This window comes from Harpia harpyja, chromosome Z, assembly GCF_026419915.1.
Source record: "Harpia harpyja isolate bHarHar1 chromosome Z, bHarHar1 primary haplotype, whole genome shotgun sequence".
Classification (NCBI taxonomy): Eukaryota; Metazoa; Chordata; class Aves; order Accipitriformes; family Accipitridae; genus Harpia; species Harpia harpyja.
In genome coordinates this window covers 41,061,771-41,327,375 of record NC_068969.1, presented here as the reverse complement: position 1 = coordinate 41,327,375, position 265,605 = coordinate 41,061,771, and the positions used below count along the sequence as shown (strand labels likewise).

The following is a 265,605-nucleotide window of genomic DNA, read 5'->3' as shown; positions in this document are numbered from 1 at the left end:
ACTCCCTTATGTATCTCTTAGCAGCAGAGCTGCTTTGAACTCATTGGTGAGAGGCACGTTATTTGCAAAGACTATTAAGACCTGCTACAGATTCTGATCTCAAATATTTATTTTAGTAAGAGATGAGCATGTTCCTTGCCACTTTTGTTACATTTCTTGATGGAACACAGTAAACGTGAAAAGGTGTCTTTCACAAGTATTTGGCTATCATGAGGATTGCAGATTTAGCCTTGCAGTGTGTTAAGTTTCTTGTAAAGTGCACTATTAGAACATGGCATAAAACAGGGCAATTCTCCTGACTTGCTTCAGTAGCCATGATGACTGATGGATTACTTACATCTGTCTGTGAACAGGAAAGTAACTTTCAAGGTTTCTAATTTATTTTTTTTTTTAAAAGCAGAATTTCTGGTCTTACATGCTGACTGATTTTGAATAACAAATGGAAATGACGGCCTTTTAATCCTTGCTTCCAACAACAGTTTACTGCCTCTGCCATTAATAAATCCTGAAAAAAAATGAACTAGTAGTGGGGAAAAAAATGTGTTGCTTCTTCCTCATCAAATTCAATACCTCTTTTAGTATTTTTAGGTGTTATTATGACAATAAAAATGACTTCATATTCACTCATTAATTCTCTGGAATGAGTTTATTCATCAGCACCTGAACTTTAATTTCTCATGCTCTAATATCTCATATTTCTATTACTCATTTCTGCCCAGTATACCAACCTACTTTGCCCTGCATTTTGGAAAGAAAACAATTATTAACCTCATCAGTGAGGGTGTACAGGTCTTACACTTTGCTTAAAAATTTTGGAGACATATTGGACAACTTCCTGTGAAGTTGTGTTGCAGAAATGATAAATTCTTGTCACAAAGTGGCAAAGAAAATAATACTTTTAGAACCATATTTCTAAGCCACCAATTCTATTGCTCCCTGGCTGCACTACTATTTTTAGATACTAATCCACACTACTTACTCAGGCAAAACTCCCTCTTGAAGTTCCACTGTTATGCCAAAGCAGAAAGGATGAAGAGAGACCCTGGTTTTGATTCATGTTTTTCTTTGCTTGTGAAGAGGAAACAGAAAACTATATGCTCTTCATTGTTTCTATCTATCTGAATATTTTCTTATATTTCCTAAATATAAGCATTTGTTTTACCGGATGTGGTACCTCATTGCTATAACCAGTCCTTAGAAATTCAGAACTTTGTCTGAAACTGCTGATTATTTTCACCATAATCTAAAGTACAACTGCTTTTTGCAATGAGGCAATGACATATGAGGCCACATAAGGCAATCCCCCCTTGCATCAAGTCACACTGCAGAGTAGCTTTAAAATGGCTGATAGGATTTTAATCCCAAGTGGAAAATTAATAGCATGTTACAAGAAAAATGGATAAGATTCTTCAGTGACAAGACAAGAAAAATTGAAACCAGACCATAGAATATTTTGTGTTCTTTACACCTTTTAATTGTTGATACAAGTAAATGTGGTGAACAAGAAATACCTTGGATAGTTAACATCAACAGGCAGGATATAACCATAGGGTTTAGGGGTGAGTGTCCAAAACTAAGCTTCTGAATTCTCAGGCACAGGTCTGCTATTTGCTAGCTACAACCTGTATGGGCTTATTGTAAAATGTAGCAACACCTGGACTAGAGAGAAGTGACATACATACACCAAATCGTCCAATGAATAAAAAGACACATGCAATAACATGAGGCAAAACCCTCAATGAGGAGGCAGATCACATGTGTTTCTACATACATAATATTTAGATGGAGAAAAGCAGGTTTGTAAAATTGGAAAAGTCCCTGGAAACGGTGGAATTCCTTGGAAATGCACCTAAAAAATCTCAGGGATGCCTGGGGACTTGGCCACTGACACCCAAGATCAGTAACTCCAAGCACCAGAAAAGCACAAAATCAACACTTTCTCCCAAACTCTCCAGGACCAACTGCAATCTCCTCAATGAGAAGGAAGTCAAGACTGAGTGAATGTGAGTTTGGGAATGAGTGTGTGTGTGAAATTGTCAAGGAGGATAACAGTGCCAACATCACCAGTTCTTAAAACCTCAGTATCCAAACACACTATGTTTTCTCTGTCATGTTCATGACAGGAAGACATGAAAATAAAGTAGAAATAAAACATCTAATAAAAATGTATTACTAGGTTATGTAGACAGAAGCTTCTGTAAGACATAAACCTACCATAAACTGCTGCAAGTTTAGCCAGTCAAACAACCACTAAAACAAATATTTGATGAATCACAACACATTTTTTCAGTATCACTCAGAAAGATTCTCTAATATTTGAACATACCAAAAAAGATAATCAAGCCTGAAAGATAAGGACAGAGAAAATAAATATTGAAGTTAAGACAGAACACCGTAGATGTGAAGCTTGAGTCTCTTACCAAGCTTTGTATGCAACACTTCAGAGCATGATCAAATGAAGGACGTGTAGAAAGCTACGAAATATTTTCTCCAGTGAAAACAATCATACACATTATGAGGCACTGCTGAATTGTACCCACATTGTTGTTCTAAGGTAAAGCTGTCATTGACAGCTGCAGTAAATAACATCCTGCACTGCCTCAAGGCTAGGCTCTCCTCTCCTGGAAATCTAAAGGAAACTTTTGCCACTGATCCCAGTGGAAGTAAAACCAAATGCAGAGAAAGCAAAAAGACACAGCAAAATAAATAGAACATCTTCAACACAGATTTATTGCTGCAGACCTCACTGATACTCAAGGTTTGCCTGTGTAAAATGCCAGTGTTTGGCTTAACTGTAAGAGATGAATGAGTATCTGTAATCATTTTTAGTATCATGAAATCCTATTTGTATTTCTAAACTGACATCATATACTGATCAGAATTATTTACAAGTAGCTTAGAGGGCTTGCTAAATGCATTTGACATGACTGCTAGCCAGCTGTGTGGTTGCTTGAAGAAACCTAGTCACCTTCAACAGTCCTAATATATCTATGCAGCCAGCAGCCACTTCATCAAGTGGCTACGTACTTGGCTACCACCTACTCATATTGAAAGACCACACTCTCACATATGACTCCTTCCAGCTGATGATAAAGTGCTGAGCCATATCTGAATTTTAAGTACTTTCTCATATGGAAAGGATAAGAGACTTGGCAACTCCTATGATCCTAAGAAACCATCGTTTTTCTTCACTGCCCAGTCCAATTGTCTGTAGGACAATGTGTGTGACTGGCTCTTGAGTCACACACAGCTCTGGGAAGTGCAGTATTTCTGCTGGAGCTACAGCCAGTGATGGCAGCAAGGCAACAGGAGGACAGGGTTGCTGGATAATCAAGTGTCTAACTATGAGAGCAAGCGAGCCGGCAGGGAATGCCAAAGGTGCCAGTTCTTCATTGCCTTGCTGTCTACCTGAATATCCAGCTATCCCTCAATGAAGAACTACTGCCATTTTCTGCTTGCAAATTACTCCCAGGGCCTCTGCTTGGAGATAAGTGCTATGTGTGTTGAGGTTCTGGGAAGACTTGGATATGCACTTTTAGTCTGACTAGGTGGGGTGGAATATATTTCTTTGGCCTTGGAACTGTAGGAAAAAAGCTGTAGTAGTTTTGTTTAGCTCAAGAGGAGGAACAAAGAAGTCTATCTACCTAAGAGTTCTTAACAATGCTATGCATAAAATCCAGCTCAGGTGTCTTCTGTCACACATGCATAGAAAAGCAGCAGAGATAAGCATGCTGCTCTAACAACACAGTTTTGGGTACCACAATATTTTTATCAGAAGATCAGATTCTTCAACACCTGTAAATGCCTTAATAATGGCAAAATAATTGTAATGTGGTGATTAAAATGAGCTGGCAGTGAGACAATGAAGCCAACTAAACAGCTTGATAGCCTAGCTCAGTATTCATAGCTCTGTAAACTTCTGATCACCCTTCAGCTGGTGCCATTTCAGGCACAGAATGCACCAGTGTCACTAAGACTCTTTTCAGGTATTTTAACCAGAGGACTACATGTTCAAAACACTATCAGAGCACCAAAACGACATTATCTAGCTTGTGAGAATCGCCCGCTAACCCTTTTGAACAGGAAGTTCTGGTTAGTTTGTTTCCCTCTAGAATTAGGAGCCCTTAAATCAGTGACAGATGACCTGACCTGGCCATGCAGTATAGGTAACAGTAAAGCTATCCTCAATTAATTGTTGGATGCTTAATACAGAATGCTATGTCACGCATGTAGAAGGGAGGACTGATCAGCACTGCAAGTATGTGTGGAAGTGTTTTCGACCTAGAAATCAAAGCGACAGTGTGTTTTATCCAAAGGTATGTCTGTCCTGGTTCTAAGGTTCTATGCCTTGGTTTTTACTCTTAAAATGCCTTGTACACTTACATTTAAATGTATGGCAAGTTACAAATATGCAAGCAGACAGGACAGAATATGGCTCTTCCAGTTCCTCATCCTTTCCTTTCAGCCACAAAAACATCTTTCTATGGTTAATTCCCTGCTCAGATTTCTGATAGCTAGAATATGAGAGAGATTGTTGCGATGCCTGCGAGGCCCCTCTTCTCGTTTAAACAGCCAGATAACAAGAGTGGATCACATAGGGACATAACAGTGTAACAGTGAATGTGAATGGGACACCCAAAACTGTCTCGGGGCATTTGTCCAACAGTGATAATGCTAAAGATGAAGATTACTATCAGATGGATCAAACAGTAATCAGGCAATTAAGAGAGACTTTGGAAAAGAAGGAGTCAGCCTGAAAAGCAGTATAAAATCAGCAGAAACATTTGCAGCAGTGGGGAAAGCAGCCAAGTGCAGGAGTGCCAGTGCAGCCCTGGGACACCCCAAGAGCTCCTGGTGCTGGGGCAGACAGAGCAGCCTTGCTGCAGGGCACTGCTGGGCACCTGCACCTCATCACTGTGAAGGACTCAGGGGAAGGAACCCCCGTTGGCACATGCCTATGGGACCTTGCAGGGGGCTTCCTCAGTGGCATGTGGGTCTGGGTTGCAGGGGTGACACAGGTGCAGGTACAGCTGGAGCACCCTGTCACACACAGCAGTGCTCAGGAGAGGGGACATGAGCTTGTGACCTACATACCCAATCATCCATTTAACTGGAGGGGGGCAGACAGCATACATGGATGTCATTGTAACTTTTCGGGATTAGAGACAGGCATATAAAAATGTGCAAGTGGCTATTAGTGTTTTGCCAGCATCTAGTATCAGTTTGTCTATTATATTGCTGACACTGATCCTGAATGCACAGTTCATTGATTGCCAGTTCACTTCATGTCACTGAATATGATGGAACACTTAGATCCTGATTTGACAATGGGGATTTGAACATTTCTACAGTTCTAGAGCAGCTGATGACTACAAAACAAGTCCAGTAACGTATGCTTAAGAGCATTGTGAAATACCGGAAACATCACAATTATTCTTGTAGCAAGGATGAGACCCATCTGTGTTAGTAGGTTTTCACAACTTTTATGTAGACATCTGCCCTCTGCCACATTCCCAAGCCCTCCAAACGCCCTGTAGTTCCTCACTGCAATCATTCCTTGTAAAGATGAACAAGGAACCTAAGCCACATTTTCATGGCTGGTCAGGTTGGTGAAAAATCTGTCAAGAACAGTTGTGATATAGCAGATCCCACCTCTCACCTGCAGCCTTATTTGCTATGTTTCAAGTGAAGCTGCACCCTAGGGTTCATTATTACATGAGTGCAGTCATCTTGTGTGAAGCACGTATCATGCTACCAAAGGTTATCACACCAGCTTTGTACATTGCTTTAACATGTTGTGGTACTAAGCCGCAGGTAACAAGTGAAAAGCAAAGCATTTCTTATTGGAATAACATTAAAAAGCAGATGCATAACAGTCAGTTATTCAATCAAACTGACTGACTACGGAAAATTGCATATACGGAGGATTCAGCAGGAAGACTGATGATGTCTGCTTTTGGCGGCAGTTCCAACTTTGGCTGACCTCTGAGCAAATTTTAGCACTGGGTCTCAAATGGGACAACACTAGGAGGAACCTGCTGGCTGCTTTCAAGTTTGGGTCTGACCTTGGATGACTCCTGAGGAAACTTGCTTGTCCCCAGTGACCTGTACTTTACAAGAAGTCTTATGGAAACTGCTTCTGCTTACAGAGCAATGTCCTTTGGCGACACTAAGTAGACCTGGTAAGGCTGGACCAAAACAGCGGTGATATTAGAATAACCCTGCTGCTTTCCCGTGACACAGACCTTGACTTCAGAAAGCCCCTACGTTTTTCCCTGGAAAAGCTTGCACCAAACCTATGAGCATCAACCTCAGATAGAAACTACATGAGAAAACTTTTTACCCATCTTGGGCTTGTTACCCACCTCCTGACCAGCTTCTACTGACTTTGCAGCAAGTCTCTGACCCATTCCAAAGCTAAAAGATAAACTGGATGTTGCCATGCCACTTAAGAGTGTACATTAATGTATTCTGAGAAAACATGATGGTAATTTTATAAGTTACATACTTCCTTCAAAAACAATAAGCACTCCCTACATCTAGCATGGTATAGTAACACTTCTGACAGCAATAAGGCAGATGCCTTTAAAATCAGTGTCCTTTTTTCAAGAGGAAGTTACATTGGAAATAATGAAGTAGAAAATCAATGTTTCTAAAGCGTACTTGAATATTCTGTTAAAAGTGGAAGAAGAAAGACCTTCAAGTACAGAAATACCACATCTCAAAAGTTTTTATGTCAGGACTCATGAAAAGGCTGTGTATCCGTGAAAACAGCTGGGCAAGGTACTACAAAATATGTGATGTTTTAGATTTAAAACTTGAACAAACTAAAGTCTTCATTTTCAGTTTCAGTATGAAAATCTTTGGACTTGAGAAAAAAAAAACAGGAAAAATGAATATAAATTGTCTTTGCTGGCTTTCCTGAAGTCCCTTATCCAATGAATAAAAGTACTAGTATGTAAACAAACAGTAGGATACAGAAGTGTCCATCAAATATCACACTTCCTGACTAACCCTGTTCAGCCATACCTGACTGTGAAGGGACTGTAATTCCTTAGCACAGTCTCCTCGGTGATGGCAGGTACCTGGTCTGTTTTGCTATCCAAAATTCAAGAGTGCCTTTCATGGCAGCTGGAAGGTCCATGAGAGGACTTTATACTCTTCTGCCTGTTAGTAGATAAAGGTTAATGCAATCAAACAGAATATTTTAAAACATTTCCCAAACCTGCCTGTCCTAATAGGGTAGTACTGGGTCATATTCATAAGCCTTGGAGGAAAGGACAAGATTTCCTCTGCTTGAAACTCCTTTAAGATGTCTTGATTGCCAGTGACAAGCATGGCCATGGCAAACTGCAGGGGCTATCTACAGCTTTTAAAAACAGCATGTTGCCACAGATTTTCATCAATACTTCTCAGAGTCTTCCCCAAGAAGAGAAGTAAAACTCAACAGAAGAAGTGAAACTGAGGAAGAAGTGGTTTATGTTATGGTCCTAACATGAAGTGCTGCTACAGTTTCTCCTGCCTTTTTCATTTGTAACGTGTATTGAAGAAAGTTTTCATTGAAGTTTTTCTTCCAGCATCTTTCAGACTTCAAAATTTCCCAACATATACACCTCCTATTTTAAAATATGGTATTGGGTTACGACCAATTTTGTTTTATTGTTATAAAGCTTAATATGACATGATATATGCTTGCTTCTGTACAACATTATTCCCGAAGTTAGGTTTGCCTGCCTACCTACACAAATGAAAAAGAAATTGGTTTTCAGACAGGTGAGCCTGATGTGTTGTACAGCTAGTTTGTATCATCACACAAACATTAATAGAAGCAGAAAAAGGAAAGTGGGAACACTCACCTGGGCCTGGGAAGAGAGGAGAGACCAGACCAGACCAGCTGTTTTCAACAGCTGTGTGAATTTAGATTTGACTTAGGTCAGCTGTGTAACTGCACCTGAAGAATGCCATTGAGTCTTAGAAAGACGTCAGACAAATACATCTAGCATAGTAACTTGGATCACGGAAACTAGCCTTAGCTTCCAAATCTTTGGAATTTTTTATTATAAGTATTTCTAATCAATGCTAAGCATCTTTAAAGACACCAGATTTGGTTTTCCATTTTTTAAATTTGTGGCAGCTTAAGAGGAACTGACAGTGTGATTTCAACAGCAAGCAAGAGTTAATTATCTTTCCTGCCTAAATCCACAGTCTTTCTATCCAACCTGTACAAAGCTGAACTGCTGCTGTGTAAAACTTAGGGGCCTCTGTCCAGATAGAGGAAGCCCAGTGCTCCCCGAGCTCCAAAGCAGCTATTGTCTGAAAGCTCTTTAGCCATGTACATTCTGCCTCCCATAAATCTTTTGTTGTAATTTTTCCACCGAAGAGATACAATACTTTTCTTTAAGAGATCAAATCACCCTTTCCATGTGTAAAAGGATCATGAAAAAAAAAAAAAGTCATGGGAGTCCTCAGGGTAAAATACTTCAGTGCTCCAAAATTCTGGATCCTTAACTTCCATTTGAAAATTAACTTCCATGGAGTGGTGCTACAATTGTAGGCTGCTTTCTGTCACTGCTATTAATGGGTCCCTACACTGCCATGTCCGTCCATTTAGTGATCTGCAAAGTATTAACATGATAATGACAGCAGCCTGGGATAGCTCAGATACAAACAGCTGGTGGGATGCTGCTAGAATCAATACTAGAAGTTGTGTGAAATTAATTTATATTCACAGGTCAAGCTCAAATTTCCATGGACCCTAGCACTTCCTAAAGCCAGTGTTCCTAAGAACAAGTTAAAACTGGTAACAAGAGACTCCATAAACATGACAGTGAGAGTTCAAGCATATTTCACTGGTTTTAACATGGATGTGAAACTACAACCTTAAACTATCAACCAGAGATACTGCGGAAAGCCCTACCTTTACCCTGTTGTAGGAATGAATAGCTGGGGATAGGGTAGTGCAAGCTTTGTTTTTTCTAGAGCTGAATCTGGCTTTATGTCGCTTATATGTGCATAAAGTGTAACCTCAGCACTGATTTCTGCACCACCACCAAGCGTTCCTGCTTCTTGCAACCTCAACCAACCTTTCCCATTTGCTCTCTTTTACCCTGTGTATTAATTTTGCAGCAGTCTGATCTGGCTGGGAAACATTATTTTTATTACTGTGAAATTAGCTTTCTGCAAGATCAGTTTTTTGCAGTGGTGCAAACTTGCATTGGCCTGAACACATGCACACTTTCAGTGCAACAGGGTAGCTAGGTAATGCCTTGTGTTTCCATGGCCTTTCTCCACCAGGCTGAGCAGCTGAATTCCACTACATTTTGTTTCATCCCTTTCCCTTTTTGCCTATGTACTCCCTTATTTTAAAGCATGACATCAGTCATGATGATGATTCAGGATGCCATACTCAAAACATAAATAAAACTGAAATGTGTTTTTGCTTGAGCTCAGAGCCTGAGCTCATTTTCTCTTCTCTGTGTTCCACACTCTCTAATTAATTTCTCTGCAGCTGTGCAGCATTAGGCTTCATAGCCAGATGTATTCTCTGTCAGGGGAAAAAAAAATCTGCTTACACTGCAGCCTGTCACCACGTCTCTGATGCGTCCACAAAAGGCACCTGCAGAAATATTGTTAGTCTCTCCAAATTATATGCAATGGGATTCTTACTCTCTCCTCTGCCTGAAGAAAGCATGAAAAACTGAAGGGAAAAAAAAAACCAACCAGACAAGGGTCAATATTGCTACAACAGGTAGAAATTTCACTCTGTCAATAACACCACTGCAGCAATTACAGAGACTCATCTATTACTTCCAAGAAAAAAGAAAGGATTTGTAAGTCATGCTAATATTTCTTTGCATAAAACACAGTGATTTGCTTTTAAACGTAGAATTCTTAAAGCAGTTTCTGATGTGAAAATTGATGTAGCACTACCAAGTGTCTTATGCAAGGCTACATGACAGTTCAGTGACAAAATAAAGATAAACCCTACTTGCCCACCCCTGAAGCCCACTTTTCCTACAACATTACTTATCTAATATCAATGCACTTTTCTTACCTTACCATAGAGCTTAGTGTCTACAACTACACGAGAATCAGTTTACATTCATTTACCTTCACTGTTCAAAGGTAAACTAAATGCACAAAAACTGTTTTTATAAACTGCATAGATTTACATTTATATGAGAGATAAGTAGTGAAATTCCACTGAGTTTGATGCCTAATCTTTGAATTCAGCAAATTAAATATCAGCAACTTTTAAAACTAGAGTTTAATTCCGCTGTTCCTCCAAGCTCTTGTACAATCATTACATAAATGTTGTGGTCATTTATTTTTATTGGAACTCTGCTTCTCAGAAGCTAAAACTACAATCCAATATACAGACATAAGTCATTTTAGATTCAGTGTTTAAAAATCCTTAATGAAAGTAATCTAAAAAGCAAATTTTAGCAGGCTGAAGACTACATTTTTCGATGTGAAGCTATTCAAATTGCCTAACGTTAAAAGGCATCTTGAGGAAGGTGGCTTTGTGGATAAATTGGGACGGTAAGGCTCGAAACACCGCGCTTCAGGTCTGTTGTGCCCTGTTAAGACTTTCTGTATGGGCCACTTCAAGCTGCTTAAGACACAACCCCTCAGGGTACGGCAGAGGTGAGGGAGCCTGCAGGACTGGGCGTGTGTCGTCACATTAGAGGGGTCTTCTTCCTTCTTAGGCTGTAAATAAACAAATGCCTCTTACACGTGACTGTGGTGATTTTCATCCGGACTGGATTGCAGAAGTGATGGAATGTCGTTACCATACAGCTGTAAAACTAAAGGAAGCTCAAACAAGCGCACCTTCACTGTTTTGCATGCAGTATGTTTGGCTACTAACCTAATTCTGTCATTATTAACTTCGTATTTTAAGCTTAAAAGCCCCTCCATAAAATGACGCAGCCGGCACAACGCCGTTTCCCCGGCTACCTGCAGCCGGGGCTTCCTCGGCCTCCTTCACAAGCCCCACTTGGTTTTCCCGCCAGCCCGGGGTCTGGGTTGGGGTTGTTCACTCCCACAGAGGGCCCTGGCTTACACACACTGCTCTTCCCCGGGCACACCGGCACTGCTCTCTCCGCCGCGGCGGCGGAAGCAGCTGCCACAGCACCCAGGCGCTTCTGCGGAGGCTGCGCCGGCCGCCATTTCTCCTCCGCCGCCCGTGAGGTAACGCCGCCTCCCTGCTGCCGCCGCCGCCGTCAGCCAACACGGCCCTCCCCCGTCGCCCTGGCAAGGGCTTTGGTAGCCCGGCTCCCCGCCCGGGTCCCCGCCCGCCAGCACCGCCCGCTCCCTCCCCCCGCCGGCGAGCGGCGGTGCCGCGCCTGCGCGGTAGCGCTGCTGAGGCCCGCCGCTGGATGGGCAGGCGGGAAGGGGGCGGGCGCATGCGCGGGGCGGCGGCTGGTGCGGAGGTGAGGCGGGCGCGGGGCCGCGGGCGGTGGGGGGGTGCGCTTTACCGTTCCGGGGGCTGTCGTCGTCGTCTCCGTCTCCTGTTTGCGGAGGGAACGAGCTGGGCCTCCTCGCAGCTCGCCTCCCAACCGCCTCGCCGAGAGGTGGGTCTTTTCCGAAGTTCAGAGCAGAGCTGGAGGGTGTGAAAGGGGCCTGATCCAGGCTTGGAGCGCGGTGTTCCTGCCGGCGGGCGGGCGGGCGGCCGTCGTGTGCCGCGGCTGCCTTGGTGGGCGGCGGCGGCTGGCTTTCCTTGGAAAGGCTGTGGTGAGAGGGAGTCTCTCGTCAGCCCGTGAGCATAAGGGAGCAGGGGTGGCTGACGCGCTCTTTCGTCTTCCCTGAAAACTGTGAAGTCACATGTAGAGCCTCAAACGGCCTCGGCTTCCCCGCTGCCCTCCGGGCTGGTCACCGGCTGGCAGGGGACGGCCTAGTGTTCAGCCGGGCTTGAGAAGTAGCCGGAGGAGGGTGCTTTACCCTCCCGCTGTGAGGAAACGCATCTGAACGATCTTACTAGGGACACTGACGAGAGAAAAAAAAAAAAAAAACAGTTCAGATACATGGAATGGAACGGTGCCAGAGGCCTGGCGAGTTACAGCTGTGTCAGTGAGGTGGCTGTTACTGCTCCTTAGATACTCCAGGGGTGTCCCCTCTGGAGTGCTGCAGGCAGAGAGGAAAGAAAGGCTGAGTTCTGGTCATGTGAGGTTTTGTCGAGATCAGTGGTTTTTAGGTTTTAGAGTTTTCCATCCTGGATTGAATTTGTTTGTAAAACTTTTTTATTTAATGCGTTCCTGTGGCTGTAGCGTAACTTTTAGGGAAGGTGGAACTACCTGTTATCTTCTGCAGCCCCATGAAAATGGGGAAGCTCTATCAAAATGGGTAAGTTGCTAGGGAAAATGTTTAAGGATTTGTGTGTATGCGGACACAAATGTCTATGTGTCTATGAAGAATTTTCCATCAATAGATTCTACCAAGTGCTAAACATTCACCTTGTATCGCAACACCCTGCATGTTACCGTGATGTAAAGGATATATGTAGCATTTGTCAGCTTTCTTACACAAGTTGAATGTTGTGCAGGCTCATCATACTTGTGTAGTGAGTAACGGGTATTTGAGGTCTGACTGACTAAAGTTTGTAAAGCATACCACTTCATTATGTGGAAGGTATGCGTATACACTTCCTTCTTGAATGAAGTCTACAGTGAAATCTCAGGTGTAGAAGTGATGTTGTCTCTTGAAGTCTTATTTGGAAACAAAAGAAGATGAGATAATAATGAGCGCAGCTCTGATTTTGGTTTTTTCTATGAAAACTTTTTTTTTAGGTAACGTAAGCATTTCAGTTATACATGAGAGAGGAAGCGGGCATGTCAGCTCTTTGTCCACCACCATCTCCTGCAGTTGCTAAAACAGAGATCTCTTTGAATGGCGAGTCACCTCTACTAGCTGCCACTTTTGCTTACTGGGACAATATTCTTGGCCCCCGAGTGCGGCATATCTGGGCCCCAAAGACAGAACAGGTACTTCTCAGTGATGGTGAAATAACTTTTCTTGCTAACCACACCCTGAATGGAGAAATACTTCGGAATGCAGAAAGCGGTGCAATAGATGTGAAGTTCTTCGTCTTGGCAGAAAAAAGGGTAATCATTGTGTCATTAATCTTTGATGGAAACTGGAATGGAGACAGAAGCACATATGGACTATCAATTATACTTCCACAAAGTGAACTTGGCTTCTACCTGCCACTTCACAGAGTGTGCGTGGATAGGTTAACACATATTATAAGGAAAGGAAGAATATGGATGCATAAGGTAGGTTTATTGTTCATTACTAAAAACAGTTGTCCAGGTTATCTTGAGCAAAAGCAGGAATTAAGATTCTGTGACACCTGTTATGTAGCAATTCATACACAAAAGCTCAGAGGACGTTGACCTCTCTAAAGTATACAATTTTGAAGGTTAAAAGTTATCAATATGTCAGCAAATTCAAGGCTGGGGTTTGTACCCACATGATTTATCCTGGTAATATTATATAACCTATACCAGGCTATCTCAGTGAAACAGGTATCCTGTACAGATCTTCATCTCTGTGAATTTGATATAAATTTTTGCTTTTAAGTGTGTTAATTAGTGTATTTAAACTAGGTAGAATTGTAAATTTACTGTGTTTCAAATCATTGTTTTCACTGTTGAGTTCCAGAAGAGGGAACTGATGCAATTAATGTTGTCATTGTTATTACAGTGTTATTTTTCAAAAAAAGAGTATCAAGAAACAGTTTGGCAGGTGTTAAATTGTGTAAAACTAGTGGGAGAACCACAAAAATACATCTCCTTTAGTCCAGATATTTCTACTTTTGAAATTCAAAAAGGAAAACATGCTAGCTTTTTCTGAAGAATTGCAACTCTTACCTTTGGATACATTATGGATAATTCCTTATGAAATGAAAATTGTTATGTATTTTTGTTTAAAATAAATAACATTCTAACAAGAAAAATTAAGATCTCTGTCGTCTTCATGGAGTACAAGTTGTCTTAGAGCAGTAGATTGCATGTCAGCTGTAATGTGTATGGTGATGCATGTTTGATAAAGTTTTTGTTCCTCTTCTGTTTTGAGACTTCTAGTCAACATAGACTTCCGTTTTGAGTGCTCTTATCTGAACTAATTAAGATTCCAGAAATAATAAGCTGATGCTAATTTTTGTGGTGGTGTTTCCTTTTTGGTACACGAACAAACTCCCATTGATTTTTGCTGTATTGCCTGATGATGGCTGGCAGTGTTTTCTGTCACATTGGCTCTTCATACTTCTGGGGTTTATTTTTCAGGGGAAGGATAGGACATAAAGTTCATTTCCAATATAGTAGAAACACAAATATGTCATTCCTGACCTAGTCTTCTAAAAGCCTGCTGGATGTTAGTGCTTTCGACGTAAGTGATGCTATCATATGTTCTTGTTTACATTCCTTCTCTGTCGTTTAGTGTCCTTTGTAGTGACTTTTAATGTGAGTGGTCAAATAAGAATTGTCCATCTTCCTTAGCTGTGTAGGTCTTCTCTCTTTTTGGACATTGATCCATATCAGTAAGTTTTCACAGTAGAAATAGCCTTCAAGTGGCATTGAGAATGACAAAAAAAATGTTTTCTACTAGTTTTCTCAGAAATCAGTCTTAAGTTCTTCATTGTTTTTCAGATGTTCTTGAAGCAGATAGGTCAGCTGGGTTAGCTGAGACAGTGATACATTCTGAAATAGACTTCTATTGTCTGTCTTTTATTTTTTCTTTTTTTTTTTTTTCGGGAGGAAGATCAAAGGTTCCTGCATATATCTGCAGTTCTGCAGCCTTACCTAGAAGAGAGAAAACTGCTTTGAAAATGTAGATTAAACTTTAGGCATGAGCTGTAGAATGATAATATTGAATTAAAACAGGCTCATTTTGTAGTTTGCGTTTTGAGGCAGTTCAGCAACTATGGCTACAACAGAACAAAAAATGTTGAAGTCGTATCTGAAAGGAACTGTGTATCTGTTCTGGAATTTCTAATGGTTGTGGTTATCAGCTCTCATGAGTTCTGTGTAGAGCCAGACAACAGTTCCAGCTAGACTTTAGAAGAAGAAACGTCACCTCAAGGACTAGGAGAAACATGGAACAGTGTTCAGACTGGCAAAGAAAGACAAGCAGCTCCGAGCAAGTCATCTATATGGGATTAGAATCCCCTTTTATCTACTTCAATTTTATGCTACAGATGTTTGTCTAATAATTTTGAGCAGTTATATTTCTAAAAAGAAGCGGCTTACACCATTTGTTCAGCCTTATCTTCATGAAGACTGACTTCTTTTAAAGCAAAGGATCATCATTGTCAAGGATGTCTTACTTCACTGACACTGAACTCAAGGATGGAGTTGCCCCAAGGGAATCTGCCTCGTTCCAGTATTGTTTTTCACAGATGCTTCTTTTAAATGGTTAGACAAGTTTTATTACTGTTTTAGGGCAAGTTACTGTAGCTTGTTCCATATTCATCTGCTCAAAAAAAGTCATGTAAACTCTTTTCCCACTTGAAGTTGATCAACTTTGAGTAGTTCAGTCACAGGAAACTAATGAGTAATCAATAAAAATGCAATAACCTGCCAGCATCCAGCAAAAGATACCATTAGTTCTCGCAGCGTCTTGTATTTTTGGGGTATTATATTGATTGTTCCAGTGATTAATGCCAAATTCTCTTTGTGAATAATAACTTGATTCCATTGTAAGTTGCAGTTTGAGTCCAGTTTGCTACTCAGCTGCTGATGAGTCTGTTTTGATAACTTTGTCCAGTCTCTTGTACATTGTCTTTTCTGTATTTTGAGGTTTCATGTCTCCTGTACTTGGTTAAAAAACAATGTTTTGAAGACTTGTCAGTGTCTCAAGGTGTGGAAAAAAAGTCTTGTTTTTCCTACCCTCCCCAAACAAATAATTTTTCTCATTCTGAAGATCTCTTTTTTCTCTTGCTGCATCAGGAACCATAAGTCTGTATCCATTTGAAAATAAAAATCCATACCTAAAGTGGAATTCTGCACTATAATCTGATCATTTGGCATTTTCTTGATCTGTAATGAAGAAACTTAATGTTTTGTCATTGTCATCACACCCTCCCTTTCTTGCTACTTCTGGCCAAGCATGTGAGAGTTTTGGTGGGGGGCAAAGCAGGGCATGTTGGTCTGTTTAAAATGACATCACTTCCTGCTAATGTCAACTCTGTAAAAGAAAAAAGACTTGAACATCGAAATTTGAATCTAAGAAGCATGACTCCACAGGGAAGAAACTGTACCATTTGACTGTTGTGTGCATACATATATAAACAAATACCAGAGCGTTTATATTTAACTGCTTCTCTTGCTCAGGAGAGGCAAGAACATTTCCAGAAGATTGTGTTGGAAGGCACGGAGAGAATGGAGGATCAGGTAAGGGCCATCTGGTTGATGCGTATGGCACACCATCACAAAAGTATTTGACTGCATCTGGTGACTGTAGAAGTTGGTGCTGCTTCTTATTTTTGGGATCCAGGAAGATACTTTGGAGTGGCTGATGACCTGCCATGCACAGGAGGCAAAGTTTCTGAAGATAGGATGATGGAAGCTGTGAACAAGTTGAAGGAAAATATATTTCATCACTTTATGGGTAAAACAGAAATCTATGAAGAATATTACCTTTCAGAAAAGGAAAGTCACTTGAACTTGAAGCTCTGTAAAGGTAGTAGCTTCCATAGATTCATGCTCGCCTCCTATCAAGGATGGTTTTTCACTAGGTTGTTACCTTTTCAAGTTACAGAGACATACGGAGTCTGTCATGTTGGAATGTGGTTGGAGACCTAACGGATAAGACTGTGCAAAGAATGTGATTTCTGAAACTGTAAATATGAAATTGTCGCTTCAGTTTCTTGTGATAGATAAATCAGATAAGTAATTTTGTGTGTTATTAACTAATATGCCTGTGTTTGGTTTCCTGTCATTGTTAAAACATCAGACTTGAATCTAAAATGCTTAACAGTAATTGCACATAATATGGTATGATCAAATTATCTCACTCCAAATACTTGTCTAGGCCAGTCAAACTGACTGTGAAAATTAGCATTGGACCCTGGAAATACATTTTAGACATGATGTTGAGAAGCAATATATATGTTTCCAGTTCATAATTATTGATGAGCAAAGCCCAAGAAGTCTGTGCATCAATTTCCACTCATACCACACTTCCAAACAATAGGAGGTTAAAGATGTTTTGCATGTAATATTGCAAGTTCATGTTAGTAGTAACTTCTAATACTGCACAATGTGCTTTTACTTCAAGCATTTTATTTATTGTGCAGGGCCAGAGCATCATTCCAATGCTGACTGGAGAAGTCATTCCTGTAATGGAACTCCTTTCATCTATGAAATCACACAGTGTTCCAGAAGAAATAGATGTAAGTCCTTGTGTTCTTTGCATTCTGAATAAAAAAGTGGCTTTAGCACTCTGGTTTGGTACTCTCTTTGGTGGACAAAACCCCACAGTTGTCATAAATTCTTGTATGCCCCAGCTGATTCACATCAAGTTCTCCTAAGTGGTGTCGGGAATGGTTTAACATAACTGTTGTAGTTCGGTAAATAAACAGTAGTAGCAGCAGCTTTTATGGTCAGCACTTAGCAAAATTGACTGCGTAGGATGATACCGTTTTTAAGAGTGGAGTGGAAGGGCTATTTGATGCATAGCAAAATGAATGGGGAGGTAAATGGTTTTAATGTTGATACTTGTTTCAGTGTGGCTTAGACTTCTCAAGGAGGAAGTAGAAGTGATCTCTCATGCACTGATTTAAAGTATTTTGGACAAGGTTATAGAAAAAAGCCACTGAAGGGAATCTGACTTATGACTGGTGAAGAACGTTTAATAATCGAGTAACTTTCTCATTTTCAAAATGCTTTGGCTAAAGTCAGAAGGTCTTTTTAAGGTTGTGCTTTTTTGGACGGTCTTACAACTTAGCTTAAATAGTTCCCAAACAGTTCCCACCTATCATTAAAACCAAAAATCAATTAATTGGAAGGTGTTGCAGAAGGTTGTCTAACCTTCCTTTATATTTACTTGCATTTCAGATAAGTGACACGGTACTGAATGATGATGACATTGGGGATAGTTGCCATGAAGGCTTTCTTCTCAAGTAAGAATTTCAGTTTTGATTTATGCTGCAGTAAAACAGTTTAAACTTGTGTGTGTATATGTATGTATCTATCTATCTATCTTTATGTGCATGTGAACATGTATTAGATTACTTTTCTTCATAGGAGATGGCAGGATGATATGTATGTGGCTTTTTGAAATTTTTGTCTACAAAATGTGGTAGAAGTTGCTGTCGTTTTAGAAGAATGGCTCTGAGCTGATAGCTGCATCTCTATAGACTGTGTTGTCACAGAGTCATTTGCTTGATAATAGAATTTCCATCAAATATAATTTTTCTTTGATAATTATGTTTAACTTTATGAGGATATAACTCTTAAGTCTTACATTTTTATGAAAAGCCAAAAAAAATGGGTTGTGTTTACTGCCTAAACTATGAATAAGAGTCATTAATGGTATGGCATATAGAAAGGTTATTATTAAATTGTGTATTTCTCTTTTTTTCCCCCTGTTTTTAATGTGTAAGTGGAAGTAGTGGCACTTGGGAGCATCTTGGTCTCTTCCTGTGGGAAAGCATATTTCATAGATTTTAATTGATGTTCAGTTACCTTTCAGAACATCTCTGGTGTAACTGCATTCACTTATGTAGTGCCTAGTGCCATCTATTTATACAGCATCACATATGCTTTCAGTACTGCAGAAATTCATGTATTAAATTAACTAATTCTTCACAATAATGTAGTATTTAGTTCCATAGAGAATTTGGGAAATAATGAAGTGACTATTATGGAGTGTATTATTGTATAAACAACTAGAGCCATTGATCCTACAATGATGAGCTATTCTTATAACAGATGGAGATTTATTGGGCAGGTAGTAGCCTGTAGGGTGTCAGTTAATCTCTTGTGCTGCTCTTTCTCCCTGGAAATTTTGTCCGGAAAAGAATAACATGGCCATTCGTGTGAAGGGTCCAAATGTCTGCTTTTTAGCTTATCTGCAAAGCTTATTAGCTCATCTAGGTTCAGATTTCAAGTCTTAAATATAGTGTTGTATGGATTTATACATGTTATTAAATAAAAATTGGATTGAACTAAGTTAACTGCCATATTAACAATACCAACCTCTAAAATAAGTAGTTATGCTTTCTTAGTAACTTCTAAATGAAATTAAACATCTATTTCTGCCCCAAAGGAAGAACTCATAGGTATTCAGATGACCTTAAATTTAACTCTTAGAATATACTGGATAAGAGAAATAGTAGCAGGTCCACTACAAAGTCCACCTGTAGGATTTCAGAGTCTGAGTGTAGCTATTATAGTCCTTATCAGTTAGAGGTGTTTATTAGAACTGGTTAATCACATACAATGCATCCTTCAGTAAGATAGTATAAATATGCTTCTGTATATTCACAGGTATTGGAGAAATTTTTTAATACTACCTAGACTTTCTAGGGTATCTAGACTTTTTGAAGCTGTGGGCCAGGTGCTGGTTTGAGAAAGTACAGCGGGAAAGGGAGGATGAGGATAAGAAACCTCAACAGAAGTTTCTTAAGGACAAGTTAAGAGTTGTCAAGGTTAGTCCAGCTATATTTACTGCAGCCTCTAAGCTTAAGGGAGACTATATCAGATCTGTGTGCTGCTGGCAACTCACAAGACAAGATCACTCAACTTCAAGCATGCCTGTGTGTATTTTGAGGGACTCAAGCTTGTGATGTGCTCTTGCCCATGTAGTTAGCAAGAGTAGAACAGTTTACCCGCCAGGTCTCCCAAAATGGGTTTCTGACCCACAGTTTCAGAAAATTGGGACAACCACGGAATAGGTCTTCTGTATAGATGCTTTTGAATCCTTCATTATTAGTATGTCTTCTGTTACTTTAGATGAGTTATTTTATACAGGTTCTGTAATACAGTTAGATAGTAGCGATAGACAGTTGTTGTTTGCTCTGTAACTGGTGTTTGGAGATATTGAGTGACAGTCTTTTTATTCATCAAAATGAAAATGTAGATACTATTGAACTTTTGGATTTCAGCAGTAACCTACACAGCTGTGTGAGGCCCTATGGGTATGGGCCTATATTAATACTAGAAGCGCTTCATTTTTCTTATGAAGATGATAATTGTTTTATTTGAAAAGTCTGATTAAATGTATTAACCTATGTTTGTTTTTATTTGCAGTGCAATTAGTTCACACCTGCAGACCTGTGGTTGTTCTGTAGTTGTAGGAAGCAGCGCAGAAAAAGTTAATAAGGTAATGCACTTTCTAAAAAACCAAACTTAAATGCTGACTATTAGGAGTGTTAGTGTGTTATTTGGAACAAGGTTTATCTATAAACATACTTGAGGTTGAAGAAGGAAGGAATACTGTTGTCTGGTTATCTTACTTCATCTGATTCATCTAGCAGTTGATAATTCTGCCTGAAAATTGCCTTATCAGTTATATTCTGGCAACTATAAGAAAACCAATGTATTTAATTTAATTGATACTCTATATAAACAAGTAAATGAGTCTGAGCTTTTTGTTAGCTACAATACACAAATTGAAGAGGTCTGAACTGGCTTGCTCAGTTCAGCTATGTCAGTGGGTATTTTCCATGTACTCTTAAGAAATTAGTATCTGCATAATTTTTCTTAACACTGGGGAATAAATGTACTTCTGCATCATGAACTGCTCATGTTTCGTGGAACCTCAAAGCTGCTGAGCCTGTAGTCACACACATAAACATGTTGAAACGGGCAAGCTTACCAGGACTTCAAACCATTCCAGCAATTCCAGTATTTTTTTTTCATCATAGCTGTATTTGTGTTGACTTCATCTTCAGTCTGTTTAAAACTTAATTGGTAAGTAAGTGTACAGTTCAGCTGGTAGATCTTAAATTAGGTTTGACTCATTGTCCTGGTTTCAGCTGGGATAGAGTTGTCTTTCTAGTAGCTGGTATAGTGCTGTGGTTTTGAGTTAGGTATGAGAAGAATGTTGATAACACACTGATGTTTTCAGTTGTTGCTAAGTAATGTTTAGTCTAAAGTCAAGGATATTTCAGCTTCTGATGCCTAGCCAGCAAGAAGGCCAGAGGGGCACAAGAATTTGGGAGGGAACACAGCCAGGGCAGCTGACCCAAAGTGGTATTCCATACCATGTGACGTCATGCCCAGTATATAAACTGGGGGAAGCGGGGTGGGGGGGGATCACCGCTTGGGGACTAACTGGGCATCAATCGGCGAGTGGTGAGCAATTGCATTGTGCATCATTTGTATATTCCAATCCTTTTATTATTACTATTGTCACTTCATTAGTGTTATCATTATTAGTTTCTTCTTTTCTGTTCTATTAAACCATTCTTATCTCAACCTAGGAGTTTAACTTCTTTTCCCGATTTTCTCCCCCATCCCATCCCACTGGGGTGGGGGCAGGGAGAGGGGAAGTGAGCGGCTGCGTGGTGCTTAGTTGCTGGCTGGGGTTAAACCACGACCCTCATCTTTCCAGAAGAACCAGAAAGAAGCAAAGTCCAGATCTAAACCCCTGAAAATGTGTCCTCTAACAACAAAATAGTGTGTCATACTGGCTGGAGCACATCAGGGATGATGTTTAGGAGCTTTCAGTTCTAGAAAAAATAAGCAGCATTAGCTGTACCTCTTAACAGGGAAGAGTATATACATAATTATGGTCTATTTGGGAGGAAAAAAAGGTCACTCTTGGAAGCTATCATTTCAGAACAAGAAAATAATTACATTTTTGTGGCAGACTTTTTTTTTCCCATGCTGTTAGTAACTCTCTTGTAAGCCTGTTATGAAATATTTAATTTGAACCAATATGAAACTATCACCTGCACTGTTTTTCCTCTAATGTTTTGGTGTAAATGGAGAGTTTCTTGATGCTTATTTTAAGCTTACCCAGTATGTGAGGGAAAAATCAAATGAGGATGTTTTCCTTATTCAGAATTGTCCAAGTACTTTTTTTGTATACAGCTTTTTGATTATACCAAAATGCTAGTTTCAGATAAACTGAAAGCAGCTCCTGGAAGAGATAGACTTGTGTTTGCTGTCCATTGAAATATTTCTTAAAGCATATTTCCTTTTAGCGTACTGCAATGTATCAGCATTTTGTTTAGAGAGATTTCCCTTTGATTTGCATTTAGTTAGGGTGTTACTCCATCCCTTCTAATAAAAAAACTGAAGTTAATTTTCAGTTAGGATATTCAGAGATAAATCATGAAGGGAATGTTGTTTTCTTTGAGAGCAGATGAATTTCACTAAATCAGTTGCCTCTCTACGTTCATGGCTGTGTCCCTTTAATAAACCTCTTTGATTCAGAATATCCCTGCAACTGGGAATGAAAAGAAAGGTTTCATAAAAGTGCAATCTAGAGCCTTCAGGTATTAGGCACCACCACACTTAATGACTGTACCAATACTGCTGTGAGGGTAAGATTCTGTGTAGTTATGTAGCATTACAAGTTTTCAATTTACACTGGGGCCTCTGGGCCATACAATAACAATAGTCCCATGTCCTGAGACCATGACAAAGGTCCTACAGTGGTACCTGTGGAGAAAAAGTATATTTAGAAAACTTCATTTTATGTTAGGGAATGGTTTTGTATATTGGGCTTTTCTGTCTGATTATGTTTTTAATTGTGATGTGCTAATTATTGAGCTCTGGTTTATTTAGTAAGACTAAAACCTTCCTTTGAGGAAAAATCCATTTTAATTCTCAAAGTTGATGCCCTTTTTGATATATGTATGTATGTATCTGTGTGTATTGCTTCAGCGTGAAATAAAAATTAAGAACAGTGGTCCTGCTGAGTATATTATATATTAATTGTAGCCTATAAATATTATGTATTTTATAGTATGTAGGGCTTCTTGCTGCAGTGTAATATAATAGTCTTTTTAAAAATTCAAGGCACCTTTAGTAAACCTGTGTTTTGAAATAAGCACTTTGTGATGCTTTATAAAAATTGAGGGGGGGGGATGCATTGTTTCATGTGTATTGGCAGTGATGGTAAAGCACCTCTGATGAAATAGACAGTAAATGCTGATACTGAAAAATAATCACAAGCAACAGGGGAACCAGAGAGAAGAAAATTCTCAGTTCTTAGCTGAAATCAGCTAACCACAGTTAATAGGTATTGTTTCAGGGATGTAAGATTTGCACATGTTTAAGTTAGCATAATAGAGGAAATGTTAAAGGCTTAAGTGGTTATAAAAAGCTTAAAGTTTATAGTTCATAAAATAATTAATTAAAAGGCTTTAAGGTCTAAATGGTTGTGAGTATGTAAAATAATGTATTGATAAGCTAGACACTATAGGAAAAAAACCATTCTAGAAAAATGTGAGTCTTAAGATACATCCAGGCTAAATTTCATAAATTCTACACAGGTTCTTATCAGCAGTGTGCTCTTTGTGTCACAGTGCAACTGTTCTGAAGTAATTGCTTGCTTTATGGCATACTTTAGCTTTCCTTAAAGTAAAAAAAACACCTATTGCATCTTGCTGAAGTGGCGAAAAGCATTTAGTCAGAAGCTAGGTTGTCATTGTTAGGTACTGCACAAACACATTGTGCAAGAATAGAGCCTTCTCAAACATCTTACAGACACAGATAGGACTCCACAGGTTAAGACTGAAAGATTAGCAGAATGCATGATTACTTGTAGCTGTAGTAGCACAGGAGTTTGAAAATGGATAATGAAGTACCTTTGTTGCTTTTAAGGGAGAGTTTGAGGAAATTACTGAGGAAATAAGCATGGATACTTATTTAGGCAATCGACTGTGCCTGAATGAATAAAGTAAGAGGCTTAAAAGGCTAGGAAAATAATCACAGTAATTCATGTTTATGTAATAGGAAGAGGCAGCAGAAGGCAAAAGTGATTTGTTCTATGTAGTTGGCTAAAAAACAAACTTTGCCAAAAAGTGTTGGATTTTTTCTTTATTTGACAAGAAGTTGGAGTAATATGGCTTACAGCTTAATAATTGAAGTATGTCACTGTTCTGTGACCTTGGTAAAGTTTTGGCTTTTCTAATAAGCACGGTGAACTTTTTTGTTCATAATTTGAAATGCCTAATATATTCTAATCAGAAATTCCATTTGAAGATCAGTTCATTCCTTACATTTTCATGTTTTTCAAAACTGTTCTTTTTAATGCAGATTGTGAGAACGTTGTGTCTGTTTCTTACGCCGTCAGAGCGGAAGTGTTCCAGACTCTGTAGAAATGAGTCTTCTTTCAAATACGAGTCAGGACTTTTTGTTCAAGGCTTGCTCAAAGTAAGTACTCTTAGGGTAGTTCTATTCTTCTGTAGTTTAAGAACATTCTTTGATGTGTGTATGCGTGTGCATATTATATGCACACGCATACACATACATAGATGTTCAAAGAAATACGTGATCTTCCCTTGATTCCTTTCTGGCACTATCGCTTTCCTTGTAACTATTTGCATGTTAAAATTCCAAGCCAGTCTTTTCTCTAACACATCTACTTCTTGGGTATCGTTCCTGTACTTTGAGGTACAGTAATAATACTCTTTTGCCTACTTGGGGCTAGAATCCCAAAAGGCATTAAATTTTTGTGTTGTACCAAAACCAAAAAAAGAGCAGTCCATCCATCCTACAGTTTCCAAGTATTTTGAATAGAAAAATAATGCTTCTTGCTCTAGCAAGCAGTCTAAACGTACCAGATAAATATAATACTGTAGTATTAATGGGCTCATGAAGCAGATGATGCAATACTGCAATATACAGGTTACCTCAGTACCTGTTTTCACGATTATATTAAGGGAAACATCCAGTATGAGGGACTTTTTACTGGGCTACAACCACCAGTTCTCTCAAACAAAACGTATCTAAACAAATGAGATTTAAAATTTAGACATGATGCTTTAATACTGTTTTGTTCCAATATAGCTTTGTTTTTTTTAAAAAAGTAACTAGAAGAATAATTTTTTTTCACTAAAACAGGATGCAACAGGAAGCTTTGTGTTGCCTTTCCGTCAAGTAATGTATGCGCCATATCCTACTACGCATATAGACGTAGATGTCAATACAGTGAAGCAGATGCCCCCTTGTCATGAACACATCTATAACCAACGACGATATATGAGATCCGAGCTGACAGCATTTTGGAGAGCTAATTCAGATGAAGAAATGTCTCAAGATCATATTATCCACACAGATGAGAGTTTCACACCTGATTTGTATGTACTCCTCTGTCACATCTCTCAAAAGTTACTTGATTTGGGACAAGAGAGTAAAGTAGTACAAAGTGTACTTTCTAATAAAGTACATGAGATTTTTTTGTTTTTAATAAGCTTCTTCAGCTCCGGTACTTGCATTTGTTTTGGAGGAATTTACCAGTTCCATCAGTAGTTTCATTGCATTAAATATTAGTGAAACTCATTTTCAGTGATACATCTGACCATGTTATCTTAATTTTGTTGCCTGTTTTAAATAGGTGTATAACAGACCGAAGTGTATTTGACAGGGCCCAATGGCTTTCCTGGATTTAGTTAATTACATCTGAAAGTTTTGCTTTAAAATTCTGGATTAGCTTTAAAAATAGCAGGATTATAATTCACTAAAATTTTGAATTCACTTTTAATATCTGCCAGATTGTAAACAGTAATGCTGTTGCTGTGCACAACTGCTGGACAGTTAGTGTCCATGGCATTACCTCACATGTTTGTTTGCTTTCTTTTCTATAGAAATGTCTTTCAAGATATCCTGCATCGAGATACATTAGTAAAAGCCTTCCTGGATCAGGTAATTATTGCTTTTTCAGAAAGAACAAGAACTGAAGTTCAGTGCTTTGAGCCCTAGTAACAGATAACTTAACATGAATAGATGATTTGTTGGCTTGGTAGCTCTTTTTCATACTAGTGCTATGATTCTTCTCGGCATAACTAGAGAGAAAAATACTTGTGTTATTTGTAGTATAATACTGAAATTCCTTACGTATGAAAAACAATGCACATTTTCTATGGCTGCGCAACAGTGTCTACAATTACGTATTGAGAAAGCTACCTGATGGAGATTAATTTCATATCATTTTAAAAAGGAAAATAATACTTTATCCAAACAGAATTGTAAAACAGCTTAATTTATTGCATCTGAGCAGCTAGAAAGCTAAGAAAGAATGTTGAGTATGTCTACAAATATGCTGTTAATATGCCTGCTTTGCTACAATTAAGGATATGTATGTGTGTATGCAATGTTTCTTTATATTTCACATTCTTAAAATGATACTTGAATTTCCATGTCTACTTAATTTTCTGGTATAATTTTTAATAGATCTTCCATCTGAAGCCTGGCTTGTCTCTGAGGAGTACTTTCCTTGCACAATTTCTACTAGTCCTTCACAGAAAAGCCTTAACTTTAATAAAATATGTAGAGGATGACACGTAAGTGAACAGATAATAGAAAGCAGGTGTTGAGAAACTTCCTCTGTTCTTTTTTACAAAACCTTTTTTATTTTCTTACAGGCAAAAAGGAAAAAAACCTTTTAAGTCTCTTCGTAGCTTAAAGATAGATCTTGACTTAGCAGCAGAGGGCGATCTTAACATAATAATGGCTTTGGCTGAGAAGATTAAACCAGGTCTACATTCCTTTATCTTTGGGAAGCCATTCTACACTAGTGTACAAGAACGTGATGTGCTCATGACGTTTTAAAGTTCTCCACCGCTGACGTGTAGTATTGCAGTCTTGCATGGTACGAAAAGAAATCTGCCTGTGTGACCACCACGCTTGTGACAATCATTGACTTGATTGAGGATGGAGCATTAGGAGCACAGTGACACTGCAGTCTGTCCAAAGCAGGAGGGGATCTTGTTAGAGGCAATATCAGCTTAACTAGACAAGTATGATTTTAATGAATCCATCTCTTCTGTGTGCTTTAACAGTAAATGTTACCAGAGGTTCCCTTGCCATATAGGCCTAGTAGATAAATTTGAAAAAGTTTTGGTGTATGATAAAGGGAAGCATTTTAGTTTTCTTTCCCGAGAGACTTCCTTAAGATGTGTGTCAGTTTTTCCCAGTTCTGCTGTGTCAGTATATTTAGTGTTTCCACAGAAAACAATACATACGTCCTCTCTAATCATGGAGCAATCATGGAGGTTGCAGAATAGGGGCCCTCCAGGCGTTTCAAAGAGGTTTTAAAAGTGTTTGTTCTTATGTATGCGGTACAAATCTGAAATATGTCTTCCCTCATCTCCCTTTTTAACACTACTGTCTCCTCCATTTAGAGCATTAAAAGTGTTCGGGATTTTTAGTATACTACAAATTGCTATTCTTGTGCAACAGTGCAAACTGTTGACTATGAGCAGCTTAAATAGCAGCACTCTGCTTGTGGGAACTGGGTCATTATTTAAGCAGCTTTCTGCATGCAAGTGCCAACCAGGATACTCTGTCACAGATTGTTGGGCCATCCCGCAGTGAAGTGTTCAATGATCCAGCATAATTGAGCTCTTTCAAAACACAAAGCAGAAAACTTGTGTCATTCAGCAGCAGTTGTCAGTCTTTCTGCCTGTTAACTGCTGCTGGTTTTTCCATTATCAGTTAGAATAAGGTTCAGATTAAAGTATTAGACCTTCCCAAAGAACACAATGGTGATAGCCAAACTAAAAGATGAAACAGTAATTTTTTTTTTGCATTGCCATTAATATATTTAGTAATCCTTAATTCAGAGATGAGCACAGCTATGAACTAATGTGATTAGCATTTTCCTAAGTGAATTCTAGTGAATAATCTTGCCAATCTTCTTAGTTCATCTTAGCACATCTCCAACTTTGCTTTGCTTGAAAATAAAAACACGTTTTCTATTTGTATGCCTCAACCTTTGCTTCTCAGTAGCATGTAGAGCAGTGTGGTGTCAGGTTAATCCACACCCATTTTTTTGAGTTCTGACGCACAGTTGGTGTACCACTCATTTAAATATAACACACATCTGTACTGCATGTTGTTGTATTTCTTTTCTTTTTGGACAAACACAGGAATATATTTGTATTGTGTTAGCATAACCTCATAACTCAATATTCATTGTGAAAGAGCTGCACTTGTGATTAAAGAAGCCACGGTTGCTTTATTGCTATAATTGTCCTTGGCGAACAGGTTTCTGTCTTCAAGATAGCTTTTTAGTGTCTCTTTCATGCAGCGAGGCGTTGGAAGTTAACAAAAGTTAGATTCACAACTTCTCCTGAAATGTGCAATACTCAGATTTTAAAAGGAATACTGTCCTTTTTTATTTAGATGTCCAGAATTCCCTTACATTTCCTGAAAGACAAAGATTCACAATTAAATATTTAGTGCTTCTGAAAGATGTGGAATTGAGCCCCACTGCACACCATTTTTGTGAATGAACATCATCAGCATTACCTGGTTGAATATGTAATTGCATTTTGTGGAGCCAGTTTTTTGCTGCACATGCATGTAGGACTCTTGCAATGAGCTCGGTGCTTCACGAAAAGAACTTGTCAGAATTATGCTGACATAAATTACTTGTGCTGAGACTCTTTTGTCTTCCTACCATTATTGATCCATTAGAAAAGAGCCTGATTGTGCTAAGTTTTTACTCTCATGTCTAAGATTGTGGAAAAAAATGTAAAGACTGCTGAAACTTGTAATGTAGAAGTTGCGTTGAAGGCTAAAGAAGAGCTTTAAATGTGTTGCTGAAATTAATCACTTCACGTTGATAGCCATTGGAAACTTAGCATTGACACTAACAGTAAAGCTCTGTTTACTAAAGATCCTGTCACTTTTTGAAATTACTAAATGCTGGAAACTTTCTCAGTTGCTACTTTTGTTGCACAACTGTCACAAGTGCACTGTCAGAAGTGCAGAATGTATGGTGAAGTAAATTATTAAATGCATCTGCATGTTGTGTTGTAAATCTTGCTCAGGAACAAAGTGTTCTAATAAAATCCAGGCACAATTTTTTACTTCAATTGCTGCTGATTTTTTTCATAGAAACTTCTGTTCTGTGTCTGATAGAATCATTATCTTTTATCCTTTGAAATAAAGAAGAAACCTTTTTCCATATAGACTGCCATTGTTAGAAAGTCATCTGTTACTTAGTTCTTCCATTTCTGTTAAGGACTTAACTCATTTCAGTCTGAGACTGGTGTGACTTGCTATGCCTCTGATGTGCTCGAATAAGAATTTAGCCTCTACTTTTAAAAAGTTTTAATCCCATATGTGAGAATTTAGAAATGTTTTAAGGAGTTCACTTATATCTAGCAGTCAGTGAATACCTTTCTTCAGGATTTTAGTTCCGTACAGTTAAAAGAATATAGGGCAAATTTATTTCTTCCAGTTGGATTTGAAAGGGGAGTAGTGTTTTAGAGCATTTTTAGTAGCACATTTTCCCTGATCTTGATTTCTGGTCTTTGCATACCTATAAAGGTAGCACAGAAAAACATCCACTAGAATGTCTTATTTGTGAGGACTGCAGAGGATATTCCCAGTCTATGTATCAGTATGTCGTAATGTCAGTTTTATTCCAGAGCGAAACGGGTATTTTGGTAATGTTGTTATCGCTGAGCCACCAGTACGTTATACCAATACAGAGTGCCAGGACTTCTATGCTCCATCCTCTACTGAGAAAAGGCATTAGAAAGATTTCTCTTCCTATTCTCAGATCTGTGAAGACAAATTGGTCCAAAATGCGAGGGCAATCTCATACAGGCATGTCGCTCACCTCTATTGTCTAATCAGAGCCTACAAAGAATATACTTTGTTCTCTCTTCAAGAGTAAAGAGGCATAAACCATGTACGTTAGTATGCAGAGGAGTTTTTTGCACATGAACAGAACATGGTTGTGTCATTTACCTCTGTCCTGGCATAGAGCTAACATAGAGCTCTGTTACACCTCCTACTTGGGCAAAACACCAAGGAAACTCCGTGGCAGCATGCCCTTATTTACAAGGTTGTTCATGTGATACTTCGGTTAAAGGAAGTAATTATCTCGCTTCTCAAAGGCATGCTGTTCATATGCATGTCCAGAGGATTCAAGCACAGAAGACTTTAATTAAAGTTGGGAAGTATGAAAAAAGGACACAATCCTGACAACAATCATCGAGTAACTCTGACTTCGGTTCTAACTAAAATAATAGAGCTACCCTGCAAGAACTATTAACCTTCAGTTAGCACAGGGGAGCTTTTCAAAGCAAAAGATCAATGGAAAGAGAAATTTCTGCTTAAACGGCATGGCATGGCAACTGGTAATTCTGCCCTTTTTTTACATGTTTGTATTGTCATGTAGGTGGGTGAGGTCCCTGGCAACTGGAAAAGGGCCAAAAGGCAATCTGGGGGACTGCAGGTTGACCAGTTTCACTCAGGTACCTGGGAAAATCATGGCATGTGTCCTCTTGGAGCACATGTCTTGTCACATGAGGGAGAAGAAGGTGATGGGGAACTGTCAGCACAGCTTGACCAAGAATGAATGGTGCTTCACCCACCTCATCACTTTCTGTGATAAAATGAGTGGATTTGCGGACAAGTGGAAAACAGGGGATATCATTTAGGTTGACTTCAGCAAGGCTTCCAGCACTCTCCCACAATGTCCTTGTGTCCAGGCTGGATGTTGGGGTCTGGGTGGGTGCCCCAGCAGGGGAGTAAATACCTGGTTGGGCGGCTGGTTGGGCAGAGATGGTGGTCGCTGGATAGAATCTTCTGGTAGGCTTGTGCCCCATGGGATCCCACAAGGTCTGCCCTGGGGCTTGTCCTGTTCAACATCTCTATCCATGACGTGGGGACGTGACCAAGTGCACCGTCAGGTTTGCGGGTGACACCAAATTGGGGGGCACCAGCCGATAGTCACGAGGGCAGGGCGGCTGTCCAGGGGGACTGGACCGGTGGGAGGAGAGGACCGGACCCCCACGCGCTCAGGGCAGGAGCACTGCGCAGCCCTGCCCCGGGCAGGCCGAGCCCTGGCCGCCATGCCAGGGAGACCAGGGGCAGCTCTGGGTGGGCAGCGAGCTGACAGGGCCAGAGAGGCTGGAGATAAGGGAAAGCTTTTCCCCCACGAGGACAGCTGGGGAGTGGGGCCAGGCCCAGGGAGGTGGTGCCATCTCCCTCCTTGGAGGGTTTCCAGCCCCTACGGGATGGAGCCCTGAGCCCTGGTCTGACCCCATGGCTGAGCCTGCTCTGGGCAGGGGTCAGACTGGGGACCTACCAAGGTCCCTGCCAGCCCGAACTGTCCTGCAGTGCTACGTCCTGGCAGGCAGGCTGCAGTCACTGTTGCTTCAAACCAGAGAACAGCTGAGGTGGGCAGTGACCTCCAGAGGGCAGTGGGTCCAACCCCCTGCTTGGACCAGGCCAACTTCCATCGAGGTTGCTCGTGGCATCATCTGGCCAGTTCTGAGTATCTCCAATGGCACAGATAAAAGCAGGGGCTGAATAAACTCTACTGTGAGAGCACAGGTGTGCAAAAGCTGAAAGGTGGTCCTGGATTCACCAGTGAAACTGTGGGTGCACTAATATATGAATCCCAGAGAGAAAAGTTAGGTATCAGGCATATGGTATCTGTAGGGTCTAGCACACGTTACAATCAATGGCAGCACGTCCTTCACTTGAAACATGATGGCTAATCAGACCTTTTTGTAGAAACATCTATCTGCAGCAAGGAAGCAAAGACTTTTAAGAGGGAGGAATGTAGACATATAAGCAAGGGTAATTAGGTAAAATCACTTAAGATATTTTTGGCTGAGTGTCAAAGTAAAAGCTTGATGCTGTGAAGCAGTGGTGTCTCAAAGGCAAACATCTGAACCTTCATCCCTAACCTGTATCTAACAATACGCCAAAATGTTTGAAAATGTACAACAGCCAAAAGCTAATTTGTGAAACTTAAAGTTCAATGCCAGCTTCTCTTCCATTTAGAAAATTGTCTCATTATAGTACAACAGTGTCTTTTCCAGCTTCAGTTAAATATGACCAACGGTTGCCAGACTTTCAGTTTTCAGTAGAAGCAGCAACATAAGAAATTACAGGTCAGGGAATACTGAAATTTAGTACTGCAGCCTATACAAACAGTAATTCAGTATTTCTGCCAAAATGTTGAGTACTGTAGCTGACTAATGAAACTGCAGTTACAGCCTTCTGCACTCATCCATAGGGATGCAAAGCAGTTTGTCTTTGATGAGATTTCTGTCTGTCTCAGGCTGCCTATGCACTGGAGATTAATCCTGCATCACTTCGTCTCCTGCTGGTGTTCCCTGCCCCGTCTCTGTGACAGCAGTATTTGGAAATAATTTCTGATAACCTAGGTTCTGGAGGAAGGACCTTCTGGCATTAGGGGTTTTTTTTCAGTAGCCAAGGGCAGCTGCACAAACAAACCACACAGAGTACAAAGGTCCTGGACAAAAGTAATGACTAATTAACTTCATACCAGTTTTTGGCAGAGAATTGGGCACTGGTAGGCTGAGGAACATTTTGGGTTCATTCTGCTTTTAGCATTGTTACTGCCAAGGTCTGATGCTTCCCATCAGGTTAGAGACTCGGGAGGTAGCTGATGCAAACTGATTAACATGTTTGTTGAGTAATGATCACACTAGAAGGAAAGGGGTAGGACAGCAAAATTCTCAGTAATCTAGGCAATCAGCTATACGAGCTTGTAATTAAATAACAATGCAGAGTATTAGGCTTGACTATGAAGCTGTTACAGGTGTGCAGTCCAGTGAAATACATAAACATGTCATCACAATCAAATTACAAATCAGTTAGTGTGGAGGTACAAACCAATTTCCTCCCACACCAGATCTGATGGACAGAGACCTGATGGAGGGTTGCCCAAGGAGGTCCCTCCGGCATCCCAGTGGGCTTGGGCATGCAGGCCAGCATCACTACTGTCTGCAGACATTTGTGCTCCTGCTGCTGGAGGATCCGCCTTTTTTGTCTGCCTGATTTCATACCTTACTCCCCTGTTTTTCTTATTTTAAGCTGACTTTTTTGCCATCCTTGCATCTTCCTTCCCCCACCAAGCTCCTCTCACCACCCCACGCCTGATAGCTTTTCCCCATTGGTCCTAGTTTTGCTACATCTGCACCCAAATTTGGTATTTCTGATACTGTCGCTTTAGGCAATATTGGGCATATGTGGCTTTACCAACAGTAAAGCTCGGTGTGAATGGCTTTGCACCCCAAAGTTCCCCTACCGTTGTTCACTTCAGCCTAGTTGGACTTACTCAGTTCCTACACATAATTACTTTGCTTTAGCCTCCATTCCCCTGCCTGGCTCCTATTAAGCAGGAACAGGTTCTCACCATACGCCCTTGACTGTTGAGATACCAGGGCAGCAGAGTAACTTGTTTTTCACACTTCTGCTGTGGGCTGTCGCAGGTCCCCTGCAGGACCTGGGCTGCTGTGGGGCCATGTGCCCCACCGGCCCTCCGGTATGCCGAGGCCAAGGGGTTTGTAAGCTCCAGAATGTGCAGGAAGCTGACTGAATGAAGCCATGAGGCACCTTTCGGTGCCAGGACCTTCAGGATGGGGAAACAGAGAGGCACTAACAAGGCCCCTTATAGGGTACAGGAGCATGGGGTAGTAGCACAGCACCTCACAAAACAAGCATGGGTTCGGGGAGCCACGATGCTGGCATGTCTTGACTGCAGTGCACTGATGGTTGTTTGATTTCCTGTGACTCCATAAAATAAGGTTGCTCTTTGATGACAGCTGGTAGTTGCCATGGTGGCTCTGTGAAATGTGAATTGTACTTTAGACCCTTTCACTGTCTCTCAAGTTCTCCACAAAAAGGCAGATATATTTCTGACTGTTTTTTAGGATAGTTGTAGCCCACATGACTGTACCATCTGGCTGAGCTGTATTTACAGCTATCTGTATTTCAGGCAAAATTTTCACAGAGGTATAAAACATACACAAATAAAATGTAAACTATGAAGTTGTGACAAAAATATAATAAAGCATTCCAGTCACCTTTCTGATAATGCATTTAAGAAAAAAAAAAAGTTAAAAAAAATCATAGCTAATAGACTCCATTAACTTTCAGAATGTCTCTTTTCAAATTAATCACCCAGTTTTCATTCCCATCTTCACATATTTCAGTAGATTTCTTTGTCCATTTGTGAATAAACCTACCACTCTGTCACATATGAAAATAAATGTCTGTTTGTTTGACTGCCCTTATGGATTTGGTGACAACGTGATGTCTTTAATTAGTTCCAGAGAAGTGCCAGCTTGTACATGTGCGTATTACAGAAAAAAGTAGCCAGATCTATAGGACTAGATTTACACATTTGTGTCGGAGTATATCTAGTCTTTTGATTATGGAGTTTTGTTAATCCAGAGTATGTACACATAAAAAATTTTGCAGTGCTTGAGTGGATGGTTGTGTTGGTGGAGGCTGCATTAAATGTTCCAGCATCTTATGTGGCTTTTTTACGCTTTCTCTGCTGGTAATTTTATTTGAGAGTGCAAATTCACAAACTGAATACCAGAGGTGCCTTTCATTTTGCTAAAAACTTTAATGTTTTAGTCCCCTTTTTTTTGTTAATTTCCGATGCTTAGTAATGACATGTATTACAAAACCAATGCATTGGGATAGATGCCAAAAGGTATGTGTGTTAGATTAAGCACAACCCTTCTACAAAGAATAACATTTGGAAGGTGCAGCAATTTTGAGGCAAGCCTTGCATAGCCAAGAGCTACCAGAGTGATGCTGAAGCTACGGGCTGCAATCAGAGAGAAGCCTGATAGCAACAGTTTTGAAGCAGAGTTTCAGCCCTGTTTCTGAAAGCTGCAGGCCAGTCCCTGTCTGTGCGAGGAGGCAGCTGTTCCTGGTGATCTCAGCTGTTTGCTGAGCTTCCCATACCTGCCTTTGGTTCCAGGCAAGACTATGAAATGAGCTTAAAAAAAAAAAAAGGATGCTGGAGTCTGGCACAGAGGAAGAGAGTTTAAGTTATTTTGCAGGAGACTGAAGAAAGAATCCAAGAGGCAACAGTTTGTTGCTCCGAGCCCCAGCCTGATCATGGCTTACCGGAGGAAAAGGAGCAGGATGGAAACCCAGATCGCCTCCCAGCAGCCCTTGTTATTCGAATTCTGCCTTTTGGCTCTACAGCTCAGTGAGGGACAGAGAGGTTTTCCTATGGAGGGGGAAATCTCCACATGGCTTTGCCACAATTTAAATGGGGAAGAATTCAGTATTTTTCACTTGAGGCCATTTTTCTGAACTCCAAAGAGCCTGACTGTGCAGAGACTGAAAATATTTTTGCTTTTAAACCCAAACAGGGCTACTTCTTTCCTGAAACACAAGCCAGTGTTATTCTGCTGTGCAGTGAAAGATTGATTCTTCAGGCTGTGAAAAAGAGGCTTTAGATAACTTGGGTGCCAGGGGTCACAAAGCCATCCTCTGCCCCCCTCAGTGCACAGAGACCTCCTGTCTATCTGCAGGCAGCTGCTGGAAACAGCTTTGCTGCCGTCGGTGGAGCCTGTGACTAAACCAATTGAGGAGCAGCTGGTGGGATTTCAAATGCTCTCTGTTTGCAGAGAGAATTCACAGAATATTTTGAGGAAGAAGCTGGGAAGAACAGCGCAATGACACAGCAAAAGCAAACTGTGTGGTTATGGCTTTGCTGAAAGGGCAGCATTTACTCCAGTGCAAAGAAAGCATTTGGGTGGAAGGAGGAGGACTTGGAGTGGTTAGGCATGAAATTCTTCCCAAGTGGGAAGGTGGAATAAAAAGATCCATCCATGGAGGTCAGGGAAACTGAGCCAAAGCCCTCTAGGAGGGGAGGACTAAGAAGGAAAGGATGCTGGGGAGGGCAGAGCAGCGAGAGACCACCAGTGGTGTGCTGGGGAGCCCAGTGGTCAAGGGGTGCAAAGGGAGGCTAAGAATGTCAAAGCTGTGTGTGACAACCACAGCACTGAGATGAAAACCAGTAGATGCATTGGGAGGGCACAGAACAGCCTTAGTGGGTGTGTGGTTACTCTAACACATGCCTGTTGTTTTGTTACATTGTTGTTAGCACTTGGCGAAATGCTGTGGGAGTGGTTTCATTAGTGCTGAGGATCTGAAGTCCACCCTGTACAGGTCTCAGCAGTTTCACTTCAGACGAGCTTTAGTTCCATCCCATACCCTGACTCCTCACTATCCGCCGGAGTGCCTCTTCCCATTCAATTTAACGGGATGCAATCCATTTTATGCAGTCCATTAGGTCAGCCAAACTACAGTGAGGAAAGGCAGATGGTCAGGTGAATGATTGTAGGAGAGCATTCCTGGTGTGAACAGAAACACTGCTGCAGATGTACCCTCTGACCAGGCAGCTGATCACAAGTAATGGGTACAAGTGTGCAAATGAAACTAAAAGTGAAGAAGGATAACAGAAAGGGGAAAATGAGAAAAGAAAAAGGGGGAAAGGAAAGGGTTAATTATCCAGGAAGCTCCAAAAGAAGAGGAGAAAGGAATACCAACAGGCCTTCATGTGCAAAGGTAGCATGGTATGGGGTAGAAATTAGTCTGTTTCGAGATCTGTGCCTCTGGTTAGAAAAATGGTCTGGTTTTATCATAAATACATTTAAATTTTCAGCATTAAAAAAAAAATCTGAATGGTGGAAACCAAGTACATATTAGAATGATTGTATTTATGTGCCTCTAGTTTTTTCCCCCACATCTGGTTTGGATTACTATACTTTTCATTCTAGTGGTAGAAGATTGTTGAAATGCATTTAACCAATTCCTTCCTCCCTTCTTCTCCCTCCCAGCCAATCACTCAATGCAGGCAACATTTTTATTTCTAGCAGAAAATTAATGCAGCATGCATCAAAAAAATCAGGCAGAAACATGCCTCAGCAAATATTTTTGTACGTCCTTTATTATGAGAATAACTTTTAAAACTATTATAATATATCTAAATGCTCTTGAAGACATACAGCTTGATCAGAGGCTATTGAAGTGGACTGAAAAACATCTATTGATATCAGCCACGGGATGAAGTTGGGGAAAAACCTAGTATGTTTAAGTTTTTCACAATTTGTTTGAAATGGTCTACAGAAAGGAACTGATTACTATGTTCATTGCTGTAGGTTCCTGCGTTTCCAGGGCAGCCTGATTTAATTCCACTTCCACTTAGTTTTACAGGGTTCCTCTCCGAGGGCTTTTTGTGCTGCAGCATCTCCAGTTTTTAGAAGTTTGGCTTCTCATTAGAAAAATCCTGCAGTACAGAGAAGCAAGGCATCTTGGAACCATCTCACACTTGGTTGTGGGCAGAAATTGTGGAATGCTGACTATTCTGCATGTCAAATCTTGCCAATGGCTGGAGAAAAATAAAGCCATTATTAAAAACAGCATTGTTATTTTTTTCCAGCAAAAGCAAGACCCATCTGGTTATTACACTGTTTGAGACACCATGTCTATAAGTTTAAGCAGTGCAGACTTTGCTGACTTAAGGATGGACTTCAGAACCAGGATATTCTTAGTGTTTCATGTTTGAAATCTTTTGGGCTGGGGTCACAGGGGAGGCTGTAGATAAGGGTAAGAAGGAGAACCAATGGCAAGATCTATGTGTTTCCATGATTCCTAAGGCAGGAGAGAGCTAAACATCTTCCACCACAGGCTGGAAGGACATTGCTTACATCATGGCAGCATCTCAGGGTTTCAGCTTGGTGTTTTGCGCATATCTGAAAAAACAGCTCTGGCGACTGTACAGTGATCTGGCTAGTGTGGGGTTTAGACAGCTTTTTGATGCTCTGGGTTTTCAGCCTTGCTTTTTTCTTGTTAAAAGATTGCTCTGATGAGTACAAATGACTCTACCAGCAGGCAGCTGCAGAGATAAAAGGTGAAGAGGTTTATACCTCATTAATCAGTGTTAAGTGATTGTGGTGAGTCACTTGAAGCCAGCTAACGATGGTCCAGAACAGGAATTATTCAAAGTCTGCTATGTTTTAATACTGGTTTACTTTAATAAGTGATTTCTCTGAAGGAGACATTTCTTTTGCTGTTAAGTTTTCTTAACTGCTCCTAGTCGTGTTCTGGGTTAAAGGGTGGCAGGAAAAGCTTTTGGAAGTAGAAAATTTTATTTAACAAAACAGCTGGTTTTTGTCCCAAGTGCAGACATGTCCCAAAGTCAGTTTGAGCCAAGTCATGGCTTGTCAGTAAGAAAGCTAGGCTTTGCTTTAGAAGGCATATCTATAGCACAGTATTTCATAGCCTTGATGTTGCAAACATGTCATTAATGATCAGCTAATAACAGGATTACTCATTTGGACACCCAAAACCAGCAGTGAAACTCTGTGATGTTCCCATAATGCTGATCTTTATTCAGTTAGTGGGGGCAAAAAAGACTAGCCTAAGTACTTCCTTGTCCTTCTCCCTTGCAGTTAAGCCCCTCTGTTAAGCACAGAGCCTTGCTGGCTGCGTAGCAAAAGTGCTCACACAGTCACTTTTGAATCTCTGATGTGAGGTGACGTGTATATTTCTGATGTCCAGCTTCTCTGCTCCCTTTTCTGGCCATAGTGGTTTTCAGGAGGAAGGGAAGAGGAAACGGAAGCAGAAGGTAAAGGAGAATGTAAACAAGGCTCTTGCTAATTACCTTCCTGGAAATCTGCCATATAACTATTTTTCATTAAGGTACTTAGAAACAGTGAGATGAGACCTGTAAATCTTTATAACAGTTTTTGCAAACCAATTACTAGCAAAAAAAAAAAAAAATCAGCATGTGAACAAAAAGAAAACAAATACAACAGAATTCTGATTTTTTTTGAGTGATTCAGTTGCCTGTATATGCAACTAAACAAAACTAGAAAAACAATGATTTTTAAAAGCTGTTCCAGTTGAGGTTACTTTGTTTGCCCTTCATTGTCTATAAAGCAAGTACTGAACTGTGAAAGTTGTAACGGAAGTAACTTCTCTTTCTACTCTTTCATTTCAAAGCTTGCAAGGACATTTTTGACACTCTGTGTTATCTGCTTTTTACAATGAGTGTTATGGCCTGTAGAATTGGCAGTCTCACTTGCTGAAGAGCCAAACTCACAAACCAAAATTTCTCTGTTCTTTAATGTCAGGCATTCTGAATCCTTGCATGTTTCTGCATGCAGTTTACTGTTTGTTCCCTTGGACCCCATTCAGATACAACAATCACAGAACTAGTTGGACTGGAGCAGTCCTGATGGAACCATCTCCCACTTCAAGTAATTCATCAAAGTTATTTAGGGAAAATAAAATCAGAAACATCCCAGAATGACATACACCTGGAAAAATATACCAAGAAAACTTTGTGTGTGATGAGATACAAGAGTGAATTCCAATATTTTCAGATTAGGATTCAGCTCTTCCTTTGGTTCCTTCTTCTCTGTAGGAGGTGGAGTTGGGATTTCACAGTCTGGATCCTGGTTTGTAAATGGACATCACTTTCAGGGTGTTTCAGATACCTCTTTTGTCTCTTTATTTTGGAGGTACCTGTAAAGAATGTTTTGTCATGAGCTAGCTCACCTGAAGATCTTCATTAGACAACTAAGACCTCACTGAATTCATGGTTTGGTTGGATTTAAAAGACACATCTCTTTGGAGCAGATTCAGAGAGGCTCAGGGAACCATGCATGAAGCTGAAGATCATGATGGAACTTGGTGTGCAAAAACAGTGGTCCCATACTGACTTCCGAGAAACTAAAACTGTGAGATTGTAATCCATGATGACAGGAACAGGAACATCCTTCATCAGTGTAGTAAAAAATGGCAATACAAATACATGTGATTAAAACTGCATATGAAATTTATACATAAGGAGACTTTGGGGCTGACACTGATGTTTTTTCTCTTCAGTTTCAAATCTTTTTTTTACAGTATAAAGTCTTTGACTCAGACGCCACTGGGGGTTTCCAGTACCAGAAAGGACGTCTTTTTTGTCATGTGCCTATGGATGGAGAGAATTAAAACATTACCACATTCTCTACCTTACTGTGCGTGTAGTGCACCGTCAGCAAGGACAGAGTAGTATGGATGGAGCTTTCTCAGTTAAGGTGCAAAAAGGCACTGGGCACTGCAATATGAGTTTTGTTCTTCACTTTCCTTTTATATTCAGTGTGATTTGAAGTCCTTCCCATTAGACTGACGTAAAAGGTTGTTTGGCCATCTGGATATGGATAACCCGTGATTAGTTTATGTAGTCTGGGAATGCATTTACATAAACATTGGTAATTTAGTCACCCTGAAACCAAATTAAAGTGTCTGGACAGGGCTTCACACTCAGGTCTGTAGAATCCCGCTGGCGTTACACCAAGAAGATTTCTGCATGCAGGCAGGACTCACTTATACACTTTTTATTTCATTTATTCAAACCCGTCTGCTTTTCCTTAGAGAATTATATTTCCTAGGCAAATTGTACCACTGCTGATAATCCACAGGGATGTCTAGACTAGCTCTGTATTTTGAAATGCATTCCCCACTCCCTTCCATTAGTACTTTTCACCAGCTGGAATGCATAGTCTTATCTTGTGATGGACTAGCCCACATTTCCATATCTCAGGGAGATGTAGAGGTGTGCTGCTACCTGCTCTTTAATGAATAAGTACATCATATTTTACCTATGGTCATGAAATTGGTGCTCTGAGAGATGGGATTATTAATAAAGCTAGTAACTTAATTAAAAAAAGGAAGTCATGTGCTTTAAGATGAGATATTAGACTATGAATACTGCCTCTATTATCAAGTGAGTCCTTGATGTTGTTTGAAGGAGACAGTCACCTTGGAAAATGTAAGCCTCGTGGTTTAACGAGGTGTTTTGGAGCTGTATTTACCCAATTCCTTTCATATATAAAGAGGATCTTGTATACATTTAAAGGCAGTACTGGGCCCTTTCCTTTTCTTCACCTGCTGTGGTAGGAATAACTTTGCAAAACTTGCAGGACCCAGGTGATAATGCTGTATGTGCAATGAAGAGTTGCTGTGTTCTTCTGGATGTTCTTATAGATCCACTCAGTGAAACAGAGTGCAGACAGAAAAATATTACTCTCTCCTGCTAGCCAGTGTATGGAAGGCTAGCCAACACATCCCTGCAGCAAGCTGAAATGCACTGAGGCTGCAGCCTTTAGGCTGGAAGAGAGAACCAGGTGACAGATGAAGAATGATCTTTAATACTTTTTGCTCCCACTGCAGTATGCAAGGGTTTGAGCCCTTCTTGGGGGCATGAGCCCACTCATCTTGGTGCCCACTGTTCAAAGAAGTGCATCTTTTTCACTGAGTTGGCACTTTGTCCATGCTTTGGCCTGTAAGGCAACCTTCCTTATATGGAAGACAGTAGTGTTATCTTTAGATAAGGGAGTGAATTAAGGGTAGAGTAACTCATTTTTTTAAAGGGAAACACATGGCATTGTGTTCCGCAGCCCGTCTTGTTGTGATAGGTTAAATTTGAATTCAGACTATCTAGTGTTCTGGATTTGTTGAGTCCTCAGAGAATAACTTGAAAAGTATATTTTATTTAGGTATGTTTTACAAGACATAAACACCAGCAATGTCTTTCCAAGGATTCAATAGTCTTCCTAGTTTATAATGATATTCAAAATAACAGAATTTCATTATCTAGATATTCTACCAGCTGATGCTACTGCACTCAGCACCTAAACTAATTATATGCTGCAAAGAGCTTCTTCCAACCTTCCCTCTCCCAGTTGTCAGACTGGAAAATAAGATTTAATAACAAATCTGGGAGTTCAATCTGGGGAGAAACAGACCTGAATAACCAACTGCCCTTGCCACCCACTTCTCTTTTATATCAAGGCTTCTCAAAGTTGAATGCCTCTTCTGATGATAAAATAACCCAGATCCAAAACAATTAGAGCCTTGAAAGCTTTGAATTTTCCCTGGAGACTTCCAGGCAGCCAGTGCAGCTGTCTGAGCAGCACTGTAATGCTCTCCTGTCGTAAAGTCTCACTTAATAAGTGGGTTGCCAGGTTCCAAATTAGCTTTGGCATCCCAATGGTGTCATTAAATAGAAGGAGAGATTAGGGCTAGACAGGGAATAGGCCAGCCTGAATCTGAAACAACATTAATCCACAGCTTTTCCAGTTGCATATACATCCTTCTGAAAAGTGCTAAGGTGCTATATCGACACTCAACAGGTAAGATTAAGTGCCAAGAAAAATATTTATCATTGTATGTATGGGGCTTTTTTAAAGTGTATGTTCATACCTAAACTGTTCTGATGTGTCATTTATAACATGAGGTATCCAAGAAATACCATGAACTTTTTGTACCCCATATATGTTGTCAAGTGCTTAGTGACAAAGCATGGCAGACATTCACAGTGGGTCTCCCTTCAAAATGTGGTTGAAATAGAGAGTAGTGAAGTTCTGCACAATTTCCATTTTTTTTTCTTTCTTTCCTAAGGTTTTTTTCCCCCTAATGGCAGGCCAGGCTAATACAGCATGGACTTGCTGGGTTTTGCATGAAACATAATTCAGAGTGTGTTCAAAAAGGAGTGTAACTTCTCTGTTAAATACTGGGATCACTGGGAATTTGGGCAAAGAGGGCAGTTTGCAGAACTTTGCATATGGTCCTTTGATTATCTGCTCTAAGAACAGGTGGAGGAATGATCACAGTAGCTTTAAGCAGGAACTTAGAAGTTCCATGGGCAACCTCTAAGAGTGGAGGGAAATAGATCAGGAGAAAACTTGGAGATGGATCTTGTAGCTGCCATGCTTAGGGGAGTATTTTAAGTAGCTCTTGTACACCAGGAAGGAGTCAGGGTGGATTCTGAGTACAAGGGATGCTCCTCTTGCCTCTTTCCATAGCATTGTAGCTATATCTTTCATCTCTGTGTGCCCTATGGTAAATAGAACATTTCTCTTTCTCGTTTCCTACTGCAGAAAATGCTGGTGGGTAGGCTGGGCCTAGGTGGGAATATAAGCTTGTCTGATGGTTGATGTTACCTGGAGATCTCCTTGCTTCCTCTCCTGGAAAGGTTGTTATGCATTGCATCCTCTCACAAAACACTGCCAGCAAGGGCTGAAAGAGTGGGCTCCACTTTGCAGGGCTTGTGTCATTAGTTCAGCTGATGTCCTCAGGTTAAACAGCATCCAGCCTGTCCTGTCAGGTGCTCTAAAGGCTGTAATGGTTTTCACCTGCTGGAGAGATCACAGTTCTATCCTTCACCTACATGTGATCATTGGGGAAAGCTGGTTTTGGCCGTGCCTTTTCTGTAATGTGACTTGAGTGGCTGAAAACAAAATCCTCCATCAAATAGCTCTTAATGGAGCCAGAAACTGAACCAATGTGTGCTTTGTGGACCTGACAGAGTGCCTTCATGTTACATTAATGTTATAACAATCCCAGGAGGAGATATAATTTTGCCACTAGTTCCAGGAAAGCATTCTTTCTGCTGTTTATAGGGAAGAGGAAGCAAGTATTTTAAAAAAATAAAAGGAGGGGACTTCAGTTTTGTTAAAATGCAGTAAGATTATAGCACTTTCTGATCCACACATTTTTGACAAATAAATCCTAAAGAGATGCTGCAATTATAAAAGAGGAATTAAGTTCAGAGAGCAGCTTGAATACAACCATTATCCTGAGAGAAGCCTTGAGCAGCGTCTGAGTGAGACGAAACAGTAATTGGATTTTGCTGTTTACTTTTTGCTGGGTAGGAATGGCAAACAATACTCTAATCTCAAAGGGACAAAGGGCACTGAGTTCCACTCTTGGTCACCTTCCTATAAATGTGTAAGCTCTTCATTGGTAGGAGTGGAAGATTTTCTTGGTTTATGCTGCTAAGATTGAGCAAAACTTGTTTCCGTGTACTTCAAGATAAAATCTCGAAGGCATTACCTAATGCTAGCAGAAGGGGTTCTATTTTGCCTTGGAGAGTTCTAGAAAAGTTTTCTTAATGCAGAAGCAAGTCTAATAATTTGGTCACATGCTGCCTTTTCCCTCTAGATACTGTGTTTCCTCCTTAATTTTAGCATCACTTACACTGCTTAGCAAACACTAAAGAGATTGGGTTACCATAGAAATGGTAATGGACATGGTTTAGGGGGCATGGTTAATGGTTGGACTCGATGATCTTGAAGGTCTTTTCCAACCGAAATGATTCTATGATTCTATGAAATATACAACTCCCTGCCTCTCCCCATCAGCTGTCCGCCACAGAAACCTGTGAGAGTATCCCACAGGTGAGCAGAAACAGGCAGGCAGCAGAGGCAAACAGATGATCCATGCAGGTCTCTTGACCTCAGCAGTGCCTTTCTTTCAGTCCTGAAAGCACTAGTAAATTTAGTCCGCTAGCATTCAGCTGCTCTCCAAATGAAACAGGACTCCTGCAAGACAATGCCATGGGTTTTGACAGCTGTTAACTGCATCTGAGCACCCTACCCACAGGGTATCGCCAGTGTCAGACCTCAGTTAAATACGCTTATTTTCTTTTCCCCCCTCACCAAATTTTCAGCCCAGACACCATGCTCTTGAGGCAGTTATGACAGAGATGGAGTAAAAGCAGGCAACCAATGGCACGCATGCACCAAAATATGCTCAGGCCTCTGGCACCACAATGAGGCCACCAAATGTTCTTGCTGATGCCATTCAGCTGCTGGAAATAAATTGTTCTATGGCCAGCTATAATTATCAGGACAATCATCAGAGGGAATAGTTGTCTTTCTGAATCACTGAACCAGAAAATAGGCTTTTGACAGGATCATCATAATCTCTGGCCAACATCAACAAAAAAGGATTCCAGCCCTAATGAAGCTGTCGTGGGGCCATCCAATGAGTTTATTCAGAGTTCCTGTACCTTCCCTTCTCGTGCCCAGCCTCTCAGCAGGTCTGGGAGCAGTGAGCTTTGGTTGCAAGTAGTAGCCATTATGCAGGAGCTGGTTGTGGATGCTCTGTGAGCCACCCTAAGAATGACAAAGCTAGTCCTACAGTGCTTTTTATATCACTATATCCACTGCTGCTGCTTGCCACCATACTACATATGCTGGACCATCTCCAAATTGCAGAAAGCCACCTTAAGTTAAAAAAAAAAAATATTGAAAAGAAGTCAATATATGAAAAAGCTGATTCTATGTCTGCTCATGATAACAAGGACACTGTTTGAAATTCCCCCTGCCATACCATATGCTTTTACCAGGTATATCAGTGGGAGGTTTCCAGGGTGTGATGCTTTGGAATAAGTGAAAAATCAGGCCTGATGGCACAGTTCCTAAATAGAGAGAAGATTTACTGCTGTAATATTTTTGCTAATGCCAAAAAATTCAATGTATGTTCACCATATTGAAAAAAGCCAACAGTAACATGTGAGTCTAGGGACTTTGGAGTAGAGTATTTAGACTTTTTATTAAGAATATTTACAGCATCTAGAAGCATATTAGATGTATTGCCATATCAAAAAAAAAAAAAAAAGAAATTCTATATCTTGTTTTTTACGGGAAAGCGTTGTGGTTTAACCCCAGCCAGCAACTAAGCACCACGCAGCCGCTCACTCACTTCCCCCCCACACCCAGTGGGATGGGGGAGAAAATCAGGAAAAGAGGTGAAACTTGTAGGTTGAGATAAGAATGGTTTAATAGAACAGAAAAGAAGAAACTAATAATGATAATGATAACACTAATAAAACGACAGCAGTAATAATAAAAGGATTGGAATGTACAAATGATGCACAGTGCATTTGCTCACCACCCGCTGACCGACACCCAGTTAGTCCCCGAGCGGCGATCCCTGCCCCCCCCACTCTCCCCAGTTTATATACTGGACATGACGTCACATGGTATGGAATACCCCGTTGGCCACTTTGGGTCAGCTGCCCTGGCTGTGTCCTGTGCCAACTTCTTGTGCCCCTCCGGCTTTCTCGCTGGCTGGGCATAAGAAGCTGGAAAATCCTTGACTTTAGTCTAAACACTGCTTAGCAACAACTGAAAACATCAGTGTGTTATCAACATTCTTTGCATACTGAACTCAAAACATAGCACTGTACCAGCTACTAGGAAGACAATTAACTCTATCCCAGGTGAAACCAGGACAGAAAGAGTCTCTTTCCATTTGTAATCCCAGGTGCACATGTGTGCAGTGGGGAGGGTAAATTGCCTATCTGTCCCACATAAGAGGGGGGTGGAGACCACACTTTTGGGTCTGAGTTGTTCTGGACATGTAAAGCAGGTGGCTAGGGAGTAGAAATAAAGCTAGGAATGAATGCATGGAAGAGATGCATTTGTTTGCAGCAGCAGGTGCAAGCCATGTTAGTGGCAGTACCCGCTCCTGAGAGAGCAGTTCTGGCCTCACTGCACTTCCGCCTCTCCCTCAGCAACACCAGCATCAGCTTGCCTTCAATGCAGGTGCAGACATCTCAGCAGTGCAGCCACAGCTGTTTGCAGTCCAACCTACTGCCTGCTGTGGCCTTGCCTAGGTTGGTGAATACTCTTTGTATGCTGCCAGAACTAGTGAGAAGCAACTATGCTAGATCCGTGCCAAACATAGAAGTTTCAAGGGGATAGTATGGTGTGAAAGAGGATTACGGTGTTCAAGTTTGTCTTTATGGCAGCAGGTCCTCACTGTGCAGTAAGTTGGGAGTCAGTCAGAACTTAATGCTTGGTACTGTGTGGAGTACAGTTATGCTGTGAACAATGAAGAGCTGTTAAAATCATGAGCTAGTAAGGATGGATACTGACATGAATTACTCTACAGTCTACCAATTGAAAGGAGTGCAGGGAGATATAATCCTATAAGAAAGTATGTTTAATTTTGCATGAATTGTGGCTTTAACCTATTCAGAATTTCATTGATTGATTCTCTCTATGTGTTGATTTTTTTGTTTGTTTTCAATTTTTTGCTATATCATTTTTCTATAGATGGCACAGGGGAGCAAACTGTTATGGAGGCTCACACAATCAAATCCAGCAGCTGTTAAAACTCAGATTTATTCTTCAGTAAAAAAGTTAGTTAGAACTCTGATAACATTTGTGAACCACAGGTTCAATGACGTAAGGGGAATTAGTGCTACACAGCCAACTTAAGAATTCTTAAGATGTAAAACGATGACCCAAAATGCGCAGATCACTCACTTAAAAGATGAGGGCTCTCTCCCTTGAGGAGTTACCTCGGGCGGTGTCCCGACCCAAGGGGAGAGTCCCTACTGCAGACCTGCTGCTCCAAGGAGGACTGACTCAAAATGTCCTCCAGCAGGGCCCTGTTTATACCCCTGTCAAATCTGACCTGTGGTCATTTTAATCCCCGTTGGCCAAAAGGTCACCTCAGTGTACCTGGCATATCTCGATTGGTCAGTTCAATTTTCAACCTGCGGCCTCTAGGGTTTGGGTTTTTTTTCCTCTCCTCCCTGCCTGGAGAAGTTTCGTTTCCTGGGGCAGTAGGGGATGTACCTGCTACACCAAGTCATGATGGTGATTAAAAAAAGAGGAGGACTCTTTTAAAGGTGACCATAGAGGAAGATCTCCTCTACAAATATGAAGGGTACATAGTGTTCTCTTCCTTCTTTCAAGATATGCTGCTGCATAAACAAATCCAAGTCAGTGAGCCCAAATGGTAAAAAAGGTAGGCGTATTCTATTACAGTGCTTTGCTGTATTCTGTCCTCTTTCCTTCCTCACATCACAAGGCACCCTTTTTACCCTGGGAAAAAAATATTTAAAAAAAAAAAAAACAGGGTTTTTTTTATTTAACTTGTAGCAGAACTTTCAAACACAAGCAGGTTGGTTACATGTCACTGGCTATATTCTCAGAGGATGTAGCATGGCATAGTCCTGTGGTTTCAGTAAAGCTCTGTAATTTATAGTCAGTAGTAAGGCCAGTCCTAATACACAGAATTGGGTGCTGGTAAACACAAAGACATACTTACTTCAAAAACAGATTGAGTTGTTTAAGTTACATTTCCAAGTTTTTTTTAGTCACATTACTTTGAAGCTTCACAGGCCTACAGCCCCTGACATGAGAGGCTGCTATAACTTAATTCGGTACAAAATCAGCTGGTCTGAACTGCATTTGATGGTGGCTGAGCTAAACAAAGATGTTTTATTTTTTAGTAAAGCGGACTCAGTTTTGGAGGTGTTAATCATCACCATATGGGAGGCAATAAGCTGCTGCAGACAATAACTTCTTAAATACCCCAGTTGATTTTGCCAAGCAGTATTTAGCAACAGCCTGCTTTGGCTTGATTTAAGCTGATTCAGGGCCTTGACATAAAACTAAATCAGTAAGTTTGATGCAGAATGGAGTAAAAATTATCTCCAAGTTTAAATTGGGTTTAACAATGCCACAGCAATTTCTTGTAGACTCAAATCAAAACCATAAGCTGGCCACTTGAAAAAGGAAAGAGGATGAGGCAGGCTCTAATTTTATCCTGTCTTCCCAAGAAAACAGAGTTTATGATAGTACTTGGTTACATGCATGTTTCTATTCTTCCCACTGTCCCAAGATCAATTTTGATTTTGATAGCCAGTTTTGTAAAATTGATTAAGGGATACAAATCTCAAAGATGGTATGTTCCAGCAACTCCCGTGCAAATTTATGTCAGGGCAGACAAATAGATGTACACAAACTTTGTGACCTACCAAGGAGGCAACGTTAATTCAGTCATATCAGGCACAAACCCCCAAAACAAAATAAAAAATAGACAGAAAAGAGCCATAGGAAAATAACCCTTGTAAGCTCCACTTGCAAGATCTTGGTTCTTTCAGAGCATCCAAGCACATCTAGCACCAAACAGGGCAACATCACAACAGGTTGTTCCTGCTAGTTTAAATTGTTTGTACCACTGTGATCTGCCCCATTTCTGTCCTTCTCCATTCTGGATTCCCAACAGTGGAAGACATTCAGCAGTCCTCAACCATCTGATAATGAATTAAATTGCATTTGTACTGACAACAATTAATCTGAAGACCTGCTTCCCCCCCCCCGCCCTTGAGCTGCGTATTTTATGCGGTAAGTCTCCTTGACTTCAGCATCTTTGCTGTATGTGCTTAGAATAATAGGGCATACATGACTGAATCGATTCCTGGTTAAATTCCCCTGAAGTAAATTGCCTGATTGGGTTCACAGTCCTGGTCTCTGACTTCTCTCCCAGCAGCAAAGGAGCAGCTTCCATCGAGTGTGCTGACAAACGTGGTCATGGTAATGATCAAAGTGTACAACATGACTACAGAGAAGGGAGGTGCAGGCATCTTCCTGTTCTGAAATTCAGCTCTCCTTGATGTGCTTTTAAGCACTTTGTCCCTTTCACCTCTCGCTCTTGCTGGAGTACACTACCACCTCTAGCAATCTGCGATGGTAAGAAAAGAAGAAAGGGGATGTGGATTGGAGTTCAGGAAAGGAATCATGTCTGCAGTTTGTCCTTTCTGGGCTCTAGTTTGTCAGCAAAAATAAATTCTTCCTAGGCAAAGCGGGCAGGTTCTTGATACGCTTTAATGATTATGGATTACAGGAAAGAGAATGCTGTCCTCAAAGACACTGTCTATCCTTGTTTGAGTATATATAACAAAATGGATCTTGTCAACCACACCTACTGCATTTTTAAAACATCCTTCTGTGCAGTGTGTAGAGGGATGCAAACTTAAACTTCTGGGGATACTGGGACAATGGGAAGACTATAGCTTGTGTAGGTCATTCAGTTGTTTTTAATAGGGAACTTGCCTGAAAATTGTTTTACTGTGTTGCTGGGTTTTGATCTGGCATTGTCCCAATATCATGTTTAAGTGTTTCCAAATACTTTAGGAAATTTTGAGTGTGGCATTTTCTCTTTTTTACCTACTCCTTCTTAGAGGTCTGATCCCACAAACTCTCTGTACCCATATTTTACTATCTTCAGTTTCCTACATAGGGATATGGGATACAGTAATGACAATGTCAGACCAGGCTGCACCTCAGCAAAAAGGACTGACTCACTGCCTGAAAGCAGGGAACTGGTAATGAGATAAAAAGCAGTTCCACCAGTGACTTAAACCTGCTCATTCTGTGTTCAGAAAGATTATTTCCACTGCTATTTGTTCAGATAGCTCTGTGAGAAACACCTAATGGCTGCCACACTAAAACTAAACAGTTGTTTCAAAAAGGGTCACTTCTCAGGCTGTTCTTGCTGTGTTTGTGAAGGTACAAGGGTTGCTTCCACTATCTTTATTTGCACATGTTTGGTAAGAACAGTTAATCAGTCACAATACGGTATTTCCTCCAAGCAACTCAATCTGTCCCTTTCCCCACCCTGGTCACAAACTGCTTAGTTACCTATTCGCCTTTTTCTTCTCTGGTTTGGCAGCCAATAGTTCCTAAGCCAAACTCTCACCTAAAAGGCCACAGATTCAGCCTTTCCCTAAGGCCAGCTGAGCTTCTGCTTTGCCTCTGCCACATGGAAGCTCCTGCCCCACTCCATCTCCCATTTGAAAAGAGACAGAAGTTGGGCCCTTCTGCAACGGTATGGTTGGGGTCCATAGTGGGGAAAAAGAGGCTACCTTCCTTTGCCTTTCACAGTGGGAAAGGACGGAACGCCAGCCATCAACAACCTTTGTTGATTTGTTGCAATCTTCTGCAAACCTGTGAAGTGGGCAGCCCTCTCCTCCATGCCTTCTGAGATATGATTCCTCCAGACTGACCAGTCCCCAGGGACATTTTTTGATGCTTGCCATGCTGTTCTTGTTCTCAGAAGAATGCTATCAATTTTGCATAGTTCTTTGTCTTGTATCTTCATTAGGCTGTGTAGTTCCTCGTGAGTTTCTGCTGCTTGAAAAGAGGGGGATTTGGGTTTTGTTCACTCAGTGAAAACAGGATTTCCCCAACTCATTGCTGTTGGGTTTGAAATTTTTCCACTTAAGAATAAAGAGTTTGGCACACAGCCATTTTATGTTGAGTTGGGTGGCACTGAAACAGGTCTCTGCTGTTACTATCTCTCTTCCCATCCCCCTTTATTTATTTATTGCCCAGTGGAAAAGACGGGTCAGATCATAAGTTGTAAGACCCTGAAGTCTTTGTTGGCTTGAAAAAGAGCTTTTTGTCCAAGCTGTGTGTGTACATATATATATATACACACACACACACACACATAGCTAGGAGAATGCGTTTCGTTGCTTTTTTTTTCCTAGCAAGACAATCCGATCAATGTAACTGCAAAGTTGGATTTAGTTATACGAACGGTTGTGTATCAGCCTACTCCCATAAACGCCATGGATCAGATAAAACCAAAAATCCCTTTAGCTGATAAAACAGCAACACAAATATGATTATTTATCTTATCCTCCAACCCTGAGGGAAGGGACCGTGGTCTTTGGTCTCTGCTGATGTGGTAAAATGACACCGCTGTGGAGGGCAAAGCCTCCAGAGCACTGTGTCTACAAGGAGCCCTGAGAAAGAAGGTCGCGCGGGTTGAGATTCGCCAGCTGCTTGTTACAGGCTCCATGACAAGTCGAAGTCCCGCATTTGTTGCCTAAACTGAAGCAAGTTCTCCAGCAAGCTCTGCTAACTGCCGTGTAGGTTTAGGCCTCTTCCCGGTAGCCGCGGGGAAGGGGGCCGCTCATCAGACGGGGCCGCTGGGCAGGGGGCTGCCGCGGCGCGGGCTGGGAAGCCTTGGGGCGCCCTGGGAGCTGAAGGGAGCCGAGGGGAGCCGCGGCCGCACCGGCCGCCGGGCCCGCGCCACCCCTCCCCAGCCAGGCGGGGTGTTCCCCTGAGGGCGGACACCGCTGCCGCTGCCGCTGCCGCCGCCGCCACGGCGACGGGGCCGGCCGGGCGGCCGGCAGGCAGGCAGGCAGCAGGGCAGCGCCGCCATTTCGGCCGCTACCGCCGCTGGCGGCTTCGCGCCCGCCAGGGGGCGGGCCGCGCCGAGCCTGTGGGACCGCGCGGCGGCAGCCCGGGGCGGGCGGGCCGGGCGGTTGGCAGCGCCTTGGCGCCGGTGGTGCGCGGGGGAGCCGCACCGAGCTGTCGCGTCCTTTCCCTGGCTGGCCGGCCGGCGAAGAAGGCACCTGGGCGGGCGGCAGCACCCGCAGGGGTGGAGGTAGGGTGGAGGTAAGGCGGGGGCGGCAGCGGGGGCGGCGGGTCGGGTCGGTGCACGTGAGGGGAGAGGTCGGCCCCGCCGCCCCACAAACTTCGCGCTGTGAGCGGGTCGCCGATCCGGACGCGCTCCCAGCGCTCCGGCCGCCCATTCCCCATCCCGCTCAGCCCAAGTGGACGTGCCCCCCCCCCCCCGCCCCCCAGCTCCTCCCAAGCCCGCGGGCAGAGGCGGCCCACACCTGCCAAACGCGGGGGGCTCGGCCGGTGCCCGCCCCCGCCGGGGAGGGTCTCCTGCTCCCCCGCGGCCGTCGTGGCCCGCCGGCCCCGGGCCTCCTCCGGAAGGTGGTGGGGCGGGAACCCGCCCCCGTCCCGGCCGACACGGCAGGTGGGCGCCGTGTGAGAGGACAGGACGGTCCCTGTGAGGGGCGCTTGGCTCCCCGGTCACAGGCACTGTGTGGGTACAGCAGCCGACTGGCCCGGAGCCCCTGGAAAGGTGCATTTTCCTAAGGGCTTGCCCCCCCCCCCCCCTTGTCTCCGAGGTCGCTGGGTGCTTTCCTCTAGAGCTCCAGGGGCTGCAGAGCTCCAGTGGTTTGCTCGGTCTTGCTCCGGGAGCCGCTGGCTCTTGTAGACCTGTTGCTGCCCGGTGGATGTCTGGAAGCTGGCGGGACCAAGCCACACCGGGGCAGGGCGTGGGGGGCTCCTGCCGCCTGCCCTGTAAGGCACCGGGCGGGCGAGGGTGCACACAGGTTAAAGTGAGAAAGGAGGAGGCAGGTAGTCGTCAGACTTGGGTTTGGGTTCTCTTTCCCCCCTCTATATATTTAAACCCAGTATGGTGTCCCCCCTCCCAGCCCACTCGTCCTGCTGCCCTTCTGCACCGTACTCTGAAGCGGAGAGGTGGGACTCAGAGCCCTGCCCGCTGGTACTGTTGTACCTGTGTTGAGCAAAGGGGTGGGAGCCTCAGCACCACGGGCTGGGAGTTTGTCTTCCGGCACGGCAAATGCTGAGGCACAGCCCGTTGAAAACGGCAATTTTGCTGCAATTCTTCTAATGGTGGGGATGAAGTTAGTGTCTCAAGAAACCTGCCACGCAGCTAATCTGCCAGGTCTTTTAGCTGTGGAGAGACAGGCTCAGGGTGCCAGATTTTGCTCTTAGTTTGCAAGGTTGCTCAGTGAAAAATGGTTTGTGTTAAACTCCTTTTTCACTAGTGGAACACAGGATTTGAAATCTCTGCAAGTCTTTGCAGCATCATGATGTGACAACCTGACAGCTGGTCTCAGAGGCTGACCCAGGGCTTGTTACGGAGAAGTGAGTAATTGCCGGTTCAAGGAGCAGCAAACCCTAGAGGTACCCACTGTTGGCTTAAAAGAGAATAGCTGCAATGCAAGCACAGAGTGGTCCTCGTTGGCAGGGTCTCCTGGAGAGTTCTGCTTGCAGCTGATTGACCCTGCAGATCATCTGTCTGTCTTCTGGCAAGACTGCTGCCAGCTGGCATTTGAAGATGTAAAGGCCTTCTTGCTCCCGCTTGATGGTCAGATCAGCCTGTTCTGGGGCTGTCTGTGAGCAGCTCTCATAAACAAAATGTTCTGATTGATGCAGGGGTGTGTCCTAAACCAAGTTAGAGCAAGAACAGGTTACCTGTATGATTATCAGAAGGATAAAGGGTAGTTGAGGATCTTTCCCACCCCTGCTTAGATCGAAGTGATTTCTTATATAGACAACAGGATTGTTTCTATTTTCCAAGCCATTTAATTGTGTTTTTTACACACAGATATAATCTGTATGTGAGGGATACTCATGAGAAAATCTTCCAGACATTCTTCTCAGACTGGAGAGTTTATGGGCTAGATGCTAGATGCTCTGCAGTAGGTAGATGGAGAGCCTGTATCCCCCTCTTCCACCATAGCAAAGCATGTTACATTCTAAGATTTGCAGACTCTTCTGAGTGGACCAACATTTGTGACAGTTTTGCTTCTCCGCTCTGTGCAGTAGAGAAAAGAGTGTTCCTGGGACAAAAAAAGGAGGAAACTGTTCTTTTGTAACAGAGTGTATGCCCATGTCAAAGACGGGGGTAGGGTAGAAAGAAGGCGAACGCAGGGTAAACAGGGTACAGGCAAACAATACTGAGTTCCAGAAAGTGCTATAGAGCTAAAGGAGGTGGATGAAGAATAGCGTGATGTTGTTTTGCATCACGCAGCTTGGAATGGTGATTTAATGCTGTTTGCCGCAGTGTTGGTGTAGTAGCTGGTGCTGCTTAGAGCGCATTAGTGAGTGATGTGAAACTTGGGACTGGACCAAATCACTTCAGATCCTTTGCTGATATTTCTCTCATGATAAATGTTTCTTTATCAACTGCCAGCAAAGTACTTGGGGTCATTTGAGATCCTTGAGGAAGGTACTTCTGTTCTGGAACAGAAACTAAGAGAAGCAGAGAGGGTCAAGTGCCCTGGGAACATGGATCACAGAGTCATTTGGAATAGCAATTGTTTAAAAATATTACAGGAAGAACATGGTACTGTTCTTTGTTTAATATTCAGTATTTTTCATGAGTCAGGTAAACTGAGATCTCAGATGGAATAGTTTATAGACAAAACACAATGTTATTTTCATTTTTCGTTTTAGGATATTATCTCAGGATTAGGTGCTTCCGTAGTACCGTTGACAGATATGAGTCTTCTGAGCCTTTTCTGAGCCAGGGACTTAGGCCTGTGCAGGTAAGATGGAGACAGAAAGCTGGAATGAGTAAGATATAACTGGAATTTTAATACTAACTACTGTACAATTAAATTTACTTCCAGAGAAATTACCAGCTTACTACTGCAGTAAGCTTCTTTGGTGATGGGTAATTAGCATGTTAGTATATTCAAGGAAAAAGGCTTACAAGTGCACTGCGGGTATGGCTGAAGATCTAGTAGTCAGTCATACACAAGAGTAACTGAGAGGCTCTTTTAAAGGAGTTTGGACCAGATAACAGAAGAGGAGGTTTTACTCACTGTTCTGTGTTTGTTATGCAGTCTTGCTGCCACACTCCCCTTTCTCTTTTGTGCTGGTTCTTATATGCAGTGGGTGTTCTTCCCTACTTTACTTCAAATCTTTCCCTTGGAACAGAAGTATGGATTTTGTTTGTTTGGGTTTTTTTGATAATTTCCTGTTGGTCTGGTGAGCTCAGGAAAAGGTTCAACAAGTGTTAGATCAGGACAAGAATGTGGAATTGAGAAGTGGGGAAGGGAAAAAGAGAGGGTGTAAAATTGGGTCATCCTGTCTTGTGAACCATAACTTTAGTTTGATTTACCCCCAAAAGATAAAAAGGGACTTAGGCTAATCAAATAGCTTCATGTGAAGACACTTTTAAGAGCAGGGGGCTCTTCAGTCAAGACTTTCCAAGATCTGTTGGATCTAGGAAATGGGTGTTCAGATTTAATTTAAAATGTCTGCCGCTTTGCCTGTTGAGGGTGTTTCCTTACCACACCAATACAATCAGAAAAAAAAGGATTTTCTGTTTTTGTGTGAAGATTGAACAAACCTTCATGCTGTCAAAAGATGCAGGTTTCTAATCCAGAAAGACTGTAGCAAATTCTATGGCTAGTAACGTGCAGTATATCCAGGTATTTGGTAGAGAACCTTTCCTGTCTCAAAAACAAGTCTTTCCTCACTGAAGCAAGCATTGGCTTTGGATTTTTGTAATTTTACACTTATTACCATTTGGGAGTACAAAAAATTAAAATATATCTATCATAATTATGCAGCTCTGAATTTTTAAAACAAATGCTAGCAGATAGATGAGTACAGCCTTTAAATCAGGGACTAGAGGGAGTGCTGAAGCATTTAAAACAGCTTGGGGACTCTTGACACCAGCCCTTGACTGGGTGGTCCTCTCAGTGTGCTGAAACTAGGGAAGTGTGGCTGAGGGCTGTAAGAAATGAAGTTCCATTTTATTTCTCATCCTTTGGTCATGCATTCCTTATTCCAGCTCTAAATCTTGGGAGATCTGCAGTTTGTCTTTTCCATCTCACAACTGTCTGTATTTCAAAGTGATCCAACCTTTCATTGACCAGTGCAACATGGTACAAATGCTAGCAGTGAACATTTCAGATGGCGCTTCCCTGAAAAATATGGACTTCGGCTTTTTCTTTTTTTGCCCAGGAAACTAGTCAAGAAACTGTCCAGTTAGGGGATCTTGAAACATAGTCAAATTTTTTCTTATAAGAAATTTTAAGTGACTTTGAATCTCCGTACTAATTCTAAGAGTATTAGAATATAATTTTTACTTTCTTTTTTTAGTGTCTTTTTTCCCTTTGCTCTTGTATGGAGTTACCCACTGACATGGTAATAGAGTGCTTGATAAAGTAGACATTGAAGTGGTGTGTATCCACAGTGGTATTAAAACCAACAATCTAAAAAAACTTGAACAAGTAGACTTATTTTTGTTTCTTTGGGTCTCCAGTTACAGTAATCATAAAAAGTCACAAAAGTGTTAATTGCAAAAGTTACATGTAACAACAGTAGTCTAGAATTTTTCATAGAAAAGCACAGTACTTAATTTCTAAATACTCCTGTAAGGGAAAAAGTCAAGATTTAAAGTTATTTGACTTCAGATAGTAGAAGACCATGCACTCAGACAGCGCAACTCTTTTCATAGGAATAGAAAGTTGCGTATGTATCCTCACTGAGGGGTAACCCTGAATTCCAGACAGGAAATGTGAAAATAGCGTTGTCCACAGTAACTTCTTTTTTTCTTCTATAAGATATAATTAACTTTAGCTTGTAAAAGCAAAGATTTTTTGGAGAAAGAAAGCATAGGCAGTTCTTAAACACCTGTTCCCTATAAATGCTTAGCTGACATCAGTCAGTTAAGCTCACCTGGACACCCCAAATTATCACCTAATGAGTATATGGCTTTACAACCTCTCTATTTCCTTCTTTCAAAAAAACCCCCAAACCCTGCCTCTTGAAATGGGAGTTGCAATGGACAGTAAAACATGCATGAGTTAATAGGCATATCTGCTTTAGATGCATGAAGGTACCTCCCCAGAAGAGCAGATGAAGGAAGCAAATGTTTCCACACTGTCTAGGGATGGGCTTTTGCTCATGGTGCTGTCATTACCTAACCAAAATATGCTGTGATGCCATGAATCCCATTAATTGAAGGAATCTAGTAGGCTGTGTAAGGTTGTGTCCAGTCATATCTACTGAAGTCTGTGCTGACTCTTGGCTTTTCAGAGACTGCAATCCAAGTGCAGATTTGAGCAGAGAGAATTATGTCCAGCATAGACATAGGTACATCGATACAACTTGACCTCATCTTGCATGATGTATTATGCATAGGGAAACCTGAAGTTCATGGGCTTCAGTTTAGGAACTTCCTCAAGTTGGGTATCCAAAATTGGGCTATATTAATTCCTCACATTTTTACATTAAAAGCAGCAAATTAAAAAAAAAAATATTCAGAATTAAATGTGGTTGAACGTGTTTCGCTGCTATTAAACGCCTCTATGGTGTCAACATAGTTGCAAAGTGTTTCAGTTAACAAAACAGGGATTCCAGAGATTGATTGAGGTTGTTGGGAATTTAACTGTGACAGATTGATCTTAAGCTCTCTTGTTACAACCAGTTAATAACTGGGCTGTTTACCTTGGTGAATGAAAGTAGGCTTATATTCAGAAGTCTGAAACCCATTCTCTCCTCCCCTGTTTCTGTAAAATAGAGGTGTGTGAGAGCGAAGTGGGTCATCCTGATCTCCTTAGCTCAATGTCTAATTTAGATGCCTAAAATTAGGCGGTTGTAAGTATCCTGTTGTTGCACTCCTGGGATTGGGAATAATACAATTCCATTAGGATTGCTACATGCAGAATTAGTTTTCCTTCCCCCCCTGCAAAGTGGGAAAGGATTTTGAGATATATATTCCATTTAAATAAAGGAAGGACATGGGACTAAGGTTGTTCTCCAGCCCTCAGGCTTCTCAGGCAAAATGTTGAGATTCTGTGCTCAGGTAAAGGTAACTTTACACTGAATTTTTTCTCTTCAGAATACTCCTTTTTTCTTCCGCAGTCCCATATAGTCACAGAAATATTTTAACTCTTTTCCTCTTACATTCCAATTCAACATGTTCCATTTATGATAAACATATTTTAGGAACCAGATATACTTAGAAATCTGAGGTGGGAAAAAAATCCATGTCAGAACTCATCCAGCTTTCTAATATATAGGGAGTGGTACTGAGACCCAGGGTATTCAAGGTCTCTTGAGTAGCAGTTAAACTGATGAAGATGATGACTTGAAGCACTGCTTGGCACTGCCTGTATGATGGAAAGAAAGGTGGGAGAGGAGTGGAAGAAATTTGTTTGCATCTCTGTCTATATAGTAAGTATTTTCTGATTAATCTTGTCTGCTTATGAACTCCAAGCAGATAGATACATATTTTATATAGTGTTGTGAACCAACATATCCTAAAAATCCATGCTGTAGTTACTGAATATGCTGTAGTTACTGAATATGCCATATAGAAAGATGGGTTTTGTATTCCCATAGGATATAGAGATGAGTCTACTTGCAAAATAAGGATCAAAGCTGGGAATTGACTTTTCTGGCTCAGAAGGTCTACCCATCATTATTTCTGAGTTTAAAGAGGTGCAAGGCATGTTTAATTCTCACCTATTTTGTAAATTAAGATCTTTGCAGCATACAGGACTCCAGGAAGGTCTGTCTTCCTTATGCATGTCTGCATCCTGTACTTTTTTCTACATGAGTGAAGTAATGCAGAAGTAAAATCTATGCAGTGTCCAAATGCAAGAGTTTCAGGTTGTAAAACAATTGGCGTATTCTGTGGAAAGACCACGGAACTTTTTTATAGTGCAAAGAGAGAATACAGAGGAGCAATATCCACTTGTTTTTTAAAGAGCTTATCTTCTACAAAAGCAGTGATAACAAGTGCCCCGTCATTTGAGTACTCGACATATTTAACTTACAGCACTGAATGCTTTTTGAAAACAAGCCCCAATTATCAATTCCAAAATGATTAAAATTTGGAAATGAAAAACCTATCAAAAAGGGGAAAATTATCAGATTCTTACAAAGAATCCAAAAATAGAAGATGTTACCTCTTTATGACGTGTGTTTTTTCATAAGACTGTCAAAAGTTATAAGGCATGTTCTCAATTCCATTTGGACTGCTTCCCAAGAACAGTGGCTGTATTGCTTGTCTTTTAGAAAATCAGTGATTCTTTGGAAGTACTTTTTCACGCTGAATGTAGTGCTTTTTAGGATCCATGTTTGAAAGCTGTTTCTTGCTTTTGATTGCTCTTCTGACAAACATACCTCCAACTCTTCAATTTGCTGATGAATTCCATTTTGGAATTTCTCAATCTTGCTTGCATTCCAAGCACCAACAGGAAGATTTTTGCTAAATAGTTGGAAGATCTGTTGAAGGAACTCATAGATGATCACTGTGACATTCTTCTGTGTGACCTTGGTAATCTCAACGGGGAATCTGAAATCAGTTGTTTCACTGAGACATTGCTGAGAAAAATAACTGCCCATTTTGCACAGAAAGTTCATATTGTGGTAGTGCACTTTGATTCCTTGGAAAAGGCAAACTGGATGTGAGATTTTGATGTACAATGCCAATGTAATGCAAACTCGCAGTAAACTTCTCTGAACCAAGATGCTCATGCTGATGAAGTAGTCAGCACTATTTTCCTTGCCTTTTTGCAGTTCTGTAAGCTTGCAGTTTCTTGGTTGTCTCGTCTGTGTTCACATGTTTCTCTTTCATGTCTCTGAATTTATTTCCTCAGTATGACATGCTGAGTATTACTCATTTTATAGGAATTGTGTTTTTATCAACTGTGATCCTGCCAAGGTTTATTGTTTATTTCAAACAGTTGCAAAGGTTTGCTCATTTCTGCTTTGACTGTATTTAATTGAAAAAAGAGTGAGTCAATCTGGTCAGTCAGAGGACATGGACAGATTAGCAGGTTAGAATCTGGTAAGGGCATTTCATTTTCTTATAATCTTACCAGAACAGGAAGTCTTGCTTTATGCTGAGAAATTTTACCTTTATGCTTAAGTTGGCAAAGACTGTGAAAAAGAATTACAACCCCAGATAACAGATCTGCAGATATGTGCTCTAAGCAAGATGTAATTTTATTGATTTAAAAACAAATGTCTTTTTTGGTAGGACAAATTGGTTTGGGGAGTGTCTTAAATTTTATTAGCAAAATAACCCTGTTGTTGACACAAGCTTTGACTCTACTAGGGCATATGTTGCTATCACTATGTTGGCAAAAAAAGAATTATATACAACTCTTTCTCCCAAATCTCTGTTAGTTTGCTGCTCAGAGAATCTTTCTTCTACTTCATCACTTGACAAATCAGCCTAGATTTTGAGAGCCATAAAGGAAAGCATGCTTTTAAAGAAGAGGAATTCATTACATTTCAGAGTAAGAAAACTTCTGTTCTGAAGCCTCCTCCTGTGAAGACAAGTTCTCAAGGAGACTGAATTTACTTGTGTTGGTAGCAAAATGTCCTTCCTATCTTCAGGACCACCCCAGCCAGTGTAATGCTGGAACGTGTCTCCCAGTGTCTGGCCAGTGTATTTCCCTGAATATCGAGTCTTTGGGCTATCTTGTAGCAGGACTGCAGGTAGCCACCAGCATGTTAATTGTAAGTGCCCAAAACAGTCTCAGCCTTTTGAGATGACAGTTCTGAGGTAGTGCTACTACATAAGCGCTGTGGCTTGAAATGAAAGTGCTTGGTTCATTCCTGAATATGCACTACCAAAGTGCCATGTTTCTAGGTAGTGCTGGCTTCCTCTAGTGTGGTTCCTTTTAACGAGCACTTTTAACCAGTTCCTGTAAACACGGTATGAGAACTCACTGGTGATTGAAAAGGAAGACTGGATTGAATATTAAGATAAGCAAAAGTTACAAGGCACTTAGCAGGCAGATTTGCTTATCTTCTTGTGGGAATCTTTAAGGATTGCTAAATCTAAACGTGAATGAAAGTGATTTGGTCACTGAAGTGTACAGAGTTTAGAAAGCCAGGGGACATGCCCTTATGTAAGTTAGTCTGCATAATTTCAGGGATATTTGAAAAAGAATATGGAGAATGTTGAAGCTCAGGAATGTTTGATGTAAGCAGCAGAGGAACTCTTAGATACTCTCGAGATTAGAAAGTATTTTGTTAAAAAAAAAAATCGCGTTGATGCTTGAGAGGACCTGTTATAATGTGACACACTGAAAGACTACTACGGATAAGCAGTTTCTTTAGCAAGCCACAGGATGACTTCAGCAGTTATACCGTAGGACCCTACTAATATATTAATGCTCCTGTGGTGATTCAGTTTTGCTACTGCTGATGCTAATGCTCTAGTAATATTGTGGTATTATCATAAATTACCTACACCCAGAGATCTTCAGAGAAATTCATTTATGAATGAAATTGTGGGGAGGATGGTTTTGTGTTTGAAAGACTAGACAGAGAATCAAGAAGGCTATGGTAGATTTAATGCATGGATTTGCCACAGGTATCTTTTGGTGAGACATTGAATTACTGTCTTTCAGTTTGTAGTTTTTTTAAAGACAGGATTATTACATTTCCCTTGGGTTTGGTTTTTTTTTTTCTGTATCTGTTTGTATTCCTTGGCACATTTAAGATATGCATGATTTGCAGTGTGTAAGGGATCTAAACTTAGTTGGGGGCGTTGCCTTTGTTATATGTTTTCTAATTTTTTTGAAGTCTGTGCAGGTATTGAAAGGATTTAAGCTAAACTGTAATTAGCAGGTAGTGTGAACATGTAGTGTTAGGAAGATCAGAATATCTAATTCAAATTTAGTGTAATAAAAGGTTAGTGAAGCTTGTACTAGAGGGATAACTATGAGATCTCCTGAAATTAGATCTATCACAAAAGATCCCAGGACACAGAATGCATTTAGTAGTCATTACATACAGTCTAAAGCAGCAGCAAATATGTTTCTCTGACTTTTTTTGTTAAAAAAGGCAGTGGAGCATTTCTCTTTTAAGTGAGGACGTTATAGTGTCAGAAAATTCTGGCTTTAATAGACTTGACTGAGCAGAATTAAAATAAGTAGTGGACTGAATCAGATCTTGATGCATGGCTGAAGTGTATAGTGAAAGATTAGTTATGTATGCTGAGCTGAAATGGGTTCATTGAAGGCATCATATGAGAATAAATCACATCAGATTCATGTCTAGGTTACAGCTAGAGTAATCGCATTAAGAATGTCTATACAGTAATGCCAGAGAGGTCAGAGTCTGATCCAAAAGCTTTACCATTGGGAACATGGTTTTAATGTCTGGCCAAAGTTTTGATAGTTCAGTTCAGAATTAAACTTTAATTCACCTCACCTTTAATTTGGCTCATTCTTTACAGTAAAAATCTCAGGACAGAATTTCAATTTAGTTTACATATGCATGGCTCTGTTGCATTAAATGGAACAACATCGATTTAAATCAGGTGAGGACCAGTCCTTTCATCTACTAAAGCAACATGAAAAACAGTTCAGTGTTGCATTGCAAAGCTGGATCTGATTGACCGCTAAACTGTTTTATTTTGTTTATACACTGGAGAGCAGTCTCTTATCCCCAGTCATCCCTTGCTTTCCTTCCATTGTGATTTCCTGGGTGATCCATGAGCTATTTGTATGTTGTGAAAAAATACTAAAATTTCAAGGGGAGATTAAGCAATAATTAAGAGTCTTTTAGGTGTTACTAGAGAAGAAATTTTCTCTGAAAAAAAAGAAGAGGCAACAAGGGAAAACCTGTTCACAGTTACTTCTAGATGAGCTAGTTATAGGTGGTGAAGGAGGGAGTATATTCATTGTGGAAGAACCTTTTGGCCATGATTAAGGATCTGAGACCTGTTGGCTTTGTGCTGCTTATCTAGGGACAAGCAAGGATGATTGCTTCCCAGGGAAGTTGAGTTGTCTCTACACAATACTGTAACTCTCCTACTTTGAGGACATCTGTTTTACCCACATGAAGGTTACCGTCTTCTAAATTAAAACTCTTCTTCCCTGAAAACAGAGAGGAAAAAGAGATACACACATGCTACCTTGTACTGCAAACCATCCACCCTGAGACCAGTCTCTGCGCACTGACCGTTTCTTAACCCATCGCTGGCTGTTCCTGCAAACATGGAAATACTTTCCCTGTGGGAATGAGAAAAACGGCTTGAACGAGCAAATCGGGAGCTATGAATCTATGCTTTTGTTTCAGTGCTTTAGGTTCTTCTAAGCTTTGCGTTACATTCTTTCCTCTTAATCACCGCTCTGGAGTTTGGTCAAGGGACCCGGAACAGCTGGAAAAACCATTTTTTCTCTAGTGAGATAGAATATGTTTGTTAGTTGGTTTATTTGGTTGGGTTTTTAAATAATAATTTAAAAAATCACTCCATTACAGATTTTGTACGTCTGTAATAAGAGTGAGCATCAAAATGTCTTGTGCTCACACAGGCTGTCATGCTTCAATGAAGGCTAAAGAACTTTTCCTGGACTGTGAATCCCATTTTGCACCAAAGCCCCTGAGGACATGAAAATTTTGTGGCTTAAGAGGGAGCTGAAAACAAACTTCAGAGGTCAAAGCTGAAGCAATAGGTCTGCTACGAAGGACTAGGAGACAACTGAATGGAACTCAGATCCCAGATCAGAATTCACCTATGTAATGCCTAGGTTCAAAGTGTCTTTTAGTTTTCCTGTATTTTAAGAAATATTTCAGCAAATTATGGCCAGGGACCAGCAATTCCAGTAGGAAATCCACAGTCTCATCTAAGTCCTTATAAAGTACTCATCTCACCTCATTCATCTTATTGAGGGCTGAATAAGTGAAGGAACACTTGCAGGGATAAGAAGAAACGATTGATCTTTATTGGAGTATCTGCCACGAGGAAAATGTAGGGGTCATAGCCTACCAGAAAAACAGGGGTGGAATACCCTACAAAGGCTGTTTGGCTTTCCAAGGGAATTTCCATCTGGCTGCATTGTCAGACTTTTTGTGTTAGATTTTTGTGACTCTAGTGTTCTCATCTGCTTGCAATCAATGGTAATAAACAGTTAGACTAGCATTATTGTTCATCCGTCTGTAAAAAGGTCATCTTGGCAGCCAATAAAATAGCAGTCATGAAAGCATGTCCACAGTGATGGGAGATACAAGGTTCCTAATGCTTCCTCACTTGCACCAGTTTGACAGTGCTGGTCTTATTAAAATTGTGTGTTTGTGTGGTAAAATAAGAATCCAAAATGCCAGACTAGATTCCAGGAGAGAGACTCACTTGGTTTTCCTGCTGAGCAGTGTTTCTTTCTGGGAAGAGTGCAAACACCACTGTATTTCTTCTCTCACATGTGAAAAACCCTTAGGCCTGAATCACAGAATCCAATAAACGTGATAGGGAAAGCTCCACCCAGCCAACTTGTTTACCCCCAACTGCAGAGGAAATGTTTCATGCTGCATGTGTTTTTAGAGATCTTTGTCAGTCAAATTACTCTTGGGAGCAAGCCTCCAATAGAGCACAGATAATGCTGAGCTTAGGGTGAAGTTTTGCCACACACAGCCAAATTGATCTAATAGTTAGCTCCTACCCAAAGTGCTGGTCGTGTTTCTCTTGTTTGGCCTTAGGACTGTTTCAGCTCAGTAAACTACTGTGACTTTCTCTGAGAGAGGCTGGGTGGGGAACAGGGATGGGGACAATTTTTTGCCTGCTTTTCTACCTTGAACTGGCTAATCAGAGTAGAGCTGGTGCTGGCACACAGGGACAACCAGAAGAAAGTGGCTATTAGCACAGGAACAGGACCTGCTTTCATCAGCAGGCAGCCTTCAGATCACCTGAGATGATATGTTTAGGCTTGGATGATTTGATCTTGCTGATTTCCCATGGTAATGTCTCTGAGGAAAAAAGTTTATTTTCTTAGCTTTTAGAGTGATGCAGACAATTTGGATCAGGTCTCCTTTGCCTTCAGACCTTTTTAAAAGGAGACTTGACACTAAGAGGCTGGAAACCTAGTATTCTGAGTTTAGGAGCCTGTGCTGTGTATAAGGCAACCTGAAGTAGTCACGGGATCTTGCCTCACTGCGACAGCCACAAGTCCCATTTTGCAGGAGAGGGAAGCATTAGCTATATTGCAAAGTGTCTCAGCTCCTCATCTCTAGTACTTGGTCCTGAGACTGGCTGCAGAATGCAGAACAGAGCAAAACCATTTAAAACCAAACTAATGAAAAGCTAAGAACCTTACCAATTTAACCTGAGATTTCTGAGTACTGTATGTGTGCTACAGACCTCTGTCTTACAGAGTTGATGCCAGATACAAATCAGTCTGGGTTGTATGTTAGCCTGTATGAGTATTAGAGGCTACAAACATGCATTAATATTATTCCACTTTACAATATATGCATACAGTGATTCTGTAGGCTATCCTGTGTCATCCTCATAATAACAAATAACAGAGTTTTTCTGGTCATTTACATTGGGTGGAGGGCAACTGCTGTTCTGATGTAATGAAAACTTCTTTGTGTTGCTGACAAATCCTTTTTATTTCAGCATGGCAGTTTGCTTGTAAGAAATGTCTTGAACAATGCGGCGTGACTGTAGGAAGACTGCTAACTGAGTATTAATGCAGAATTGCCTGGACATGGTGAGGTGAAGAATTAATTATATGTGCCAGGTGTGTTTATAATTTTTAAAATTTTCTTTCATGAGCTAATGAAGCCTGGTTTCTGACCTCCTTTCACTCAATTCTCCAACTTGTTCTCGTTGCTTTCAGAGCTTTCGGAAGGTAAGACAGAGGACGTAGTGTAACTCATTTTCAACTCCACATTTGCTGAGTGATTATGTTTTTCCTTGGTGAGGTCAGCAGGCTTGTTTTCATCCCTGTCCAGCTGCTAATTTTGTGAACTCTGGAGGACAGTATTTATTTTGAGGTTTGAACTGCTCTCTCAAACATCATTGAAGCTGGATGATGGTTTGGAAAGTTATTGTGGGAAGCAAGACAAACAGTTGGACTGCGTAGCGTCTTGTTTCTAGGAAATTGGTTGAGAAGTGTAAGAGAGAGATAATTATATATTTGCCCTTAAAAAGTTGTTAAAAGTTATTAACACACACAGTTAGTATGTCTTTGGAATTAAGCATTATTGTCAAGTGTAGCTGCAGTGGACTTTTTGTGAACACAAGTGAAATAAGGTGAGGACAGAGAGTATTGACATTGACTCAGTTTGACACCAGAAGTAATAACCATGCCAGCTTCTGCTTGTTTGGTTTGGGTTTCTGCCCCCCCCCCCCAGTAAATGTTAGTGTTTCAGATTAGCTTTGTTTCCCCTGGGTAGATAGTCACATCATGAAAATTGTCATTACCAGCAGTTCTAACAGCCCATCTTGCTAACGATATTGGCTAAAGGATTAAATGTTAAATGGTCACAGGGACACTTCTCTCTGTGGTTGATGGGTTATCAAGTTACAAAGTTGTTGAAGGCTCTCATAAGCCTTGACAGGAATGTGTGATCACATAGGTTCCTGCAGCAGGGCAGATTCCTAGTTGGGAACAGTTCATGGTGCTCCATGAAAATATGACTGTATCTGTTCCCTGTCTGCTGTGTGCATAGGGGTGTTTGGCGTACCATCCATTCTCACACTTCACACTGCATCAGATACAGTTCAGACTTCTGCTTGAAGACCTCCAATGAATCCAGTGACATTCAATTAATTTGCTGTGTAGATTGTGACTCTAGAGTGAAGAACTATTTGTAGTGTGTGTTTTGCTATTTAGGAGTTTGCAGAAGTCTGTCTGTAGAAGAGCTAGGTGGGTTTCCTAAGCCCTTTCTCACTCTGCTCAGTAAGAGATTGTTCGGACTGTATGGGAAGACATCGCTTCTTGAATTAGTGAATTGGTGCATGTGCCTTTTAATGCAGTGCAGTTAATAAATGGTCTAGGCTTTTGGCGCCAATGCTTATTTTCAAATTGCTCAGCACACGACAGGCAACTGAGCAGGCTAGCATATGACAGAACTGTGTTTTGGACAGCATCTGAACACAGGAACTTTTGATGTGCTGAAACTGTGAACCAGTTCACTGTAAAGCGTATTTCAAACCCTATAGGAATGACAGCTTTAAGATCCTTGACAGAATAAACTGGGTTTCTGTCTGAACACTTGCATGTTAGGCAAAGAGAGGTACTATGGCAAACTACCACAACAGGCTGCAGTGCTATATACTTACTCATCCCAATTCCACAGTGACAGACACTGACCGAACAGCTACATCCTCACTCCAGAGGCCTAGTAGTCACCTTCTGTGAACCATAATTGAGATTAGTTTTATAGATTTGTATCAGCATTGTGGTTGCAGTGAATGTTGAATGCTGCAAGCAGAAAGCAGCTGTGGGCCCCAAACCCCCACCTGTTTCTAATAGTGAGGTTAGCAAGTTTCTGGAGAGCTTGATGATTTCCTGGAAAAACTAAAACTGGGCTCAGTGAATGAGTCCCCTTTTAGTCCAGTACTCCTATTGATTGAAGAATAACCTGACCTGGAGATGCTGGGAGCTGCAAACTTTCCTAAAGCTTCTTTCCTAAATGCCACTGTTGCTTTTGTAGAGACTTATAGCAGTCTTAGCACTAATGAGGAGAGAGAGGAATTCAAACCAATAACAGTATTTTATTGTCAGATGTAAAACACACACCTACCATGTAACAACATACTGAAGGGACTAAAAGTTTTTTATTATGAGTATGCCATTGGGCTGCTGTTATGCAGCAGGATTTATCTGCTGTGTAACTCCTGTATATTGAAAGGATGAAGCAACTGAAATCTCTCTTGCAGGTCCCAAACCACAAGGTGTTACAGGGTGAACCCCTGAGATGCACCACTGTTTCGGCAGGTGTGTCAGTTTTGATTACCTGTGGTGCTACATGAAGTTAAAATAATAAACTAGAAATGTTCTGTAAGAAAAACTCTTGTAGCAGTGGCATGATTGTGTATACCATGATAGTCTAAGGACAGGGGAAGAGAATTACTTTCATTTGGTAGATTGAAGCTGAGAAAGTAACAGGCAGGCTTTCTGGTAGAGAAAAGCAGGAGGAGTCCACACTACCCTCCTTGCTTGTTATGTCATTGCTTAAAATGTAAAAATTATTCTGGTTGTCCTGCATTTTTTAACTGAAACAGGCACTTCTGGGTGTGAAAGCCTCTATTTGAAATAACAGTTTTGTCTGCTACTGTGCACTTAGTACCACACCTATTTTTCTGTTCACAATTTGGATGTTAGAAGAAGAGGTGAAATGGGATATGATTGATTTTATGAAATAGAAATTTTAACTCTTTTAATACCTGTCTGAGCTCAGAACAGGTTTTGGTTTAACCCAGTGCTGTACGTAGTACTCTTCAAGATTGCTGAAGTGTTTTTATAACAAGAATGGATTATGATCTTTTTCCAGACTGGATTGACCCTGGTTGTAATCAGAGCAGGGTTCTGGTTTGCACTGCAGATGGGTTGTTTGGTAGAATAGCACTTGTGTGGGGTCTGGAATTCCCCCACAGTCCAAAGTTGTCTTTGGTAACTCTTCAGAGCAAAACTGAATAGGACCAATTTTTGAAAGACAGTTGCTACTTAGACAGTGCTATTCTGTTAGTGGGCTGGCAAGAGGACAGCCCCAGTAAGTATGTTGTCTGAGAGAGATGAGAGAGCAGTCTTGGTAGTTACCTCTCTTCTCCTTTATTTCTTTCTTTCTCTGTTGTGACTGCTAGAAAGATGCCTTCATTTTTTACCAGCATTTAGGTCCTAGGCAACCTGGACAGCTGTAGGCTGGACTGACCAGTTTGGGAACTGCTGTTGAAAAACCCTTGACTTGTCAGCTGGGCCCTCCACACTCCACGTCAAAGAAAAACAAGTACTTGCATGATTCTGGTTACACCACATTTTCTGTCTACAAACTGTTGTGTCTTGGCAAGGTGATGAAGACAAGTAATTTCCAGGTAACCTGCATCAAATTTCTATGGTGCTAAAAGGGTAAAGCTTTCCTTACGTTATTTCCCATTTTTTAAAAATTAAAGAGTATTTTGAGAAGTGGAGAGAAAATGCTGTTCTGGCTTTATGGCTTTTTCTACCCATCTTGTCTCCTTGGTTTGGGCCACCTTTACTTTGTAGAGATGTTACTTCCTCCACAAAAAGAGTCCATTTTTTAACTTGGTGAGTGGTTTGTGGTTTGTTTCTGTTTTTTTCCTGTAGCTTACGCAGCAGCTTAATTTAAAACACTCCACAGGAAGGGTGTTGACAACTGCTATTGCCAGCCAAGCAACTAATAATTATATGATGCACCTATTCTCTCCCAGCATGGGGTAAGAAGGAAGGGGAACTCCCAGCACTGAGTGCTTAGCACTGACATTCTTTTTTCTGGACAGAATTTGGGCTGAAGGATTAAGTCTTTGCATCTCTGTGAAGAGAGTTGTGGTGGGATTCTCACATAGACCTTTGGGTCTTGAGTGGAAGAGATCAATGGTAAGCTGTTTTTAAGGTGTTTAATTTCTTGTAAGGAATGTCCTTATAAGTAATATATACCCTTATAAGAAATATCTTTATAAATATAATGCATGGTATTTCTAATGGGGTCTTGAACAAAGCAATTTCCTGAATTAAAATATTTTTTCCTTAATTTTGTTGCAGTTGTCAGCACCAGAAGCGTTATTAGCAAATGGAGGCCTCATTTCTTCCTTCAATGGGATAGTGATAATTAGCTTGGAGGATATGCATTTTGTTCCCCTGATCCAAAGGACTTGGTTCCAGAAAACCATTTACTGTGGTAGAGTCTCAACCTACATGCAAGTTGGAGGTGTACAGAAATCACTTGAATAAGTTCAAACATACAGAGGCCTTTACTCTAGGTGCCCAAAGGTGAATGAGTAACTGTCCTCTGTTAATCACAGATTGATGGGCAGATGTGCTATGTTGGAAAGAGGCACAGGAATGGGAGAGAAGATGCTGGGCCTTGGATCCTCAAGAGGTTTTGCATTTTCTCTCATCAACTAAGTTTGCCCCTTGATACTATTTTTGTTTTTCCTCCCCAGAACTTACCATTTTCAGACAGAGACCTTAAGCAATACCTTATAAATATCTTCAGTCTAAAATATTGCTATTCCTTTGGAAAGTTATACAGTTTCCAGAGCTAAGAAACAAGACAGTGAAGAAGAGGTGACTATCAAGCAGTTAGGTGAAGGACTAGAGTACATGCAGGAGACAAGTGAACTCAAAAGTGAATTAAATTCGTCCTCTACTCTTCCATCTGTCCCAGAAAATCTAATGAGTCGTGTCCATACCTTTTTCCGGTAACTTGAGCTGGCACCTCCCGCTTCTACTATTTTCTGGTCTGCTTGCAGGTTGAAGTTGCTAGTTTAATAGTTATGACCATGCCTGTTCTAGTTTAATGACTTTAGGACTTTAAGAGCAGTGCAATTTCCTAGCAGGTCAGAGAAAAAACTTCCTGAGGGATAAGAACATGTCAAGTTTGTGCTACCTATTTTTCTGACATCTTAAAGTCCAGACTTCATTTCCAGTGTGAATCTATTAGATCCACGGGACTCCGTTAGCCAGTGAAAATTGGACGTATGTTGTTTCATTGGGCAGGTTCAAGCTGAGTTAAACAAAGGTGCCAAAGTCTGCTTCAAGAACGTGTTTGGAGTCTAGCTTTATCAGCAGATGGCAACTCCAAATGAGGTTAGCTGTGGTTTTCTTCCTTGGTCTGCTATTGGCCTGCTGTGTGACCTTGGACAAACGACTTGCTCTCATGTTTCTTGCTTTCATCTGCTGTTCTCAAAGGACTTCTGGAGACAAATACTTTACAGAAGAGACAGCGGGACTGGATTTGATAAGAATTTTGTGGTTATATCTTACAGCGGAGAGAGGGGCCATTTGAAAACCAGGTCTTTTCACTATTATAAAAAGTAGCTTTTATAATCTGATTTCTTTTTAGTTTATTGTACTGATAAAGACACCAAATACAACTTCATTACATTAATGGCCTTTAAAGAATTATAGAGAAGGAAAATTCCTCTTAGGTTATACAGCTCATTATGCTTGCAGGTGTAGGCTTCTTACCTCCTAGCTTTTTCTAGTGCCTTGTGCTACGAATTTACTGATTTCTGCAGTGTCACCAAATGTGGCTGGTTGCAGGGGCAGTGTTCTTCCACTGGGTAAGTAGGGGACAAGAGAGTCCTAAAATGTCATGTAAAGCATGTAGAATACTGACAGCATTCCACTGTAATCCCTGAACAAAATCTTGATTTGACACTACCTTTAAGAGACCTTGTCTTGCAACAAAAATGCTCAGGCTAAAAATCCCTTTGCTGAAGCATCTTGTGCCTGGTCATGGAGGAAAAGAATAGAATGAGCTGCTAAAAATTATGGCTCATCTCTGTAGTGCACAGCACAGGGGCTGCATGATTTAACTCCTTTAGTGTCCTGAGACCAGAGGAATTGGCAAAAATAAGTTTTTGCTTGCTAAATCCTCGGGAATTTTGCATTCCTTCCTGATGGCATAGCTAGGCAGCTTTTCTCTCTCTTTTATGAGGGATTTGGAGGAAGCAGAACTTTGCTTCTGCTTTTTGCTTTAGACAATCTGGAGTCCTGCTGTGTGTTGCTTTATAAAATACAATCACCCAAATGCAAGTGCCAGGTCACTTTTTTAGGCAGAATTGCAAATAAAGTTATTAATGATCCATCTCTTACCAGTGAAACTGGAGCATGAGCTGGGAGAAGCCTGTGTAACCCAGCCCTCCCACTCAAACAGACAGGTTTGCTGCAGAGCCAGTATCCAAAATTCTCAAAGCTGGCTGTTTTCCATTGAGACAGGCTGCAGAATCCACACGGGATGATGGATAAGAGTCTGTTATGATGACCTCATTAACTGAGATCCTCTTTTCCAGGTGCTATCTTCTGCATCGTACTGTAAACTAAAACAGAAGCAAAACAGAACTTACCATATGAATAAAGGCCTAGAGAGAGAGCTCTGCCAGTCATCATGAAAACAGCTTCTATTTTCCAAAGTCTGTTATAACTCTGTTCTCCTCTAGGAACTAGTTAGGATTAAAAGATGGTCATAGCTTTAGGTCTTCTAAGAGAAAGTAAGGCAGGTGTAAGGGGTTAGTTTATGCTGTGGTAGAAAGCTTCACAGAATAATAAGGAATGCATATGTGTCCTGGTTTTGGCTGGGATAGAGTTAATTTTCTTCCTAGTAGCTGGTATAGTGTTATGTTTTGGGTTCAGTCTGAGAATATGTTGATAACACACCAATGTTTTCAGTTGTTGCTAAGTAGTGTTTAGATTAAGTCAGGGATTTTTCAGCTTGTGATGCCCAGCCAGCAAGAAGGCTGGAGGTGCACAAGAAGTTGGGAGGAGACACAGCCACGACAGCTGACCCAAATTGGCCAAAGGGGTATTCCGTACCATGTCATGTCATGCCCAGTATATAAACTGGGGGGAGTTGGCCGGGGGGGACGGATCGCTGCTTTGGAACTAATTGGGCATCGGTCGGTGATTGGTGAGCAATTGCATTGTCCATCACTTGTTTTGTATATTCCTATTATTATCATTATTATAATTATCATAATTAGAATCATTATCATTATTATCATTATTATTACTGTCATTATTATTTTCTTCCTTTCTGTCCTATTCTGTTCTTATCTCAACCCATGAGTTTTACTTTTTTTTTTTTTCCCCCCTGATTCTCTCCTCCATCCCACAGGGTGGGGGGGAGGGATGTGAGTGAGCGGCTGCATGGTGCTTAGTTGCTGGCTGGGGTTAAGCCATGACAATATGATTTATTAGATCAAGGATTTAGCCTTGAGAGTCTGAATTCAACTGGTTACAGCCTTTTCATGTAACGCCTAGTGCTTCATGGCAACATATTCAATACAATGAAAATAAAATAAGGTGACTGGAAGGAGACTGTATTTAGGGCATGTGTGGAGGCCATGTATGACCATTTGAATTTAGCAGTCATTTGCCTTGGATAGGTAAGATCAAGAATATCTAGCAAGGATGAGCAAGAAAGATATTTTAGGTTTTGGTCTTCTTCAGCAGGGCCAAATTGTTCAGTAGATTTCTAACAGTGTTGTTAATTGTTACCCAGTTCTCACTGGCCTGTTAGCACTCAATGGACTTTTCAGGTGTTACACACCTTTGCAAGTAAAGTTACTTTAATTAAGGCCAGGAGGGCTTTATCTCTGCCATGGTGGTGGCTAACCTGCTTATCTTTCTGAACTCTTTGTTATATTTTATAACTGTGTGTATTGAGTCAATGGAATTGCCTTGTGTTTAAGAGGAGTAAGCCTGGAAGGAGTAACTTGACATTTCAGTGCAGTATGTGTGAGGACACCAGTGGCTACATTAAAACCATAAGGTCACCAATGGGATTAGATAGAAAGTGTCAGGGTTTGGGTTTTATTTTTCATTGTCCTGTAGGTTTTAAGTCAGCTGTGTATAAGAATCGTAGGTCTCATAATCTGTTGCTGCAATATCATCTGCCATGGGAGGCACTTCTACACTGCTGTATTAAAATTCAGTAGAGAATTACTACTGTCTTTTTCATGAAGACCCGATACAATAGTTACAAAACAATTATTCATTTCTAAAAATGTCTTGCATCAGAGAATCACATAATGTTTTCCCTGGATGTATTAATGAAACCTTGTTTTACATATAAGCATTACTGTGCTTCTGTTAAGACAGAAGAAAAATGGGCAGAGGAGCATGCCCATAATCTAATGATGTGCTAGTGATGAGAGCATGAAGGGATATTAAGGATGGGATCTGCAGCTTCCAGCTTACACTGTAAGACTTGCACATCTGGACTCATTACCTTAGCTACCTTTATTGTCAGAGGAGACAGATGAGCATTTTTAAATTTGATGCATCTGTGATGTATTTTACATGTCTAGGATGAGACGAGTTGTGTCGTAGAAATGTGTTTCTCTTCATTAACTGTAATGGCAGTCTAGACAAGAACCAAATGTGTCAAAATCTACAACAGAAATACCTACGTTTGAACAGATGATTTCCTTCCCAAAGGCTCTAATTGTAACCCCTCTGTATCTTACCACTACCCTACACTTCATCCCAGAAGAAATAAATTCCCTGGGTTTATGTACTTTGCTATGACAATAACCCACACGGCTTACCTGAAAGCTTTAAGTTTTGCCATGTTCTCAGTCGTGGCAGTGGCAGCTGCACCTGCTCCTGCTGGACTACTGTATTTATCTGTGCCAGAGCCACCAATGTTGTGCATTATGGGAGCATTGATTAGCCTGAGCGTACTGCAGCACCAGTGTGCTCCAAAGGGCCAGAAGTCTTCTCCAGTTTTTGTGCTCTGAGGAGCATGGTGTAGTGACACTTTGAGGACTGGTCTGGCCTGGTAACCACAAAGCCAACACATTTCTGTGTCCTGGGTATGCAATGATGAAGCATCAGTGCTGGCAAGGTCAGGTGGCTAACGTGATCAGGCTGTGCTCAGTATGAAATTGTCTCGCTGGCTGGAATTGTGTTCTCCCTGTCAGTTGTACAGTCAAAATTTGTTCAGTCCTAAGCCTTTCAGAATTTAGCCTGTTTTAGGCAATACCAGTCCAGAGGCATAGTTGCCTTACTCTCCATTCTCCAGGTGTCCCACCCAATAAGCTACTGTTAGGTAACGGAGAGTTGCTGGAGTTGCTAGTTAGGAACTTTGTTCATGCACTTATTTGATTTAATATGTGTGATTGTTTATTATGCCATATAATCTGACATTTGGTCCAGAAAGGTGAAGTTGCTGAGTTATTATTTGTAATTATTAGATTTCTAAGGCAGGGCCATTAGTTGCTCTTAATATGGGCTTGTGCTCAGGAGTGCAGTAAATTAAGCTGCTAGGTATTACGTTATTGTATTGTTCGTATTGCCCTGTCACTTGTAAATTGTGGGGTTTAATTATGTCCTGATCACTGTGGTTATATTGCTGCAGTAACACTATCAACCATTAGTATTAAATTTGGCACAACCTGTACTGTTTTTAATGATCAAAGCTAAGCTTCTCTTCATAGAATCATAGAATCATTTCGGTTGGAAAAGACCTTCAAGATCATCGAGTCCAACCATTAACCATGCCCCCTAAACCATGCCCTGGAGTACCCTGTCCACTCGCTTTTTGAATACCTCCAGGGATGGTGACTTCAGACAGGTCAGTCTTGTTTTATTAGTTAAACTAAAGGAAGGAATGTACAATGGTCCAGTATATTTCACCTGATGTGAAAGCTATGTTTCAAACATGTCTAGGACTCTTAAATTCCAAGATTTATTTTCAAAAGCACTTCATGGGAAGCACACAAAAAATTCAGATCCACTAAAAGTGTATTTTTACCATGATTTTTCATGTTGAAAGGCCAAATCTTTGTTGGCCTTCAGACTACTCTCTTACCACTTACAAAGAAAGGAGACAGAATTACTGTTAGTTGGCTGGTTTTGTACAATATTATAGAAAAGGGCAATTGCAAGTGCATTTTCTGAAATATTAAATCCTTATGAGGAATTGGCTCTTAAAGCTTCGTAGTTGGGAGGTCCTTAACATCCCATTGCATCTCATGGTTGACAGGTATAGCATTTCCAGAGGTGGCTTCTTCCTTTAAAAAAATAATTAAAAGGGGATGTTGCTACTTATCTTCCGCAGGGTCATCGTCATGGTTTTCCTCTAGAACTAATGTACTGCACTACTAGCATGTATTTGTTTCAGATCTGTAAACATGAGTGAATGTGCATGGGTACGATAGCAGAGAAGGACTAATGCTCATTCTGCAAAAACTGACATGGAAACTGGATTTGAAATTTGAACTTAAGTGGGAACATGTTTACCCATAAAAAGGTTGCTGCTTTACTTTAAGGAGGTGTTAATTTGATTGTAGAGTAAATTAAGTCTTTAGAGGTGTCATGGTTTAACCCCAGCCAGCAACTAAGCACCACGCAGCGGCTCACTCCCCCACCACCCAGTGGGATGGGGGAGAAAATCAGGAACAGAAGTAAAACTCGTGGGTTGAGACAAGAACGGTTTAATAGAACAGAAAAGAAGAAACTAATAATGATAACACTAATAAAATGACAACAGTAATAATAAAAGGATTGGAATGTACAAATGATGTGCAGTGCAATTGCTCACCACCTGCTGATCGACACCCAATTAGTCCCTGAGCAGCGATCCCCCACCCCCACTCCCCCCAGTTTATATACTAGACATGACATCACATGGTATGGAATACCCCTTTGGCCAGTTTGGGTCAGGTGCCCTGTCTGTGTCCTGTGCCAACTTCTTGTGTCCCCTCCAGCCTTCTTGCTGGCTGGGGATGAGAAGCTGGAAAATCCTTGACTTTACACTAAACACTATTGAGCAACAACTGAAAACATCAGTGTGTTATCAATGTTCTTCTCATACTGAACTCAAAACATAGCACTATACCAGCTACTAGGAAGACAATTAACTCTATCCCAGCTGAAACCAGGACAACAGGATAGTTTTGTGCTATTCTGTGCTCCTTTTTACCTCTGTCTTGGGGAAGCAAAGCATGCCTCAGTTCTTATTCTCTACTTAGAGCAAGTATAGCATAAGAATTTGTCTTTATCCTGAAAATTTATTCCGGAAGATCTTTCTGTGTGCATGCTAGTGTTTCAACTCAAAGCAGGCAGTAAGGTAACAGTAGGGGTTGTTTCAGTTTTCAGGCATACTGAGGCCTGAAACATTGAGTTGATTCCTTGTATTCCCTGTAGATGTCCCCTTTCTTCAGTCCATTTTATTATACTTTCACACAAAAAAAGAAGTGCAGCTGAACCAATTCATTTGTTTGGGTTGCTGCCTGCACTCTTGTAATCTGTTCCAGCAAAGTCACATCTTTTAATGCTCATGTGAACAGTAGTACAGCAGTGCACCATCTGCACCCTAGACTAATTGTATTAATCTGATAATGTCTCAGAAACCAAAACATTATGAAGCCTTAAGCAGAAAAGAAGCGTAATGCTTGATGTTGTTTCCTGTGTTTTTTCAGTGAAGCTGTTCTGTAACATCTGCCTGATGCTGGAATAAACCATGCAATTAATCTAACAGTCCTAATGACAAAGGGATGTGACAGATCAGAAGCGAGCATATAAGGTTACCCCTTAGCCTTTAGCAACTGTATGTTGAAATCTCTTTTGTGCAAGGCACAGTTCAGGTATGGAGTATGCAGTTTCATAGTCTGGATACAGTATCTCTGCCACACAGGTGAAATATGAGTCAGTATATCCAAAGACCAATGTCAACAAGCAGAAGTTTTATGTGTCCAGCCTACCATAGACGACAACTGCTCTGTGGAGTTTTGCAGGCTGTTATGTCATTTGGCTTAAGGGGTGTTGGATAGGTACTTGTGTATTAGAAATTAAGGCTTACATTCTGCCTCCACAGGTATGTCTCTTGAAAAACTGGAGGTTACATCAGATGTACAAGCTTTGAAGGAAATCCGTAGAATGTGAAAGGAACCTGTTATATCTCTGTAGGCCAGAACAGCTACATATTACATCTATGCAACTCTCATGAGACCCCAGCTGGAATACTGTGTTCAGCTCTGGGGCCCCCAACATAAGACGGACATGGACCTGTTGGAGCAAGTCCAGAGGAGGGCCATAAGAATGATCAGGGGGCTGGAGCACCTCTCCTACAAAGACAGGCTGGGAGAGTTGGAGTTGTTTAGCCTAGAGAAGAGAAGGCTCCAGGGACACCTTATAGCAGCTTCCAGTACCTAAAGAGGGCCTACAAGAAAGCCAGAAAGGGACTTTCTACAAGGGCATGGTGGTGATAGGACAAGGGGTCGTGGCTTTAAACTGACAGAGGGTAGATTTAGATTAGATGTAAGGAAGAAGTTCTTTACTGTGAGGGTGGTGAGACACTGGAACAGGTTGCCCAGAGAAGTTGTGGATGCCCCATCCCTGGAAGAGTTCAAGGCCAGGTTGAATGGGGCTTTGAGCAACCTGATCTAGTGAAAGATGTCCCTGCCTATGGCAGGGGAATTGGAACTAGATCATCTTTAAGGTCCCTTCCAACCCAAATAATTGTATGACTCTCTGAACTCTCTGTAGATGAAATCTGCTTCACTAAATTACATTGGACTTTGAATAGTACAGTTTCCATGGGGCCTACAAAATTTCAGAAGCACCCTTACATTTTTACTATATTCTCGAGACTTATCAATATGTTTATAATAAAGTAAGTCTTGGTTAGGCCTTTAGAGAGGTCTGGAAGGACTTCTGAAAGTTATGTATTACCTTGTGTTGAAATATAGCGGCATGACCATTTTACTGCTGTGAGCTTAATTTAACTCCTGTTAATCCAGTGATCAAGATATATTTGAATCTGAAGGTATGCTTGGATTGCAAGGTAGCTCTTTATTTTTCCATAATCAGATCATTTCAGTTTTGCCTGTTGGTTTGACTAGTGGGTTTTTTTCTTTTAGTAAGTGGTGGGAAACGTAGTGCCAGTGTTGATATTTGTTTTAAAATAAAGAAGTTGGAGCTGAAAGAAACGGAAGAGTGATGTTGCTTAGCAGAATTTGGAAAATCCTGATTTCCTGGCAGTAGTAGTTTATTGCATTGTAATTATAACTGGTGTAGTCAGTATTTGAAGTTTTCTCCTATATTTATCATGTTCCTTTACAGTGATCATGTTCTCTAAATTTGTATATTACTTATACCACACTTTTCATGCCAACTTAAGCAGGTGTATTGAAGAATGAATCACAGAGTAGTGGATTTTATCTTAAATTCCCAGGTGTGCCCCATCAGTCTGGCTCTGACCTAAATGGAGCTAATCTCATTTTATTTTAGAGCAAGCAGATGAAGAATTGGGTGATAGGCTCTGGTCTTACAGGCTGTATAACTTGTAGTATGTTGTCCTGTCCTTAAGACAGGAAGTGCGCAAGAAGAATACTTCTCTAATTGCATGTACTCCCACACACATGCAATAGTTTAATAATTGAACCTGTCTGCACATGGTTACATAAAAAGCAGCAAATGTAGGTGGCTTACACTATCTTTGTATATTTGCCTGATTGTTTTCCATAGTTGAACATAGGGTTAGAAACTCAATAGAGACAAAACGGGATGTAGCCAGCAGCCTTTGCTTTTGTGCGTGCTGTCAGCCTTCTAAATTGCTGTTCAGCTGGCACTTAAACCAAAGCCTGTTGCAGTTCCTGGATGTGACTGTGAGAAATACTAAGTAGAAGAGTGAAGAAGGAAGAAAGAAAAAAAGCGCAAGGAAAATGAAGAGGATGTTTTGGAACAAAGAGAAGACTAGGAGGGAATAGAAATTCCTTATAGAGAAAAAGCAATAGGGAAAGCATTTCTGATTCTTTGTCTGATCTTATAGCATTGCTGAGATGTGTGTTTTCAGCACATGAAGTGGTATGGAAGAAGCTGTCTATTAACTACCATCCAATTTGCTGTAATCATGGCACCTGCAGATACCCCTCGAGTGATTTGCACCTTGGTACTCCTTGGGTATTACCAGTGGTTACTAAATAAATATCTATAGTCTAAGTTGCAAGTCTTGCTGGAGCCAGAGTACTGGTCTGCAAGATAATGACTCCCTCAGAAAACTGCTTGCTTAGAAAATTGGTTGTGTGGCTTGCCATCCTGGGTTCTTACTCATTTTTCTAGTGAAAACTTGGACTTCTGTCCCTGCTGTGTTAGGATAGGGATTCAGTCTTCTCAGTTAGTCAGCTGGGTAGCATGCTTTTTAGGGAGCAGATGTATTATTATTTGGGAGTACTCTTGGGATCTGTAGTGATTGCTGCCTCAAATTATGATGGCATCTGCCTCTCTAATAGCAGATATTGTGTGTGATACAGCTGGGTTTACTCAAATTTGGGACTGGATCAAAACCATAATGCATGGAATGCATGGGTGGCAAAAGATGTGATTGAAATGGGATAAACAATAGCAGGGTAGCAATGCAATTTCCTAATCATTTATTTATGTAGCAACCAGAATGATGAAAGCATCCTAAAGGGCAATAGGTCTAAGGCTGTTTTGGCTTAATGCCAGTTTAGGAATAAATTATAAGTGCTAAAATTTGTGTGAACATAATCAGCAATCTCAGTATTGTTAAAGATTCTGTAAAATTCTAGTGGATAAATGAAAATGTTAAAATAAATATAATAAACACATGTAGTAGAAGTGCTAAATAAATAGTGAAGAAAAAAACACCATTATCTTCTGGGTGTTGCAGGATGTGTGTTTCTGGTAGGAAGCAGGAGAGGGAAAGAGATCTAGAACCAGGGCATGGAGACATTCAACAATATAACAGATACTTTTGTTTCTACTACGAAGTGAGCCAGGGTATGGCACCTAGGCTGTGGTCTGGATGAACGGGTGAAAAGCGTGTTGCTGATACAAGTGTCTGCCACTTGGTAGACTACAAAAGTGAGGGGAGCGCTGGGGTAGGGTGGAAACCTCAGGTGCTAATCACCTTCTAAGACCAAGCAATAAGTGATGTTTTGGGAGGATATTCTTTAGTGTTGTTTTTCTTTAGTTAAATACAATTAACTTGAATGTACAAATTATGATTTCTGTAAGGTTCTTCAAATTATCTGCAAAGATTTTATCTTACAGGCCTCCTGGGCATACTTTTAAGTCACTTTTCCAGCAGCAGAATATTAGTGAATAGTAAAGTGCCATATATTCAGATTCTCAAATTGAAAGTGAGCTGTTAATAAGATAGAAGACTGAAAGTCTGAGTGCAGGTAGTGCAGATAGCGCAGGGCAGTTTACTCCAATGACTTCTCCACACATTTTGATGGCTTTCCTGCTTCTGATCTCGCAAAGTGTATTTTCTCTCTTCAGTGATTTTCTGGTTTGTTTTTTTTTTTTGCTATAATTACTCTAAACCAGCCTCTGCTTCTGATGTCTTAAGGGTTATGTGAATGTGTCTTACTTTATTTTGAGGGAATAAGAATCTTGATGGTGTATGTGTTATATGCATGTGTTTAGTGATATAGTGGAGGTGCTGTGAATTCCTTCACTGCTGTAATCACTGTAACCACCTATTGGTTTGGATGTGTCTTTGATAAGACAGCCTCTCCTGCAACATATGTTCCCCAGTATTTACACTCTCTCAGGGAAAAGTGCCAGGACTTAGGTGCCTTTTAGCAGTTCCCTCTAAAGCTCTTCTGTCCATCTCTGCTTTAGAAAATGTGAGGCCATGGGATGAGGTATGGTAGAAGGTGGTCTTAAAGCTTCAAGGGTTCATTAAGAAACATCACCACGGAACCTCCCTACTGACATTCTAGTTATACCAACAACTAAAAGTTTGTAATGGTGTTGCTCTGGTTGGGGCCTAAGACAGACGGAGACCTTCCTTTTGAGTCACAGCATGTGCCACACACGAGTGTACAAGTAGAAACAGGAAGCTATCAGGTTTTCTTTTTTCTTGGTCGGAAATTGTTGGGGAGTTACTGAAATTATGGGAAACATGCTGCATAAAGTAGTTCTGTAGGAGGAAACTTAAGACACCTTGACAACTCTCACCTTCAAACTGCCAGCTTTACAGTCAATTTTTTATTAAAATCAGCAATTGGCTTTTAGTTAGAGCTAAACTGAGCAGTGCCAGGTTGTTGTGAACCACTCTAGTTCAAAGCAGAGTCCTTCAAGTGGCACCTTCCAGAGGTTGTCAGCTGTGCTTTCCCTGTTTGCTGGCAGCTATGGCTGCACACACCACAAGGGGTACTCAATTACTTTGCTTCAGAGTAAACTGCTTGCTATAATGGTCAGGAAAGAACCCATCTTATCCCTCCCTGCTGGTAATTTTTGCATGTTGTATGAATAATGATTTTTGTTCCCTTCTTTCTGTAGTATTGGGTATTTACTGGCCACAGCTGTGGGCAACTTGGTTTCAAAAGCCAGATCCTTAGCTTGCAGTGAAGAACGTTTTCCTCTTTTTATGCCTGTTAAGAGCTTGGTCCTATAGCTCTGTCACAGTAAACTTTTTTGTGCATGGTTAGAAGCAGAGTACGGCATAGTACAAAATGGTTTAGGGGAATACAGAAACCTGATCTCAGAGCTAGTGCTGGATGAGTGTCCTGGTTTTGGCTGGATAGAGATAATTTTCTTCCTAGTAGCTGGTATATTGTTATGGTTTGGATTTAGTATGAGAATAAAGTTGATAACACACTGATGTTTTTAGTTGTTGCTAAGTAGTGTTTAGACTAAGTCAGGGATTTTTCAGCTTCTCATGGCCAGCCAGCAAGAAGGCCCAAGGGGCACAAGAAATTGGGAGGGAACACAGCCAGGACAGCTGACCCAAACCAGCCAAAAGGGTATTCCATACCATGTGACATCATGCCTAGTATATAAACTGGGGGGAGTTGGCCAGAGCGGGGGGCAGATCGCTGCTTGGGAACTGACTGGGCATCGGTTGGCAATTGGTGAGCAATTGCATTGTGCATCACTTGTTTTGTATATTCCAATTCTTTTATCATTGTTGTTATTATTGTAATTTTGTTGTTGTTATGATTATCATTAGTATTTTCTTCCTTTTTGTTCTGTTAAACTGTTCTTATCTCAACCTATGAGTTTTACTTTTTTTCCCTGATTCTCTCCCCCATCCCACAGGGTGAGGGGGAGGGATGTGAGTGAGCAGCTGCATGGTGCCTAGTTGCTGGCTGGGGTTAAACCACAACAGAGAGTTGCTCTGACCACAAACTGTAAAGAGTAATCAAATACTGTACTTCTGCCTAGAAATTGCTTGCTGCAGGGACTAATTAAAAAAACACCCAAACTCTCCTTCCAGATCAGTTTGTGAGTAGAAGTTTTGTTTGCTGTGTTAAATGCCTTCTGAAGCACAGTATGCATTAAGCAGTATGTAGAAAAGGCTTTGAAAGTGGTTTAGTTCACTAGAAAGGCAAAGTAGAATTATGAACTGGAAAGTTACTCTTTGGTGTGTAGGGGGAAGAAGGCTGTTCTGCAGTTGTTCCCTACAGCATATTGCTAGTGCATTGCTCCTCTACTGCTCGTGCATCATGGCCTGTGCAGAGCTATCCAGTCAATGGCAGGTCCTGGCTACTTACTCTCTGCTAAACTGCATTAGGGACAGCACATTTTTTCTGTCCTATTCTCTCCCCAGGTGAACAATCCTTGTTACAGCAACAGTTGTATCATGAATTGGAGAGGAGGCTGGCTGTCCTCCAAAGAGGTGGTTACTATTATCCTCAGTGTTCTTTCCCATATTAAGTGTTTGATATATCATGTCTCTGACTTCATTTACTTGCTTTCATTATATTTCAGGTATCACAGGTGGCAAAGAAAACACTGGATTTTTTTCTCCAAGTGAGTCCTGTAAGACTGCTGATTTAGAGCTCTGGAGTGTGGATGATTACCTCGCCCCAGGTATTCTGTTTCCAGGCTGGTTTGGGGTGGGGGGGCACAGATTTAGCACATTCTCTGGTTTTCCCCCTGTGCATAATAGTAGGTCATTGTGACCAAATGATAAGGTTGAACATGGTGAAGTTGCAGGGTGGTCATCAGAATGGTTCTCTGGAGAAAAATTTCTTCAGCCATCAAGTCAGTTTAGTCCTGCAAGTTAAGACCAACTGTCATGGTTTCAGCCCCGTCGGTAACAAAGCACCACACAGCCGCTCGCTCACTCCCCCGCCTCCGGCCACGGTGGGATGAGGAGAAATATAAAGGCCGGCTCGTGGGTCGAGATAAGGACTGGGAGGGATCACTCACCACTTATGGTCATGGGCAAAAACCAGACTCAGCTTGGGGAAGAAACAACATCAGTTTAATTTCCTACAAATCAAATCAAAACAAGGATATTAGGAAGTAAAACCAAACCTTAGAACACCTTCCCCCCACCCCTCCCTCCTTCCTGCCTCAAGCCCATTCCCGGTTCTCTCTCCCTCCTCCCCCCAGCAGCGCAGGGGAACAGGGGATGGGGTTGGGGTCAGCTCACCACACCCTGTCTCTGCCGCTCCTTCCTCCTCTGGGGGAGGACTCCTCGCTCGGCCCCTGCTCCGCCATGGGGTCCCTCCCATGGGAGACAGTCCTTCACGAGCTTCTCCAACGTGAGTCCTCTCCGTGGGCTGCAGTTCCTCACAAACTTCCCTGGCGTGGGTCCTTTCTGCGGGCTGATCTTCACACACTGCTCCAGCGCGGGCTTTCCCATGGAGTCTCGGCCATCTTCAGGGGCCTCCGCTCCCCCGCTCCCCTCCATGGGCTGGGGGGGGACAGCCTGCTGCCTCACCACGGGCTGCAGGGGCATCAACCTCCTCAGGCACACCTCTTCCCCCTCCTTCCTCACTGACCTTGCTGTCTGCATAGGTGTTCCTCTCACATTCCAATCCCACTACTCACTGCAGGTTCCCCTTCTTAAATGTGTTATCCCAGAGGCGCTACCACTGTCACTGACAGGGTCAGCCTTGCCCAGCGGCAGGTCCAGGTTGGAGCTGGGGAAGCTTCTAGCAGCTTCTCACAGGAGCCACCCCTGCAGCCCCTCCCCCACTACTAAAAAACCCCACGCCACACAAACCCATAACACCAACATATAAATCAACACGGTGGATGATTTATTCCTCTGAATTTTGAAAGCACAGATCGCACAACTAGACACTTGTGACCCCACCACCAACTGCAGAGGCTATGCCTTGTGACTGCACACTGCTGAAGCACTGTATGACTTGCCAAGTTGCAGGCTACCAGTACACCAGACCCTTGACCTACAAAATCATCATTTCTCTCAGATCTGTGAAATCTTTTGTGTTCTTCAAAAGACACAGGTACAAATACCTTGACTTTATGTCTCCTTGGTATGAGTTTGAAAACATCCATAATCAACTGTAGTTGCTGCCACTGTCCCTAACTGCCATTATTAAGCACTTTGATCCAAACCATGGGAAACAAAGATTTCTTCTGTTGTTTCATATACTTAGCTTTCCTGATAACCATGCAGAACTGTGGTTTAAAGTCAATGGATTGAGTCCTACAGCTCCTGGAGCTCCATTTCAGGACAAAGTTTTAGATTTATGGTATAAATAATTGAAAGATATTCACAATTAAATTATAACTTTTTTTTCATATTCTACCACTTGTAAAGAACTATGCATTTTGCCTTGTCTTCATCAGCCCTGCTTTTTAAAGACAAATAAATCCTGTTTCCCCTTTGTTAATACTGAAGCTACCTTCACTGTCCTCCTGTTGGAGTGTGTAGTGCCCATAGCAATCCCACTCAGTTTTGAGTTATTGGCAGTCAATTTGAGGGGCTGCGTAGGTCAGACTTGACCTCAGTTACTGACTCCCACATGATTTTAGGTGAATTTTGTCTCTCGGCAACATAGAGTTTAAGCTAATTTTTTGGAACAGAAAATCACGATGGCTATGTTGAGAATTACCAGTGTTTGTTAGAAAGGGTGCAGTGCACCGACTGAAGATGATGTAGCCTCCGTGGAGATCTTTGCTTTGGAAAATATCTCTGAAATCCCAAACTTCTTAGGACAGTTGCAGAGGCACTGTGTCACCAACCTGCCTCTCCCCTCTCCACCCTCCGCACAGTAACTTGAGCTTTGGTGGGAGAAGCCAGACAAGGCTAAAGGGTCTGAATGGATGTTGACTGACGTTGTTACATCTTATTTTCAATATCTATGCTTGCAGGAAGCCCTGTTTTCTCTGTGGAGTGTTAATTATTTGTCTCTGTCAGCACAGTATATGTAACATGACTCTGCTTTTGTATCTCTGTTTCTTTGCATGCTTTCCCTGGACAAGAAAATGAGTGGTTTTAACTGAAATGTCACTGAGATGGAACATATGATTTAGACTTTTTTCTTAAAGCAGAACACATACGTGGTTTCCTAAAGCTAAAATTTAGACCAAAAATAAATCTGAGTTTGCCCACTGCATGCACAGTACAGTGCTTGAAGGTCTAGGGCATAAACTGCTGTCTTCTAGCAGATAAGCCATTGTATTGCCTTGTACAGGAAGACCTGCCATCTGGTTGATCTGTACACAAAGGAGAAGGGTAAGGCCCTGACATGAGGTCTGAGACCACATTTTTGTGTGTGCATATTTTGCTGTTCCCTATCACTCATATGACCTGACTGGCATTTTTTCAACAGGCTTCAGTGGACTTAATTTTAGCCTTTTGTATGGGAATTGTGTGGATGTTCTGAAAGTGTAGGAGTGAGCAAGAAATTATTAATTTAACTCTCTTGACTGTCTACTCAATTGTGCCAGTACTTTTAAAAGCCAGAATGTAGATTTAGGAGTAGATTAAGCTGAACAGAACAAAGAGATTTGTGAAGTTCAACTGTAGTTTAATAAAGAGTTCTTATTGTCTTGTCAAAGGAGAGTGTTCAGAGTGTAAAAGTAAAATTTTAGCTCTGTTGAAGTCAGTATCAGAGCTTCCACTGACTGCAGCATAGTCAAAATTTCATCTTCAGAAAGAGGTTGGAGTCAGAAATGAAACAAGCTGGAGAAGATAAATGTATGTTATCATAGAGAATCACCATGTAATCTAATTTGTATCTCCTCTTCTTCTTCAAGGCCATTAAAATTTTCTTACTACCTTCACCTGTCCTCTGTATATTGTTTTTAACAATAAGCATGCTACAAAAGTGTAACAACCATACACTGTTGTGGTGAGGACTCCACCCACAAAGACTGAAAGACTTGGGCAGAAGCAGGGTTAGTGAGCTGGTTCTATTCTACTCTATTCTACTCCTACCGCAGTAAGTGAGCCGAACTACTCAATCCACCAGTATGGTAACTGTTTATGAGAGCGATGATTGTAGCAGCAGCTGGTGAGACAAGGCACATGCACTCATAAAGGCTTTGCTTTCTTAGTGGTGGAAGGACATAGCAGGTCACAAGGGCCTGATAACTGAAAGCAGAGGCTGCTTGTGTACTTACAGAGAATGTCGTTTGGTGACTGTGCTTGCACATATGCTAGCCACAGCTCAGACCAGTAAAAGCCTGTGAACCAGGGAGAGAGCTGGAAGAACTTGGGTGTGTAACAAAGAAACGGCATTCAAAGGGACTGTCAGAACTGCATGCTTCACTGTGATCTGTCATGCTGTCAAACTTTAGCCTTGGTAGCTGCCTGAGCTACAGGGAGTTCCCCACCTGCTTTAAAGGTTTGGGAGGTCTGAAATGATCATGACAAACGCTGTGATTCACTAAAGTGGCTGTGGCTGAAAAACCACTCCCATGGGTTTCATATTCCGTCTGCCTTCCACACAGACTTTTCCTTATGCTGTCCTCTTCCCTGTGCTGTGTGACCAAGCAGGGGATCAAAGAAGTTGATTGGAATGAAAAATCATTTGTTTGTTTAGTTATTGCAGTTTACATCTTTGTCTTGTACAGCTCCCTGCAAGGGGATATATAAACACCTGGGCCATGTATCATAGGGGAGATGGCAAGAAGGCAGCAACATGAAAGGGGTGGAGGTGAGGCAGGACTGACTTTTCAGAAAAAAATTGTAGCCATACATACCCCTGCATGACTATCAGTCTGTACAGGGTCAAGACCTTAAATTCCTGGATGAAAGAGGAACTGAGGCTGAACTTCAGTGTAATCTAAACCATGCATTTTTTGCAGTTTCTTTACTGTAGTTCTGAGAGACCTATTTCAGTTCACCTTAAACTGTATGCTACAGTAAGGCCATGTTCCTGACTGGACTGCCATGGATGCTGTTACAATATAAACTTGCAGTGAAGAAATAAGTGCCAGGGTATGCTCAGTATCTTCATGGTGATCAGTGTACCTTTCCAGAACTTCAGATGTGTTGTAATTACATTTAATACTTGTAAAAGGCACTAGAATGATACTGGTTGAGAGGTGAGTCCTCTGTTAAAACACAAACCTTTATTGCCATGGTGAAAAGCATGCTTCTTTTAGGTTAATAAACAGCACTTATCACCTAAGATTTGAGCAGTCATATCTGATTCTGCTGCTGTCAAACAGCTAATGTACTTCATCGTAGAAATGATTGCTGTTTAAGTCAACTTCTAATTGTTTTGTACAAACAATTTTCCTGAAAGGAAAGAGGGACTTCTCCTTTTTGTAGTCTGTGTAGAAGGAAAATTTGTTGGAAGAAGTGGAATTAAATGGTTGCAAATAAAGCACTGGGATACTAAAATGCAATAGTTCTACCTAACATCGCCTCTAAGGTATGCTCATGATATGCTGATAAAATGATTAAGGGCATTTGTCTGAAAAGGACTGCAAACACCCTGACGCCCACTGAAGCCATTGCTACTCAGTCACAACAGAGGGATTGACCCTGATCTTTAGCCATTATTTTTCAATTTTCTTGCTATGAAAATCTCTGTATTTTGGCAGAATCATAAGGCATTATTTTATTCCCTTTGTCATATATTGCTATTATATTAGCATAGCTTAGAGATTTTCAGGCAGAAGTTGATCCAATTTAGTTATTGTTTGTCACATGTTACATAACTATGTTCATTTTTAAAGGACCCAGCTATCCGTTGTATTTTGCTTTCCCTTTTTAATTTTTTAACTTAGAAAGGGGGTGGAATGGTTATTAGTCTAAACAAGAAAAGAATCAAAGGTCATTTATATTTACTTCATCGAGGCTTGGCACCTCGATTGTGAAAATACTGTTTATGCTGTTTTCTTTGATCTTTTGCAATTGTGGCTTTTATTAGTCTCATGAAATCACTTGCTCCTTTTTTTCCCCATGCACAGACAAAACAAAGGCTAGTTATTTCATGTCAGATGAATGGATGTTGCTGTATGTGGGAATTGTTTCTGACTATGGAAGGCTTCTTCCCAGTCAGTGCTTTCCACGTGAGTACCTTGAAGCTGCAGTGTTGTTACTGTGGTTGTCACATACAGATTAGTGTAAGGTAATCCTAGTAGTTTTAGAGGAAAGGGAAGAACTTGGAGAAACCACAGGAATCCTTTCTTGGGGAGAACTTTAAGCCAAATTCTGATTTTTTCCTAAAGTTTCTGGGACTTCTAGCACAATAAAAAAAAGCCAATTCTTTTCTTGAAGAATGAGTAAGCTTCCTTTCACTGGATGCTACCATTTACTATTGTTATTTTGTGTATTAATTGATGTGCTCTAGATTTCATATAAATAACACAGAAACCATGCACAAAGGTTACAGCATGTCATTGTTGTCCTTTATAGTGGTGGTTCTACCTGAAAACTTTCACTGTAGAAGCTGTGAAGAAGCTATCTAAGCCAGCACCTGGGAAACTGAGGCATTGTTTAAACATATCTGTGAATACTTCTTCTAAGTCTTACAGTAATAATCGGACACCCTTAATTCTGGGACATTAGTCTTTATGGTACTTGCAAGATTGTTGAGGATAGGATGGAATATAGGAAAAAACACACTGACCCTCAGAACCTTGTTCCTGTGTTTGTGTATGCTGTTTTTGAGAGACATTTTCTCAGTAACCTAAATTTGCTTTGATCCTTTTTCCTTCCTGTTTCAACTCTGGCACAACCATAATGCAGATCTTAATCTCCTTGTGTACATTATAGGTTAATAAGGGGAGGGTTTTTTGCCTATGAAGAATGTCTTCTCATATCATGAAGTTTTCACTATGAATACAAATAATTGTACAACATTTTTTTTTCCTTCTGATTTCAGGTAAAACTTACCTGAACTGCACAAATTGAAGTATGTAAATAAGATACACAGAATATTATTGTTCCTACTCACTTGGCTGATTTTTACTTTGTAGATAGGAAGGGTGTTTTCAGATTTCAGAACAGGCCTTTCCTTACTGAATAATTCTTTGTACTTCAGCATGTTAAACAGAGAACCTGTTCATTGTATAGTATAATACTGCCTCTCAAACAAGAGCCTGGAAGTAGAAAATGCACATTTGCTCAATCAGAAAGGAGCATGGTATGTGTATGTGCCTCCTTATAATGTATTTGCTGCCCCACTTGTCTGATGTAGCTGGAGTAAAATGGCCCCTTGTATGGATAGTGAAGTATGAAGCCAAACATGAGAAGTCTCAAAAATGTTGGACCTTAATGGGATTTGGATCAAGTGTGTGCTTTCCTACAGGCTTCAGCTGGCTTTGGATCTGACTATGCAAGTGCTCAAAATGGAAACCTACATTTTGGAAGGAAAAATGTAAAAATCAGCTGATGTAGAGTTGGTTTTCAGACAGTGTCTTGCTGTATAGACAGCTTACTGTGTGTTTGATGCTGGAGAAGTCATGTCTCCTCACTTTATTGATTAATAAAATGGGAATTATACCAGCTACCTTCCCAGCAGCCCTCTAAAGCTTGCATAATGCTCACTAGAGTGCTGTGATGAAAGCTGTGTCTTTATAAACTGTGTCATTTAACATTCTTATTATCTGTGATTTAATAGAAAGTATATGATGAAATGATTTAGTATGTTTTTAACTCAGCAGTGACTCAGACATGATGGTGGTAATAGTGTGTGGTTTGTTGTAGGTGGTTTTTTTAGTGGTGTCTGCATGGGTAGGACTGGTTTATTATTTCCATATGTTGACTTGGTATATCTGATATTTCAACTGAGTTTCTCTCTCTCTATGTGCATGTTTCTACATAAGGCTGGGGACAGAATTGATAACTGTGGTGCTGACAGCATGGATGAAGCTTGTGAGGGTCTGGTTCTCTGTTCTGAGCTCATCTCCAAATCTGCAGTTACCATCCTTACACTGGCTCTGCCAGCAAGGGGATTCACCCAACTGCATTATTCATGCCATGGAATAGTCCCTCAGGAAAGCTGTTGGTGACTGTCACATGTGTTCAGAAATACATTGCTCTGAAAAGAAAGAAGAGAAGCTGAAGTGTTGGAAGGAGTTTTCTGAGCTGCCCATACCAGGACAGACATATATTAAGCATCTAGTTCAGAAGAGCATCCAGAACACCGACTGTATACCATCAAGCCAAAACCACCATGACCCACAAGGCCACTCCTTATATCCTGTTGTATAGTTAGGACCTGTTGTAAAAGGTCAGAAGCCGGTTTCTGTTCCCTTTGACACAGGTATAAGTCAAGAGCAGTTCTGCTGGCATTACTATGATGTGAGAGGAGACTGCAAAATATGTTGGCAATAGTCAAATTTAATTTTATGTGGAAGGAGGGTGGGTACTACTGTACCACATATTTCAAGGACTTATGATCCAATCTAACTAATACCACAACATTGCTCACAGTGTTTCATCTCTGAAGTAACTCTCCCAAGACCAATTGAGATAATGAAACTGGGAGTGTTTCACATTCTCGTCAGATGAAAATTGTCATGGAAGTGAAAGTGGTGGCCAGCAAGCCAAGTTACGTTCTCAGTGCTTCAGAAATCAGGAGGTTTTGGCCACCATTTGTTGTTGAGGTTATCTGATGAGTTTTCCATTTGCTAATGCTATGTGATTTTGAAGCAATAGCTTTGCATTGTAAGTCCAACACCACAAAGTTTTAATTGACAGTTTGTGATCTCGGATGTAATGACAAACCTCTCATCAGTGATTGTTCATTCAAACACAGTGCAGCAGCATGTTGGAAGTCTAATGGTGAATGAATTCCTGCAACAGCTTAGTGATTTAGTCCAAAGCAGAGGAGTGGCCGTCCTACCATTAACTACTGCCACTTCATTGCCTAAGCAGTAAAGATGCTTTTAGAGCCCACAGACTCTGGCTAGAGCTTTCCCATTAGCTTCAGCCTCTGAAGGATCCAAACCTGAAGTGTCTGTGTTTGATCTCCTCTGAAAATCAGGTGAGCCTGTTCTTTTGTCTCTTGTCAGTAAAGTGAAAGCTTCTTTATTCCAGCAAAGTAATAGTGATGCTGTTTGTAACTGTTTAGAAAAGCCTAAATGAGCTGGTTGCTTGAGTGGGGGGAATAAGGGCAACTGTGTAACCTGCAGGAAAGCAGTGTGTTTCAGAAGTGAGGGGGTGAGTCTCAAAATTAATTGTTTGTTCATTCATTTCTGTTAGCTTTTGAGTGAAGACAAGGGTTAATGAGACAACAAATACCCTCAGGAAGCAGGATGCAAAAAAATATTTCAGAGGGATGATTCACCACAGTATTTCTGTGAAATTCTGGTCATAGACTTTTCTATTTTATATTCTTGCATGTGAAAAAGCATGAGAAAGCAAGTCTATCCATCCCCTGGCTTTGCACAGCCTTCAGGCACATTTTAAGAGAGAGAAAAAAATCAGCTTTTAGGAGAGCTAAGTCTCTAAGAGAAGTTAAGCAGTGAGTTTGACTTCTGCAGTCCAGCATTGCAAAGATAGTGTAGTTTTGTATTGTGTAAAGTGATAGAAAGGTGAAAGAGGAAGAGCCTTAGCTTTTATTGCAAGACACTGAACAGGAGACTCTCCAGACAGGAAATGTATAGGAGATTCTTGTTTGTTCTGATTCTTCCTTGGTGGGTTAAAGAACAGTTTCATCTGGCTGCATAGTAGAGTAATCTTTTGGATTAGTCTTTGGGTTGAGTTTGACCGTGATGTATGTGTGCTTTCACAGACAATTTCAACATGTGACTCCTGGTACACAGAAGACTTGAGTTCATGAGTTGTTTGCTGAATGTTTTGGTTGCTTTTTCTCTGTATTAATTGGTTTTATGCAGACTTACTGAATGTATGGAGAGGAGTGGGAAAGAGTACGTGTTTAATATGAATAATCATGTTTACATATTCAGTAGAAAATAACTTATAAAACATGGTGTCTTCTGTTTTTCTTGGAAAAGGTTTAACAGCAGTGAGTACTGTGCTTCAAGATGTGGCTTTTGAAGATGAGTTTTATTTGGTACCTAGCTTGTTGTTTTATATAAAAACTCCTTGCATGTTCTGGTGAATATTTACAGGTGAGGAAGGGAGTCAAAGTAGCCACATAAGAGTGCCAGGTACATTAGAGTGGGAAAAAATTAGTTACCTGAGCTGTAAAACTCTGGAGCTAACATCCTTAGTATTGTAAACTGGGACATCGGCTCCATGCCATCACAAAGTGTGTCAACCGCAAGCTCAGTCTGTGCAGCAGTACTCACCTGTTCTTTTGAGAGGCTTTTAAATAAACAGCTGACTGCCACAGAGCGTTTGAGAGCTGGAGGTTATGGGTCTTAGTAACAAACACAAACTGTAGGGCAAAGTTGTCTCTTTAAAGTGCCTTCATTTTCTGCCAATGACACTTAACTAAATTGTTCCAAGGCTAGTTTTGTTTGAAGTCTTCTTTCCCTGACCTGTGTCAGGTTTCAGGATCTCCAGGTTTGAACATTATTCCAAGGGGCATGTCGGATATGACAGTAGTCTCCCTGGAGTTCATCCCTGAACTTATCATATTATGCTGGCACAGAAAAAATGACTGTTTATAAACTCATGATTGGAGTATCCCTCCATCATGCCATCAGCAAAACGAAAACCAAGCACTTCTCTGCTGGTTTTGTTTAGCTGCTGCTTCCTGGCAAATTGGGTGGATGCTTATCTTTCAGCTATTTGGGAGAGGATTTTTTATGGCACTTACATTCTATTGTGTGGGGATGGTGTCTAGCACACCAGATTTCTCTTTGCTTGGTATGTGTTGCTTTCTTGTGGTGCTTAATAAAAAAGAAGCACCTTTTTCTCTTCCTTTCTGCCCCTCAGCAAAGCTTTGGGCAACTGTCTTCAGAAGAATTTAGTGCTTTCCACACAGCCTAGTAGAATTTTCACGGACATGATTTCTGTTAAGGGAAACAGTGGAGCATACATAATACCATGATGAGAATTCATCAGCCACTGATTGGGTAGGGTTTTTGTAGTGCTGTGCGAATTTAAAACTTACTGTGTTATCTAATTTAAACAATGCACAGCATGAAATGCTTACACTCTCTTTAAACATAAAACCTGCAGTAGTAAAACAAAAGTCTAATTGTCATAGCCTCTATCTACCCTATCACCTACTCATTGCCTACATTTGCTGATGATAATACTCTTCAAGGCTCTAATGTGGTGTCCTGGTTTCAGCTGGGATAGAGTTAACTGTCTTCCTAGTAGCTGATACGGTGCTATGTTTTGAGTTCAGTATGCGAAGAATGTTGATAACACTGATGTTTTTAGTTGTTGCTAAGTAGTGTTTAGTCTAAAGTCAAGGATTTTTCAGCTTCTCATCCCCAGCCAGCAAGAAAGCTGGAGGGGCACAAGAAGTTGGGACAGGACAGAGCCAGGGCAGCTGACCCAAACTAGCCAAAGGGGTATTCCACACCATGTGATGTCATGTCTAGTATATAAACTGGGGGGAGTGGGGGTGGGGGATCGCTGCTCAGGGACTAGCTGGGTGTCGATCAGTGGGTGGTGAGCAATTGCACTGTGCATCATTTGTATATTCCAATCCTTTTATTATTGCTGTTGTCATTTTATTAGTGTTATCATTCTCATTATTAGTTTCTTCTTTTCTGTTCTATTAAACCGTTCTTATCTCAACCCACGGGTTTTGCTTCTTTTCCCGATTTTCTCCCCCATCCCACTGCAGGGGGGGGCGGTGAGTGAGCAGCTGCGTGGTGCTTAGTTGCTGGCTAGGGTTAAACCACGACATGCGGTAATTTATTTTTTCAGTCAGACTGGCTGTTAAAACCATTCTTTGTTGCTAGAGTAGGTTAGATGTAGCAACCGCAAAGTCTATGCTCTTCCTTTTGCAAGAATGGCAATGCCAAGTATTCCCCTGTAGAGAAGATGAATAGAGCGGTAAAGAAAGTGGCAGCTTCACCATCACTTTCTCATCATTCTACACAATCCAATAGAAAATTAAGACCAGTGCTGAATTCCTGAAGGTGGGTCAAGAAAAATAACAGTCTCTGTATGGTTCTGTGGGAAATAGGAATTATTTCTGTGCAATACTGTAGGTTTCACTCTGACTAGGTTCTATGAGTCTGCAAAAACAAATCGTTCATTAATTAAAAATAGAGAACAAATACGGAAAAATCTTGCTTAAGGATTTTTTTCCTACAGAGAAGAGCACTGAAGCTATGGCGAATGCTTAGAGGCACCATGGGTCACTTCAGGAGCAGTTAGATAGGACTTCTAAATTGTCACATAGTATTTTGTCTACTAAACTTACACATACATTATGTATGGTATGCAGTCACTGTAAAAAAATGCAGTAAAATGAAAAGGTTGGTTTAAAAATTATCTAAAGATGGGAAAATTATACAAGATTTATTGAATTCCCATCTTCATGATAACTTAAAAGCATCTATTTGGGTAAATATTTTAAACAGGACAGAGAAGTTAATTCCTCAATACTTTAAAAAGTAAGGCTTTCTTCTTTTTTTCTTTTAAATGTTCATCAGGTTAAGGGTTGGCCAATTTTTAAGGCTAGCTTGTTACATATTTGCTTTTCAGCTCATAATTACCAGAAAATGATGGTAAAACAGCCACAAACTGCCAGGGCCAGACTTGAGCTTACCACTGATGTATATTGTTTCCATATCCTCAGGGACATGAAACCTTTTGGGAAGGCTTTCAAGACAAAGAGCTAGTAGACTGCTCTGAAGTTGATACAAGCTTCTCTGAGAAAACCAGCAGAGCCTGGACGACCCGCGATAGGGAGCAACTGTTTTCAGATACCTGCATTAAATCTCAGCGGTGTTTTTCTGCCAGCTGCTGCAGAGCAGAAGATTAGCAGACATGTCCATAGCACTCAAGCAAGTCTTTAATAAAGATAAGACTTTCCGCCCAAAACGCAAGTTTGAACCTGGAACCCAAAGGTTTGAACTCCACAAACGAGCTCAGGCCTCTCTGAACTCAGGTGTGGACTTGAAAGCGGCTGTGCAGTTGCCCAGCGGAGAAGACCAAAATGACTGGGTGGCGGTCCATGTTGTTGACTTCTTCAATAGGATCAACCTCATTTATGGAACTATCTGTGAATTCTGCACAGAGAGGACCTGCCCAGTGATGTCTGGAGGCCCTAAGTATGAGTACCGATGGCAGGACGATATGAAGTACAAGAAGCCCACAGCACTGCCAGCACCCCAGTATATGAATCTTCTCATGGACTGGATTGAGGTGCAAATCAACAATGAGGATATATTTCCTACAAGTGTAGGTAAGTGCAAGGAAGAAGTCCTAAAGCATAAACTGCCTTTCATTCTGTGTACTAAGCATGTTCTTCTCCCACCCTCATTTTTAAGGACTGTGAAATTTAAGCCTCTAAACAGCAGGCGGGGAGGCTGAGGATGTCTGGCAGAAATGGTGTGAAATATATGAAATGTTAACTGTGGCTGCTAGGTATGGTGGCATTTGTTAGCCTAAAATGTTTTCATTCTAGCCATTTGTCTCTGGTAAGCCTCTCAGGTTAATCACTAAGGGTGGTCAGCATTACATTATTAGCTTGTTGAAAGCTAATCAAGTTCTCATTGCTTTGCACTTTGCCTGGCCACTTAGGCAGATACAGAATGGATGGAAAGCAACGCCTAATTAAAGTGGTATCCTCCCTTCAAAGTGTGTACAGCTATGTGCAGTACAAGGCAGTGGAGTCAGAAATGCAGTGAACTCTGCCCTCCCACCCTCTCTTGACTTCCCATCCAAAACTGATGAATTGGGTGGTGAATTATTCTCCAGATTACTGTTTCTAAGACAATATATAACTAACAAGCTTTGCTGTGGTTTAACCAGACAGCCCAGATGAGAGAACTGTTAAGGGCAGCACAATTTTCCTTTTATAATACTATAGTCAGTTTTCCTGAAGAGTGGAGCGAGTAGGTGGAAGTATCTTTGCTGGAATAGTTCCCTCTGGATGAGGAGGACTTTGCAGAAGAGTGCATTGTGTAGTGTAGACAGCCTAAATCTTTAGCTGTGGCTGCAGGTAATAAAAAAAGACAGGATGTTACACCTTAGAGATGTCAGTGTACTTATGTAATTTTTAGCAGTTTTAGCTAATGAGTCCTGATTCACTTCTTGCAAGTGGGAAAGCTGGGAGCTTGCTGTAAGGAATGTGAGATGTTATATATAAGTACTTGGCCCAGATGAGTAACAAACAAGAAGAATGCTTGTATGTTAAAATTAGTTCAGCCGAATATTTTGCAGTTAATATGCAGCTGGGGCCTGCGGCTAATTGGTAGATGATACATCAAGAGGCTGCGTCTGTCAGTATTTCCTGACCTTTGAAATACCTTATTCTTGGCATTGACAGCTGTTTGTCTGGACAAACTTGTGGTTTGTTTCCCAGTTCTATCACTTTTCTTTTCTACACTAATAGGTAGAAAGAAGGCAGTAACTATATTTTTTACTCTGGACTTTGCCAGCACAGCAAGAAGGAGGAGGATTTCAAAGGAAGCAGTACCATATATTTTGTGTAGTGAAAAATGGGTTTGATTTCTCAAGCATTTGTTGTTTTATGTTTCTTCAAGGCGATTGAATTTTGGAATTGCAGGTGGGTTGAAGGTGCAGTGAAGTATGTAATTCTGCTTCCATTGGTATTTCTGCAGACTTTTGTTACACCAAGTTTCCATCTTGGAGTATTCCAGTATTACTCTGTGCTCTTGCAGTTTGCATACACAGAAAATGTGGTCTGTCTGCAAGCATGGGGAGCAGGTAACACACTGGCATGCTGATGGGCTTTACTGAACCAACAAATAATCTATAACGCACAACCTTTCAGCTCTAGATGCTCCTGCCTTATGTTTGTAGTAAGATACATCTGGAGGAACTTTTATCCTGAAGGTTTACCTATTGTAAGCCTAAGAATGGAATCAGTAAATACCCTCAATCTACTGTTTTTCTCCTCCCAGCAACTCCTGCTGTTGTAGATTAAATCAAATCTGAAGAAACTGAGGAAGGCGGAAGACCTGTGGTCTCTAGAATGGGGCTGGACTCTGATACAAGTCAGAACAGGAATGCTTATGTCTGTGAATAATACATATTTGTCTCACTCTGAATTGACCCAAAGGAAGGGGAAAAGTCTGCTTGAACTTTCATGGAGTGGTGGACTGTACCATGGTTGTATTACAGACCAAGATGACTGGACAGTCCCATAAGGAGATTTTATAGATGCCCTTTGGAGCATTATTCCATAGAGCAGCACTTTCATCTGTATTCTGCTCTCCTCTGCTCTTCAGCCTTTGTTGCAGATAGCATAGTGGCCACCTGCACACTTCTCATTATCTTCTTGATTCTCCAATTTGTGGTATCAAACTGTTGGTACAATTGTTTGGGAGGCCTTTGATCTTACAGTTCAGAAACAGATGCATGCTGCGTTCTGGGTACCTCTTCTCTCAGCAAGTTCCTATTTAGGCACCCAGAACAGTCAAAGGGAAGTTTGGGTCTGTTCTGGGGTAAGTTGCTTTTCTTTCAAGGGAATCTTTCTGATTTATTTGCACATCAATCCCTATCTGTAAATTGGGGATGATACTACCTGCCAGCCTGTCTGAGTACTGCTTATAAAGCTGTTGAATGAAATGCAGTCTCTCAGTATGTATATTGTTACATGTTTTCCTTTTCACAATTTATCAGACAGAGAAGCTTTGTTATTGTGTTGGGTACTGTTTGCTCCTACCTGTTCTGCAGCAGCCTTTGGTTAGATGCACCACAGGTGTAGTATTAATGCAAACTTCTATTTTCATTCAGAGAAATTAATGACAGTGAAAATGACGATTGTTCATTCCTCAAAGCAGTTGAAATAGATCTTGAAAGATGATATACTCAGATGTGAAAACAAAACAGGCATAGGTATGTCCTTACTAATAGTACAATAGTTTTGAAGCATTGAGTGGCTGTAACTTAAAGAGATTAATTTATTTATTTGACTCTCTGTAGCACATGGTCTGCAGAGAATTGTTCTGGAAAAAGTATATGTCCAGTGGATGGGATTTGGGCTGACCTTTCCATTAGCAAATGACTTTGGTGAAGAGATCCAGAGTGGGATTCATAGAAATTTGAACACATTTTTGTCAGCTTAATCCTATTAACTTGTCCTCTTTCATTTGACATATCTCATGCAAACTATCTAAAAAGGGATTTCAAGAACTGCGATTAAGCGTGGGTTTCATTGAGGAGCTACTTTCAAGGAAAATGATTTCAGGATAAGGATAGCCAGGCTTGGTGGGCTTTTTTTTTGTGGTGGTGGTGTTCCTCTGTGGTTTAAAAAAAACAGGAATGCAGTTGAATTATAAATTGTTATGAATGTTATATTTAATCCTCTCAGCGTTTACATTGGCACAATGACCTCCGGCCACTTACCAGTCTCTGTATTTCCTGTGGTCTGGTGCTATTTCCTCTCTGCTTTCTCCAGTCATTCTGGTCTATTCATTTGCTGGTATAGCGTGTCTTCCTCCAGCTACTCTCCTACTAATACTGAACTGGCTGGCAGGAGAAAAGGAAGCTGGTATGGGAATGGAAGAGCTATGAAGAATTGTATGCAGGTGACAAAAACAGGTGCTGAATATTAGCACAACTTCTTTGTATAGGCAAAGCTTTAAGGACTGTCTTTGTAAAATGGCCTCACAACCTGTAGAGGATTTTAGATGTGATTACGTACTTGTTCTTATTTCCATTATTCTCCATTTCCATTATCCATTTTAAGTGGATTTAAGGCATGTAAGAGGCTGACAGCTCTGGAAACAGGTTCTGTGTGTAACCACAGATATACCCTGACCTGTCTCAGCCCTCACAGTGTGGGAATGCAGGAGCAGAACAGAGCAGATTTCACTCTCTATGCCTGCTCAGGCCACTCTGGTGAAAGTATCCGTAGTAGTCCCCAGCATGAATTTTTGTAGTGTGCTGGAGTTTTGTTTAGCTTTAGGTAAACTCTTTTTCTTCAGTAAATACTAGTTGCTCTTCCAGGCACCTAGTAGTCTCACTATTTAAACACCTTTCGAGACATCTATTTCCCAGGCTTATATGGACAACTTAAATACTCCATAGCTTCAAAAGTACCTTTTTTTTTTTTTTTTTTAACTCCCCTACTGTTTTTTATCTCTGTGCTTTTTGGTAAACAGGCTGAAGAAATCATTTGGAGCAGGAAGCAGTAGATCCTTGGGACAGCTGCAAGTTTTGGTGAATTGCAGTTGTCAGCTTTCACTATATGTGTTTGGGCAGTGTCAAAAAAGCAGCTAAGAAAGCAAGTAGCTCTCTGCTGCTGTGCTCCCTTCAGGCCCCGATTCCCAAACAAGACAAATTCAGTTGCCTTAGATTTTTTTCTCCTCCTCTTGTAGCCTTAAATTGGGAGTGATTTTGTCTTGTTTGCATTTTCAGTGAATGGAATGGGGTTTTTTTCTGTTGTAAGAGTCGCTGGGAAAGATATCCAGATATTTAAGGCCACAGGGGATTATTTCATTTATTCTAATCTGACCTCCAGCATAACACAGGCCAGAGAACATCGCCACGTGATTTCTTCATCAGGTCCGTAGTTTGAAATGAGAAGACAGTCAGAAGAGAGTTCTTCTGAAATAAACAAGAACATGGACTTCGTTTCGACTCGACATAATGAAAAACTTTTTCCAATGAGGACAATAAAGCAGTACAGAGCAGGCCCAGAGAGGTTGTGCTGTCTCCATCCTTCGGGCTTTTCAGGACCAGGCTGGATAAAGCCCTGAGCAACCTGGTCTGAACTGATGGCTATATAAAGCAGAAGGCTGGGATGCAGACCTCCCAAAATCTGTGCCAGCCTGAATTATCCTGTGATTCTTAATTCTAGTTTCAGCACTGGCAGGCTGCTTCAGGAGCAAGGGCTAAATTGATTAGAAACTGATTAAGCAGTTTAAGAAGCTGCAACTTGGCATTTAATGGAAGTACAAAATCACTTTTAAGCTATGAGTTTTTGTAGAGGAGAATTTCAGAGGTTATTAACTTACTGTAATGAAATAGCCTAGTTATGGCTGATCAAAATAAAAACATACTTTTAAAGTGTTTAAAGCCTAGGACTTCTGCTGAAAAATTAATACATATTCAGAAATACACTGCCTGGTCCATGCTTAACTAGTAAATTTTGGTAGCTGGCAGCTTCAGAGTTTTTGCACAGAGCATGTGTGTAATGCTACTTCCAAAAGAGGAGCCCAACAATGCATCTACAAAAACAGACCAAGACTCTGGAGGGCCCTCGTGGATGTGATTCAAAACAACCACTAAATCAGGAACTAAACTTTCAATTGTTTCTTACTAATACTGTGGTAGAATTTTTCTGGATCCTTAGCCAGTAATAATAGTTGCCACTTGGGGCACTTTTCTGCAGGCACAGGGAAGCAGCTGATTGGTAGGTATGAATAGAGATTCCTCAACTACTTTTACTGAGCAAAGGCCTCTTCACAATACAGGCTGTAGAAATGTGAGGACACTGTCTGACATCATTGACTTTGTCTTAGAACTGTCCCTGTCTTACTGCTCTTCCAAAGCATGAAGAGGTGCCCATGATGTGGGCAAAGTGGCGTTTGCCTGCATTTGCTGTCTGTACTCTTTCTTCATTCTTTGCAGCCATTGCAATTGCTGCATCTAGGAACCGCCATTGCTTCATGCACACCTGCCCTGCAATAAAAAATGTACAATCTCTACAGCTGGCTTGTTTCTTTCATTTTAAGACAAAACTTTGCCAGGGGCTGAAGGGAGGGGTCAGATTGTTGGCTGTTAACTGGTCATTCAGTCACCCAGTGGTGGATGCATGTAGCTGTAGGCTACCAGCTGAAGACTGTTGTAAATTCCAAACAATCCTTTCTGCTTGATCTTTACACCTGTCACACCAATGCTGGATTTGGGCTAAAGAAGAATTTTGTTTTGTAAAGCTTACCTTCTTTTCACTGTTGCTGCCCTTCCTTGGTCCTTCCTTCAATATGGATGTGCTTGCCAAGACCTTTGAGTTAATCTCTTGTGCCAATGAAATAAAGAAAATTCTGCAAGACATAGACTATTGTATAGCTGTAGCTTTCCTCTGTTCATTAAACTTTGTGAATTCTGTGCATATAGGTATGTTACAGCAAAGTTATAGCAGCAGCACAGCTATCCTCTTAGAAAGTTTGGTGTCTTGAAATATATGTGCCTGGAAAATACCAGGTAGATATTTACAACTAGATTTTATGTCAGAGCTTCCTCCTCCTCTCCCCTTTTTCCTGTTCCTGTGGTTCAGGATCTAACAGATGCTTCTGTGTAAACTAAGCTGGCAGGTGAATCAACCTACAAACCCAGTACAATTCAAGAGTACCATCAAAGGAGATTGATAAAAATTGTGTTGGCCCCATCTCTATGGTGAGTGATGCAGTCCAATAGATAGCTGTCTGTCTGTCCACCTTAGCATTGAATTACTTTCTTGCTGACTTATTATACTTTGGAGCAATTTGATTCCCTTTTTCTGTCTGGTGTCTAAATGCCTTGATTAGTCTAGGCATTCTGCTTATACAAGCATAGGGACTGAAGCTTAGGAGTGGTCTAGACAATCCTCAAGCCCAATCATTGTTGACTGACAGGTGACAGCTCCCAAAGCTATCCTCCCCAGCTGTCTTCCCCAGCGTACCCTCTTGATCTGATGCTAGATGTGCCATTTGAGGAGCACAGAGGTCTGCTTCCAGCTCAGACATGTAAATTAACCCATTCTTCAGTCTAGTTCTGATAATAATAGAAAATATGTGCAATAGAAAGTAAGTGCAAATTCTTTAGCACATTCTCTGCTTTTCCATGAGAAGGATTTGTCACTGCTGCTATGAAGGAACACTGTCTCACCTGGAGAATGAATATTAGAAGGGTGATGCCTCATATGCCAGCTTTTCTGCATTATGGCAATCATTAAGGGCTAAAACACATAGAAAAGCAGGTCTCAGCAGATCTTTTCTTCCATTCTCCATGCTACAGAAACTTAAAAAGAATAAGAACTTAAGTGGTAGCATGAATGGTGGAGGGAAAGCTCATGGGGAGAGGGATGTGTTAGCTGGCTCTGCAAAGGCTGAAAGGTTTCAGGATCTCTGCTCATACTGATACTGCTTTGGGAGGAAGAAAGAAGTATGGAAAACCTGCAAGAAGTGGTGTCCCACATGGGAGCAGGAGTGGTCTGTCTTGTAGCTGCCAGGTCACTTGTTCTCAAGGAATTTAGCTCTCCAGCACACTGTGATTACATACACTGTGGGACATTACTTAAATTAGTCTCAGAGGATCTGCAACTCCACAACCACAGCTTCTACCCTAACTGAACTTGTGACCTCTTCTCTTTAGCTATTGTCACAGCATGGCTGATGTCTACAGTGTGTTAAGTCTATGGCATACTGGGGTTGAGCTTGTGCCCAACTCAGAAGTGTGGGAAATTCAATACCTTGAACATGCATTGCCTTGGAAAGTGGGTTTGTGTGAACTAAGTAGTCTGCATTCCACATTGTTGTGTGCCTTCCTTTTCCTGATGAACAAGGAAAATAGCTCCTTATTTAAAACCTTATAAAACAGACTTTGTCTGATATGCTGCAAAGCAGAATATGTGTAGGAGTAGCATTTACAAATCATAATGACTTTGCTGGTTCATTTTTTGGAACCCAAACAAAATAAGATTCACAAGTGTCAACTTTTTTAGTGGCTACTTTTTGCCTATGTTTATTTTGCCAAATTTAAGTTGTTATTTAAGATCAGAAATATTGTAGAAAATTGGTAGATTTTCTAGAACATGTAGAAAATAGGTAGTCCCTACTCCCACAAAGTATTTTCATCCTTAAGGTCAATCTTTTGAGGACAATGCTGGTACTTTTGGGGCATGTTTTATGCAGAACCTAGCCAAGGAAAGAGACACATGTCAGTGGGGTCTTCAGCTGCCCCAGACGTATGGTAACGATCATCAGAATAAAGAGTGGTCATAGAGGTATGAAAATAAAATAATTTAGTCCTGTTTAAAGTACAGTCTCAGTTTAACTTCATTGTGGAATGGCTAGAGTGCTACAGTAGTGTGGTTCTAAGGGAACTTGTAGAAAGCTTAAAGCCAAGGACAAGGTCTTCGCTTCAGCCAGAGGTATATGCACCAATACTGCCTTTAAGTTTGGCCACCTTCTTTCAAATAGAATTTTGGCCTGCTAGATTCACATAGAGTACGTAAATAGAGCAAAATTAGAAACCTTAACAGGGGAAAACTCATTAGTTTCTTTTAAATGAGGTCATCATGTCTTTTATAGATATTTTTTGGAGGAAAGTCAAATATGTATTTAAAAAATACATGGTTAAAAACCTCTTGTGTTGATAAAAGCTATGTGTGAGCCTTTGTATCAAAATAGTGTGTCCAGCAGGGCTAGGGAAGTGATCATCCCCCTGTATTTGGCACTGGTGAGGCTACACCTCGAATACTGTGTTCAGTTTTGGGCCCCTCACTACAAGACAGACATTGAGGTGCTGGAGCATGTCCAGAGAAAAGCAACGAAGCTGGTGAAGGTTCTAGAGCACAAGTCTTACGAGCAGTGTCTGAGGGAACTGGGGTTGTTTAATCTGGAGAAAAGGAGGCTGAGGGGAGACCTTATCGCTCTCTACGACTACCTGAAAGGAGGTTGTAGTGAAGTGGATGTAAGTCTTTTCTCTCAAGTAGCAAGTGATAGGACGAGAGGAAAGGGCCTCAAGTTGCACCAGGGAAGGTTTAGGTTGGATATTAGGAAAATTTTCTTTACTGAAAGGATTATCAGGCATTGAAACAGGCTGCCCAGGGAAGTGGTTGAGTCACCATCCCTGGAGGTATTTAAAAGATGTGTAGACGTGGTGCTTAGGGACATGGTTTAGTGGTGGACTTGGCAGTGTTTGGTTTACGGTTGGACTTGATTATCTTAAGGGTCTTTTCCAATCTAAGTGATTCTATGATTCTTTACTCTTTAAACACAAAAGCAAGAATGACATACTCAGATAACAAACATTTGTAAGCATAATGTTCATCCTGATAATGCTGCAGAGAAACCCATCAAACTTTCTTATCAGTATTTATAAGTGTCATTAAGTCACTTGTGTGCTTACCATTACAGACAACTGTATTAGTATATTTCTATGCCTAGTTATGCAGAAGTTCTCTGCCTTGAGGAGCTTACATGCTTGGAGAAACAAAAGTCAGCAAGACATTATGGGAAGAAAATTATTCCCAGAGAAAAGCTGTTTAGCATGGCTTCTGCTAGAATTGATTTTTCTCTACCAGGTTAGTTTGACCACTATCTTCAGCTGAACACTAACTGGTAGTGCTGCACATGATGTGAATAGCCCTTGTCTACGTGGCTGCGTCTTCAGGTTTATCTTTTCTTCATGAGTGTGTTTGCATGTGTTTACATTGGAAAAGGCCATACCAAAAAAGTGAAAGCCAAGGACAATGATGGTGGTACTGAAGGGAGTTTATTTCAGAGTCTCAGAGTGGCTCCCCTTTAACTTTGTGGTCGTTGGGTTCACCATTTCTGTGGTATGTTCGCCACTGTAGTCCCTCATGCAGGAGATTGTCAATACTCGGTGCCTTAGTTATTCAGTACCTTGAAGAAAACAACTTGAAATCTCAGCTCTGATGTGATCTTGAAGAAGGTAGCTGTGTTCCTTCTACTGTATTGGTTCTTCAGGATGATGACAGGCCTGGTACCTTAACAGGCATAAAGAAGGAAGGACAACAGTCTCCTTTTTTTTGAAAAATGTAAGTTGGTGTAACCCTGAACATGAACATGTAAGGTTGCTTAGGAAATAGAGGAGAAGGAAAATGCAGAGGCCAGTCTTTGCACCATTAAGGACAACGTTCTTTTTGTCAGAACAACTTTTCTACAGTACACTCAATCCTCCTGTTTATTCACTGTCCCTTTATTCTCAGCAGAGGGGACCAAGGCTTGTAGTTTATGTTCCACAAGACTGTGTTAGAGTAATTCAGCCATTCATTAAAATGAAACACATTTAAGCTTGATTATCTTCCACATTAAGGAAAAGATGAATTACTCTTGAAAGCAGATTCAAATCATCATTGGCTCAGTCATGGAGAAGAGTTTGCCAGTATCTCTTGTCATAGCTACCAACCTACCATGGCCACACAGGATTCGCAGTTGGTGGTCTCTGTTCAGTTGAAGCAAGCCTAGCATTGGCCTAGCAGAAAGAAATGGAGATTAATAAGGTCGGGATTGGGTCTAAATTTGACCCTTAAATCATATGATCTTAACTTATTTTTTGACACTGAAGAGTACCTGCAAAAACGGGGTTTATGTGCAACTCGCTAATTATTTATTGGTCACCGTAATTCAACCAGTTCACATTCAGTGACCTTAAAATTAATGGATCATACCCTGTTTTATTACAGAGGTGTGAATCTAGTATGATACGAACACCAGTTATCAGAATTCCTCCATGTTCAAGCCAGTACAGTTATTTTGCTTAGTAGTCATACTTAGTGGTAATATAAAGCATCCTTCTTGTTTTTACTGATACTTGTGTGCTTAGCATCACCAGGATCTTTGATCAAAACTTGTGTAACAAGAATGGACCTTACCTTACCTTGTCTTATCACCATATAATATACCTCATTGCTTTTTATCTAGTTAAACCAGGCATGTGCTGCTGATGCCAGCTAGCATCCAACAGTGGTAAAGCAAGAAATACTCCATTAAATGGTTTGGGAGTGTACAGCAACACTGCTGTAAAACATGTTTCTTCATTTTATGTTTGTGTAGTGAGCAAGGCATTTTTAAATGGATAATTGTTTTCCTGTAAAAAGTGGGGTTTGAGCGTAGAATTGTTCATATTAGACAGTTGTGCTGTAATACTCCCAAAACATGTTTTCTGCAATATACTTTCTAATGAAAACTTCAAACAGTAAGCAGCACAGAAGAAGTCTTTGAAGTGTATTTGTGTGTGTATAGATTGATACTGAGTGGTAAAAAATAAAGTAACTGAAAACACTCGAACAACAGGACAAAAATGGATACTTGTCAGCTTATGCCCCATGCTTCAATGGAATGTATGTGTGCTCTGATTCTAACACTGCCACCTGTTACATGCTGGGGGACCACCTGACTTCAGGAAAACTAAAACAAAAAGTAAACGCTTTGGTAGGTTGTTTCTCTCTGTGTTTCTATGTGTCTATCCAAGCAGGGATAAAATCCTTTCATACATCTTTGTTAATGTTCTGGAGAAATCCAAGCAGAAGTCATCAAGTACTGGCTGCTGGCCTTCCACACCTGCAGTGCAGACACTTCTATAAATATGACCGACACAAGGTATGCCTGTAGGTGGTGAGTGAAGGGGATTTTTCTTGATAATTGTGAGCCGTGTTTTTCAGTCCACTGATGCATTCAAGCTTGTCTTTCTACATGACTTGATTGCTCGCTCCTACAACAACTGTCCTGTGGCTGTACATGTGACATGTACAACTTTACATGTTCATGGTGTTTAAGCACTGTAGAACTCCATCCAGTCTCCCATCTGCCCACATGGTAACTCTATGCAGTGCAGTTACCTCCACGAAAATCTACTTACTATTTGACTGTTGGAATTGTGCAGATATACAACAGAAGCTGGAATTTCATTGATGTTCTCCTTCATTCTCTCTCAACATATGTAGCTGCTGGCATAATTGTTTCTTTTTTTCTCTATAAGCTGGGCAGTTTTGACTGGAACCTATCAGCCAACGCAGTCCAAGAACTGCTTGCACTGAATCAGGAAACAAAATGCGCATCCTGCATATGCGTTTTGGTCTTTGAAGCCAAAAGATGAAGGCCAGTCTTACCAACGCAGCTGTGACAGGACAAGTGTTTGTCCTGCAAAGAGATCTGATGAGTCACAGAAATAATGTGACATAGTTATCTTCACTCTTACCTTCTTCCAGCCATGTGGACAGAACTGCATACGCTGTCTTAATTAAAGCAACAAACTTCCCTTCTCCTCCACTGATGGTTAATGTAGCTTCCATGTGCCTAAGCAGTGCACTGTGAGATGGCAGACAACTGTTGTTATGCTGTAACTCACATTGACAACAGAGTCCCTGGAGAAAGGTTTTGCAGCCTGACAGTAATTCTCAGGCTGAGTTGTAAGCTCTGTGTCACAGGGATGAACAACTTACAGTAAAAATTCTTTGGTTATAGTAGGCTGTGTGCCACAAAACTTACATGTGCAGCATATGGACTGTGGAAATATCAAATAATTTTCAGTGTTTGACATTGTTTGTACAAGAACCAGTTTTCTGATTACACATTTAACCTCAAAGAATTGTTTTTAAGTAGAGAAAACCACAGAGCGAAGGTCTAAATTGTTCCATTTTCCCTGAAGACTGACACAAGATGCTCTCCAGCAGATGATGCACCACAATAGTTGGTGCCTCCACATGCAAATGGACATGGGAATTTCCTAAAACACAGATCTCTGTAGTGTTTCATGAGCCTCCCTTTTCAAAAGTTTTGCTTTACTTGGAAAATCCTCTGAGCCATGCTTAGAATCCTTGGAATAGGGCTTAAATGCAGGCCATGGTACCTGGTGGGTGACTGTTGTGTATGACTGAGTGGAAAACCCCACTTACAGCAAAGTCAAAGATTAGAAAAGACCTGACAAATGCTCAGAGCATCTCAGCAACACGGTACAGAGTGAAACAGGCTTTACTGACAGTGCTGACACAGAGGACTTTTTTTCTTCTTTCTGTCTCACACTGAGTCATAGAATCATAGAATCATAGAATCATTTTGGTTGGAAAAGACCTTCAAGATCATCGAGTCCAACCATTAACCATGCCCCTAAACCATGCCCTGGAGTACCCTGTCCACTCGCTTTTTGTCACATGTCACATGTCTGAAGAACACCAGGGGGCTGTGCCTTTTCATATGCTTGAAAATACACAGTGGAAACTTGTATTTCCTTCTCATAACGTGAATCAGTGGCACTTTGATTCATGAGAAACAAAAGGAAGGTTGCTGAGACATCTGGAATCAGAGATGATCAAGAAGGGAATAATCAAAATCTGTTAATAGTTGGAAGGGGAAAGGGAGGACAATGAACAGCTTGTCTTTGAAGGACAAAACTCTCATCTGGATATGGAAAGAAGTACCTTTTCTTTTAAGAAGTGGATATTCAGCTGAACTGAGAAACATTATAGTTTACCAATAAATGTATACTGTCAACAAGAGCATGGTGAAATAATGGTAATTGTTGTTCGTACAGCATCAGCTCTAATCAGCCTTAGAAGAAAGAACTCAGCCCTCTAACAGACAAATCCCTAAAGCTTGAAGCTGTTGTACTCGGCAACAGAGACACTTCCAAACCACATGCTGGGTGACATCAGACCTTTTAGAAAAGTGCCAGTGAATATTTGGGCATTAAAACAATACATCTGTTTAGAATTTATGTGCTTTAAAATTAGTTGCATACCATGGCTGCCTTTCTCTTGAAGTTTTAGGGCTTGGTTTTGGTATTTTTATTCAAGATCTAATTGTTGAAAAGCCCTATAAAGCAAGGTAAATGTTACTATTCATTTGTCAAATAAGAGATCAAAGCTCAGGTAATCAAAGTAGTCTACATAATGTATGAGTAGCTATTCAGATGGGAAATTCTGAGTAGAAGTGATTTTTCTTGGATTACCCAGTGGTTCCTTGGTGCATCCAGAAACAGGTAGTGTCACTGATTCGAAGAATACTCTTGATTTGTTCCTAATCCACAAGCTTTGTGTATGCATTTGGAGTAAAGGAAATGAAAAATGAAAGGCTTTAGAAAGACTCCAATCCCATGCATTCCTAGCCCTCCAGGAGAATGCTTGACAGAGTTTCTGGAGGAATTAAAATTGCAGATCAAACAGAAGAAGAGGAAGGTTTTGCCTAGGTGTTTGTTTGCTCAGGACCTAGAAGATTTTTGAATATTTGGTTCCAGATCCATGGCTTTTGAGCACATGATTTGCAGAAGAAATTCTGTAAAGTTCAAAGCAAGGGTCCATCCAGCCCAATAGAGGATGTCCATGGGAGAAGAGTGTAAGAAAAGGGGAAAGTGCTTTTTCCCAGCTTCCAGCAATCCATATGGTAGAGGTGTGAGAACATCCTTTGATCCAGGGTATTCTGGCAAGAATGAGGATCTCACAAATGGCAGTCCCACTGTTTTATCTTCGTGGTGACTCTCTGTTCTGCTCATTTCAGTTTTCTACTGGTTTGAGCTGCATTGAGAATTTCTGCCCATAAATTTTCCTGGTGAAAAAAGAGCAGTTGGAAGGTTTGGGCTGAATATACATCCTTCTGTTCTCCTTCCAAGTGAAAAAAAGAGATCTAAAACTTTATGCCTGATTTGTCTTTCATTTACACTTGCAGTTCCTTTAAATACTTTATAAATTGCCTTTAGACAGGGATATTTTAAAAACTGTTTATGTCACATCAAATTCAGACCCCAAATTTTTGAGTAAAAATCGGTGTTCATTTTTGTATTCAGGCTGTGTTGTAACTTGACCCAGTTCGTTACCAGTTAACTATGTATTTTTGCTGCAGAGATCACAAACATTTGTAACTGTCCCAAGGCACAGCAACAGGTGTCAACAAACAAAAAAATAATGGTACAGTAATTTAATTGCCTTCTGAGAAACCAACAGCAGCAAAAGAGAGAAAAAACCCCACAACTGAAGCTTGTTGACGCAAAGAAATTGGGGGTATTCACTGGTGGACATGTACCACTGGCATTGTGATAAAGTTTTAGTTTTCCATAGTCCATGCCACCTGCAGACAACTGGGTTGCAGGACACTGAGGACTTCATTTTGAAGCTGTAGCTGCTTTCACATGAGCTGAGAAGCTTTACAGTAAAGCAAGCAATGATGTAAATATTCAAGATGAAAAAATTGTCACATGGAATGTAGCCTTCAGCTAAAATGAAGGATTTCCTTGTTATCTCTCCTGTCATCTGCCCAAGCTTATCCTAGCATGTCTCCTATTATGAGGGCTCAGCTGTTAACACACACAAAACTTCTTCTCATTCTATTTAAAATATGTCTTAACAGTTCCTCTTTTAATGAAATTTAAAAATCTTCCCATTCTCAGAGTAAATGCTGGTGACAGTGACACCTTCCTTGATTTTTTGAGCAGGTTTTTCTTTATGTGAGGATTTATAGGGCTAATTTACAAAAGTTATGTTTGTTGTATCAGGATCTTTTTTTGTTGGTAGTACAATTTCCCCTGACATTTTTTATCATCAGGTTGGGTTTTGTAAATTTTGGAGGGAACAGTCAGGCTCTGACAAATGTCATTGACTTCCAGTGAGATTTCTGATTCTAAAATCTGAATCTTTTATAAAACCTTTCTAAGCAGACTGATTCTATGTGGCATAACTGGGAACATTAAGCTAATGATTTCTGTTATTGGAAGTAGTTCAGGGTGTGTAGGCCAAAATAGAGAAATACAGAAAAAAGCCCAGTTCTCTTCACCAGCTGCAGTCGGTATTCACTGCTTAGTCGAAGCTGTCCTAAAGGTCTGGGAAAACTTCTCCAACAGGTGGGATCCTCAGACATACACCAGTACCATTGTAGTGCACCAAACCCAGTTTAGGGGGGATGTAGCATGGGATAACAAAACTGGATTTCTGCTTTGGCAGAGTTTTGTGTCAGGCAGCTGCAGAGATCCTGCAAACTCAACTTAGAGCCAGCTTTGAAAGCTATTTCATCTCTTGCTTTATCCTGCAATCAAAACCACAAAAGCTCACCTGAAATAGCAACAGCTAATGAACTGTACCTGCCTTTCAGCATCATGTGGATGTATAACTATGGAGGCCACACATAGAGTTAGAGGTCTCATTAAAGCACTGTTCCTTCAGAGAATTCAGAGTCCCCATTTTTTCTAATATTTTGGCTTTTGGAGTCTTAACATTTTCACATTGAGCAACTCCTTTTCAGTCTTATTACATGTTACATATTGTGATAATGTAAACTGTCACCTGCTAAATTTCTGGTTTCGGACTACTAAAGAGACATTTATAAACTTTTCCAGTAATAACTAACTTTCACTCTTCTTCCAGCAATGAGAAAACAAACTGTCCAGTGTCAGAGTCATATTCTGCCTTCACCAAGGTACACAAAAACCTTGCTGAGCATGTATGTACCTAAGTTGTTTGCACCCTGAATCCGTTCCCAGTCTCCAGGCTGTGCTGTTGGTCTGAAGTGGAAGTGTAGGTGCATTCCTTTCCTGCTGCTGGGGAAAGAATTGCTCTCTGAACCTGTCAAGATGCCTATATTCAGTACTGTTAGGTCTAGGTCTGGTACCATAAGTTACTCTGTCAAAGTACTCCTACAGCTGTTCAAGTACAACGCCAGATGCAAGTTGTAGAGTACAACTCCAGTACAACTCCAGGTTGGCAGATGGGAAAAGGCCTCCTCACCTCCTAATGTGGTCATGCAGCTCCAGTGTAAAGGTGTTCCTTAAAGGCCATGAGCGCAGCATGGTAAGACAGTGAACACTGGTCCTAATCCTGGCACTTGGAGCTCTACTGGACAGAATTACAGAATCACAGAATAATTTAGGCTGGAAGAGACCTCTTGAGATCATCTAGTCCAACCTCCCTGCTCAAAGCAGGGTCATGTAGAGCAGGTTGTCCAGTCCACAGATGGAGATTCCACAATGTTTCCAGGCAATCTGTTGCAGTGTTTCACCACCCTCACAGCAAAAAAGTGTTGTCCTGTGGTCAGATGGTATTTCATGTCTTTTAATTTGTGCCTGTTGCCTCTTGTCCTGCCAGTGGGCACTACAGAGAAGAATCTGCCCCCTCATCTTCATTCCCTCCCATCAGGTATTTATACAAACAGGTAAGGTCCCCTGAGTCTTCTCCAGAGTGGAGAGTCCTACCTCTCAGCCTCTCAGTCTCTTCTTCATCTCTATGGCCCTGTCCTAGACTCAGTTCAGTTAACTCCGTGTCTTTCATGGGAGCCCAGAACTGGACCCAGCACTCTGGGTGCGGCCTCACCAGGGCTGAGTAGAGGGGAGGATCACCTTTTTTGACGTGCTGCCAATGCTCTTTCTAATGCAGCTCAGGATACTGTTGGCCTTTTTGGCTGTGAGGGTGTATTGATGGCTCACCGTCAGCTTAGTCTGTCAGAACCCAAAGGACCTTCTCAGCAAAGCTGCTTCCTAGCCACTCAGCCCCCTGAGTGTACTGGTGCCTGGGTTGTTCCTCCCTGGGGGCAGGACCATGCATTTACCCATGTTGAACATAATGAGGTTCCTCTCTGCCTATTTTTCCAGCCTGTGAAGGTTTCTCTGAACAGCGGCACACCCATCTGGTGTTATCGGCCACTCCTCCCAGCTTTGTATCATCTGCAAACTTCCTGAAGGTGCACTCTGACCCATCATCCAGATCATTAATGAAAGTACTGAACAGTATTGGCCCTGTGTTGCAGATGAGTGATTTAGATCACTTAAAGAATCAGTGTCAAAGGTATTAGCAAAAATGGGTTTAATATGATGTTGTAGAAGTGCAACTTAACAAAGTTTGATGGCAAGGTTCACTCTATTAACTACTGCATGGAAAAAACGTACAAAGGAAAATTGAGTTGAATTAGAATGATTCACACAGAGACTGGAGACACAAAAGGGTAAGGGAGACCCTCCCGTTGAGTCACGAGGTTCAGAGTGGTCCCCCTTGCTTTCTAGACTCCTTCTCAGAGAGGAGTCTAGGTGCGGCTGGATCCAGACTTAGTCTCAGACTTGGTCAACGGTTTATGTCTAACGGAATTATCTATACAAAGTTTATAATAATTAATATTGAGTAGCTACATGGATTAGTAATGTTTCATTAGTATTAATTCAGCATGCTGTCAGTCACTTACCGAGGATCTGTTGCGAGTAAGGGGTCTCTCCACTGTGGGTAAGGAAGGATCTTAGTCTCAGGTAAGGAATCTCAAACCTTGAGAGGCATCCCTGCTCAAGGGGAGAGTCACCTGGCGTGCAGTCTGGTTGCAGTTCAGGGAGAACTCAAATTGGGCTCATCCAAAGATCTGTCATTGGTAAAAGGTCTCTGCCTCGAGGAGCAACCTTGAGAGGTGTCCCAGCTCAAGGCGAGATCGCCACCATGCAGCCACGCTGCCTAGCAGGGAGAGCTCAAAGAATGCTCACTTAGGCTGTCATATTTATGGAATAAAGTGGTTGGCTTGTAGTCAAATTGCATACAATGGGAAAGGTATGCATGAGACTCCTTGTACCCACAGTTTTCTTTGTTCCTTGATAAATTGAGTCTTGGAAAAGCCACCTGGTATTCATGTGTTAATCGCATGGTTGGTGTTCCAAGATCATATGCATCGATGCTCACTGTGTCACTCTGCTCCTTTGTGGGTTTCCTAGAGGAGTTCTTGGCCCAGCTACCGCTCAGGCCTTTACCTCCTCTGGAGCCTGTACCAACCTACTGCTGGTTTGGTTAAGGTGGTGTTGAGTGCATCCGTCACACTCCACCCCGTGACTACAGTCAATCCACTTTATCGACTCATAGAGTGGTGGTACGGTTACCTCTTGCCTCTATGTCATAAATATGTGGCGTCTTGCAGATCAGTGGTAAGAGTCCAATTATTCGATAAGCTGTTTAGTTTAAGTGCCAAAATTAATGTTAATTGTATACTATGTTGGCACACTTGCAGATCCATGGTAAGCAAACAGCTTTTTTTTTTAGTATAAAATGTTACTATTAATTACATTATTGGGTGATTTCTTGCGATGAACAGGGAGTATTTGCTTCATTATGTACCAAACCTTTACATATAAAATGATTATAAGTGATAAGCACAATATCGCTAGAGCTAACAAAATCACAATCGGATGAAGCATGAAATTCAAAGTTCCTGTTGCTGTTGGTGACCATCCGAATAAGGTGTCCCATGAATGAAGTTCTCCATCCTTCTTCAGTCTTTCTAGGACATGGTGTATCTTCTCTGCATCATGATGGATGGTAATCAGGGTTCTTTGTCTGTTGTTCTGGATTCGTTTTAGCAATTGACTCAGGTCATCATGTTGCAACAGTTCTCTTACCAATGTAAGATTCATTCCAATGGGGGTAGGTAGTAAATCTTGATATGATATATAGTTAGATTGTAGCAATTGGTAGGTTGTGACAGGAGCTGAATAGTTAAAGTCGCATCCCATAATTCTGGTAAAATTACAAATACAGATATTTGAATGATTATTTGTCTCTACAGTGGTGTTGTCTACAAATACAGACTCACAAAGGGTTCTCATACAAATACATCCATTTCCAACATATACAAGTACAGTCTCAGGGCTTTCATCAGGATATATTTCAAAATGACAAATATTGTGTTCAGTGTCAAGACAAATGTCTTGGGCCTTAATGGTATTACTTTCACAAATAAATCCCTGTTGTTCCTGTACGACACATGCATCAACATCGACAGTTTGCCATTTGTTCCCATTTTGTCGGGCCCATACTCTGTGTTCTAATGGATAGAGGACAGTTCCATGGTGATTTAATCCCAGCGCAACGATTGGGTATATGGTGTATACTGAAGCATTGCGTATTGTCAGAACAAAAGCTGTGGCTTTACTGTTGGTAGGGTCATAGGTGAAATTAAGTAGACACCACCAGGATTGGAATTCCCTTTCAAATTTAGTTGCATTATCCCAGATTACTTTTCGAATTTCAGTGGGTAAGGTGCCCTCTTCACCTTGCCTTATAATTGCTGCCACAGTAGATTGTACCCACAGTTGAGCCTGAATACAACTAAGAGCGAGAGAGAGATTAATTTGGGCTGCATCTAGTGCATTCACAATTAGTTGGTGGTCCTTTTCATTCATTCTTTCCCATTGGGGTAATATATCAGGTAAGAGCCATTGTTTAGTTCGCAATGCCACCAGAGAAGATTGCAATGGACGTTCTAACTTGTGTAAATTACTTGCTGCTGAGCTTATTTCGTTTGCTAAAACTTCAGCATCCATGCTGTTTAATACTCCTAATCCTGTCCCCCGGATCCCAGTCACATCTCTCCTTGATCGTTTTGGGGAGGTGAGGGTTCGCCCATGCAACCATGCTAACCATCCTGTATAAGATGTGTTCAGAAATGGTAAGCAGGTAGGTTTAATTGCAGAGATATTAAGCTGCATTGATAGTTCCACTCGTTTGAGGGACCATGATGGATTAAGTAGCACTTGTTGCTGGCCTGTATATTTGATGGCATAGGGTCCAATTTTAGAAATTTGAGGGGATAGACCTTTCTTATCCTTTACAGTTGGGGTGGATGTTAAGTGAGGATTGGCAGATGTTGTGCTAGGCTCGGTAATGTCTATTTTAAATTTAAATGATAGTCCTACATCCTTGTGAGCCCAGAGGCAGATTACAAAAACAGGTTGCACTAAGGTAAAATTGTACCAACAGTCAAATCTTTCAGAGGCACAACGTTTTGTATCTTCAGTGTTTGATGTAATGTTGTGCACAGAAATCTCAGTTGCCTTCTCGTGGGTAGAGCCATTGATCATCCTACATCCTATTTTAATTTCTTTCCCTGCCGTTCCCCAAAGTCGCGGAACTTTATTAACATCTGTTTCATTTCTATCCCAACTCCATTCATTTTCTAAGTATACTTCTGTTCCATGCATAACCACAGTGGAAAGATTTATATTTCTCCCATTAGGGAGTGTTCCCATAGTCCTGGTATACTTAACACAAGCTTGAGACCATGGCCACTCTAGGGATTTTTCAGTAAGACTTCTCAGTAGAACGGGGGGAGTATTCAAAGTAGGCACTGATGTCATCGTGATAGGTTTAGTGATTCTGAGAGATACTGATCCTAGTATTACATTGCGTCTCTTTAGAGTGTTCCAGCTGCATGATATTTCAAGATCATGTCGTTTCACTGTCTCATGTATTGAGCAATGACTTACATTAAAGCAGTTTCTATGTGGCATGTGAGAGTTATTATGAATAATCATAACATAAATACATCCCTTAACAGGTGGTTGGGTTTCACAAGTCACGTTTATGTTATTGTCTGTTAATAACAAGACAGGATGCTTATCTGTATTGACACAATTGCGTCTGATTTCCTGATTGATGATTAAATTGAGACAGGTGGGCGTTCGTGGGGAAGCAAGTATTATCGAAATCTTCAACAGCAGTAGGATGATGTATCTTACTTTCATCTTGGAGGAGGCTGCAAGACAAAAAAAGTAAAATAGACTAGTCTTGGTGGGGTTTTCCGGGCAGTTTACCCTGTTAGAAAGAAAGAAAAATCCGCTGTGTACTAATTCTGTGTTTTGCACCACTTCTATCAGTAGCTTCCCAAGCAAGTGGGCCACAAGATTTAGTTAGAGTCATAGGTACAGTTCCAATTTGTGGTAAATTCACAATGACAGGTTGTCCTGGCTGTAATGCTGTTGGATATTTTATTTCATCAGAAGGTGGAGCATTAGACTCAGCTTTTGCAAAGAATGCTTGGCTCCCAGGGCTCCCAGTGGGCCCATACTGATTATTCAGTTGGTGGAGTACTTTGAAAAGTTGAATATCCCACTGGGCCTCGTGTGTCCTAAGGCTTTTTTTCAATAAGCCATTAGCTCTTTCTACCATCCCATTTGATTGAGGATAATATGGGGTGTGGAATACCCATTGAATTTCTTCTTGGTTTGCCCACTCCAGCACTTCCTTACATGAGAAGTGCAAGCCTTTATCACTTTGGATGACATCAGGAGTAGGTAGACTTGAGAACCAGGACAATAGCCCTCATACTGTATTTCGTCCATCAGCCTTTTGGCACTTAGTTGCCATCAGCAAGCTGGAGACTACTTCCACTCCTGTGAGGGTGTATCAATGCCCTGCAGAGGGTTTTAATGGCCCGATATAATCAATCTGCCATGTAGACCACAAAGTTTTTTCTTGATTGATATGTAGCAGTGGTGCTTTAGCAGGGCGATTTGTTTGTAATTTTAATCTACGTTGAGGACATTCTGTGAGAATAACTTCACAAGTTTTCCTGTCTAGGGGCCAACCCGTGCTCTGTGCAGCAAACTAAAGCACTTCTTTACCTGTGTGACCTAATTTTTGATGTAGCCATTCTCCCAACCGATACTACTCAGGATTTAAGGAGATCCCTATTTTTATTTTCCTAGTTTTAGTCAGTGCATCCACCTTTTAGTACCAGTTTGTGGATGGTTTATTTCCTTGGCATAATCTTTTACCCATCCCATCTTGAATGGTGTTTTTCTGGCTATATTTAGTAATAGTTGCCAATCTTGAGTTCTCCAAACTTGAGATCTGTTTATTTCCCTGTTCAGGGATTCCCACTGACAGAGCCATTGTGTGGTGCCAGTCCACACAGCATAGGAGTCTACATATATGATTTTTGCTCCATTCTGTGCTGCTAAAACAACTGCTCTTAATTCTCCTACTTGTGCACTACCTTCACCTTCTTCTATTTGTTTGCCAGTGGGAATGTTTAATGCAGCAGCCTTATATTACCATTTACAATTTATTCTTTTTGCTGAGGTATCAGTGAACCAAATGTCTTGTGTTGGTGTTTCCTCGGTGAGGGGAGGTGCATCTAAAATTGGTGAGGGTTTAAAAAGTTGTTGTAACACTAATGGATCTGCATTTATAGGCATCTGTAATTTGGAAACTTTAGTATGTCCTTCAGTTAATGTAATTTCCTCTGCAATTCCTGTCAAGCAGGCATACCATTTTCTGACTATAGATTTTTGTGCAACTCCTTCTGGGGGAGCAGTCTCCTTTAGGATTGCTTCTGGCAAATTAAATGGTCCTCTGGTTTTCACAGGCTGTTTCTGATATATTTTTTCAACTTGTTTTACTGCTTGGACTAAAGACAAAAGTCCCTTTTCCCATTCAGAGTCTCTCTGTTCTGTCTCTTTAAATGCAGTCAAGCTGAATAATAAAGATCTCTTTGGTCTGTGATGGCCAGTTTGGAAGAGGTTACATTAAGTACCATATTCAGCAAAACCCCATTCGGCTATGTGTACTGGTTCCAATGACTGATACATTTTTAAATCCTGTATTAGGGTTTTGACTGTGTCTTCATGTTCTGCGTTCCATTTCCATGGTTTTCTCTTTTGTAAAAGTGAGTACAGTGGTCGAGCAATGATAGAAAATCCAGGTACATGTTTTCTCCAATATCCTAAAGTTCCCATTAACTGTTCTTACTCTTTCCTAGAGTGGGGCATTCGCAGCTGTTTGATTTTTCTTAAGGTATCTGGAGGAATCACTGCACTGCCTGCTACCCACCAAGTACCTAAAAACTTTACTTCTCTACTTGGTGCCCGACATTTCTCAGGTAGGATCTCAACTTCTGCTTTATGTAATGCTTGCCACATTGCTGCTGCAGCTTCCTCCACCTTTTCAGGGGAAGTTCCTCTGATTAGAATATCATCTATACACTGGTACAGTTTCACGTCTTGGAGGAGTGAGGCTGCCTGTAAAAGTTCAGCAAGCAGAGCATGAGCAATCATGGGTGAATGTTTATACCCCTGTGGGAGTCTGCTAAAGGTGTATTGTATACCTTCCAAGTAAAAGCAAATTTCTTTTTATTCTCCTCCTGTAAAGGGACCATAAAGAGCTTATCTTTCACATCTAGCACTGGCATCCATGGGTGTGTGGCTGCTTGTGGTGTGGCTATTAAAGTTGCAATATTGGGTACTGCAGCCGTTAGTGGGGCTGCGTTGGCATTTAAGCACTGATAATCAATTGTTAGATGCCACCTCCCATCTGGTTTTCAGACTCGCTAGACTGGTGAATTGTATGGGGAGTGGGTTCTGGAAATAATATGCTGTTTTTCCAAGTCTGCTGTTACCTCAGAAATTCCATTTCGTGCTGCAGCAGAAATCGGGTATTGAATCAGGGAGTGCAGGGGCTGCGTGAAGAACGCACACTGTAGCCTCCCAATTTCTGTCAGGGTTAGGGTCAATGTTTGAACCAAAGGACCACACACTGCCACCCAGCAGGTGCCAGGTTCGTCTGTTTAAAACATTGAAATCCGAAATACTTTCATTTTGATCTTTAACTGCAAAGCGAGTACACAACATGCGCTTCTCGCCTGGGAGCCATAAATTACCTTTTGTGGTTTGGCAAATAACACTTGCTCCATTAACTCCGGTGACTTTAACTCTCTGCCGTCTGGGTTACACACCCAGCTTCTCAGCATCCTGTTGTGTTAGTATTGAACTTTGTGCTGCTGTATCTATTAGAAGTTTCAGCAGTTGTCCTCAGGGACCAACAGGAATCAGAATGTATTCTGCTTTAATGATGCATCTATCCTCATATTCAGGGGAATTTGAGGGGAACAAGGGGTCATCCTTTCCCTCATCATAGTCACCAGGATCACCCCAAATATCACCGTCCCAATCCTCTGGGGACACTATTAGTTTCCTAATTTGCATGGGGTTAGACAGGTGTGGGACCCACAAGAGCATCATCTCGATCTTTTCTTCCAACTTTTGTATTTTCTCATTTTCTTCCTGTAACTGCTTCTGTAGCTGTTCAATTTGCAGGTACAGTAATAACTCGGCTACCTTTATGCCTTCTATTTCCTCTCTCAGATCTTGTCTCTCTCTATTTTGGTTTTTCTTATCCTGACACATGGCTTCTAGGCAGGTGCCTAACATCTTATAAATAATTCCTTTTCCTTTACCATCATTAATATTTCCTCTTGCTAATTATAATTGTTCCTCAATAACACCCCAGTCATGCCAGTGGTCACAAGCCCATTCTTCTGAGAATTTGGGATCAGACTTATTCCATGCTTCCGTAAGTAATCAGTGATACTACTTGCCATCCTGCCGACTACACCAATTTGCTGCGAATCCTAATTTACGATCCTGCCCACTATGCCAGTTTGTCACATATGAGTGATTTAGATCACTTAAAGAATCAGTGTCAAAGGTATTAGCAAAAATGGGTTTAATATGATGTTGTAGAAGTGCAACTTAACAAAGTTTGATGGCAAGGTTCACTCTATTAACTACTGCATGGAAAAAACGTACAAAGGAAAATTGAGTTGAATTAGAATGATTCACACAGAGACTGGAGACACAAAAGGGTAAGGGAGACCCTCCCGTTGAGTCACGAGGTTCAGAGTGGACCCCCTTGCTTTCTAGACTCCTTCTCAGAGAGGAGTCTAGGTGCGGCTGGATCCAGACTTAGTCTCAGACTTGGTCAACGGTTTATGTCTAACGGAATTATCTATACAAAGTTTATAATAATTAATATTGAGTAGCTACATGGATTAGTAATGTTTCATTAGTATTAATTCAGCATGCTGTCAGTCACTTACCGAGGATCTGTTGCGAGTAAGGGGTCTCTCCACTGTGGGTAAGGAAGGATCTTAGTCTCAGGTAAGGAATCTCAAACCTTGAGAGGCATCCCTGCTCAAGGGGAGAGTCACCTGGCGTGCAGTCTGGTTGCAGTTCAGGGAGAACTCAAATTGGGCTCATCCAAAGATCTGTCATTGGTAAAAGGTCTCTGCCTCGAGGAGCAACCTTGAGAGGTGTCCCAGCTCAAGGCGAGATCGCCACCATGCAGCCACGCTGCCTAGCAGGGAGAGCTCAAAGAATGCTCACTTAGGCTGTCATATTTATGGAATAAAGTGGTTGGCTTGTAGTCAAATTGCATACAATGGGAAAGGTATGCATGAGACTCCTTGTACCCACAGTTTTCTTTGTTCCTTGATAAATTGAGTCTTGGAAAAGCCACCTGGTATTCATGTGTTAATCGCATGGTTGGTGTTCCAAGATCATATGCATCGATGCTCACTGTGTCACTCTGCTCCTTTGTGGGTTTCCTAGAGGAGTTCTTGGCCCAGCTACCGCTCAGGCCTTTACCTCCTCTGGAGCCTGTACCAACCTACTGCTGGTTTGGTTAAGGTGGTGTTGAGTGCATCTGTCACACACCAGTATTGAGCCCTGAGGTACACAGCTAGTGACTTGCCTTCAGCTGGACTTAGTGCCACTGATAACAGCGCTCTAGGCCCAGCAGTGCAGCCCATTTTCAGTCCACATTATTGTCCAGTTTTCTAACCCGTACTTTGTCAGCTTGTCTATTATGATATTATAGGATGCAGTGGCTTCACCAGAGTCAAGAACACCAACTGCTTTCCCCATTATCTGCCTACCTAGTGACCTCATTGTGAAGGCCATCAGGTTGGATAAGTGTGGTTTTGCCTTGTAAATCCATTTTGACTACTCCCAATGAGCTTCTTGTCCTTCATGTATTTGGAGATACCCTCCAGGAGGATTTTCTCCCAACACCTTCCTAGGGACTGAGGTGAGGCTGACTGACCTGGAGTTCCCGGCATCTTCCCACTTGCCCTTCTTGAAGATAGGAGTGATACTTGCTTTCTCCCAGTTTTCAGGAACGTCCTCCAGTCACCATGACCTTTCAAAGGCAGTCAAGAGTAGCCTTGCAGTGACAGACAGCTCCATCAGCACTTGTGGGTGTGTCCCTTCAGGCCCCATGGACTTATGTATGTCCCATTTGTTTAACTTTTCCCTAACCTAGTCCTCCTTCACTAAGGATAATTCTTTTTTCCATACTTTCCCTCTGGTCTCAGGGGTCTTGGATTTCTGAAGGCCAATCTTATTAGTAAAGACTGAGCCCAAGAAGGCATTGAGTACCTTGACCTTTTCTGTATCAGTTGTCACCAGTTCCTGTGCCCCATTCAGCAGCAGACCCACATTTTCCCTAGTTTTCCTTTTGCTGTTTATGTACTTGTAAAATCCTTTATTGTAGCTGTTCACATACCTTGCCAGAGTCAACTCCAGTTAGGAGCAACTTGCTCATACTGCAGGCCTCCTGCAACATTTGCTTGATTTCCTATCTGCAGGACAGACCTTTCTTGAGCTCAGAGGAGGTGATCCTTGATTATCAGCGAGCCCTACTGGACCCTTCTGCTCTGTAGGATAGTATCCCATAGGATTCTTCCAATCAGATCTCTGAAGAGTTGAAATGTGCTTTCGTGTAATCCAAGGCTGTGGTCTTCATTTTTGCCCTCCTGTCTCCTCTTAGGATCCTTACCTCCACCACCTCATGATCACTGCAGCCAAGGCTGACTCCAACTTTCATGTCCGCCACCACTTCTTCCTTCTTCATTAAGTATCAGGTCTGGCAGAGCACCTTTCCTTATTGGCTCCTCCACTACCTGTGCCAGGAGGCTGCAATGCACTCAAGAAGTCTCCTAGATTGCTTGAGCCCTGCTGGACAGTCCTTCTAGCAGATACTAATTGGGTTAAAGTTCCCCTTGAGGACCAGAGGCTACGACTGTTAAACTTCTTCCGCTTGTTTGCAGAAGGCCTTATCTACTACTTTTTCCTGAGCAGGCAGTCTACAGCAGATCCCCACCACAACAGTGCCCATGTTGGTCTGCCTGCTAATCTTGACACAGAAGCTCTTGACTGTTTCCTGACCTGTCCCAAGGCAGAGCCCTTTGCATTCCCAGTGCTCTTACACAGCAGATTGCTCCCCTCCTTGCCTTCCCTGCCCCTCCTTCCTTAAAAGCCCGCATCCCTCCATTGCAGTCCTCCAGTCGTATCCACCAATATTTATAATGTGATTTCTTACAACAAGCATTACAATTTCTGATGTGCTTATATCTACCTTTTAAGTGGAATTTTGTTGTATGATCATAGATGGCAAACTAGCCTGAAACAGACCCTGCCAAAATGTTCCTTGCTGTAACTGGTGGATGGCAGCCCCCCTCTTTCAAAACCCCTTGGGATGGCATAGCTGACCGCCATTCAGAAGTGCCAGGAGCAGTGCTGGGAGACACAGGCAAGTGACTCTCTGGGGAGGGATAACAGAAGGTATGGCAAACAAAATCAGTTTCTATAAAACCTCCCAGATTGTAGCTAGTTATACACCCTTACTTGTTCATAAAATATTTCTTGGATGATAGACCAGTGTCTTGTAGAAAAATAGAAAAAGATAGGATGGAAACATAGACTATGAATCAAATCACAGATTAAGTTTGAATTATTTAAAACTGAAAATTGCCTTCACAGTAGTGTGGCTGATTACAAGAAGCATAGGATATTGAAGATCAGGCTTACTAGCTACAGATTAATTTGACTTTTTTTTTCTTACGCAATTATAATGAAACCATATTTGATTTTAATAATATTTTCTTCTTGAATAAAATTGCAGCGAACAATGTCTTTCCCTTGTTTATATTTTGGCTCTGTTGGGCTGCTATGTGTCTCTGGCATTTTCCTCTATAATGTCTATGTTCATGTGGTCTAGATTTAATCACCTAGATAGGAATTCAAAGCTGTGAACTTACACCACCAATCCTGTTCCCCTGGGACTGAAGTGTTGACTTAAAACCTATTTGTCAGAATATGATCCCAAAAATGCAAGTAGTTTGTCTTCCCCTGTGAACTTCCAGTACTCTTTGCTGAGCAAAATGGACACTGCTTTCTTTTTTAAACTTTCTGTTGTTAATTCCTGGTGACTGAGACAGACAAAGAAATGAGCATGAGTACTCTCAGCTGTAGACTCCAGCTGCTAATTCAACCAGCCAGACTCTGCTGGCTTTGGCAGATGGCTCTTTCTTAGCACGACATCTTTAATGGCCCACTTCCCCTTGTTGGCCAGGGACAAGCTGTAAAATCATTAAATGGTACTTAAAGATACCTATTAAACTTTCCATCTGCGTACCACATTTGAACTCCACACACTGCCTTGTTACTAACATGATTTTCCCAAGCGAGACAGCCACAAAGTTTCCAATTTATATTTCAGTTGTTTTTGAACATCATCTGCATTTTGAATGTTTTTTTACTTAAAATATTTTTGAAGCAGAAGTGCAAAACTCTCTGAATGTTTACTTTTAGCTTTGATGGTCTCAAAGGGAAAAGAAGAACTTGGAGGAGCTTTTAAAATCTCAGAAATTATTAATGATTTGAGCATGTCATGTATGAATGCCAGAAATGAGTGATTCTTTGAAGAAACCTTACTTTCTGGATGCTTGGAATGTATAAGAGGCAGCACGTGATTCAGGGCAATGGACAATCTCTGAATCTAAGGCCATACTTAGCATTAGCTTCCAGCACTGTGGTGAAACTTTACTGTCTGAAAGAATAAAGAGCAGTAGGAAAGTTGTAAGAGTTTTCTGTGATCTGGAAAGTCGGAGGAGCTGTTTACAAAACTCTTACACAGGAGGACACCAGCTGAGTTCTTAGTGATGCCATACACCTGTGCACTAAGTTGAAATAGCAGAAAATGGTTAAACTGCCATGGTTGTCTGACTATGAATAACTGCCAAAGAAAGTCAAGTGGGCCAAGGGATTAATTATTAACTGGGTCAGCTAACAGAATAAGGAGCAGCAAGCCAGAGACAGCTGAGGTAGATTGTACTCCAGCGGCAACTGAAATTGGTCTTTTCTTCCCAGAAAAATCTAACCATTCAGGTTAATGAGGTGTTACTGCAGGGAATGGGACAATTAACTCTCCTACTATTGCCTTACTTAAGGAATTAGGTATTCAGTATTACCCTGTTGACGTGCCTTGCTGGTGTTTTGTTTTGTCTTTTGAATCAATTGACCCAAACATTATTTTTATTAGCGAAATCCATCTCCTTGATTACCTTTTGTGTCCTCACACCTGGCAAGTAAGCACTACTTGACAATAACTAAACCAACAGTGTGTTACCAACATTGTTCTCATACTAAATTCAAAATACAGCACTGTACCAGCTACTAGGAAGAAAATTAACTCTGTCCCAGCTGAAACCAGGACAGACTGCATTTTTGCAATGGTCTGGATAACTGGTCCTATATGGGTATGGCTGTAGCCAACAGAAAGAGTTTCAAAAAACTATGTCTATTTTCAGTAGAACCATCATCACAGAGTCATCTTCTTGTGTACATTAGTTTCTCTTTCTCTGGAAAATTTGTTGCAGGATGACTTGATTTTCTTTGACTCACTTTCAGCACCTTGTCACATAAACTATCTCAGTTTACCTTCTAATATGTAGAGGGTTTTTCTGTTGTTTTTTAAGAACCAACACAATTAAAGAACACTGTATATGAAGGGTTTTCCCTATCTAGTCCTTGTTCTTTATCCATTTTTGATGAATCCCCTGGAAAAAAGTGGTCTCTTGATCATGATACAATTATGGTATTTGCATACTAATAGCTACTTTGCAATGTTGAGACTGCAGGTGATAAATGCATAAAATATTGACTAGAAAAGAAAGCAAAGGGTAGGAGTAAATAGTTGAATTCTTCCACTGTGGAACTGAAGAAGGTCAGCCATAGAGTTCTGCAGCCTGACATGGTGGGACTTCAATTCCTTAACATAGGTAAGCTGGAAAAAAGGGTGAGCAACCAGGTGATAACATTTGCTGATGTTACGAAGTTATTCAAGGTAGCAGGACAGGAACTGACTTTGAAGGACTGCAGAAGGCAATACTGTGAGACAGTAACTAAGCAATAAAGAAGCAGATACAATTCAGTGTAGAAAAGTAAGAAGTGTTGCATGTGGGAAAACAGTCCTGGTTTCTCTGTAAAATTATCATCTCTGAGGCGACTGTTACCATGCAGATTAAGAAAGACAGTTCAGTGCCAACCAAATGTTAAGAATTACTAAGAAATAAATTGGGAGCAAACCAAAAACCATAATGATACACCTGTGTAAATCCCTGTTTCTCCCACACCTTTTTGCAGTTCTCTAATCACAGAGAAGGTAATGTTAATACTGGAAAAGTTTCAGAGAAGGCAACGAGGATGAGCAAAGGTATAGGAACACTTCTGAATTAGGAACAGAGGAGTTGACTTAGACATGTCTCCATAGAAAAGAGGAGAGCTGACGAGCAGGATATGGTACAAGCATTGCAGGCAGGGTTTGCCTGTTTACTGCCTCTTCCAAGCCAAGAACTCACCAGGGAGAGTGAGACATATAAGAAACACAGTGCCGGGCAGACTGCAGAGCACCTTGCCAAAGGACGATGTAAGTGGAAGAACTACAGATGGATTTAAGGGGTAGCTGGAGAGGCAGTTTGAAGAGAGATCTATTGCAGGCTCAGCAAATTGCTTGAGCAGAAAGTGATCAAAGGCAAGGAGGTCATTAGGAGAAAGCATCATACATAGAATACTGGCGTGAACCAGAACACTTGTTTTCATGTTACTTCTGAAGTAAATTTTTTATTCTTCATTAAGGCCTTTGGATGTAATGTATTCACCTCTACATCTAATTTGGCTTGGACAAACAAACAGAAACAAATGGAAGAAACATACCCCAAGCTGCTGCTGTTCTGAGTTGTCCATTGTGCCCTTCTGACAGACAGTGCCTTCCCTTGTGGCCTGCTTGTGAACCAGTACCCAAACTGCTGCACCTTTCAGCACATTACAGTGAACCAGCTCTGATTTAAGTTTTAGATCAGACATACATATCATAATAATAGCAAAGTATGTGAAGGGATTGGTGTGACAGGTTGAAGCGGTAACAGCCAATTGATTTGCTGTGCCCCATGGTCTGTCTGCCTGAGCTGTAAGTTTCAGAGAAGACAGACACATTTGTGGATGGTAAGGTGAAAATCTGCATTATGCTTGGCAGCGTAGTAGATCTTTTGAGTTGCTCATGTAGTGCTACATTGAACACTGAGTGCAACAGGCTTTTTTTCCCCCTCTTACTAGCTTTGTTACTAATACTCATCTTAGATTTTCAAGGCAGGTAATAGAAAGATAAGAAATTTTGTAACACTGCAGTTACACAAAGAAAGCACAAAGCAGGTTGGACATAACTGTGATTCCATAAAGCCCTACCTTCTATATTTGATATTAAGCCTGTGCTTACATCCACCCCTCTTCAGGTAAACACCCAAGAGCAAAGACATGAAATGGGAAATGGTAGTATTAGGGAATCTTGCCATCAACTGTCCTTACATTATGTGTTTCTTATTTTTACTGACCCCCCGAGCTTTCTGACAACAGGAATGTGATGCTTTAATGGAATTGCATACTCAAAGAATAGTTTAGGGAAGTTACCTTCTGAGGTCATGTTATCTCCTCTTTCACCCCAAACTATGGGGTTTCTAAAGCAATTACAAATCAGAATGACAGAAATTGTCCCTTGTCACACAGAAGTTTTGTCAGAAAAAAATAAAGAGAAAGTTTTAATGTTATGTTCTCAGTTGGAACAGCTTAAATTTAACTGAAAACAGTAATTTAAAGGTAAGTGGATCTGGAAGGTTGATCTGTATGCTGATTAATAAGGCTACATGTTTTGCACTTGGGTTTCTCTCTTTAGTATTTCTAGAGCTGCTGCATGTTTTCCCTTTTGCACCAGAAAGTTCAGTGGAGATACTGCAGCTGCTCTTGGTGCTTAGTAGTGCATCCAGAAAATATCAGTGCTGTAAACAGATTTTTTGAATTGGCAGGGTGCCACAAACGTCTCAGATGCAGGGACTGATGCAGCCTTTATTTTAACCTGAAGTTTACTGCTAGGCAGGAAGTGAAAGTATTACAGACTGCGGACTGTACATACTGCTTCATGATCTATACTCAGGGAGAGCTTGCTTTATATATATATATATATATAAAAATATATATATGTAAAGTTTTAAGTGATACACTCCACAGTAGTGGCAACACTTCTGTTGGGACTTACTGTGACTCAATAATGGTCTGGAGGAACTCTAAAACTGTAGTAAAGTCTTTTTGTAAAGGACAATCCATAGCAAATTTTGAATGAATGAACACACAATGGGGTCAGTGTGATGTCTCTGTGTGCTCTTCAGTCATCTTGTATGCAAACTTAAACACAACTTAAAACGCACCTTTTGACTGAACCTTTAGTCTGTCTTAATAACTGACAAAGAGCAGATTTTTAAATGAATTTATTTTGTTTAGTCTTCTGGATTCTGTCTTTAGTGTTCAGTTTCAAACTTTTTTTCTGCAGAATCATGAAGGCTCAAACCTTGCGTTTAATTTTGGGATAGATATTAAAAGATTTTGTGTATACATTTATATAAAACCAGCCCAATTTTTCACATAGCCAAATGCTTCTAGGAGCTTAAGTGCTGCAAGATAAAATGTTCATGTAGGAACACTTGTGATGGTGTCTTAAGAGTTCCCCATACTCTCTAAGGCAGCATGATCTCCTAAGCCCTTGGAGAGGTCTGTGCACAAAGTCATTTTTTAATGTCTTCCAGCCTTCACAATGTTTGGAATATGTTGACCACACCCCGAGACTGATAAGCACATTGTCCTGGGAATAGTCCCACTGAAAATGTGTTCTGAATCAGGAGCGGGACGGGAAGACTCTAATCATGGTGATGCTTTCAGAGGAAAAATAAACAGACTTACAATGACCTCAAGTCTGTGGAGATCAATGCAGTTGTATCCATTGGGTTCAGGGTAAACTTAATTCAGTTTTCACAGAATCACATACTACAATGTGTAATAACGGACTGTCCATACTAATGCAGTGCCGCTGTTGAACATTTTTTCATATTTACTCACTTTTTGTTGATACAAAAGGTGACATTTCTGGGAGACAATGAGTGGATTCCTAACCATGGTATAGCCAAAAATTATGACTTGTTGCAGAAATTAGTATGTGAAGTTCTGTGCACTGTATATTGAACAACACTACACTGTAGTATCAGTCTGTTATGGCCAGCCATCTCTTTCTTCTTACCAGTTCTAGTCTATCTAGGTTTTTAACCTCGATATAGCATGTTTGTTGCAGGAAGTTTTTTTGAACACAGTATGTAATAATTTTTCTCTTAATGTCATTCTATTTTCCAGCACAGATCCATGCTGAATCTGAGTGGTGGGCTGCAGAGCCTCCTCAATACTTTCTCTTTTCCTCACAGTCATGTGTTAATTCTTAAATGTAATAGATGAACCTGATCCCAGGGCATGCACAAATAACAGCTTGCCGAAAGAATATATCGTCTAAGTTCACAGTTGTTTAGTTAGTGCCTATGTGTATTTGCACATGAAGGCACTGTATTGAAAATGTAGACATATAACAACACATCACTAGATCCCTTCCCATGCTTCCACTTCTCATGCAGTAGCCTCTTGTGGTGCACTAATAGTGCATACTATACTATTGTTAAAAATTAAATGTTTTGCTCAGTGTTTTGCTCTTGTTCTAATGGAACTATGTGATCCAAGAAGAAAAAATCAAGTACTTGGTCTTTGCAGACCAGTTTTACCTCATTACAGTTACTAGCAATGAACTCCGTGTTGTGAAAATGTATGAGTTTATTGCCATTGTTCTTTGAACAGTCCCACTTTCCATGGCCACGTTAAGCTGTTGCTGTCAGAAGAACCACAGCTGCTGCTGTGTTTATCTCTGGGATAGGAGGAAAGAAAAAGGCACAATGCCTTGAGCATGTAAACTCTAGAGCCTCTCTCTGTCTTCTGTCACAGGTGGAGTTCTCCAGTATACTTGTAACAAATTGCACCCCATTAGACATTATTTCCATAACATTCAGCTTCCTGGAACATCACTAAAGGGTAAGTTGGCAGGCTGGCCTATTAACTCTTATGAAGATCTAATGTTTTAAGACACACTGAACTGGAAATCCTGAGGGTGAGAGCAGGATTTAAGAGACTAGTATTGATGCCATCCTCATCATTTTAAAAATCAAAAATATAAACAGGTCTATTGTGAGTAAGCAGGAGGAAATAAGAAATCCATTTTCTCTGTGATTTATTCATGTTTTTGTTCCATGGAAGAGACAGCTTGAGCCCAGTACCTAGAGATACTCTTCAAAATGCAAAAGTGAAGCCCTTTCTGAAAGCCTGTCCTTGCCTGCCAGCACACTGACCTGTCAGAGCTCTGCTAGTAAACCATGTATCAGAGAACTGGGTCCGCAGTAATTTGAAGCTCTCCATCCAGTTGCTTGGTAGTCCTTTTTTCAGTAACACATAGCTGACTTCATTCCAGGTGCTAGTAGTTAAATTGCCTTTGGCAGCACTGTCTGAGATGTAGGTGCTCTGTATCTTACACAGTTCATTGGTGCTCAGAGCCTAAACACACAAACTCAAAGCCTGAAAGCACAAAAGAGGTGGAACTGGCACCGGTGCTACTGTGTGCCTCCTCTTTAAGGATGCTTAAGGATAATTGCTGAGCCAAGACCACATTCACCCATTGTCCTGCTTTACAGACAGGAAATTTTAAGTGTCCAGATACATAAAGCTGCCAGCTCTCTGTCAGGTTTTACACCCAAGTTTTATCTGTCCTTCACTGTCTCAGTTTTCAGGCTATGTTAGTTACAGTGTGGCCATATACATGCCAGTAAACTTAAAAGGTGATTGATGTTATACACCATATGAGCAGTGGCAGAGATCATGTAAGCTTAAGTTAAACCTACAGATAAAAATGTATAGACATTAAAACATTAAACATGAAGATAAATGAATGTTTGCTCCTTAGATGATTAATCTTAAACATATAGATAAATCAGTCTCCTCAGCAAGAAACTTAAAAGTATATGTTTAGCTCTTCCTGAAGTGGAGTAATCACCCTTGGTAGTATAAGTGCACTTAGTCTTCCTGTAGGTTTCTAAAGCTGTGCTAAAAACAACAAAAAATCCCTGTAAACCCCACCTTCAGTTAAATTGTCCCTACATGATGAAAACAGTGTGGGGATCTGACCAGTATTTCAGTTTCAGATGTAACGTGAAAGGAAAGACGGCAGTGTAGATGGTATCTGTTGTGCATCTGAGGACTGGAGTGGGGATATATACTATTTTTCTGTCATAGGTAAAAAAGTATTTTATTAATTTGTATAGGCACCCTAAAGAAACATTTTATGAGTCTGTGTTTGAATTTCTTTGAGCTTTTCATTTATGAAAATTAAGGTCCAATGAGTGTTTTCTTGTTCTTGTGAATGAACTAAAAGTAATTCCTGCAGAACTAGCTTTTAGCTTCTAGAAAAAGATACTAAGCTAAAATAATCTTTGCCTTATTTTCTTCTCAGGTCTGTGATATTCAGTAGGCGTTAAATGGAATAACAGAAAATGCTCATAGGCAGTTTTCAAGAGCCAAAGAAAAGTTCATGCAGCTGAAGCTGTTGCAATATAGAAATGTTCTTTATATAATAGTTAAAAGGTCTGTTGATAAGATGGTGTTGCCCATGACTAGTGGGACCTGAGGTGTTTCTTCTAAAAGTAGTGTTCGAGGCTGTCAGAAATATTTGATATTCCAAGCTTTGGTGAGTGGGAATTGGATGATGGATGCTGAGTTAGGGAAGGATTCAGAGTGTATTACCCCTGTAAAAGATCTGTTAATGAGAAGATTTTACTCTAGTGAAATCAGGGTGCCTCGTTTTCTCAGCTGAATTTGATAATAGAGCAAATCAACTTATTTTTGGCTAGTTACGTTTTAAAATACTCCCTTCATTTGTTCTCTTTGAAAAGTTTTCATCCTGTAGTGCATTTCATTTTTATTGAGTTATTTTCATTCAAAATTTTTATTAGCACATGAATCTTGCAAAAGTAGTTGGTTAAGGTCAAGTTAATGCAACTTTTGAAATTGTTTCTGTAATTGTCCTTTGCTAGTCACATTAAAATAATATTACGCTGCTTAAACAGGATACTCCTGCTCACTGATTTTCCAGACTCATTTTCAATGAAATTAGTGGTAAAGCTTCTTTTGAATTTCAGGTACCAGATGGAGCCCTAGGCATCTGAAGAGGCGGATCGTATCTATTCATGACATATTGGAAGAATCTGTTTAAATGATAGTGGCTCCTTTGCATGGGCAATAGTAGGTTTTGAGTGCCTTGTAAATCCAAGCATCATTGGGCTATACTTTAGTAGTAAAGATAGTCTTATAGGGGCATATACAATCAAAATATTCTAATCTTTTTTATATGACTTTAGTTCCTGTTTTGGAATTACACTGAATCCAAAACCTGTCAGTCAATAACAGCTTTTATGCAGGCTCCACAGTATTAGTTTGTGTGGGTGTGTTTGCATGTGTGGATTTGTGTGTGTGTGTGCGTGTGCCTGCTGACATAACCTGAAATGTCTTGAAAAGTGCTGTCATCTGTGAGCTTGAAGTCCCGTGTATTCTGGTTCCTTTTCCAGAATGATTTGAAATGGTCTTCCTTTTATGAGATGAATATGTTACTGCAAAATGCAGGAGCGCTTCCTGGAGCAGGACTACCCACTGGGCTACAGAGTCATGCTGTGTCTTCTGCTGCCCTCTGACATTGCAAGTCTTAGAATCATAGAATCATTTAGGTTGGAAAAGACCTTCAAGATCATCGAGTCCAACCATCAACCATGCCCGCTAAACCATGTTCTGAAGTGCCTTATCTATATGCTTTTTGAATACCTCCAGGGATGGTGACTCAACCACTTCCCTGGGCAGCCTGTTCCAATGCCTGATAATCCTTTCAGTAAAGACATTTTTCCTAATATCCAACCTAAACCTTCCCTGGTGCAACTTGAGGCCATTTCCTCTTGTCCTATCTCCAGACACCTGACAGAAGAAACCAGCACTCACCTCACTACAACCTCCTTTCAGGTGGTTGTAGAGAGCGATAAGGTCTCCCCTCAGCCTCCTTTTCTCCAGGCTAAACAACCCCAGCTCCCTCAGCTGCTCCTCATAAGACTTGTGCTCCAGGCCCTTCACCAGCTTTGTTGCCCTTCTCTGGACACGCTCCAGCACCTCAATGTCTTTCCTGTAGTGAGGGGCCCAAAACTGAACACAGTACTCGAGGTGCGGCCTCACCAGTGCTGAGTACAGGGGAACAATCACCTCCCTGCTCCTGCTGGCCACGCTATTTCTGAGACAGGCCAGGATGCCGTTGGCCGCCTTGCCCACCTGGGCACACTGCTGGCTCATATTCAGCCGGCTACCAGTCAGCACCCCCAGGTCTTTCTCTGCTGGGCAGCTTTCCAGCCACTCTTCCCCAAGCCTGTAGCGCTGCATGGGGTTGTTGTGACCCAAGTGCAGGACCTGGCACTGAATCTTGTTGAACCTCATACAATTGGCCTCGGTCCATTGATCCAGCCTGTCCAGATCCCTCTGTAGAGCCTTCCTACCCCTGAGCAGATCAACCCTCCCTCCCAACTTGGTGTCCTCTGCAAACTTACTGAGGCTGCACTCGATCCCGTTGTCCAAATCATTGATAAAGATATTAAAGAGAATTGGCCCCAGTACTGAGCCCTGGGGAACACCACTTGTAACCGGCCACCAACTGGATGTAACTCCATTCACCACAACCCTCTGGGCTCGTCCATCCAGCCAGTTTTTCACCCAGCAAAGAGTACACTTGTCCAAGCCATGAGCCACCAGCTTCTCAAGGAGTACGCCGTGAGAGACAGTGTCAAAGGCCTTACTGAAGTCCAGGTAGACAACATCCACAGCCTTCCCCTCATCCGCTAGGCGGGTCACCTGCTCATAGGAGATGAGGTTCGTTAAGCAGGACCTGCCTTTCATGAACCCATGCTGGCTGGGCTTGATCCCCTGGTTGTCCTGCATATGCCATGTGAGCACACTCAAGATGAACCACTCCATAATCTTCCCTGGTACCGAGGTCAGGCTGACAGGCCTGTAGTTCCCCGAATTCTCCCTCTGACCCTTCCTGTAAATGGGCATCACATTGGCAAGACTGCAGTTGTCTGGGACCTCCCCTGTTGACCAGGATTGCTGATAAATGAGGCAGAGTGGCTTGGCAAACTCCTCCACCAGCTTCCTCAGTTCTCTTGGATGGATCCCATCTGGTCCTATAGACTTGTGAGTGTCCAGGTGACATAGCAGGTCATTAAGTATTTCCTCCTGGATTATGGGGGGTATATTCTGCTCTCCATCCCTGTCTTCCAGCTCAGGGGGCTGAGTACCCTGAGGATAACTGGTCTCACTATTAAAGACTGAGGCAAAGAAGGCATTAAGTACCTCAGCCTTTTCCTCATCTCTGGTGGCAATGTTCCCTTCTGTATCCATTAAAGGATAGATATTGTCCTTGGCTCTTCTTTTCAGCACAGTAGCTTCAAGATGGCATGAAGAGTGCAGCTGCCCAGATTCATCAGTTTTCTATTGATGAACATACTTCCCTGCAAAAAAGTAGAAATAGGTTTGAGTGTCCTTAGCTCAGATAACACTACCTTCTCTGGCTCTGCTCTGAAATGAAAAGTGTCACCACTGCCTTTGGTACTGAAGCTGATGCAAGCAGTGCGTATCAGGCATGTGCTGAGCATTCCTCCGAGGAAAGCTGGATATCCTGTTTAGTGTTTGAACATCAGTTAGTATTTACATGGGAGGGAGGGACTGACCTCTTCCAGTAAGGCAGTTCTCAGAAAACAAGGGAGGCTAAACTTCGGGTGCCTGGGAGGGTCCTCGGTTGAGCGAGGGCATGGATTGGAACCAACTGAAGACAGAGTAGCTGAGGTTGCAGTTACAGACTTCTGAAGAGTGAATCTGGCTTAGCTCTCTGATGTTCGAGAGTACTTAAGTGTGCTGGGAGGGGGTTGCTTGGCTCTTTTTTCTTCAGCTGATGGGTTCATTCAATTTTACAACCCGTTAACAGTTGTAAAAATAGAGCAATGAAAAGCATTTGTTGTGCTACCCTCAGATCTGATGTTATAAAAGCAAAAATAGTTAAACATGGAAAAGCAGATTTAAAAGCTCCAACTGGCTCTTGCTCATCAGCCTGCAGAATTCTCTCCCAGGATGCTGGACTTTATTCCAGGCTGCACTGTTGTAAATCAGGATTAACTCAAACAAAGTCAGGGACCAGGATTCTGTTCTTGGGGTTTTTTGTTCTTAGTTTTCTGGATCAGAAATTCCGATCTTCCACTAAGCTTCCCTTGCATGCTGCTATATGTGTGTCTTTCCCTATCTCATGAAAGAGCTACATTTTAACGGAGGGAAAAATAACTTATTTAAAACTTCTAAATCAACTCTCCAGGGAACTACTGATATGCACTGAGGATATTGTCATACACACACAAGATTCCTAAGTCAGAAAACAACTTGCATTAGGAGACACCAGGGCTGTGATCTGAGGTGTTAGAACTGCCTGAATGTTTCTTCTAATGGCCCACTAAAAAGGAATTTAGCACAGTAATCAGCTGAAGAATGAAGGTTTCTTTTGTGATATTAACCTTTGAACTAAAGTTACTTGTTAACGTCAAGCCTTGAGTTTTGGCAGATGTAAGGCCTCTTTTTCAGTCAGCTGCTGGAACATCCGTGTCTTGGGGACGGGAGGCTGTTTTGTCTGATTCTGAGTGCATCTCTAAGACCATGCTGCTTGCTGCTTCTGATAATGTTTCATATTGCTGCATCTTGCTGCATTAGTAAGCCCAAGAGGGGCCCTTAGAACAGCACGTAACTTCCAGTGTCCCTGTGAAATTAATGGGGAACCAGAATGTTTGTTTCCTGAAGACATCAGAAGTTAATAAAAAAATAAAAGCCATGCTGGCCAGTGGTGCACTCAGCAAGGAAAGCCAAAACCGTGTCATTACCTAGAAATTGTCAGGCTATGGTAAGTATTGTAGGAACAAAGCTATTAACAAACCTCTGCTGGGTGGGAAGGAAAGTTTTTCCATTGGTATCTTGGCCAGGCTACAGTGTTCATACATTCTTTTTCCTTGCATTCACTCATTGGGTTAATAAACTCTCTTTTCCCATCCTAAGCTGTTATACTGCCAAATGGCTGCTATATTTTCTGTCCCAGAAGAGGCTGCATTTTGTTCACCTGTACTATAGTTTCTGCTAAGGCAGGGAGAGCTCTAAATTATTCTAATGGATCTCCAAGCCTGTTTTGGACTATGTATATATTAATGCCATATAAAGTTCAAATGCAATGCTCCAACAAATCTCATTCTGTTACTATAGTGAAGATGGATCTTCCAAGGCAAACGAGTTACATTGCCACACAACCATGACTCTGCAGCTTTTTATGGCATTCAGTGTTCTCATTGCCTTGAATACCTACAGATCTATTCTAATGGGTTTATCAGCCTGGTTATTGTCTGGGGTAAAACTACCCTTGCTTGGTACAGGCAGCAAGAGTGTTCTGCTCTCTAGCATTGCAGTGTTTCTTTTCTGTTCCTCTGCAGCAGCAGAAGCAGAAGCAGAAGCAGAAGTAGTACGTAACAGGGAGGAGGTCAGGTTGTAGTCAGGAGCAGCCATTGTAAATTTGCTTAAAATCCAAGGTATCTGGCTTATGCAGTGCAAGGATTTAGGTCCCTCTGTCCTCTGATTTCAGGGTGAGTCAATTCAGGTGCTTTGCATACTTAGGTGTTTCACAGTATTTGCATTATAATACTGCTTTTCTGGTGAAATTGTTAATTAAATGGCAAAATTTAGTGCCATCACCCATTTCTTCTATACAGCAGCAGGGAGAGCTGTTGTGGATGTTCAGGTAGTGCAAAGCCTCAAACAATTTTCTGATCTGTACCCTGTTCCATTTAGAGTTCTCTCCAGACAGCACATGAGTACCTTTTTTGAAGATCTGACAGTGGGCCTGCCTCCTGATTTATTCGCTCAAGAGTAACACTGTTAAGAGGTAGTCCCGCTTAAAAAGAGAAAAGGACACCACTTTGCTTAAAAAGCCTTATAACCAAGAATGTTTTCCTTTCTTCTGCTCTCTCTGACGTGAGAGCAGAACGGAGGGCAATATCAGGAATATGTAGGTACATGGTAGTCTAGTTTATCCCTAATATTTTGCAGCTGTCTGCTTATTTATGTGAGGAACAAAGTCCAGCAAAACTGACATTGTTTTCATGCACCCTTGAAACCGACACTTCCTTGACTAACACACTGAGATAACATTAAACATCTGCTTGGATCACGGTAGGTGTTTTTGCAGCAAAGCTTCCAGCAATAGCTGAGGGCATCTCTTGCAAATTTCTGTACTTGGGGCAGTTATAGGAGAAGGAAAACATGGAGGGAGGAGAGGAGAAAGGGTTCGATTCAGGTGCCTTCTCCAAATGGTTAGTTTCTGGTAACACTGCTTTCTTGCTCCTTACTATAAAAACGGAAAAGATTCTTACTTCACCAGGTTGGCATGTTTTTAGCCTGTGTTTGCAATAGTATAGTGTCAATCCTTTTGTCAATGGAGAAGAGAGTCTCTCTTTTTTCTCAGATGTGTATTTTTAAAAAAGAATGAATTATGACTGTGGCCTGTAAAAGGATTTTCAAATGTGCAGCAAAATTTCTGTGCAAAATTGCCAAAGAGCTTACCACCTTCCCTTGAGTAAAGCAAGACTTCAAACCACGCAAGAAGGTCAAAAATGCTCATGCATCTGGCATCACAGAAGATCTAACTGGGCAGTCATTTTCATTGCATGTTACAGGCGGGACTGTGAGACAGTCAAGAAGTGCATGTAACATTACAGGCAAAAAGTCAGGGTTGTTCTTTCTGGTTCCTCAGCATCAACTTTCTGGGACCATATACTTTCTGACTCTTGTCTAGAGATAATCAGGCAATAAACCCTATCATGACTTTTCTTCTGTTTCCTCTCTAACCTGTGCAGCTGGCCTACTTCAGGGGAGGTTGTGACACATATTGAAGTAAGAAGATTCAAGATTGTTGTATGTTAAATGAGATGGACTTTTTGCCTGTTCCATTCATCTCAGACCTTTAGTTACCCTCCTTTATCGCCACCTAATTTAGTTTCTTTAACGTCTAGTCTCTCTGTCTTATCCCACCATTTTTTTGCATCATACAAAGCACAGGTTTTGTATCAGCAGGGTTTAAATGAGGACCTTCATCATGGCATTAAAACATCTGTGTTTTAAAACAACAGACCATTAACTTACTGGTAATCACTGCACAAGATGGTCAGCATACTTCTCTGTGTTATTGTGACCAGCCTTTTGAGCAGATAGCAGTCATAATACTGCTTTGGGGGAGTGAGTGTCATGAGAGGAGGGCCATGACACTGTCTGGAGTTGTCATTTATGTGGAATACTCAAAGAAGTAAGACAACTGATCAATGGCATGACTCAATTTGTTAGCACTGTGCTCTATGTCTGTTTGGCGATGGATAGATTAGATCTGGATGCTTGCTCCAGCACAGGAGCAAGTCACCCGATAGCAAATTAAGAATGTGTAAGGAATGAAGTCAATAGCCTACAGAGAACTGTGGGTATAAGGCTGATTTGAAAAAGAAGGGGAAAATCCCTCCATTCTTCAGTGGAAAAGAACTTGATAAATGGATCGGGCCAGCTGAGTTTTGGAAGTTGTAGAGAGTCCTGCTCATGTTAGGAGTCGCCTTTTCTAGCAAATCAACAGAAGCAAAAAGGTCAAGGGAGTACGGGGAGTTTGGAGCGCAGGGGAAATGATGTGATTGTTCCCCTATGCTGCTGTGGGGCATCTGTCACCAGGTTATATGGCTGCAGCTTTTCTGAAGGAGAAGGCCGTCTGTTAGTACAGCACTGGCAAGTACAGCAGACACTCCAGAGGTATGGGTACAGTCATGCTGCGCACGTTTGTCACTGGTTATACCATGCCTATCTACCCCCCACTTAATTGTCTCCCAATTGCATATATAAACCTGAGTTAAAGGAGCTTCTGCTGTGTGACTGGGACATTTGAAAGGTGCTTGCACATTCTTGGGATGTAATGGGGAGCTCTGGGGTTTTGAACACCAGGTTAACAAAAAAGACCATTCTGTTACTTTATTCTCATACAGCAGCACTGGGGCTCAGCCTACAGATGAATCAAGGCTGCCAGTTCACTCATCCAGAAATACTTTTTTCAGCACGTAGCAACTAGCTCAAAAATTTCAGTGTCATCTTTGTATTTCTTTGCCTTTTTGTTAAGGGAGAAGCTGCTGCCTGAGCATTCAGACATCAATCAAGCAGTCACACACACAGCAGCCAAGACTGTAACTGCTAGGACTGGACTGGAGTCTCTTCGCATTGGGCAACTCCAGTGAGCCGGCGGGTGCCCCTTTCGACTCCTCACACACAGACAGACACAGACACAGACACACAGAGACACAGACACCCCCCCCCCACACACACACCCCCTTCGGGTGCTGCTTCTTCCCTCAGGGTTGACCCTAGGTTCCCCAAAGCAGAATCTCTAATCAAGACCTTCAAAAGAAAAAGCGTAATTTGTTCTATCTATGGTGCACAAATTTAGACAGCTTGAGCTGGGTGCCTCCAGAGAGGGACCCCAAAACCTAAAATCCCTGGCCAATTATACCCTTACAGTTTAAGTTTCTGCCCTTCACACCATAGTCTGGTCCAACAGTAATATTTGGGTCTGGGGTCTTCTCTCTCATTGGGTCCTTTTTCTCATCTCTAGGCAGGTTCTTTCTCTTTCCTGGTTTTAAGGGTGGTTGTTACTATGTCTGCTTTTCCTGGCTCAAGCTGGCTCTGGGGCTTTGTGAATTTTCTTACTCCTCCAACCAGAGAATAGGTCAACGTTAAGCAAAAGCATTAAGCAAGCTATGAGTTCTGCTTTATCATGAACGACTACTTTTAAGCAGCTTAACAAAGTCCTTAAAGCCCTCCAAAACATACTAACAGCCTCTATAATTTATATACATTCCTGTGCTATTATAGCCTTACAATCTTATCGCATGATTGCCACGTGCTGTTTACGTCTTGTTTGGGTGTCTTCCGCATGCTCTTGTAGCTCAGCTTTGCCACCTTCCAAAACACTTTTAATAATGATAACTCAGCAATCTAATTTGATGTTTTTACGTTCTGCCTCTTTGCAGTATCACCTTGCAGATAGCAAGGCATCTTCTTGGAAATTTTTTTCACTGTTAAAAAGAATACGGAGTTTAAATATATATTTGGACTTTCCGTGGGTTTAGGGTTTTCTTCTTTGTCTTCCTCTCCTTTTTTAACTACAAAGTTCGAGGAAAGGAATTATTACATCTGGACTCCATGTTAAATGAGGGCTTGGAGGGGGAAAAAGCAAAGGCTACTGTGGCTGAGCTGAAGAACAACGAACAGACTCCTTAACAAGGATTTAAATCTAAGCTATTCCATTCCCAAGAGCCACTCATAATAATTATGTTCTGTGGTTGATTTATTTATAACTATAGCAGTTGCGGTGGGAGCAAAACATTAGACCAAATTCTGACCTCAGAATATAAATCTAGAATAATTTCACTCTGATTTTTTAAATTTTAATGGCATTACTTTGGATTCATTCTACTGTAACTGAGATAAGAATCTGTTCTGTTGTATTAGATTATTCTTTTTCTTTGAGACTGCATTTCTACCATCCTTTTGTCTAATTTTGAACACAAAAAGCAGCAGAGTGTATGTTTAAACTAGTGTGGCAGCCACCTCTGTAAGCTCATCTGTACCTTGAGGCTGACCAGACTTTGAGCCTCCTCTGCCCTCCAGGGACAGACTGGCTGACAGGCTCTCCAAGGCTGTGGAGTCTAGCTCACTGCACAGCTACCAATTCCTTTCAGTGGTACGAGGAGGCACTTTTTAGCTATTTAGGACACCGTGTCTGTTTGTAAACCAGTTTTGCAGAAAGGGGAGAGAAGTCAGAGAGCCATTATGGATTCTGCTGTACCCAGGTGATAAATCTGTGGTAGCAGCAATGTTTCACTGTTTATTTAAGAGTAAATGAAACAGATAGCTTTGCAAAATTGGAGAAGTTCCGCAGCGGCAAGTGAAACTACCCAGCCTGTCTGAAAACTTAATGCATGTGAGGAGCCCTGGGAACACTGCAAGTTTATTATGCACCCTAGACTGTTCTGCACTGGCTATTTTTTTCCTGTGTATTATTTACATGTCCTCAAATTGACTGCCTAGCACATCAAAAAAGCTGTCAGATGAAAGTCCTTGCCCACAGCAGAAACGGTGCTCTATGGCCTTTGTGCTTACTGCCTGTAACTGTTAAGTGGGAACATGGGCTGCAGAGAAGCTAAAGGATTTGTCAGCTTGGTTTATTCAGCTTGTTTTAGTCAGTTAATGTAGAAGTATTAGTTCCTTCATTACAGTAACATTCTTCAGTAACAATCATATGTCAGCCTGTGGAAGATGAAACTAATTATTCTCCATTTTGGGACATGCCTGTTCTGGATCAGAAAATACAGTGCCTTCAAGAATTCGTCTCTTAGTTCAGTAAACCAGCTTGCAGTGCCAGCTATTCCTCTTCCCCCTTTTTTAAGACTTAACATCTTCTTGGGTATATTTTTAAAATTGTGGTTTGGGTAGCTTTTACAAAAATGTAAAGCAGGCTGCTGCTATAATTGTTCCTGAATTTAGCCATGCGCTGATGGCTGAAATGTGATCCCCTGGTTAATAAGCAACTAACTTATTGTTAAGTATCTGTTATGGGTTTTGATAGATTGTATTTATTTTACCTTTGGAAATAACAATCATTTGTTATAATCCAGGTGTTTGGCTAATTGTATAGAGTTTTGATTCGAATATTGCCAAGACATCGGTACATATTATCATTTCCGTAGTTCAGTGATGTCTCAGTTCATGGCTTGAGTATTTAGGCCTCCTCCTCTGTGACCTTCGATATTAGCTTTGGCATCAAGATGAATGGATGTGACAACCAAAAGCAAAAACAACCAAAAGTATTTCTTAAGGAGATAAAGTAGTTGTGTTTTGATAGATCCAGCTATTTCTCTGATCCCCGGTTTGTACATCAGGAGCAAGAAGGGTTGCACTGTATCTCTAAAGCTACTTGAAATTATATAAAAAGGATTTGCCTCTGATGAACCCAGCACGGGCCAAAAAAACTCAAGACACTTTCCCACATCATCTGCACCTTAGCAATGGCAAATGTAGAGGCAGTTCAAGGATACACTGAGCAGGTCAGTTCTATATGCTGATGTGCTTCCCCACGTACATGCTAACAGACACAGTGGTGTTCACATCTGCAGTGGATATACCCCAGTACCTCCTCGGCCAGGGTGTCCAAAATGAGGCGCATGTTTCTGTTGAAGGGACCCAGACTTGTTACAACCACAGTTGATATTTCATGTAATCTTTAATCAAAAATCTGTTTTCAGTATGGAAATTCTCACTGTATGCCCCCTTCAGTGAAACTGTGCAATTTGTCCATTGATTCACCACTCTTATGAGTGCTGAGCAGTATTTAACAGGAGACTAAAATTTGAAAACTAGAAAGCTTGCAGCAGTGTTAATTTAATATCTCCATCTTCTTTCTGCAAATAATAAATCTTTATGGGACTGGTTAGCTGTAAGGTTTGGGTTTTTTTTTTTAAAGAAGCAATAACTACAGTTATGTAGTTCAAATGTGACTAAAATATGAACTATAACTAAAAATCAGGAAGATGTGCACAAAGCAAAGTAGCAGTAGAGTTTAGAGCATGGCACTAAAGTCATCATGTCTGAGGCACAATCACAGAAGGAGATGAACCCTTCAGCTTTTTGGGTCAGCTCAGTGGTACACAATGCCATGCAAGATCAGTTTTTAATGAAGGGCAGTTTTGAAGGAATTATTGGTGCCAAATTGTGGATGCCTGGCTGTTGACTTGCAAATATTGCTTCTGCTGCTGCTGCTTTGGAGTCTCCAGCTGCAAAGTAGTGTAACTTCTAAGGTATTTTTGAAGAGCTGTTCTTGTGTGTCTCCAAGAATTTTTTTATTAAAAGAGCAACCAGATTGGTACACATAACTGGGAGGAAGGTGAAAACAAAGGGGTCTGTCCTTCAGTCAGGTATTTTGAATTTGTTACTAAATTTGATGCTGTGAAATGCCACTGTTGAATAAGATGAGCAGGAGAGTGTCTGTCACTTCTAGGACGAGCTCTGTATGTATTAGTATTGGGAACAGCCATCTTAGGATGTAAAGCCATTGATGTTAATGGGACAGTGTGCACTGCAGTGAAAATCACATTTCTGAATGTTAAAATACTGGATGTTGCTCCATTAAATTATTCAGGGAAAAAGGATCAGTACCTGTCGTCTTGATCCATTAAAGTTGCTTAAGTATTTGGTTGTCTTTGGTGCTAGCGGTCAGATAAATGTATGCATTAAGTGATCTTCTGGATTGGAAAGGAGGCCTAGGAAGTCTTAACCTAGTTTGCAGTTACAAACTCGTGCTTTGCTCCAAAGCTGTTGTCTTGGGAGGATGACAACCCTGCCTTCTCTGTTCACAGGTGTTCCCTTTCCAAAGAACTTCCTTCAGATCTGCAAGAAGATACTCTGCCGGCTTTTTCGGGTGTTTGTTCACGTCTACATCCATCACTTTGACCGTATCATCCTTATGGGGGCTGAGGCCCACGTCAATACCTGTTACAAGCATTTTTATTACTTTGTGACAGAGCTCAACCTCATAGACCGCAAAGAACTAGAGCCTTTGGTAAGTGTGGGGTCTGGGGGAAAGCTCTAGGAAATTTTCCTCCTCCCTTCACTGAGCCTTTCCCACACTTGTTGCAGTGGGTTTCTGCTGGGAATAAGGTCCATGGTTGAACACAGGCAATTTAAAGGGATGAACTCTTGTCTCTGTCCATAGACCCATTCCACCTGCTGCAATATTTGAGAGATGCTCGTTAGGCTCAGTAGAAAAAGAAAAGTGCAATGTATTTTGTATGGAAAAATACAAGGTGGGAAATACTGCCATTTGAAAATAGAAGTTCATTTGTCTTCTGCTTCTTCCTGTACTATATATTTTATATATAATTTTATTCTGTCTTTTTTCATTGGTCATTAACAGCATGGTACTCATAGCAGTCACTTGAATACATGTGAAGGGAACAGTGGTCTATATAAAGGTGAATTTTTTTTTTTTTTTAGTCTTTAAGTAGGTGTTTGTGAAGGTATTGAGTGTGTTAGATCCAGAGCACACTCTGGATCTAAGTGAGACAGATGGGGTGAGACAGCGGTTCAGACAATTAGCAGTGTAACAAAACCACGTGCTTCCTTTTGGATTGAAATAGGTCAAAATTAAATTCATTGTTTCCAAAAGTAAGGCTCCAGAAAGGGAAACACTTTTGCTGTTGCTTGCAAATGCAAATAAAATAAAAGTGTAAGAAGAGAAGGAAAAGTAAGGTGCAATTCAGAAAGCAGTTTATGCAGAAACCCTCACTGCAGGCATTTAGCCAACTTTAAAAGGGATCAGGGCAACATTTCTCCATGGGTCAGAGTTTGGAAAACACTGTGTTCTACAGCTTATTGATGAAGTGCTAGAACCACTGGGATATTTTTTTTTTCCACAGAATCAGAATGGCTGAGTTTGGCTGGCACCTGTGGATATCTCATAGTCCAAATCCCTACTGAAAGCAGTGTCACCTAGAAAGGGCTGCCCAGGACCATGTCAAGTTTTCTGTTGTTCCACATAAAGGCACATTGCAAGGAGGTGTATAGCATAGTTGCTATGAAACACTTCTGAAAATGTGGCAAAGTGATGTTTGCCTGCATTTCTGCAGGAATTGGAGCTGTTGCAGGTGTGGTACATGTATATGCTTATGTTGATTGAAGGAGAGCCTGTGAAGTGAGACAAAATGGATGGGTTTGTTTTCAGCAGTTCACAATGCCCACTGAAAGACACTGCATATGGCATGTATTGATAACTTGCAATGTATCTATGGTTTCTTTCTAGACAGGAGAACTTAATATGCCATCTAAATGTGTCCTAAGGGATAGAAGGAGGCCCTGCAAAAGAGAATTTCCCTGCCAGACTAGTGATCCTAGGTTCGCTGTAGCTGTTAAATGCTAAGGCTGTGTCACAAGCAAGATACAAGGCAGGATATCTCAGAGGTAGGAAGAGAGGCAATCTTAAGGCTGTTACAAGGTCCTTGCTTGCTTTGGAATACAGAGAGCACAAAAATGATTTAATGCTGCAGTTGGTGGTTAGCAATATTCCTGCACTAAGCAGACAATTGAAGGATTGGGGCCAGAGTGGTGCAGGAGGTGGCCCAAGTCCAGCAGCAGAGCAAGCTAGGAATGTGCTCCAACTGGTGTGTGCTTTACCCTTGCATTCCAGCATTCCATCCCTTCACAAAATTGCCCTTAGGATCATCATATGATGCAGTATTTTTAACCTTGCTGGGATGCAGGGTCTCCCAGAAAACTGTTTCACCTGCACTGGGGAGGCATCGTGTCAGCAAACCTTCAAAGCTCCACCTGTTTCCATCTTACTGTCCTTGACAGTGTGGAAATGCAGAAAAAACCATATATCTGTATTTTTGTCTTCAGCTGGGCAGAGGAAAGGGAAGGAGTTGCCAAACAAAAGCAGACATTACAAATAATCTTGAATTTTAATGGGATAGTTGAGACAACCTGTGCCCTGCCAGGTTCACCATGGCAGGAAATGAGCCCACATTATCTCCCTTAATTAGAAAATAGGCCAAGAACTGATTAAATAAACAGACTGCCACATGCTTTAATAAACATGAAGGCAACTGATTTATCAACATAACTTCAAGAAGGGAGAATGATTGGGGAAGCAGGCAGTAGATGAATACTAATATTAGCCTGCAGGACTTATGCTCTTTGTTTAAAATAGATTTTATCAGCCTTTTGCAGCCTGGTGTAGCAGTTATAAAATCAAATTAAGCAAATGAGCCAAATACAGTTCCCCCTCCCATTCAGGAATTGCATAACTTGTCCTTTCTGCAGTCAAAGAGGGGGCTATAGTTTAAAATGCTGCATATCTTTTTATCATCCCCATTGCTATGTTAATATGACAGATCCCTAAGTCTTCATAGAGCTGTTTTATGTGGGGACAAAAAAGGATGTTGGCACAGTCACTGACCCCGCAGGTGGTCCTGAGGAAAAAAAATGCAGGTCCAATTGGTTAACTCAGGGGAAAAGAAGAAGTCTGAAAGTGTATCTGCCCTTTCCTGCAGCTAACAGGCAGATAAGGCAGTCTGCACTGTGAGAGCTCTCAGAAGACCTTTAAGGCATGCCTCCATGGGGAGGCTATCAGGAAATAAACTAAGGTTTGAAGTTCAAGATGCTGCATCTGGTTTGTGCTGGCTCCCTGTGTGACTGGCTTTATTTTCCACTGGCAGTAGTTCATTTTAATTCACTTCCGAGCCTCTTCCCATGGCCAAAACTGTCCAGCTGAGTGGTGCCTATTACCTCCATCCTACCTTCACTCTGTGTAGGTGACTGTTTGTATAGGGTGCTTCAAACACTTCATCTAAACGTGCTTTTTAGTGAGAATCTTAATGTAGCTGCCTCAGCCCAGTAACATCCTGTTCAAACGACAGTCCAGGTACAGCAAGTAATGCCCATCTACTTCCTTTCTGTGATCCCTTTTCTCTAACAACGGATTTTGTAGTATGTAGGACTTGAGAAATATGCCAGAGTACTTTATAAGCATGTCATGAGCAAAACAGTCTTGGTTTGGGGAATTTTACTTAATTTATTGCCAGTTAACAAAACTTTTGATTACATATCTGGGTATTGAGGAAAAAAAGACAATTAAACAAAACACTTGGTGAAGAAACACCTGTCTTCCCCAAGCTCTAATTCAGTAAAAAACTTCTCTTCCTCCCTTCTGGGTGTCAACTCACCTTGGTTTTGCTACACGTTACACTCAGCTACTCCTAATCCCTTTGGTGAGGTGAGAGACAAAGCAGGAGACCAGGGATGTGTGTACTGCTTCTTGCTTCTTACTCATTTTCCTCTGCTCCAGCATGGGTTTACCATGGGTCACAGTCCCTCCCTGGTGTCTCTGCTCTGGTGTGGGTTGCAGATGACCCACAGTCTGTTCAGGGGTGTGCCTGCTCTGGCACAGGGTTCTTCCTTCCAAAAGTACATCTACAGCCACCTGCCATGTGTCCTCTCCGTTTAGTGGCTGCTGCTGTGAGCAGAGGCACCATGTGCTTCTCTGTCTGGTTGAAGTTTTGGCACATGGTGGGTTATTTGCAGCAGTTTCAGGGACAGCTGGAGGTAGCTGTGACTGGCACAGGGCAGTTCATGGCCTCCCACCACAAGTCACACCTGTAGCCCCCTGCTACCAAAACCCTGCCAGTTATGCCCAGTACAAAGCATCCTCTGCAAAGTAAGTCGTATGCAATCTGTTGCTTAAAGCCTTGCTTTCTGTTTCCAGTTCTGTTGTGGGTTTCTTGCCTATCTCTGGTTAAGAGCACTTTTCATGAGTTTTCCCATGTGGAATATAAGAATATTTAGCATTTGACAGAAATATTGTGAGCCTGCATTCAACAGTGTTTGCAAAGTACTCTGGTGAGATGAAATAAAAGTTCAACTTCCTACCTTCGGCAGCATACCTTGACACATACAAAAGGAACGGGAAGACTAAAACTTCTGTGTTCCTTAACTTGGTGTTCGCTGATTTGCTTTGCTGTTGCTTTAGGAATTCCACTGGTGAAAACGGGAAGTGTGCAAGCACCACGCTGTCATGCTTCCTAGCTGTGTAGAGTTCACATGAAACTAGCAGTCTGTTAGTCTGGGCTCTGAACTACAGATCCAGACCCTTGTTCCCCTTCTCTCTCAGGGTACACTGGATATCTTCAAAACTGCTTCACAGAATACCTCATCTCAATTAAAGTGTTCTCAATATATGCAACCATGTACCCCGTCCCTGCTTGCGAAACGTGTAGCTCTTTGTAGTTAAGATATAACTTGAGACCTGTTTTTAATATATTTTGCTGGGATAGGTCACTCATCAGCTTTTTTTACTTTTAAGCTGCTGTATGCAAGGCAACATAATCCCTTCCAAATAGTTTTTGATTTCTTTAGCTCAACACAGCATAAATCACCATAAATATGATCTTCCTTAAAGAGAGGTGAGCACTTTCTCTGATATGCATCACTTTCCATTACTCCCATCTCAGAAAAGAAAGGCTGACTTGCAGGTATAAAGTACTGCTATAGGTAGAGCAGGTCCCCCCTATAGGAATCTATCACTTGAAAGTGTCTTCTAGCGATGTGGCAGCATCAGGTCACAGAAGAATTTTCTCTGGCGTAAGTAACACTGTTTCAAAGAAAAAGAATTTCTTCTTCCATTCCCCACTCTGAGGGGTGGGATGTCTTTTTTAGCACTAGCTGGTGACCACCTTCAGATGCCTGGTTTGGCTTGGTGATTGCAGAGCCTGTTTACTGCTACACTCCAAGCTTAGCTGAAGCAGGCACAGATCCTGTCATGAAACTTGAGGATCAGAGCAGCTACACGACATGACCTCTAGAAAGGGTGCGGGGGAGAAAAAACTACAACCTGAAAAACAATAAAGTTAATGCCAGAGAGGCATTAAACCACAAAGTGGGTTGGTTTTTTTTTTCCCCCAGCAGAAAGGTGCCTGTCAGACAGAGAGACAGAGGCAAAGAATCCAGCAGCTGTACTTCTCCTTCAGTCATGTAAGAGCCTTCTCATTCAGAGGCCTTAGAGATTTGTGACTGAATCTCAGTGCAAAGCATTTTGTTGGATAACAGCTGGTCATGCAGCCAAGTCTGCTCCCAACTTCTCAGCATTGATCTGTGTGTATTGCAGTGTCTTGTTTTGATTTCTAAATCTGTGTGGTTTAATTTGCCTGATATTTCACTGTGCCTTGTGTTTGTCAGTTAAGTTAAAACAAAAACCAAACACCTAAAAATGTGAGATTTCGGTGTTAAATTTGGAGGGCTGAGCACTGTGTAATTCACTTGAAGGAACAAGGTTCCCAAGATGCATTTGGTTTTTTTAAACTTGTGGGAGGTGTGGACCTAGCTCTTTTTCTCACTATTGAGGATTACACATTAACATAACCTTAAATTGTATTTCTAAGGAGGAGAGATAGCAAAGGAAAAAAAGATATTTGGTCTTTTTGCTGCGCAAGTCTGTGCAAGGTCATAGACGGCCTGAGAATGTGTTCAGGGCTTGTATATTCAATAAGTACCCTGAAACTCATGTTCAAATAAAAAATCTAGGTGGCAAACCCAGGTATATTTCATGTCTCTGTGGCCACCCAGTTACAGAACTGTGGGCAGGTCAAGCATTCATATCGTACCAATGAGCAGTGGGAAGTGATGTGCAAGGAGGACCCTGCCAAATAGGAAGGAATGATTCACATGGTTTGAGTACATTTGCTTCTCTCACAGCTATTAGGAATTGTCAAATGCACAAATCTGTTTGCCAGAGATACTAGTATATGTCATTTTTGTACGTTTTTCTGTTTAACCAAGGTAGTGTCCTCTTAAAGAGCAAAGAGTACCTTTTGTGCTCTTTCAGAACTACCCAAAAATACATTGCAAACCAGTCAGATTCCCAGCAGATTCCTGCATAACTCTGGAAACTATTGATGGCAGTGAAATTTCCCTCTGAGGACAGGGCTAAAAGACAGCAGAATATGGCCATCTGCTTTGCTCATTCTCCAGAAGCCTTTTTTTTTTGATAAGTCCCATCCTGTGAAAACTTTGACCTTTTTCTCAGAAGTCATTTTTTATAAACATTTTGTTTATGAGAACAGAAAGTAATAATTACACTTGAATGAAGAAAAATAGAGAAGGATATTATTAACATGTGCTGTTCTGATAACTGTTCAAATGCTGATTTCATTTAGATGCAGAGACAATCAGCCATGCATAGCATTGGGGCTGGAAATGGTGGCAGTTAGTGGAGCTGAGTGTATAAAAATGGTGAAGCTGGTAATGGACAGTGGTAATGACATTATTCTCAGTGTAAAAGCTTCCGTTGGCTTTATAGCATGATTGGATTCTGATAACATTTTCATCCAATATTTGGAGCTGCTTAAAAGTGACCATCTAAATGTTGGGGTTTTTTTCCCATCGCTGTAGAAAACTGTCTTTCTGAATGGAATTTCTAGTGCTTGTCCAGGCAGTCTACTAAGTAAAGAGATGAGTATTTAATACATTAACCAAATCATTAAACTCTGTTCAGTTGTTTGAGGTTTTTTTCTTCTTCTTTTTTTTTCTTTCTCTTTTTTTCCCCCTAGGAAGCAGTATTATTGTCCTGGTTTCAGCTGGGATAGAGTTAACTGTCTTCCTAGTAGCTGGTACAGTGCTATGTTTTGAGTTCAGTATGCGAAGAATGTTGATAACACTGATGTCTTCAGTTGTTGCTAAGTAGTGTTTAGACTAATGTCAAGGATTTTTCAGCTTCTCATGCCCAGCCAGTGAGAAAGCTGGAGGGGCATAAGAAGCTAGCACAGGACACAGCCAGGGCAGCTGACCCAAACTGGCCAACAGGGTATTCCATACCATGTGACGTCCCATCCAGTATAGGAACTGGGAAGTGGGGGCGGGGAATCGCCGCTCGGGGACTAGCTGGGTGTTGGTCGGCGGGTGGTGAGCAATTGCACTGCGCATCATTTGTACATTCCAATCCTTTCATTATTGCTGTTGTCATTTTATTAGTGTTATCATTCTCATTATTAGTTTCTTCTTTTCTGTTCTATTAAACCGTTCTTATCTCAACCCACGGGTTTTGCTTCTTTTCCCGATTTTCTCCCCCATCCCACTGGGTGGGGGGGGAGTGAGTGAGCGGCTGCGTGGTGCTTAGTTGCTGGCTGGGGTTAAACCACGACAATTATATATTATTTGCAAAAACCTACTATGGTCTGGGGGACAGAAGATTTCAAAGTTCAGGAAATTACACATTGAGGTTTGTGTAATGACCATAACTCTACCTTCCTATATGTTATGATTCAGAGCTATATTGATGCCCTGATGACACTGACATGAGTCTGAGGCACTTTCTTTTCAGTCAGTGGAATTATTCCAGATCTTCCCATAAAATTCAGAGAAAAATCTAGCCCTGCAGCCACAGATGGTATGTTCATGTGCTGTTTTTCCACCAACACTAGTATTACACAGTATGCTGCTTTGTGTGCTGCTGCAGGCTGCTCTGCACCCCATGAATGTAATAATTGACAGGTTTGTAGGCACGTTTAGCAGAATAACCAGAAACTACACGGGGAAAAAGAAGAGTTGGTTTTGTACTTATAGCCAGGATGTCAGAAGTGCTGCCATATGTGTGTCATTGTTTGTGAAAAGACAGTGTTTCTATCTCTGCACCTTTCAGCCAGTATCTTCCATAATCTACCAAAAAAAAACCCCCACCATCACTTAAGGTATAGTTCCACAATCATTTTAAGCCAAGATGAATGCAGTCTGAAACTCGAAATGGTGATCCTGCCCTTCCTATCACCGCTCACTGGATAGTCCTCTCTCTTTCCTTGTGTCAGAGCTAGCCTTTGTGTTACCATAGTCAGATCCAGGGATGGATCAGCTGAGCACCAGCTCATCCAAAACTGGTGATTTTCATAGAATCATAAAATGGTTTGGGTTGGAAGAGACCTTTAAAGGTCATCTAGTCCAACCCCACTGCAGTAAGCAGGGACGTCTTCAACTAGATCAGGTTCCTCAGAGCCCCGTCCAACCTGACCTTGAATGTTTCCAGGAATGGAGCATCTACCACCTCTCTGGGCAACGTCTTCCAGTGTTTCACCACCCCCACTGTAAAAAATTTCTTCTTTATAGCTGGTCTGAATCTACTGTCTTTTCATTTAAAACCATTACCCCTTGTCCTATCACTACAGGCCCTACTAAAAATTCTGTCCCCATCTTTCTTGTAAGCCCCCTTTAAGTACTGAAAGGCCACAATAAGGTCTCCCTGGAGCCTTCTCTTCTCCATGCTGAACAACCCCAACTCTCTCAGCCGTTGTGCATTGGAGAGGTGTTCCATCCCTCTGATCATTTTTGTGGCCCTCCTTTGGACCTGCTCCAACAGGTCCATGTCTCCTGTGCTGAGGACTCCAGAGCTGGATGCAGTACTCCAGGTGGGGTCTCACCAGAGCAGAGCAGAGGGGCAGAATCACCTCCCTCAACCTGCTGGTCATGCTGCTTTTGATGCAGCCTGGGGTACGGTTGGCCTTCTGGGCTCTGAGTGCACATTGTTGGCTCATGTCCAGCTTTTCATCCACCAGCACCCCCAAGTCCTTCTCCACAGGGCTGCTCTCAATCCCTTCATCCCCCAGCCTGTATTTATACCAGGGGTTGCCTCGACCCAGGTGCAGGACCTTGCCCTTGCCCTCTTGAAGTTCACATGGACCCACTTCTTGAGCTTGTCCAGGTCCCTCTGAATGGCATCCTGTCCCTCAGGTGTGTCAACCGTACCACTCAGCTTGGTGTAGTTTGCAAATTTGCTGAGGCTGCATTCAATCTCACTGTCCATGTCACTGATAAAGATATTAAACAGTACTGGTCCCAATACAGACCCCTGAGGGACACCACTTGTCACTGATCTCCATCCGGATGTTGAGCTGTTGACCACTACCCTCTGGATGCGACCATCCAACCAATTCCTCATCCACCGAATAGTCCATCCATCAAATCCATATCTGTCCAATTTAGAGAGAAGGACGTTGTGAGGGACCATGTCAAAGGCCCTACAGAAGTCCAGATAGACAGCGTCCATAGCTCTTCCCTTGTCCACTGATGTAGTCTCTCCATCATAGAAGACCACTAGGTTGGTCAGGCAGGACATGCCCTTGGTGAAGCCATGCTGGCTGTCTCAAAACACCTCCCTGTCCTCCATGTGTCTTAACATAGCTTCTAGCAGGATCTGTTCCATGATCTTCCCAGGCACAGAGGTGAGGGTGACAGGTCGGTAGTTCCCAGGGTCCTCCTTTCTACCCTTCTTAAAAATGGGTGCAGTGTTTCCCTTTTTCCAGTCAATGGGGACTTCACCTGACTGCCATGACTTTTCAGGTATCATGGAAAGTGGTTTGGCAATTACATCAGCCAATTCCCTCAGGACTCTGGGATGTGTCTTGTCAGGTCCCATAGACCTGACGTGTTCAGATTTCTCAGGTGGTCATGAACCTGATCTTCTTTTACAGTGGGAGCGACTTTGCTCCCCAGTCCCTGTCTTGTGGTCCATCCACTTGAGAGGTGTGGGAAAAGACATTGACAGTGAAGACTGAGACAAAGCAGTTGTTGAATACCTCAGTCTTCTCCTTGTCTGCTGTTACAAGTTTGCCCGTCGTGTTCATCACGGGGGTACACCTTCTTTGGCCTTCCTTTTCTGGCTGACATACCTATAGAAGTCCTTCTTATTTTATTATTCTTTGTGTCCCTTGCCAAGATCAGCTCCAGCTGTGCCTTGGGCTTTCTGACCCCATCCCGACACAACCGGGCAATACCCCTCTACTCTTCCCAGGATACCTGTCCCTGCTTCCACTGCCTGCGCACTTCCTTCTTGCCCTTTAGTTTGACCAGCAGGGCTTGACACATACATGCTAGTCTCTTGCCATCCTTTCCTGATTTCTTAGACATGGGAATTGAGAGCTCTTGTACTCTATGGAAAGTGCCCTTAAAGATCTGCCTGCTCTGTTCTGCTGCTCCCTTGTCCCTGAGGGCAATTTCTGAGGGGGTCCTATTTACTAGCTCCTTGAACAGCTGGAATTTTTGCCAGGACACTTTCCTGAGTGGTTATACATAGCCTAATATTGGCACAAGACAGGTGGTGGAAACACAGAGCTGGGAGGGGAAATGTGATGGTGTGACTGTTGCTTTTGTGGCAGCCTGCACTTCTGACAGCACAAACATAGCCAAAAGTGTAGTCCTTCACTGTGTGCTGGAAGACTGAGTGTCCCTACCTGCAAGTGGGAGTTTGGGCTTGCAGCAGTTGCTAGTGCTAGTCCTGCCAGGTGTTTAGGGGATCACACAGAAGTGCAAAATACCAAATCAAGAAGTCTGTTTTCACATGAGTTTCTCCAAGCACCCTGTCTGTTTCAGGATGAGCTAATTAAAGTACTGTAGGCAGATGGTGCTCAGGTGAACACTTAAGTGTTTCTCTTTTGTGCTTGTTGCTTTGCCAGGGCTACAGCAAGGTAAGTATTAGTCCCCCAGCTCTGTCACTACTGTGCTTGAAGCCCAAGTAGCTACTGTTACACATCCAATTTACTACAAACAGTACATCTTTTCACAAAATAATTAGCAGCTTTGCTGCATCTTTGTCTATACGACAAAAAATGTTTACTCATCAGGCAATTCTTTGCCAGAAATGCTGTAGACATAGTAGAAATACCATAAACATAGCCCATCTGGCACTAGCCCTATCCAGTGATCACAGTGGAAAAATCAGCAGTAGCAGGCTTAACAAAACATGGCAAAGTATGGGCATTTTGACAAGGGTACACTCAGATGAAACACAGCTGAGTTAAACAAGATGATTAAATGAGACTTGTTCTGCAGACAAATTTTTCAAGCATATATTTTAAAATAAAAGTATACCTTTCTTAATTCACTAGAATTTTCTTCCAAATTATTATTTGTCTGCTTAGCTAATTTGTTATGTTTATGGTGAAAATTAGAATTTCTGCTTTTCCACTCCATTTTCTCCATATGTCCATTTACAATCTTCATAAAAGTAGTGATGGTACCCATAAATCAATAGACTGTGAAATATAAATTATTTGCCAGTCAGCAGAGGACAGTTTGAGCTAAAAAGGAGAGGAGAACTGATTTCATTAAAGTCACTGTGTTCTTGTTATCACTATCCTTTATAGCTACCAAATTCTATTTTTATATTGCTGGTCATTGCCATCAAAGTACAGCCCTTTATATCCTTCTGAAGCGTCCTGTATTATATCACTTACAAGAAGCAAGACAACAGTAATATTAATACATTGTTTTAAAGATATCTCTGGGTTTTTATCCTTCTAGACTTCCCAGTGTGTTCTGTGTGCTGGCTGGCTGGCTTAAGCTTTAGGCAGGGAACACATAAGGTTTAATCTTGTTCAGCATCATAGATGCTGCTCATGCTCCAGAAGGATAACTGATCATCCCCTAATTAATCTCTTGTTAACAGATTCTGACCCAAAAATCTACCAGTGAAGCTTCTGTATGAAAAGCTTTTCTTTCTGCTTTCCTCATCCCTTGACATTGGGGCATTCAGACAGAGAGCTGGCAACCTGCTGCCACTCTGGTAAGAACAGGCAAGCCCAATCCAAATAGCTCCTTCTGGAGAAGCTGACACCTAGCTTTTCCATCCCTTCTCTGGCCTGCTTTTGTCTATCCTCCCACAAAACTGCACACCGTGCCCTCTGTTGGATAGAATTGACTATCAGCCTCTCTTAATGCAAAACTCACTTCCTAAATATTTATCATGTGTCTTGTAGAAAACTGTGACCAACAGTTACATGTGCCAGTAGATGCAGAACTAACACCCAATATGTGTGTACATACTGTTAACTGAGTCAGAGGTCGTTTACCAATGTGTGCATGTTCTGTGACTGTCTTTAGGCATGTAATGTAGGCATACAGCTATTCTAAAACTGTTCAAAATTCAGGTACTTGTGCATTCACAAGAACAACTCACAGTATGAATTTATCTAATAATTTAGTTTTCCTACAAGGTTGTTGCTTATGGTTGCTTTAAATTCTGTTACTCATCACAAAGTGGTAGAGTGACTTAGTCCTTTTCCGGGTATTATCCAAAATCAGATAAATAATTGTTGAGCCAACTTTAAAGTAGGTATAATTTTCTTTCTTTTTTTTTTTCCCCTGGTTGTTTGCTTTAGTAGAAGAGTCTCAATTCAGGCAAGGCTTGTCACTGCTGCTAACTAGCCAGCAGTATTTTTTTCTTCTTAAAAAAAAAAGAAAAAAAAAGGAGAAAAAAAAAAAAAGAAAAAAAGGGAAGAAACCAAACATTCTCTGCCCCCCGTCCAGTTTTTCCACTTCAATGAGATATGGTGATAATATCCAACAGGATTTCTTTTACATTGTAAAAATGATGGGAATTTCTCACCAAATGGATCTGATCACTAACTGAAGAAGAAACCAGTGGTAGCTAAATAAATGCCATCTTTTCCATCTCCTCCATTTCCTGCAAGAAGTTAGGGGGGAAATGAGAACTCTAGGACTTAACATTGTTGAGAAATAGGATTCTCAGCTTTGATGCTCAAAGAAAGCAGAGTCATAAGATGCACTGCAGTGCCAGAGTTCCTGACTAAATAGTTTCTGGTATGCATGTTTTAATGACTATTTTTATCACATCAGCTGCTTTGCTTGCACTGAACCCAAGCACGGACTGCTGAGAACAGGAGGACAGAAGGACTTCCCTACTGACAATTTTCTGTGTGTCATCAACTCGTCAGAGGTTTTGGAGTGGTTCTTTTTGGTGCTGTGGATTAACTGCTCTGCTGTCTTGTGCTTTGACACACTTACCTCTCTTTTGTGGGTACGTAAGTACAGGTGTCTGTTGCTGGTGAGGAGCACACCACATAAGTCCTGTTTTAAAGTTAAGCTAATGAATGTAAATTACAGCTTGTTGAATAAAAAGGGCTTCTCCAAATTAATCCACATTTCATAGTTTGCAATAAACAACATCACATTTGTACTTCAAAGACATTATTAATAGAAGATAAAAAGAGTTATAGTTAACAGTCCAGAATAAAGCGAGAACTGGAAACTTTTAAAGAAGCTTATTCCTCCAAATGTCTTCAATTTTGCAAAACATTAAAAGAGGAGAAACTAACTGCAAAATAGCATCCATCTGATACTTTTGCACTTCTTTTTTTTTTTTACAATGAACTCCTATGAGATTGCTGTAATACAAAAGACATGACACACAAAAAATCTTTTCCATAATTATTTAATTCATTTTGAGCTTCTGATGAGTTGATGTGAATCTTGCCTAGTCAATAGGTTGTTGCTCTGTGCTAGCTCAGTATGTGTGGTGAGTAACTGGCTTGGTTACAGCAACAAGGAGAAAAAACAGAGTAGAAGGCAGCAATTGTGGTTGCAAAAACCACAAAAAATGACAGGGGCATTCCAGGTCAGGTGTGATACAAAAAAGGAATTTGAAATTATTTGCTTTATAGTGGATACATAAGTGTCTCTTCTACTCACATGGGAACTTCCTGCACATGGACTTGCCCCCTGTTTAAATTCTGAGCTGAATCAGTTCCAAAATTGCTCCTTTAGTAACCACAACCTGATACCTTACTCTGCCTGTTCTAGTAACTTGTAGCCAATGTGGAGCAGAGTTGCAGTTCATGCCCCATCAAGGAAAAACCCAAGAGAATACACTGTAGGTAGAATCACAAGGAGGCAAAACCTTTAAGAGTTTGATCAGATAGGCTTTCCCATCTATATTTGTATGGGTCCATTTACACTAGTTCTTATACTGATTAGTAGAAGGGGTCCTTGCTGATTGTCTGTGCTCTGTGTGGAAGTCACATTAACAGCAGCCGGAGACAGTAAAAAGCTTTTTCACCAGCACTGCAAAAAGTAAAAGATGAGAACTCCTCCACTGTGGTTCCTGTAATGCTTTTGGAAAAGCTTTTGTCCTATGTGCATTAGCATCTCAGCTGTTCTTATTACTATGGAGAGAACTACTGATGTTCATTTTCTTTAACAAAATATCATCCTCCCAGTTTAGATATATCCTGTGCTTCTCTGAATAAGGTAGATCAGCTGCCCTTACTAGACTGAAACAAGGAGGCAATCCACTGATTGAATGTTGTCGATCTTCACAAATAAAAGACTGCTTAAAAAAAACCAACAGCAGCATGTCGTGGTTTAACCCCAGTCAGCAACTAAGCACCAGGCAGCCACACACTCACTTCCCCCCCACCCAGTAGGATGGGGTAGAAAATCGGGAAAAGAAGTAAAACTTGTGTGTTGAGATAAGAACGGTTTAATAGAACAGAAAAGAAGAAACTAATAATGATAATGATAACACTAATAAAATGACAATAGTAAGAATAAAAGGATTGGAATTTGCAAGTGATGCACAGTGCAATTGCTCACCACCTGCTGACCGATGCCCAGTCAGTTCCTGAGCAGGAATCCCCCCCCCAGGCCAACTCCCCCCAGTTTATATACTGGACATGATGTCACATGGTATGGAATACGCCTTTGGCCAGTTTGGGTCAGCTGTCCTGGCTGTGTCCTGTGCCAACTTCTTGTGCCCCTCCAGCCTTCTTGCTGGCTGGGGATGAGAAGCTGAAAAATCCTTGACTTTAGACTAAACACTACTGAGCAACAACCGAAAACATCAGTGTGTTATCAACTTTCTTCTCATACTGAACTCAAAACATAGCACTGTACCAGCTACCAGAAAGACAACCAGCTCCATCCCGACCAAAACCAGGACACAGCAGAACTTGAGATTTCCTAGAACTCAAAACAACCTGAAATTTTGGATAACTGTTCAAAAAATATCTGTAATTTCCTTTCTGTAACACTTAACATCTTAATCCAGTAGTCTAACTGGTATGAGAAGGCAATTGTGAAGACATTAAGAACAAGTTTTGGGAGAGCTAGTCTACCTAACTAAAAATACGTATTTGCATAATTTGAATAGTACTTATTGAGTGACTCTATTAATTTTATTGAGTATTGGATTGGGCTGTTACTATTCTTTCTAAACCCACGTGAACCAGAAAACTGAGAAACAGCAAGACCAATTTTTCTAATTGCCAAAAGAAAAAATCTAGTGTCACATGAACTTGGCAGTTTTGTAAAAAAAAAGGGAAAGATGTATTTATCATCGCATTTAAGTGGATCTGTTAGTGTATAAAATTGCTTATGTAAAATACCTACTATATGCAACAGAATTGTAGTTCATAGTAGAGAACTAACATGTCTCCTGATAAATTTTCTGCAAAATTTTACACTAGAGATAGTGTTACAGTTTGCTTATTCACTCTGCATGACCTCAGTGCCAAAAGGAGCACATTTGAAGTCTGTTTAATAGGGTAAGATACACTAAAACCAGCAGATGGACTTTTATTTTATCATTACAGAATATAAAAACATACAGAAGGTGAAAGTACCTTCTTGGAATACGATGCCTTTAAGCAAGTTGGTCATCCAAATACATGTTCTGTGTATCTGCCTGGATCTAACCCTACTGACAGGTGCATTTCGCAATGTAATTTCCTGATACTGTTCCTGCTTGCAGTCAGTTGATAAAATGCCTTTGTTGTCAGTGATAAGAGGTTACATTTGCAGACAGGAGTATTATCTGTGTCCTGCAAACATCACCATACAAATTCAGGAGTAATCAACTAGAATTATTATCAGGCTATCCTTAGCTTCAAAATAAAACCCTGAAGCCAATCAGATTGTAGGAGAGATTAATTTAGTCCTGTGCATCATGATAATTGAGACTCATTCAAGTGGAAGATGACCTGAAACCTAACAAAGGAAATACCCCAATGATCAATATGCCCATTGGATAGCAATTACCAGTCTGTAGGGTTTTTTCTGTCAATATACAGAGACAGGGGCAACTAAAGAAGTAAAGGAAATTTTTTTTAGTAACTTTTGAGAAAACAATTTTTAAATGAAGATTCAAGGTGTGGCTCTAACTAAAAAAGCCAGAAAAAAAAGGAGTTTTGCAGTTGAGTTAACTGTTACAAATCTAGCTTCAGCCTTCCTATCCTGGTCAATTAGCTGTCTGAATATAGATTAGTTGTACAGCACAGGATCGTAGACCGCACGATCTGTGCTATTCCATAGTAAACAGCCTCTTTTGTGACCAGGATACAAAGAGCCTTGTCCACATGATGATTATTTGTCAATTGTTGAAATCTTTGTGAAGAAAACAACAAAAGTGTTGCAGAAGTCATAGCCATTTGTGCTTTGAAGAGCAGTATGTAAAATGTTCTTTTAAACCTTTTGCTTCATCATCTACTTATTCTGTGAAGTGGCTCCATGGGTACATCACTGAGCCTCTCTGCATATATATGCGATTCCCCTTGGGTTTGGCTTGCTTTTCTGTCTGTGAGAGTAGGGAGGAGAAATGTATGTCCCAGTGATGCTTGTGTCTGCTCCAGCAGAGCCTTCTAATCATGAGCCACACATCACAAGGGTTGTTTGGGTATTGCCTTCCTGCCCAACATCGTGTATTTATTCACAGGATTGTTACACAGATATTAAGTTGCTTAACTGTGAGAATATGGTTAAGGCTGGGCAATGTTTTTTGGGGGGTTGCAGTGTTTGAAGACATGAGTACATGGCAGGCTACATGTGGAAGGTTGTTTTCTCTAAGTTGGTAAGTTGGGACAGGTGAATTGGGCATGGTGTCCATTGCTGGCATCTCCTTGCTGTCCACTGCTTGGCCAGGTCTTCCAAGCTGCTGGGTACCTCTGGGCAACATATCCCTGCCTGTCAGGAGGCAGTACTTTTTCTCTAATCACTTCTCTGCTGAGACACTTGCATCCACATCTTAAACCCTCACCATGCTTAAAACAGTTGTCAAAGGGCTAAAACAAGCTGTTGTCACATCATTCTTAGGCTTGCCAACTGACAGTAGGAGGTGAGGAGGGGGAATGGCAAGCCCTGCTCGGCTGCAGTTTGGGGAACTGGAAGTGAGGGTGGGACAGAGGCACTGAACGAGGATTCAGATCTTTAAAGCAGCCCTGGTTTTAGTGAAGGTGATTATTGCATTTATTAATTTTCTGGTGTTCTTATAGAATACTTTTATACTATTTATTCATGTCACTTCACCCACTTTCCCCTCAGCTTTTTCACAAGACCGACTGCAGACCCCTTGGTTCTATTAAATACTGGAAGAAAGGTGATGTCTGGTTTTTTTATGCCTTACATTTTGCCAACTCCGTATTTGACTCACGCAAGCATAGAAACACTAATTTCTTAGATGAACATGATTCTCTATTGGGGAACTCATTCTTCTTGTAACACATTCAAATTTGATCTGCATCTCCCCATAGGTAGATTTGTCTCGTTAAAAAGAGATTTCTTCAGCTACTTTTGCATGCTGTAAGATGTCAGATTTTTCCCATTCTTTTCCTACTTTATTTAAAGGTGAACTGTGGAGTGGAAATTAAAATAGTTAGGTATAGATTTATGTGCTGAATGTATCTGACATGTATGTTAGAGCAGTACGGAGGGGAGAGGACCAGACATCTAGCAGAGATAAAGATTGATTACCCTTTTAAGACTGTGTGTTGCTTTTTTCCCTTCTTCTGGGAAATCATGTTGGTATTCCCTGGAAAATGTTGAGGAATGCATCCTTCCATGAAATCACAAATGCTAACGCAATGGACAGATTTCTGGTGCTTATGAAGTGGCTTGTTAGCATTAACTCCAGCAAGTGAGGAAGTACTTTTAAGGACTTGACAAAGAATAGCAAATGTTTCTCTTTAAGTTACTTAGAAGTTAGTTCTGTGTTAAATTCTCCTCAGTGGCTGATCTGTGGGCACAACATACAGATAGGGTCCAGATTTTTCTGTTTTGTATTTTGGCTTTGAAAACCAGAATTTATTTCTGCCTTCATTTTTTGAGTTAACTGTGTAATCCAAAATTCAGAGCAAGAGCAAGTCAATGCAGTGATACAGAATAACGCTCTGGAATTTCTTGTAATTCATTTGCAAGAGGAAGCACATCTGGTATCAAAAGCTCTGGTATGGAGAGTTTCTGTTAACAATGTTTTGTGTGTTTAGTCAGCACAGAAAGACTTTGAAAGTTTTAAATATCTTTAAAAATGTTTGTGTTTGCCTGTCCCTGTCTCTGTGTCTGATTCTCTAACTTATCTGTCTAGCCTGTATATTTCATTTAATATCCAGCTGGGGCTGGGTATTGGTAGTACCTTAAGCCAAAGAGTCAGTGTTTCCAGTCTTCCTGCCTTCTCAGATGAGTCAGTCAACAGCTAGTTGTAATTTCCCATGTTTGGGAAGTACTCTTATGTGCTTTTAATTGGTAATTATTAGTCAAGAATATACCTCTACATATTTCCCAAATTAAAATGAACAGTAAAGTTTCAGAGAAGCACAAAACCAGTAAGTCTCAGGAAACACTGAAGAAGACTCAGCTTTGAGTTTGTGTTAAAGGCAGTGCTCACCTAAATGGCTGTGCACCACCAGAGTAACTAAGGAGCCAGATCTCTGATGAGGTTTGAGAGGGACTTCTCTGCTGAGTTAAGTAGAGTGGGACTGTGTGCTAAGTTCCCTGGTGCCCATCAGAATCAGTGAGAGATTTTCCAGCAGGCTCTGTGAAGAGCGGGTGATTAGTTTTTAAAGGTAAGTATCTCAGAGGGAGCATTTGGCAAGTAGGAGCATTTTGCTCTATAAAAGGCTCAGCAGTAGGCTATGCAGCACACAGCATGCCTCATGTTGCCGCCTGGCTGAGGTTGGACACTGTGAGTATGACCTTTCCTCTCATTCTCATCAGTATTTTAAGTGAAGCTAACTTTTTCTTTGCCAGCTTCCTAATTATATCAGTCTCTGAGAAAGCATTTCCTGTTTGTTTTTCTTCCCTATTGTAAATTCCTCTAAGAAAAAAACAGCTAGAAGTAGGTCACTCTCACAAAGCGTGTACCAATCCACTGTTTCAAGGATCAAGTTTTGGTGTTTTTTTTTAAAAAACACATCTAGTTCATTGTCATTGGCTGAAATCAGTAAAAGCTTAGGCACATATATGCAGGAATGCAATGTGACCATGTGTCTGTACTTCTGTGTCCCTCATTAACTGGTAACAATATAGGTCAATACAGAAAAAATTTCTGTGCATCAGAGATGATCACGTTTTGTAAGTTTTAAGTTTTTCTGACTTTACAACTTGGTGAGCATTTCCAAAACCAAAGCCAAGCAGGTGTTGGAACATAAGGCCTGTTAAGTAGAAGCAGGAAGAAAACTGCAGAGCCATTTGCAGCAACATCCTCCTGACAGGGCAGGGGGAATAGGGTTTAGCAGGGAGATAGTGGATGTAAGGGACTGTGAATATAACTGTATAACCACACAAAAATCCAGAAATGAAGGGAGGGAGAGGCTTGGGGAGAATTTGTATTACTATAAAAAATAAATTCTGCCTCTACAGAAAAGTTAGGAATGGCATGGTAGGTTTACATGTCATGACCCTTGAGCAGTGAAACACTCACAGCTGCCACCTAGCTGAAACTCACATGGCAAACTGGTTTAAAGCCCTCTAGTTTACATCTCATGCATAGATTATCTAGGCTTCTGTTCTTTCCTTTGCCTGGACACATTTATCGATGTCTAAACTCCTGCCTCTGATGCTATTTTTTTCTTTAAAGTAAGAATAGAGACGCATTTTGCATGTTGAGTATGTTGCTTATGATGTTTTATTATTCTGTTGAGAGGCAGTTTGCCACCCACTGCTCCCAAAGGAGGGTTACCATGTTTACAATGACTCCGATAGTGTCCACATTACTCTCTTCACTGCTTTTCTAACAGGATAGTAGCACAGTGTGGATGTGCAGACACTGAGTATGTGTAAATTTAGGGGTCTGTAAAGTTTAACGCTGCCTTGAGAAGCATTAGCACCCAATTAATCTTCAGATAAGGGAAATTAAAGAATTATTTAAAATCTGGAAAGAAAACACAGACTTTGGCAAGAAATACTCCCTTCCTGAGTGTGTTTTAGCTCCTTTCTGCTTGTGGCAGATTTTGCTGAGGAAGGTGCTGAACAGTCTCCGCAACGCATGTGCCTCCTCAGGCGGTAGCAAAAAGCCTGGCACCACCGTATGGACGCAGCTTGGAGTGCAGCTGGGGAGCGGCCAGGGCAGCAGCTGGCATCCTCGGCTGGGAAAAACAGCTTTGGAAACGGTGTCGGGCCCTGTCAGTGAAACTTCTGCATGGTGTCAAACCACATCAGGGCTTGTGGCCCCTGCCCTGCCCTGCCCTGCCTGGGAAGAGCTTCCTGAGGGCTTCAGATCAAACTGCGTGCTGCTGGATTTTACCAGCTTCTAGATGACTACTTTGGTCAGAGCTAGTTATCATGGTGTTGGTGTAGTAGTAAATTAAATGCTGCTCTTCAGTATTTCCTAGCATAGTTGCTTTTTCTGATCTCTCAAAAAAAGAAGAAGGAGAGGCATTTTGTATATGCTTGTGTATAAAACAGTAGGAAGCTGTCCAACAGTGTGCTGAATTATGTTAAATTCTGCATTTGGTGTTTGTTGCTCTGAAGGAATAAGCCTAATTGCAGCTGTTTCAAAGGAAAACAAACCCCCCCCCCCCCAAAAAAAACCCCAACCCAAAACATTTAAGGAGAAAAAGAGACAGATTTTTCCATGAACATTCACCTTTGTCACCTTCAACAAATTAGAGGAAAGGAAAAGCAACTGCTAGTTCAGATTACTGTATGGATCACCGTGGAGATCACACATTACTGTATAAATTATTATTCTAATTACCATTGTCTTTATAACAGCTGCAAATGACAATATTCCATTCTGTTACATGCATGACAGCAAAATAACAAGTGATGCCAGGCAGTTTATGAATCAACAAGAAATGAAAACTAATTAAAGCTCTGGAAGGGGAAAGAAGTCCTACAGTTCTGCGTAGGATTCTAGGTGGAGAAAAGATATGTTAAGCACAGAGTAAGATACAGTTACAAGACTGTCAGGAAGCCCTTTAAGTTAGATACTAATGATCTTATAAATTATAACAAATTATTCAAGCAAGCTAAGAAGATTTTTAGAAATTCCTGATAACTTGGTAAATCTAAATGGATTTTCCAAGGGAAATTCTGTACAGTCTGGAGACACTATGAAAGAGGACCTAAAGCGACAACCTGCACAACTATGACGACCCTTAGATGTGGCAACCCTTCAGCCTTGGCAGCAAATGGCACACATTTATGTGATGTATGTGGATGGCAGTTGGACAGACCATCTGATACATCTTTGAAGAAAATCTGCTGAAAAATACGAAGAGTTTTATAGAATGGGGCAGCCAGTTGGGGCAGACAGTTATCAGAGAGTTTGTATCAGAGTGCCTGTAAATCAGATCAATTAAATCCTGTATGGATCCCAAACCCCAGTTCCTAATGGAGTCTATGAATGCTCCAAGACCCCATCCTAGAGACAAATGCCTCAGCTCTGGTCAAGTGTTAAAGAAGATTTGTGTCTGTGTACCCTTTGTGTCCACGTGTAGGCAGAAGTAACTACACAAAGAATGTATCTCCACATTTCCTGTTGGCTGCAGGTTCAATGGCAATGATTGGAATCCTTTTTCTTATATTAAATTAAAAGGTTTCTTGCTTTTGCAGGTGATGTATTTCTTTTTTGGGGGATGCAAAACCATTTACCTGACATGGCTAGGGAATTAGTAGGGTATTAAAGCTGTCAAAAATGACAACATGCTGCATGCTAATTGCCAGTTATGTTCATTGTCCTTGAAAGTGACAGAGAGGAGCAGATCCATGGTGGCATATAAAACAGTGTGAATTTGCAGAGATGCAGAATTGTTTCCTGGGAAGAGGTGTGTGCACACTTTACAACAAATGCCATTTGCTTTTTAATCTCCCCTTCTTGTTTTACAGAAAGAGATGACAACCAGGATGTGTCACTAAAAAGCTATCCACTGAAGAAAAGCAAGGTCCAATTTCCTTCTTACTGCAGAGTTCAAGAACGTTGACAGCCCCCATGGACTGAGCCTGCTTGTTAATCCATGAAAGCAGGAAAGTTGGGAACCAAAGTTACTTTCACACACGCTTCCCACCACTGTCAGTGTTCTTAACACTGAATATGCTGCTAGGAAGCTCATCTGAGCGACATGGATTATTGAGGCAAAGAAGAATCAATTTCATATTAGTTCTAGCTCCTTCATTAGGGACAAGAACCTCTTCAGCCATGAATGATGACAGACTGTGCTCCTGCTGCTAAAGCTTTACTGAAATTCAGGTCCCTGGGCTGACCTCCAGATTAGTTGTTTTGAAACGAAACTGTATTGTTAGCTGCAATGTTGTTTTCTTTTTCTTTTGTTTCTTGGTATGTGCTTTGTTTTGTAAGTGCAGCAGAATATTAAGATGGTCTGGAATCGCAGAAGACTTTTAGTCTTTAATGCCCCCCCACCCTTCACCAGGCCACCTAAGGCTTGGCCACCATTCCCAAATGCCAGCAAGCCTTGTGTTTCCAGGAACACAGCCCTGTCCTTCAGTTGATCAGGCAGTTTGTGCTTCATTGTGGCTCATAATTGGGTGACAGTGGGACAGCCTGATCTCAATTAGATGAGTAGGAATCCAGATATAGCTCTGCAGTGTTGAAGTCTTCCCTTTGAATTCATACTGTGACTGACAGCAAATCTGCTCAGTAGCTCTACGTTACATAAAAAAGCAGCTATAGTCAGCATTTTCCTGAAGTACTCTCTGAAGTACACCAATCTGTCATGTAACTTGATATCCTCCCATCCTCTTAGATAAAAGGATCCCTCTCATTCACCTTAAAGTTTCATCTTTTCAGGGAAGAAGAAATTTAACTTTAATAACTGGGAGGAATATACAGTACAGGTGAGTAATATAAAGGTTAGAGCAGGAGGGACTAAGTGAAGGTCTCAGTTGCATCTAAACAGTGTCCAGCAGTGTGGCTTGCTTTCTACACTGGACTAACACAAAATTTTTTTCCAGTACTCAGTCCAATTTAACACATGTATGGACAGCTTGGAAGGATCCATTGCAGTAAATCAAGTCTTCTATGCCAAATATGTCCTGCTAAGAGGCTTTCTTCTACAAAGAAAACTAAAGCAATAGTTAACAGAGAGATCACAAGAGAGATACAGCTGAATAAATGGGAGTCAAGTGGAATACAGCTATATATTCTGTGCCTTCTAATGAATTTTGCACCCTTGTATTATTGTGAAAGATTACTCCTTCCTGAGTAAGTGCTGAACCCCATTGCTGCCTTCTCAAGTGAGTTAGGTATGTTTACATCTTCTGAGACAGTATCAGAAGCAAATCTCATAGAGTATCCAGTGATTGGAACATTCAAAATAGAGGGGTGGCAGACACTAAAGAATAACAGCAAACCTTTTCTAGCTCATGTGGTGGTACATTCTGGTTTGCTTGCCTGCTGCTTAAAATAGGGCTTGTAAATGTTAGTGATCATGTCCTTGCTGGGACAAAGGGCTTTTGTCTGTGAACATTCAGTGTAACTTGTGGAGGCTTTTCTGCATCTTTAGAATTATGCAAGCAGCATTATCCTTTGCTTTCAAGGGGGTGGGCTGAAGTGTTCCTACCTCCTTCGGTGGTCTTTGCAATCACGTTAATTCTTTGGGGATTGGAATGCACACACAGATAATTTCTGGCCTGCTAGCACTTTTGCAGGATATAACTAGCTTGTGGAATTCATTGCCACAGCTAATGCTGAGCTTAGTTGCCTTATTTTAAAGAAGATGAGAAATGTTACATCTTTGGAAGAAGGTACATGGTACATGTGGATCACAACTGCCTGGAATTACAACATCAATTGCATACAAAAGGGTTTCTTGTACTCCTCCAAAGGGACTGGGCTGTTGCACTCTTGGAGATGGAGCTGTAGCCGATACAGTGCTCTTGAATTTCACTGCGGTCAGTTGCCATTTGGGCGGTACTGCAGTGCTATATTTTAAAGATTAACATGAAGATGCAAATGCGTGGAATTTTGTGCATAAAGATCAAAGTCACTACATATATTGAAAAACATGGTATTTTATGCATAAAATAATTTATTCTTCATTTTATTACACTACTTACCATACGCTGTTTAAGTCTATTCACTGTAGCTCAGTCTGAAGATGAAGAATTTGTTCCCATTTACTTTGAATTATTTTTGAATAACCTTTTTGTGAATGCAAAACTTACCTGTTGGAGTATTTTCCTTTCTCTAAAACTGTTTTTCATAAACTCTTGTGTTTCCTTTTCTAGTACAGCACACTGTATGAAGCAAAGGAGGGAAATGCAGAGTTGAAACCTAGAGGTTTTGTGTTTGACCTGGCCACAATTCCTGTAATGGGAAAAACCTATTACAACCCAGGAGCTGCACCAGCCACAAAGAAGTGCAAAATGTACTTGGTTTGGTTGCTTATTCTGCTGGGAAGAACATGGAATTTGCTAGGTGATGAAATAAACTTCGTCCAAATGGCAGGGCTTGGCCTTCAGCTGAGTATCTCGCAACAGGTACTCTTGCTTCCACTGCAGAGGTATTCAGCCACGGCCCAGCTATCTCAGGCCATGGGCCATTTCTCCTTTTCCTGTGCCTGGTATTTGATATCCCAATAAGAATGATGTCTGGAATGTGGCATCACTACATCAAAGTGTCGTATTATCCTTTCCCATAGGAGAGGGGCAGCGTCCTCTTGGATCTTGTGCTCAAGGATTCCAGCTTCATCAGTAATTTGCTTGGGGTCACATCTGGACAGAATCATGGGTTTGTTGTTAATTGAGGGTCCTGGTTTATGTGATTCCTCAGGATATGTAATGAGAACTGAGTTTAAACATGATTGTATGCAGAGGCGCCCTTTTCACCTACTGAGAAAAACTTTCTACCTGATCTTACCAATTATGTGTGTTCCTCATCATTCCAGCATTTCATATGGTTCTGGGATTTGGCGGGGAAGGGGTTGTTTGGGTTTGTTGTTTTGGGTTTTTTTAATCACCTTTCTAGTCTTTCAATCAGGTCTTGTTTTTCTTGCCTAAAACCCAATTTTTTTTAGTCTGCTACTTATCTTAAGAGATGCTGTTAAGTGTTAAGCTTCAAGGCACTATGAGATGGATCACTTCAGCTGACTGAGACCACAGGCACCTTTACTTCAGGGTGTGAAAGGATCCTGTGATACCAAAATTGCCTTCAGCGATTAAAGACTTAATAGCTTTCATTTCTCTCTAATAAGTGATTTTGTAATGAACTTCTACTTTGTGTGAACATAGACTAGTGCCGCTGTAGTGACAAATGTAACATGAAACAAATCTTAACATAACCTCCCTTAGGTTTTATGAAGGGTCTATCAGGGTCTATCAAAGGGGGTTTTTTTACTGATACACAGGAGTGAAATCGATGATTTCCATCAGATTTGAGAGAAGTTGGGTACTTAGGAAAACTTGAGTTTTCTCCAAGCACTCAAGCTCTACGCAGCAAAACTTACACCAGACAAGGTATTTGATTCTCCTGACCAATGGATTCATTAAGAACAAGGCAGGGAAAGGGGAAGAAAACAGTTAACGTGTAACTCTCTGGGGACCTACAGACAGCTACCCAAGACGTGCAGAAACCTAAGGGGTGAACGTTGTCCCAGTGATCACGTGCAGGAAAACTCACTGGGCCTCTCTGGAGAGGACACAGAGAACGGTACCCTTGGGGAGCCACTGTTACCAAGTCTCTATTAACAATAGACTAAAATGGTCTTTTAGCACCTTTGTACTTTGGGCTGAATAAATTACCAATTCTGGAGCCCTCTCACAAAAAGCCATTCCTTCCTTTTGCTTTTTACCTTTTCTGCATGTTCTTCAGGTTTCTTACATTTTCTGGAAGTGAAGTCTCAGAGCTGGCCTTCTGCCTTTTGATCTTCTTTACGCTTTCCCAAGGACAATGTTCTTGCAAAAAGTAGCTTTTTCACCTCTCTCTCTGCCTCCAGAAAGGATACCTCTCAACTACACCCTCTGAGGAGAGACCTCCAAGGGTTGGCTTTGCATTATCTCTTCAGAAGAGCAGAAGCAAGAGAGCAGGAGGTACCTGCAAGCACTGCAAAACAGGATGCACTATGTATAAAACAGTAATATGCTTGCTATTATATAACATGCTTTAAGTGCTTTAGAAAGGGGATAACACTGGGGCACCCAGTACAGACAAGTGGTCAGTGTTTAGACATTTTTTCCTATATATTGGAAGAAACTAAAGACATTTTTAATAATTATGGAGACTATTCCAAGGGCAAAGCAAGCCAAATCAGTAATAAGAACCTGGTAGTGGTATACTTTTAAATCTAAAATGATCAACCTTGATTTTCATGTATTTCTTGCTAAATAGAGAGGCAGTGTTGTTCAAGGTTTAGCCAAATATGTTGGAGGTATTAAAGTAGTTGTTTCTTTTCTGTTTTAATAAGTTTTACTATTTTAAAGACAGATATAATATAATAAAGAGTTATAATAATATTCTCCCAGGGAAAAAACAAATTACTTCTCCAGTCTAATACATACATGCGCGTGCATGTGTGTGCACACATATATATATATACACACACACACACATTTGGTGGGGATATGGATATGGAAGTATCAGTGTGTGCATATCTACACTACCTGCTCTTCCCCACAGAATACATTTTTTTATTTTTATAATTTTTAAGGGGGATGCATCTTTCTAAGAAATAAGTGGTTGATTCCTTTTCCTCCTCCATGCATCAGTGCTGTTTGATATGTTAATTTTTTTTAATAATGTCAGATGTGTCTTAGGCTCTTTTAGTTCTGTTTGTTATTACATGGTGGTTCAACTGCATGGGCAGAGAGACTGACACTAACTGTTGTACTTATTAAAAGAAAAGGAAAGATTACTTTTCAAATCAATCCTAGTGGATGAAGCGATGAAATCCAAATATGAATAAAAGAAACATAACCTTGCAGAAGTGTTGTGAAGTTGTTTGGGATGTAATTCTTCAGCAAAAGAAATGCATATGGTTTTCTTACTGTGGGGTAGAGTCTCCCAGCAGGCTCACAGGACTTAGAGGTGAGTGAGATCCATCACTACCAATGCACCAAATTCCTCACAGCCTTCCTGGCACTGATGCGACATCAAGAAAAATTAACCAACTGTCATGCTAATGAAAACTAGCCAGGTTCTCACTAACACCAGTGGGATTGGACTAGCCATTCAAGTAGCCCTTCCTTAGCTAAGCTGGCCTGCTAGTTCTTGCCTGTCAGTTCTTTGAGCTTGGGTAAGTCATGTATTTCATCATGTTCTTCAGCTGGTTCCTGATGGGACGCTCCAAGCCAGGAGGGACGTCTAAGTAGCACCAAGCCAGTTAGTTCAAGGCAAAGTTTCATCTCCTAAAAACAGAACTAAAGAACTTTGGTTAGAATTTGACTGCCACAGAAGGAAATTAAGGTCTAATGGGATGACAGAAACTACCTCCAGCATATGGGCATTGGACTATTTCTTTTTCCTTTGGCCTGATTCCTAAACCATATATAACCATATTTATATATGCACTATTATATATAAAGCTACTGTGTACTGAATACGAGTTAGTTACAGAGCTTGAGGGGAGCAGGAGCATAGGGGTTAAGAATGGCTGTCAGCTGTGTTGAGACAGCACCAAGGAGAAGTAGGGGTGATGCTGGACTTTGGGTGTCTCTGATGGTGGGGAGGAGCTGCAGATTAGAGATGCTGGGACTAATGGAGTAACTGGAAAACAGCTGCTGAGAGAAGCGAAGGAATTTGGCAGAGCTGAAAGAAGCCCAATGGCAAGGGTAGCAGGAGTGTTCTCAGGGTTGCATGTGCATATTGGTACACCAGAGGGCTGTGCCACCAGTCAGAGGGCCCTCAATATGTTGGAGAAAAAAGCCAGCAGGAAACTCATGAAGTTTAATAAAGGGAAATGCAAAGTCCTGCACTTGGTGAGGAACAGCCTCAGGCACCAGTACGTGCTGGGGGCCACCCAGCTGGAAAGCAGCTGGGCAGGGAAGGACCTGGCGGTCCTGGTGAACACCAAGCTGACCATGACCCACCAATCTGCTGTCATGGCCAACAAGGCCAACAGCCTCCTGGGCTGCATTAGGAGCAGTCTTAACAGCAGGTCAAGGGCTGATCCTTTCCCCATGCTCAGCCCTGGCAATACATGATTGGAGTGCTGCGTTCAGAACTGGGCTCACCAATACAAGAGGTGGTACAGACTGGAGCAAGTGCAGAAAAGGGCCACAAGGATGATGAATGGGCTGGAGCATCTCTCGTACAAGGAGAGGCGGAAGGAGGTGGGACTGCTTACCTTGGAGAAAGCCCATGGGGGTATTCGATGGGGTGAGTGAAGAAGACAGTCAGACTCTTCTCAGTGGTGGTATCCAATGACAGAAGCAATGGAAACAAACTCCTGTTGAACAGGAAACTCCTGTTAAACATAAGGAAAACCTTTTTCTCTGTGAGGGTGTTCAAACACTGGAGCAGGTTGCCCAGAGGAGTTTTGGGGTCTCCATCCTTGGAGATACTAAAAAAGCCAACTGGACACAACCCTGAGAAACCTGATCAAAGTGACCCTACTCTGAGTATGGGGCTGGACTAGCAACCTCCAGCAGTGCCTCCAATCCTGTGGTGTGGTGAGCCTGCGATTACAGCAGCATATGTAGGTTCTTTAGCAGCAATGAAACTCTTTAGACTGCCATTGTCAATTTCCCTGTCTAGGCCCAAAGAGACCTACGCTGTCAGGGGAAAGAGCTGCAGTAAACTCTTCCCTCTCCAGCTTTGCTATGTGCCTCCCTCTTTTTCCCTAGCCTGACTCCATAGAGCAATGAAAGCTGTAGAGCAAGTGGAAGGCACCTCCTGAATCAGCTGAGGAGCGAAGCAGCAGGGGAGAAGTGAGACTGGCTGTTATATCCCACACACCCTGCTACACTGGAGAAGTCGTCTCAGCTGTGTCATTGCCACTGGAATTCGGATGATGATTGCTTGCTGCTGCACAATATGATTGAAGCAGGATTCAGCTTCCCTTTTCTGTTCCATACTGCTCTTCACAGTCCTCAGAGCTGGCATAAAATAAAAGTGGGGCAAACCCAGCAGGCGAGATGGTGAAAACCAAACAGATCTGCCTGATTAAAAAAATAGTTCTGACATACAACAGATGGACCTCATGATTTGAGCCCTTGGATTGTATTTAATTTGTCACAGCAATTAGAGCAATTTAAGTAAATTGGCTGGTCATCTGAAGGCATCACCCACCAGGTGCATGCATTTTGGTAAGTGGAGCCATTCTGGCACCATTAGTAGCAGAGTAAAAGCCACACATTACTCAAACCCCTAAAAGCCATACTGTAGGTAATTACTAACCATTCACTAATAAATGTGGCACAAGGGGTAGCAGTAGTTAGGAGGGAAGGTGGCATCTCATTGCATAATCAGTAACTCAAGCCCATCTCCTGCTGTAAGCCAAATTATATCATATTCTAGCAGTCAGACGAGAAGAAAACCCACAATACAAAACCAAAAATAGACCATTCTAAAATTTGGCATTTGTATTGTATCAGCATGAGTTGTGTCATGGAGTCCTCCTAGAGTGCTGCAAAATCTTGTCAGCCTAGTCAGCTCTGCAAATCAGGGTGCTTTTTGTTTTAGTTCTGTGTTAAGCACCTGTCATGTTACTTTCTGCATTAAAATGGGCAACATCTATCAGCTGGCAGTGCTAGTATGTGCCGTTGCTCTTCATAGCAAGAGGCTGACTTCTAAGAAGTGGTATTGCTCTCACCTAGCAAGTGAGGGAAACGGTTTGCTGAATGCACCTACCTTCATGTGGTTGGAGCAATAAAAGTGGCTGGGAACCCACTGAACTTAGCTGCATCTTTCACTGCTGCTAGCCTCTGGGTCAGTGGTGCTGTCATTTTAGACAAATCATCTAGCTATTTGTTTTCTACCCAATGGCATCTGTATTCATGAGGGAAAAGAGAGTCAGTGGATGGAGTGATAGTAACAGAATTCAGGCCCAGGTTTGGAAGACCTCCTCAGTCTGCAGATAGGTCTCAAGTCAGCTGTGAGTGATTGTCCAAGCTTTGTGCTGGCATGCTGCACTGGAGTGTATTTCACTCACAGTCCCTGAGTCTTTCAGGCTCTCCTGGGCTCAAGCTGTAAGAATCATCATATGTTTCCAGAAGTTGTTCTTTTCTGCTCCCAACAGACAAGTGCTTAGTAACCTAAGTTGCATGTGCACTTTATACTATGTTAACAGAAAAAAGAAAACCAAACCACCACCTGTTTTGGCTTTCTGAGACTTTTTCCTAGCAAATGATCAGAGAAATATGCTAACAGTACAGTCTAGTAATTCTCACACTTACCAGTAGTTTCAGTGACACACATATGTAAGACCTGCACAGTTAAGCCCAAGAACTAAGTCACCAGCCCTCCCAGTTGCCACCATAATAACCATATTAATACTATGCCCAATTAATCCGCCTACTTACTTGCTTAATTTTTAAGTAGCTATGACATGATCAAGTGTGAGAGAAATAGTATATACTGGGTGACACTCTTCAAGGAGAAAACCCCCCAAATCCTGATCATCTAATGCATTGCATTTATGCTTCTCAAACTGGGTTGTATACAACAAATTTCTGAGCTGTTATATATAGCCTGAGAAGCAGAGCTGGTTTCCTTAGTAAGCAAGTTTCACTGACAGGACATCCTTCATTAAGTGTTCCTGTGCTAGATTTTCCTAGCAGAAAAAAAATCAGTGCAAGAAAAGAAAATTACACAAACACTGTATTCTTTTGTTTTAGTGGTGGTGTTTGGAGCCCATCCATCAGCCAACTTGCTGGTAATGTATTTCTATGCTGATCATCCAAGGCGCTGAAATCAGACTTGCCTAGCCTATGTTTCTAGCTCTGAGTTACTTGGACATGACATACAGTTATAAAAACTGGAGAAAGGTTAGGCTAAAGGAAGAGGCTGAGTTGATTCAAAAGACTCAGCTTGTAAGTGGCACTTACGTGTCACTAGTGTACGATTCTGAGCTTTGTGATGTGTGGCTGACCCTCAAAATGTCTATTCCAAGTAACGCATAGAAAATTGAATTTTACTGATAGATGAACGCTTGAGTGCCTCTCAGGGTTCCCATCTCAGACAACCTGAATGCTCCTGCAGATGAGCAGGAACTGTGGTAAAGCTGCTACCTTAGTCTGACACAGCATTTTGTTGCTATTAGCTAATATTTCACAAGCTGATTTCATGCGATGGACCTACATCAATCATTCTTTACACCAGCCCATTGGAAAAAACAATTCCAAAATACAAAGTACAGCAGAGAAGAAACATACCTTAGCAAAGAAAAAAAAACCCCCAACAAAACAACCTGAGACGTTTATGCTGCAGGCCTGGAGAGTGATGTCAAAGGCCAGCCTGTACTGCTGTTTTTGACACTGCCACTTCAGGTGCTGGGAAACACAGTGTCTTCAGTTTGTTACTTCTGATTTGTGGGCTCTTGCATTTCCACAAGTTGTCATGATGCAAACTCATCTCTGAAAAGTGATCAAACTACTGGAACTGGAACATAACAAAACTCAAAATTCGCACCTGAGTTCGAACAAATGTCTGAAAATTTGACCACTATAAAGCAATTGGTATAAAAGCCTTACTGCAGCAGCTCACTTGTTAACAGACTGGAATAACAAATGGGACTAAACTTAATTGCCATTTCCTGTTCTTAGTTTGGAGGTGGTTTTGCAGGATTCAAAGTGGACCTGATGCATTCATTCAAAACTCTTAATTGTTCTAACAGGTTGGCTGTTCCCTGAGGGTCTGTGGCCCAGCCAGAGGCTCATTATTAGATCCAGCCAGGGTACGTGCCACATTCAGAAGGCTGAAAAAAGCTTCTGCTCTGCTCAAAAGGAATGAGAGACGTAGAGCAGAGCAAGTGGCAGCATGAGTGAGTAAAGGAGAAAGCTTTTTGTTTGAACCAATAAAAGAATAAAAGACCATAAAAAGAGCTAAGTATGGTATTTAACTTTTCCTAGTGAAGTAGCTGGAAACTGTTACTGATTACTTTTTTTTCAAGTGGAAGATCTGAAATAGTATTTTTTCTATTCTTCTAATTCCTATGTGAATGTACAAATTTCAGCTGTTGCCCAAGTACTTCTATGTTTAAATAAAATGAAATCGGAATGTCCCTTCTGTAGTGCTTTTGACTGTCCAGACATCAAGCACTTCAGGTTGGGTTTTCTTAGATTTTGTTTTGGTTTGGTTTTGTTTTTTAAGTGTCTATGCTGCAGTGCCTCTGGCCGCCTGTTCTGAGCCTAGGGTGATGTGAAAAAACTGAGGAAATGTTCAAATCCTTCTATCTTGTTCTTTCTGTAGGCTAAAGTCACCAAGCCTTTTTCTTGGTTGTCAAACCCAAGTTCATACAAATAAATTCCTAAAATCCTCCTCAGAGTAAAGCTATGGCAAGGAATCAGCATGCTAGAAATAGCACTAGAGCTGCTAGTGCTTAATGCTGCTGTGTAATCACTATATAGCTTTTTAGTTTTGATACGGAAAAAGCTGTATTTTCTTTCAAAGTGAAATGCAATATACTATGGTTGCAGATTTTTAACTAAAAATCTAATTCTGTGATTGATGAGCAGAATGAAATAGACCTAAGAGTTTTCTGAGCAGAAATTAGTTCATAGATTAGTATGAAGTTCATCACTTTATATTCTGTTCTGGGGTTTTGATTTCTTCTTTGGCTTTGGAGGGTTTGGTTGGGGGTTTTCCTTGTGTGTGTGTTTGTGGGTTTTTTTGTTAGTCCTTCTCTGGTACTTGTTTGGGGGAAAAGCAAGTAAGGAAGTCATAGAAAATTACACCATTTGGCCCAAGAACATCCTCCACAGGCAGGAGGTACTATCAGTTCTGGTGAACATTCAACTGATCCCCTTCTGGAGCACTCAACGAGGGCAAAGAGAGGAAGAGATAGTCCTAAATGGAGTATATATTTAAGTGTGCAAAGTAATGCATTTTCAAAGGCCATGACAGCAAATTAACAAGATGGATCTCATTAACTTTGCTCCTGTGGCAATGCTTACTCATTAAGATAGCAGGCAGTATAATTATTTCTTGAAAATGGAAGAGGTTCTGTGATCTATGGTAAAAGGACAAAAGCAAGTAATAGACAATTAGGTTGTTGTAGATCAATTGCAAGACAGCTAAGAACTAGTATCCTGAAATTAAACCTGTTATCGATCATCTGTATAATACAGATGTACACATATCTCTTAATTTCCTCTGTATGGAAGCAAAATACATACATAACCAATCTGGATAATATCAGTGTCCTGTTGTTAAAGTTGGCAGGTGGTTTAGCCCATGTAAAAAAAAATGTCAGTTTTGAAAATAATTCTGGACATCTTTAATTAAGGGACAATTTAAATCTGTTGTTGTACTACTTCAAGAAGAGACCTAAATCGCACATCTGCTCCTTTTGATATCAGTACCTTCTGCAAGCAAACAACAGGTACCTCAGAGTCCACTTTGTGACTACTGTCATTTACTGTTTGCCTGGTACTCTGACTTGGCTGACCTCAATACTGCAACAGCATTATTGTAATAATTAGTACATGCTACACTAAGAAGCTCAATCATGTTCCTTTAGCTTCAGTTATGGCAGATCAGATGCGCGGTGATATTGCCCATGTTCTCCAGCAAGTCAGTAATTTAAACATCAGTGAAGATGCTTATACAGGTTATTTTACCATGCATTTGCAGGAGATGTTACACTCCGGGCCTCCCTGGCAGCATCACTCCATATCCATGAGGAGGAATGTGGAGAGTACTAGTCTGGGGGCTGGACATCCGTGTCTCCACAATGTCCAAGCTCCCGTCAAGGAGCAACTCCCCCCTACAGCAGGCCAGGTCAGCAGATGGGACACCCATCCTGTAGCAGAGAGTGTCTCACACTTCCTCCTGGTGCTGCTGCAGAGCTCAGGCTCTGCTGGCTTGCCTGCTTCATTGGACACAGATCTGACTCCCTCCCCTGTTGTTAGGACACTGAACCTGCTCTGTAACTGAAGATATACAGATGGTACAGGAGTAGTCCTCCTGGTGCAAGAAGTGACCAGCTCCCAGCCTTCACCATAGAGGGAGTCTCCATCTTCCAGCTTGATAAGCACAGACTCTGCCTGCCCCTCCTTTGGGACAACTGAGGTGTTCAGGCTCTTGTTTGGACATGGCCCTGTTAAGCTCTTTCTTGATGGATCTGAGACTGTGCAGCCTGTTGACCTTCTCTTGCTGCTCCTTTACTTGGCAACGGAGAACCTCAAACAGTGCACACAACCTCTGTGAGCAAGGGCACCATCACCCTCATCCTGGCCTCAGTGAGGCCCCAGTCCTCTGCACTGCCTTCCACCCCACACCTGGAGACCTGCGTCCTCCTGTGGAAGTCCCATCTCGGTCAAGATCAGGAGCAGTTGCTCCAGTGGGTTCTTGAGACTGTGACCACTGTTGCTGAGCACACATGCACAGCTCCCAGCAGAGTTCCTGCCTTCTTCTGCACAAAGTGTTGTGCAAACTGCTGGGCCTCTGGGCTCCCTCTGTGAGCTGTGCCTATTAAATTAAAGTGTTGAAAGAGCATCACACTGATTCCAAGGCAACTTGTAGTGTAAATGGGAAGAATAAGTTGAAGCTAATATCTTTGGTTTAAACATTGGCTTGTTTGGTTTGTTTGTTCTTTTTTCCCCCTCCTCCTCTATGTTCATCATCACCTTTTTCTTCCATTCAAGTTTCATCCGCCCCACAGCAGCAATACAAGGAGGATAAGGAGTACTCCTCCAGTTTGGTGACACAACATCATTGGATGCTGGGGTAAAAGACTGTTGATGACCATCCAGAATTCCTTGTTATTATTTCTTCAACTCAGTCCCCTCTGTTCAATATCTTCCAAAACGTTGTTTTAGATGTTTGGTTTTTTCCATAGCCTTCTGTTTACCATGTGTCCAGTTCTGCTAAATCAACCTCTCAGCTCAAAATCACATTTGCTCATGTCCTGCAGCACAAACTTTCTGGTAGCTCCTCATGTTGCTTTACGTCCCTGCTTGTTAACTAGTCAATCAATCACTTCTAGGCAGCTTTGAATATGAACCCTAATTTTTAGTGCCACCACACTATGCTTAATCATAGGGCTCGCATTCTGTTTGACTTGAATTCCTTGTGGACAGATCTGTGCACTACCTGCAATGATGGTGTAGGGAATTATCGCATGCAAGTCGCCTCTGTGTTATTCCTCTCACCTGTAGTGAGGGATTTGTCACTTGAATACAGTCTGCGTCAGACAGAGGTTGAACCCTTCTTTGTCTCCAGAGAGAGAATGCGCTTGTCTCTGATGTTAAAAAAGATATGTCATGTTTTACACCAAAAAGGGTTCAAGCGCTCATGTCCGAATGCAAGTTTGAAAAAGTAGTGACTGTTACAACCAAAACTGAATGCCTCTAGGAAGGGTGATAGCTGTAAGATCACAGTTCATCTTACTGAGCCAAAAGCCATTTTACTGAACCGCCAAAAGCTACAGACTGGATCTCTGTGTGCCACACCAGAAACACCCTTCTTTCTCATCTTTGCGTTATTGTGTCAAATTTACAATCCTTGCTTACGTGAGTAACGTGGGCCAACGGTAAGTCAGCTTATGTATGTGAGTGTTGATTAAATAAGTATTTAAAAATTGTGGACTTCTATTCTCCTAGTATAATTATATTCTTCTCAGCCTTCGTTTTTTCTTCATATATTTGTTCAGCAGCGCTCTCTCCTCAGCGCATATTTTTTCATTCACGTTTTAAAAAACTGACTTTTCTTTCTGTAGTCAGCAGAGGGAGCTATGTCACTTACTTATGTAAGACCCTAGCGGTTTGTGCTTTGACTCTTTATTGCCCTTTTTCCAGTTCACAAAAGCTAGAATGATTCTCATGTATTAAAATTTCTTTAAAAGGCTCTGGCACAATGGCAGTCACATCGTTAGTTTGACAAACTGTTACAGATTAGGAACAGGATACCTTTCCTAGGTTTTTCATTTAAAATTAACCATGCTGAGTATTACTAGAACTCTATATTCAGCATTATCTAAACAAAGAACGTTGTATTTTGAAGCAATGAAGTCTTTAGAGTTTAGACAAAACCTTTGTAATCAGAAACATGCGTTTGAAACAGTTGTAGCTTACAGTCGAGCAAAAATAACAGGTGAGAACTGAAAGTTGTGTTGAACCTTATACTTGTAGATCAAGTCACAGGATGTGTGTTGCAGTAAGACTCTTCAGCAGGAGAAGAATTTTTTTCTTTTTTTAAATAGGTTCTATTACAAATTACAGTGTCAAATGCATGTCCTCCCCTCAGCAAGCCACACAGCACGATTTAACAGTGAGGAGTTATGTGGGAGCAGAGCTGTTTAGTCCTTCTACATCCATAGGGCTCTCTGCAGCTCCATCTGTAAGACTGATCGTATTATCTTAAGTATGTGTCCTCTTTACTCCAGTGTAATTTGTGGGGTCTTGCCAGATAGGCAGGCTTGCCTTCTCATCTGACTGCCTCATGACAGCTCTCAGCATGATGATGATGATGATGATGTCACAGTACCACACCTCTGAAGGTGTCCCACTTCTGACTAAGAAGAGCAGCCATAGAGACCAGGATAATCTCTGGAGAAGTAGCACCGTTTCCACTATGAAAGTCATTTTGCTTGTCTTTTTATCCCTCCTAACTTCTGCAGGGACTACGAGAAAATTTATTTCACCTGATGGTATGTTCTAATCAAAACTTTATTCTGGTAAAAATTATTGCAGAGCTTACATTCTGCTAGATATAAAAAAATAAAAAGGCAGAAGGTATTTCTTCCTCTCACTATTTTTTAGTTAAATGAAGTTTTTCCTCAGAGAGCTTAATAAGAATGTTCCCATCCACTGTGGTAGCACTGTCGTTTTGAAAACATATCCTGCAGTTTGCCTTGTTATGCCTGTTTGCAGATGCAAAAGCACATAGGAGGCAAACATGCACAGAGCTTGTCCAGCATCTCCAGCAACCACATAGCATCCAGTCAGAATATAACCATTAGAGCTCGTAACACCAGAGAGAAAAGCATCTGCTCACAATTCTGTGAACCAAGCAACAAGTTGAATTGAGAATTGCACAAGGTTTGCCCCTGAGATTACTAATGGTGCAGGGACAGTCAGTCCTGCAGATACACAACAGAGTTCAGTCATCAGAAACAGCAAAACTGCAACAGTGAAACATTCTCAACTGTTTCTCTGGCTGGCTCCAGCTCAGAATCATTTTCATAAAAGGAAAGGAAAAAGAAAAAATGTTTCACAAGGTAAAAAAAGGACTGTTGGTTTCCTGACCACTGCAGCAGTTATCTTACACTCCAGACCCGAGTCTGGAATATTGTTTTCTTAGCATAAATAATATTTTGTCCTGACTGAGAAATACTGTGATTGGCATGCTGTACTGTGAAGGCTGCAGATTAGAGCAAAGTGGGAGCCTGACACAGGAGACAGTTCCTTAATGTCAGGGTGTGTACATAGCTGTTGGAAACAGGCCATATTTAGAAATACAGTGTCATATGACTATTGAGATCTTAATTAAATAATAACAGCATTTTCAAAAAGTGAATAATATTGCTTTATAATATATTAAACTGGTTTTAGTCACTTGTTGCAGCAAACATATTTTGCAGCCTGTCAAATCACCAGTTTTTTGAAAAAACATATATTTGGCTAAGAAGTTACTGATTAAGCATTTTCTGGATTACTCCAAAGTAGCACTACCTGGAGATTATTTGGAAGAGGAGAAGGAAGAAGATGATGATGATGATGATGAAAAAAACACTAATGTTGAACAAAGTCCTGGTAAGAAGATTATAGAAACTATGACATTAAGTTGCAAAGTATAGGTATTCTGTCACTTCAGGATCAGGTATTCAAAATTTTATGTGAAGTGGAATTCTCCCTTTTATTTAATATGAACTTAATGTTTGCAATCACTGCTCATAATATTGTTTCACGGAGTCACTGTCTCCACACAAATCTACTGAATGGCTTATACATCCACACAAATTTGGTGGGGAGTGTCTAGTAACAGGACTGGATAATTGCATCAAGGATCCTGTTGGCTATGTCCTTGAAACAGATTTGATCACACAATCACATGCCTAGTGCTTATAGATGGGACAGAAATGAAAAGCCTACCTGTGGTGGGACAGAGGAAAGAGCGGACTATAGAATATCTCATGGACGAAGTCACCTTGGCTCTTTTTCTGGAAACATTTGAAATACATAGATTTGTAATACCAGAGCATTATAATGTTAAAGAATGGAATTATAAAACACCCCTGTAAGGAAAAGATTTTAGTTAACTGTTTCTTCCTCTAATGCATCAGGAAGGGGAAGATGGAAGAGAGAGGAACAGTGCTGTACTATTCAGTCCTTGAACTATGCACATTCAAAATTTGTACTATTCGTTTATAAGCGAGTTGTAGACTGGAAACAAAAAAGGTTATGAATAAAAACATAGAGGAAGAAACATGTTATATGTGGCCTTTGGAACACTCATTTCAATTGCACTTTAGGCAGTTACAGAACAATGCAATCCAAATTTTCAAAGAAGAGAATGTTTGGTTTCTCTGTAAAAATGACTGCATTTAATGAGCCAGAAATCAGTTAAAGCACAACTAGGTAGTTTGAAAATCGGCGCTCTCACTTGGATGTGACTGTTTTTGTGAATACTCCCATTGTGCTCTTTGGAAAATGCCAGACTTATATGGCAAAGATAGGACTTCAACTTAATATGCATTCATTTAGACATTTCTGCAAGGACATCTGTGTCCCAACATGATGATGGAGAAGATCTGTTAAAGAAGAGTATGCAGAAATTGCAGGAGAAATGTAAGTAGCGGAAGATACCATTTAAGCAGTGTGAAACTATATACAGCTGCTTAAGCAGGAGTAAGGTCCAGAAAGAAGAGCCTGGCACACGTATCAGGCAGCTATGATCTCAAATTTTATGTTGTGTTGCATTCATTTGTTACCAACACAACTGTTCTAAGAACAAGAAAAATTAATGAGAGGTTAGGTCAAGAAATCCTAAATTAATCCCAAACTATTAAACAAAATTACAGAATGGTAGGTGAGAAAGGAGAATGAATGTCTTGCTGCCCTCCCACCTTTTAACAAAATATGTTCATAGACATAATTTGACTTGTGAGTAATCAGATCCCACTGATTCCCACTTTGTTTCACTATGTTTCAAGAATCCTCTTAACTGTCTACTGCTCACTGGTGACCTTTGTGATCACCAACATAGTTTACAGTTCATGTTTAAAGAGAATCCACATCTGAATTAATTGCAGACAATAAGTAAAGCCACAGTGTCTGTCAACACACATGGCACTGTGTATAGATTAACACAGTCGCTTTCCAGTTCTGCCTGAATCATTCCTTTAAGGTATTTCTCTTACAATTTAGACTTAACAATTGAGGATTATGAAAATGGACTATAATAGTAATGTATTTTTTTGCTGAGTGACTAGCTGCATATAGGAAGTGACACACTGGTGCTGGCTGTTACACTTATCAACTCTGCCAAGAAGCATGAAAGGTGGTCTCATGTAAAAACTGTTAGCCCATCCAGAACACCATAGGCAAATGACGCATTGCCTTCCATACCTAGCCATCAAAAATCAAATATTAATCTGGAAAATGCTTCTGCAAAAATAGGTCTGCCTTAAAATTCATATGTAGATTGGGATTTTTGTAAGTAGTTAGTTTCTACTCCTAAGAGATTCACCCTGTGTAACTTCAGCTTCTTAATTATTACTGCTTGTAGCCAAATTCATCTCCACCAAAGGAGCAGAAGAGGACATTTCTCAGGAAGAGCAGGCACTAGGTAACAGCTTATTGGTGTTTTCATTGGGGTTTCTAGTATTATACCATCACACTAGAAAAATTTGTTTTGACATGCTGATCTGACATGAATTTCCCAGGTTCATTGAGCTGAAGACCAGGTATTCCTTTGCTATTTGTAAGTTCATAACATAGCTGTTTCAAGTTCTCAATTTTTTAATCACTGTAGAATTGCAAAGTCCTAGAAAATAAAACATACGGGGGTTTTTTTCTAAAGAAAGCAGTTCTTACCACTTTTCCAAACATGTTTGCTAGTCAACTACATTAATTTCTGATTTTTCTAGCTTTTAGACTTTCAACAATAATGAAGCAGGTTTCCTAGGCATGCTTCCTCTCCTTCCCTTTCATCTTAGATGTTGAACTTTCTGGTTTTTCTTTCTCTGCTTTATCTTAGGAATAATCTTTGTAGCTGTTCTTTTTTTCTTTTCAGAATCCAGATTTGGACCCCATTACCTTACCACTCTCACACAGAGCCATAATGAAGAACTGCCTTTGGATGGTATGGTAGAGGACTCAGCAAAAGATTAAATATAAGTTCAATTCTTCTAACTAGACAGTATAAGAACAACAGAAATTCTAAACTTGGTGGGCAAAAATGAAATTTAAAAGAAACTTGAAATCAAGAGACTTTGTCACATGTTCATCTGAGAATCATAGAAGAAGAAAAAATCATAAGCCAAGCCCTGTCTTTGAGACATGTACTTGTTAGCAGGTAAACAAGCTGAAGTCCCAGGACAATGAAACTTAGCACGGGCCATATTAGCAAGCCATAGAAAAAGTAATGCAAATAACTGATTTTAATCTGAAAACATGCTTCTGCGCCAAAACCTTGAAGAATGTTTTAGTTTGTGTATCTCTTGTTTTCCTACCTCCAGCTACATTTTATTACTACTTTGCAACTGAGGGAAAATGTTAAATGTATTCACAAATATACGGATGAAGTTAAGTTTGTACTGACCTGAACAGGAGACATACGTTTGTGTGCAAAATTTGTGTGCAAAATTTAGCCTCTGACTTACATGGTTTTATCCATACTGATTCATGAATGAAACAGCAGTATATGCTTTCTGTATCTCTGGCAAAATAAATTAGCTTGTTTCTATTTCTGAATAGCTAGAAAAATATACCAACCTTGTTTCATTTTCTAACAAAGGGCTATAAGCAAAAGCATTTCTATAAACCAAACTGTAAGGAAAGAAATTATTCTAAAAGGTTTGTCTGTCTGTTGTGAGTTTGTATGTAGCATCATAAAAGGTGAAATAAAAAGTTATTGTTTAAATGTAAGGTTTTCCTTGTGTAATACTGAAGTATTACTATATCTTACATTTTTCAGATCCAAGAGCCAAATTTATGAATGTTTGTGAGGATGTCTCTGAAAGTAATAGAAGAGCACAAACAGGGAGTTTCACCTTGATAGATAGAAGTAGCTTTATGACTGATTTGGAACCCCTTTTTGACTGAGAATTAGTCACCATTTAAAAACTATATAATGCTAAAAGTTAAGATCTGATTGGTACTGCTTATTAGAACAAATTACACTTAGGAAAGTTAACAAGATCTAGGAGAAACTGAGGGGGGGGTGTTATATCTATACAAACTTTAGCAAAACCAGGATTAAAAGATAGCCATAAAAAGCAGTAAAAAAAACTTAAAAAATTAAAAGACAGAGTGACTAGCTGTCCTGGTTTCAGCTGGGATGGAGTTAATTGTCTTCCTAGTAGCTGGTATAGTGCTGTGTTTTGAGTTCAGTATGAGAAGAGTGTTGATAACACTGATGTTTTCAGTTTTTGCTAAGTCATGGATTTTTCAGCTTCTCATGCTCAGCCAGCAAGAAGGCTGGAGGGGCACAAGAAGTTCGGAGGGGACACAGCCAGGGCAGCTGACCCAAACTGGCCAACGGGGTATTCCATACCATGTGATGTCATGTCTAGTATATAACCTGGGGGGAGTGGGGGCGGGGGATCGCTGCTCGGGAACTGACTGGGCATCAGTCGGTGAGTGGTGAGCAATTGCACTGTGCATCACTTGTTTTGCATATTCCAATCCTTTTATTAGTATTGTCATTTTATTATTGTTATTATTATCATTATTAGTTTTTCTGTTCTATTAAACTGTTCTTATTTCAATCCATGAGTTTTACCTTTTTCCTTCCGATTCTCTCCCCCATCCCACTGGGGTGGGTGGTGTGGAAGTGAGCTGCTGCGTGGTGTTTAGTTGCTGGCTGGGGCTTAAACCACAGCACTAGCTCGCTGAAGACAGCTCCCAGTACATTCCTTTTCACAGGCAAAAGAATTAACAATGTTGCAATCAAGTGTGCTATAGCAGCCGCACACAAATTGTCTTAACTACAACAGCCAACCGCTTGCAAATTATTTACAGTCCCACTTGTTTCTCTTGATACAAAAGAATTAGCTATGTATTTAAATATGAAATGCAGAAGAGATGGATTTTTAATTGCACCAAAGACATTTTTATCAAATAAGAGCACATAATCAAGTTCCTGATCTCAATGACAGCAGATACCATCCAAGCAATGTATTTTTCAAAAAAATGCCAAGTAAGAATATAGTATAGCAGTCTTGATGGGTTTTGCACACAGTAAATTAGGAATATGTAGAATTGGTGGTTCCACAGGTGCTTAAGACCACCCCATCTCCTCAGAGGTGAAAAAATGGGTTCTAATAAACTCAGAGTAGTAGCATCTCAACAGTCCCTGGGGCCTGCTGAACTTCTGTCAGAATTACTCTTTAAGATGGATACAAATCATGTCTAGAAAGATTGAAAGATGTGCTTTTAGCCAATTCGTCAACTAGTCATTTTATTAAAAAGTGCTTATTTTTATTTGCATATCGCACAGATATAATCCATTTCTATGTAAGTTGCTTTGTCCAGGACATGAACTGTATGCATACTAGTGGAGTGGTGTGCTTTACTGTTGTAGTGTCAGACGACGCTGATTTGCTTCAAAGGAACATAGCTCAAGAAACCAGCCAAGAAGATTTTAAAGTAAATGTAATGCTTGCTGTGTCATGTACAACTCTCGCCTGCTCCTTAATATTCATGATATGCTGTTGTATGGCTTTCATCAAGTACAGAATGGAAAAAGGGTAAGTTTTCCAGTCACGTGCTGTGCTTTACTTTATTATTTGGATAGTAAAGTAAGGTGCTGCTCCAAAGATAGGATTAAAGACTATGCAAAAATGTGATAAAAGCTCAGAAAGGCTGTACACACATTTAGTTTAGTTAACTTACTTTTCCCTCTGCAAATGAAAAGCAAAGGCAGAAATTATTAAAAAGTAGAAAATTACATTATTACAAAGAGTGTACATACTAGACTTTTCCTTATAAGTTGAGATGCTCCCCTTTGTTAGTTCAAATTTTGAAAAAGAAGGAAGTCCAGTCATTTATTGTCCATCTTCAACAGCATCTGTTAAGTTCCTATTGGTTTACTCTGATTAGAATAACGTAATGATTTTTGTTCTGTGTTTTAGAAATTTTTGTCGTACATTCAGATGCTCACGTGAACAACAGAGACCAGCTTCTGCACCTTACTTTGACCCTGTGAGGGGAGTTCCTGATTCTTCAGTTTCCAGAGCAGCAGAAAGCAGCCTGCAGGGTGAGAAAACAGCATCAGACATACAGGGTAATGGTAAAAGCACAAAATCAGAAACATTACCCATCATCAGTTCTGTAGTTGATATACCACCAATTTCTCATGCATCAAGTCTCAGCAGTATTCCTTCGTATGAAGACTTAAGTGGACACCACAACTAAATAGAATCTCATTGACAGTGACTGACAAGCTCTCTAACCCAGATGCTGGTGTATATGCACAACTATGTTTTTATAAATGCTACTTGTGATTGTCTAAATTTGTAACTTGAAATTTCACAACAGGACAGAATAAAATTTACATCCTGATAAGACGGTGATGTGTAGTTAAAGCTGGATCACAAATGTTTGTGGGCAAACATTAACTGCTTCAGAACCAAGTGCCAGGAGATACAACCGTGGCCAGAAGACAGTTCTGCATTATTCCTCAACTTAAAAAGAAACAGCTGAAACACAATGACTTCTTGAAATTAATTCAAGCAATCCAACATTAGCAGCACACACTGAACAGGAATGCAGTGATGGATCTCTGAACAATAATTATTTTTTAAATTAAGATTTTTTTGAGCAATAATTCACTAATTTTTTTTTTTTAAATATCCTTTGGGAAAGTTATGTGAGCTTAGGTGCATTTTCAAATGTTTGTGTACATGACAGCTCTCTATGCTGTTTGTATGTATACAGTAATACGCAACCCTAAATAACAGCAAGGCTGGTATTTTTAACGGAAAAAAGATCGCTTGGTGGATCATCTAAGAGAACAAAATTTTTCTATTATTTCCTCTGGTTTTTACACACCGCCTCGAACACAGAATATCGTACTTGTCTTTGCCACTCAGAGACAGTAGCAACAATTCGTCAGTTGACACTACCCTGACTTCGGGAAGGAAGGTGCAATGAGAACCATAGGGTCAGAAGTAGAGGCTGCTCTGTAGAGAAATTTTAAGCAGTGGGACATGAAAACCTAGGGTTTCCAGATTACAGCCAAAACGTATTGTCTTCAAGGCAATGCAATTGATTTAGAAAAATTGCTTGGCCATGGTCTTCTAAAGCCAGCTCAAAACACAGGAATTCTTCCATTAACTTTCAGGATCTTGCACACAGAAGTAGCTATAATTACTTAAGTTTTGAAAATAATTTGTCCCACAATGCAGAAATACAAGACAGCAATGCAAGACTTCTTTTCTTCATTCTTTCTTATATATGGGGGGCAGTTACATTAGCAGCCCATTTTCAATTAGTTCCTTCATTCTTTTCTCTTGTTATTATTATCATGCTTTCTGTGCTTTGAAATTGTACTTGACTATCTGAAAATAAAGTTCTGCCTTAGGGGTGGTACTCAAGCTCAACCCACCTGTATGAGTTGAGAGTGTTGATGACTCAACCTAGCAGAATTAGTAGGAAAAGAATACAGAACAGCACACAAAACGTGATAATGCTGTTCCACAAATTCCCAGTTAATTCATATTGTGAATACCAAGTGCAGTTCTGGTCCCTTACTCTTAAAAGCGAGAAAGAAAACCAGAAAAGTTTCAAGGTAGGGCAACAAGGATCATCGGAAGTATGGAACTGCTTCCACAACAGCAACCATAAAAGCAGGCTAGAAAAGAGTATGTGTTGGTGGGAGTGGAGAGTCTATTATAAATATCGAGTGCCACAGGTGAAACAGATAGTGATTGACTACCCATTCCAGTTGCAAAAGCAAGGAGCATCAAATGAAACCCACAGGAGCCGGGTTCGAAGTACGTAAACAGATGCTGTCCTGGCAGTGCGTACTGAGTAGACCAGACGAGCAATTGCACGCTACTCAACAGACAAGCTCACCAAACCCCCTGCGCAGAGGCCTGGAGGGTGCACTAGGGAAGCCTTGCATAATCCTGCTCTGTTTTTGCAGCTCCCTAGCCACCTGGCTCCTGGCCTAGCTGGAGGCAGAGCACTGGGACAGGTGGGCCTATGGTATGAACTCACCCTGACATTTGTTCTCAGTGATGGGCTGCAGGCCGCGGGGCTCATTCTGGATGAGGCGGATCCGCTTGTTACAGCCCACAGAGCCCAGGAAGCCTCTTGGCTCGGTAGGCAGGTGGGTGGGTGGGTGGGCTGAGCAAGTGAGTGAGTCGGTAGCTCTCCTTCGGCTGGGGCAGAACGGCTGTCAGGTCCCAGGTGCTCCTAACAGTAGCCCAGATACCTAGCTCGCAAATAGACACCTACAGCCGAGGCACCCGCCCGGAGGACAAAACAGTACTTCCCCGTAAGGAGTAGGTATCCCACCCCAGCGCCACATGCCGCCTTTTCTAACCAGTTGGGGCTGCAGGTCTGCACCGCAGCTCCGCTGACCGCCCTGCCCGCAGGACCGCACCGCTCCGCCCGGGCGTGAAGCCCCTGATTCGCACGGGCTCCCCCGGCAGCGGGGTGCCCGGTGGAGGCAGGACACTCGCTCCTCACACCGCCACCGCAAACGCTGGCTGAAGCCTCCATCGCCTAGGCCGAGGCGTCTCCTCACGGGCCGGGCCCCCACTCCGAGGGCTGCAGGAGGGCGCCGTGCCCCCCCCCCCCGCCCTCCCTACCTCCTGTCACGAGTGGCGAGTGGCGGGCGGACGCCTTCCCCGCCACGATGGGGCGGCAGTGCCCCGCCCCCTCCCCTCCCCTCCCCTGCCCTGCCCTGCCCTGCCCTGCCCTGCCCTGCCCTGCCCTGCCCTGCCCCGCCCTGCCCTGCCCTGCCCTGCCCCGCCCTGCCCTGCCTTGCCCTGCCTTTCCCGCCCAGCACCGCTCCCCAGGTGCTCCCCCGCCAGCGCCCGGCGGGGGGCGGGGCTGCGGGCTGGGGTGGGGGGGGTGTCTCTGCCCCTCGCGCCCCACCCCTCCGCTCCTATTGGCGGCCGGGGCGGCGCACCGCCCTCATAGCGCCCGTGAGAGGGGCTGGCGGGCCAGGTGCTCGCTCTCACGTCGCGCTCTCCCGCGCTCTCGCTTCACGTGCCCAGCCGGCAGCGTGTGTGCCTGCGCGCACGCACGCAGGCGGGGTGAGCGATGCAGCCCTCCCGCTGCGCCCGGGCTTCCTCCTGCACCTCCGACCTCGCCGTCTGTGGCGGCTGCCGGCGGCTGGGCTGCCCCTACCGGCACGAGGCGTCACGCCGCGGGCTGCCGCCCTCAGGGGCATGGCGGGCTGCCACCGCCGCCCGTTCCCAGGGTGAGAATGGCGGGAAGGAGGGTCCGGGCCGTCTCCCCTCCCGCCGGCCCTCTTCAGGGGCGCGGGCTAGGGGAGCAGGGCTGCACCGGCTCTGGCGGGGGGCGAGGGAGTTGCCCTCCGGGTGGTGATGCTGTCCTCGGGCAGAGGCGGCGGTGCCAGGTGCTCGAAGGCACGCTGGTGTGGGCGCGGCTTCGTTCCTGCCGTCTGAGGGTGGCAGCGGTTATTCCAGAGCTGTAGTGCCGTGCGTGAGAGCTGAAGAGCGAAATGACGCCACAGGAGGTCTTTACGGCCTTGCCCTGTCTTCGCTCTTAGGAGAGAGAGAAAAAAAAAAAAAGAAAAAAAAAAAGAAAAAAACAACCCACCCCCCAACCTTGCCAAACAGCAGTGACGATACCAGGCTTAAAATATAAGCTGGTGTTTGGGCCTGGGGTTAGGGTTTGGGAAGCTGGACTTGGGAGGATTCCTTAAACGACTGTGTGATGGATAAAAGCGGGTTACTTCTTGCTTTCTTGGTAGGCTGATATCGCCTTTCCTTTGTGGTGCGTGACCTTTAACCCTTGTACTGAAGAGCAGAAGTTGTAACATGAATTGCTTTTAATCTTTGTAAGGCATTTGCTTTCCTTCCAGGACTGGCAGAGTCTGCAAAGATCCTGCTTGCACCTCAGTGAATAACTGTCATTTTCTCCTCAAACTTTAGTATGCCTCTCCCATGGTGCTCTGCTTTCTTCTTAAGCATAATAAGATTTGTAGCTAGCTTTTTTTGATATTTGTTATGTTCCTCTAATGACCGAGTGTTTTCAGGCAACTGTAAGCTTGATCTCATTAGCAGAAATAGTAGTGTGCTCTAACTGTTGGTAATATAGCCAAATGGGTGTGAAAGGCAAGGGACAGAGTATTAAAAAAAGACTTTAAAATGGGAACCACAAAATTTAGCAATACTAATAGCCTATGTTAATGAAAAAAGGCAACCTGCCTCCGAACTGGACTTGAAAAGCTTTTAATTGGAAACAAGTAGCTGCATTCTGATTACCTTGAACTTGGGTTGGTCTCTTCCACATTGTTTGCTGTGGGTTACGTTGATAGTTTGAAGAGTTGCTTGATAAGTGTGTAATCCAGGGAACCATCAAAGCATCTCTTACTCTGTCATGTCTGTGTTTTTTAAGCAGATGCTACCGATTTTCTGCCTTCACAGCTCAGGAGTGCCAAAAGGTCCATCAGAGCGCAGGTTCTCCCTCTGCATGTAGTCTCTTTCTGTGCAGCAGAAGCTTTCATTTCCACAATAAGTACCTGGGATTTCAGTTATCTGTACATGGTAATGTTTTATTACGTTCTCAAAGATTTCTGCGCTTAAGCATAAAGAACTGCAGACTGGAAAAGTGCTGGGGGCAGGGGGAGGAACAAAAAAACCCCGCCAGCATGAAGTCATTTCCTTCCTGACTTCCACTTGCTGATTTTGTAGGTAGGTAGCTAGCTGTGCAGCATGATGTGACTTTTCGAAGGCTGAGTCCATAGGTGCTTCCTTTCAAGTGACAAACATCTGTGATTAAATAGCTTCTGCAATTTCTAGCAAGCTTGAATCCTGAAGGTTCACTCAGGCTTTAGTTAGTCAAAGAATAATCTTATAACATGGATTACTACATAGTCGAAATGGTCTCTCATCTGTGTAAAAGGTGGAGAGACATTACCTCTCTCAGATTATTTGTATTTCTGACAAGAACAGTTACCAGCGCAGAGTATTCCTTTGACATGGAGAGGTGTACTGGTTTTGGCTGTGGTGGAGTAAATTTTCATTCTAGCTCTGTGCAGTGCTAAGTTTTGGATTTCTGACCAAAACAATGTTGATAACACACCCATGTTTTAGTTCCTGCTGAAGAGTGTTTGCACAGCCTCGAGGGCTTCTCTGTTTCTTATGCTGCCCTGCTAGTGAGTAGGCTGGGGATGGGCAAGAAGATGGGAAGGGACACAGCTGGGACAGCTGACCCAGGCTTACCAAAGGGATACTTGAAACCATATGATGTTGTGCTTGGCAATAAAAGCTGGGGAAAGGAGGAGGAGGGGGAGACATTTGAAGTAATAGTTAGGCATGATGAAGCCCTGCTTTCCTGTAAGTGGCTAAACATCTGCCTGCTGATGGGAAGTAGTGCATTAATTCCTCATTTTGCTTTGCTTGTGTGCACAGCTTTGCTTTACTTATTAAGCTGTCTTTTTCTCAGCCCAGGAGTTTTCTTGCTTTTACCCTTCTGATTCTCTGCCCCATCCCACTGGGGAAGTGAAGAGAATGGCTGCATGGAGCTCAGCTGCCAGGCAGGGTTAACACACAACCAGGGTAGCAAGGCTTTGTGGTACCACCCTGTTTTAGTGTATTGTTATTATATTTATGCCAAAACTACTTATTTTTGAGTAACCTGGAAAGGATCCCGTTCACTAACAAAATGTGACTTTCTATTACTTCCCTGAAGTGTTTTGTAGTTACTGATAGGATCACTGTTGAAATCAAATGGTGACATGTTTTAAAATGACAGTGTAAATAGCATTGTTGTTGAAATACACAATTGATGCCAATAGGTCTCTTGGATGGCAGGGTCTGTATACAATTAATGAAATTTGGGGAGGGAAATAACCACTACCTTTTGTGATTTGCCAGAATATCCGTGTGAGGATGGAGATAGTGCCTTGAGAAAGTGTCAGGCTGAATTTTGGTAAGCAGTCTACAGCCTATGAAAGCTAAAAAGAGAGTAGTTAGTTGCTTAAATGTGCAGTTGGAATATTTGACTTTAAGGCTGCTTGAAGTTTGTGCACAATTATAAATATGCCTGGCTTGAAATGTTACTGTGTATTTGGGACAATGAGATTTGTAGTCTTGTCCATAATTAATAAAATAGATTATTTTTTTTCCTCAGCTGAAATCTGTAGATTGCAGTGTAGGATGCCTTAATTTAAGGTCATAGCTGCTTTTCCTCAAAGAGAGGCAGCTGATTTACAAAAACCCAAAAGGATTAAAGTAGCAGTAGATACAGTCAAGAATGAAATCGAGGAACAGAAGGAATTCTCACAGTACAGTCTTCCCAATTAAATTATTATAAACACTTTAACCCTTGAAAATTATCTTAAAGTAAGGTATTTTCTCCTACGGAAACCATTGTAGTGCATTTTTTTAGCACATGTATGTCATGTGGTTTCAGCTTCCTAGTATACAAATAATGACAGCTGGTTTTTAATCAGAAAAATACATTGTTGATTATAGTTGTCCAGCAACTGTTCGTGAATATAATCTTCTACAAAATTATTTTGCAGGACTCTCTATCTCTTCAGTAACAAATGAAGATGAAAATGCTAAGCAGCAGTGTCAGCCAACAGCAGGATTTCCATGTGAAAATCAAGAAAGGAATTCAAAGATGTCTCCATTTAGGAGTAGACAGGAATACACAAACAGGTCAAACTTTTCCCCAGTGCAAATTGAAATAAAACTTCAAGAATCTGATGACGAATGTGATCTTGTCATTGATGTGCCACCACAACCTGTTAATGAAAAGCCAGGAATACGTAGGAACCGTACAAAGGGGAACAGGGACAGAGAACTGGCTGCTGTAATATGTGAAGAAAAATTATGTGATAGTGCTATAGCAGACATTTTTGAGTGTACAGATGAAAACTCAGAGAAAATCTTCGCTCTGTGGAAGAACAGCAAAGGTTTAAATAAGTGTGAAATACCAGGCAATGTTTTTCCAAAAGCAAATGAGATTTATTTGCCTGAAGTAGACACTGATACATTGAAGGTTTTGGAGGAGGGAGATGCCCTTGCTTATACTGATGAGAAACATACATCTTCAGCTGCTTCTATTGAGGCAGACATGCAGAAGGGAATTCTGAAGCAACAGAATGCAGAAACCTATATGTTGGTTGAAGCATTTGTTCAGGAGCATACTACTAATGAAGACTGTGTGAGCCGTGGAAGAGTAACACGGTCCATCTTGTCTACTGGTCACTCATCGAAAGATGAAAGTACAACTGGAAGACCTTATAAGGAAATAATAAATACAGAGGAAAGCCAGAGCACAGAAGTAAATTGCAGTAATAACAGCCCAGAAGACATGTACCCGTATCCAACTTATTACTTAAACAAGGAAAAAAGTGAAATAACTCTGCTGAGCTCATCTGTTGAGGAAATGGAACCCAGTAGCGAGGACACAGGGCTCTCTGAAATGGATGATAATACTTTAGAGGAGTGTCGGAGAATTTTTGAAGAGTTCGAAAGACAAGCACCAAAGAAAAAAAAAAAGGACAGTGATAAGCAGGTATTTTTCTTCCCTTTCAGTGCTTGGTTGTTTTTTTTTTTTTTTCTGAGCATATGAGGGTGGGATGTGATATATAGTCAAGTTCAAATACTGTGTCCAAAATGTGTGTTAGTAAAGGTTAAATATTTGAGCCTTCAATGCCAGTAGACAAAGTCATGAGGAACACTTATGACTGTTTAGTCTAGTTTGACAATACATGTTTCCTGAAGTAGAAAATAGCTCTGAATAGCTCCCTACCTTGAGGTAGCCATTTTTACTTTTACTGAAATAAGCAAAATTTGAGAGGTGGTTGTGTAGTCAGTAGTCTCCTGTTCTTCTTATAAACTAGTGTAGGAACTTTGAGTACCACTGCCTCAGCTTCAAAGCACTGTGGCTTAACTGTTCTAAATGTAAGATAACTGTCTAATACTGATAGAATTGTAATTTTTTGGTGAGTTTTTTGACTGAATATCCTGAAACATTGGAATGAATGGGTCATGAGGATATTACTAAAGTCTAGAGCTTCGTAACAGTTGGTCTAAATAGTCTGTTGCTGTTTTTAATAGGCTCATAGAAGAAATGAACATATTGATTTATTAGAAACCAAAGTAAATGTTCCTGCAAAAAAGAGAAGAATTGCACACACGGCAAAATTTGATGTGAGTTATAATCTTGTAATAAACTGAAGGTGAACATAGCTTTACTTAATATGTGTAGACTCATGTTGAACTTCAGGTTGTCTGAGTCTTGTAATCTAGTTGTAAAAATATTTTGAAATTAATTAGAACAAAAGTCTCATCAACTCTTCTGTTAAAAGTTGTAGCAAATATTGTAGTATTTAGAGTAGGTTACTGATGCAGATGAAGTAAGCTGCTGCCCAGGGCAGCTGAGGATAGTGAGTATTGAAAAGTAAGTTTGGAGTAGAGGCTTGTACCATGAGATTACAGATACAGCACTTGGAAACGCAGAGTGGCTGTGGCTTTCTCTGCTTTTACAGTGCTTTCGGTGGCAATGTTAATAGGCATAATTCTTTAAGCCCCCTCCATGACCTCTGAGCTCTTTCTACTCAGTGTTTTCCTTCCAGGGACAGAATGCTGAGCTCTGAATCTGATAGCAAAATTCAGTTTTAAGAAGCAGTGTGTTAACTTTAACACCACCTTGCTGTGATTTAGAACTGCTTGAATGTTAACTCTGTTTTGTGTACATGCATATCAGGTACCTAAAAAAAAAGAAATGACACAGTTCAACGCTTCTCATTGGAAGCAGGGTCATGATGCAGAAATTCATCAGGCCCACTGGGAGACAGTGAAGTCTTCAGCTAAAGCTACAAGGAGTCAAGTTTCTATCGCTACAACTTCTGAACAGAAGAAAATTAAGTCTAGATTGTCAGCTACTCAATTTCCAAGCACTAGACCAACAGGTATGACAGATTGATCTGTAGGTTTAACAAACTAAACTTCATTTTGCTTCAGTTAGGCATCACTTGAATGTGTTCGTTTTTGTTGTGATGTATGTTAGCTGTGAGTTGAATGATAGTGAGCTCTTAGCTTGTGCAGATAGATGTCCTATCCAACTACAAGGTTATAACTGAAGTCTTGGTAGCTGTAGTGGAAAGGGAACAAGTACTTTGTGCTAAGTTCTTCGAACATGTACAGTTTTGACTAAAATCCTGAAAAACGTTTGTTTTGTTGATAGTCTTTTGATACATGAGTTGAAAGAATAAAAAAAGAAATCTGTTGAGTTTTGTTTTAGAACTGATATCAACTGTTAGGTTTCTAGTCTGCTGCATTCAGACATTCTGAAACAATTTTTTGAATCTTGTGATCTGAAAGTCATATGTTCTTTTCCCTTTAAATTCTCTTTCATATGTGGAAAACTGGAGTAGAAGTTATTTTCAGCATTTGATACTAGTTAGTGTTTCCCCTCCAGTTGTTCTACTGTCACTTTAAATGTATGCTTACAAAGTAACCTACCTAGCAACTAAATTTAATAAAATACTGCTGCCTAGTTTCATTCATGTGTTTTTATTACAGATGCTGTAAAACACCTTCACATAAAATTGAGTCATTCTGCCAGTGTATGCTTTCTTTCTGAATAACAAATAGATTAGTGTATCTCATTCTATACAAATGTGTCTTGCTATATAATAGGTACTGATGCAAGTAAAGTTAAGCAGGATGACTGCAAGGATGGCTCAAGAATCTCATGACAAATTTTTATTTCTGAGATCTGTAGCTTTCCTGACTTTGAAAAGGCAAAGCAATACTTCAGGGCACTTACTGATTGCACTGGAAGATGAGGCTAGAATGGTGGTTTTCCTGATTTTTTTTTTCTTTTTTTCTTGCTATCATGCTTTTTGTAGGGGAGGGGAAAGGAACAGGGAAGGCAGGCAAGTAGGTGTTTAAAAATCATAGTCATTATAACTTGAAAGTGGCTTTTAACTTGACTTGTGTGGCTGCTTTATTCTAATGTCTTCAAACTGATGCATGATCTCAAGAATACTGGAGAACACTTAGCATTAAAATCTGTTGGCAGAAGTGAAGTCTTAGTGTGTTTCCTGAAATTCCAGGTTTGCTTCCATGCATTCATTTACTATTACCCCGCTTTAACAAAGGAGCTGTGAAATACCTGTGTTCCAGATTAATGTAATTTAAATAATAAAACTTACCATTAGATTTTAGATTCAGTCTGTATCTTCTGTGTGTTTCAGCCTCTTCAAATTTGTTTGAGGTTCAGCCCACTGCAACCAGCAGTGGTCAACTGTGTGTACCGCCTGCACGAAATGTTGCAACAGCAGTGCCCTGCAGAGGTTCTGGTGGTTCGGTCAAAAGGACTATTCCTGTATCATGCAAGGTACTGTAGAGTTACTGCTGCAGAACTTGAATATATGAATGGGAATAGAAGTGGAAAAACTGCAATTGATTTCAAACAGTATTTTATAATATAGACCTGGTAATGTGATATACTACTATAGCTTTTAAAAAAATTACTTTGTTTCCTGTGTGCTTTAATCGAGTTGCTATGCAAATTGTATTTTCATTTTCCTTGGTTGTACTAGCCAGCACTACACAAATGTAAGCAATTAAATATATAAATTGTTAATCAAAGTGGTTGTGATGGGAGAATTAAGTACTAGTTTGTTTTCAGTCAAGTCGTGCTTGCATGTTGGTTATTTTCCCTTAAAACTTCCTGCCATGTGTGGTGGCAGATGATATCTGATGAAAGGCTTTATTTGACTTTGTGAGAGGTACCGTTATAAATTAAAGGGCTTTCAAGGAATTTGTCAAAAAGTTAATGCAGGTATATTTTGGTTTGTTAGTGCCAACTTTGCTTTGTAATTTCCAGTGGCGGAGTATTGTAAGGTTCGCAGAAAAATAACTCTACCTTTGCTTTTAAAGCAGAGGTCACTGAAGATTCCTGGGGTCAGATAAATTACAAGATCAGAGTTTTGCTTTCTAATTAAAAATGTCAAATGTTACAGCTTCGGTCAGTTTGGTTATTGACATTTTTCTAGGATATTAAGTACAGATTACTTTGTGCTTCCTATCTCCAGTATGTATCTTCTTGTTTCCTAAGCAGAATACTGCAGGCCTCAATAATGATGAGACTAGATTGTGACAATGATACACATTGCCTTTGTTCCCTTTATGCAGAAATTACTCTCTCCTTGGTAGTAGCACACACATTTAAATGCTGCTCTTAAAGGATCTTCATTAGCGAATAAATGTGGTATAGACTTATTACTCCTTGTTTGATACACACACTGCATCTTTGTAACTGTTCAGACCTTTTTGGGTGTGATGGTGGCATGGTTAATCTAACTTACTGTCAGATTTTTGAATGTGATGATTTTAAATTCTGTGCTTTATTTTAAAATAAGCATATTGTGATAAGCAAAAACTCTACATTGTGTTGTCTAACAAAGACTCTAAGTTCCTAAAAATAAACTCATGTTTTTCAGTCTAGTTCACTAGGTCCTTAGTTTATGCTTTGAGAGAAGTGCTGCCTGAAATAAAGGCCAGATGAAGCATGTGACTTAAATCATAACTGAACTGCTGGTGCTTGCTGGAGGACTGAACTTTCTCTAAGAAAAAAAGTTTAAAATTAGTTTTTATACCTCACAAAATTTTGAGCAGAAGACTTAGTTTAGTTCAAGCAGGGAAAAACCTCTATAGCTACTATTTCTGAAGGTTGTTTCTGGCTCCCTGCCATGTGTAACTCCAGTTTTCTGAATAGGTATTCAACAATGCTTGGTTTTTTTATTTATTTATTTTTTATTTTTTTCTCTGAGGTTGGGCAAAAGAATGTCTGAACTGGTTTTAGTTCTTTGGGCTATTTGTTACATATTGACCACATTAGTATGGGTTTTTTTTTTGTTTTGTGTTCTTTTTTTTTTAAGGTTCCTAGTTGGCAAAGGTCTTCTGTCCCACAATCAAGAGTCAAAGTACCACTACAGACAAGACAGCGATATGTCAAGGTTTTCTTTTCAGAATGCTTCAAAACTTGTAGCTCAATGAATGAGGCTTTTAACAAGGTTTGTAATGTTTTATAGATCTTTCAATTCCTCTTCCAAATTAAGTTGGTAGGTCTTATCTTGCACAGTGTGTCGGTGGGTTTTGTTATTTAATTATTTTTAAGGCAAATATTTCAGACTTTTTAGTAAGCAGAAGTTAAAATGTACTTGATGTTATACTTGCCAGCGTTATCAATCAGTTTCAGTTTTCTCTAGGTGAAAACATTTGTCTTCAGCACTGCCAATCAGCTTCCAAAAAGACATGTTATTTTAATATTAAAAAGGAAAAGTTTTTCTTTTGCAAATGCAAAATAAAAATCTTCTTGTGAATACTGGAAGCTTCCTGGCTTGTAATACTGACTTCTATTCAGGAAGAATACAATGTAATAATGAGATCTATTCAGAACAGGAGGAAAACATGTGTGAAGAACAACCATAAATCTCTCAATCATTTTGAGCCTTTGATCTTGTATTTACTGTTTACACCACACCAAGTGCTACTCAAGCTTATAGCCAACAGATATAGTCTGACAGGCGCAAATATCCTGAGCTTAACCTTTAGGTGTTCTAAATTTCTTGCATGCTGGAAATCAAAAGAATTTATGGAGGTGTCCTGGTAAGACTCTGTATGTGTATTTAATTATACGTTGAATGAAAGCTTGTAAAACATCAGATGTTACTACTCTGCCATTTACTGTGTGTTCTTTATATTATGCAGCATACCTTGGTATGCCTGACTTCTTCTCACTAAGTAATGTTTTTTTTACCTTCCCTTTAACTTCCTCCTGTGTTATTTCTCAGCTTCACCAGTTCTCCACTTTCTCTTTTCCTCTGCTTAGAGGTTGTAACTTGTGAATTGTACTTGCTGTAGTGATTGTTAAGGAGTGTTTATGCCTGAAATAAGCTTCTCCTTTGTTGAATATGCAGATAGTGTAAACAGTGAAATAAGACCAGGGAAGAAGCATTTTAGTTCCCCTAGGAAATTAATGAACATAGTCGTTGTTTCAAGTGTGCTTTTTCATAGGTAAAAGGTGCTAGACCTTCCTTTCACCTCAGTTTCTTATGACTTTACAGAAAGAAAATTAAGGAAAAATTTCTTGGCCTAAAAAAGTAATAATGCCTCCTTTGAAGCAGGATTAGAAAAAGCTGTCTGTAGTCACCAGAATGGTTACTCTAAGAGTGTTCAAATTCCCACAAGGATTGGATTTAAATTCTGAGATGGACCACTGATTTCCCCCACAGATCTTTGCTTCATAAGTGCTGAATTTGTCTTTTTAGATGTCTCATCCATCTGACTTCGTGTCTCCTGTTGCACATCAGATTTAGGGAACTGCCTGCATGTGTATCTTCCTCTAGGTTCAGAATCTCAGATTCTAAATGGCAGTGCTTTTTGTAGAACATACAGTACTCCACTAACACTAAGTCTCCTTTCTTTTTTTAAAATATAGGCCATGAAAGAAGAGCAATCTGTTTATGATCGTTGTGGCAGTAAAAAAATGTACCTGAATCTTGCTGCGAAGACTCTCAAGAAGCTGAGGGATCATGGTAGTTTTGATTTCAGTGAAGATTTTTTTTAAATGGGTTGTAAATGTAGAAATTACAACAGCAGAGAAATGTCCTAAGAGGATTATTTAGTTTAACTTCACTGAAGATATTTCTGTGTATTTAAATCCTTTTGTAGAAATATATCACTGAAATTGGTGGTTTGATTTATAAATATTTGCTTAGGATATTAATAGGAAATCTAAAATTGAGAAGAAATGCTAAAAATCTGTTTTCCTGCATTCAGGGCAACTTAGTAACAGCAGATCTTCCAGTGGTGCTGGATCCATGAAGTCAGAGGACGAGAAAGGTAAAGAAGGGGAAAGGGGAGGTCAGTTCTCCATTTTAGCCTATAAAAGGGCTTATTTCAGCATGAAAATGTTGCTCTGGTTTTGGTCAAGCTTTACCTATTAGCCACTGCAAGGGTTTCCAAAACAATTCCCTGTTTATATCTGAAGGCTCATTACCTAGCCTTTCTGGGATAGCTAGTGAGTTAATATCCCTATTGTTTAGTGTCTTTGTTTTGAATAATGCTTCACCTCTAACTCCTAATTGCTCTGAGGTAAAAGCATATAGTTTTTGTATGTGAACTACAGTGCACATCTTGTAATTTCAGTTTTGTTTTATTTTGGAAGTACTAGGGTATTTAAGTGCTACTTATATTTCTTCTAATATTGCTTAAGCTTTGGGTTTGTTTACTTTTAGCTTTTTGGTTGTGTTTTGTTTTAGCATTTACAGGCAATGCTTTATATGAACTTTTAAAAAATTATCTTCTGACTGAGGAACAACTGAAGGAAAATAACTTCCCTCGACCAAATCCTGAAAAAAATGGCCATGCTATACTTAGTGGGGTTCTGAGAAATACTGTATATGATGGTAAGTGCTTCCTAGACTGCAACAAAATTGAATTTCAGTCAGTGGTTCACAGGACAGTAAGATACACAGGTATAAAATTATACATTACGTCAGTGTTCTGTATTTAGTGCCTGGACTACAAGTGAATTCACAAGCTTTCATAACTAAATAATGCAGCTTCATAGGTCTTTTTTAATTTTTGTTTCAACATAGTAATTGAAGAAGTTGCAGGTAAACTTGAATTTCTTATTGTGCTACAGAGGAACTTTTTTTTTAAACACATGGCTAATCTTGGGAGGCTGCTTATCTATTGATACTCTGCTCTTGCAATTACTGTTCACGTAACTTTTTTTATACTTCAGTTCAGCATTTTTTAACTTTATGGCAAGCCAGCTAGGAAATATGCTCTGTTTATTGCTTTTTTTCAGCTTTCAAAAGGTTGTGCTGTAGGTGTGGTGAAGTATATGTTGTTACTGCTTCAGGAGAACATAGACGTAAAGAAGAATGCAACTATCATTCTGGTAGAGTATTGGAACAAAAAGGTAGCTATCCTTGGCATTCAATCTTTGTGGAAGCTGTTAAAAGTTAGAACATCTCATGTCAAAACTGAACAAGATCAGAGTATGAAACTTTTTTGTACAAGGTTCAGCTGAGATACATTCTGCTATTCTTTGGGGAATGTGGCTAGTTAGTAAAGCCTGTGTTCTCTGAATATGCCATAACTGTAGGAAAGCTGATGTTAATAAAACTGTGTGGGAAGACGGTAGGAAAATGTTCATTGTGTGGCCTTGCACTCACTTCTAAGTGAACCTTGTAATCTTTTGAGATGCACGTTAAATACTCAGATGCTACATTAAAAAATTCCCTCAGGGAAAACCTTCTAAAGCATACTACAACTTTCTCTCTCCCATTCATTGGTATTTCTTTTTTTGGTGGAAAACCTTGTCTCAGGAGGGAATGATGTAGTTTGTCATCTTGGCATAGGTGGGACTTGCCTCTTTCCAAAGTGCAGTCTCAGGAGAAAATGGAAGAGAAATCTGAGAGGAAGAGTGTACTGATTTGGTTTTGCCATTGCTAGTTGCTGCAAAAGCTGCTCAATTTTCAGCTTTTCTTTTTGGCAGTTCCTGGTGGCATGGAAAAACGCTATAGCTGCTGTGATAGAGCAGTTGGGTCTGATGGATGTCAGATTGCAAAGGTAGGAAAAATGTTCTCAGAAGGTTTATATAATGCAGTATCTCAGTTTTGCTTTCTGTGTCCTTTTGATTTAAAGCTGAGTCATAGCTTTCTGTGAATGGTTTGGTATAAGTCTTTTAGGTTTACTTACTAGTGTTTAGTAAATTATGTGGCAAATATTGACAGGAAGTATATATATGCTCCTGAGTCTGTTAGAGAAACAAATTGTCTGGTAATTTGGGTAAGATATGTCTAGTAAACTTGCACTTAAATACTAATGGAAACTTTGCAGCTTCATGTTCATGATGGGAAAAAGAAGAAATTGGAAGGCTTCATGAAGACATTAATTAAATCACCACCTGTTGACGGAAACTATGGTGTATATGCTCTGGACTGTGAGACGGTATGAGCAACCTAAAAAATTTGGTTCAGATAATAGAAAACTATATTGCTGTTTATGAAGCAATTTCCTAACTGTAGTATTTTGGCACCCTCTCTCTGAGAGGTCTGCAGAACTCTGACTAGTCACTCTACATGACTAGACCTTCAGTCTGACTAGTAACTCTATGTAACTAGACCTTTAGTGTTGAATATGCATTGAGCAAAATTGTTTGGAACTGTTGAGTTGGTAGCCAGTTCTGCTTTCCGTACAACTTACATAATGTGAGGAAACATTGCTGTGTAAATGCTCATTAAATTTACTTTTCTTCAGTGTTACACAACCCATGGCTTGGAACTAATTAGAGTGGCAGTGGTCAACGCTAAGCTACAGGTTGTCTATGATACATTTGTTAAACCAGATGGTAAAATTGTAGACTACGATAAAAGGTATGCTAATTAGTCTATAAATTGGCAGATAACTATATAAGAAAAAATATGTCTCTCTTAAATGTGTATTTCTAGTAACATAAATCAAAGACCTTCAATCAGGAATGAGGCTTTGGTTCTTACAGGCTCAATTAAATAGGATTTTTGGTTTTGCCTCTTTTTGTTAAATTTATTTTTTTTCCATATTTGAAGACTCTTTCTCCTTTTCCTTCAAAAAAAAAAAAAACTAAGATAAACCTCTCAGAACTTACTAAATTCCCAAAGGGGATAGAGACAAATGCAAATTTAATCTGTAAGTGTCATCTCACAGAAAAGCAGTATAGCCATAAGCCATGCATTGAGGCCATCAGACTGTACAGCTTAACAAGATTTGGCTGTATTTAGTGCAGATGACTTGTATTTGATCTTCCTATTGGGCTTTGTCATTGAGACCTGGAAGACATGTTTTCAATTCCTGATAGTTCTTTGAAGTCCTGCAACTGCTCTGAGAAGAAACAGGTTTTGAGCATCACTGTAAAAAAAGTGGGAGGACCAACATAAAGTGTTCCTACTTCTTCAGCAGCAACATTTGTTTGGTCAGAGCCCTGTCTTTGGTCTATGCTTAAAAAACAGGCTCACTTATAGTGGTAGAGCTAAGTTAATATCACCTACCTTAGATTACCTTATGCTACCTAGGTGAAAAGGAAGAGAATGAAAAATGCCTTATGTTGTCTTCAACATTGTGTGATTTCAAAAGGCTAGTGTTAACTTTAGATGCTGGGGGGATGACTACCATAAACCTAGTTCTTTTAGATATTTTTTTAGTGTCTCTGTTAATGAAGCTCTTCTAAATCTGTCTTTAGACTCTCTGGAGTAACAGAGAATGATCTGAAGAATACCACAACATCTCTTCGGGGTGTACAGGCAATACTGCTAAACATGTTCAGTGCAGATACAATTTTAATTGGACACAGCTTAGAAGATGGCTTATTTGCTCTCAAGGTAAAATAATCTGTTTTAAGCCAATTCTAAGAAGTGACTACTTGTCTTTAATGTGTTCTAATTGATTTTAAAAAGCAAAAGAATGTTGCATTTTGGCAGATCAACATGTATGAAAAAAAGAATGAAATATACTTGATTGCTAAATGATAGCTGTACTAAAGATAATATTACATTCAGAGAAGGAAGAGATGTGTATACAAACACAGTATGGTAAAGATTCTGACATTTGGGCTTCCTAGTTTGCTGTTTTATGCTTCTAACTATGCAACCATACATCACCACTGAATAACATTGCTTTTATTTCTGGGTTCACAGAAACCTAGAATTGCATGATTTCTGATCTTGCTGAACTCATGCCGGCAAATGCATAAAAGGCAGTGACAATTCAAGTAATACTAAGGTATTGCTCTTAGAATCTCTGTAAACAATTATGCTGCCTGTCAGGTAATTACCTTAGGTACCAGAAATGAATGGATTATGCTATTAAATATCAAAGGCAGCAATATTCCATAAGAAACATAACCATCTGCTCAGGAAGGCTCATACCAATGTATATAAATACCTGAAGGGAGTGTGTGAACAAGAATGAACCAGGCTCTTTCCAGTGGTGCCCGCTGCCAGGGCAAGAGGCAATGGGCACAGACTGAAACACTGGAGGTTCCCTGTGAATGTCAGGAAACACCTTTTCACTGTGAGGGTGACCAAGCACTGGCACAGGTTGTCCCAAGAGGCTGTGGAGTCTTCTACCTTGGAGATGCTCAAAAGCTATCTGGACACGTTTCTGGGCAACCAGCTCTAGGTGGCCCTGCTTGAGCAGTGGGTTTGGACAAGATGACTTCCAGAGGTCCCTTCCATTCTGTGATTATTAGTAATGAAGGAATTAAAATTTAGCCTTGATAGGCTTCTCTGCTAGTGATATCTAAAGACCAAAGCAAATGAGACTTTGCAGTATGGTATTGGCTATCTAAAACCAGAATTAATCATGTTCACTGTATATTTACAACTAGTGAATAAATGTCAATGCAGTGTACAGAAATCACTGTAAAGCACAATTTTTCCACAGTTCTTGCCCCACAGTTGCCATTCTATAATGAATAGAGGAACAGGGGGCAGATGATGTAGTATCTGGAGCTCAGGGATTAGTTTGGGCATATTATTGAGAAAGGAAATGGTTTAGATGCCGGATAGGATTTCTTTAATAAATAAAGGAGGTGCAAGACTAACTGGATGTGTAGTTATTACTGTGGCCTCTGCTCTTTTCCAGCTAATTCATGACAGAGTAGTGGACACTTCAATAGTGTTTCCTCATTGTCAAGGTTTGCCTTACAAAAGACAACTTACAAGTCTGGTGGCTGACTACCTCAGGAAAATTCGTCAAGATGATGGTAAGAGTGGAGGTTCTTATTAAGCAATCGGTATATTACATCATGACATGGGAGACAGGAATAACCCAGAAAACTGAAAAGGTAGTAATATACTTGCTGTCATTTAAAGCTTTGTCTTGGATACCTTTACTTAAATAGTATGGTAAAAGCAGAGGATACACCTGAAGGGTAAAGATGATTGGTGTTGTGGTTTAACCCCAGATGGCAGCTAAGCATCACACAGCCTCTCACTCATTCTCCCCAGTACAGTTGGCTTGTCAAAGTGTTCACCATACAAGAGTGTTCCAGTTTCTCTCCCTTGTAGAAGGGGCATTCTTAAAATTCTGAAGATAATGTGATGAGGCTAACACCTATTTCAAGATTCACTTGCTTATCCAAGCTGATACAGGAGCTGGCTGTCAAAGACAAATCAATAAATCTGTTCTACAGTGTGCATATAATAGTTATGAAACATTGTATTTGACAGATATGTTTTGCATTGACTGTGCCATTCTAAATAATTATTTTTAATCTTATCTTAGATAACTTAATTTTTTCTAATAAACTGGCAGATTCTTATTTGCTTTTATCAGTGAAGCCTTCTGGACAACAATATTCTATTCTGCTAACATCTTCATTGCCCAGGGAATACATAAATGGTCACACTGAGCAAAACTTGATGGCCTTTGATATGCAGTGGAGTAGCTGGATGCTGCATCTCAAAGCTTGTAATATCCTCTGACTTCCTTTGCTCTGACAGTCTGATGCACAGCACTGTGGTGGAAAGCAAATGCGAATTGAAACTTTCTCTGATGAGATAGTAAGGATGGAGGGGAAACTCACAGGATCACCTGTTTTCTTATCCAAATGACAAAATTGTTTCTATTTGATTATTGGCAACTGTTCTGTTTTATTTCTTAAGGTGCATTTAGGAGAGGAGAAAACTAGAACTTGCAAGGTTATTGCCAGCTGTCTTCTGATTCTGTGAATAGGCTAAGTTACTAAGTGGTATAAACTTCTCTGCTACAGATAAAAGCTATGAGTCTTCTGCATTAGCTTTCACGGCTCTTTGTATGTCCAATCTAAATAGGTATTGCAGGAGTGGTTCTTATAAAATATGCTGGTGAAAGCATTAATGTAGCACACTAATGCTGTTACAGGTGACTACCATGACTGTGTAAATTATGTGTTCACTGAGAGGGAAGTATAACCACTTCCACATTCAAGGAGATATCTACTGGCTTAAAGCAGTGCAGTATCTGAATTGCAACTGCATGTCTGTAAATGCCTTAAGATCTTTGTTTCTGAGTCTAGGCTGTTACATATGAAAAATTATCTCAAATCACTGGCACTGAAGTTTTGCAAGAGAAAGCTAGAGGCTTGTACTTTGACTATTGAGTCAACTTTTGTTGTGAAAGCACTTAATTCCTCTGCTTCTTTGTGGAATGGAACATCTCAATTAAGTTTAAGAAAACTATTTTTCTCCCTGGTATCAGCTTACTATATTGTGGTGTTCTCCCCTGCCCAAAGCAGTTGCAGAATCAGTAGATGTGGAATCTGTGCAGTAATGCAGTGCTATAGTGCAAAGAAGCAATACCTTTTTCTTTTTGAGCCACTAGCTCAGCAACAGAGTGGGGAGGGGATTTTGGCACCTTCAAATGAAAATGCTGGTCTGTACGATCTCAGATTTTTCTTCCACAACTGTTTTGGTTTCTGAATAACCAGTCCCAGTCCCAAACCTGTTTATCTGAGACATTCTGTACCTTTATTAAAACTTCTATACTCAAAATGGTATCTTTGTTTAACATAACTTAAACCATACAGGATTTAGATTTCCCTTGATCAGCTCACATAAGACTTGATGAGGTACACATAGTCAAATTAGCCAATGAGACAACTTGACGCTGTGTCAAATTTCTGTTTATGAAGATGATGGCCAAATATAGTAGGTCTATTTTCCACCTGTCCTAAAGTTGCTAGGAGACCCCCAACATGCAGCTTTGGCTTTCAGTAGGGAGGGCTCAGAACTTTCAGTAGTTAACTACCATTGTCCTGGCAGCCACCATTTTCTTGTATTGACTTAATGTTAGGAAGGGTATTCTGATGCCTATGTTAAGTGCCAACTAATAAGAGGATTGTATCCATTTTTTGTTTGAATGACGACTACTATTTTCCAGCCAGAATGCATTAAAACCTTTCTACTATACTTTTTGTAGTTATGGGAATTGTATGAAACTTATGTAAATTTAAGTTGTTGACTTTTTAAGCTTTGACTAAACATGTAATAAAAATGTATAGCTGTATATAACTTAAATCCTTTAACTCCATTCTCTTCAGATTTTGTGGAGCATTTCAGTACATCAGGACAAGTAGATTGCCCTTAATTAACCAAGGTAGAAACTTACCATCTAGTTGCAAAACCAGCTTGTCATCTGTTACTGTTTTAACTTCTGATTTGAAAGTACATGACTTAACGGTCTTTAGAAAACCAACCTATGTTGGATACTCTAGGCAACTAATCCGGGCTCTGTTGGATATTGAAGCTGGTGGATGCAGTGGGAAACGGAATATTGCCAGACAGTACTGGACTGCTAGAAGCATGTGGTTATTACCTTGAATCCTGGTAGCAAGAGGTTGCACCAAAAACTGTCTGAATACCAAGTACTGTCTTAATATTCTCAACAATTGTTCAACTTAATAAACAACGCTACCATTCTTTTATAAAGAAATACGTAATCTAATACTTCTAATTTTTTTTTTGTTCTCCTCTAGTTTGTGGTCATAATTCCAGGGAAGATGCAATTGCTTGTATGGAACTAATGCTTTGGAAGGTCAAGGAGGACAATAAAAGGAGAAAATGGTGATTATTATGGCTTTGGAGGAAGAAGATGGCGGGGAGAATCGACCTCAGTTTAGCTCACTGCTCTGTAATGCTTCAGTACCAATTATTTTTCCGATGGGAAAATCTAATGAGAACTTGACTGTATCTACAGGAAAGAGAAAACACAGATCTATAAAATACAAGTAAGATGCACAGAGTAAATTCTTGTGTTGAATAGCAAGCCCATGCTTTTTTTTCTGTTCTGTTAAAAGTATTATTTCTGTTATCATCCTTACTACTCTGTGTAGCTGGAAGCTATCGTTTGCAGTAAGTGAAAGCACTATTTGTTTAAAATTCTGGATACAATTTTTGTTTCCACCTTGTTCAGCCTCTGAAATAAAACTTAATCACACAGCAGAAATTTAAGATTACTGTTTTCTTTTTTCGTTTCACTTCCTTCTTCTGTCTACCTCCCCATCTGCTTTCAGAGAGAGAGAAAACAGTCATGTTTAATGTACTGACTGACACAAAAAGGCATAATGGTGGAAATGTGTCCCCTTTTGGAGCAGAATCAGCTGGTCTCTTTTTAAAGAAGTTGAGCCTTTCAACTGTAAAAACAATAAGCTTTGAGTTAGAAGAGTTCCTAAAAAGCAGAGTACAAGAAGTAAATGTGTTTACTGCTTCAGCTAAAATTGGACTATACTCCAGGTTATAATTACCTGTCTCCCGCTTAAGACAGGGTTCAGCATCTGCTACCCTCAGAGAGGAGGATTTTGAACTCTGTTGCCACTTATTTTTGTGTGAAGGGAACAGAAGGAAATGAAAATGTAAGAATGGACCATGTTTTTTGTTCAGCACTAGCTCTGAGCTGAAGTTATGCTTTGCACTGATTAGTCAAAGAAAGCTGAGAGGGGTGAGGAAAAAATGGTCTTGACTGAGGGCCCTATAAGAGTAGACCAGTAGTGTAAAGATCTCATAGTTCTCACAGATGTGCCCTGAAGCATGAGTACACTGCATGACTAAATCTGTATTGAAGGTTAAAAATTGCTGCTAAAAATTGCTTCTTGCACATTAAAGTAGTTGGGGGATGTGTCCTGTCCTGTAAGACACTGATAGGCAATAGCTGTTAGAAATAGCATTGCGTATTGTCCTGTATCTGCTGCTCAGAATGTCAAAAAAACCAAACAAAAAAAGACTTCTGATTTTTCCTTCACCCAAGAATAGGCGATGCTTCTTTCTATATTAATTGAACAGTCCTTTATACAGGCCCTACTACAGCTTAGAGAAGGGGCTTTGGCCTGTTCTTTACGAAGGGGATAGACTTGCTCGTGGATTGTCCCAGCTTTGAAGGTAGGTCTTTTTAGTGAAGGTTGCCTTTATTATTTGGCTTTGAGTAAATCTAAGGAAAGAGATGAATGTCTGCTCTGTAAAGCCTGTTCTACTTGGCAGAGAAAACCTGTGTTAGTCATCCAACAAGCTAATAGCAGTGACCAAGTTGGTACTCTGAGGCTCTGTAAGCCATCCAAGGAACCTCCATCATCTGACTTTTCTTCTTCATAACTTCTTGTAGTTGACTATTGAATTATTAAAACCAAATGGATAAAATACTATGCACAATAAGTAAAATAAATTCAGATACTAACTTTTTTTGTAAAAATAGAGAAGCTAGAGGTAATGAAATTTCACTAAAAATGAAAGGTGGTATGAATATAGGTGCGGTCAATCTTTGGAACAGTGGCTTAACTTGGAGTCGTATCTCTGTCATCTTTCTGCTGCTGGCTGCTGTAAGCCTACTTTTCTCTTTCCCACGTATATTTATGATACAGACTTTACTACTGCAAAACTTGACCCAGCATCTTCAGGTGCTGGAAACTTAGCTCATGTTTTGGAGATGTGACAGACTGCTGTGGTCTGATTGGACCTCCACAGTTTATGGAGGGACCTGCTAAAACTATTGGCTCCTACTGTAGGAATATCACCATCTGTGTCATATACTATACTGTGCTATTAAGTGAATATGTGAAAGAGCTCTGAAATAGTATAAGGAAACATTACACTAGGTTTGCTTGATTTGAGGATTTTGACTTACAGCCTGGAACAGTTTGGCTTGCTTTGTTTCAGCTGTTGTTTAATCAGTGTTCCCCTGTGTCCAAACAGGTGCCTTGCACATGGGAATGGCTGATCAGTATGTGACTTGGGGAAAGGCAAAATGGTGTGTTGGGAGCAGGGAATGTTGTGTGCCAGCACAGGGAGGGTATTAGCAGCAAGAGGGAAAACTTGTGTTTGACCACAGCTGAACTACATCCTTGTAATTTAATTGCTCTTGCTCTTTAGCTGGGCCTCTGCTTATTTTCTGCATTTCCCATCCCCTGTCTTGCAGAGTTCACAGCATCACAGTATAGCTGGGGTTGGAAGGCATCTTGGGAGATCATCTAGGGTAGTCCTCTGCAGTGTCTAGTCAGGTTTTGAATATCTCTAAGGCTGGAGACTCTATAACCTGTTTGGGTAACCTCTTCTATGGCTTGACCACTCTCAATGGAATTTCCTACATTTCTGTTTATCCCCACTGCTTCTCATCCTGTCACTGGCTACTGCTGAGAAGAGGCTAATTCCATCTGCCATACTTCCTTCCATCAGGTATTTATACGTTTTGATGAGATGTATGTAATAGTCACCATTTTGTATTTTTAGTTTCAGCAAGTGCCTGACCATTGTATTTGGGTAGTGGAGAGGGGCTATGGTTGACTTTTAAGTTGTCAGGTGCAATCTGTCTACAGAGAAGTAAGAATTATATATCCCTGTCATTTAAGACCAGATGTGTGCTTCCTTTTGGGTTACTGAGGAATGGGAGAAGTGCAGCCATTGAGTGGATTAGACTTCCCCAAGGGTAGTTATACCTTACTTTTCAGCAAATTTAATGAGGGTAAAGGTGCTTGTTTGGAGTCTTTGTTACGCCTCCCCTCATGATGGTATCTAGTGAACCCTGCATTACACTAGCCAGTGATGTCTGTTCTCAGATCATTTCTTAGCTTTTCTGCCAAGCACGCCATGTTCTTCTGTACCTCTTGAATTTTGCTTGGACATATTAAGGACTTTCTGGTTTGTGTGCACTCAGACTGTTGAACAATCAGAGCTGTTGCACTAAATGGAAGTTGAGGATGGTGAGGGAGAAGGCTTGGGGTGAAGTGTGGAGGCTTTGTTTCTGCCTTTTTGTTCTTAAAGGCCCCACTTTCTCTGATAAGGTGTCTGATAATTTCTTTTTTTAACTATATATAACACTTGACTGTAAGCAGCTACCTGTCATTCTGCATCACATACTCCTCATAGCATGGCCAATTCCACTTGTCTGAAACGCTTTTCTTTCTCAACCAAATATTTGTACTGAGTATGAGCTTGATAACTCTATGTGAGAGAATATGGGAAAACTAATGCTCTGAGGTCAAAAAACAACATGGGCAATAGGTGATGGTACTCTAAGCTTGTGCATAGATGTTGGCAGGTGTAAATAGGTGGAGGTGTATAAAGAATGTTAGGACATGGTATATTTAGAATAATGGAAAACTGTTGGCCCTGGTAGCATTATGCTCTTGACAGCAAAGAAACTTGGAAAGGAGGGGACATAGGATCTGATGTATTGTGCTGTGGAAGGACCTGTTCATGGTTAAGCTGAAAACCTTTATATGCCACCTACTGCCATAAACTGGGCTTTCCAGCACTGAATAACAGTAAAATCCAGCTATTGAACCTGGGATACCCAGTGCACATTGCAAGTACAGAAGGAATTAGTCTATCTGAGACTCTGACAGAGCTAGTGGATGTTTTTAATAGCTGTAATTCTGTGATGTGTAGACTGAATAGAGACATCTTAAGCTGTGTATTGGAGTTACTGTTTTCTTTTACGTATTTTTTTAAATGGCAATTTAAAAAAAAAAATTAAATTTCATTACAGCAGATTATAAAGTTAATGCATGCCACAATGTTAAATGAAGATAGGAAGAACATTTATAAGAACACTTAAATGTCCCTCAGCTAATTTACAGTGAGACTTAAACACTTAAAATGCAGACAGTATTAAGAGCTGTTGGGTTGATGAATGACTCTCTGATTCTTTCCTTATGTGGCATATTGGTCCAAGTAAAAGTTTGCCAGAGAAGAAGGGGTTCACATCAAGTAGCAGAATAGTTGGTTCTGCTTGTTAGAGATGGGTAAGACAATGAGCTGTTTTGGACCTGTGAAAAATTCTGTACAGAAAGTGGAGCAGTTCCAACAGAAGTTGTTAGCTAGCTTTGCCAGGCGGCCTAGTAAACACCAGGTGGAGGTCCATTCCTGTTCACCTCACTGACCTGTAGGAATCTGGTTGGACTGCAAAATGCAATACTCATGCTTCAAAAGTGCCCAGCCAAGTAGTCTTTTATGAAAAATATAGTGGAATTTGGTTCTCTTTTCCATTTTGGAGTTGTTCCTTGGTCCAGGGAATCTCAGATTGTAGCAACTGTATGTACAGTGCAAGTTCTGCCTATCCCAAGGCCACACAAGTCATCGCAGCACACTTGTTTGTTGATTTATTCCCTTTTAATAAGGTTCTTGGTGCTTCTTCTGTTTGAGTCAGCCTGGTGTATGCCAGTAATGTTACTCTATACTCTGCTGTGATACCCCTGCCTTGTAACAAACCAAATACCCACCTACAAACTAAGTATGGGAAAGAGAAACCTTTTTATCTTCCTCTCTCTAGCATCTTCCTGCAAAACTTGTCAAGTGAACTGATCCATCCAGATAGAAAGTCACTAGGGTCTGATGGTCAGTTATGAGCTAGTGAGTCATGGGGGGATGAGGGGAACATGTGCAAAGCATGTGGTTAGCTAATACGTAAAGTTTGAATAGGGTAAGTCCACAGGATCCCATGTGGTGGACTTAATACCAGAAGCTCAGGCCAATCCTGCCTCTATTTGTCTAACCCAAGGACTAGAAGATCCTTCCGGCAGGCCAAATATAATTGTTTTGAAGCATTTCAGTACACTATTTTTAAGAGGCCATACGACACTGCAGACTGCATAAGGAATAAAATAAGCAAAAATAAGCAAGCCCTGCTTGTATATAATAGTTTGTAATTTATAGTTATGCAGTGAAATTATTAAATTAAATACAAATTGAATAAGCCTCATGTATATCCAGGCTAATTGTAAAAATGTGTTTTACAATACGTAGTATGTTCCTCAGTCCTCTACTTCATGATAATTGCTGAATGGCTGCCTCCGATAGCATTAAACACTTCAAAATATATGCATGTTTTGCATATGGGCAAACACTGACTGTTAAACTGGACTATGAAGTAGCAATAGCATGCCTTGTATCTTACAAGTGTCAGTAGAATTTTTGAACAGATTATTTCTACTAGCTCACTTTTACATTCAAATAGGAGTTAATTAATAATTAATTATCCTTGGTGAGCATACTGGATTGACATCTGCTTGCAACTCCCGTTGTCGCATTGAGCTTAGCATTTTTGTTTGAATCACAATGAAATGTCTCAAATACTGCTGTAGGATACCCACTCTGCTATCAGTAGCTCTTAGAAAGTATAAAAAATATCTAAGATCGCAATACCTAATGCATTACAATATGTGTGTATACACTATAGCTACATGACTAGGGAAAAAGAAAACCCTGCATATGAAACAGCAGATTTCATGTCTTCAGTCTATTCCTACTCTGAACAGTATATACACTTTTACAGCCTGTGGAGGCAGAGATTACTGTGTGATATACACATACATATCTGTAGTAAACCAGTATTACTATATTATATACAGTTAGAGCTATACACAGTTCTACACAACACATCACATTTTGGGCTCCAGCAGATTGAGTTTTGGTTTTCTTCAATACATCATTGATGAGTGAAGATTCCTCCTGTCTTAAGCAGCTTCTTCAGCGGAGCAATCAATGCCTGCGTAAGTAAACTTCTCATATAGGGTAGTATTCACATAGGTCTGGGAAGGAAATAAATGGAAAGAGTGTGATGCAAGGTGCATTACCTCAAGAAGCCTAAACTATACTGAAATTATTCATGGCCTAATTCTTTTCTAGGGATTCATTCTTACCTTCCTTTCTTCTAACATTCTGTTCAGTGACACCAGTATCTGAGCAAATGACGGTCTTTCATATGGTTTCTCTCTCCAGCACTGTCTCATTAGGTCATACCTTTAAAAAACAAACACCAACGTTTCATAGTTTAGATACATAGATTAAAGCTGCAAATTCATGTTTATTGGAAGATTGTGCACATTCCATTTTTCAAAGGAAAATGGATATATACATAGCTGGAGTTACATTTCCCACAGCTGGTTGCTGTCTCAAGAATTTTTTTTTTCCTCTGGAATAATCAAAAAGCTCTCATTGAGCTAAAGCCCAGCCATATTGTGTAAAGAACAGGATATCTGGCAGGAGCAGAGAGCCTGGGAGAGGGTTCATGGCAAATAGCAGTGCATGCTGGGTACAAAAGGACTAAAGTAATTATTTGCAGTTGTGCACCTTTTTTAAAATGTTTTTTCTTAAAAATGTAGTTTTTATGTTCCTGAAAAAAACGTTTATTAGTTTCTTGTAGACATCATATATTTCCTGTAGCAGATGATGTTACTCTCTTTCCTTAATTTTTGCTGAGGCAGTCACTTACACTTCATCATCACAGTTGAGAGGCTTTTCCAGTCTGTACCCTTGAGGCAGTTTTTCATAGAGTTCCGCACATGTCATTCCACAATACGGTGTTCCACCTAAAGCAGAATTTAACCATTGTCATGAACACAAAGGGTTTTTAATAAGAAAAAATTTAATTGCATAGCAGAAATGAAAAAGACTGACTGACTTAGTAACAGATAAATGAGTCCAACATTAGGGAATATTTTGCAGCTACATTTTTGTTGTTAATGTTTCTATACTGCTTAATGTACAGTATTGAAGAGAAAAATAAAAGCAAATATAAACTTTTATCATCTGCGGGACTGGCCTAAATTTCTCTACAACTCTGAGGGCCTGCATCTGATTGTATTTGAACTGGTTTTGCAATACTCTTGATGGCAATAGGCAAGTCATTCCTTCATTAACATGGTATTAATAAGATCCGGTATAGACTCCTGGAGCTATTACTCTCAAGCTGGTTTTGCCCCCTTTTTGCAGATGTTTGATTACTTAGACTCTTGATTTTCCACACTGCAGCGTGTTAGTTCCCATCCATATCTAGCACAAACCTATTTAGTAAGGAAAGATGGGAACAAATTAGAAAGCAAGAGTTTATGATTAGTCCACCATGCAATGTGCACATCAGTCCATACTCATATCTTGGCCAGCAGACCATGGGGCACACTCCAAGGCAAATCATTAAAGCTATGTAACACAGTAATTTTGAATGGTTTGAGGCTGTATCATATACATAATGAATAGAGGTGTGTGCAGAAATGAACTCTAAATTTTATTTGAAGATTAATGTTCAAAAACTTTCTTTGAGAATACTTGGAGTAGGAGATGTTTGCTCCTCCCCCAAGTCACTAAAATATAAGTCTTGATTTAAAACTCAGGAAGGCTGAGGAAAAGCCACCCATCAAACCCAAAACATATTGGATTAGGGCTATATATCATGTATTATGATGGATTTTATATTTAGATATGGCCTAGGTTTTATAGTGCAATGAAAACATGGTCACTATGGTTTTCTCCTTTAGAATGGTACCTGAATTGAAAATTGCATTTCTAAGCATATTGAAGATAAATAAAATCTAGACGAATGAAACAGGAAAAATTGAAATATCTTGCAAAGCAATAAATTTTTAACAGACTGAGTAAATGGAGCTGGCTTGGCTCACATTGGTTTATTTGTGCAGTACAAAATTCAGATACTTACCTAAACTAACAATTTCCCATAATAGGACACCGTATGACCATCTGCAACAGAGGGATATTATGGAGTGCAACAAGAATGGAACAAGTTTTCATATTTTAAAATGGTAGATAGTTTTGCTAGTATTCAGAGAACACAGATAAGTGTGATTAATTCTTTTATATTTTTTATTGTTTTGTATAATGATAGGGTTTGTAGAAGCAGAAAGCAGGAGAGACATCTTTAGCAAAATTAATCTACTGTGAGTCCGTCAACCAGAGTCCTTTACTAGACTATGAGCTCTCAGCAAATAGTGCTGTTACAGAATTGCTTTGCCAAATATCACTTCCGATTTCCTGGCTAAAATACTGAATTCCTCTGGGTCTCCCAAGAATTCATGAGGATTCTGATTTCAAATGAGAAATATAGCTAAAGTAGTGGCCTAAGTTTGTGAACACAGAACTTGCTCAGACACTGATGATGAAATAAAAGTAACTTTTTTTTCTGGGTTTTATTTTTGCTTCCATTGCTCACTCATGCTGACACAGCTACTGAGTTTTTCGAGTTAAGAGTGGATGCCTCATCTTGGCTGTCAAACTTTCCTTGATATTCAAAAATATTTCTTTATTAAAAAACGACCACTTGAAAACATACTTACACATCACTGTTTGTGGTGTAAACACTGTAATTCAAAGATTCAATTGCCATCCATCGCACTGGAAGCCGTCCCTGGAAATTATTTCATGAAAGTATATTTGTTGGTCGTTGGAATAGCAATATTGCAATTTATACCTCAACAATTGTTCTGTGTGGTACCTTAATGAAAACTGACTTTATGCAAGTAAGCTTTATCAAGTAAATAAGCTTATTTAAGTTGTGCATTCACTTCTCAAAGGGACAGTTCACACTAAAGCTAACAGAAAATTTATCCAACTAGCATCAAGAGAAAATGGAAATAATTCCTGAGTGATGTCTTATGATGCCTCTAATCAGTCCTGTTCCCTTGCCCACCCAGTGTTATTCCTGGTCTGTGACTACGTGATGCTTTTTGCACATCTTCCTGTTTCAGCTGTTCCAAAGCATTAGCTCTGGACAGCTGTTTTTTCAGCTCACAGATCCTGACATGCCTTTGGTTACCATCTTGCTAACTTTGGCCTTGTTCAATAGAATTAAACCAGCTTGCCTCAGCTGGACAAATTCTGGTATGAAAATATTTTCATAGCTGTACAGATCCACCCACATGCACATAGCCTCTTCATATGTCAAACGTATATTATATGTTTTTTTATAGTACATTTTTACTAAATCTCATAACTGGCTGCAAAATTGGTTATTTTACTGCCATCCATACTCATATAAATAATTTTCAATTACATTGATATTACATTATAAACGTGGTATAAAATTGATTTACAAGTAATGTATGTCTATTAATAAACACAATATAAATATTTATACATGTTAATATTTAACATTTAAATAATCAGTACTGTAGTACCCGTAAGTTTGCATTTTTGTTCACATGAAAACACAAAGCAAGAAACAAGAAAACAAAAAATGAGGAAAACAGACTAAATGAGTTTGTTTTGATCCTTACCATGGTCTTCTTAACGTAAACTTCTTGGCCTCTTGATAAGCCGAAGTCGGCTATTTTTGCAACATAATTTTCTCCAACCAAGATGTTTCTTGCTGCCAAATCTCGATGAATAAACTAAAATAAAAAAAAAAAAAGACATCACCACAGTATCTATGAGGTTTACATGTATTATTTTAGTGCTATATTAAAACTTGCAAATGTTCAGAATAAGAACAAAACCCAAAACAAACGGCTTGGTATGGCACTACCAAGAACATTTTAAACTTTATTGGAAGATGAAAGCAGTTAGTTGCCATGTCTTTAGTAAGTTTTAATGCCTTTTCCTTGATTACCCATGAAATAATATTTGATAGGGCTAGGTGAACACAACAAAATAAAACTCCTCCAGTGGGTGCTATAGAAGCTAATATTAAAACCTTATTTTGATTTCATTAAAAGGCATAGTCCCTGAAAAATGAATTGCTGTGCTTTCAGTGGGTAGATAGGTGAAGACTGACCTGTTTCTGGCTCAAGTAGTCCATCCCTCTAGCCACGTCTGCTGCAAAATGCAGAAGTTGCTGAGAGGAAAGTGTAGATGCAGTACTGTTGGCAATAGCAAATGCTGGGTCTGTCTCTAGCACTCTGCTTTTCCGAAGGAAGTCCAGTAAATTTCCATGTGGGGCGTATTCAATAGCAAGATAAAGATATCCTAATGAAACATCAGATAGTGAGCATGTCACAAAGTAAAAGATGATCAATAACAGTATGTGGACACTTACACTGCTTTGAGTGAAAAAGAAATAAACATAAAACAGACTGGAGGGGAAATATCAAACAGCAAAATTCCTAGGTGCAGAGGACAATTTAGAGCTATTGATCAACATCATTTCTGAAGAATTAATGTGGGCTTGTAGAGCTAAAACCAAGTTTATGTGGCTTTTTAACAAATATTGCAGAAAGACCTGCTTATGAGCTAGTGTTTCTATGGACTGTATGGGCTGTACTGTGGATTTTTTTTTTAAACTGATTTTTAAAGTACGTGTATTCAAGAGTATCTTACCCCGATGTTCACATGCTCCTAACAGATTTATGATGTTGGGATGATGACCAAGTTTACAAAGAACTTCAAGTTCTCCAGCAAAGTCTCTGTGATCATCTTTTGAGGCATACTCTGAAAATCAAATAAGCATGCATTTGTGTTTTCCTTTGAACTGAATTTATGACCATATTGTTGTTAATTGGGAGGACTCTGGGCTGCCTGGGGCACTACTGCTTCAGCCCCAATGGGAAGAGAAAGACTCTAAGATACATTAGTATTTACTGAAAAAAGTAGGATTTTTCAATCAAAGGAAAAAAAGAGAGAACCTAATGTCTGTAACAGCCATCTGCAGAGGAAGAAAGCATCTTAATATACCATGTCACTTCCCTTATTATTTGAGAATGTAAAATGTCATAGCAGATCATATGAAGATTAGCTGCCTAAAAAAATTTCCATATGTGTGCTGCTGATTATTTCTGCCTGCATGCAGACCTTGGCTCTTTTTTAAATGATCATCATACTTAAGAAAGACACCCAATTTGCCTGGATAATGATCTAGTGAATCACAAGAAAATATGTACATTCTTGCAGTATTCTATCTATTTTAGCTCTCTCTGGAATGTGGCAGTCATGCCCAATGAGTTAAAAAAAAAAGAGTGATCCTCATAGTATGTATATACATAGATGCATAGATACAGTTGTCTCTGAATGGCTAAGGTAAAGCAAGATAAGCAAATGCTGTGCCCCAGGCTAGCTCTGTGCTCCTCTCTGTATTAAATGCATCTTATAATGGTTCCCACTTTGCAGATGACCTCACACATGGAGTTCGTACTGACCTATGAACTGAAAAATACATAATAGTTAATGATACTAACAATTAAAGAGAAATATAAACCAACTTGACCATGCAGAAATACAGTCTTTGCCAGGGCAGAAATCTTGGCCTAGTGACAACTGAAGCAATTTCACTAGCAACTTTGAATATTTATTTTATCTTTAGGAGAGGGCTACTAAGCATTTCTTATGACAGAGGAACAGTTGCAACAAACAACCAAGAAAAGTCTTTAGTCTCAGAGTCTCTCATCTTTACTACCTTTCATCCTTTTAATCGCAGCGTCCATGCGTAAGCCATCTTTCTTAATGCGTGCTTTCAGGACTTGCCCAAAGTTACCTTCCCCAATCACATCTTGAAATTTTATGTCATTCCACTCAAGAACTGGATAAATAGTGGGATCTGGGCTGTTTTTTGCTTTCCTGCTCAGGGTGAGAGTACCTGAGTTAAACTGTACAGCTGGTTCTTCCCTCTGTAACAGAGTTAAGCAAATGACATTAACTGTGATTTCTACTTTACTGAGCAATGCTCTGATTACACTCCCAGAATACATGTGTGCTCACTCATGTACACACACACACAGAGCCTGATCCATCTCTTGCTTATGCAAGAGTGAGTACAATAGACAATTACACCTACTTTAGAAGCTAACTGCATCAAGCACTTTTGCCCAGATCCACAAAATTAATCATTAATTAATTAATAATAAATTTATGTGTAAGTACTTTTGTAGACCTAGGCCTCCTGAACAGTTTTATTATCATCTTGAAGATGAAGGAGATGGGCAAAAATTTGGTAAAACTGATCTCAAAACCCATTTTAAGTCTCAGGTTTGAGATTTATCCCATGTTAGGTTTGACTAAATCCTGTGCTGATCAGGCTCAGTCAGGAAGACTGAGGAAAGAAGGAGCAAGGAAACGAAAGAGAGAGGACATGATCTTCCTCCATACTTGAGGAGACATCACTACTTCAGTTACACATTCCCATGAAATACTTCTGTGGGAAAAGTTTCAGGACAAGGAGCAGGAGCTATTCTGTGTGGCCTGGGGACTGATCATCTTTCTGGATGAGCCCCTGGCCCCCTGTTTATGAAACAACCTGTGCAGATCCATATGGAGGAGCTCTTTGACCCAACTTCATTCTGCTTCACAGGTTGGCCTCTGAAGTGAGAGAACAGCACCAGAAAGCAGAGCAATAAAGAGACTACAGTAGGATACAAATATATACGTGTATATAAAAAGATATCTCTATGTGACGTTATAATCTTCAGCAATTTCCTCACATCCAGGACTATGATGTTGCCATTGACTGATCCCTGGTGTGCTGTCCCCAAGTTGCAAAGCCATGATGGAGCAGGCGCTGATGCTCAAAAGCAATGTTAAAATATATTGTAGTTTTCAAAATCAGGCACAGCTTCGGAGGGGGAGAAGAGGCTCCTCCATTCTGTCTGGCTTGGTACTTGTCATACACAGGTGAGACAAAGCAGAAAAGGGAGAAGGATAAATGGTGTGCAACTTTTTTCAAGTCAGGTTTTCTACCTCAGAGTCTGTGATTGCTTTAGCTCTGGGGTCACTAGCAGAGATGTTTTACAACAACAGTACTAACTGCACACATGAAGAGAAGAAAGGCCGAGAAAAAGGAATTGGAAAAAGCAGGAAAAGATGGGGCCAAAATTAATAACCACACTGACACAGGAAAGCTGGAAACCTACCACCACATTTTGGAAAGCCTGAGCCATTCGGCGCTGGAAGTTGGCTCGCTTTAACTGCAGCATGATGAGAAAGGCCAGGAGAATTGTTACACAGGTCATCCCTGCAGAGCCAAGTATAGCAATAAGCAGCATTTTGCCTCCTTTTGATTCATATGGAGCTGTTGAGGAAGCACATAAAGAGTTCATCATTATTTCCAGCTAATTCTGAAAAAGCCATGAACAATGTATAACTAAATAGTCCTGTCTTGTAAACTGGATAGAGACATAGAGATACATCCCTTTGTTTTCCAAAAATGTCGCAGACATTGGATGCTCTGATTTTCAGATGTATGAGCACCTGCAGGTCCTGCTGAATTCAGGGAGAGCAGAGCTGAGGTCACATTCAGTGATCTAATAGTCCTACTGTATGCAGCTCCTTTAATCTATGAGCTGTTGGGGACTTTCTAGTGGATACACACAAATGTTGCATGTTGTCACTTCACCAATGCCATGCAGTGAACTAAGAATCAGATTTTATGTTAACAGTAAAAAGAATCCCAAGGAGAATATCTATCCTTTAATGGATACAGAAGGGAACGTAGCAACCAGTGATGAGGAAAAGGCCGAGGTACTTAATGCCTTCTTTGCCTCAGTCTTTAATAGTGAGTCCAGTCATCCTCAGGGTACTCCACCCCATGAGCTGGAAGGTAAGGATGAAGAGCATAACATACCCCCCTTAATCCAGGAGGAATTAGTTAGGGACCTGCTACGCCATCTGGACACTCACAAATCTCTGGGACCGGATGGGATCCATCCAAGAGTACTGAGGGAACTGGCAGAGGTCCTTGCCAAGCCACTCTCTATCATCTATCAGTGTTCCAGGTCAACAGGGGAGGTCCCAGAGGACTGGAGGCTTGCCAATGTGACTCCCATTTATAAGAAGGGTGGGAGGGAGGATCCGGGGAACTACAGGCCTGTCAGCCTGACCTCGGTACCGGGAAAGATTATGGAACGGTTTGTTTTGAAAGCACTCACATGGCAAGTCCAGGATAAGAGGGGGATCAGGCCCAGTCAGCATGGGTTTATGAAAGGCAGGTCCTGCTTGACCAACCTGATCTCCTTCTATGACCAGGTGACCCGCCTAGTGGATGAGGGAAAGGCTGTCAATGTTATTTTCCTAGACTTCAGCAAGGCCTTTGACACTGTCTCTCATGGCATACTCCTTGAGAAGCTGGCGTCTTGTGGCCTGGATAAGTGCACTATTCACTGGGTGAAAAACTGGCTGGATGGCCGAGCCCAGAGGGTCGTGGTGAATGGGGTGAAATCCAGTTGGCAGCGGGTCACGAGTGGTGTTCCCCAGGGCTCGGTGTTGGGCCCTGTTCTGTTTAATATCTTTATTGATGATTTGGATGAGGGGATTGAGTGCACCCTCAGCAAGTTTGCAGACGACACCAAGTTGGGAGGCAGGGTCGATCTGCTTGAGGGTAGGGAGGCTCTACAAAGAGATCTGGACAGGCTGGATCGTTGGGCTGAGGCCAATTGTATGAAGTTTAGCAAGGCCAAGTGCCGGGTCCTGCACTTCGGTCATGGCAACCCCATGCAGCGCTACAGGCTTGGGGAAGAGTGGCTGGCAAGCTGCCCGGCAGAGAAAGACCTGGGCGTGCTGGTTGACAGCCGGCTGAATATGAGCCAGCAGTGTGCCCAGGTGGCCAAGAAGGCCAACAGCATCCTGGCCTGTAGCAGGAACAGTGTGGCCAGCAGGAACAGGGAGGTGGTTGTTCCCCTGTACTCAGCACTGGTGAGGCCACACCTCGAGTACTGTGTTCAGTTTTGGGCCCCTCACTACAGGAAAGACATTGAGGTGCTGGAGCGTGTCCAGAGAAGGGCAACCAAGTTGGTGAGGGGCCTTAAGCACAAGTCTTATGAGGAGCAGCTGAGGGATCTGGGGTTGTTCAGTCTAGAAAAGAGGCGGCTGAGGGGAGACCTTATCTCTCTCTACAACTACCTGAAAGGGGGTTGTAGTGAGGTGGGTGTTGGTCTCTTCTGTCAGGTGTCTGGAGATAGGACAAGAGGAAATGGCCTCAAGTTGAGGCAAGAGAGATTTAGGTTAGATATTAGGAAAAATTTTTTTACTGAGAGGGTTGTCAAACATTGGAATGGGCTGCCCAGGGAAGTGGTTGATTCACCATCCCTGGAGGTATTCAAAAAGTGAGCAGACAGGGTACTCCAGGGCATGGTTTAGGGGGATGGTTAATGGTTGGACTCGATGATCTTGAAGGTCTTTTCCAACCGAAATGATTCTATGATTCTATGATTCTATGATTTTGGTGATGCTGTGTTGTGTGTCAAAATTAAGAGCAAAAGAAAACTAGTATTAAAAAAATAATATTATGACTTTGCCTTAGCTAACTAGTTTATACCACTGGCCCTGGTTTGCGCAAGTCCAGCATGCTGGAATAACCAACCTTTAGCTTCTGGAAGAGTCTTCAGTTCAAATGATGTGTTTGGGTTGCTCAAGCCAATGTTGTTCTGAGCATTAATCTGAACCTGGTACACAGTGTTTGGCTCAAGGCCCTTGAGATGGTATTGAGTAATGCTGGTGTTCTTTATGACAATATCAATGTGGTTGTACTCAGCCTTGCCATAAATTTTGTAGCTGATGATGATGGAGGAGATGGAATGACCCTCAGCGGTTGTCCAAGAGATGACTGAGGATGTGTCTGTGGTGTTAGAAAACCTGATGTTGTACGGTGCAGGAGGGATTCCTGAAAACAAACACAAACACATGCAAAGTGTTGGAGTGTACATCCACCTCTTCTTCCTTCCCACAGTGAGCCAGACACTTTCCTCAGTGCTTTCGCTGTGCTAAACAGAATCAGAATTTTGTTGATGGGGTATGGTAACTGAATGCAGTAGTTTTATGAACCCGATGTACTGTCACCCATATTGCAGTACTCCACACTTCCAGCAGAGGTTGGAGTGGCATTCAGTGTACCCCTGTCCTTGGACGAAGATACGAATTCTCTGAGCTGTATGCAAGAACAACACGATTGCTTTCAGATTAATGCAGAAAGTGTTAATTTCCTTCTATACTGAATCATCATTCCTGTGTGATTCCCAAGTTCCATATTTTCACTGCTTCAGGGAACAATTCCCTGTCAGGATACAGGCTGTTAGAAAGAAGGGAAATCGATACCAGCATTGCCACAAATTTCACCAGAAAACCACCAGCAGGGGTGAGTGCTAGACTTGTGGACGCACCCATAACTACTAAGCTAAGTACCTTCTCCTGGGAAAGAGTACCTTTATGTTTTTGTTAGTGCAGTTCAGCGTCAGAGCTCAGGGAACTGCAGTGTCTCATGACAGCCACTGATACTTCTGTTATTATAGGTAGGATCTCAGTGAGGACCTCCTCATATGACCTGTAAGGAGGAAGAAGCCCACCTTTCCAGTGTGTGGTATGGGCAGTGGCACCCATCAGCCATTCAGATAGACATCTGTTCAGATGGTACTTCATTCAGATAGGGCATTTGTTAGCGCATTATGAAAGGACACTACTCACACTCAAGGAATTCAAGGGCAGTCCTTGGTCTTCAGTGTAGCACACTTAACTTACTCTTTGCTCACAGGGGTTTTACCTGGCATTGTATCTTCTCTTCCTTCTTTAACTGCTGACTATTTCTGTATTGACATAACTCAATTGCAGGGTCTGAGTGTGTTTTTGGAGTAACAAAGGGGCTTGGAGTAATGAACTCTGTGGGTTCATCATTATGAGGAGGAAAAAAAAATGCTAGCTGTGTCAGAAGACTGAACTGCACTGAAATGAAGATGTAGATTCCCAAGCTTTTAATTTGTTATTCCCTTTTTTTTTTTTATACTCATTGTTAGTTCCTGATAATTTCCAGCATAAGAATTTCTTTGGACACTGAGCTATCTTCATAATAATAGTGATAACAACCATAAGTGAGCATCAGGAACTGAATGTTACCAGTACAAAGGATTACATTTAATGTAGTCATTAAGTGACAATCAGTCTGATCACTGGAGGAAAGAGGAAGAATTAAACAGGAGGATGTGAATCAGCTACTTACTGTCACTGTAAGTCCATGCGTACAGATAGTTGCTCCATTCTCCTTGGGACCTGGTGTTCACCCGTACCCTGCACATGTATTGCTGTCTAGGCTCAAGATCTTTAATGATCAGGGTGGACATATTTCCTGGCACTTGAGTAATCACGCTGCTCTCGTCACCATTGTCGTTTACGCTCTTCCTTTCCACTTCAACACGAATGTCATCCTCTGCTCTCAGTGTTAAAGGATGCCATGACAAATTCAGTGAAGTCATACTTTTTGGAAAGAGAGTGAGACCTTCTGGTGGAGGAAGACCTTGGGAAAGCCACAGTGAGACAGGGAACAATATTTCATGTCTGTTATGCAAGCTAAAATAGGAGTACCAGTTATTCCCAACCACTTGCCCTAGCTTGGAGTGACAAGTATTTCTCCCCACCACCCCACTCAATTTGGCAGAAATTACACCTAAGAGGTGTTGATAGTCCCAAAGTATCTTATCAACAGCTGTTGTCTCAACAAAAATGTCTCTTCACTGAGCTGGGGTTGCAGACCCACTTTTTAGATGTGAGAAGCCAGCTCTTTTGTTCTCGTTAGATAGTTCCTGGTGCAATCCTCATTTATTTTCTATGTCTCTATTCAGTTTGGGTTGTATCCTCAGTGGACTTTCTGCTTGTTCAGACATCTTCATTTTTAAAGTAAACTGATCTAATACTAAAAGGAAGGCCTGATCTAGTATTAGGAGGAAGGACTGCCGTGCAAAGAAGTGATTTGTATCTCCAACTCTGCTGCATAGCCAGCCAAAATATGTAAATTTTCCTTTCCCAGATCCCCCAGATATAAATCAGGCAGAATAATAGCTCTGCCTTTTTATGGTTTTCTTTACCTCTGGTTTGTTTTTTGTTTTCTTCTTTTTTTTTTTTTCTTTGCCTGAGATTATTTTGAAAAACTCTACATAGTTTTCAGGTCCAGCCTTCTTTGCTCAAATAAAGGTCCTCTGGCAGAGATCAGGGAACAGACCACAGAGAAAACCAGCTGAAACAGCCCTTTTGTAGAAAGCCAAGATGACAACTTACCAAGCGCAGCTGTGGTGAAGCTAGCCTGTGGTCCAGGATGGCCTTCCCCACCTTCCCCTTGCCGACTCAGCTGAACACAGAACTGATACTCTGTTTTTGGTTCCAGATTGTCCAGTCTTTTGGTTGTGCCTTTTACTGACAAGAAAAGGAGAAAGTAAAGCCATAGACCATGCTGAAAAATGTTAAGGAAGAAAAGGTTTGGAAAATATTCCTGAACCACTATCCATGGAAGGTCAGATACTCAGGCTCTTCATCTGTTCCCGATTCACTAAGATAAACTATTTATAAGTATAAAATACTTATTTTTAAGTTGAGCTCCAACCCACCCCAAAGGATGTTTCCGTCTGCCCTTCCTTCAGGACAGAACAAGGCTGGTTGCTTAGGCAGCATGCATTGTGTACATGGATCTTGGGTTATCTTGAATTAGTAACAACAGTTGTTTGTTACTTATTAAAGTTCCTGTAATGCTTCCTATAATATTTTAGGTCTTGCACAAAATGTTAAAACAGGGCTGGAAGATATCATCTAACTCACAAGAAGGCTTCATTTTGCCCATACCATTCCTGGTAAATATTTAGGTAAGATGTTTGTCTCACCAGAGGACACAATAGACACAATGGAAGATTGTGGATGCTCCAGCATGTCTCCATACTGCTCACAGCTTTTGAAAACCTGCTGTTTCCATGTTTACATGAATTTTCAACAGCTGGGCCCAACATTGAGTACTGTTTATCTTAAGGAAGGAGGATGGAACATTTTAGTTGCTGAAAACTGAATATACACTTTTGACTACTGTTGGTGTACCACATCCACATTAACATTATACATAGTGATATACAGAGACTCACATGTCCAGTCATAAAAGATTTTACTTTTATGCATTGTAGAGTCTTTTGAGTCTAGTCAAGAGCAGACACCACAGTATGTTTCAGCATGCAGCTGAAGTTTGTGTTTAAGGGAATTAAAGAATGTTCTCTTACCTTCCACAGACATCCAGGACTGATAACGTTTTGCTGGCTTGTACAGGAGCTTCGTTGACACAACAGGTCCATCTCCAAGATGTAACTCAGCATTGATATTAATTATGAGAAAATTATGTCCACTGTCTGTCAGCCTTGGGGCATACTGTGGCACAGGAGGAACTAAGCAAGAATGCAAGTATTAAACCAGCCTTTTAATTCCCTATGTCAGTAAAACTCTGACATCTTCCTAGATCTACAGGAAAATGGGAGATGTTCTTCAAAACTCTTACGAAGTAGAGAGGGGTTTACACCATAATGCTGACAGTTTCAATCTTTCAAAAAACCCTTAGGTTTTCTTCTAATCCTTATCATCACACTTATTTTGTCAATACACATAATAGTATGTTGCTTATAAAGGGTTTCTGTTCATATTCTGACTGTAGATATTCAGATGTTTTCCTGCCATGCAGAGAACAGAGAGCTCTGCCATGTTAGATTATAAAGCTGCCCTTAAAAGTAGAGAGGCAAAGACATTTGAAGAGATTCATGCTTTTACCTTTGACTGTAACTTGAAATGGTTTCTCTGCCATTCCTGCTACTGTCTGCACACTGCAGACCCAGGTTCCTGTATCTCGGGGCTGGATTCGATTAATTGTAAACATGGCTTCAGAGCGATTACTGGTAACAATTAGGGCAGGCTGAAATGACAGAAGACATACAGGGCCTGAAAAATGTGGGTATTTAGGAATTTCCCATGACAATTTCTCACAGTTTAGGAACTTATCCAGAGTTTAGTGATATCAATAGAAAGGGTCTACAATGGTCAATTCCATAGTTTCACATGTGCTCATGAGGTATCTCAGAATTTTGCAATTTCACAGTATGCTTGAAAATCATAGTGTGCATTAGCTACAGATGAAGTCAACATAAACATCAGAAATAACAGGAAGCAATTAATCAGGAGCCTACCCTTAGGACAGTTCCATCTTGCTTCAAAAGTTTAAATTCTTCAGATTTAGGAAGTGGTATCCCAGTTGCTATACAAAAAGGCTTGAACTCGACGCCAGAATTGAGTTCTACAGGATCTAGTAAGTTTTCTATCTGAGGTGAAAGATCTTCTGAACCTACAGAAGATATATAGTATTTTAATATTAGCCTTCAAACAGAACTTTAAAAAGGCAGCACCAAAACAGGTTTAGGTGTACAATGAGCATAGGCAGCATAGGTGTCTGGTTCTCCCTTCACTCATGTGGGCGTGTGCAAGGATCACGCTTACCAAAGTCAGCACTGTTACATCAGTGTAAATACCACGTGAGAAGGAACAAGCCCTGTGTCCAATCTTCTTTCTTTTCCCCTCCCCTCTCATCCTCGATGACATTCTAAGCACAGATAGTCTAGCTATGGCAAGATCGTGCACACACTTTGTACTGAATGTACAGTATCTATTTGCTCTCCATTTTGTCTGTTTAAAAGAGCAGTCACATCACAACTGTATAGTTTGGCTCGTTAGATCACAGTCTTATTTCTCTACTTGTTTTTGCACTTGAAAGCTTTTACAAGTTAACAGTGGATTTGTCACTTTATTTATCAAGCAGAAATAATAGATGCTGAGTGCATCTTATAAAATACTGTGTGCCAACCTTGCCTGAATCCAAAGAGATTCTGAATGAGATATGTTCAGTTTTGCAAGCTTAATTCCCTCTCAGAGAGACAGAGCTGTTTTAAACTCTGGGGTTGTCCTGGTGTCTCAGTAATCAATTTCAGATCATGAGGCACATGGTATAGGAGCATATGCAGATGAATAAGAGGTAGGTAATGGTAAAGTACCATGAGCCTGTCCAAAAGCTGATCATGCAGGTAGGATGTGCAGCTTCTGTCAGTAATTGATATTAATGCCAATGTCAAATCCTATGGAGTAAGGTTTGAAAATCTACCTCTAATGAAAGCAAAATCACATGAAATGGTAGCATACCAGCCTGCTAGATGCAGCATTTGAGGCAGAGGCTTAAAAATACTGTATTGCAATAAAGATGTACAGAAGTGTCTGGGCTCCTGGAATGTAATTGACAGAGCAAGGATACCAGCCTGGAGTGGTAATGCTGTACCAGCATGAAGATCTGTTTCAGTTACACTGGGAAAAGCCATTTACTACCGTGTTACCTTGCTTTACCTTCTTTTTCACATTGCAGACCATGCCATCCAAGGGAGCAGATGCAGCCCTTAAATCTGTCGCATGTCCCTCGATTGTGACAATTACATTTGAGTTTGCAATCCGACCCATAAAAACCAGGTTTGCATTCTGCAAGTACATGTGTTTCCAGTTAGTGTAAAGGTACTAGAAAATATCTTCCATTAGTTTTCAATCTCATGCATCAATTCTCCAGTAGGGTTTAGTTCCCTCAGTTGGGTTGAGTTTGAAACTATATGTATTAGCACTAAATCATCCACAGAGCAGCCTGAGAACCCACTAACATCAAAAAAGTAGATGACATTTGTATCCGTGCCGGTCATTTGTAGACTAGATGCCGATGTGGAAGCTTCTTCAGCACTTCACTTACTTACACTGTGGTAGTGACCAAAGGCTTCATCAGAGTTATGCCACCATTGAACAAGATGGCACATATTCATAAAGGAAGATGTGCTTTGTGTCCCAAAGAGATTGCAGTCTAATTGAAATGAACAAGGCTGATTATGCTCAGTATTGCTCAGCAATGGATATATGTTTGGCACTGAATTGCTCAGTTTGACTTGTAGAAATACAGCAGGACTGTAGCTGTTAGAGGATTTTTAACATCTCAGTAGAACATCAATTCATTTTGTAGAATAATTTGAATAGTTTTCAACTTTACTATGTCCTTCTTCTGAAAATCCGACATGGTCCTCTGAGGTGGGTAAATATTATCCCTCTTTTACAGAATGTAAAAAATCCTGTCTTTTACACTTCTCTGTCAGTTCCCTTCTATATTTCCTATGTGTAGCACACTAAGGACTCCACCATTCCTCATATCTTTTACTATACCTTTATCACATTCCAGTCCCATCCATCCTGTGGCACAAGAACAACCATATGGATCTGGTAGACAGAACATATAGTTTCTGCAGCCATAGTTTTCTTTACAGTTCTCTTCACATGTTTTGCCAAATGTATTGGCTCCACAAGCTATTAAAGAGAGAGAGGGGAAGAATAGCCCAATAGCATTAAGTCCACAAAAGAGTTAATGCTTCTAATGACACAGCTTTAGACAACAGAACACATGAATTAAAATAAAAAAATAGCATTTTTTACCATTCAGATACCAGATATATTAACATCCATAACAACTTAAGCCATGGCTGCACTAATGGTTAAATTCAGGCAGCAGAATCAAACTTAACTTTCTCCTGTGTGGGGATCCATCAGCAAAGCACCCATTGCTTTGGATATGTGGGGACAGAGCTTCAGCAGTAAATCCTCTTTGTAAGCCTTTTTAATATAAAATGGACAAACAGTGCCATGAAAACCAAATATTCTTCTTAGAGGTCAGTGCATATGAAACTGCCAAGCTCAAGGTTTTGCTTTTCTGATAAGATCAGTGCTACATTAGAGTGGTTCAGATGTCAACTATTCCAATAGCTTAGCTATAGTATTTGCAGCGCTGCAATTCAGTCAAAATATTAGGATACATATTTAGCATTGAACCTGAAAGTTGCTTGGAGAGATCAGAGCAATGTTGCGTCTGCTATAATTCTTCCAGAATCCAAACTAATTGTCACAGACACAGATATGCACAGACATATACTGTTGATATGCCGCCACAGAAACAAATCACCCTGTGAGCACATTAGCAGCTTGTTCAGAAGTAGCCAGGGAATCTCTAACACATGGCTTCATTTCCCAGTGCCAGTGTATCCTTAAGATCTCCTATTCTACCGTGCATTTAACAGTCAGTCTGTAGCTTTGAGCATACTGATTTCAGGGGAATCAGAGAATAGCCTAGGTTGGAAGGGACCTCAAAAGATCATCTGGTCCAGCCGCTTGTGGGAAAAGGAGCCTAGGTGAGATTATCTAGCACTCTGTCCAAGTGCATATTGATCAAGAAGAACTGGAAACATTCATCTCCCTTAGCAATGTAATCTCTACTAGGAGAAGAGAGGGAGAAGTTAAATCACAGCTACAAGAACAGCCTTACTAATTCAGGGTTCATCTCACCCAGCACTGTCCTGTCTCCAGCACCAGCTGTAAATGCTAAAGATATAAAGAGTAAAACAAGGCTACTCCATTTGATGCTTCCCTCAATAATCAGCCAACTTCTACTACTGACAACAAATTAATAAGCAATCTGTGAAAATAATATTTGTTTACCTTTCTCACATGTTTTTCCCATAAAACCTGGAGGACAGATGCATTCCCCAGTATCTTCATGACAAATGCCATTGTTCGTGCAGGAAGGGCAGTGGGAGCCACAGGAAGGGCCCCATTTCTGAGCTTCACATCCTTTTATGGAAAAATATAATGACATATTTGTCGTCGTCTTATTCAGTAACCAATCAAGTAGTAAAATTCTTTTTAATAAAGACAAACAGCAAAATACATAAAAATATGATCCATATGGACATCCCAAAACCCCAGCTAACTGACCTAAGATAAGGAATCACTTTTTGCATTGTGGAAGTGCCTCTATGTCTGGATCAGAACTGCTGCATAGTATGCAGTAATACTACGTAACATCTTCAAGGAAGGAACTGAAAAAGTCTTCCTTTTTTGAAACTAGAGATAGATTTTTTTTTTAGTCTGTAAGAGTAAGTTTGAAAGTTGATAAAGATGTTATATTTAAGATTTCTATTCTTGTAGCAGGGATCTGAGACCTACAAAAGGTTCAGACTTCACCTGGAGCTGGCTGTACTGGTAATATGTCAGCAGGACCAAGCTTGGCGTCACTGGCATTGTACCAGCATTTGGCAAGGCATGATTTTTTTCTGTATCAATATTTTTCTTGAAAGCTCATTAGGCTGGGTTCACATCTGTTGTATCTTTACTGTCTTCACTAGGTCTTTATAACAAGGATTAATCAACTGGTGACCTGTTTCTGGAATAAATGGACTAAGAGCAATCAGTTGTTTTAACACCTGTCATGATTTTCTTTCCCACTTCATAATTTAAAAAGATACTACTACCATTAATCCTGCCAGTGAGAGTTTTGATACTGATTTAATCGAAGTGGAGCTCAAGCTCTGAATAAGTATATATGGCTTCACCATGCAAATGTTTGATATGTCCCTACAAGATGCAAAATTCTTTGAGGTGCTTTTAAAATCAGTGGGAGCTGAGAAGACTCAGTAATTTTCAGTATTTTATTTGTAACAATGTTCCTTACGTCAGAGAAACTGACCTACATGACTCCCTCTAGTGTAAAGCTAGGACTGAGAAGATAATAAATGGCAAAGTCCTGAGGTAGGCTTGCTAAAATTGAGTAATCCAGACTTGGATCAGCTTTTTCAGATCTCAGCAAATATTTAATGAATCAACATGGCACTTGGAGCTCTATCTCCTCCTTCTCCCACAATGAAATTCTTACATGTGGATACTTAAAAAAACGCTCTTCTAAAAATCATCAGTCTGTGTCTGTAATGCTAATTCAAAGAAAAACAAGACATGTGTTTGAGCAGTGGCATGTAATCCTGCGTTCTCTGTATTGTTACTGTGCTCCCTACCACTCTCCTGGACTATGTCCCAGGAGTTTTACCAGTTTGTGAAATTACAATAATGTATGCTAAAGATGATAAATCTTAGGATAAATGGGGTTTGGATATAGCCCACCATAGAGAACACAGAAATTTAAAAATTCCTATTTTGTGCTCAGACCCGCATCTCATACTCATGGGAGACTCAGTGCCACCTTCTTCGTTCACACTTACGTGGTGTTTGAAAAGCTGAGGTGCTGAGAAAAGAGCTAGCTGTCCTGGAAATAGCTAGGATGAATTGAACCTAAATCTGAAATTTTTTTTTGCTCTTAGCTGCTTAAATAGTATCAGCTTGTACCAAAGATCCTTGGGAAAAAATTTCATCTGACATAATCTGATGGCAACTTATGCCAAGAAAGATTTTGGCCCTTATTTGGGCACAGTATAAGTTTCATTTCACATTCATTGTGGCTTTAAACAATTAATCATCAGCACACATTAATGGAACTTACGTCTTACAATAAGCCTTGTGTAAGCAGAAGTAAAGAGGTTTCCTCCTATATATCTGGCAGAGTAAACCCCTGCATCCTGTGGTTGAACTTGAGGATAGGAGACTTCCAGCTCCCCTGGCACTTCATGCCTGGGCACAGAGTGGATGAAGGAACCTGGGGAAGGAGCACACAGATACAACATACAGAAGTCATTCACCTTCTACAGACAAAAGTGAGTTTGCATTGGTTACTGAGGAAGGACAGCTGGGATGAGCTAAGCAGCACAATCTGTTATTAGTTATGAAGTTGCTAACAGCTCTTTAGCTACACTAGTTTTTGATAACTGGAGGGCTGCAAGTAAAAAGGAAGCTAGATCTTGAGGAGGTTTAGTACATGAACGTGACAAACAACTTCGTGTTCAGTGTTGCTTTACAGGAATGTTGCTAAGAGTAACCACACCAGTGGTTAAAAGTGTTCGTTTTGTTTCTTGACCTTTCCTGAAGTGAGGGGTGCCAATCTGCAAGAAGTCTAGTGTGGCTGGGAGGAATCAAACAGCAAATGCCAGCCAGGTCCTATTTAATCTGGGTAGCACAACGATTTACTTAGCAGGCCAAAGCACGAAGAAGACAGCACAGCTTTATCTTTTCTTCCCAGACTTAACATGTTTCTGTCTCCTTTATTTTTTTTCACCAAGGGAGCTTATCTATGTTATTCTAGGTTTGCTATAGTTGGTCATACATGCTTGCTAAGTAAGGCAATAGCATTTGGTCTTCTCCCATCGCTCTGTATCACCAAGTAATAACATTTGAACATTGGTTGCTGTCAAAGACAAGCTGCATCTGGTGGACTTCAGGACCCCTGGGAGTCCCTCCACTCTAGTCTGCTAGAGCAAGGCTGCTGCAGTGGGCTAATGCCAAGTCCAGCCAGCTATCACCAAAACATATGTGCATGTTCTCACACACACTGTACCGACAAAGCCAGCCACCAAGAAACGCACACAACAGAACTGTGCCTTTACAGGTACTACTGCATGTGAACGTGGGACTCACAAACACATGAACACCCAGACAGCCCAATCCTATTCTCACTTGCCAGCTAGTTGGGCTTGCTGGCAGATCTCATATACTCACACACCCCAAACTGCGTCTTAGCTGGCCTGGACCTACTTTTTAATAGCTGGCTCTCAGACCCCTTATCCTACTTGCTGGTTAGCCTGGCTTGAAATTCAGTAGTGTCACACACACACAGAGTCACATGTAAATGGGTCCCTGGTGTAACCAGCCTTAGACACTTAGTCCTTCTGGTTGCTGGCCCCAGACATATAAGATGCTTTGACACCTGGCATATGTTTCCAGTTACTAGGAGTCAAAACTGTTGTGCCTTCTAGTCTGGCCTGACGGTCACTAGCAGATTATACATATGTGTATGAGGCAGAGAGCACACTTATGTTGAAGAACAATTAAGAATGGAGTTTGATAAGATCGGGCCAACTGTATCGCAGAGCTTGGCGAGAGCAGTGGCAACTTTCACCTGCCTCCTGCCCCTTTTTCCCATGCTTGTTCCTTTGCTGTTCACTTTGAGCCCTCCCTTTCTCCTGTTTGGCTCTGTCTCTAAATATCCCATTATTTCACACATGCTCGTGGTCCCCCTCAATCATGCCATAATATGCTTATTCTTTCCCTCCGAGACCCATGATAATCCTGTTTCCTGCTTCTTATACCTACAAAGCTCTGGCTGAAGGTGCTCAGGGCTTTGTATTGTTCCCTCAGTAGCCCTCAGAAGCTGGACAGCTCTGCCCTTTGACTTTGTCATCTGCTACTCCTTAGGCCTTGTGTGTGTATTTATTACTTCTCTTGTTTCTTGTCTTAGTCTTTTATGCTGAATGACCATTAACCAGATGATACTCCCCAAAATCTAATGCCCTTACCTTCTACATCCCCTTACAGTTACAGTGATAATGAAACAACTTTTTTCACTTTGCTGAAATAATTTAGAAGGTAAACAGTGTCAGGCAGAACCTTTACTGTCTGTGATCATACATACCATCATACTATCAATGTGACTATAGTCAAATTTTGGGCAGCCTAGAAACGTAAAACTTTTCTGAGGATCGTAGCCAAAACAGCAAAATGATCTTAGGTCAGTTTAGTCCATGACAACACATAACAGTTCTTCAAGAAAACAGGGACAAAGAAAAAGAGCAAAGAATGAAAGGGATTAGTTCTGAAATGATGGGGCTTTTTTTTTAGTATCTTGAGTTACAAGCTGCAGAACAAACTTGGCAGCAAAGTATTAAGAAAGCCTTATGCTCACAGTCTGTTAGCAAGGTTCAGTTTTTGTGGTTTGATTTCCAGGATGGCATGTGTTACGCCAATGTCTTAAAGCAATCTTGTTTAGCGGAACAGGTTCATTCTCTAGACAGCTTTTGTGAGGGTCTGCAAGGGGCAAGTGGTACGTCAAATGGCTCAAGTGAAAGACTGCAACAGTTAAATATAACAGGACAAGTATTTTCTTTTCTTTGCCAGCTGCTGTATCAGGAATCCTTAGGGATACTATTTCAGCTGTAATTGCAGGTGGAGAACTTGACCTACTGTCCAGAGTCATGGTTAATTTGAGGGGTTTTGCCAAATTTCCAGCTGGAATCCCAGCTAAGGCAGCACCATGATGTAAGCACTCCTGCTCCAACATACCAGCTGGTTCTTGTATGAGAAAATGCTGACAGGAGATCACAAAATTTCCCTGGGGACCCTGAAAGGACAAGCGATGGCAAACATTCTCCACTGTGCACTGCCATAGCTGAATCTCTGAAGAATAAACAGGTCTTTAAGGAACTCTGCTTTGCATATTGCTTTTTTAAAAGACACCTTTTGGCTATTTTGCTCTTCCAGTCTGTAGAGAAGTGTTCCAAATATTCAGTAACTGGGGTTCATGCTGACCCACTGCATGCACTCTTTTGCAGTGTGCTGACACTTCCTTGCCTCATTCTGCTCTATTTACTCCATTTCCTGGTAGTAAACTGTAAGCTTGACTATCAGTAGACAAAGATGGACCAGTATATTACATTGTGCTTTCCACACATATAATTTGTTGTGGTCTAACATTCTGATTAAGTATGAAGGCACTGTGAGTTTTAGTGACCACTATTTTACTACATTTCTACAATAGGTAGATGGCAAACTGCACATTCTTCCAAGTGTCAAGCAGAAGCAACACACAGCTGAACAGTGAGTTACATGTGATTTAGGTGCCATGTTAGATAGAAAAGTTGGTGTCGTAAATTTTACAACCTGGCTAATTTTTGTAGTTGAATGACATAAGGATTAAATTTTGTTGACAGTTTTGCCTTTCTAATAGCAGATTACTAGTGCTTAATTTCTTAGCCTGAAGAGCATCATTAAAGAGGGGATATAGAAGGAAGTCAAAAAGGAAAATGAGAAACAGAGCAAAGGTATAAACAGAGGATTTGGCATTATGGTGGAAGAGAAACAGGTCAGCTCAATATATTGGATATGGCAAATGGCTCCTTTAGGGAACATTAAATGCATGAGAAATTATGTCTGCTCTAGTTGCACAGCATGGGCATCATCACCAACGACTAAAACAGTTATATGGCACTTGGCTAAGACAATGATAGCAGGAAGAGAAAAGACAAGAGAGAAAGGTTAATTACCATTTTTGTAGATCACTGCATCTTCCTCTTTGGCTGCCATTCTGATGAAGGAAATATTCACATGCTCTCCCTTATTTGCTGTAACAGTTAATGCCACTGGGTGGAATGAGGCTGAAAACAGAACAGCACAGAAGTGTGGGATAAATAGCAGCAGTTATTGTCTCTATCTGGTCTCTGGGCTGAAAGCTGAGAATGGTTTACAGCATGACCCTGACTCAGATTTTGACATTTAAATTTCTTTAGAGCACACACTGATTCTTTATCACCAGCAACCTCAACTCTATGTTTTGGCAATGACAGAGGACTCACCTATACCCTGAAACAACTGACTGTCACTAGAACCTCAGGCATGAAATAAAAAAAAAAAAGGATTTTGGCTGAGTAACTGGAAACACTTCCTAACTAGGAGCTCCAACTGGCTGTAAAACATTTTCCCAAGTTTCTTCATCCCTTGAGACATTTTTAAAGCAGACTGGATAAAGTACTGGAAAATGTACTGTAGGGAACTAGCTGTCATTGGCAAATACCCTGAGTGACTCAGTTCTCCTGTTTAAGCTTTATGATGCAGAACAGTCAAGATAGTTCAGGACACCACAGTCATGCAGGGTCTGGGGGAGATGCAGTAAGGTAGAGTAGGTCTGTGCTTGTGTTAGTTCACCATGCCCTCTATAAATACTGAGAGTGTTGGCTTGCACTAAGAAAAAAAGAAAAAAACATATTCACACCCAGTAGTACTTTTACCAAAATATTCTCATCTGAAAATGTGTCTTAATTAAAATAAAGATTCTGTGGGAGGAACTGTCTAGATTAGTGATATTTTTCAATTTTCCAGTTGGGAAATTGAAATTCATTTTCCTGCTTAAACAAAAAAGTACTTTTATATATTTGTTTATAGTTCTTGATTTAAGAAAAAGAACAAAGTAGTAGATAGAGGGATTTTCACAAATTTTTTGCCTTTTCCTTATTATTACTAGTGGAAAAAAAGATCAGAAGATAATTGGGGAAGGAACAGAAGAATCTCAAGAAATAGTACTTTTTGAAACGGGTGAAAAGATAATTTTAATGGCAATATTACTTAGAAAGAAGTTAGTAGTTAAGGATGCTTCCTTTCATTTAGTTGGAAAATTCCAAGGGAAGGCTGTGAAGCTTTTTGAAGACAAATTCAGGTTTTCTGAACATTTTTAGCTCTGAGTTTTTATGCCATACTGTCATTGATAAGTCTTATGGCAAAAAATTTTCAGAAACGCTTCTAGGCAAAGTTAAATTCCAAACTATTCAGCTCTTTATCTGAGTAAGAATGTTACACCTTTGTACTTTCCCTTTCAGAGCACCCAGGGGAGTGAGGCATTGATTTTCACCAGTCCCTTTTCTCTTCTGTTTTGGAGGCTGTTTAGCCTTAGAGTTCCTCCTGTGCAAGTTCCTCTTGGGTAAATCTGTCCTACATCTTGTTTTTGTTCAGCTCCTGGGAGCCCAGTTCTGCTGCCACCTGCCTCCCCAACAAGGTAAGTAAGTGGGACCTTTCCAACAGAAAGACCCACCTGAGCCTCAGCTGGAAGGAATCCTTGAAGAGCCATTCATGCTCCTAGTCAGCTCTGCATTTGCACAGGTTCCATTTCTATTCAAGTAGCATTTATTTCACAGGGAATATTTTGCTTAAGGAACACATACACAAGTTAGTATGAACTGCTAAACAACTTATTAATAAAAAATTGCCATTTATCTATAGTCATGTCTCTTTTTCTTGGTTCATTTTTAGAAAACTGCCAATAAAGTATAATTTGGTTCATACCAATGGTTGCAGGAAACAAATTTGGAGTCTGTGGCTGAAATTTGTTGGCAAAGAAATACACAGTGATAGGATCAGAAAGCAGATAAAAAATTATGAACGAACTTTCTGTTATATTATATGTGAATAGTGCTGTGAAAAATGAGCGGGTAAATGCTACATCAAAGTCTGTATGAGGCTGAAACTGTATTAGTACCTCCACAATATTATTTTGTAAAATCCAAGGGGGAAAAAAAGGGTAGTATTCTTGCAATATTTGAGGAAAGAACATTTTAATACTTCCATTTCAGAATGGCATTTTAATTAAAAATCAAAATGTTTCTATTGTGTTATGTCATGTGATGTAAAATTAAAGAAAGAAAATTTGAGTAAAAATGAAGATATTTTTATCAATCCAAGCCAACCTCTCTCCCAGAATTTTATTTCCTTGAGAAATTGTCATTTTAATGTTTTATTTCTGATTGGAAATAAGACAGCTATTGAAAAGTCACAATTCTTTGCAGAATAGGATTTCCATCCCCTGTGCAATTCTAGTGTTTATGCTCTGAGCCTCTGCCATGTGTTTTCATTCCTTTGTAAGTGCTATCCAATCAATTTCATCAGGACTCTTCCTGCACGGTACTAAGAACATGCATGGGAATCTACTGGGCATTTGCCATGTTACCTAGGCACTGGTAACTGAACTTAACAACTCAGAGAAACAGAGATTTCTAATATAGAATAATGAAAGAAGATCTCATTAGAAACAGGCAAACAAAAACTGAAAGCAGTCCCAACTTACTGTCAGCTCCCAAGTTAGAAGTTATTTATGATTAACAAATGCATGGTGAAAATAATGATCTATTTAGGAAAATAAAATTCAACAGCATTCCCAAAAATGAATTGCTAGTTACAAATGATCCTAAGTGTTTCAGCTGCAGTGATTTTTAGACCAAATTTAGTGAGGCATTACTAACTGTTTTAACAAGATATTAAACTTTTGTATTCCCATTTTCTTTTCTTTTATGTTATTTAGCTTAACCACAAGATTTTTTCTTCAGAGTATTGTTGCAATGGAAAGGAATGTACACTCCCTGGTGGGCTCAGTTCCAACATGTTTTTAGATTGTGACTTGTATTTCATGATTTCACATCTCGAGTGTGCCAATTCCTTATAGAGACATAATGAACTGAGTTGCAGGGCAAGTGCCATAACTCTGTCACTAGCATTTCCATTATTGTCCCTTTGCCTGCTCTAGAGAGTTTCTGTGGGGGAAACTCAATCATATATATGAAAATACACATTTATTGTGTAGAGAATTGCATAAATTCTATTTGACTAGATGCAGAACAGGCTATATACTGTTCTATTCTAGATATGTGTGCTGTATACAGTATAAGCATTACTCTGTTCCCTCTCATTACACGTATGAATATTACATGTGTAACCATAATGCTACAATATGAAGAATTCAGGAGAATGGACTCGTTGCTTTCAGAATGGCACATGTGTAGAGTAAAACAGGAAAACGGACCTGTTATCTTTCCATTTTATGCAGCAAAAATCTTCACTGTATCTGCATATCTGATAATGGGTATATAGTCAGGCAGTTGACAGCTCCCACTAAAGTCCGTGGTGCTACCCAAATGATTAATGCTTAGCGAGTGTTTCAGCAGCTTCTTGCCCCGAGGCTGCAGAACAGTGGTTCGATTTTCAGAGGTACTGCTCCTTCCCATGCCTTTTGTGTCCTCAATGGGAAACTGCACATTTCAACTCTTGCTCAATTTTTGGTGTTGAAAAACAGATTCTGTCTTTAAAAATTATTCAGACAACAACAGTAAAGGGGAAAAAAGCCTGTTTTCCAACTACAGATGCTTTGCCAAACCTCACAGTCCCTCACTGACCTCTTCTTCCTCTTTTTCTGTACTTTAACAGCTTTGAGAATTTCTGTTGAGCCTCTTTCTCACCCATCTAGCCTGATTATATTATACGTGTTCACCGACGAGTTGCTAGCTCAAATGTTGTCAGTGTAAGCAGAGAAAATCTGAGAAATGGATTCAAACCCAGAAATTATTCAAAGAAACCTACCTACCGCTGGTGTGAATGTTGTGTTACTTCTGGTTAGAACAACTTCTGTCACATAGGAAGCTCTCAAAGTTTGATTACGTTAAATTCTCTGCTCCTAGGTCCACAGATACCAAGTGCAAAAAAATAATCGATTCAGAAGACATTCTTCCACCCATGGAGGTTTTTCTACAGGACAGCCAGAGATGTGCTCAGCTCACAGGCATTCTGTCACAGGGTCGCATTGACTTTCCATGGACTGTTATCTTATCTCCTCCTCATTGCAGCCTACTTTGAAACAATGGAGTTGTCAGCCTGCATCTGCAGAGCTTTCTTGGTGATCCATCCAACCCTTCAAAGACCACATTGGGTCAGAGAAAACATAAGCCAAAGAAAAATGAACTTGTCCTGCCTACCTTGCTTCTAACGTTCCCATAATAAAAGAAACAAATACACACTAACTGTAGCTTGGACAAATGAAAAACCTCTTTTTCTAAATTTGCTATATAATTTCAGGAGATACCAACAATGATAACTGCTCTCACTAACCTTATAAAGAAAAGGTGCCAAGTCTCCCAACAGACCAGCTGCCATGGCACAAAACATTAGCAATACGTTGAAGTCTACTAAAAATTGGCTGAAGTGTTGAAACCTTGATTTACTGCAGAAAATTAGCCAAAATTTCTTGCACTTTTCTGTAGTTTATGGTGATCTCTGCCTTGGAACTTGTCCCAGAAGCCTAATGAGGTCCAGAGACAAGCAAAATTTTTCACATAAGAAAATCTAATTTAATGGCTAGAGTGCTGGACCTTGGAAATCCCACCTTCTCATCCCAACATCTCCCTATCATACTTGCTTTTTCTACTGTGCATAGCCTTAAAATGAAAACCAAGTCAATAGTGAAATCCATAGTGGATTTTTGTGAATAACCTTCTTAGATTTTGGGAAACTTCTCTAGAGTTTCTTTCCGGTGCTGAGCTGGAGTGTTTTTTTCATACTGACACAGACTGTGCAGATCCAATGTTGCTGATCTGAGGTTTGACTGAACCTTAGGCAAAGCAGTTATTTTCTAGGCTCAAGTTGCCCATTTACTAAAAAAAAGGGATACTGATGTTTACCTGTCTGCATCTCAGACCTGTCAATACTTTACAATGGAAACACGTTTAGAAATCAAGGGTCTGGGATGCAGAAAACCCAGTGCAGGAGTTACTGCATGTGTTATTTCATGGGGTCAGTGAGGCCAGTACTTACCTTATCTGCCACCTGACTTTGTGTTCCTGGCCATAGCCAGATACAGGCAGAATACCTACAGGTGTCTGACTAACTTCCATGAGGAAATGACTAGCAGCTAGTATCTACCAGTTGCCTCTGCATTTTAGAAGAAAAACACAGGCTTGAGCCAAGTCTATTTTGACTCCAGACTGCCTTGCCTGCTGTGGAGCCATGTTTGTGCCCACTTGTGTCAGCTGGGAATAACTGCCAGTCTGCAAGCAGTGACATGCAAAATTCAGATCTGAGCACCATACAGTACCTCGCAGTGGCATCTTCATGGTATGTATCCTTGTCACCTCATCCTTGAGTTTCCCTTCACAGTAATATGCTCCAATAGTTTCACTGGCCTGTTCCCTCTTCCACACCACTGTTTTGGCTGTCGCCCTCTTTGAATCTTCATTAACTTCCAGTGGTTCCCGGTGCTGGTTTGTCACATCCTCCTGGTCTCGGTCTATTGTGATAGACTCATGGGAACGCCATTTGGAAGTGATACAGATAAGTGATGTCTCAGAGTTGCCCACTAGAGGGAATGAATTGATCAGTATGAGGTCCAGTGCAGCTTCCACTTTACCTAGGGAAAAAAGCAGCAAGTGAAAAAATTTTACTGCAGTTTGAGTACGTGGCCAATCAAATCACCAGGTAAGCTCTTTCACCCAGTACTCAGGGTTTCTCTGGCTGGTGTCTTGCACAGCTTTTATGCAAAATAGGAAGACTGTAGATTAACTATTCTAACTACACTGACTTCAGGATTTACTTTTTATGTCATGGACAGACGGAGTTTGTTCTTCTCAGAAGAGGAAATAAGCCTTGCAAACTTGTGGAATTTCTTTTAAGAGCTGTTGCAGAAGCCCAAGGAAAACTGTGGGTTGCAGAAGCAGATAGATCTTCGGATAGTTAGACATGTACATAAATGCCTCAAATATGGTGCCTTGCTGGTAACAGGGTCAGCAGACAGTAAGTTGTCAGTTTAATGGTGTCCTTTGCATGGATTTAATACGTATGAATTGATGTAAAGCAGATATGTCTTTCAGTTATAGGAATTGGAAGTACTTTGAATATTTGGAGTCTTTTTTTCAGCTGTTTTATGAATTTGGATTAATGATTTCATAATCATTCATATATTAACCATTCGAAGTGCTAACAGACAGCGGCGAGAACCATGGCACAAAGAAACCTTCCCAAGAACAAAGAGCAAGTTGGCGGCACTAGTAAAGCCATTTTTTATGAGGTTACGTTTAAATCAATTTGAAATGGCTCCCTTTGATCAATAGAACTGCCAGAAATACATGGAAATCAGAGTTCTTTGAAAATGATAGAAGCAAGCCTAATTTAAACAGTCTCTGGCAGAGTGCTACAAATTTAGTTGTTCAAATGTGCATAGCAGGAGGGAAATACAGCTCTCCTATAATCAACAATTTGCAGACAACAGGCGTTTCCCTTTACTTTTGAAATTCAGGGTAAGGAGAAGGGAAACTAGCATTTTTTCCATCTAAAACAGGAAGAATAATTGATTTCTTTTATTCGTCACATCTATTTTCCTGCTTTGGATACAAGAATATTTTGTACTTACACAAAGAGACTCAATATTTAGTGCCACTCAGCTTCCAAATGTTCCTCTGATTGGAAGGAAGGGGTATAGTCTTAGATAAGGGAGGTCAAAAGGTCTTAGTGCTGACTGCAGTCTTTGCGTGTGTCTCAGTAGTGCTGGGGCCAAGGGAGGAGGTCCTCCTCTGCTTTCAATACCAGCAACCACTCTGGGGACTGAAGTATCTCACAGTACACTGACACTCACCACACCCAGCCAGTCTGCCACAGCTACCACCCTTTAATGTGCCAGCCCAGATAACTTGCAGTTACATAATGGAGAAATTAAACCTTCTGGAAAGGATGCAACAGCCGTTAAAGTAAATATTGCATAAAGGTGCAGGTCGGAGAAGTCAATTCATCCTGCTGCACATTACAAAAATAAACCTTTGAAAAAAGTTAAAGAGGTATGTGATAGAAATGAGGTCAGACTTGTGCATTCATTTTATAGGGCATTTATCTCAACATTTTTAGTTTTATATGAAGAATATTTGTGCTCTTACTATAGGTATGATGTATCAGCTGAAAGCAGATGTTATTGAAGAGTCACCAATGCTGAAAGCAGAGGGCTTCAGTTTATATCAGCAAGGATCACAGGCTAGGTAGAGATATTCTTAAAATCATAAACTGCAAGATCCTGATTTCTGCGAAAGTTTGTGAAACTCAGAATCAAATCTGGATCCAAACTTTGTGACTTGGCATGATTATCTGTGTTGAGGTCAGGCAGGGTGCTGCAGATCAGAACTGAAATATTTTGGTGTTTCTGCCTAGCATCCACAGGGCACAAAGCTGCAACTATCTTTCCAATACGGGGGTATGGGCCCAAGTTGCTGAGGTCCTTCAGAGGATGGCTGCTCATCCAGGGCTCCAGCTCCATTTCTCTAGCATTTCTCTGTTCCTCTGACTTCCAACACAGATTGAAAGGTGAAAGATAACACCTCTTCTCCCTCCCTGCATCTCAACCTTTTAATACGCTGAGAAAAAGTAGTAGGAGAAGTCGGAGTTTTGAGGACTAGCTTTCATGTTGCCTTTGATCCCTATGCAAGACATAGCAAAGCAATATCGTATCAGATTCAGGGTATTTGCTACATACTTTTCTGTTTCTTGGTGGTAACACAAATCGTGTCATCAAGGTGTAGAACAACCACAGGCATATTGCTTATTTACACTTGTGATTATTCCAGATGAATCAAATTCTAGCCACTGGTGGATGGATAGCATGAATCAAATTCTAGCCACTGGTGGATGGGTAGAGTTCTGATTGTCTAAATATAGGTGGGGTTTTGTCATATTAAACACTGCAGAGTAACCCAGACACCTGCATGAAGCAGATGGAGCACAGATGGAGTTTCATGTCTTCCTGGAGAAACACTAGAAGGCTTTTCTGCATCTAAAAGTGAGTAATAATATCTATACATAAGTATGGAATCATACGCCAAGCATGATTTGGCAGCTAAGGTTTCACAGCTGAAATATACTGCAAGCAGAAATTAAAATATATCCAAGTGAAAGTTTTGCACTAAGAAAAGCTATGCTTTAGGTGTATTTTGAAAAAAAAAAAAAACAAACCCAAACAAAAAAAGCGCCCTATCAGCACATTGACTTGAAGGCAACTCACTCGTTCAACTCAGGATCTAGCAGGACTGGCATTTAAAGTCAGCCTAAGGCCTCTGAGGTGATAGGAAGGCTTTCTTTGACTCCACTGGGAGCTGCTGCCCTCAGACTGTGGAAGAGAAAAAACCAGAAAAGTGTAAAATGCATATATGCTTTATGCTTAGGGATTCTTACAGCATCTCTTTCTGCTAATGCAACTTAAACTAACCCAACTGTCCTTGCTAAAAAGGAATTTACCTAGTCAGGCAAAACTTAGGCAAATCCTACCCTTGATGTTAATGAAGACTTTGAGTATATAAGGAACAAATAAGGACAACAGGATTTAGCTCTCTGAGAAACGCACAAAAAACACAGACAGGAAACAGCCTGTCTCTGTATCAGTGACAATCCTCTATGCTTCCTTGAAAAAGTCCTTTGACTCCTGCCCTGGTCCTTGAAGGACTGACCTTATCAGGAAGGCAATTTGCTGTGTGTGCAAATAGATTTTGAGAAGAGAGAGCACTTGCAGAAGGCTAATGCTGGAAATGAGAGATACCATGCAGGGAGGATTCATTGCCCAGTATTTATGACAAACGCTCATTGTGGTGCAGTGCTTTGAGCCCTTCCAGCACAGAGAAAATGGCATCCTCTAAAACAATAGGTTTAAATAATAGCACACTCACTATAAGTCAGACAGCAAAATTAATGCAGAGACCTTTGCTGTCCCTCTTGGCCCACTCTTAACTACAGCATTGTGCTCTCTCTTGCTAGGTGATACCTGGCTGTATCTTTCACAGCTTCTCTAGTACATATTTGCCTGGGGAAATAGTGCTGAACAGGGAATAAGTGTGTATCACACTGTCTCTGCAGTCCCTGTGTGTTCTCATTCCCTACCATAATGCCATTCATACGGGCAGAGAGTCATCATGCTTTCTGTGCTGTGTTGCACCATCAAAACTCAGCCAGGACCAGCTGGAAGAAACAGTTCTCAGAAATTCCCTGGAACACATCCCAGACACAGGTCTGCTCAGAGAGCAAGAAAGTCTCCAATGAAGTTTAAAACATCACTTCCCTAGATCAGAATTGGTGCTAGACATCAGTTTGGGAATAAAACAATGCAGCAATCTCAAGCTGAGATAGTTTAATGCCATAGATGAGTACACACAGCAAGTCTTACGAGAATAGAAAAGTGTTATGACTTGTCCTTTCATCTCAGAAAGTCCCTGCACAAATACTTTCAGATTTACACTGTTAACCCTTATCTGGTCCCCAGGAAAACTTGGAAATAATCAAGACAATTTCTGCCTAATGTGAAGCCTTTGCAAAATTGTCTGTTAATTGGAAAAGTGTTAAATACTGTGGAGTGGCTAACACTCCTCTACCATAGCAAGTAGCCAGAGTGGTCAGCTCCATCAAAGTGAAGGATAACTATACCCCACCCCCCCCCAAACACATATTTAATCATTAGTCCATATTTGCAAGGTGTATTGAGAATGCAAAGTTCTGAGTAACTGTTTTAGCTATTAATTAATACCGAGTAGTAGTGGAAGGAAAGAAATTGTTTAGACATTACACATCTAATGGTGTATTTATTTTCCTTATATTTGTAGAGCTTTATTATTAATTGCTTGAAGTGATTATAAGCTGGAAGTCCTTCCCTTGACATTTGGAGCATAACAGAGGAAAAAGAAGAGCTGTAGTAAGAGGTAAGTGGAAAGATCAATATTTTTAAAGTACTAATTATTTAAAAGAAGAGGATAGGGCAGAAAATTCCAGTAAATTCCACCCCTTTTTTCATCAGGTGAAGCAAGGGGAATAAAAGTTTTTGTAATTTGAAATGCTTAGGCAGTTCTTATTTTTTTTTACTCTTATTGCTAGGAACACAAATTATTTCTGCTCTTAACTACCTGGGAATATGAATGTAAAACATATAGATACTACGCTAGCAGGGAAAATATAGAATCTGTGCTCAGATTAGGTTTGGTGTTATGCTGGAAGTAGAACAGTCAGTTGCATATGACACCCACTGCAGTATTTAAAAATAATTTTGGGACTGATGGAAATGTATGTCCCAGACTGTCAAGTCATCAACCCCTCCTCCTTCACATCTCTTAAAAAACAACACCAAACACTTTCTTTGCTTGAAAAAAATAAGGTTTTGATATAGAACAAACCTAACTTGCTAAATAGCCTGAACCTCAGCATTTCTCATTGTGTCTTGTTTTGTAGTTACCAGTTCAGCTGTACCCTCTTTAATTGTATTTTTCACTATAAAATCACACACCAGATGATTAAAAGAATTTAACTAATCTATTTAAGAATACAAGTGGCAATCATGTAAGAAATTTTGCTGAAAAAGCATAGCATTTGATTAATTCTTAGTGAAGTACTGAATAAATTACATTGACTTTTTTTAAAAATTAACCAGTTCACCAATTTTGTAGATAATCAGGATGGAAATAATTCAAGTGAAATATGAAGAAATGAACAAAATAGAGACCCAATCCTCCTATGGTGTTTCCCTTAAAAAAAAAAAAAAAAAAAAAAAAAAGAGTACTTCTTACTTAATATTAAAGCTAGTCAGAAACTAACCACAACATTAGGTGTTTGGTGATATTTTTCATGTGGAGAGTGGAACATATACCACACGACAATTTGGTAATCTTTATTTCCTTTTTTTTCTGTGCACTCAGCATTTCTTTTCTCAGTCTTGGTTATTTTTTGTTCATTCTCCAAAAAATCAAATTGGGTGCGCTTTGAAATCACATATTCATTTTATGGGCTCAGTAGTCTCTTAAAGTCCTGGAAACTTCATCTGGGATGCAAAGATAGAAGCAGCTCAGGTAATTTCTCCCAGTGAGTCAAGTTCTCTTCTGACAGATCAGTCCTCCACAGGAAAACAAGGCTGAAGTTATTATTACCAAAACAGATTAAGATTCTCTGCCACACGGCAGCAGCAGCAGGGAAAAAAGGGAGAGAGACAGAAATGCTGCTGAAAAGCAGCTCATAAATGAGGAAAAAGTCAGGTTTTCCAATAAAACCTTTCTTGTCCATGGAAAGAATCTTACTGTTTGTATCTTATGTGATGCTACTGGGCAGCTGTGGGACAGCTCAAATACCGAGACCTCATGCCCTTAGAAACAGGGTGTTATTTGTGGAGGGAAGGTAGTGTGAAACTAATAAGAGACAAAAAATTAGTGACAGAACATCACTTTGCTACTTTGCAGTAGTGGGAAAACCAGAGCACAAGTGTGAAAAATAAAATAATCTGTCAAAGCTACTAGGGTTAATGGTTTCTTACAGGCCCTTGGGTACCTCTGGAGCAGTTGAAGGAAACACAACTGCCTTCTTGTAAAATAAAGTGTGATTTTTCTCTACATTTCAATTGTTTCATAACTCATAAAAGCAATCTTTTAAGATGTAAAAGCTAGAAGAGAAACACTGGTGCAGCTTGGTTGGGGGTTTCCCAGCAAGGGTGCCTAAATATGTGTGTGTAAGCAACCAAAATGTAGAAAGACGCTTTCTCATGACTTCTCCTTAGGCCTGGTTGACCATAAGCAAGTAAAGCAGAAAACAACATATCAGCAGAAATTGCTCGTTGAACAACCACCTGATGATGTGCTAGGCAATGCTGAAAAAGGGTGAGGAAAGTGGGAAAGCTTGAGTAGAATAGGCTTCTAGTTCAGCTACATCTGGCTGGATTTGCAGCTTGCCCAATACGGGTACTACTCTCAAGAAAGTACTTGCAAGCAAGAATAAATACGTCCATAACAAGGGTGGTCCTTGTAAGTTGCATTATGAAGCTACTATGTACACTGTATATGTGTAATGTATGTTGTTTATGAGTAATGTATGTTGTTTATGCACATGTGCCAAGCTGAAGTATGCAAACTAAGGTAGGTAATCAATTAGTCTTCATAGGATACATCAGTGCATACAACAGGCATAAGGTTAACTGTCTGGAAGTGTCTGTGAGCATTGGCTGCTGGATGGATGTACTCTTAATACGTTCTTGCCTGTACAGTAGCATACCCTCACTTTGCCACTTACTGAATTTTCTGAGCAGAGTGGTGGGAGGTGTTTCTGGTGCTAATCACGCTTTTTGACTAATGAGGCTAAGGTCCCTGACCACTGGGAAACCTTCTTGTTCAGAAAATAATACAAGAAAAAATCACCAGAACTATCAGAAGTGCAGATGGAACTGTGTTGTTGAGGGAGACTTGTTACACTCCAAAGGGGAAATTGACCAAGCCACTTCATTAGACAGGCTGACACAATGCAAAAAGTAAATAAAAACCAGGCACTCAAAATATCAACCTTGAAGCAAAAAGTTTACATATATTACCCTTGAATATAGAAAAGTTGTTTGTGACCTGTCTTTCAAAAATCCTTTCAGAACTTAGGAAATGCCTAATATATTCACACCCTAAAAGTGTTTGCATTTCCTAGTGATGAATTTAAAAATGAATTTTGGTGGTTTTTTTTACTTCTTTATGATATGACCCTTGTTTAAAATTATTAGTGCATGTTCTTAGTTTGGGTGTTAGTTGGAGAACAGTTATCAAATCTGCACCCTAAAAATTGATCAGCATTTTAAACTCCTTACAGGAAAGTCTCCAGTTCAGACTCAGGCTGGTTCTTTGCTATGTGTCTCCACTGAAACCACAGCAGAACAGCATCCTAAGCGTGATCTTGCCACTAGCACAGGGTAGACAATGTCTCTGGAAGACACTTCTTCATCTCAATTTCTCTAAGATTTTCATCCCTCCAGTCCCAGGTAGATCTTGCATCACAGTGGGAGCTGTCAATGGAACTATATGTCTGTCTCATACAGGTGGTAGGTGCATCCATTTTTCGTTCATTTTTTCTGTGCCTACCCAACGCCCTCCACACCACAATGACTTGGTCTTCCATGGAAAGCCAAACAGGGGGTTTTTGTGTGTTTAAGAGATGAGTCTGGGCCAAGCAGGCTCAAGTCTATGTGACCGACACAAAGCAGGTTTCCAACCCAGGTAATTCTCACTATGGGCACATGAAGGACCAACTCCACATCTCCCCTGTCCTAAAGCCAGCTGCAGTCAGTCTTTCTGACTTCTCTGTTCCCTCTTGTCCACCTAAAGCCTTCCAGATGATGAAATTTTTGTGGGTATCAGACCATCTCTGCAAAATGTTACAACTTCATTTTTTTCCCTGAAATGAAATTTCAGCAAAAAAGTAATCCATCCAACCAGCTTAATTATGACTAAATACCCCAAAAATCTAGTATACATGTGTGTATATATATATATATATGAAATATGTATCTAAAACAATAGCATAAGTTAACATTTGTGCATGTAGTGTGATTTCATTTCACCCTTTTAGGTTTGATTCCTCCGGGTCTGATGCAATGCCTTTTCATTCCTGACTATTCCCAGCTGCTGAAATGGCCTTTGGGAGCACAGGCTTCCTGAGAGCTACTCTACCTCTCACTAGGTCTGACCCAGGAACACACCAAAAGCAAACTCTAAAGCTAAAAAATAGAAGAACTGGAGAGAATCAGCCCACTTTTGTAATTCCACTTAGGGTAGGTACACAGAATTGCCTGCACAGGCTGAAGTTGTTGGTTTTGGCTTCTAGCTGCAGAGTCAGGGAGCGATGATTTAGGTCACAGCTGGAACTTTTTTCTTTGCAAACGTATAACCAACAATGTAACTAAAACAGAACAGCTTGCTTTCTCCCATGAAACAGATCCATCGATTTTGTAGTCATGATTGTCCTAAGAGAACATCTCAAGAAGAGCTACATCTCAAGAAAAGTCTAAATTCCATGTAAATTTCAGACTCATGAAAAAGGCACCAGGGTACTGTTCCCTTTGGGTAAATAACCTATGATGTGTTGCAGGCAGATGCAATTGCTGTGTCTCACAAATCGAATACACTTCAGGAACATGGAATGAAATCCATTTTCAAATTTCTCTTGCAAGTCACATTAGTAGTTTGATAATTCAAGTGTCTGAAAGGTTGTGTGTCAGTGTAATGTCTAATCAGCATAGTTTTGAAATACCGGAGATTAAAAGTCCCAACGTGCTTTCTGTCCACTGCTTTGGCTGTGGGAGGCTCAAAACCCCAGCACTGCAGCCGTAGGACAGACTGTTTGAACTTCAGGTGCCATTTTGGTCTGAGAACAGCATATTTGAAGATAATCACACAAGCCTAGTCCCTTTAATTATGGAAAGGATGACATTCATATTCACTGTCACAGGCATGTGTTAACCAGAGGTTAATACAGGTTTTCTTTAGGTTAAGTTAAGCTTCACAAGAGAAAAACAAGTCTTGAAACAGAATTATTAGAACAGTTGAGTCTAACTAAAAATTATGATTTCTTGTAATTTTGAAGAGCCTACAACATCATAATGGTGCTTGTGTTAAAAGCTGCTTAACTTTCTAAATATGTAAATGAGTCACATTATTATGATAATAAATACAATTTATGGTTTTTTTCATAACACCTACTGATCCCCAAGAAAACACAACCATCAATAGGGATAATAGAGAGCTACTACTGGATGCCACTGCACTGTTAACTCCACTGTTACGCTTCTTAAAAGGCTAATATAACCTTTTGAGTCTTTTACCATATATGGTTCCAACAGCTAAATCACACACACACAAAAATAATCCAGCATTTTTAGAAACCCACTGGATCTAAGATTATTGGTAGAGCAAAGCTATAGCACAGAAGATTCTTTCTGTCTTGGAGAATGGGGACATCTGACAATGTATTTGTTTCCTGCCAGAAACAGTCAAAGAAATGTGCTTAAAACTGGTTTTAATTGTTGCTGGTTTCCACAAATCTCTTACTGATGGTGGCCATCTTGCTAAAATAAGGCTCACACATGAACATTTCTGAGTTAGCCCACTGTGAGAAGCTGCAAGCAAATTTTCAGACCATCTGAGGATGTTGTTAAGAGGGAAAAGGCAAGTTCTGACACTCATTACTTGCTTTGTCCCCAGCCTTCCAAGTAAATAGGTGACTCTGCAGCTCTTCTTTGGTCACGACTTAGCAGACTGTACCTAGCCACAAACTTGGGGTTTGAATCCATACTTCAGGATGGATACCAGGATCATTTTGATACTACAAAATGTTGACTGGAGTAGAATCAACCAAAAGAAAAACATGTGGTGATGCTCAGTCTAGTTTCAAGAATCCCAACAGGATTAAATCAACCCTTTGTCAGTTTAATTGAACATTTGCTATGGCAAGCAGTGACCATCTATACAGTGCAAAAGTGAGCATTTGTATATATTTCGAACATTACCATCCAAATCAGATCTTTAGCTCTAGCTGCAAACGGAGTACTGTTGTTAAAAAAAAAAAAAAGAAAAGAAATAGGCATTAAATCAAAGGCCATTTCTCATAGCAGGAGCCAAGCCGATGGTCTTCACCTTGGAAAAGGGTGGAGTGGTTTGTGCATACCAGCACCACACCCAGAGATGCCTACGATCATCAGAGACAAGGTTAAGCCAGTTCACTGCCTGTGCTGAGTGTAAAGCCTCCCCGCTCAGGGAATGTCATTCCTGCTTTCCTGAACTCCGCCTGCGGTATCTAGAGGAAAGCAGGCTCGCATTGTCTTCCACAGCTCGCCCCAGGAAACATGATATCATTCTCAAACAAAAGCGGGAAAGCTGACAGATCTATTGAGATGGGTGTGACTACGGCACACGCCTCGCTGGTCAGCCCCTGTGGAAAAGGCAGTGAGTGGCAGCTCTTCAGTACTGAACTGTCCATGTTTATAGCTAATCTCTGCAGCTGACTTTTGTTTCTCCTGTACTTGTGGCTTAATGAACGTTGCTTGCTTTCTGTGTCAATTAGGTGTATGTTACCACGTAGAGAAACAGGAGAGACAAGGAAAAAGAGTTGGGGTCACTGGACTTTCTTTTCTTCTCCATCCATAATGCTTACAGCGCCAGATATGTCCTTAAAGTGAAAAGCTGGAAGTGATCTGAAGGCTAAGTAGGTTGAATCAATGTGCAGCTAAACAATCAAGAAACTTAAGCCAGGAAAGAGGAATTGATAAACAATATGCAGCCTATTACAGCAATGGCTAGATAAGAGTACTTCCAAACACACATTCAACAGATTTTAAACCTTTTTTTTTTTTTCCTTTTATAGATGCCAAAAGTAACATCTTAGACTCATTTGTCCATAACTTCACTTAGCTATTAACATGCTGCTAATCAGGAAGATCTGGAAACTGTAAAGCAGGTTACACAGCAATGAGGACTTCTGCCTTTTCTTGCTACTTTCTGGTTTTCATTGCAGCACAATCTGCAGCACATTGCCTTTTTACTGTGAAATGGACTGGAACAACCTATGCATATCTCAATGATATGGTTAGAAGTGACTTAAGAGTCTAAGGTTACTGTGTGAGTTGTATTTCTCTTTCTTTTACAGATTTTGCTTGGTATGTTACCCAGAAGAAACTGTCTAGAAAATCAAAATATGGATGGTGAAAGCAATACTCAATAAGAATCTGGTGGGAAGAGCACAGGCTTCCTCACGGCTCTGCTTGTGATAGTGTCAGAAAAGCATCTCTAACATTAATGCTCTGAATACTATAAACTAAATTTGCATTAGTATAATCTTTCTCTGTACCTTCCCATAGATGTCTCTTATGACTAACTTCTGACTTGTTGAACTAACGGCATTTGCTGATAATACTGAATCATTCTTTAGCTGCATGTGAAGTGTTATTAATTGTTCTCTTATAATGTGCATTTTTCTGTCCTTCTTGTCCACTGGCTTTCATCTAGATTTCTGTTGTGGAATCTTGCCTAAAAACCTGTCTGAAATCAGATACTGGAATACCTAGAAACAGCAACATTTCCTGCTGCACAACCAGTTCATAAAGTCAGTCAGAGAAAAACTCAATATTTAGTCTGTATTTAGAGCAGATATTCTTGGGGAAAGACTTCAATGGTTTCAAAGTAATGAGATTTATGAAAAAGTTAATATCATTAGACAGAAGACAAACCCTGTTGCAAGGTGCATTATGTGTCAACAAATGACTTCAACGATTGATTAAAAAGAGGTAGGAGCAGATTCTACATGTAGCTAAATCCTCCCCAATAGCTTGGCCACAGTCCTGCCCTCACTCACTGTAAGAGCACTGCACAGAGATAAGTGGACTCACTGAAACAAACACAGGTACTTAAATCAATAAATATAAGTGCTGGAGTAAGGAGTAGGGAGTCATGCGTTTTGTCTGCACATTGCGTGAGAAACAAGAAAGTCATGACAGGTCGACTACAGATATTAAAGCAAAGGCTTACCTGAAATCATCAGGCTGAATCCATAGAGAACTAGATGTGCTAAAGGGTCCATGCTTTCCAAAATATATCCATCCAGTTCTTACAGTTGCTCATGGAGTATCCTTTTCTTGGGGCACACGTTTACCAGTTACTCTTCTGCATGGTATGCTGTTTACAAGTCACAGGCAAGAAATTGTAGCACTGGCACAGACTGGAACAGTCTCATTGCTGTCTGAGTACAGGGAGTTTAAGTTCCTTTTTCCTGTTTCCTTTGTAGATTAGGATGGGAAAGGCAGGATCTTAAAGGCATTTTTGTATCAGCGGGACTGCAGGGCAGTGCAAATCCCGTCCATCCAGCAATACATCAAACCAGTTATCTGGAGCTGCTGGAGAAGCAGGGACTGCTGTTGGTCGCAGTCAGCAAAATAGGAACAATGATGGCATCCTGCAGTAGGCGGGAGAGTGCAAGTAAAAAGTCCTCCCTCCACCTAGGTACAGTAGGTGGAAATTGTCATCCCCTTCACAAAGGGCAGATCTGCTAATTTCTCAGGGCACTATCATCTTTTCCCTTATTTATTTAATCCACGTGTAAGCTGTTGGCTGCAATGCATCTCAGCACACAGTAATAAAAATATGAAGTAAACAGTAACAAACCAACCAGCTGAATCCAGTACAGACCAAAGCCAGCCACAACACAGCAAACTAGTCCATTAGTTCATGTGCTTTACTGGAAACAATTTTTCTCTACATTTGGCAATTGGAAACAGACTGAAAACTTGTTGCAATAATAAATTGCACCCAGAGTTACTATGACTTTGGTGGGACCAAAATGCCACATCACTCAGGGGGTCTCAAAACTCAGAAGCTAACACAAAATATGAAAAAAAATACAAAGAAGGCCACAAAGAATTAATGAAATAAATGGAAAGGCAGCACTCAGCTATATAAACAGAATTGCATATAAAGGGTAATCTTATTTACCACTTGACTAAATATAACTCATGACAATGTAGCATTTTAAAGTCCTGTAGGTCTGCCAAGATGCTAACACCCAGAATGACTTTTAGAGAAGTATAGAAAAGCAAATGTTCAGCATCATTTTGGAAATGGGATATGGGTTGATCCTACTTTGTTTTAATTTCCTTAGGAAGACCTTTTAGCCTTCGATTGGTGTAGATTTCACAGAGGAAGACCTTTACACCCAAGACCTATTGCTGTGTGGACAGAGGGTGTCACCTACAGCAGACTTCAATCCATTAACCCAGAGTTGCTCCTTTCATGCCATCTTCCCCCCCAAAAAAGAAAAAAACAAAACCCCAAACCCAAACCCCAAAACTGAAAGCCAAACCAAGTAGGAACTTAAACTGAAAATACCCTCTGGGTGGAAAAACACAGTGTGAGGTCCAAACACCACTAAAAATCCATTTTGAGGCTTAAAGGAGACAGAATGTAAGATACTTACCTGGTCTGGTTCCAGACCAAAATGCACATGTGTATTTTGTCCACCTTTGATTTTCGAGAACATGTTCTTCTACTCCTAGGCACAAAGAGGCAGTGATTATCCACACTCCAATTGCATGCTGGCCTTTATAAGCCTGATGGTATAGGCCCCTCCAATATCTGAACACTTAGTGTATTACCAGATACTAAGTATTATTATAACTTCTATCTAGTGGATAACTCTGTTCTGTTGCTCATTTAACCTACTTCTAACATGGCCCATCCTTAATTTTTTTTTCAGTGTCTTTTGATGTGCTGGGGGTTGGGGGTTATACAACTTCAGTCAAGGCTGTGGCTCTCCAAATTGTTATCACGAGCTTAGAGGTGTTTTTAAACTTTTCCCTTAAATCTCACTCCCCTGGGCATAAACAGGTCACTGAGGATAAATGCATCATGTCTCCATTTTTGATACACCTAAATGCAAAGCAATGTGTATGGACTGCTGCTGATACTGACTTTGCAGTATGCATAACAGGCCAGGTCAGCTATTCACTATTTTTTGAAGAATCAGATTGTGCCTACTGATCATTTCCTCTGCCATGACAAGCTAGCTATCTCCAGGATGAGAGCGGACAGCCTAAATATACAATACTCCACAAATACAAGAAGGTTGCAAAGACTTGCTTGAGCCAGAAGAGAGGAAATACATACTTACTCAAGTCAGAATTTAGTTGGAATACAGCCTCAGCAGGATCATGTGTTTGTTTTGTGTTTCACTATATACTTTCATTTTTTAAGAAATAAAGAATAGCATCTATGATTCAGCAAACATTTAAGTAATTTTTTATGTTTGGAAAGCTTTTAAGTGCCAGTTTGATTATTGCTTCCACTGATGTAAAAATTAACCACATGATAAGCTTTTGCGAGAATGTGGAATTTAAAGGCTTTCACTGTTCTGGCTTATTCTTACTCATATTTAAGTGTCTGCCAGCCCTTCCTTCCACATTTTCATCCTCATATTTCATGTTATTAGAATATGAGTCTTCCTAAAAGTAGGTCGTATCAATTTTCTGTCCTGTGAACTAAAACCTGTATGATCTGATCAACCCTCTGATTACTGAACAATACAGAAGTGCAGTAGAATTGTCTGTCCCCTCCACCAAGCAGCAACAATGTCATAGCAGGATCCCATGCACAAGCCCATCTCTTGCTATCTAGTCCTCAGATTGTATTAACAGATCTACAAACGAGGATCCTAAATCTCAGCCTGCATTCACTATTAAAGAGCAGAAGAATTGGAAAAAGCCTTCTGGCAAAACCAGATTGCCAGTGAAAGAAACTGGGCTAAAAGTGAGGATGGCAGGAAGCGTAAAATACAATACCGAGTTACTCTAGCATCTGTTGCATGTGGGGCTAATAGAGGCTGTTGTCTACTGGGCTGGCCAATGATCATGTCCATGGCACGTCCTCAGGTGGGTATATAGCTGTGTTTGGGCCCCACAGACTGCACCCTTTGTCTTTTCTATAGGTACTTGGAAATACTCAGAAAGACTGTCCAACCCCTTGTGATTTGTAAAGTGTTCCCCTCAGGAAAATCGGTTTTGTTGGTGGTTAACTGCTGATTAATACATATCAGCATTCACATCTAACTTAACACCCATCACAATGGCACACATGAGTTTTAAATTAGCTACAGCAGGGAAACATATTGTCTTTCAACATGTAAATATAACCCTAGCATTAAACATGGCTTTTCATAACTGTGTTTGCTGAAGGTTAATTTTATGATATGTCAAGTGCGCTAAACTCCTGACACCAGGCTTTCCTCTTTAGATAAGCAGCATGCTTGTCTCAAGGACAATCCATTCATACACGCTGCAGTGCATGGAAATGTGCGAGGAGGAAAAAGAAACAAAGCCACTCTGCACTTCTTTAATCAGGTAGATGTGTTAGCAGAAAGCACATATCCTCTTGCAGTGTCTGGCTGTATTATGCCTTTTGGAAACAAGCCATTACTTTGGCCTTGACATGGTGTTAATATGTGTTAGTAGGAGGCAGTAAAGGAACTTTAGGAACTATTACTCACTGCACTCAGCTAATGTGAAGCAGAGGCTCGTAAATGACAGAGTTTAAGCTTCTTTTCTTGAACAGATCCTGTTTTCCCCTACAAAAGAGCCTATGCCACTGAGGCCAGCCACAGTTCCTAAGCCATCTATTTTGGATCACCTGGAAGTGAGCAGCCAGGTGACCATTCAGAGGACATGTGCTGTTGCTGGCCCAAGCAGTCAGGGTAAGGAATTACCCCTACTCAATGCAGTGGCAGTGTAAAGGTTTCTGCAGTACATAGTTAAAGCTAAAGCATACTAACATGGAAGGGACAGTGTGGAGGAGTGGCGATACTATAATAGGTGTTTGTGAGAAACTTTAAGGTGGGGTAGAAAAGATAACAGACTCCAGTTTTTGTTGCAGCTCATTCTCTTGACTTGGCAGCCCGTGCTGAGGAGGTGAAGTTACTTCTTGATTTTCTACTGCCTCTCCTGCATATGCATACTCAAAATGTAACTCAGGATTGCAAGCATAGCTATGACCAGGGTTTTTTTCTCAGTGGTTTTTTTTCTTCTCAAAAAAAAGATCTTCTCTTGGATTTTCAGAAGACCATAGCCCAGGAAACGGCTGAATATTGAGCAGTCTACAGAACAGCCTTAGCCAAAGGGTGCTGTTGCTTTCCTGTCTTCCTTGCTAGTGAAATGAAAAGGAATTTACTATGATGGATTTAAACACAGGATCTCATGGGAATCTCAGGTTTCTTTCAAGGGGAAGGTTCAGCTGTTGAAACAACACAGGAGTACTTCAGGGCCTCTGTATCAGTAAAGTCATTGTGAAGGACATCATGCTGTTTGACTAAGGTCTATACTCTGGAAACTTTTACTTTGTGAGTCACTTGTATTTTGCTGAAATACACTTCATATAGATTTTAGAGTGGCCTGTTGTCACCAGAGGGACAAAAAAATAGTTTTTGTTTCCCAGCTCTTTGCTGACAAAAGGGACAGAGAATATTTTAAAAAATGTTTGGAGGAAGGAAGTGTGAGAAGTGAAGTTAAGAGCCAGCAATGGTGATGACCACTGCTGATGTCAAATGCGTATATGAAGTCACGTGAGTGAGAAGTAAGCAAGCTAGTTATATCCCACTTAGTTTGTATGAAAAAGACAAACTGCATCCTTGTCATTGCTTTTTGAGCCTGTTGTTTTCCTACTTTAGAGCATGTCTGCTCTGTTTTATAAAAGATCTGCTAAAACATGATTCTGAACAGGTGCTAAATTAACAAAATCATGTTTTTGTTTCTCTGCCAAGATTGGATCAGGTTGTGGGAGCACAAATGTAAGTGATGTTAATACTCCTGCTGCCCCAAAGTCAAAAGCAGTCTGGAGATAAATGAGATTCTCCAGCCTGAAAGAGGCATCATCCAACAGAAGGTAAGCAGATCTCATACAGAAGCTACAGAGTTCACAATTTTTCTCCTCTTTATTCTGTTACTGCTTTTCTACTTAATTTTACTACAATACATTTTGAAGGATGAATAAGTCTGTGTATTTATGTTGATGGTAACGACTGTATATCCAAATGTCTTTAAGATATTAACATTGAATCACGCCAAATGATGCACAGCAATAAAAATATGACTGCCTAAAGTAGCCCGGCATTAACAAGGCAAATTTCATATCTGTGCAATTTGGAGAGTTAAAGACTAATGGCGTAAGCCACTTAATGCATCTGAAATTTGCAGATCTGACTATTGCTTTCAAGGACCAGGAAACAAGTCATGCCATTTAGATCTCAGGGTTAGTGTTTTCATCCATTAAGGTTACAAAAATTCATTCTTAAAATCCTGTTTGCAGGACCCACTATCTTCCACTGAATTAATCTCACACGGTTAATATGATTCTAATGGTAATTTTTATCTGATGACTGCATCATTTAACTTTATTTAACTTTAATCAGCATTCAACAAGTGCAACTTAGTGATAAATTTGCTATCATCTACCTGGCTGTGCTTCCAAATTTACATCACACTGGGATTGGCTAAAATCTTGTACTGATACAGGAAAGCCACATGCGCACTGTTGGTGAGCTGCAGTGTAAAACAGTTCCTTCTCTTGAACACTCCAGCTTTAACTTCAGTCTTCTCTCTGTGTGAAAGATTTCTAAATGGCTTTTTTTTTGTGTGTTTGAACAATATAATTTCAGCAATTCTTGAAATATGGAAGTGTGAAAGACATGCATGTCTCATCTTAAGGTAATAAGTTAAAATGTAGATTTGCATACAGGTAAAGAACTTCAGTGACTTTCAGCTCAATAATCATAAAAAATTATTAAATACAGCAAACTTGAACACAAGACCAAGCCACTAAACACCCTCTCTTCATTTAGTTCAGAAGACAAAGAAAGAACAGGAAGGATACTGAAAATTTGAAGGCTTTATTTGGAATTTTGTTTCTCATGCATAACTGTTGGGGTGATGGATACTACTGATAATTTCTGCTATAATCATTAACTTTTTTTCTTTTTCTTTCTAATTTTCAGAGGTGTTGAGTACCTCTCACCCCACTTGAAATAGTATTTGTGGGTAAACTCATGTTGTATGTTGGAGACAGAGGTCTTGCACCTTACTCATCCTTTGCTGCACAGCAGAAATCTTGGGCCTGATCCAAAGATACCAGTGCTCAGTGAATCAAGCTCAGTCACTTTAAATGAATGTAGCTTTCAAGGAATTAGCTCTACAAGAGGAAACAAGAGAAGATCATTTTACATTTCTGGCTCTTTTTTTTTTTTTTTTTTTTCAGAAGTGGGAGGCTTCCTCCATTTCACACATTTGGCATATTGTCCAGTTGTTAGTCCTCTTTCCTGAAGGGAGAACCTGCAAGTGTAGACTGCATGTCAGGGTAAGGAACATTTCTTTCTCTGCTCCAAACTTCTGCCAATTCCAATGAATGATTGATCAAAGCTGGGGTTTGAATTCAGATCATCTCTGCAGTTATGAAATGCTTAAAGGCTTCCTTCCTCTTTACCAAAGAAGAAAAAGTTGACAACTATTTTGTTTGGGAGTAATTCAGTTCCCCTTCCCAGTGATTAACCTGCATTTCACAGCATTGCTCTGGCTGGAGTTGTCACCTACAAAATATATATAGCGTTCAGCATTCAGCTAGTATTCACCGTTGTGCTTGTGTTCAAGTGAACTCCCATTTTATGATCTCTTTCAGAATCCGAGGGTTTTTTTCACTCCAGACAATTACTACGTCCACCCCACCCAGATGCCTTATGAGACATGTTTCCATGGAGTTCACTCAAAGCAGATACTTTGCAGAATAGTTATAAAGTAAGCATTTTAATACCTTTCTCTTCAAAGATAAGATAATCTAATGGCTAGTGCCTCATCATAAGGTCTGTCTTATGCCTTGTAATTTTGTTTTACACTTACAGCAGAAAAATAGAACTCTACTGAAAGACTTCACAACCACTTAACTTCTTTGGAAAAGTATCCCTCTGATTCTGAAACAGCACATACCAGCACAAAGAAGCATTAACATTAACTACTGTCTTCAGGCAGAAAGAACTGTAAAAGAATCTCAGTGATCTGCCTGTCTGGAATTGCTCACGGGAATGCTGCACATTGTCTTTTAAGCTCACTAATACAAGGAAAAATATCAACTTATTTTGAAAGAAAAGTAAGTTTTTTTGGTCACAATGAAAAGCAGTGAAGGTAAAGATGAAGCAGGAAGACCAACAAGAGGATTAAACTCTTGCCTGCAGCAAAAATAGTTTGGCTGGAGATATGATGATATCCCTGAATACAGGAACAAGGCTGGTGCAGTGTCATGGCATCAAGAGCTGGGAATAGTGACAGTCATTCCTATGCTCATCCTCATGCAAAGCACAAACATAACATAGAAATAACAGACCCTTTGGTTGAAGAATTTGAACCTAAATGCTTATTCCCATGCAGTGTGCCAGTGAAGTGGGATTCGGAGTGACAGACACTGTCAAAACTGGTATCCTAATGCCTCAGTGGCATCTTCCTGGAGGATGACCAGGTTAGGGGACTTTTAAACAAAGTGGACATACTTAAGTCCATGGGGCTTGTTGGGATGCACCCACATGTGCAGAGGGAGCTGGCTGATGGCATTGCAAGGCTATTCTCAATTATCTTTTGTTCATGGTGATAGGGAGCGGTTTCTGAAGACTGAAAGAAAGCAAGTATCACTCCTATCTTTAGGAAGAGCAAGAAGATCAAGCCAGGGAACTACAGGCCGGTCAGCTTCACCTCGATCCCTGAGAAACTGGTGGAGCAACTTACACTGGAAACCATTTCCAGACACATGAAGGATGGGAAGTGATCATGAGCAGATAGCATGGATATATGAAGGGGAAATTATGCTTAACCAGCCTGACAGCCTTCCACAATGAGGTAACTAACTCAGTGAGCAAGGAGAGAGGTGTGGATGTTGTTTACCTCAACATTAGCAAGGCATTTGACATGGTTTCCCATAAAATCCTCATAGATAAGATGACAAAGTACAGGTTAGGTAAGCGGACAGAAAACTGGCTTGAGGGTCACTGTGTGATCAGTGGCCCAAAGTCCAGCTGGAGGCCCGTCAGTAGCAGTGTACCCCAGGAGTGGGTACTTGCGCCAATAATGTTTAACATTTTCACTAACGACCTAGATGATGGGTCAGAGCGCACCTTCAACAAGTTTGCAGATGATACAAAGCTGGGAGGAGTGGCTGATAACACCAGATGGGTGTGCTGCTGTTCAGAAGAATCTCAGGCTGAAGAAGTGGGCAGACACAAATCCCATGAAGTTCCACAAAGACAAATGCAGGGTCCTGCCCCTGGGGAGAACAACCCAGGCATCCATATACCCTGAGGGCTGAGTGGTGGGAAAGCAGCTTTGCTGAGAAGGACCTTGGGGTCCTTCCTGGTGGACACCAAGCTGACCAAGAGCCAACAATGCACAGCAAAAAAGGCAAACAGTATGCTGGGGTGTGTTAGGAAGAGCATTGCCAGCAGGCTGAGGGAGGTGATCCTTACCTCCACTCAGCCCTGGTGAGACACGTGAGCAGAAAAGGTTTTAAATTTCTCCACCCCATAGATGCTGTCACTTAATGTCCTTTCAGCTTTAAGTCACAGCAGAAAATGGATAAAAGATTGCCTGGGTAGAAAGACCTGTGTTAATGAATTAGTGTCTTGATATGCACAGGAGCTTTGGTGAAAAAATGCTGTGTGTCTGGTACTTAAACTTGTATTAAAAAAAAAAAGATTAAAAGAGTTAAAGAAAAGGTTATTTTCACTGACACTTAGGAGCTAGGTATGGATACAATTTACTTAGGTCACTATTGGGAATGAGTTATTAATCTCCTGGAGGGAGATTAAACACCTGCTGCATAGCTCACCATTTAGAATCCATAGTTCTTTTCAGCCACAGGTACTATGACCATGACAGGACCATAAGGATGAACTTATGGAATGATTGACAAGATTCTCAGACAGAAACAGGTAATCTGGAGATCCTTCAACAGAATAAGGAAAAGAACAGCATGCTGGAGAGAGGGATTTTATGACAGGCATCTCCTGGGGAACACAACAAAAACCTGTAAACTTTACCATGCTGTCTTACAGAGTCACTGCCAAGGAATAAAACCATCCCCTGCCCTGAGTGAAAGCGAATTTAAAGCAGTCTGTTTATTCAGTCTGCAGCTTTTTTCCACTGTTCATTAAAATCTGTTATTGCAGCACAAGTGGAACTCAGGAGGCAATCTCTCTGGCTGATGATTTGATTGGTGAGAATATTAGACTTCAACTTTATCTCCACAAATAATGGGCTCTCTCTGGAATAGCTGAAACTTTGACAGGAAGGAAGAGACATTACTGGGAATTTCCCCTAGATAACAGTCCTTGGTTTATAGAAATCCTGTTCCATTATCTCTGAATATTATACGGACATAAATATACAGAGCAACAGCATTTACCGTGCTGAATTGGAAACACAGTGCTCTCTGCAAGAATCTTCAGTATTTTTGTTTTACATACCTCTTTATACTCCAAATGACAATCATAGATTTGGAGAAATTTAGTGACAAAAAATAAGAACTTCTATTTTAACGGACTCAGCACATTTTCTAATTCTTTGTCTACTGCACTTCTATGAAGTGGAGCATATAGTCTACTTCTTTTTCGGAAAACTTTTCTAGGAGAGCAGAACAACTATAAACGCACACTCTACCATTTTTTATTATTTTTTGTAAAAGGCTAGATTACCGTCTGGCTAAGATTCCTACCTATAGTCAACTGTGCTTTTTTCTCTTTGATCAGGACTAGCTTGCAACATACCAGGTGGAGGAAATTATCAATAGGTTGTTTATAATTACATTACCTGTAGAATGTGAGGGAAAAATATACATGGAAATTCTGTTTTATGTAAATGTTTTCTGAAATTTCTGTATCATAAAGCACATTGTTATTTCTGTACCAGTCCTGTTTTTGTTCTCTGTTGAATCTCTTTCTATATATTTTTGTTGAAGTAGAGGTTGCATATGACACTGCAGCT

The 265,605-nt window shown here is 40.8% G+C and overlaps 3 protein-coding genes and 1 long non-coding RNA gene across 14 annotated transcripts; 2 read left to right on the top strand and 2 right to left on the bottom strand.

Moving 5' to 3' along the window:
• The first annotated feature begins 11,132 nt into the window (after positions 1 to 11,132).
• On the top strand, positions 11,133 to 28,999 carry C9orf72 (C9orf72-SMCR8 complex subunit). Of its 6 annotated transcripts, none has more exons than XM_052777806.1 (11): positions 11,133 to 11,193; positions 12,789 to 13,274; positions 16,332 to 16,391; positions 17,297 to 17,392; positions 18,057 to 18,121; positions 20,253 to 20,325; positions 24,216 to 24,332; positions 25,023 to 25,258; positions 25,766 to 25,823; positions 26,352 to 26,461; positions 26,543 to 28,999. In XM_052777806.1, exons 2-11 carry the CDS (start codon positions 12,813 to 12,815, stop codon positions 26,727 to 26,729), a joined length of 1,464 nt encoding a protein of 487 aa, XP_052633766.1. In that variant the 5' UTR covers positions 11,133 to 11,193; positions 12,789 to 12,812; the 3' UTR covers positions 26,730 to 28,999. The 6 variants fall into 6 exon arrangements, with proteins under 6 accessions (XP_052633766.1, XP_052633764.1, XP_052633763.1 ...); XM_052777804.1 differs by lacking the exon at positions 11,133 to 11,193 and adding an exon at positions 11,359 to 11,435; XM_052777803.1 differs by lacking the exon at positions 11,133 to 11,193 and adding an exon at positions 11,477 to 11,576.
• Positions 29,000 to 39,038: 10,039 nt separating this feature from the next.
• On the bottom strand, positions 39,039 to 47,128 carry LOC128137833 (uncharacterized). Its single transcript, XR_008233868.1, has 3 exons — positions 47,042 to 47,128; positions 42,926 to 43,120; positions 39,039 to 39,458 (listed from the first exon to the last, which is right to left on the bottom strand). It is a non-coding gene; the product is annotated as an uncharacterized LOC128137833 (long non-coding RNA).
• Positions 47,129 to 51,850: 4,722 nt separating this feature from the next.
• Positions 51,851 to 170,934, top strand: MOB3B (MOB kinase activator 3B). 5 transcript variants are annotated; one of them, XM_052778293.1, is made up of 7 exons: positions 51,862 to 51,965; positions 68,724 to 68,927; positions 69,354 to 69,450; positions 83,269 to 83,370; positions 95,400 to 96,008; positions 143,815 to 144,017; positions 165,884 to 170,934. In XM_052778293.1, the coding sequence occupies exons 5-7, from the start codon at positions 95,591 to 95,593 to the stop codon at positions 165,911 to 165,913; spliced, it is 651 nt and encodes a 216-aa protein (XP_052634253.1). In that variant the 5' UTR covers positions 51,862 to 51,965; positions 68,724 to 68,927; positions 69,354 to 69,450; positions 83,269 to 83,370; positions 95,400 to 95,590; the 3' UTR covers positions 165,914 to 170,934. The 5 variants fall into 5 exon arrangements, with proteins under 5 accessions (XP_052634257.1, XP_052634254.1, XP_052634253.1 ...); XM_052778295.1 differs by lacking the exon at positions 51,862 to 51,965 and adding an exon at positions 67,766 to 67,833; XM_052778296.1 differs by lacking the exon at positions 68,724 to 68,927 and having other exon boundaries at positions 51,867 to 51,965.
• Positions 170,935 to 212,860: 41,926 nt separating this feature from the next.
• On the bottom strand, positions 212,861 to 255,988 carry TEK (TEK receptor tyrosine kinase). Of its 2 annotated transcripts, XM_052776044.1 has the most exons (24): positions 255,584 to 255,988; positions 246,295 to 246,399; positions 243,352 to 243,663; positions 237,992 to 238,102; positions 234,343 to 234,495; positions 232,512 to 232,643; positions 231,189 to 231,329; positions 230,340 to 230,468; positions 229,139 to 229,293; positions 228,726 to 228,867; positions 228,188 to 228,349; positions 227,208 to 227,342; positions 226,156 to 226,449; positions 224,530 to 224,829; positions 222,086 to 222,243; positions 220,636 to 220,846; positions 219,564 to 219,674; positions 219,022 to 219,212; positions 218,525 to 218,638; positions 217,586 to 217,656; positions 216,952 to 216,992; positions 215,731 to 215,827; positions 215,159 to 215,258; positions 212,861 to 215,047 (listed from the first exon to the last, which is right to left on the bottom strand). In XM_052776044.1, exons 3-24 carry the CDS (start codon positions 243,368 to 243,370, stop codon positions 214,973 to 214,975), a joined length of 3,042 nt encoding a protein of 1,013 aa, XP_052632004.1. In that variant the 5' UTR covers positions 243,371 to 243,663; positions 246,295 to 246,399; positions 255,584 to 255,988; the 3' UTR covers positions 212,861 to 214,972. The 2 variants fall into 2 exon arrangements, with proteins under 2 accessions (XP_052632004.1, XP_052632003.1); XM_052776043.1 differs by lacking the exon at positions 246,295 to 246,399.
• Between the last annotated feature and the right edge of the window lie 9,617 nt (positions 255,989 to 265,605).

What these genes read in the sequence shown, in the direction of transcription:
- TEK (XM_052776043.1), bottom strand. Translation starts at nt 255,635, where the DNA reads ATGGACCCTTTAGCACATCTAGTTCTCTATGGATTCAGCCTGATGATT. An exon ending in CTTCACCACAGCTGCGCTTG is followed by an intron (nt 226,450 to 227,207) that starts GTAAGTTGTCAT and finishes GGCTTTCCCAAG; the next exon opens with GTCTTCCTCCACCAGAAGGT. An exon ending in ATGGGAAATTGTTAGTTTAG is followed by an intron (nt 215,828 to 216,951) that starts GTAAGTATCTGA and finishes ATTCTGCTTTAG; the next exon opens with GTGGAACACCGTATTGTGGA.
- MOB3B (XM_052778297.1), top strand. Translation starts at nt 95,591, where the DNA reads ATGTCCATAGCACTCAAGCAAGTCTTTAATAAAGATAAGACTTTCCGC. An exon ending in TATATTTCCTACAAGTGTAG is followed by an intron (nt 96,009 to 143,814) that starts GTAAGTGCAAGG and finishes CTCTGTTCACAG; the next exon opens with GTGTTCCCTTTCCAAAGAAC. An exon ending in GCAAAGAACTAGAGCCTTTG is followed by an intron (nt 144,018 to 165,883) that starts GTAAGTGTGGGG and finishes CTTGTTTTACAG; the next exon opens with AAAGAGATGACAACCAGGAT.
- C9orf72 (XM_052777806.1), top strand. Translation starts at nt 12,813, where the DNA reads ATGAGAGAGGAAGCGGGCATGTCAGCTCTTTGTCCACCACCATCTCCT. An exon ending in CATGAAGGCTTTCTTCTCAA is followed by an intron (nt 18,122 to 20,252) that starts GTAAGAATTTCA and finishes TTTTATTTGCAG; the next exon opens with TGCAATTAGTTCACACCTGC. An exon ending in AAATATGTAGAGGATGACAC is followed by an intron (nt 26,462 to 26,542) that starts GTAAGTGAACAG and finishes ATTTTCTTACAG; the next exon opens with GCAAAAAGGAAAAAAACCTT.